Here is a 288358-nt window from a genome sequence, read left to right on the forward strand (position 1 = left end):
GAAGAGAGAAGAGACAGTAGCAATGGTTCCTCCTCATTAAAGGTTTCCTAGTTTTTCCATTGGCTGGCATTTAAAGCATTCTCTGTGAATATAGAGCTGCATAAATCAGCTAGACAGTATGCATGGTAGAAACTTGCATCAAGGAGCACAGGACGTATATCTGTTTTGGTTACCCGGAGAAGTCAGTGGTAGCAGAACTTTGCATTTGCAATGACCATGGGATTGACGAGGATGGCACAAAACTACCATGCAGTGTCAATGCTTTTGGGACTGACTGGTAAAGGAAGCCATTGAAATAAAACTGGAGGGAAACTATTTTAACAAAGATGAAGGACTTGCTCTAAGTAAGAATTGGAATTTTATTGTAAACAAGGTGGGAGAGAGGACAACTTGTTGGTTGAGGACTAGCCAATCATGAGGGATGGACAATGGAGGGGTATAAATAATATTAGGCAAGACATGCCCAGGCATCATGACTTATGGAGGTAGTAGAGTTTGTCATTGAAACGTTGCTTATAATCGATACCTGTACCTGGCTGGATGCCCAAGAAGAGAAAAGCACTAGTTCCTAATTAGTCATTATAAATTGTACTGTGATTAGGCTAGGGTTAAATAGGTGAGTAACTGGGTGGTGTGGCTCATTGGGCCACAAGGGTCTGTTTCACATTTCATCTCTAAAATAAACAAGAAAGTCCTAATTTTGCTATTTTTAATGTGACACCCAATTTGTTTTTAACAATGTATGTATCACTCATAGTGCACCAGAAGTCAAATTTACAGTAAGGCTGTTTTTATCAACCTAGTCAAGCAGAAACCTGGTCTAAATGGTTAGAATGTCCTCAGATAGTTAGCATCAGAAAAAATTAAGGCCAGCTTCAAATAAAGATTTCCTAACAATGTGCAGAGGGGAGTTGTAATGGGTGGCATATATACAGAATATGCTGGTTTATTCCTCCAGTGTCTCACTTTTGGAGGTGAGTTTCTACTGATATTCAGGTGTTCTAAAGATCATCTAAATCATCTTGAATCCTTCTGTGAAGCATATCTGTAGTGCTGAACTTCCATTCTCTTTAACAAAATGGAGGTGAAAAGACAGATGGGTGGAGCTGTAGACAATACATCAGCACACTCAAAACTTTAAATTTAAAATGATTTAGATGACTAACAGCACTGGGTAATGAAATAGGCTGCAGATCAACATCTCGAAGCACAGACCGGGAATAATCAGAGAACTTTCTAATGTAACAAGATGCATAAACTCCTATATTTCTTCAGGAAGTGCTTCTGTGACTTAGTCAAGTATTGCTTTTATTCCTCAGGGAGTAATATAAAAGAACTTGCATGCATAAAGTTGAATGATGCCTCTGGACACAGTTCATTCTTTCATCCCTGTTGGTTAAAGTGTCCTGCTGATGTATGCATTCTCAATGACTTTATGTGGATGTGTCTATTGTATGTTGGAGCATTGTATTATTTTAGCTGCACAGCTCTTCAAGTGGTCCAGCGCATTATAGTTTGGAGTAATGTTCTCAGTTTGAACTTATTTTGGCATATCTTTATGAGCCATGACTGAGGGAAAATTGAATGACTTGACGCTTAACTTATTGTACAGAATCTGCTTCTATTTTCAAAGTACTAGCTTCATGGTATACACCAACTCATTACCTAGTTGATATATCGTCAATCATGCATGTGTGAGGTTCTCCTTAGATTGCACATCTAAACTTTCATAAAGCACAATGAGGTGGGCTAGGTTGGGGATTGGTGAGGGCAGGTTTAGTCATACAGCATTGAAGGCACCCTTTTGACTCCTAAATCTGATCAGCTGGCTGTACTTCTACTTAATGTCCAATCACATGGCCGTTCTTCTACTCCCAGTACAGAGGCAAAACTAAAGACTGTAGCACCAGTGCGATGACCAAGAAGGTATGGTCAAGGGAAATTTAGGAGCGCTTACAGGACTGTCGTGAATAGATGGACTGGACAATATTCAGTGATTCAAGGGCTCATAGGTTCATTTTTTTGTCAAAATATGCACGCACAATACAACTCTGATATTCAACTTCTGCAGATAGCCACAAATACAGAAAGACCATCGTAGTTGTTGAAAGAAAAGACATCAACTCCCCCAAGCATGAAAAAAGAAACAAAACTTGCAAACCCCCAAATCATCTACTTCTCCCCTGCAAAAAGAAGCAACAATAACAAACCCGAACCCCCTCACTCACAGAAAAGAACAGCGACTATAGCATCAAAACCCCCAACCACACCTTTCACACACAAAAAATTAACAGATCATCCCTCACCAATTGGCCACAAGAAAGAAAACACTAAGGCACTGAAGAAGACCGATAGGAAGTACAGTCCAATAATCACATAAATCTCAGAATATCGAAAATATCTTTCTGTCAGCATATGAGGAGAGCAGCTGCACTCAGTCCTTTTGTGAAAAGTGACCGCCACATCGGATCCAAATACCACCAACCTGGCTGCTAATTGCTGTCACCCTGATAACTTCCATTGGGTTCAATCATTGACTGCCTCCTCTCCGTTTTGCATGTGGAGTCATTCATGACCCTGCTCCCCATCTCTGGTTTTCTCCACGAGTCAGCTCGTGATCTGAGTCTTTTTCATGCCCCCATCTCTGATCTGCACAAGCAGTTCTCCAGACACAGCAGAGTGCCAGATCATTCGATAGAGTTCCAGCTGCTGTGACACTAATGCAACAAAAAAAAACAAGCAGAAGGCATAGAAAAGTGAATAATTGATTCATCTTCCAATCTGAATGAACATAGTACAGTTATCACCAACTTCATCAAAACCTGTGTGGATCAGTGTATTCCTTCAAGAACAAACTGGACATATCCAATTCAAAAGCCATGGATGAACCTAGAGATTCATAGTCTGCTGATGGCCTATGGTATCACCTATGGAAGGTTATCTTAAGAGTGGAAAAACAATTTTGATTGAAGTTACCCGACAGAATCAGATGCACATCAGCTCTGGCAGGATTTCCATGGCATTACAAAATGGAATGCAACATCATGGATGACTATAAGACCATAAGATATAGGAGCAGAAGTAGGCCCTTTGAGTCTGCTCTGCTATTCAATCATGGGTTGATCCAATTCTTCCAGTCATCCTCACTCCCCTGACATTTCCCCATACCTTTGATGCCCTGGCTAACCAAGAACCTATCTATCTCTGCATTAAATGCACCCAAAGACTTGGCCTCTACAACCACTCATGGCAACAAATTCCACAGATTTATCACCCTCTGACTAAAGTAATTTATTTGCATCTGTTCTAAATGGACGTCCTTCAATCCTGAAGTTGTGCCTTCTTGTCCTAGACTCTCTTACCATGGGAATAACTTTGCCATATCTAATCTGTTCAGGCTTTTTAACATTTGGAATGTTTCTATGAGATGCCCTCTCATTCTCCTGAACTCCAGGGAATACAGCCCAAGAGCTGTTAGATGTTCCTCATACGATAATCCTTTCATTCCTAGAATCATTCTCGTGAATCTTCTCTAAACCCTCTCTTTCACATCTGGGATTGAAGACTACGATCTTCACTCCCAGATGAGTTCAACACCATTTATGCATGCTTTAAAACAGTGAATAAAACTACTATCTGGATCCCTGCATTCTCTAGTGACCCTGTGATCTCAGCCCAGGAGGTCAACATCAGAGCATCTTTCAAGAGGGTAAACCCTCGCTAGTTGTCAGACCCTAATGGTGTATCTGGTCAAGCTCCAAAAACCTGTGCCAACCAAATGGTGGGAGTGTTCAAGCACACCTTCAGCTCTCACTGCTGCAGATGGAGGTTCCCACCTGCTCCAAAGGGCAACAATCATGCCTGTGCCCAAGAAGAGCAAGATAAGCTGTCTCAACAACTATCACCCAGTGGCACTCACATTTATTATAATGAAGTGTTTGAAAGGAATCAGCTCTTGCCTAAGCAAGGTCCTGGACCCACTGCAATTTTCGTTTTGCCATTCTATAGGTCTATAGTGAATGCAATTTCACTGTTCCTCCTCTCAGCTTTGGATCACCTGGACAATAGCAATACCTATATCAGGCTACTGTTTATTGATTACAGCTCAGCATTCAACATAATCAAGTGCTCAGTTCTTATCAACCAGCTCCAAACCCTGGTCCTTTGAACCTCTCCCTGCAACTAGATCCTTGATTTAACACATACAAACAAGCTGGATGAACTCAGCAGTTCGGGCAACATCTGCTGAAACGAGCAGTCAACGTTTTGGGCCGAGACCTTTCGTCAGGATTGAAGAAGGAGGGGGCGGGTCCCCATAAAGAAGGTGGGGGGAGGGTGGAAAACCAATCAGAGGAAAGATCAAGGGGTGGGGGAGGGGAAGCAGGGAGGGGATAGGCAGGAAAGGTGTAGAAGGAATCTAAGGAGAAAGCACTATGGGTAGTAGAAGAAGGCAGAATCATGAGAGAGGTGATAGGCAGCTAGAAGAGGAGACAGAGTGAAAGTGGGATAGGGGAAGGAAGAGAGAGGGAATTACCGGAAGTTGGAGAATTCAATGTTCATACCAAGGAGCTGGAGACTACCCAGACGGTATATGAGGTGTTGCTCCTCCAACCTGAGTTTGGCCTCATCATGGCAGTAGAGGAGGCCATGTATGGACATATCCGAATGGGAATGTGAAGCAGAGTTGAAGTGAGTGGCAACTGGGAGATCCTGTCTGTTGTTGCGGACGGAGCAGAGGTGCTCGACGAAACGGTCCCCCAATCTGCATCGGGTCTCGCTGATGTACAGGGGGCCGCACCGGGAACACCGATTACCCCAACAGACTCACAAGTGAAGTGTTACCTCACCTGGAAGGACTGTTTAGGGCCCTGAATGGTGGTAAGAGAGGATGAGTAGGGACAGGTGTAGCACTTACGCTTGCAGGGATAAGTACCAGGTGGGAGATCTGTGGGGAAGGACGTGTGGACCAGGCAGTCACAGAGGGAATGATCCCTGTGAAAAGCAGAGAGGGGTAGAGAGGGAAAGGTATGCTTAGTGGTGGGGTCCTGTTGAAGGTGGCGGAAGTTGCAGAGGATAATATGCTGGATCCAGAGGCTGGTGGGGTGGTAGGTGAGGACAATGGGAACATGGTCCCTGTTGTGGTGACGGGAGGATGGGGTGAAGGTTGAAGTGCGGGAAATGGAGGAGATGTGGGTAAGGGCATCGTTGATGACGGCAGAAGGGAAACTACAATTCTTAAAGGAAGAAGACATTTGGGATGTACTGGAACGGAAAGCCTCATCCTGGGAACAGATGCGGCGGAGACGGAGGAACTGGGAATAGGGAACAACATTTTTACATTTGGCAGGGTGTGAAGAGGTATAATCAAGGTAGTTATGGGAGTCAGTGGGTTTATAGAAGATGTCAGTGGACAGTCTATTTCCAGAGGTGGAGGCCAAGAGATCGAGAAAGGGGAAAGAAGTGTCCGAGATGGACCAAGTGAATTTGAGGGCTGGGTGAAAGTTAGAGGCAAAGTCGATGAAAATGACGAACTCAGCATGGGTGCAGGAAGCAGCACCAATGTAGTCGTCAATGTAGCGAAGGAAAAGTTGGGAAGCAGTACCAGTATAGATTTGGAGCATAGACTGTTCCACATAACCTATGAAGAGGCAGGCATAGCTGGGGCTCATGCAAGTGCCCATAGCAACACCCTTGGTCTGAAGAAAGTGGCAAGAGCCAAAAGAGAAGTGATTAAATGTGAGCACCAGTTCCGCCAACTGGAGGAGTGTGGTGGTGTTGGGGAACTGGTGAGGTCAATTGTCAAGAAAGTAGCGGAGGACTTTGAGGCCTTCTTGATGGGGAATTGAAGTGTATAAGGATTGGACATCTATGGTGAAAATGAAACGGTTGGGACCGGGGAACTGGAAGTTATTGAAGAGGTGGAGGGCATGGGATGGACCCCAGATGTAGGTAGGGAGCGACTGAACTATGGGTGACAAAATGGAGTCGAGGTAGGCAGATACAAGTTTGGTGGGGCAGAAGCAGGCCGAAACTATGGTCCCACCACGACAGTCAGTCAGAATCTTGGGGAAGAGGTAAAACCGAGCAGGGCGGGGTGCGGGAATTATGAGTTTTTTGACTGATGATGGAAGGTCTTCGGAGTTGATAAGGGCAGTGATGGTACGGGAGACAATGGTTTGATATTTTTTGGTGGGGTCTTGTTCTGGGGGTAAGTAAGAGGAGGTGTCAGAGAGTTGCCATTTGGCCTCAGTGAGGTAGAGGTCCATCCGCCAGACCACTACGGCACCACCTTTGTCTGCGGGTTTGATGGTGAGGTCAGGATTAGTGCAGAGAGAGTGGAGAGCAGTGCGTTCATAATTCCTAATAGTTATCAATGGAAGAATTTATCCATTATACACTGCAATGTGTTTTTGATTGATTATAAATGAACAAAATCTGTGCAGACACCTCATTCAGATAATAGACTGCTTTCATACAATACTCTCAATGATTGTATCCTCAAAATCTTCATTTTCAATGAAACATTTGAAGATGATTGTTGATATCTTCAAATTCTTCATGGTTTCTAACTTGTTGAAGGAGTGAAATCATTTCATTTTCACTCCTGGAAGTTTCTGGCATATCCAAGCTTGAATGTGTGGAACCGCAGTAATCAAGACATTTCTGAATTGTCTTATAGCTTATTTCTCACCAACTATCAGTGGCAAAAATCACTACTTTTTGAATACAAACACACACACCTGACAATATTTTAAAATGGTTTGCTCTCAGCACAGTGCAATGTCTAACAGCCACACAAGTGCACACGACTAATGCTAGCTAGAAACTGTTCAGCAGAAGTCTCCTATTCCATTTAAGTGGCATAGCATCCCAAATAAATGAAGGAAATTCCTGCTCTTTTCTCAATTACTTTCTGTCCTTTGAGAGTTGGGCCAAGGAGACAGCTGCCCCGATTAACTGATGGTGCAATTAACCAGAATCCGCTGTGCTTGTCTTAACTGTCACTTTCTAATCACTGAAACTTGTGCATAAAAGCAGTAGATTTAACAATATGCCCACTATATATATAATATATATATTTCAGAGTTTTTTTAATTATACGCAGTATCTCCACTGTACTGGTGCTGCAAAACAAAACAAAATCATGAAGTACTCTCTGCCAGTGATATTAAACGTGATCCTGAATCTTTGGCAACATCAAGAATCCTTTTGCAACAATCCTGCACCAATCGTATTTTGTGAACCCCACATTCCCAACAACACCCCAAAGATTCAACATTCCACTCAGATGTTGGTCTTTTGACCTCTGGACAAGTCGATCCAGGGCTTCGATCTTCAGGCATCTTCCACCAATGCTCTGACTTTGGTCTTTGTCCTTTGGATTCACCACCCTCTGGATATTGACCTCAGGACTCACTGATCTCAGGTCTTTGACCTTCAGACCTTGACCCCAGACTCACTTATCATGGGACTTTGACCTTCAGTCTTATTTCTGGACTCACATGGACCTCTGACCCTGAGACTCAGGGACCTGTGAGATCACAGCTCCACCTGCATGTAACTCTAACTCAAATTTGCTGACCTGGGGACTGCTGGTGTCTGTAATCAGGAGCAGCTGACAAACTGACATCCAAGATTGTTGTGTTTCCATTGTGGAGCACTCCAAAATGGTTCTGAATGCAGTCTCTTGCCTCTGACTATTCATTTACTGCCCCTGACCTCCAACATATTCTCATGTCCCTATCAAAACACTAACCTGACACATAACTATGGTGTCATGTGACACCATGGTCCTGAAAAACGTTGTCTCATTTTTACTATGCACTGTACCAGCAGTTATGGTCGAAATGACAATAAAAGTTGACTTGACTTGACTTGACTTGAACTACTCAATCTGTCCCCAAAACCATCCTACGAACCTAAAAAAAATTCTTTCTGAGCATGACTCAACTGATATCCAACTTAACTAGAACACATGGAATCAGCTTCCTCAAAGTAAACCTAATCTTGCAACTAGAAGAAAGCAGGAATAAGCTGAGTATGATTGATACAATTGTTGCCTCCATCTCCACCTTCCGACCTAATCCATATGATCGTGAACTCCCAGTGGTCCAATGAAAGCAAAAGGAAAGCGTTTATCAATGACTTAGCTAAGGCCTAGAGGGAGCTCAAAACAAACACTTGATGACTCAGGCTTACAACTGAGCACCAAACAACAGTTCAAGTGTCCCTAAATACTCAATTCTTTGTACTCGAAACACGATTACCAATTAGCGGGACCATCTTGAACCCTTAAAGGGGCCGCATCAACTATCCATTCTCCAGGAAGATTGAGTATCTAAATCATGGTTGGGGGTGTCTCATAACAGGAGCCCTACTCCACAGCCAATGATGGCCAAAGCTGCTGGGAGAGTTGGTGATGGTAAATCGTGGATGAGAGCAGGATCTAAAATGTTTCTTTCGGGCACCCAACATCTCTCCTCAGGTTCGAATCCTTCCCAATCTATGAGGTATTGCCAAACCCTTCGAACAGTACACATGTTCTGAAGTCTTTTCACCATGAAGACCTGTTGGCCCTCGACAAACCTGGGTGGGGCGGGGCTAAGGGTGCAGACAGGTTTTAATTCGGAAATGTGGCAGGTGGGATTGATCTTTAGGGTCCTGGGGAGCTTCAAGGTGTAAACCACAGGGTTTGCTTTCCTCAGGATTATAGGGTCCAATGAACTTGGGTGCCAACTTTCTCGATTCCACTCAGAGAGGCAAATCAGAAGTGAACAGCCAACCTGTTACCAGGCTGTAAAACAGGTCCCTAACTTCTCTTTCGGTTCGCCTTGGTCGCCACTTTCCGGGTAGAGTCCAGCAAAATTCCTATTGCCCAAATCCATCTTTACTTGCAGCATTGGATGAGATCTTCAGCCACAGGGACCCTAACCTCAGCCTCTTGTTCTGGAAAAAGAGGCGGAGGATGTCCATACTAACGCTCAAACAGTTCTGAAGGATAGTGGCCAAATACTGGCAAATAGGACTATCTTGGATGGGGTATCTTTGTCAGCATGGACCAGTTATGTCAAAGGCCCGTTTCTGCGGTTTATGCCCCATGGCACGATCATAAAACATTGTATTTTGATTGCTGCACCATCCCATCTGTAAGGCGATACACAGAGGAAATAACAGGCTGGATAGACAATAGACCATCTGTGGGTGTTGTTTGTTCAATTTTTTTAAAAGGCTTTGTCAAAGTGCCATGCCTGAGGCTTCTAAAGAAATTCAGATCCTATGGTAATTCAGGAAAAGTACTAGCATGGATGGAAGACTGGCTGACCGGCTGGAGGCAAAGGGTAGGAATAAAGGGGGTCTTTTCTGGTTAACTATCAGTTACTAGTGATGTTCCACATCATTGGAACTGTTTCATCTCGCTTTATATGTCAATGATTTGGATGATGGGACTCATGCCTTTGTGATCAAGTTTGTGGAAGATACCAAGTTAGGTGGAGATGCTGGTAGTGTTGAGGAAGCAGGGAATCTGCAGAAGGCCTTAGACAGGTCAGTAGAATCAGTTGGGATATACTGTAGGGAAGTGCACAGTCATGCACTATGGTGCTGTAGACTATTTTCTAAACAGGAAGAACATTCTGAAGTCAGAGGTGCAAAGGGACTGTTAGCATTCATTTCAAAAGGATTAGAATGTAAAAACATGGATGTTATGCTGAGGCATTTTAAGGCATTGGTCAGACCACACTTGGAGTGTTGTGAGCAGGTTTGGGCCCCTTATTAAAAAAAGGATGTGTTGGCAGTGGAGAATGTCCAGAAGAAGTTTGCACGAAGGAAACCAGGAGTGAAAGCATTAATATATGAGAATTTGATGGCTGTACTCACTGGAGATTAGAACAATGAAGCACATCTCATTGAAACTTACAGAGTATTGAAAGGCCTAGATAGAGTGAACATGGAGAGGATTTTTCATGTAGTGGGGGAGCTTAGGACCAGAGGGCACAGCCTCAAAATAGAAGGATTTCCCTTTAAAACAGAAATAAGGAGACATTTCCTTAACTAGACTGTAGTGATTCTGCAGAATTCATTGCTACAGATGGCTATGGAGACAAAGTTATTGAGTTTATTTAAAGCAGAGATTGATAGTTTCTTAATTATTAAGCGTTTCAAAGGTTACTGGGAAAAGGCAGAAGAATGGGGTTGAGAGGGATAATAAATCAATGATGATGGAGGGGCAGAGCAAACTCAATGGGCCAAAGGGCCTAATTCTGTTCTTATGTCTTAAAGTCTTATGGTCCACATCAATATTTTCAAATGAATCTATGAGTTAGTTCTATAGAAGACAAGCGAAATGGAATTGGAGTGGAGTGTTTTTTTAATAAATTGAGAGGTCAAATTAAGTTACATATAGAACATAATGTCAGGAAGTGAAAAAATAATTTTGTAACAACTGTAAACAAGCAAAAAATACTCAAGTACTACAAATGGGCAAGAATTCAGAAAAGGAATTGATAAGTTATATAATGTTTAATATGATCCTCCAATGTAAAACAAAAAGCAGGACTTCAGGGAGGAAATGGACATTAAAATAAACACTCTCTTTCTACAGTAAGGTAGAAATAGCCTTCTTGTGCTTAACAAAATGACTGCACATTGTGACTATTATACTGACAAAGTGATGTTAACTGTCAATCCTCTGTCACCCAAGCTTGCTGACTACACTGGTTTAATTGTCCATTATTGTGCTAGTGTACAGAATTCACATGTAATTTCTTTAAATTGATGATTATGCATTTTCCAGAGAGATTGTTGCTTTTTTCAAGTAAACTGTTCCAACTCAAAGCACTGCCTTATAGATGGGATGGTGGAGCAATCAAAATAAAATGTTTTATGATAGAGTGATGGGGCATAAAGCACAGAAACAGGCCCTTTGACATAATTTCTCCATGCTGATCAAGATGCCTCATCCAGCATAGTCCTATCCGCTCATACCCTTGAAAACCTTTCAATCTATGTACCTGTAATTGTCATTTTAAAAGTTATTGTACTTGCCTGAACCACCACATCTGGTAGCTAATTCCACAAGAATGCAACCCTTTGAGTAAAAAAAGTTGTTTGATTTACTAGCAGTCACAAAGGCTGCCAATTAATTATTTTTAGAGAAACCAAGACTGAGAAATAACATGCGGTACGAAATTATGAATGGATTCTGGGGCAGCTTTCATTTTCACACACTTTTCCAGGTGATTCTATTATTCTGGGAACTACCAGGTCTGCATTTTAGAGATTCTGGAAGCTCATAATAGTTTGTCTACCAACATTTAAAAGGCTTCCATAACCAAAAAGATCTGGTCACCTTAAGTCCAGGAAAAGTTACTGAAATCCAGGTACGGGCTTCTGAATGGATGTTCAAAAATTGGAACTTTACTGTCGCCAGATAAGCCAATGGATCATGTGACAGAGATCTATACAGAAATGAATGGGACAGGTAGAGGGTAAAGTTCCACAGGTGAGCTGAGAGAGTGGGAGCATATTGGATGTCAGATGTTGGAAAAGAGCTGACTGCTGCAATTTCTCAGGCAAATCCTATTCCATTTCTGTAAAATACGGCTGCAAAAATTTCAGAAAAATTATAATGGCAGTGAATATTTCCTTCTAATAGAAACACTAAGTAGATTTACAGCATAATAATACGATAGTATTTGTTTGGTTATATAAAATGTTTCCTAGTGTTAGAATTGAGTCAGAAAATGGGCACTTCATCTCTTACATCAGGAATATGATTTCCATCTTGACATTTCACTGCAGTACGGTTAGTGCTGAGGCAGCAAGACTGTGGCCTTCAAACAAGGTGCAAAACCAGGTTCTCATCTGCCGTTACAGAGATTCGAGAGAGTAGTTTCTGAGCCACAGTTACAATACAGAATACGTGGCAGCCAATTTATGCACATCAACCTTCTCCAATTAATGATGTGGTAATAACCAGACAATTTGCATTAATTAGGTTGCTTGAGTATAAATTATTAGCAAGGAAACTGAACAGAGGGATGAAATCTTTTACATCAGCTTAAGGGGCAGACAGAGCCCAGGTTTAACATCTCACCTGTAGAATAACATCATCAGCAGATTCAGCAAGATATACAATCGTTGGTCACTTTATTAGGTACATCTGTACAACTGCTCATCACTACAAATATCTAATCAACCAATCATGTGGCAGCAGCACAATGCACAGAAGCATGTGGACATGGTCTAGAGGTTCAGCTGTTGCTCAGACCAAACATCAGAATGGGGAAGAAATGTGATCTAAACTGACTGTGAGTGTGGAATGATTGTTGGTGCCAGACGAGGTGGTTTGATTATCTCAGAAACTGCTGTTCTCCCGGGGTTTTCGCACACAACATTCCATAGAGCCTACAGAGAATGATACAAAAAACAATAAACATACTATGAGTGGCAGTCCTGTGGTTGAAAATGCCTTGTTATTGAAAGAGATCAGAGGAGAATGGTCACACTGCTTCAAGCTGACAGGAAGGCGACAGTAATTCAAATAGCTATACAGTACAACAGTGTTGTGTGCAGAAAAGCCCAATACATCTATAGTGGATGGACTATAGCAGCAGAAGACCACACATACAGTATGTACCCAGTGGCCACCTTATTAGGTACTTTCTGTGTCTAATAAAGTGGTCACTGAGTGTATTGCTAAATTTTCAACCCTGGATATATTGCTAAATCTGCTAGAATTATATACAACTTTCAGTGATTCAAAAGTGACAGTTAATCAGGGCTAATAAAGTTTCCAGCTAGTGTCAATCATGTGCATATGTGTGGCCATTAAACATTACACTGATCACGGAGCAATCAGTTTTTAATTAGCATCAGTTTCTTGCGTTTGTGTTCAAAGAACAGTGATTTTTTTCACTTATTGTTGGTGAGAACTAAGCAGCAAGACAATTCCAATCTGTTTTGCTCACTGTGATTTCAAGCATTCAGGCTCAGAGATGCGAGAAACAGCCAGAACTGAAAATGAACAATTTCACTACTTCAACAAGTTAGTAATTACAAAGGTACCAATAATCATCTTGAATGTTACATAAAAATGAAGATTTGGAGGATGCAATTGTCTAAAGCATTGTATGAAGGTAGTCCATTCTCCGCACTGATTTTGTTCATTTACAATCAATCAAAAAATTGTTGTGTATTTAATATTTCAGTTATATTGTAAATATATTACTTGATTAACCATTTTTGCTCATTTAAATAGTTTGTTACGGGTTTAATGTAAAAATAAGTGAATTGCATCAGACGTACATGCCTCATTTAAAGTAAAGAACAAAACTGAGACCCAGTCTCCTGGGCTCCCATCTTTTCTGATAAATTAGTTCTATATTTTAGAGTTACAAATCATAAGAGTGGCAGCAAGGAAGTTTTAAATGATCCTAAGACATCTACCTGTTAAAGTGCAGCAAGAAGTTCAAGTTAAAGAAAATGCATCGCAGTGAGAAACGTTCAAGTAAAAATCAGCACAGCTTGTGCTTCTTTGGGAAGAGAAGACAATCGAGTTTAAAAAAAGGCAAAAAATGCACAAATTCACAGGTTTATAAACACTAAGTACTGCCTGATTAATAATCATAAAAAGAGCAGAAGTGGCTCATTACATCAGAAAGATTAACCCATTTGATTACACAACAGACAGCTGGCTTTTGTATACTGAACAAATTGAACGGTATTTTAAATCAAGTGAAATAACCAGTGAGAAACAAGTAGCAGTTTTACTGAGTGCATTGGATTTAAAAGCATACAGCTTGTTTAGGAGTTTGACTGCTCCCTGAAATAAGCTTTTCTGATTTTATGAAAGTAATACAGGAACATTTAGAAGCACAAGCAGTGTTGATAGCAGGTTTCATAAGCAGAGGCAAAATGAAGGGAAGTCCATTTCAGTGTACCTGGCTAAACTGAACAGATTGTCTGAGCATTCCCAGTTCAATGGTGAGCTTAATGATGCACTGAGAGATTGTTTTGTTTCTGTAATCTTACAAGAAAGCATTCAAAAATGGCTCCTAAGTGAAGCATAACTTACATTTAAAAGAGCAGTTGAAATTGTTGTATCAATGGAAACTGGAGCCAGAGATCCAAATGAGCTGCAATCAGGAACAATAGAGAGCACAACAAAATTGCTATTTCTAAACTGAAACTGGCCTGGCTGAACAGTGTTACCGTTGTGGCAGGGACTCACATACACCAAACAAATGCAGATTTAAAGACCAAACTGGCAGAAAATACAACAGAATAGAGCACAGAGAGGAAAATAAGTTAAAAATTTAAGTTGAAGTTTCAAAAAAATCACTAATCTGCATACTGTTGATAAAACAGTGAAAGTGCCGCAGGACTGGGAAGCTGCAGGATTTACAATTGGAAATTTAGCAATAGGCAAGCGATACAGCTTGCACAAGAAGTGAACAACAGATTAATTAAAATGAAATTGGACACTGGCTCAGCTATTTCAGTCATTCCACAAAATGAGTTTGAACACCATTTCAAACATGAAATAAAGCTTGCAGACGGCTAACTTAAGAAGTTATACTGGAGAAAAGATAACTCCTGTGGGAATGACACTCATAACAGTGAAATACAACAACCAACAAGCCAAATTGAGCCTTTACGTCATAAAAACAGGAGTGCCAGCATCGCAGGTTCATGACTGACTGAGACAATAACTTGATTGGAGAGCCACATGCCACATCTCCTGTAAAAGTGACAAATGAATGTGAATTAAGAAAGGCATTGGATGATGCCATAACTATCTCCATGATGTCGACAGTGAACCATAAGACCATATAGGAGCAGAATTAGGCCATTTGGCCCATCGTGTCTGCTTCGCTATTTCATCATGGCAAATCCAATTTTCCTCTCAGCCCCAATCTACTGCCTTCTCCTTCATCCCTTCATGCCCTGACCAATCAACAATCTATCAACCTCTGCCAAAAATATAAATAAAGACTTAGTCTCCACATCTGCCCGTGGAAAAGAAGTCCACAGATTCACCACTCTCTTCCTCATTTCCATTTTAAAAAGACGTCCCTCTATTCTGAGGCTGTGTCCTCTGGTCTTAGACTCTCCCACCAGAGGAAACATCCTCTCTAGATCCACTCTATCAAAGCCTTTCACTATTTGACAGGTTTCAATGAGGTCACTCCTCATTCTTCGCAATACTAGTGAATACAGGCCCAAGCCTTCAAACACTCTTCATATGACAAGCCATTCAATCTGGAATTGTTTTTGTGAACCTCCTTTAAACCCTCTCCAGTTTTAGCACATCATTTCTAAGATAAGGGGCCCAATACCGCTCACAGAGAGCATTATAAATTATACATAAAATAAGTGAATTCCATACATCATGACATGATCATGCTATACGTGTGCATCTTGTTTAAAGCAAAGAACAAAACTAAGACCTGTTCACCTGAGCACCTTTCTTTTCTTTTCAATTAGTTTTATGTTTTAGAGTTACAAAACATAATACACAGCAGATAAATTCTTCTGTCGATATCTCTTAGGAACTCATACAGTTTCATAGTACTGTAGTAGTACTGGCTGTGTTCCAGTTTGTTCTGTATTTCACTTGAATACATAAATTGTTACTCAGTTAAACAGTAGTTTGTCCTGTTTATAAACACAAGAAACTTCCTTTTTTACACCTCTTAACTATTTCCGTGAAACTGTCTAATTGTGCTAGCCGCTTCATTGGATCAAAATGTACTGGTCGCAATGTATCCCAGTTAATCAGAATCCACTACTTATCTCAAATTTCTTGTTTGACACTGTTTGAAGGATGGGTAGCATGCTGTACAACCTGCAGAGCCACAGCCTCATAGTGCCAGAGATGTGGGTTCAGACCTATGCACTGTCTATGTAGAGTTTGCATGTTCTCTATAAGAGTGCTTTTGGGTTTAGCTCATTTACAGTTAGCAAATGACTTTGGCTACTGGTCTTCACATCTAATGTAAGTAGTGAATTTAATTTGGAGTGCAGCACTTAACAATGGGTTCTTAAAAGCCATGAATCCCAGACCAGTCCTGCCGAAGGGTCTCAGCCTGAAACATCGACTGTACTTTTTTCTATAGATGTTGCCTGGCCTGCTAAGTTCCTTCAGCTTTTTGTGTGGAATTCTGATTAAAATTCTTTTGGATTTCTGTGGTGTGGGTGTGGATTGGGAGGTGTGAAGTTTGTGTGTAGTTTCAAAGAAAGCATTGTCTATTCATTATAAAAATGGAATTGTCCTTTGATGTTTAACAGATAAACTATCAAGCCCCACTTTGGGCTAGCCAGACCTTTCAGCCGAAAGCATCTCCATATGATGTCTCCTTTATGATGTTGGGATAAGGTCCCCCTTGTCCTCACCTACCACCCCACCAGCCTCCTGATCCAATGTATAATTCTCCGTAACTTCCGCCACCTCCAATGGGATCCCACTACCAAGCACATCTTTCCCTCCCCCCCCTCCCCGTTCTGCTTTCCACAGAGATCGCTCCCTACACAACTCCCTTGTCCATTCATCCTCCCCCATACCTTCCCACCGATCTCCCTTCTGGTATTTTTTTTTTCATTTCCTTCACTCCCATGTGATGGAATCTCGAAGATTCCTGAAGTGTGGAGTCTGGCTGTTCATATCCCCACTACAACACTGGGGCACATTTGGCTGATATCCCCTGGTTGGTTAAGTTCATCTGGATGCTGTTAAGAAATGGTGTGCCTACTCTCTGAGCAGAGTTAGCCTTTGGGGGAAGGAGATAAGATGTTGGATATTTTAGCAATGGGTGAACATCAGGAGTGCTTTCCATACAACTTTCCAAGTCTAAACTCCATTTGCTACTGAGACCTCTCATAGATTCTCTCTATCAGATGGCAAGGAAACAGAATGATGACCACAGTTAAGCCACAGCAAACATATCTCTCGAGTTCTGAAGAAAGGTCTTGGCCCAAAACTTCAACTGTTTATTCATTTCCATAGATTCTGCCTGTCCTGCTGAGTTCCTCCAGCATTTTGTGTGTACTGCTCTAGGTTTCCAGCATCTGCAGAATATCTTTTGTTTATGTTAGTAAATGCATCTTCAGTCTTCATGCCTATGTGGAAAGTTCATTCAATCCAACAAAAGACTAAAAACATACAGCTGGAAAAAATCTGTCATTCAGGCAACATCAGTGGAGGCAAAGGGATACTGGATGTTTCTGGTTGAGAGCCTGTATCAGTACTGAGAGTGTAATGGGAGGTGGCCAGTATAAAGAGGTGACTTACTGTTTTATATGCAGCTGACATTTAGGAAGACAATAAAGGTCTATCTCTGGTGGTGTTCAATGCTTCCTTTATCATGTCAGTAGCTTCCTCTCAGGATTCACTACTATCAGTCATTCAAGTCCCAGGTGGAGACTCAGGAATACCATCACTCTCAAATGTAGAAGGATTCTTCATTGCTGTTTCCATAACAATTTTGTTTCACCAGTCAGTATGGTTAGCCCTAAGCTCAACCCCCAAACCTGGAGGACCATTCATAGTCTGTTCTCTACCCTTTACCTGTTTGGTGTGGGTGACCTACCAAGAGCCAAAGCATAAAGCCCTGACTCCAGCCAACATAGCTCTCTGGATCACTGAGGTACATAAAATTCCAAACCAAGTCAAGATTATGGTTCTCTTGCAGGATAAAGAGGTGAGGGGGAGGGTAAAGGCCCGAGCTGTTAAATCAATGTCAAGGTTATTATCATGCACAAGTATATGTATGCACAGGTTCAATAAAAAGCTTACTATCAACACCAGCACAGACAAATAGCACCATATAAGCAGCATTCACAAGAAAAAAACACTAAACATTAATTATACATTATTTTTAGAAGAAAGAATAATTCGAATTTATAGTCAATTTTAGTGCAAAGTGGTCAAAGTGATCCTAGTATTGCTAGACTGGACTAATTAGGGTTTTGCCAGTTGTTTCAAGAACAAGATGCTTGAAGAGGAGTAACTTTTCCTGAAAACGGTTGTGTGATACTTCAGATTTCTGTCACTCTTGCCCAAAGGTAGCTGCAAGAAGATGGCATGGCCTAAATGGTGAGGATCACTGATGATACATGTAGCCTTTTGATAGTAGATCCAAGCGGTACAAAGTTGATAAGCATGTGAACCAAGTAGGGAGAGGGGAGAGGGGGGCAGAAGTGGAGATAGATTGCTCCAGCAGTTTGTGTTTTGTCAGGCCCCAGCACCTGCAGTCTCTTGTCTCTCTGTCAAAAGGCCACATGTGTAGTGCCAGCAACATCAACTCATTCATGCTCGGCCCAGACTCCTCAATTTTTATTTTGTTGCAATCACTTTTTTCCAAATCTCAAATATCCTGTTGATCCTATATAATATTTGCTCTCAAAATACTGGGACTGTGTCAAATTGAAAAGTGCTTGGGGTGTGGAGCAAGCTTCCTCTGTGACCTCTGTCCACTTACATATAGGTCTGAACTGAGTTACTATATGAGAGTCTGACTATCCATGTTACTTGCTTTTCCCTCAAACAGCAAGCATCTGATGGGTGACTGGTAATTATAAACCCTAGGATAGTGTTCACTCAGGAGGTATCACCTCCTCTGAGGCTTTGTAGTCCTTAATAATTTCTGTTATGGAAGTACTGGACTGACAAGGAGAGCAGAAATGGATTAGTACAGATATGGTGAGATGTTGCTAATTAGAATAATGGAGATGATCATATTTCATTTGTACTTAAATCAAGTTGGCAGTAATGAGAGTTTAATGACATGAGGTATAGCTGATAGTTATTAATATCACAAGGTAGATGAAAGGAAATACTCCCTCCTCAAGGTCAGGAGAACCAACAGCGCCAAGTCTATAGTTACCAGTAGTGAGGTTGTTGGATGATCATCTCTCTCGTGTTCTTCATTCTTTCTTTTGCAGTGGAAGAAATACCATTTTTGATTAGCTTTTGTTTGCCCCATTAATACAGACTAGTTAGAGAAAAGGGATAAATGACATCACAATGAGGATCAGTGGCAGCCATGGATAGATTGATGGAGATGGGAGATGTCACATAGTGAAAGTTGAGTTGAGCAGAAAGGTAATTTGGAGTGAAGAAATTTGGCTTGGTGAGAGTGACTGAGATAGGTGTTCACATGCATAATGAGTTGTGGTAGCATGTGGCACTGTGGTCAACTTTATTGCTCGGATTAGGTTATTAAAACACTTCCTACATTGGATCTAGGGGCATGCCAGAATAATCTCATTGGTGACGTTAGTGCCATTATGGCAAGATACCTCTCTCTGTGGTGAAAGAGATCATCTCTCTGTGGTGAAAGAATGCATCTCTATCTGACTCTACAATACACTAAGTTGGACTTTAAGCACTACATTATAAAATCAAAGCATGACTCTTGCAAGTCCTGAATCCATAACAGAAATACTTAAACCTGGGAAATAGAAGCAAGAATATGACATTAAATATTTCAAGCCTGCTCTGCTACTTAATATCATCCTTACTTATCATTCAAATCCAATACTTTGTTCGAGCTTCTCCCCATGTTCTTTGGTGCCCAAGAAAACTATTCAGCTCCCTCTTGAAATACGATGCACTGTTCTTTAAGCTTCCAGCAACTCCAAACTCCTTCAAAATCCATTTTATTGGCTCTTTGAGAAAGCATGCCTTGATTTATCTATTGTATCAAGCTGAAAGTTTAAGATTATCTGAAAGTTTAAGATTATAAGGATGTGGCACTGTTGAACTGTTCAGTTAATTGGGCCCCGACTTTCTATAGCTTTGTATCTGTGATTGTACCCTGCTTTTTTTTCCCTTGCCCATCTTTAAACATGCCTCTAAGTTATTTCTAAACCCTATAAATTAACTCAAAAGGTCCAAATGGTTCAATTTAATATCAGATAATGTATTAAATATACAACCTGACATTCTTACTCTTCTCAGATACAAGAAACTCTAAAGAATGAATGATAGTAACGTCAGAATCCCAAAGCAAGCAGCAGCTAAAGCTCCCCCTCTTCCCCCCATTTGCCCCAGCAGAAGCACCCCACCCACCACCATACAAGCATTAATAAACGCTCCCAAAGAGACTGCGAGCTAGAGTCCATCAAGAACTACAGTCCATAACCCAGCACTCTGGTATCTCAGAAAGGTTCCCTCTTACCAAACTGTTTCATGGATGATCTGGAAGAAGTGGCCTAAGTGTACAAAAACCTCTGGCACCACCTTTCCTAGCATCTTCCACTACGGTCAAAAAAACATTGTTATAATGCATTGGTCCCTAAAGTTATCATAGCTGAGGTGGTAGTGGGGATGAGCTCCCACTACCTATAAAGTGCTCCAAATGGCACACATCTCTAACATACTCTGGCAACCAAGTCCAACTCTTGGCCTTCATGTGTGGCTTAGCTACTAGACCCGGCAGAGCTGTTTTTACTGACAAGAGAAAGGGCAAAGGCAGACCACTGGCACCTCAAAACCAGTTGGTTCGGGCAGATGGGGCTTGTCAGCCTCGGTCGGAAATACGACTCTGATTTTAAACCTCAGCTGCCTTGTGGCCATATGCACCCATGGGAAAGGTTTTTGGTGTAAACCCTGAGGAAGAAATCCAGAGCTGAGCTCCCTAAGGCAGTTTGATGTTGTTTACAACTTCAATCTGGCAACTTCTTCGATGACACTGGTGTCAAGCTGTATCGGCGTTTGCCCTTCCCTTGGACTACAGCAGTGACGTGGAGAGGGGGAACTCGTTGCATGGGCAACAGCTGGTTCTTCAAATCTTCCCGCTCAGTCTTGTCCCATTGAGAGGACACAGTCCACAAGAGGCGCAAACCCATGATACTCTGGGATCGACGGCTGCCTACTCTAATGACCTAATTATATCTTTGGATCTCTTAATGATGCTCTTTAAAATGGATTTGCCATTGTTTTGTAATAAAATACAGACACTCAATATTGCACAGTAATGTTTAGTAAACAGGAAACCACCTTTGTTAAAACTGCACAGGGTGAAATTTAGTTCTCTGTTATAGGGAATTCTTTAATCCGTGCCTGACAATGCCAGGGTTCAAGCTGTTTCCTCAAGAGGTGGAAAAGATGAAATGTTTGGTCAATTATTAGTGAAACAGTGCTTGGTATTCATGTCAACTTTTCTCCAAATTTTTCCACAATGACAACAATTCATGGGTAATGATACACCATGGCAATTCTGAGCAATGTTTTCAAACATGAAACAATGCTGAGCTATATAAGATTATGCTAGATGATCAAATATGTTGCAAAGATGGCAGTCTTGAAAAGATTTCTAAAATTACACAATACCTTTAGATTGCAATTAGGCTATTTGGTCTATCAAATCTGCACTGCTGTTGAATCATGACTAATTTTTTTTTTATAAACACCATTCTCCTACCTTTTACCTGTAACCTTTAATTCTCTTAGCAAACAAGAACTTAAATGCATCCAATAACTTGGTCATCACAGCTCTCTGTGGCAATGAATTCCACAGATACACCACCATTTGCAAGAAAAAAATCCTCCTTTTTTCAGTTTTAAAGGGACATCCCTTTATTCAGAGGCTGCACTCTCGGATCCTAGACTCTCCAACAAATGGAAGCATCCTTTCCACTTCCAGTCTATCCAGGCCATATGGTATTTTGTAGGTTTCAATATGATCACTCTTCATCCTCTGAACTCCAAGTACAGGCCCAGAGATATCAAACACAGCCCAGGTTAAGCCTTTAATTCCTGAAATGGAATGCCTCAGAGGAAAGGAAGGGAAAGAAAGGCCAAAGGAGGGGAAGTAGAGAATCAAGTGCTTAGAAACGAAACTCAATTGTTTTGCCAGATGTTTCTACAGTCATCACCGCAGCTATGATTAATCTTGGACATCTTCATTACCTGATTGTAGGAGGATCACAGATTTCTCATGGAGCTTTCGGATAGAGGATATTACTTAAAAAGGGGTGAGTTTGAGTATTTTGAGGAAGTCCGTGATCAAAGGGAACTCGTAAATATTGCAGTGTAAACTAAAACAAAGTCAATATTATTTTAGGGAGAGGAATAAGGAAGTCTGACCAGGAGGGTATAAACTGACATCTCACATCACCTCACAACTACACTAGTACAGTGACAACTCACATTCTATTTCTAAAGCAAAGCAAGAACTACAGTCTTCTGACTCCAAGACAAAAATGCTGTCACAAAGCAAAAGTAATGCTTGAAGTGGTGATAAGATTGGTTTTTAAAAGCCTGGATGAAATAATTGCAATTTACTAAAATCCATTATGTGTTTCTGTATTGCTGTATTACAGTGCCTCCCTTGCTTTATGGAGCTTAATTAAATATTGTTTCTTTCTCGTTAACTAGGATTAATTTTGAGCAACCATGCCTCGGAGCCTTAAAGTGATACTCTACAGAAACAACACAATTTACATCATAAAATGGTCTCCTATAATGAAGTGAAGAAACCTCTCATTAAAATTCATTGGTGTTATCAAAACTTCTTTCTCCCAGACTTCCACTCAAGGATAATGTAAATTTCTGTGTCATTATACCAAAGTAATGTCAGGAACTCAGAGATAAAAAGAAAAAAAATCAAGCAATAAACCACTTTATGATCAGAATATCAGTGAATGAATCTGCATATAATCAGCCAATTTGCTAACAGTTGAAACTTTTTAAGACTAACTAAGACCAGACACACAGCTCTCCTTCAACTATGATGGCCACTAATTTCCTTGCCTTAAAAAAAAACACGAAATGCTGGCAGAACTCAGCAGGCCAGACAGCATCTATGGGAGGAGGTAATAATGACGTTTTGGGCCAAAACCCTTCATCAGGATTGAAGTAATATGGGATGGTCGAGGGGGGGATAAGAAGTGGGGGGAGGGATGAAGTAGAGAGCTGGGAAGTGATAGGCTGGAGGGAAATGGGCTAGGGGGAAGGTGGAGAATTATGGGAGATAAAAGAGAAAGAAAGGTAGGGCTGGGGGAAGAGATTATAGCGAGGGGGGAAAAAAGAGAGAGAAAGAGAACCAGACTAAAATAATAGATAGGGATGGGGTAAGGATGGGGAGCAGGGGTATCAACGGAGGTCAGTGAGTTGGATGTTCGTGCCGGCAGAAAGGAGGCTAAACTTATCTCCTTATCACCCGCCTTGGTAGCCTCCTTCCTGCCGGCATGAACATCCAACGCACTGACCTCCATTGATACCCCTACCCCCCACCCTTACCCCCATCCCTATCTATTATTTTAGTCTGGTTCTCTTTCTCTATCTTCCCCCCCCCCCACTATAACCTCTCCCCCCCAGCTCTACCTTTCTTTCTCTTTTATCTCCCATAATTCTCCACCTTCCCTCTAGCCCATTTCCCTCCAGCCTATCACTTCGCAGCTCTCTACTTTATCCCTTCCCCCCACTTCTTATCCCCCCTTGACCATCCCATGTTACTTCACTCCTGATGAAGGGTTTTGGCCCGAAACATCATCACTACCTCCTCCCATAGATGCTGTCTGGCCTGCTGAGTTCTGCCAGCATTTTGTGTTTTTTATTTATTTCCAGCATCTGCAGATTCACTCGTGTTGCCTTTGAATTTCCTTGCCTTGTCTTTTTACAATGGGACACAATGATAGAAGCATTTTATGTATGTATTGCGATAAAGTTTTGTTTGTTTTAGTTTTTCAGTTGCTGTAGGGACGTTTGGTTTCAGTTGTGAAAGGTGCTGTTACTTATTGATAACACAGAAATTTAAATTAGCCGGTGTTACAAATGTGCCGCAACTCTGAGGGGCCGAAGGGTACAAAGTCGCCCCCTCCTTTTTGAGAATCGCAAGATCGCTATTAATTCGGGTCTGGGACCCAGGAAATGAGAGAGAGACATCCAGAATACACAGGGTTTGGAATGTGTCCTGGCCTCAGCGAAAACAGAGCCATTGATAACGGCTATTGTCTCTTGGAGACGGAATTGTGTATTGAGTACTGTACTATTCATTGAAGCCCCTCAGGGGACGACCAGAGTGGACTGGTTGAGGGATTGCATCATTCCAACCTGATTGACATCTGAGACCCCGTGAGTGAGGATAAAAGACGGGTCTGGGGAACACCCCTTTAGACGCACCAGGAGAAATGCTAGAAATCCAGTGACAGCATTTAATAGCGACAGCCGGTGGGGGGCTCGTGTGCGTCCTTCCCTTGCCTGGGATTGGCGGGCTCAATACGGAAGAACGGTTTAGCTAAAGGAGAGGCCACAAGTGAACGGCCACACCAACGAGACTCCGACGGATCAAAATCATAAAAGAAAAGCCGGCAAGTTTTTCTCCCAAAACTCTCTCTCTCTCCAACCATTGCAACCCCAGAAGTCCCCAAAGGCTGCAGCCTGCATGAACTGAGTGAACTTTATATTTCCATCGGACAATACATTATCCCCTAGACAACGATAGAGCTATTTCTTATTGATTATTATTATACCCGCACTTTTAGATTTAGTATTGACGACGTATATTATCTGTATATTTGCATTGATATTATTTTTGTGTATTTTTACTAATAAATACTGTTAAAAATCGTATCATCAGACTTCAACGGACCTCTCTATCTTTGCTGGTAAGTGACCTAGTTACGGGATTCGTAACACCGGCAACGATGCTAATTCTAAACTCTCACACTTTGACCGTATAAACATAAATTATCTCAATCTGAGATTGTAGATCTAGTTTTCTGATGACACTTTAAAACCTTACTTTGCTTTGCTGATTCACAGCATTGACACAGTAGATTCTGGAAATGTCTGGGGCTAGAAATGATATAACATGGTGCAAAATGTTTTGTAGACCATGTGACTAAAACTTTATGTTTTAAATTAATGATGAATAATAATTGAATTAATGTAACTAAACTGCAAATTCTATGACGATCTGTGTATGTACATAATCTACTAGTACTTGAAGGATGTAGGTTGCATATTGATGGTGTTGATCATGGAGGAGAACACTTTACATTCTATCCGGTAGTCTTCAACATCATTGCACGAACATTGATTTCTCAAAGTTCTGGTATTTGCCCTCCCCACTCCTCTTCTTCACCATTCCCATTCCTGTTTTCCTCTTCATCTTATCTCCTTACCTTCCCATCACCTCCCTCTCGTGCTCTTCCCCTTTCCCTGTATTCCATTCTTTTCTGTCCTCTCCTACCAGATTCCCCTTTCTCACTTTCACCAGTCAACTTCAGAGCTCCTTTCTTCATCCCCTTCCCCTCTCCCAGTTTCACCTATCACCTGCCACCATGTACTTTTTCCTCCCCTTCCCTCACCTTCTTACTCTGACTTCACCACTTCATTTCTAGTCCTGATAAGGGTCCCGGCCTGAAACATTGACTGTTTACTCTTTTTCATTGATGCTGCCTGGCCTGCTGAGTTCCTCCAGCATTTTGCATGTGTTGCTTTGGGTTGCCAGCATTTGCAGATTTTCTCATGTTTGTGATATCACTAAAACCTAATATTTACAATGTGGAGTACCACAGCCTTTTTCATACAGTCGTGATGAAATAGCTCTGTCTGTAGAGGTGAAATCTATTGTTAATTTGAATTTCCTAGTATCAAGCTGTTGTTCTGTGCTGTAGCTCACAGCTTCCTACTGCATTAGAGATATCACAGGAGGAGAGGGGCAATTCTCTCTCCCTGCTTGAACAAGGTTCAAGTTTAAGTTCACTTTACTCATAAGCATTCATTCAGGAGGTATAAATGCCATGAAAATTAGATGTCTTGCAGCAGCAACCCAATACATTATAAAAGCAAACATAAGTTAAAACAAATTTAAATTAACATAAATTATGTGTAACTTCGATTTAACAAAAGTAAACAGATAAACAATGATAACAAGGCAAGATTTAGAAAAAAAAGTATAGTCTGAGATAATCTTAAGGCTTTTTTAGATTCTTTCAAAAACATAATAGCAGTGGGAAAGGAGCTGTTATTGAATCTTGTTGAGGTGAGGGTCTTAGGGCTCCTGTTGGCAGCATTGAGAATGGTCCAGATAGTGGAGAATGGATGCTGCCTTCATGAGATATCAACATAAGTAGATGTCCCCAAAGGTGGGGAGAAATGTACCCAGGGTAGATAAGCAAAGACCAGCAAACCTACAGATTAGAGGAAATTGCAAGGAGCATTGTAACCATGTGTTTCTCTGCCTTCCTAACGAGTGCCCAAGACTCTATCTGAATTATGGGAGCAGAGAGTTTTGGAACACTTTGTTGAGTATGTAAGATTCTTCATTTATTAATTTTGTGATGTAGTTAGTACTGGGTAATGACAACATTTATTTCCAAATTTCTTTGTGGCATTAAGTAAAAATGAAAATGCTGTAAGTACAATTGGGAGATGGTGTGAGGGTGACACAAGGCTATTTGAACACTGAATGTCCAAGAAGTAGTAACAGGGCCCCATTAGACTTTCAGATATCAGCTGTATATATACTGTATCAGATGAGGAACGGACGATTAAATATGAAAACTTGATCCCTGATGTGTCATTTACTGAAATAAAGATAGAATAAAGCTGGAAAAACTCAATAGGGTCAGGCAGCATTTGTGGAAAATCTAACAGGGTTAATATTTCAGGTCAGCGGTCCTTCATCTGGACAGGGAAAGGGAGGGAATCAGATGCAGAGAGTGTGTAAAGGCAAAGCATAGCACAAAGGAGCAACTAATCGCATTGCAGAGTCCTCAGGATGATTCTTGTGTGCCTGACCAAGAATTTTTCAATTACAATAGAGAGAAAGAGAGAAAAACTAAGAAATATTTAAACACTGTGATTGCAGGTAATTGCCCTTGAATTGAATGTTGTGCTAGGTCATTTCAGAGGCTAGAGGTAACCATTTTATTGGGTCTGAAACCACATATAGGCCACAGTAGGTAAGGGCAGCAGATTTCTTTCCTTGAGGTCATTAATAAGCCAGATGTTTTTGTTTTATATATGGCAAGCCAGTATTTCGCTGGTCATTGTTAGCTGTTTCAAAGTACCATTAGATGAATTCCACGTTACACAGCTGTCATTCAAAATGACTGCATCCCACAGTGAAACCCATATACTTATATAAACAAGGTTCCTGTCAGGTGTGGAATGGCACTAATCAGTGAGTCACAAAAGCCCTAGTTCCTCATGCTGATGCGGACAATATCAAATTCACTTATTGAATACAGGAAAAAATTCTTCACTCAATGACTCATTTTCTATCTAATGCTACCCATTTTAGTACTCATCTTCATGACCTCTGAAAACAGTCCATTGAAATGAACATTAAGATTTCACAAAGTAATTGTTATAAATAGGATGAAAACTGGGCTGAGAAGTGGCAGATGGAGTTCAACCCAGATAAGTGTGAAGTGGTTCATTTTGGTAGGTCAACTATGTTGGCAGAATATAGTATTAGTGGTAAGACTGTTGGCAGTGTGAGAATCAGAGGAATCTTAGGGTCCGTGTCCATAATACACTCAAAGCAGCTGTGCAGGTTGACTCTGTGGTTAAGAAGGCGTATGGTGTATTGGCCTTCATCAATTGTGGAATTGAAGTTAGGAGCTGAGAGGTAATGTTGCAGCGATATAGGACCCTAGTCAGACCCCACCTGGAGTACTGTGCTCAGTTCTGGTTGCCTCACTACAGGAAGGATGTGGAAGCCATAGAAAGAGTGCAGAGGAGATTTACAAGGATGTTGCCTGGATTGGGAAGCATGCCTTATGAAAACAGGTTGCGTGAACTTGGCTTTTTCTCCTCGGAGCGACAAAGGATGAGAGGTGACTTGATAGAGGTGTAAAGATGATGAGAAACATTGATCGTGTGGATAGTCAGAGGCTTTTTCCCCGGACTGAAATGGTTGCCACAAGAGGACACAGGATTAAGGCGCTGGGAAATAGGTACAGAGGAGATGTCAGGGGTAAGTTTTTTACTCAGAGAGTGGTGAATGCATGGAATGGGCTGCTGGCAAAGGTGGTGGAGGCAGATACAACAGGGTCTTTTAAGAGACTTTTGGATACTACACGTAGCTTAGAAAAATAGAGGGCTATGGGTAAGCCTAGTAATTTCTAAAGTAGAGACATGTTTGGCATGACTATGTGGGCCGAAAGGCCTGTATTGTGCTGTAGGTTTTCTATATTTTTATGTTTCAAAATCAAATCAAGTAAAGTCAGAAAGGTACATGAACTTGCATGTTTTTAAATAATAACTTGCACTAATCTTGCAATTTTTTTTTACTTTTGCAAGTTTTCCAAGGTAGCTCATTTGATGCATATCTCCAAAGATGTTTCCTGGCATTTGTGGCTGCAAGTCAAAAACTCCCTTAAAATGAAACACTCTGCAGTTAACCACAAGCAGCTCGAAGCCAAAATGGCCCAGCTGAAGACCTTGCCACTTCATTTTGAATAATACCACTCTGTGATGAGCAGATATCACGGGTCCATTGGGAATGGCAAAGAAAGAGAGAATTTTTTCTCCATCCGTGTGCTGGCACACTTCCAATCCCAGTAGCTAATGTCACTGCAATATGACGAAAATAATATCACAACAGTGGAGTCACTGGTTTGGACTTTGTTAAGAGCTATCTGAGCTGCCTCTGACACATAGAGTTTGCATAACATCAATATACATAATAATTGAATCTGGAAAATACTCCATTGACAAGAAGTGGGTTGCTCATAGGGAAATGACACCTCTTTAGTACTCAGCTTGCAATGATGGGCTTTCCCGTATGCCTCGTTAAAGTAGGAAGGAGGAGTCCTTGCGCTTCTTGACAGCTCTCTTGGGATAGCTAATAGGTTACATAAAATTCTAAGCATTCCCATATATCTATCCAACACTACTGTGGTCTTCATTTAAGATCTGCATTATAATGATCTTCCTCTCCCAGTACAGAATATTATTGACTAGGGTGGGTTCCCTGTGTGGATGCCCTGATGTCTTATTGTCTTCACTATTTGATTACTTGCTTTTGATCACAATAATGAGCAGCTTCAAAATCTTGGTGGTCAACATCTCTGAAGATCTATCCTGGGTCCAACATATTGATACAATTATGATGAATGCATGCCTGCGGCTATAATTCATTATAAGTTTGATGAGATTTGCTATGCTACCAAAGACTCCAGTGAACTTTTATAGATATAACCTGATGAGCTTTCTGACTGGTTGCATCATCATCTGGAAGGAGTCACTGCACAAGAACAAAAAAAGTTACACAGAATTGCAAACTCATGCAGCTCTATCATGGACACTAGCCTCCCACCACAGAGGACATCTTCAATAGGCATGACCTCAAGAAGGTGGCATCTGTCATTAAGGACCCACCTTTGTTTCATTGCCACCATTTATTGAAGAAGTACAAAGAGAAATGCAATAATGAAGTGCAGAACATAGTGTTATAATTGCAGTTACAAACAAACTGAAGTTCAGTAGGCAATAAAAGACAAGGAGGTTGAGTTCTTTTGCGTTCTTCTTTATGGTACAAGAAGTCCCTAAAACATCGGCTGTCCTTTCCCCTTCATAAAGGCTGCCGATTCGTTGAGAAGCTCCAGTATCTTGTTCATTACTTTTGGGTAAATACACTCAGTGGCCACTTTTTTTAAGTACACTGGTACACCTGTTTGTTGAGGCCAAACACGTGGCAGCAGTTCCATGTATAAAGGCATAGAGACATGGATGAGAGGTTCGGTTGTTATTCAGATGAAACATCAGAACAGGGAAGAAATGTGAAGAATAACATACCCAGCAGATTTAGCAAGATATACAAACAATAGTCACTTTGTCAAGTACATCTGAACATCTGCTTGTGAACATCAGCCAATCATGTGGCAGCAACCCAATGCACAATAGCATGCAGACATGGTCAAGAGGTTCAGCTGTTGTTTAGACCAAACATCAGCGTGGCAAAGAAATGTGATCTAAGTGACTTTGACTGTAGAATGCTTACTGGTGCCAGACAATGTGGTTTGAGTATCTGCAAAACTGCTTATCTTCTGCGCCTTTCACACACAACAGTCTGCAGAATTTACAGGGAATAGTGCAAAAAACAAAAAAAAGCATCCAGTGAGCGGCAGTTGTGTGGTGAAAATGCTTTGTTAGTGAGAGCGGTCAGAGGACAATGGCCAGGCTGGTTCACACTGACAAGAAGACGACAGTAACTCAGATAACCACACATTACATCAGTAGTGTGCAGAAGCATATCTGAATGCCGAGGATGTTGAACTGTGATGAGGGTGGGCTACAGCAGCAGAAGACCATGAACAGTTGGTACATGAAGTACCTAATAAAGTGACTGCTGAGTGTAGATGCTGGAGTGATGGACTCAGTTTTGAAGATTAAATTTGTGCCTCTTCTGGTACCACAGTTTATCAGAGCCAAGGCTCTTGAGAATAATGCCAGTACATCAGTAAGGCAAAGGAAATATCAATTTAAAAAAGTTATTATTTCTTGCATGACAATAACCTCCTGACGGTGCAGAGGAGCATCGGACATGTGTTCACATGGAATCAAAAGTAGAAAACATCACAGGGGCTTATATTATACCATTAGAAGAAAGAAAGCAAATTGCTTTCATGACCGATGCCATCATCAATGCCTTGCAGCCTAACTTTGTGTAGGAATCCAATATTTACCTATACTTTTGATCTGATGTTCATGCTAGGTTAATTTTTTATTTCTTCAAACAATTAATAAGCCATACAGCTACTGGAACAATAGAATATTGATGGAATATTCAAACAGTCATTACATGAGTAATATTAGCTGTAATTTGTATTGTAAATGAACCCCTACTCAAATTATCCAAGCCATTGCATTATAAATTATATATCACTTAAATCCCTGGATTAGAAGGATTCCATTATTATTTATTAGCTGCAACATTCATTTTTTATAAGAATAGTTTTTCAATTTCTGGAAAAAAAAGTCATGGCAAGCTAAAAGAAAGCCTTCCCTCATGGAATGTGCTGCTATTTCCTCTGTAAAGTGAATACATGGCAAGGTGTTTTAAATTTCCAGGTAAAACCTATTGGGGCATGGTCATGTTTGAAGGCCCAATTAATATCATTAAGTACATTTATATGCACATTAGGGATGAGAGTTCCAATGTTTGTGTGACATTGACTATCGATTGACTGTTTTGCTTGTAACAATGTATCGGCCTACTTACAATTTTTACTTGCATATGTATTTCCTCATCCTGGATGGTTTCTTCTATCTCTCACTCTCGCGTCAGATTAATACAACTCTAAATAACTTCTATTCACCCCCCGAAGTAATTTTAAAACTGTCAGTAATCAGATAAACTATCCAGCAGAAAATTAGCTTTTCCTTAGGCAAAATAGAAGTTCCAGACATTAAATAATAAGCCTTGTGATTCTTCCCACATCAAAGATGTGATCTACCCAGTCTGAACCTAATCCCCATTCCACTTAACTGCTCTATTAATTCATTTGATTACATCTCACCCAATCACAACTATTCACATTGTCTATCCATATCCTCCCACCACCTTCTTTACAACTTGAAATTACTTTTCTTTATTACTTCTCTTTCCCAGTTCTGATGAAGGGTTTATGACAAATCCCAGTTTTCTTTCAACTGCCTGGCCTGCTGAATATTTGCAATATTTTCTGAATGTTTGGCCTTCTGCTGTGTTTCTTATTTTCCCTAATGAAATAGGAGGTCATTTGGCCCAAGGAGTCTATTCCCATTTGCAGAAAACCCCCATAGTTTAACACTGCTGTAACTCCAGGTTTGCAAATAATACCACTTAAGTGGCGTAATTTTAAATAATAATGAGCTGGAATACAGGAAGGACAGAAAGAGCCCCGTTGTGTGGTAACATGACAGCAGTCTTTCCTTCAATGTCAGCAAAACAAAAGAGCTGGTCATTGACTTCAGGAAGTGGAGAAGGGGTCAGTGCACATGCTTTGCTCACATCAAGGATGCTGAACTCAATAGGTTTAAGAGCTTCAAGATCCAAGAAATGAACTTCACCAACTGCATCTGAATAGTAATTAGATCTACGTTAGACCATGGTTTATCATCTGCATTTCTGCCTTCAATACAATGATCCCAAGCAAAATTATCAGCAAAAAACTCTGAGACTTGAGACTCAACACATCACTCTGCAACTGGATCCTTGACTTCTAGATCAACAGAGTCAGTAAGGGTAGGCAGTATCACGTCTGCCATGATTACTCCCAGCTCTATTGCTCCACAAGACTGCAGCCTCGGCCACCCAACACTCACGACTGTATAGCAGATTCTGCACTAGCTCGATTTACAACTTTGCAGATACCTCCATAACACTTCAATAGATCATTAGTTCAATTTAATATCAGAGAATATATACAATATACAACCTGAAATTCTTTCTCTTCACAGACATCCATGAAACCAGAAAGGTACCTCAAAGAAGGAGTGACAGTAAAACTTTAGAACCACAAAGCCTTCTTTTTCCCCTCCTACACACAAGGAGCAGCAAGCATCATCCTTCTCCCTCCCTCTGCCCCACTTACTACAGCAAAAAAGCATCAGCACTCACAAAGCAAGAAATAGCAAAGCCTCCAAGAGAAACAATGATCTGCAGGAACCATTGCCCTAAAGGACAGTAGTTTGAGTGCAGCTCCAGATCAAGGGCACTGACAGAACCACATCCACCTTGGAAAGGAAGGAAGGATACATTAAAGATGGAAATTAAGTTGTTTCCACAGATGAGCTCAAAGAAGCTACTGTCAACCACCATCGTAGCTCCACCATATCTTAAATAATGATAAGTCAAAGTACAGGAAAAATATAGAGAGCCTAGTTGAATGTTGTCAAGACAACAACGTTTCCCTCAATGTCAGCTGAACAAAAGAGCTGATTATTGACTTCAGGAAGGAGAAAGGTACACATCCTCCTGTTGACATCAATGCGCGGAGGTTGAGAGGACTGATACCTTTAAGTTTTGAAGAGTGAACATCACCAATAGACTGTCCTGGAGCCACCGTAGTCAAGAGTAATCACTAATGCTTCATATTCCTCAGGATGCTAAAGACATTTGGCATCTCCCCGTCAACCCTTGTCAATTTTCATCAATGGCAACTGCTTTACCCATAACAACAAAGAACTGTAGAGAGCTCTGGACACAGTTCAACACATTCCAGACTCCAGCCTCCCATTCATGGATTTTGCCTATATCTCTCATGCCTTAGTAAAGCAACCAACATAATCAAGCATCCCAAGAAACACACAAAAATTGTTAGGTCAGGCAGCATCTTTGGAAATAAACAGTCAATGTTTTGGGGCAAGGCACTTCTTAAGGATTGGAAAGGAAGGGGGAAGATACCAGAACAATAAAAAGAGTAGGGGAGGCGTAAGAGGATAGCTAGAAGGTGATAGATGAAGCCAAGCAGGGAGGAAAATTAAAGAGCTGGAGAAGCAAGAATCTGATAGGAAAGGAAAGTGGACTGTAGGGAAAAGTGAAGGAGGAGTGGACCCAGGGAGAGAGAAAGGCAGGTGAAACCAGGCGGATAGGAAAGGCAAAAGGCTGGAGAAGAATGAGTGTTGTATGAGAGGAGAGTGGACCATAGGAGAAAGGGAAGGTGGAGTGGACCCAGCAGGAGGTGATAGACAGGTGAAACCAGGCGGGTTGAAAAGGCAAAGGGCTGGAGAAGAGCAAATGTGGTATGAGAGGAGAGTGGACCATAGGAGAAAGGGAAGGTGGAGTGGACCCAGCGGGAGGTGATAGGCAGGTGAAACCAGGCAGGCTGAAAAGGCAAAGGGCTGGAGAAGAGGGAATACAATATGAGAAGAGAATGGACTATGGGAGAAAGGGAAGAAGGAGAGGACCCAGGGTATGTGACAGGCAGATGAGGAAAGGTAAGAGGGCAGAGAGCAAACTAGGAAAAGAGGGTGGGGGAGGTAATTTTATTTACTGGAAAGAGAAATCCATATTCATCCCATCAGGTTGGAGGCTACCCAACTTGAATATAAGGTGTTGCTCCTCCACCTTGAGGGTGGCCTCATCGTGGGAAAAGAGGAGTCCATGGATCAACATGTCGGAATGGGAATGGGATTCAGGATTAAAATGTTTGGCCACAAGGAAATTCCGCTTTAGGTGGGATGGAGCAGAGGTGCTTGATGAAGCGGGTCCTCCAATTTACAACTGGTCTCACCAGGTGAATGTGTAAGTTTAGTACTTTGGTGTTAGGGTACGGTCCGGAGCCCGCCTTCCGGGTCTTGCTCCGGTCCATGGACTCCGGACTCCAGTCCTTGCAGCCAGCCCTCCTGTCACCCGGAGCCATTGGATCATCTTGGCTTAAGGAGGTACGCCTGTCATCTATTAGGGGGCAGGTGTTTCTAAGGGGCTCTGGGACTGAGCCTAGTTGGGGGGTTGTCCTGCTCTGAAGCTGGTTTAACCTGCTCTGTACCTGGTCCTCCGACTCTGAATCCTGCTCTGTACCTGTTTCGCCCGCTCTGGATCTGGTTCTGCCCTGGTTGCTGCCCTGCTCCGTATCCTGCTCTGCCCTGGTTGCCGGCCTGCTCTGTATCCTGTTCGGCCCTGGTTGCTGGCCTGCTCTGTATCCTGTTCGGCCCTGGTTGCTGGCCTGCTCCGTATCCTGTTCGGCCCTGGTTGCCGGCCTGTTCTGTATCTGTTCTGCCTGGTTGGTCTTGTTCCCCTGCTTCTCTCGTGTGCGCTGGTCCTGCTGTTCTGCCTTATTCACCTTGCCTGTGCTGTTGTGCTGTCTGCTTGCTTCTCTCTATTTACCGGTGTATCCCGGTTGTCCTGCTGTTCACCCTGGACCCAGCTCCCTTCGATTTCCTTGCCTCGGGTGGTTCTGTCCCTCCCTGTCCCTTGCCTCCATCAGGTAAGCCAGGCCATCGCCGTTACCCCTCGGATGGTTCTGTCCCTTCCTGTCCCTTTCCTCCATCAGGGAAGCCAGGCCATCGCCGTTACCCCTCGGGTGGTTCTGTCCCTTCCTGTCCCTTTCCTCCATCAGGGAAGCCAGGCTGTCTGCCGTTGCCCCTCGGGTGGTTCTGTCCCTTTCCTCCATCAGGGAAGCCAGGCTGTCTGCCGTTGCCCGGTGGGTGGACTCGGTCCCCTTCCTACCCCTCTCCTCAGATGGGTTGTGTCCTGCACCTGCCCAGGTTTCTGTGCCTTGCCCAGGCCTCTGTGCTTCTGCCTGGGAGGCGGCCCTGCCCGGGATCCACACGGCCCGCCCTAAGGACTCCGACCCTTTCAACCCATTGCTCCCTACAGGTTGTGCCCGCACTTGCCCAGGGTTCCATGTCCTGCCCGGGCCTCCGTGTTCCTGCCTGGGAGGTAACCCTGCCCAGGAGTATGTGCCCGCCCTAGGGAGTTCCTCTGCCTGCCTGAACTCTGGGATCCTCCTGCCTTTCCTGACCTATGGGATCCAGACCCGCCTGCATTACCCCTTACATGCCATGGCATCCCCATCCTGTCCTACCCTGAGTACTTCAGCGCCTGCGTCCTGCATTTGGGTCCATTCCATGTCTGCTCGTGACAGAACTCAGGCATGGGACCCAGCAACGCAGGCACTGGAGTCTAGTTCCCGTGACCCGGGGGTTCTCTGCAGCCTGTAAATTCCCCCCCCACCGCCCACCCGTAACATCCCTAGCCTGACAGGCCCTCCTTGGTTGCCAGGAGGCTCCCTTGACGATGGGGGTAGGTACTGTTAGGGTCCGGTCCGGAGCCCGCCCTCCGGGTCTTGCTCCGGTCTGCAGACTCCGGACTCTGGGCCTTGTAGCCAGCCCTCCTGTCACCCGAGGCCATTGGATCATCTTGGCTTAAGGAGGTACACCTATCGCCTATTAAGGGGCAGGTGTTTTTAAGGGGCTCTGGGACTGAGCCTAGTTGGGGGGTTGTCCTGCTCTGATGCTGATTTAACCTGTCTGTACCTGGTCCGCCGGCTCTGTATCCTGCTCGGCCCTGGTTGCCAGCCTGCTCTGTATCTGTTCTGTCTGGTTGGTCTTGTTCCCCTGCTTCTCTCGTGTGTGCTGGTCCCGTTGTTCAACCTTATTCACCTTGCTCGCGCTGTCTGCTTGCTTCTCCCTATTTACCGGTGTATCCCGGTTGCCCTGCTGCTCACCCTGGACCCAGCTCCCTTCGGTTCCCTTGCCTCGGGTGGTTCTGTCCCTCCCTGTCCCTTGCCTCTGTCAGGGAAGCCAGGCTGTCTGCCGTTGCCCAGCAAGGAAACTCGGTCCCCTTCCTACCCCCCTCCTCAGATGGGTTGTGCCCCGCTCCTGCCCGGTGTTAGCGCCTTGTCCAGGCCTCCGTGTCTCTGCCTGGGAGGGGTTCCTGCCCAGGATGCAGCCCGCCCTGAGGGCTCCTACCCTTTCCTCCCCTCGTTTCCGATGTGTTGTGCCCCGCACCTGCCCAGGTGTCCACGCCTTGTCCAGGCCTCCGTGCTTCTGCCTGGGAGGTGGCCCTGCCCGGGATCCATGTAGCCCGCCCTGAGGACTCCGACCCTTTCCACCCATTGCTCCCTACGGGTTGTGCTGCACCTGCCCAGGGTTCTGTGTCCTTCCCGGGCCTTCGGGTTCCTGCCTGGGAGGCGGCCCTGCCCAGGAGTTATGTGCCCACCCCAGGGGACTCTTTTGCCTGCCACGAACTCTGGGATCCTGCTCTGCCTCGCCTGCGCTCTGGGATCCTGCCCTGCCTGACCCCTTGCATGCCATGGCATCCCCATCCTGTCCTACCCCTAGTACTTCAGCGCCTGCATCCTGCATTTGGGTCATTTCCATGTCTGCTCGTGACATTTGGCTGCCTGCCCATTCACCTCCTCTCTCACCTAGAAACTCAAAACTATTGAAAACACTTATTGAAACATGACAGGAGTCAGGTAAAGAGAGGAATGTTTCCAGGAACCTATTGTCTTTCTCATGTGCTGTAACTTCCAAATTCCCCTCCATGTTGATGGCCAATGGTGCTATTCTACATAAAGGATCTGTAAATGAGAGGTAAGAGTGGATATTGGACTGCTGGAGAATAACACTGGAGAGGTAGTAATCAGGGACAAGAAAGTGATGTAAGAAATTTAAAAAATACTATGCATCAGTCTTCACTGCAGAAGACACTTGTAGTATGCCTGAAATTCAAGAGCGTTGGGGACAGCAGTGAATGCTATTACTAAGGAGAAAGTGTTTGGGAAGCTGTAAGGTCTGAAGGTAGATAGTCACCTGGACAAGACGTAGCTGAAGAGGCTGTGGAGGTGTTAGTAATGATCTTTCAAAAATTTCTAGATTCTGGAATGGTTCCAGAGGACCAGAAAATTGCAAATGTCACCCCACTCTTTAAGAAGGGAGGGAGACAGAAGAAAGGAAATTATAGACCAGTTAGCCTGTGTTCGGTGGTTGAGAAGATATTATTAAGGATGAGGTTTTGGGGTACTTGGTGGTGCATGGTAAAGTTGGCCAAAGTCAGCATAGTTTCTTTAATGGGAAACCTTGCCTGACGAATCTGTTGGAATTCTTTGGGGAAATAACAGGCAGGATAGACAAAGGATAGTCAATGGATTTTTTTTTTTAACTTGAGGCTGCTTAACAAGGTCCTAGGCTATTACAGGAAAGATACTGGTATGACTAGAAGATTGGCTGATTGGCAGGAAGCAAAGAGTGAGCATAAAGGGGGCCTGTTCTGTTTGGTTGGCTGCTGATGACTAGTGATGTTCCTCAGGGGTTGGTATTGGAACCACTTCTTTTCATGCTATGTTAACGATTTGGTTGATGGGATTGATGGATTTGTGGCCAAGATGACAGATGACATAAAGATAGATGGAGGTGCCGGTAGTGTTGAAGAAGCAGGGTCACTGCAGAAGGACGCAGATAAATTGGGAGAATGGGTTATGATGTGGTAGATGGAGTTTCCCCTCCTAGGGACCACAGACCCATTGATAAATGGTAGGGCATAAATAAAGATTGGGAACTCTTGGCATATAGTGTAGAGAATTGTTTGATAATGCACTTTGGTAAAGGAATAAAGGCACAGACTATTTTCTAAATGGGGAGAAAATTCAAAATTTAGATGAGCAAAGGGATTTGGGAGTCCTTCTTTGGGATACCCTTAAGGTTAACTTGCAGGTTATGTTGGTGGTAATGAAGACATGCATTTTGAGAGGACTGGAATATAAAAAGCAAGGATATGATGCTGAGACTTGATAAAGCATTAGTCACAATACATTTGGAGTATTGCGAGCAGTTTTGGGCTGCTTATCTAAGAAAAGATGTGCTGGCATTAGAGCCGGTACAGAAGAGGTTGATAAGAATGATTCAGGGAGTGGAACTTTGAGAAGCATTCGATGGATCTAGAACACTATTTGTTGAAGTTTAGAAGAATGAGAGGGAATCTCATTGAAAGCTATCAAATATTGAAAGGCCTAGATAGAATTAGCTGTGAGAGGATGTTTCCTATAGTGAATGAGCCTAAGACCAGAGTGCACAACTTCAGAATACAGTCGGCCCTCCTTATCTGCGGGGGATTGGTTCCGGGAATCCCCGTGGATACCAAAAATTGCGAATGCTCATCTCTTATTTAACCTGTCTCAGTACGGTGGTCTTTCGGACCCATTGGAACCCCGGACTTAATCTAACATGTCTCAGTGCGCTGGACATTAGGACCTTGCGCAGCAATGTTTCTGTTCATGAAAATAATCATGATCACGATTGAAAATAAGGTGGAAGTAATAAAGCGATCAGAAAGAGGTGAAACGCCATCGGTCATTGGAAAAGCGTTAGGCTACAGCTGGTCAATGATTGGAACAATTTTAATGGAACGTGTGAAAGGCCCTGCCCTGATTAAAAGCTACAAGTATTACTAAGCAACACTGTGGTTTAATTATTGAAATACGTATGTTTCTTAAGTTTTATATGCAGAGAAAGGTAAAGTATGTACTATACACTAAGAAAAATGTTTGACTAACTGAAGCTAAATAATACTGGATGTACCTGTTCTGACTTCAAATCCAACTTAAAGACAGACTCAGGAACAGAACTCCTTCATAATCCAGGGATTGCCTGTACTTTTAAATCATCTCTAGATTAGTAATAGTACCTAATACAATGTAAATTCTATTTAAATAGTTGTTATACTGTATTGTTTAAGGAATAATGACAATAAAAAATAGTCTGTACATGCTCAAATAACGAGTGCTAGAGAGAGAACTTATGGGTTTTCCTGATCCGCGGTTGGTTGAATCTGCACATGCGGAATCCGTGGATAAGGAGGGCCGACTGTACTGGGTATTTGAGATGGAGAGAAATGTCTTTAGCCAGATTGTTGTGAATCTGTGGAATTCTTTGCCACAGATGGCTTTGGAAACCAAGTCATTGCATACATTTAAAGCATGGGTTGATAGGGTCTTGATTAGTCAGGGCATCAAAGATAACAGGGAGAAAACAGGAGAATGGGGTTGAAAGGGATAATAAGTTAGCCATAATAGAATGGCAGAGTAGACTGAATGGGCCAAATGGGGTAATTCTGTTCCCATGTCCTAACAGACACATAGAAACATAGAAAACCTACAGCACAATACAGGCCCTTTGGCCCTCAAAGTTATGCTGAACATGTCACTACCTTAGAAATTACTAGGCTTACCTATAACCTTCTATGTTAGTCCTATAGTCTTATAATCTAATACCCAGAGAGTAGGAAGCAGAGGAAACAAGCCAGGAAATATTCATATACAGAAATCTAAGACTTGCAAGTTGGTTTCTGTAAATGTTAGAAAATTGATCCTAATCATTTGTGTAAGAGAGAAATATTCAACTATGCAGTAAAGAAAGTTAGCATTTATACTAACATTCATTTAAGATATCAACACACACACAATGCTGGTGGAACACAGCAAGCCAGGCAGCATATAGAGGGAGAAGCACTGTTGATGGCAGTCCTGACGAAGGGTCTCAGCCCGAAACGTCGACAGTGCTTCTCCTTATAGATGCTGCCTGGCCTGCTGCATTCCACCAGCATTTTGTGTGTGTTGTGTGAATTTCCAGCATCTGCAGATTTCCTCATGTTTGTTCATTTAAGATATTATGGGTTGGGTGTAGCTCTTTGAAGATGACACTGGCACAAAGCCTCATGAGGTATCAACGACTAAATTCATTTGCTTCTATCTTCAAGATTAAGGGCAATAAACCAGGCTCCCACAAAGGAACTGAAATTCAGATTTGTTTATTGTGGTCACATGTTCTGTGACACAGTAAAGCATTTTTCTTGCATACTGTTCATACAGATTAGATTATTACACAATGCATTGAGGCAGAACAAGGTAAAACAATAACATTGCAGAGTAAAGTGTAACAGCTACAGAGAAAGAGCAGTGCAGGTAAACAATAAGATGCAAGATCATAATGAGGGATATTATATGGCAAAACTATAATTTATTGTACTGGGGATCTTTTAAACAGTGAGGTATTAAACATTTTATAAGGTTTCACAGATAGAATTGAACAACTGTTCAATGCTCCCTGGATACTTTTTTTAAAAGCTCTGCTATGCCTCTATTCACAAATCTCCAAAACAGCAAGAGGGAATGCTAAAGACCGTGAAGCTTAAGGAAAGAGGCTCAACCTTATACAATTATCTGTTAACTTTTCTTCAAAGCAGCAACAGAAAATTGAGGAAATTTACACTGAGGAAATTATTTACATTTGCTATAAAGTTTTTCAAAGTCTCATTAAAAAAAGTCTGAGGGTGCTTTAGCCTTAAAGCTGTTCTGAGGTTAATTTATTTAGAGATATAGAGGAACAGGTCATTGCAGCCCAAACAGCTGCACCACCAAGCAACACGCCTTTTTCCGAAACACAGGACAATTTACAATGTACAATTAACCTACTAACCAGAATGACTTTGGACCATTTGAGGGAACCAAAGTAACTGGTGGAAACCTGTGCGCAGACAGGAAGGATGTGCAAACTTGTGGAAGACACCGGAACTGAACTCTGAACTCCCACACCCTGAACTCTAATAGCTTCGTGCTAACTGCTATGCATTTGTGGCACCTTATGAAACAGTGCTAAGGTACTATGGTAATGCATCAGCCAAGTTGAACAGGATCAGAAAGAACCCTATTGGCTTGAAATGAGAAACACAGAGCTCTGAGAAAAGGGGGCTGCTACTTGTTCAATTCTGCAACCTTACAAGATAACTATGCTGCTCCAATGTTGGCCACTTGCTTCTCCTCGGGTTAGTAGTCTAATGTTAGTGTCTATATTGCAACTCCATAAACTCGAACTTCCCTAAACGTTTTCTTTCTGCATTGTTCTCATTCAACTTTTAGTTTAGCCATATTCTCAGTGCTCATTGCACTCAATCCACAGGTGTCTCCTTGCATTCAAATCCATTGAAGTCCTCATTCCTCTTATCTCTTGTAAACTCCTGTCCTTACAGCCCCTCATCATTGTTGTGTTCCTTGAGCTCTCGTCTCTTGCTCAACATCACACCCCCCTTCCCATGAGTGCTATTCACTTTTGCAGCTACAACAATAGTTTTCTTGGTTGCAGGTTCTGAACATCTGGCACTGAAAATCACCTTGTTGGAAGTTGTGAAATCACCTGGAATTTTTGAAAATGTTTAATGGTATGAAATAAATAAGTAAATGCAACTTATACACACAAAATACTGCAGGATCTCAGCAGGCCTGACAGAATCTATGGAAATGAGGACAAAGTTTCAAGCTGAGACCCTTCAGCAATACTGGAGAAAAAAACATGAAGGGTCACAGTTAGAAGTCGGGGGGAGGAAAAACACAAGGTGATAGGTGAAACTGGATGGGGTAGATGAAGTAAAGAGCTGTGAAGTTGATTGGTGAAAGAGATACACTTTCACAGAGGAGAAGGGGGAATCTAACAGGAGAGGACAGAAGGCCATAGAAGAAAACCAGAAGGAGTTGATGGGCAGGCAAAGAGATAAGATAAGGGAGGGGAAAGGGGATGGGGAATATGGAAGGTCAGGTTCCAACTTGAGTGTGGTCTCATCAAAACAGTTGAGGAGACGATGGATGGGCAGATCAGAATGGAAATGGGAAGTGGAATTAAAATAGATGGCCATTGGGAGATCCTGCTTTTTCTGGCGGTTGGAGTTCAGGTGCGCTCTACATCAGGTCTCACCAATATAGAAGAGGCCACACTAGGGGCCAGCCCAATGTCCATCCATGGCCTCCTCTACTGTCATGACGAGGCCACACTCAAGTTGGAGCAGCAACACCTTGTATTCCGTCTGGGTAGCCTACAACCTGATGCCATGAACACTGCATTCTCAAACTTCCAGTAATGACACCCACCCCACTTTTCTGTTCTCCATCCCCTTTTCCCTCTCTTGCCTTATCTCCTTGCCTGCCCATCTACTCCCTTTGGTGTTTCTTTCCCTTTGTTTTTCTTCCATGGCCTTCTGTCCTCACCTATTAGATGCTCCCTGCTGTACCTCTTTCACCAAATAACTTCCTAGCTCTTTACTTCACCCTCTGCCACTTTCCGAGTTTCACCCATCACCTTGTGTTTCTTCCTCCCTCCCCCCACCTTCTAACTCCAACCGCTCATTTTTTCTTTTGTCAGACTTGCTGAAGGGTCTGAGCCCAAAACATCGACTGTAGTCTTTTCCATTGATGCTGTCTGGCCTGCTGAGTTTCTCCATCATTTTGTGTGTGTTGCTTGGATGCAGATTTTCTCTTCTTTGTGAATAAATGCGAGTTATTCTTTTTCAATGAATAGCGCTTGAATGACATCATGCACTCACTCTTGAAAGTGTCGTAATTTAACACCTGAGTCAAGATGAAACTTTCCTATCTGCATTGAACTGGGCAGTAAAGTCGGTGAATTCGTAAACCCTGATGCCAACAAAGGCAGTCAGAGTGGCCTCAAGCCAGGTCAGGATATTTTTTATTGGTCAGCAGTTCTTCACCGAGCCACAGTGGCTAGTTACAATGATGTTTCAGAGTCATACGACACAATAAAAGCTTCTTCGTAAAGGATCCCTACACAAGTAGATCCACAACAAGGGTACATCAGCCTGAATAATTTCTCTGGAGTAAACCTTGAACCCTAATCTGCCAACCGAATCATAGCTGACATCCAGTGAGTGTGCACCATCTTTACTTAGGAATGTTCCACAAACATAAAGTCAGTGAACAGGAACTGCTTTAGTATAGATGTGTTTTAATGCAAAACGATACAAACCTCTCCAGGGCTGTTGTCAGTTTGATGGGAATGCTTCAAGTCAAACATAGCAAATTCAAACAGTATCTATCATTAATGCTGTTTTGGAAGTAAAACATATTTGAAAATCGGAGCACGTGATCATCCTACATGTCTCTGCATGAAATATTCAGCATGATTGGTCGCACCTGTTGTGTTTCTGAATGCTGTTTCATTGGGTGTTGCTGCCTTTTGAGAGGTAACCAGTTGAACTCATACAAACCACAATATAGGTCATGAAATCCGAACCGATAGTCAGTAGAGAGAAAAAAAAATCCCAGCAATATGCAGCCAATTAATGCCATGTATAAGAGATAAGAATGTGAGAGGAGAGGAGAACTGTACAGGCCACAGCTTTGTGTCTTTTTCCCATCCTGAGGCAAATTTGCCCAGGTTTCGGTACATATTGGCAAGTGCTCTCTTTGCTAGTGAAGTTCTCTTGCTTGCTCCTTGGCAGTCTCAATAAATACTGTCACACTCACCCACATTGTATGAAATCAAAGCCCATTGCACTGTGCCCTGACTTGAACTAATTTATTTCTGAGCATCTCAAAACTGTGGAACTGGAATTACCGATTACCGAATCACCCGATACAAAATTAAAAGTCAGCAAAATATTCAACACTAAGAGGGCTTGCATTTAAGGTGAGGGAGGGAAATTTCGAAAGAGACAGGCAGGGAAGAGAGTGGTGGGTGCCTGGAAGCGGTAGCAGGAGAAAATACCATAGAGGTGTTTGAGAGGCACAGGGCTACGCAGAGAATAAAATGATATGGACCATATGGATGAAGAGGGTTTGGGTATTTCCTGCTTAATTAGTTTGGCAAAACATTGTTGGCCAAAGGACTGCCTCCTTTATTGTACTATTTCATGTCTTAAGTTTTGTGAGCTCAGTAGGTAGTCACTTTCAGCTGATCTTTCCTTCCTCCTATAAAGGTGGGTTTCACATAACCTTACTGTTGCTTATTGATTTTTCCTCTTCTCCCTTAGTGTTTTTCAACCTTTGTGACAGGGTGCCCTATGTACAGTGCCAAAGAACTTTAGCTGAGCAGTATAATTAATGTATGAAGACCATAAGAGTTGCAGAATGGAAAATAGAAATGTCAAATTGATATACGGAAGTTTTACAATAGGATGCAACCTTGAAGCAGTGAAGAGTGGCATCTTTCAATTTCATGATCATTTAGATTTCAGCTTTCTGTATTAGCCGATAATACTCCCCAGATCCATTGTGGATAATTATATCTTTTGATAATACACCTTGGCACTAACAATAAAGAGCAAGCATGTCAAATTTACACTTCCATCCATTTTGCCATTTGTACGTCATTGAAAAGACACAGATAAGCTAGTGAATGGCAAGACACGCATATCATGGGTGTGATGGCTGGGAAAGAGACTGGAAGAGTAAAAGTGTGAACCAAAGTAAATGAAAAACAAAACAAAATGCCCATGATTGAATGAATAAAAAATGATGTTGAAGAAGCAGTTAATGGAATGAGTAAACTAGCCTGTGAGTGTTATTACTGAATTTTAATTTAGTTGTACTGGAAATAAACCAATGAATTTTTAATTTAACCAAAAATGTTCTAGTAGCTGCATACTGATTAAAAACTGAAAAAAAAAACATCCCTAGACTGAACTAAAACTAAAAATTCAATATATTCAGTCTTTGGATATCCTTAAATGGATAATAGTCCACTTAGTCCAAAGAATAGAAGAATTTTCTCATCTATTGACATCATTTGTTATAATTAATATGAAAAAAATTGCCAAATATTTACATTATTATTTTTCTGAAATTAAAAATGGGAATACTGAACAGGCTGGACAACAGCTCTGGAAACAGAAACATATTTCATATTTGACCTTCTATAATCTCTTTGGGAGACAGTGAAGAACAGTTGACACTGATACTATACCACAGACAAAAGAGATTGTTTGCTAGTTTATATAAGCATTTGGAAGCCATATACAGTATTCTAAGAACAAGATGAATAGGAATGTAAATTCTACTTGTTTCTTTCATTTATTCCATAAATGAATTTTATGAAAAATTGAAAAAAAATCATTGAAAACCAAGAGGAAGAACCAAGTGCACTAGACATCCAGCTACTTAGTTACATACCGGGCAAAGGGTGCAAGAAGAGAGAACAGCTTTATTAACACTGATACAAAGTTAAGTATGGCTAAGTGATTCTCTTTAATTTGATTTTCTCCGTTTCTTTTCATTAAATTCTAGTCTTTTAAGGATTTTTTAAATTGAAGTAAATATATTTCTTTTCTTATAAAATATTTAAATCAATAAAATATAATTAAGGAAAGCTTCAAAGCATTTGTAAGGGATGTGCTGTCAATGCCTGTCAGGATATTTTGGGGGCATGTCTTCAGAATACACTTCCTGAGTCATAGTCACCACGAGCTTCGCACTTCCATTTGAGATGCAGACAGGCCTCTGTGTCCAGAACAAGTGAGTGAGAACAGGCAGATGGAGCCCCAGCACGGTATGTTTTGACAGTGAGCCTGATCCAGGAGAGTGCAACCTGTTTTTTTTTCAAATCTGACACTTTAACTATGCTTCAATCCCTTTCCATCCCCATAGATGCTGCTTGGCCTACTGATATTTCACCCTGTATTCATTCTGCTTTTGGATTTGCAGCAAACATCACCCTTACAAAATTATGAGTTTGTTGTAGTTGATCCTTTATCTGACCTGGCAGAATGGAAATAGTGGATTCTGATTTATTAGGACAGATCGCGACCAGTACATTCTTGCCCAATTAAGTGGCTGCCTCAATTATCATGGAAATGGGAAAAAAAGCTATAAAAAAGACAAACTAATTTTAACTGAGTAACAAATCATGTATTTAAATGAAATTCAGAAAAAAAAACAGAACACTATCAACGCCACTATAGACTGCAGTAATATAAAAATATGTAAGTTCCTAATAGTTATCAACAGAGGAATTCAACTGGTGTGTGCTGCCACGTTCCTGACTGGCCATAAGTGAATAAAATCAGTGCAGACACCTAGTGCAGATAATGGACTTCCATCATACAATGCTTTGCGTCCTCCAAATCTTCATTTTGATTGCAGCATTCTAGATAATTGTTGATACTTTCAAATTGTTTGTAGATCCTAACTTGCTGAAGTAGTGGAATCACTTCATTTTCATACCTAGCTGTCTCTGGCATCTCCAAGCTTGAATGCTTGAAACCTCAATGAGTAAAACAGATCTGAATTGTTGCACTGGTTATTTCTCACCAACTATCAGTGACCAAAATCACTGTTTTTTGAGCATAAACACATGCAACTGAAACTATTACAAAACTGTTTTCTTTAAGCACGATGTAGTGTCTAACACAGGCATGGGCAAACTACGGCCTGCGGGCCATGTGCGGCCCGTTAAGCTTTTTAATCTGGCCCGCAGAACTTGATGAAATTATATTAATAAACCTTGTTAACGTTTTTTTCCCCGCAATTCTGACGTTTTCCCAGTAGACGACACACTCTATATACATTGACCTTTGTTGAGGTGCAGCGTATTACTCCACATTTGCGCTTTACTCTTTGTTCGGCTCGACCTATTTGTGTGAACAGGCATTCAGCGTCATGAACATCAACGAAGCCAGCCACAGATCCAAGTTCACTGACCAACACCTCAGATCCATCCTGAGAATCGCCACAACAAAACTAAATCCAGACTTTGATGCGCTGGCTAAAAAGGGAGACCAACAACACTGTTCACACTGAAATTAAAAATAAGTTTCTTCGTTGTGTTATGTAAAAAATACATTTGAAAATATTTTTTTCAATAAGCCTTACATGTTACATGTCATTTCTGTTAAGTGATGGACATGAGTAGTGCGCAGGTGTACGTACGTTCTCAAAATAAAAAATGCGCTCCAGATCAAATAACGTGCTCCGCATACTGGCGCGCTGTCACTGTTCTGTTTTTGTGCTGGTCGTTGTTGAGTTTTGGCACAGGGGACAATTGAATAAGAAGGAGCAGGACAAGTAGACCTGCATCTCCTACCGTTTTTGAAATAAAGGCAGTCAGGAGGAGAGTGAGGATGATAATATCTTGAAGGATAACCGAATTTTCAGTGCTTTAAAATAATAACTGTTACTATTAAAAAAAGCTGTATTTTATTCATTTAATTTTCAGTGTTTTAAAAGTCATTTCAATAAATAGCTAAATACCATGGGACTTCAAAGACAGATATTTTGTTGTAATGCATTTGTTCATTTTCAATTGAAATTAAAGCACATGTTTTCTACATATCCCATGATATTTTATTTTCTCTTATGAGGTGTATTACCAAAACACTCCATCCATCTGCTCCTGGTCCGGCCCCCCTGTCAAATTTTGGAACCCTTTGTAGCCCACAAGTCAAAAAGTTTGCCCACCCCTGGTCTAACAGCTACACAAGTCCACACGACTAATGCTAGTTAAGAATTGTTCAGCAAATGTCTCCTTTTCCATTTAAGTGGCATTAAAATGTTATTCCTTAAATTTGCTTTTTTTTTACTTCTATTATTGATTGCCTGATGACCAGAGGTCCGTCACAAGCTGATGGCAATCAGAAGCCTCACTGTGGTCTTATGGAAAAGAGTTTAACTTTATGTGTCAGAAGAGTCTCATTGAAAGCTACTTGACACTGAAGGGCCTTACTAGGGTGAACATAGAGAGGAAGTTTGTATTAAAAGGAGCGTCTAAGGACAGAGCCTGGGAATAAAGGAACATCCCATTAGAACTGAGATGAGGAGGAATTTCTTCAGTTGGAGCGTTGTAAAACCATGGGCCATGATTGAATGACAGAGCAGACTCAATGGGCTGAATGATCTAATTTTAGTCATATATCCAGGTGTCCCCCGCTTTACGAATGTTCGCTTTACTCCATTTAGCTTTTACAAATGACCTTCATTAGTAACCTGTATTCACATTACAAAGAGGATTTTTGCTTTTATGAACATTTTTCCCATATAAATTAATGGTTCTTCATTTTATGCCATTTCAGTTTAAGAAAGGTTTCATAGGAACACCCTACCTTTGTAAAGAGGGGGATGCCTGTAATTATCTTATAGTGTCTCAGGGCTTACGTTACAGGAGAATAATACATTAGGGAAAGCAAAGGATGTCAAGGTATCTGAAGAATGTGAGTGAAGCCTGTCAAGAATATTCAAGGATTTCCTGAGGAAGGAGTGAAAAGTTGAGTCCTCCTGAGTATGAATTAAATAAAAATGCAAATTACTGTTTATGTATAAAGCTGAACTAATAATAGTTATTACATAATTCTAGAATATCCTGAGACATTCATGACTAATGTGTTATTTTCCACTACACTTTATTTCAATCAACCATTTAGAATTTGTCCTGTGTAGAATTGCAGACGGAAACATTAATTTCAGATCTTAACTTACTTTGCAATTTTCTTTCTCAGACATGAAGGATATAAATGAAAAATTCAGCAAACTTCTCATTACCCTGTGGTTTAGCAGTTAGGAATGTATAAATGAAATACAGCTGAGATAGGAGAACAACTAATTTGTAAAACCAAACTCCTAAACATTGAGATCTAATCAAGTTAAAATAATAATGTTTAAGGGTTAAATATTGTTTAGAACACCAAAAAGAACACAAGTACACTTCTTTAAACTAGTACCTTGCTCTGAGGTTCTGAAATTTGGATTAAGATTGATGTTCACTGTATTAAGGTAGAAGAAGCAGGACTTTAGTACAAGTTTTGTTGTAAACGAGAGAGACAAGATTTAGAAATATTCCCTTGGGTAGTTTGTCATGTACCTAATGCATGGATAGACACAAACTTCTTTTACTGTGACCCTTAAAGTGAAACCAGACTGATTAAAGACTTTTAAGCATCTCAGACGATGTGAATGTCCTGCACAAAATATCCTCGCTCTCCATTTTGGGTATTAATTGCATTTTAAGCAGCTTTTTGTAAAATTATAGATCAGCTGCTCATTGTCACTGACCAGGGGTTGCCATGGTTGCTTGAAGCAGTTCTGTTGCTATGTTCACTGGTGCAACATTATTCGAAGAGCAGGAGAAAAGATGGATCCAGCATCTCCATATTGCACTGAGATAATCTATCTCTTATTTAACAGCTGATAATGTCATTGTGCATGGGAGTGAGGGCAGATTTACACGTCACCTTAAAATGACTTTTCACTAAAGGGGAGAATGATGGTTGAGTCAGGTTGCAAAATAACATCGCATATTCTTCCTTAGCAGATGGGATTGGTTTAATTTGTCCTGAATATTTATTTATATAGTGCCAAATTATACTTTCAACATATGGCAATGAGCTCAGGGTAAGTGCTGTCCAAGCTTCTGCATAAACAATACCAAATAATCCTTCCTTATTCCTAGTTTCAGATGCTCATCCAATGGGTAGTTATGTTTATGGAAATAAAAAGTGCCAGGTCCAATGCCAAAACTGAGCTCAGTCAGCTACTCTGGGCCAAAGCAGTTGATACAATTAGATCAAAACCCTAGGGTTGGCTTCAGGTGTTGGGAAATCAGCCAAGGTTGCTGCTTCTATTTTTCAACAAGAAAATGAGAGGGCATGTGTTTGGGCACACAATGTGGTTAGGCTGATGGCTGATGAGTTCAAACATCTCATCACAAAGTAGAGATATTCAGAATTTATTGATGTGACTCTTCATAATTGCTGCATAATACCAATCATTGGCTCATTTGCATGCCAGATACATTTCCTCCACCCCACCACCAGTACTCATGCTTTCAAATGTCTGAGAAGACTGGAAATCTTTTTTGATATCTTTTTCTATGCCTTGGTGTCAAACTTGGTCTGGTTGATGTACCAGTAAAGCACTCTAAGATATTTGTTATCTCAAAAGGATTTTATAAATGCAAATGTTATTGCCTTCTAGAACATTCCCCTAGTTCTAGTTCAAATAGGCTCATTACTGGCCTTGGTTATGATGGGACAGTGGTAATCAGAAAATTAAATCCATTTGTCATTTCAAGAGGACAATTTCACTGCCATTCTCTCTTGTTTCTGTCAAGTTCGTCCACCTGCCAATCTTGGTGCAAATACCTTGGAATCTTGTCAAGTTCTTTTAATTTCAGACATTCATTGTCAATATCCAACAGTCACAGGCAGAACGCAGCCAGTTGCTGAACAAATCCTCCTAAATCTGGCTCAGCGATACGCCTTAACCCCAATCTAAGTGGATGCAGAATTATCTGAAATAAACTGTGCAACTGTTTGGGTAGATTGCCTTTGTGCCAAGTGGCTAGTTCACATTTATTACAGCCTTCCATAATTCCGTCAGAGTGCAATTCTTAAACTCTCCTCACTTTTTACTGCTTTCAATGTCCTTGAGTTCGGGGCCCACATTAGGAAACCACTTTGCCACTACTTTCATTTTATTTCTTTAATTAGTTACATTGCCACTTTCACTAACATGACACAAATCCCATCCCCTTTGTTGCGGGAAATGCTCTGCATCCTTTAGTTGTTTTGCATACCAGGGAAGCCAAGGTAAGCAAAGCGGTTTACTATCTTCACTGCTTCTTTGCCCATAGCTCCATGACTATCACCTGATAGCAGCCTTCCAATTTGCATAAGTCTGCTTTTCAATCATTATTTCCTTTGACTCTACAAAATGAAAGTAATTTCAAAAGTCATCCTGGCCAGCCACTGATCTATGCACTGTTAACTTTCACTGTTTACTATCCGTTCTCCCTGGTTTGTTGAATGCATGTCTTGAAAGACTCAAACACTATCTACTTAGTTTGGAAGGTGCAAAAGTACATACCACGATACTGGAGAAATTGGATGGCACTGGAAAACGTGCATGGAAATCACAATGTGCTGCTTGTTGGAGGACAGAGGCTCCACACCTCACAAAATTGCCGTGTCCAGTCAGTGACACTTGCTTACAGTTGTTACTTCACGAGTCGCCGTCGCTAGCTGAAGCCAATTGATTGAAGCCTCTCAAAGCATGGAAGATTATTGACACTGACATCTGCTGATGATCAATGCATAACTTTGGAATGGTTGCTTTCAAACCATGGCAGAGCATTATACAAGGATAGATTCCAGTTTTTGGACATACATTTTGATCAAGACAACATCTCAGGCTGAGTACTCGAGCAATGTGCGCACCAGCTCAATGGCATCTTCAATACTTCACTCAACCAGGCTCTTGTCCCCACATGCTTCAAATCAGCCACCATCAACTCTGTACCAAAGAACTCTACACCTTCAGAGCTAAATGACTACCACCCAGTTGCATTGATCTCAACCAACTTTGAATGGCTGATAATTGTATATATCAAAGACACCATAAAAGCCAGACTGGGCATTCTCCAATATGCTTCCCAACAGAACCTCTCTTCAATAGATGCAGAGTTTCTGTCTTGCACATGGCCCTGACACACAAGGAAAACAACGACATTCATGTCAGAATGCTATTTCTGGATTTCAGTTGGACATTTAACACTATTGTCCCACTGACATTGGCGACCATGCTCCTATTCCTCGGTCTAAATGCACAGCTGTGCAACGAGGTGTTGGAATTCCTAAAGAACAGACATCAGATAGTAAAGGTGCTTCCCCCTCCCCACCTTATCATCCTCAACATGAGTGTCCCAGGGCTGTGTGCTGAGTCTATCCTGTACACTCTGCTCACACATGGCTGCATGGCCGACCACCCAAATAATCACATTGTCAAGTTCACCGATGAGACAACAGTGGTCTTACAGAGAGGAAATAGAAGAGCTTGAGGCCTGGCACCAGGCCATGAACCTCTTCCTTAATGTGAACAAGAGAAAGGAGATTGTTATCACCTTCAGGAGAACTCAACTGCACCCCCACCCCTGAAATCAGCAGCACTGCAGTAGAAACTGCAAGCATTTTCAAACTACTGGGAGTTCACATCTCACACAACCTCTCATGGTCCCAGAACACACCCTACACAGTCAGGAAAGCTCACCAACACTTCCACTTCCTGAGACAGCTAAAGAAAGCTGGACAATGCATACCTATGCTCACATAATTCTGTGCAGTAGAGAGCATCCTAACAAGCTGCATCACTGCATGGTACAGAAACTGAACTGCAGTGGACAATTATTTTGTTTTCCTCTACACATATGTATAGGAAATGAAATTAAATGATCATGAATCTTGAATCTTGATTTTCTTGCAGGTATTTACAGGAGAAAGGAAATACAACAGAATTTTATGGAAAACTAAACATACAAGTATATGTACATGTGAGAAGCTAAAAATAACTCCAGTGATTTTTGCGGACCTGAGCGACTTCTTCCAGTTCATCTGTGAAATGGTTTAAATCTCCTGTTTTCACGTCTCTTTTTTCCTTTGCAAGGTGGTTGTTGTCCTACTGGAGTTCATAAGCTACAGCTGCATGCAAACTACGTTGTTCACTGGCAACGGGCTTGAGTTCTCTGGAACTCACTGAGTGGCCTGGCATTTCGGTATCTCCAGGAGCAGCTTGGAAGGTATGTGCCTTTGGAATGTGGTCCTGTGAACGACTTGATGACTGAAGCATCGTGGGAGGTCGAAACATTGAAACTGTGGGCAGCACAGAGCCAGAGGGCTCTGCTTGCCCGATCAAATCTATCTAATCTGTTCTTTCCATCGCATGGTGAAAATATATATGGCACAATGACTATTTTTTTCAAGAAGCAAAATCCAACATAGGGCAATGTGTCAGCTTTATATTTGGTGATACTATTTATAAAAGGATTGGTTTCTTGGGCACTTAGAGAGCTCAAAGCCTTCTCATAATTCCACAAGACTACCAAAGTAGACAGACAAGTTGTTTTGTTCTTTCATAAGATCCATAAGATTTAGGAGAAGAATTAGGCCATTTGGCCCATTGTGCCTTCTCCGCCATTTTCTCATGACTGATCTAATTTTCCTCTGAGCCCCAACCTCCTGCCTTCTCCCCAAATCCCTTCATGTCCTGACCAATCAGGAAATATGATCTTCCACCTTAAAGTCTTGGCTTCCACAGATGACTGTGGCAAAGAGTTCCACATATTCACCATATTCACATACTCTCCAGCTAAAGAAATTCCTCCTCATGTCCATTCTAAAAGGATGCCCCTCTGTTTAAGCCTGCATCCTCTGGTCTTAGACTCTCCTTCCATAGGAAACATTCTCTTCACATCCACTCTATCAAGGCCTTTCACCATTCAATAGGTTTCAATGAGATCACCCCTCATTTTTCTGAATTCCAGTGAATTTAGGCTCAGAGCTATCAAACGTTCTTCAGATGAAAACGTTCAACAGTGTTGCCCCGGAACATCACTAAGTTGGCAAGTATATTTATATAATGTGAAGTGCTCTATGATGTTTTTAACAGGTGTGGTATAGTGTTCTTAATTTAAGTCTTATCAGCTCACATTATTCATTGGGAAAAAAAAATGATAGTGTTTTTAAGGAATCTATAATGTTGATAGGCTCTTAGTTTTCAAGCCTCACTTAATGCCACAAAAATAAATGCTTTTCTTATTATTCTACCATGTGAAACATAAAAGTATTATTCTGTAACTATCTAGTTAGAGTTTTTAAACAGAGAAATGTCCACATTAGAATTTCTATCTAATCTACAGCCTAAATGACAATATTAAAATATTGTAAGTTAATTTCTAGTGATTATTGGATGTCACATTTACAAGTGACTTAATGTCTATGAGCAGTCTGTTTGATGCCAATCTGGCCATGCCTTGGCGATATTAACCCAGGCAACCTGTTCACATTCTATACCTTCACAGTATGGTCCAAGAATCCCCTCATAACAAGTGTCTATACCAAATTTTGAACCACAGATCTATTTTGAATGTATAGGTAGCCTAACTGACATTAATAAATGGGTGATTAATCCTCAATTAATGTTTCAGAGATCTAAAATCCATTTCAATAGATACAGGTCAAATTTGACCTGAAAAAGCCTCAATGTACAAAAATCTGTAGCATCTGTACAAAAGTATAAAATTTAAAAAAAAAATTAAGTATTTTCATTTTTGCAAATTTTGGGAAAAGTCATCAAATTTCGGCAAAAAACAATGATATTTAGGGTTTTTTTAACTGCTGTCAAATATCAAAATGGGTCAATTTTGAACAAAACAGTATGTAAGGGTTAAACCTATTTCCAGTAACCAGCTGGAGTCAAATAGTAGCAAGGGTGACTGTTTCTTTCATCTTAACTACTTCATGAAGCCTAAGTCCCAAGTAAACTACCAGAAGATGGTCACCAAAAGACTATGTTCCATTCTATTCTCTAACATATTCTTTTTAAGAGCCTCAATATCTTATCTCTCTCAATTTATTTTTCCAGCTATAATTACATTGGCATTTTAAAACAAGTGTGATATAATAAAATCACTTTCTCACTTCCCAATGTGCCAACAACTTGTGAAAGGGTCTTATTTAACTTTCCATCAAAAAATGGTCAAATGTGTTGAACCAGCCCATGCTTTATTTGGTTCTAGAATATCAATATATCATTTCCATCATTCATGATGCAGAATTTCACTCTCTTTACATGCTGTTTCTTCTTTGGAATATTTAGTCATTAAATTCAATCCATGTTTTTATTGAAGAGAGAAGTGCAATGTAGTCCAATAGAAGTATGTAATTTTCAAAATGTAATATTACTGTAATGATTCTAAAGAATACTGAGGTTATAAACATCTTTTTTAGATTTGTGGGGTTAAATTCTGCTCTCGGAACCTTGATTCAAGTTATAATTAATTTGGGTTAGAAGTATGCTGACTTCTTACGTTCGTGTGTTTGGAATTTTGGTCCTACTGGACTGGAATGCAGCAGGAAACATCCTTAACCTATGAACAAATATAAGTAAATTACAATTGGTTTGGTGTAAAATTGCTCTTCTATTGTTGGGTCATTTTTGTGGGGTTCAGGGAGGAGGCTCCTGAATGTAAATCATCCTACCAGCCAGTAAAACTCATCTCCAAGAGGGCAAGGTTTAGGCATTCATTTGAAAACATGTTTTATTCAGTGGAAGCAAAAATTCCAATTCATTTGAGCTACTCAAGGCCTTCACTGCCAATGTTTATGTGTAGGAACACTGGGTCACAACAGTCAAATCTGCCAAAAGAAATTAAATGGATGTTCCCCTGTAAGTTGCAATAATTTAAGATAAAATACATAATTACAGATGAGAATGTGCCACAGCTAAGTTATAGAAAAGCTTCCTGAAGCTGCTTGGTTTTCAAGTGTTGAAAATAATAATATTCTATCACATAGATGCCAGCCTTAGGATGTCATTGAGTAGATCGGGCAGCATCCATGGAAACGAACAGTCAATGTTTCGGGCCGAGACCCTTTGTCAGGACTGAAGAGGGAGGGGGCAGTGGCCCTATAAAGAAGGTGGGGGGAGGGTGGGAAGGAGAAGGCTGATAGGTGCCAGGTGAAAAACCAGTAAGGGAGAAGATCAATGGGTGGGGGAGGGGAAACAGGGAGGGGATAGGCAGGAAAGGTGAAGAAGGAATGTAAAGAGAAAGCACTATGGGTAGTAGAGCGAGGCAGAACCATAAGGGAGGTGATAAGCAGCTGGAGGAGGAGGCAGAGTGAAACTGGGATGGGGGAAGGGAGGGGGAGGGAATTACCAGAAGTTGGAGAATTCAATGTTCATACCAAGGGGCTGGAGATTTACCAGATGGTAGATGAGGTGTTGCTCCTCCAGCCTCAGTTTGGCCTCATCATGGCAGTAGAGGAGGCCATGTATGGACATATCCGAACGGGTATGTGAAGCAGAGTTGAAGAGGGACTGGGAGATCCTGTCTGTTGTGGTGCTCAACGAAATGGTCCTCCAATCTGCGTCAGGTCTCACCGATGTAGAGAAGGCCACACTGGGAGCACCGGATGCAATAGATGACACCAACAGACTCACAAGTGAAGTATTGCCTCACATGGAAGGACTGTTTGGGGCCCTGAATGGTGGTAAGAGAGGAGATGTAGGGACAGGTGTAGCACTTACGCTTATAGGGATTAGTACCAGGTGGGAGATCTGTAGGGAGGGATGTGTGGACCAGAGAGTTATGGAGGGAACGATCCATGGAAAGCGGAGAGGGGTAGAGAGGGGAAGATGTGCTTAGTGGTGGAGTCCTGTTGAAGGTGGCGGAAGTTGCAGAGGATAATGTGCTGAATCCGGAGGCTGGTGGGGTGGTAGGTGAGGACAAGGGGAACTCTGTCTCTGTTGTGGTGTTGGGAGGATGGGGTGAGGGCCGAAGTGCGGGGAATGGAGGAGATGTGGGTGAGGGTATCATTGTTGATGGCAGAAGGGAAACCACGATCCTTAAAGAAAGAGGACATTTGTGATGATTTGAGGTTGTGCGTGTTGCTTTGACCCCAGCATCTGCAGAGTATTTTTTGTTTAGGATGTCATTAATGGCATCCCTGAGTTCTTTACTAGTATTCACAAGAACAGTTACTTTCTTTCACTATTCAATTCTGGAACTACTTTAGCGTAGTATAGCAACACTAAGATCATTTTGCCAGGCAATGGATGTTTGCTTTGTTCTAATGGTGTTCTTTCTTGTATAAATTTTGTGTAATTTATGTTTAATTTATGTTTTTTTCTTGTGAGTTGTGTATTTGATATTATGTGCTTGTGATACTGCTGCAAGCAGGTTTTTCATTGCACATGTGCATAGATGAGCTTGGACATATTACAATAAGCTTGAATTTGACTTTGATTCAGAACAGTGCAGATGATTGAAACAAAAACAAAGTTTTGGTTCTCACCTCCCTGTGCTACATTGCTTGGCCACTATGAAAGTGATCATTAAAAGCATGTTCATGTCTCCTTAGCATCAGTGCACTTTTATTTTTACCTTTTTATGTTAATTCATCTGCATCCTCAAGTCCAGTCCGCATACTTCCTCACCCACAGAACTTATAACTGCACTAGACTTTGCTAAATTTTACACTACTGGTTAATTAGCCACCTTCCCCAAGGAGATACTCTTTACAAATTGTGCCTTGTCAGCCAGCCATGATAACAGAATAATTTCATCTGAATTTGTGCCACCTTTAACATGGAGTATGGCTGGTGATTGGAAGCAGGAATCCTCTCAATGTAAGTCAGGCCTGCTGAGAGAAAAAAAATCACCTTTTATGTAGAATATTTATCCTCCAGAATTCAGACATATGTCCCATCAGAGTGTACTGTTGTTGATCCATGTGAACTTCCTTTCACCTTATTTCACAAGGATGACTTTACTTATCTAAGGCAATCTATTGTCAGTGAATTATTTAGAATATTATGCTTTTTTTTCTTTTCTTTCTTTATCTTGAGCTCAGATAAACCCATGTCTTGGGCTCTGAAACCTTGTGGACTGGACTTTTTAACTGGCAGCTAAAGCCTCATTCCTCTGAATCCATTCCAAACTCATTCTTAGTGTACAGAGGAGAGTTAACAAATGTCAAGGCAAGAAGGAGAGGGTTTTAAATAAAAACAAGACTTTTCAGTTGCTGCTGGTGAGCTGTGGGGGCTGCAGAGCTAAATAGGCTCTCACACAGCGTGCAAATCACTCTTTCATTCAGCAATACTGTGTTTAACACAGAATCCCTCTGCAGAGTACACAAACACCAGTGTTTCCTCCAGAGTCCATTTTGCCCTTAAGTGGCCCTGATGACTGAATGATCTGTATTAGAGCTCCTGAGCACTTAGTGAGTAATTGCATCCATACTTAATTATGGTGATTGAGGGTCTGATGCAACGGGCTCCAAGAGGGATGAACAAAAGATTTGGCTTTGAAATCTTTTCTTAAAGGTCATTCACAGGATGGATCTTGTAATCTTGATGCTAGCTTTACTAGTAGTTGCTGATTTTTGATAAAGGAAAACAGATAGAATTTTAACCTCAAACTAGTATGATGATGAAACTACTGCATTTTTATTCCAGATTATGTAATCAATCATATTTACATTCTCTAAGTACTACAGCATGATTCAGACTCCTGACTGGATCTGAAGTCTAGGCCCTTGAGTGCTTGTCCAGGGAGAAAACCCACCAGCAAGGGCCTGCTCTACTCTCCTCTGTCCAGTGTAGGTGGGACAATAACCAGATTGAATGATGAAGAAATCACGTACTTCTCAAAAGGATTTCAATGTACCATGACATTGATCACTCTGCAGAAAAGGCAGGAGGGTGGTGTAGGATAGTAGGAGGGCGGAAGGGGGAAGAGGACATGAAAGGTGTGCAAGCCTAATTGTGACGTAGGGTGGGAGGAGATGCCATTGGTGTGGCATTACATCTGAAGTTCTGCTAAGCTTTCTCTGGGTCTATGGAGAAATTGGGTCCATTGGGAAAATGGGCCCATGGAGAATGTGGGCCCTTTGGGAATGTTGGTGCACAGAGACAATGGGTTCATAGAGAAGATGGGACCATGGAGAAGGTGGGTCTATTGGAAAGATGGACCCATTGGGAAGGCGGCATCTTGAATGGAATTCCACGTATATTGCACTGGATTGTATATCAAGAGGTTTGAGATGTTTGCACATGGCAGGACTTTGGCTGGGTATGTTCTCAACCAGGTCAATGAATAACTTCATTAGCTAGCTCCTCAATGCAACCTGCCCAGTTGATCAGACTTCACCATGGTTTCTCTCCTGTCAGCATGTTATATCTTCTTATTCACTTCCCCTTTTAAAATAAGTATATCCCCATCTTATCCTTTTCACTATTTTCTAATACTGTTAAGGCCCTGTGTGGTCTTGATCCAAAAGAGTCTCCCTGATTCCTCTATCATCTCTATTTACTACCTCAGACTCTTTCTTTCCTCTTTATTGTCCCTTTTCCTTTGCTTTTTCTGCATTAAATCAAGTGGCCATAATGTTCCTCAAAGAAATCCTAACCTCTCTCTTCCTGAATGTTAATCCAGAGAGTGTGAGTTGGCAGTTCCACTGTGGGAGGCATCATTGTTAAACCTAAACCCTCCTGTGCCCTACATTCACAAGCATATTCCATCTGGCAGCAATGCTCATTATCATGATTGATAACTGCCTCTTTAACCCTGGAGAGTGAAGCTGAGATCAACAAACTATGCATCAGCTGTTGCCTCTACCAAGAAGTCAAAAGAATCTGGTGCCTAAGCCCAAACTCCTTCACATGCAACAGCCATAAAATAGCATCTGTTAACAATGTTAAGTACCTTGCAATGTCCTTCAAAATAAATAAAATATTTTTTTATTCATGATACACAGATCCAATGCCCTTGAGATCTTATTCAGGGAAGGGACATATGAGCTGAAGGTCTCTCAGTTGTGATGGACTTTAAACCACACAAGGTCCAGAGAAGTAAGTTGGATATTCAAAAGTAACACAAAAATAACAAAATTACACCTGTAGCAATACTTTCTTCTATATGGAAATTACCATGTTCTTTGTCCATTTGATTTTTAAAAAAAAATTAGCTATTAAGAGTTGTACTTAAAATAAATACCTCTTACAACAATGTCAGTGAGGCACAGAGAGATCTGTTTTTGCCGCCAAGTACCTTTACGGTTTAAACTAACAAATACATGAATTCATACACTAAGTACCTTGTGTGCATACTCGATAAGTATCCTTGACTCTCCTGAATAGTCAACGAATAGCAAAGGTATTACCCGGCCAACGGAGTCGACACTGGCTAGGCGTTCCTCATTGTTCCGATTCACTCGCCACGTGTTTCACACAGGGTTGCTCACACTTGTATCTGCGATGGTTATTCTTTGAAGTTACTGTTGCCAGCACAGATGAAACATCCACTTTCATGTCCATCCCTTATCAATTCAAATATCGCATTCCAATGTCATTGGCCGCAGGTCATGTGTCTAACCTTTAACATCTTGCTATTGACTCCGCTCTGAGCTATTTTCCCATCAAGTGACAGTTGATAATTTATGGCTGTTTCTTCTCAATCAGCAACAAGCTTTAATCACTCCAGGCAGACTTCTACAGGGGGAAGTAGACAGTTAATATTTCAGGTTAAGACCTTTCATCCTAACAAAAGCATCTGGATTTGTTTGGATGAAGGGTCTCAGACCAAAATGTCAACTGTTTATTTCCCTTCATAGATACAGACTGACCTGCTGCGTTTCTCTTGTGCTTTGAATGTTGTCCACCTAAGCTACTCCATATGAACCAACTATCTTCACAGTCCCATTCCCTTGTGCCACTGTTCTTCTCCGTGCTTGTGCACCTCAACTCCTTAGATAACAAATGGAGGAATCATCCAGAACTAAAATTTCAAGTGGGTGAAACATTTCAGCCTTTCCTTGCTGGTCTTTGTGTATATGTCCATTGACCTCCTTCAGTCCTAAGTAGGGAGAAGGAACAAGTCAAGAAAACCCTGCCAGGGTAATAAGGGAATCTGAGAACCCCATTCACCTGCCCCGACATTGCGGTGAACAACTGTGGACAAGCTTCTTTCAACATTGCTCTGACACAGGCAGTAAAGGTGCAGGATTATGGCTAGTTGTTCACATCAGGAGGGGAGTCCCAGCTTCAGTTCTCTCACAGTGTGGTCACAATGTATATACTCAACCCAGGCCAAAGGCAACAACCAATTTGTGAGGGGACTGAAGCAGCCTAATTCCAAATCAGCAACGAATTCAGAATGGAACTCAGCCTTCTAGTTCACATCTGTACTAGTTCACATCATTTCTGATTCACAGTCTGATTCATACATAGACTAATTCACACCCAGTCTCTTTTACAAACTCATTGACACCCAGACCAATTCACACCCAGAATGACTCACTACCTAACCAGTGAATCACTGTCCAATTCACAATGAGCCTGCCCAGGCCGATTCACTGCTGAACCAATTTATTCCCTGAGTAAATCAGGGTCCATTCACACCCAGACTGATTCATCCCAGAACAATTCACACCTAAATGTATTCACAGATTGATTCAGGCCCCAACAGTTCACATGTGGAGCCATTCGCAGTGTAACCAGTTCACAGGATGAGCAAATCTCAGTTCAATTCACACCCAGATACGTTTACACTCTGAACCTGGTCACACCAAGACTAATTTACACTCGGGCTGATTCACATCCTGAAAACTAACAGTTTGACAGAACTATAACCAAACTGATTCACAGCTAGATAGATTCACTTCTGATTGATTCACGGTCTGATTTCCATTTAGACCGGTTCACATATGGATCAGTACATAACCTGAATAATTCAGAACCTAATTGATTCAGATTCTGGCCTACTCTATATCTGAGTAACACGTACAACATGCTGAAAGAACTCAGCAAGTCAGGCATTATGTAAGGAGGAGAATAAACAGTCAATGTTTCAGGCCAAGACCCTTCATCAAGACTGGAAAAGAAGGGGGCAAAAGCCAGAAGAAGATGGTGGGTGAGCACTTGTGAGTTATGTTCCGGCTGGACTTAGTCCTTAAACTGCTGGAGAACAGTACGGAAAGAACAGGTGCTGTTTTCTCCCAGTAGGGATTAGTTTTTAGTTCCAAGTGCTCCTGCCACATTTTGTCACCCTACAACCTTATCCTTCAATCTCTTTGAATTATGGAGGACAAAATGTGTATAAATGTCTCTCTCCAGCAGACTTCACCATGATCATCATGACTCCAGTAATTCTGCTATTTTTTAATGTTTCTTAATTGTACATATGATTTTTTTTTTTCTGTTCTATCACTGAGCAGCAGTGAACCATCTGATTGGCCTGTCAGAGTTCTCTTTGGGAACTAGTTGACCTGATCAGCTTTTCTGATCTGGCTATTGTTCACGATTACACATAATAAATAAAATTAGGAAGATGGTTGGGTGGGGCGGGCTATAAAGTATGAAGCTGGCAGGGGATAGGTAGAAGGGATAAAGTATTGAAGAACTAATATAATAGGAGAGGATAGTAGACCATGGAAGAAAGGTGATGAGGAGAGGTACCAGAGGCAGGTGATGAGCAGGTGAAGAGCAGAGATGGGTGAGAGGGTAACCAGAGTAAGAATGGAAAAAGAGAGAAGGAAGGAGGGAATAGAGATTTGCCAGAATTTGGAGAAATCAATGTTTCTGCCAACAGGTTGAAGGCACTAGTCACATGGAATATGAAGTGCTGTTCCTGCAACCTGAGTTTGACCTCATCATGACAGTAGAGGCAATCATGGACAGACATGTCAGAATGGGAATGGGAAAGCAAATTGAAATGGGTAGTCACTGCGAGTTTCTGCCTTGTGTGGTGGACAGAGCAAAGGTGTCCGATGAAGCAGTTCCCCAATCTGTGTTGGATCTTGCTGAATTTAAAGGAGGCCGCACTTGGAGTACTGGATACGACAGATGACCCTTACAGACTCGCAGGTGAATTGTCACCTCATCCCTTGCCCCTGCTATCTATAAGAGCTCTACCTAACTCTCTCTTGAAAGCATCCAGAGACTTGGCCTCCACTGCCTTCTGGGGCAGAGCATTCCACATATCCACCACTCTCTGGGTGAAAATGTTTTTCTGCATCTTTGTTCTAAATGGCCTACCCCTTATTCTTAAACTGTGGCCTCTAGTTCTGGACTCACCCATCAGTGGGAACATGCTTCCTGACTCCAGCATGTCGAATCCCTTAATAATCTTATATGTTTCAATCAGATCCCCTCTCATCCTTCTAAATTCCAGTGTATACAAGTCCAGTCGCTCCAATCTTTCAACATATGACAGTCCCGCCATTCCGGGAATTAACTTTGTGAACCTATGCTGCATTCCCTCAATAGCAAGAATGTCCTTCCTCAAATTTGCTGCACACAATTTTCCAGGTGGGGTCTCAGCAGGGCCCCGTACAGCTGCAGAAGGACCTCTTTACTCCTATACTCAATTCCTCTTGTTATAAAGGCCAGCATGCCATTAACTTTCTTCACTGCCTGCTGTACCTGCATGCTTGCTTTCATTGACTGATGTACAAGAACACCTAGATCTAGTTGCACTTCCCCTTTTCCTAACTTGACTCCATTTAGATAGTAATCTACCTTCCTGTTCTTGCCACCAAAGTGGATAACCTCACATTTATCCACATTAAACTGCATCTGCCATACATTTGCCCACTCAATCAACCTGTCCAGGTCACCCTGCATTCTCATAACATCCTCCTGATATTTCACACTGCCACCCAGCTTTGTGTCGTCGACAAATTTGCTAATGTTACTTTTAATCCCTTCAGCTAATTCATTAATGTATATTGTAAACAGCTGCGGTCCCAGCACCGAACCTTGTGGTACCCCACTGGTCACAGCCTGCCATTCTGAAAGGGACCCGTTAATCACTACTCTTTGTTTCCTGTCAGCCAGCCAATTTTCAATCCATGTCAGTACTCTGCCCCCAATACCATGTGCCCTAATTTTGCCCACTAATCTCCTATGTGGGACTTTATCAAAAGCTTTCTGGAAGCCCAGGTACACTACATCCACTGGCTCTCCCTTGTCCATTTTCATAGTTACATCCTCAAAAAACTCCAGAAGATTAGTCAAGCATGATTTTCCCTTCATAAATCCATGCTGACTCGGACTGATCCTTCTACTGCTATCCAAATGTGTCGTAATTTCCTCCTTTATAATTGACTCCAGCACCTTTCCCACCACTGACGTCAGGCTAACTGGTCTATAATTCCCTGTTTTCTCTCTCCCTCCTTTCTTGAAAAGTGGGACAACATTAGCGACCCTCCAATCAGCAGGAACTGTTCCTGAATCTATAGAACATTGGAAAATGATTACCAATGCGTCCACGATTTCTAGAGCCACCTGTTTAAGTACCCTGGGATGCAGACCATCAGGTCCCGGGGACTTATCAGCCTTCAGACTCAACAGTCTATCCAACACCATTTCTTGCCTAATATAAATTTCCTTCAGTTCATCCTTTACCCTAGTTCCTTTGGCCACTATTACATCTGGGAGATTGTTTGTGTCTTCCCTAGTGAAGACAGATCCAAAGTACCTGTTCAACTCGTCTGCCATTTCCTTGTTCCCCATAATAAGTTCACCCGTTTCTGTCTTCAATGGCCCAATTTTGGTCTTAACTATTTTTTTGCTATTTACCCCTCTGACAGTCAGTCTGTCCTTTCAATAAGATGTATATCCTTTAATATTCATTTCCCAGGCCCTGTCCGCTTGAAGCCATGTCTCTGTTATTCCCACAACATTGTACTTGCCAATTTCCAACTGATCCTCAAGCTCATCTACTTTATTTCTTATACTTTGTGCATTCATATATAATACTTTTAATTTGTTACTCCCCTCTCCTTTCATATCAATTCCTATTTCACTTGGCCATACTGTATGATCTCTTCTTGAGCTTTCTACTCCATTGATCCTGTTGTCCTTTTTAACTTCTCTTATTTTCACTTTCCCTTTATCTCCATCTTTATATTTCCAGTTCATCCCCTCCCCCCCACTACTTAGTTTAAACACATCCATGTTGCAGTGGCAAACCTGTCTGCCAGAATGCTGGTCCCCCACCTATTAAGGTGCAACCTGTCCCTTTTGTACAATGCATCCCTACCCCAAAACAGATCCCAGTGGTCCAAGAATGTAAATCCTTGCTTCCTGCACCAGTTCCTCAGCCACACATTCAGATCCGTTATCTCCCTGTTCCTGCCCTCTCCAGCACGAGGAACTGGAAGCAAACCGGAGATAACCACCCTGGAAGTCCTGCTTTTCAGCCTTCTTCTGAGTTCTCTGAAGTCCCACTGCAAAATGTCCTTCCTCTTCTTCCCGATGTCATTTGTGCCAACATGCACTACCACTTCCGGCTGTTCACCTTCACCCTTGAGGATTCCCTGCAATCGGTCTGTGATGTCCTGGATCCTAGCACCATGGAGGCAACACACCATACTTAAATCTTGCCTGTTCCCACAGAAACCCCTTTCTGTACCTCTTACTATGAAGGCCCCTACTACCATGGCTCTTCCTGATGTCTGACTCCTTGGCTCTGCTTCTGCACCAATTTTTGACTCGCAGACCTGTCCGCCTCTCGGACTGGCAGTATCTTCTGGCCTGACAGCTTCCAAGAGGGTGAACCTCTTTACGAGAGATACATCCCCCAGTACATTTATTTTTCAGCATTGTCCCATCCTACATTTACACACTTAGTTCAGTGGTCGTGGAGCACACAGATCTTGGACCTCCAGAAAGTGTCCACAGCAGGGGTGATTGAATTTTGTGGTGTAAGGTAGAAGGAGATGAGTTATACAGCTCTCGTTACATGCACATGCATTTCAACTCTTTGAGTAATTATGCAGAAAATTTGGTTAATAACCAAATTTTAATAACATCAGTTAATAACTCATCGGGGTGATTGATAAGTTCGTGGCCTAAGGTAGAAGGAGATGAGTTATTAACTTTTTCTGCATAATCATTCAAAGAGTTGACCTGCATGTGCATGTAACAAGAGCTGTATAACTCATCTCCTTCTACCTTAGGACACAAACTTATCAATCACACATCCGTGAACACTTTCTAGAGGTCCAAGATCCATATGTTCCGTGACCGTTGGACTAAGTGTGTAAATGTAGGAGGGGACCATGTTGAAAAATAAATGTGCTAGGTTTTCTAAAATTGACCCCTTCTATCTTAAGCCATGAATTTATCAATCACCCTTCGTATTTCATTAATACTTAACAGGACTACACTGTTGGAGTAGAGCAGGCAATCCAAAATCTACTACTGGATATTGTGGAGAACGTAAAGATAGAGGTCTGCATGGCCATAAAATGAGCTGCCTTGCAAATGGCTTTTGGGACCGCCTGGTAAAGGAAGCCATTGAAATAAAACTAGAGGAAAAGAATTTTAACAAAGACAAAGATCTCACCCTAAGTACGAATTGGAATTCGATTGTAAACAACATGGGAGAGCGGAAACCTGATTGGATGAGAACTAACCAGTCAGGAGGGATGGACTCTAGGGGTGTAAATACCATGAGACTAGACATGCCCAGATGTCTCCCTGAAGAAGATGGTACAGTTTGTTATCGAAATGTCAGTTATAATCGATACCTGTACCGAGCTAGAAACCTGAGAAGAGTTTATTTGTCATATATGCTGGGAAAACACAAGATCCTTTTCTTATATATATATTTCATTGTTTAGTGCAAACTGAATCTTTATTTTCTAAGTTCAAAACTTTGCCAAAGTTTCAAAATCACCCTTTTTTTCATTTTTGGAACTCACCTAGTTGTTTTCAAATTCTCGCTTTCTTTTTGTTTTTGGGATTTTATTTTCTCTCTCTTGTTGTAATCTTAGGTAAAGATTGTGTCTGTTGGAAATCTCTCAGCAATTGTGGCTTCTCTTTGGGTCCACATGCAAAGAGGAAATACTCAGATATTTTTCTTGCTGGAAATTATTACTATCTTTTTATTCAGTGATAGTTTTCCTCTTCCAGGACACAGATAACAATTTGGCTTAAGTGACAGAAAACAGGTTATCATGGTGAAGAGTTATCCATCACAGTGCAGAAAGGTGGATAAAGACATTCTCGGGGATGTTGGGGAATACCACTACATTTCCTAATCTATGCTACTTAAAGATTCATGTCACAATTTCAAAACTTATGGTAGAAACAAAGCTGTGGAGAGGATATTAATCAATGGCATTGGATATAAGCAGGCCAGTGGAATAGGCAGATGAAGTTTAAAGCTGAGAAATGTGAGGGGATGCATTTTGGAAGGGAAAATAAGGAGAAGCAAAACAGAATAAAAGAAGCACTTCTGAAAGTGGTTCAGAAGTAGAGGGACCTGGAGTGAGTGTGCAAAAGGCATTGAAAATGGAAGGGCTGGTTGAGAAAGTAGCTTAAGGGTATTCACAGTTCTGACACTTCTCAATAGATGCATAGGATTTGAAACTAGGGAAATTATGCTGAGCATTTAGAAAACACCAGTCCAACCTCCAGGACAGTACTATAGATGCATTTCTAGTCAAGCCTTTGTAGGAAGTGTGATTGATATTCACTTCCTGGGTCAGTGTGGACCTCTTGCTCATGTTTTGCTAAGCACTTCCTAAACACAGCAGCTGCCACTTGTGAAATCAAACAGGTGTAAGTAAACTGCCAACTAATATGCTTTGTTTAGCTTCTGGTCGCAAACGGGAATCAGTCTTCAGTTCTTAAAATGTAAATTGCAAGCAGTAATTAGTTTGAAGTTAAAACAAACTACTGACAATAGAACAGCTTTGAAAACAATTTCTGTAGAGCCTCAAACTGGATCATACCATGAGGCAATCTGCTCAAAGTGGTGCAGCATTAGACAACAGGCTATTTTATTTCAAAACAGACAAGCTGATTAAGTTGCTTAGTTGAAGGAAGCTTGTAGACCAGATGGATAGTATTATTTATCATATCACATAATTGACGTGTTTATAATTGGGTTTATGTACTCAGAAAGCATTACTACATTAATGATAGAAAACTGAGAACTGTGTTGTCAAAAAGCTTTTAGACCTTTTGTGTAAAAAGCGTTCTGAAGGAATATCACATGTTTGTGAAGTTATCCAAGTGGTAGAGAAACTATATGAATGTAGATAGTAGCTCAGGCTTATTAGGAATGGGGTAATAAACATTAAGAAGCATGAAAAAATACCAGGTGAAATTGTATCCAGTCCTCTGGCTTCGGTTTCTGTGATGGACAATTCATACATCTGCATCATTTATGCCTTTTTATTTTATAGGAATTGTACCTTTGTTTTGGGAATTATTTGTGTTTTAAAAACAGTTTGTGATTTGAAAGTAATTAAGATAGAAATCCTCTGCAAGTTTTAAATGTGTTTTAATAATGTTTGGATTTTAAAGTGTATCACTGAAAATAAATAAACTGTCTTTAATTAACTTCATTAGCTAGCCGTATCTCCTTCTTGGTGGGAAGTTGGGACCCACCATTCAAATAATGAGTACTGGCAGCTAAACTCACCATGGAGTATAAACAGGGAATTGAACTAGTCTTTGAAGAATAGATAGTTACAGTATAATCGCCCTTTAGTAACTGTGTTTGTGGCTATTTATAACCAATAGGGCTTCATGTCTTCATTAGAGTTTGGAACTTCATAGTCAGCAAACCCAATAGCACCACAGAAGAATGTAAAGGTGTTTGAGAAAGTCCAGAAAACACTATGGGATTAGAGGCTAGAGTTAGAATGAAAGGTGAAAGATGGTTTACATCTTACAGAGGTTTGAGATGATGATAAGGTTGGAGTAGAACGTGGAAGGTGATGCTCATGCTGGTGGAGGGATTGGGAATGGAGCTCAGAGGAACAGAGTTAATAATGACATTAGGGAAAAAAAAACAATTTTCCCTGAGAGTGTGCTTGGAATCTGCAATACTCTGAGGCCTACAATCACAGTGGAGCCAGATTCCAGTGTGGCATGGATGAATAAGGGGTGGAGCAAAAATACTTCAAGAACATACAAGACTATGGGTCAGAAGCTCAGCTAGAGCACTGACACAGATATAGTTGTCCAAATTATCTAATTCCATGCCATCGCCATTCTGTGATTCTGTAATTCTGTGATTCTAGGTTACGCAAAGCCTTGGGCCTATGTTTCCATCCTCGCCATAATAGCTGGGTTAACAGAAATAGTTCCCTTTCAGCCCCACAACCTCACTAAGTGCAGGGCTACATCCTTTTCGCAGATTCTTCGCCTCCACCGCATCAGTTCCCCAGGATGTGGTTTTCTGTTCCAGGTCATCTTTAAGGAATGGGGTTCCCTCCTTGTATTAGTGACGTTGCCTTCACCCACATCTCCTCCATTTCCTGCACATCCATGCTTACCCCATCTTCCTGGGGTAATAATGATAGAGTCTCTCTTGTCCTTACCTACCACCACATCAACCTTCGCATCGAACACATTATTCTCCACAACTTCCACAATCTCCAAATGAATCTTTACTCCCCCCCCCCCAACAGCAGGGATCTCTCCCTCCATGACTCCCTCCCCACTAATTTCTTTTCAATCACTTACCCTTGCAAGCGGCCTAAATGCTCACCTGCCCATATACCTTGGCCCTCAATTCCATTCAGGACCCCAAGTAGTCCTTCCAGGTGAGGCAACACTTCACCTGTGAGTCTGCTGGGGTTGCCTGTTATGTCCAGTGCTCCCAATACAGCCTCCTCTATATTGCTGAGACATGTCATAAATTCACAAATAGGGGGACCACTTCCTTGAGCACCTCTATGCCATCCACTGCAAGCGGGATTTCTCAGTAATCAAACATTTTAAGCCCCATTCCCATTCCCGATCAAATATGTCGATCCATGGCCTCCTCTTGTGCCACAATGAAGCCACCCTCAGTGTGGAGGAGCGACACCTTATATTCCATCTGGGTACCCTCCAAACTGATGGCATATATATTGATTTCTTCTTCCAGTGAACAAATTCCCCCCCCTCCATTTCCCACTCTGACCTTTCACTTCTTCTCACCTGCCTATTAATTCCTCCTGAATCCCCTCTTCCTTCCCTTTCTCCTCATGGTCCTCTCTCCTATCCTATCAGATTCTTTCTTCTCCCGCCTTTGACCTTTCCCACTCACCTGGCTTCACGTACCACCTTTCATCTAGTCTCTTTCCTCTCCCCCTCCTTTTATTCAGGGATGTTTTGCTTTCATTTTCAGTCCTGAAGAATGATCTCGGCCTTTCCCATTTCCCTTGATTCTACTGAGTTCCTCCAGCATTTTTTTATGTTTTGCTTTGGATTTCCAGGATCTGCAGACTTTTTCGTGTTTGCACTTGCCTCTCTATGGCTTTACTATATTTTTTTAAATCAGTAAGCATTGCCATCTTCTAAAAATGAAATATAAGTTTATGCCAACACTCACAGCTTCAGTGAAGGGACCAGTCTGATTTCCCCTTGTACTCAGAGACTCAAGAATGAGGGGAAAGGATTGTAAAATACAAATAAGAACATTTAAGGCAAGAAGCATATTATTGCAGTAAATAAAGAGAATCACAAGCTATCAAAAACTGGTAATATTTGGAAAATTGAAGCTTGAAGGAACTTGGACAGCTAAGTAAAAATTAAATGGGGAGTAGCTATAACTTCGCAGGCATGTGAGGTGAAATGGCTTATCCAGTTTCCACTTCTCTTATGTTCCTAAGCAAGGACCCTCTGGAGAAGGAAGTTGTCTCCTGTTTTATATATAAACAGGATTTAGAAAGATGTTTGACAGTTACAACCTTTTTCTATTGGTTCGCCATCAGAGTTCTAGTGCTGGTCCATGTCTGTAATTCCACTATCTGTCATTTTAATACTGGTTATTAAGGGCAAGATACTATACTTGTGCAGGCTGAGTCTTATGAAATATGACATACCCAGGACATTGATGTATAACAGGATAGAGATTTAAACATTAAGAAAGAAAGCAGGGGAATGAATATGTCATACATGGGTCCTCACTTTTCAGAATAACTTCTTGATTTAAAGACACTGAATACTAAAGGCTTCAGATTTCAAGATCTGCTTTATGGTCATTTAGCCATTGACACCTCCGGCAGATTGGCTATTATCTGCATTTCAGTGCATACAGTACTGAAAATTTTCACTCCATTTCTTTCCCAATCTACCCACATCTTTTTTTGTCAGTTTTCATCCTGTGCTTCTCTCTTTATTCCTCTGTGTGACCCTTTTACCCTCCCTCGTGTGCTGGCTCTTTGCATCTCACACGTCTGAACTATTTCCCTTGCATTATGCTCTCTCTTCAACACCCACACACCAAAAAATGAGCATAAGAACAGACAGAGAAATGTGCTCATTCTTCCAGACCAAGTTCAGAGCTTTAAATTTAATCTGAAAATATAGCATTGGTGGTTTGACAGAGTGAGAGATGGCTGATTTCAATGGCCTGAGTACAACACACAATTAGTGCTGTAAACATTCCATTAAATTATCCAACCATGAGATCTTAAATGCTTCCTCTTGTCCATGATGGGACTGAAGAGGTTGCTTGTAAAAGAGAGGTAATCAAGGCTAATTAGGCTTCTTAATGAATCTTAATTGCAGCAATCAGACTTTGTTTCATTCCCAGTTCAGAAAGAGAGTTATAAGGATCTGTGCCACCCACTCATGTTGTCATTCATTCAGGCTGGTGAAATCAATAAAGACAATTTCTCTACTTTGCTCTCACATTCTAAAGACGTATGGGTTGGTGAGTTGTGGCTGTCCTTTGTTGGCACCGGAAGCATAGCAACACTTGTGGGCTGCCACCAGCACAGCCTTGGAGCGTGCTGGCTGTTGATGTAAACAGTACATTTCACTGTCTGTTTTCATTTGGATGTTCATGTGACAAATAAAGCTAATCTCTCTTAAATTCCTGAAGGTCTTGCCATAGTGTAGTAGTTGCTCAGCATGCTATTTTCATGTTGTTCATTGACTCTTTAAATTTTTTTGCACTACAACTGACTGGAGGTCAAATAGATATGAATTTGTCATTATCTAGAACCTCGATGCATAACCGGACGGGGGTAAAGATCCTTCATCTTTGATCAGAAACATTAATTTTGCTTCCGTCTCACAGACATTGCCTGAGCTGCTACGTTTCCAGCACTTTTTATTCAAATTTCAACATTTCTGTCCCTGTCCCTGCGGGATTTAAAAAAAAATTCATTCTTGAATAAGGCAACTATCTACAGTCAGAAATATAAGTAAAGGAAAGAGAAATTGTGTCAAGGGAGAAGCTAAGTACAAAGACACAAGAAAATAAGAGCAGGAGTAGATCGCCAGGCCTCTCAAACCGGCTCCACAATTTAATATGATCAGGGCTGATCCATGCTGGCCTCAGCTGGTCATCTGTGCCAGTTCCCCTTAGGCATAAATTCCTCAATCTTTCAAATATTTATCCATCTCTATCTTTATTGTATCTAACTATCTGGCCTCCACCACACAGGAGCAGAAAATCCCAGAAATTTCACCATCCTCTGAGAGAACAAGTTTTTACTTTCCTCAGTTTTCAGCGACTGGCCCCTTCTTTTGCAGTTACGGCCTTTGTTTTCATGACTCTTTCATTCATTAAAAAACAATACTACAAAGAAATCAATAAATTCTTTAACAAGAACAACATAACAGCAAGTTCATTTTCTTATTCTAAGCCAAAGAAGTTGAGTAGTATTTTGGGAACGTAGATCTCATCTTTACATATTAACTTGTAGTTATGTGTGCTAGTTGTAACTTCCTTGAATAAGTTTAATTAGCTATTAATGTGCATATGTTGAAAGTTCTTGAAGCTGGTGACAATATTGTTGTTTCTCCTTATAGCTGGTAGCAGCATATTGTAAATCATCCAGTAATCCATGACTGTTCTAACAGGATATTTCTTTTTCACCAGAAGTTGCTGAAGAAGTAGATTGATAATGTTTTGCACTGTTCATCTCACCATTATTTGACAACAAATTCTGATCCAATAAAATGGCCTCCAATCTGAGAGAATGTATCAGCCTGAATAATTCTTAATGATTGAATTCCACCACTATCCAGACTTTAATAGCTAGATTTAACTATTTCTGCTCTGTACAACAGCTCATGTGAGATTGTATTGAATCTTCAACAAGGCCATTCAGCCCACTTGATTATTTCCAGTATTTGTTTTCCATAAGCCTCTTTCATTCCCAAATTACTAACCTCAATTGTGTGCATAAAATGCTGCAACAGAGCTGGAACTTTTGCCCACCTAGAGCGACTTTGACAGGAGTCAGCTCTCCTGTCTCTCACTATTTTCTCCTTTAGCACCATCATCCTATTAACTTCTTCAGTGAGCTATTCCACATAGCACTCTGTACAAAAGCTTGTTACCTAAAAGGTTATCTTTTCTACATGAGCTATTTTGAATCCACTACATTTTTATTATTATTTTCACTTTTTATTTCTAATTTCCATTCATCTCCAGGAACAGCCCCACCACCTCCATTTTTGTGGAATGTGGCAATTCCAGTCTATTTAGCATTGACCTAAAATTGTGGTTTAAATGCCAGCAGCTGTATGTGGCTTCTTGTTCACAGCACTTTCTATCAAAGCTAGCAGTAAGCTTGCCCAGACTACCAGTTAAGCAGGGTAAATAGATCAGGTTAAATCAACAGGTTGCAGCCACTGACATTTGGCAGGAACAAAGCAAAACCCTTCAGAGGGAGCATAAAGTGTGAAAAATTGGGCTGCAACAAGTTTAACACACTTCATCATGACTCTGTTACTGTGAGCATTAATATCCTCCTGGCACATTCTGATCACTCTCACAGCCCAGCATTTAATTTCAGTTACTTGTCTTGTACATCTTCTTATTCCAATATAAACACACACAAGATTAAACTATTAGATTACACTTGAAAAATGTCAGAGAATCCCAAATCATGCTCATCAGATCCAAAGCCCTTTGCTTACATGGATTTCCTGATTTCTTCCCCCACTTTCTCTTTCTGCCTCTTTCTCTTTCTCCCTTTCTCCTCCCCCTCTTTCTCTTCCTGCTTTTCCCCTTCACCTCTCGGTTTGTCTTCCCATTTTGTTCCTGTTCCCACCTCTTTTCTGTCCCTTTCTTTCCTTTTATATTTCTACCCACTTAATCTATTCTTTCTTTCCCTATTTTTTGTGCTTCATCACATTCGCAGAAATTTCCCAAAGCTCTTGCCAACCAATGAGTTTGCATTGTATGATGTTATGGGCAAAAATACAGTGAAGGAAGAATGTATAAAAAGATGCTATGAAAATAATTAAATGTGATGATCAGGTTGCCTTTTTTTAGTTGATACATTGGAACTCTCTGCTTTGTCTTTTCCCAAGAAGCGCAGTTTCCTTCTTTTTAGTCATTCCCTGGGATCAAGGATTACTAGTTCCAAACTGCTCCTCCAGATTCTGAAATGGACAATTGCTCTCATGCATCTGTGTGGCCTCTGCCACAAGGGAGGTACATGCTGAATGTCAATGTGGTTGGGTGATTAGTGTTCTCTCCACTGAGCCTGTATGCTCCATTGTGTTCACCTTGTGCCTCCTGTGTGCACTCTTCAGATAGACACTCAGCTCAATGCCTTCCCACGTGCTCCTTCTCCATCTTGAATGGTCATGGAATCATAGTATCATGCATCAGTGAAACAGACCCTTCTGCCCACCCATGTTTATGCTGATCATTGTACCTGTCTATACTAATACCATTTACCAGAACTTGTTCTGTAACGTTCTATTATTTAGTGATTCAAATTATCATCCAGATACTTCTTAAATGGTGTAAGAGTCTCTGCTTCCACCATCCTTCTGGCAATGTGCACATATTCTATATTACCGCTGGGTGAAACCAGTCTTCTTCAGATCCCATCTAAACCTCTTACCACCCTACACCAAAGTTAGGCGTCCTACTCTTGGACACAAGAAAAAGTTTCCTACTACCTCCTCAATCTCCCTTCACAAAATCTTGCCTTTACTGTGGAGACCAGAATTGCACAGAGTACTCCAGCTGTGACCTAACCAATGTTTTATAATGTTGTACTGTAATAATCTCTGATGTAGTTTTGCATGCCCTGGCTAAGGTGGACAACTATTCCATATGCCTTGTCTTATCTGTGCCTGCATCTTCTGAAATCCTTGAACTTGTAACACCGAAGTCCCTCTGTTCCACAATACTTCCTAAGGTCCTAGCACTCTTCAGTTACATTCTGGCTGTGTCAGTCTTCTCAAGATGCATTATTTTGAATATATCAGGATTAAATTTCAGGAATTCATGTGGGTTGATGAGTTTCTTCCATTTGTTAAGGAATTTTTGAGAATGCCTGAAATGATTTCCCCTGTCCTCCTGTAAATCTCCTGAGAGCTGAAAGCAGAGAATTGTTTCAGGATCATGGTATCTGGCAGACGATGTGGCCTGCCATTTAAAGCTGTTTGCATGGTAAAATTTGAGTGCAGCAAGCACTATTTTAACATCCAAGTAAACACCTCATTTAAAGTAAACACTAGAGATTACAGGGGAGACAATGGTACAGTGAATTTCATTGCGCACTTTAATCTGTAGGAAAGGAGGAAGGGATGGAATTGGACCCACACTTTTTTTAAAGTTATAGCCGGTAAATGTGCCTCTGAGCCCAGAACAAAGATGACTCTTGTGGTGGTGACAGTTTCTCTGCGAGGAATCGGAGCAGCTTCATTCTAAGTGCTGAATTCCCAACGTGCTGGAAATGACCAGAATTTCATTTCCCGTTGCAAAAGTGTGAACCACAATGGAGAACTCGAGACAACTGGAAACAGAAAGGAGAAACAAAGGGGTGGCCTCTTCATGAGGGAAAGAAGGAGCTGGCATCCATTAGCCGTGGTGGGTCATACTTAATCTCTCAAACTGTGACATGGCCAACCCCCACAGAACAAACTCCACGCTAAAAAAGAGTGCTTTGCCTTTGTTACCTGACAGTAGAACAATAACATTGAAATTCAGTGATACTTTGCATTGCGGCACTGGCAAATGTCTATGGGACAGACTTTAAATGAGCAAGTCAAGTGAGAATATATTACCGGTTAAAATAAATGTGGGATGGCACTTACATTACTGGAGTATCACATGGGTACAGCCTATTTCAAGAAGTTTAGCAGTGTAGTCACTATTATGTAGAAGGAAACATGAAAGCAAGTACCAATAGCAATGTCCCACTGTAATAATAATCAGGAAATATATCAAGATCATAAGGTTATCTGGTCTATACTTCGTTATTTGTAGGAGATGTAATAACGCAGACAGTAGAGGATAGCTTCTTCAAAAATAGTGTGACAGGATCTAACATTGCTCCAAAATGTTACATAAGGCATTGGTTTAAAGCCTTATCCAAATGATAACACAGATCTTGCTCCTTCAGAGCTGGACAGATGTATTAGTGTGGATCATGTGCCATTGTCTCTGGACTGGGACTTAAACCCACAACCCTCTTAGAAGGGAAAGACTTTGTGCGTCTGGTGTGCAGTTTGCCTCTTTTTACCCACCTTCCATTTACAACAGTTTAAACATGGTGGATTATCTGAATAAAGTGAAAGACAGGTCTCCTCCTCAGGTGGGCACCCTCCTTCCATCTGCCCCTGACATCATATGGTATTTGAAGCAAAGATGAAGTCAGTGTTTCACCCAGCACTTAATTTGGCTTTATATAGAGCAGGTGTTATTGGCAATCCACACTTCTGTAATCTTAGGATTCATCAGACTCCCAGCACTGTTCATTCAATGTGAGTTTAACAGATGGAATCAGTGTTTGAAAAATAACCAGTTTTTAAATATAGCACTGCAGTAATAGGGATTTTCATGATTCATGCCAGCAAATCCATCACCTCAGATTCTCTTGACATAACATCATTGTCTATAAATAGAGGATGACAGGGGAATCAGCTCACACTGAACTGCTGCATTGGGCTAGAGAGGGAAAGATCACTAAGTTTTGCTGCTCTAGCCTCCGGTCCAAGGATGAACCCAACTGGAAGGTGTCCATCTACTCGCACTGCGTGCTATTTCTCCAAATAGGGAATGGGGCTAGAAGTGCCTGCCTTGGTTGCATTCTTACTGTATATAGATGTACAGGTCTAAAGGTTTAATTGTGGAGGATTTCTTGCTCCTGTGGGATATCATCTTTCCTGATGGGCTGGGTGGGGTGGTTGTTACCATGCTTGACAGTTGAGACATGTGGCTGTGAAACAATCTCAGTGTCTGGGACCTCCTTCATGGTGACTGTAGACGTTGACTGCAGGAAGTTGTTCTGACAGCTCTGGCCATCTTTCTTTTCTAACAATTGATTCTGCCCTCCCCAAATGAGCAATCTGACATCGGATATCGGACACAATCTCTAGTGTGTAGGAGAGTGGTCCAGTTCTGTCCTTAATCTTTCCAAGTACCCAGTTTTGATCACCTCTGTAGTCCCTTGCTAGGACTGCTTGTCCAGGAGTGAAACATTGAACCTCCTTGTTTGAAGAGCTGTCAATTTCTTTCAGATGTTTGTACTGTATACACCTCCTGAGATTGGGTTTGAGGAGCAACATAGCTGGTAGATTGTTGGCTGTTGAACGTACTGATTTGCAATATGCAAGGAGAAATTTGGCAAGTATCTAATTCAGAGTCATTGTAGAGTTTTCCGCTGACATTGCTCGCAGTGCGTTCTTCTGACTCTGGATAAGCCTTTCTGTCAAACCATTTGCAACTGAGTGGTGTGGTGCAGATGACCTCTCAACTCATCAGCAGTGTGCTAGACTATACTGGAGGCTATTTGGGACAAATCTAGCCACTTGTAGCTGCATCTACAATTAACAAGAAATTTGTGCCCGTGAATGGTCTGGCAAAATCCACACGAATTCTCTGCTAGGTCAGTGCAGTCCATTCCCAAGGATGAAGAGTTGATGCTGTTCGCATATTCTGGACGTGTTGGCATTACAAACTGTGCGCAGGAAGCTGATTGATCTGCTGATCTATCCCAGGCCACTGGGCAAAGCTTTAAGCCAACTCTTTAATTTTGACCATGCCTAGATCACCAGCACATAGATCTTCCCACACTTTAGCCCTTATCTTGGAAGGTACAAGAACTCTCAATCCCCACTTAAGGCAACCTAGGTTGAGCAAGTTCATCTGAATATTGTTAAAAACAGGGGAACTGAATTTTTGCTGCACATTCCAGCCATTTTATGTGGTCATGTAGACCTGAGACAGTTTGGGGTCTTTTCTGATTTCCCTTTTGTTCATCTCTGCCATAAGAGGGAGACTTTCAATTTGCATTAATGATAATACGTAAAGAGGAGGGTACTCTTTTATAAATTGTTCAGGTATTTTCTTTTCCAAGGGTAAATGGGAAAATCCAGTCAGCATTTCCATGACTAGTAAGCCCCTTGAATTTAATCTTGTAATTGTGTCCTCCAAGGAAGAGCCCATTTCTACATTTGTGCTGCTGCGGTTAGTAGAATTTAAGATAGACACTAGTGTTTGATCAGTAATGAGGGTAAGCTCTCCCCATACAAGTACTGGTTGAAATGTTTTACTCCGCAAACTAGACTCAAGGCCTCTCTATCAACCTGTGCATAATTTTTCTCCACTGCAGTAAGGGAGCATGATACAAAGGCCATGGGCATTCACTTCATTCAGTCATAATGTGTGACATGACTACACCTATACCATAAGGTCAGGTGTCACAAATAAACTTCACTAGACAGTGTGGATCATTATTTTTCATTACCGAGTCTGATATTACCATTTCCTTTACCTTTTGGGAAGTCGGCTCACACTACTTTGTCCATTGCCATTTCTTCCCGATCTGTAGTAACGAGTTCAAGGGATGGAGCAGAGTAGCCAGGTTTGGAAGGAACCTTTTGTAGTAAATTACAAATCCTAAAAAAGACCGCAACTCTATCGCATCTTTTGGCCTCAGGGTATTCACCACTGCTTGAGTTTTCTCAGCACACTTGTGTCAATGATCTGACCACAGAAAATGGTGCTAGGCTTAAAAAAATCATACTTGTTGCATTGTGCTCTGAGTGCAAAATCTTCTCATCTTTTAACTGTCTTGAGATTTTGTAGATGTTCCTTGACATTCTTACTGGTGACAATTACACCATCCAGATGTTACTGGGTGACTGGGCAGCAGCACCTGGTCAATTGTCTTCTGCCATAAATAAGCCTATTAAAGCAATTAAACCCTTTGGAAGTATTTATGGTGAGAAACGCTTTGGACTTTTCATCCATTTCCATCTGTGGCTAGGCAGCTAAGTAAACTTTGATGAAGTATATTCCTCCAGAAAGGTTTGCAAAAATATTCTGGGCACAGGATATTGATCTGTGTTCAGTACTGTTTTGACGGTGACCTTCAAATCACCACACATCTTGACATACCCGTACTTACTGGCTATTGCGACCACTGGCATCGCTCATGGGCTTCGCTCAACCTTGGAAAGAATTTCTTAAGCATCCAAGCAATCTTGCTCACTGGATACTTTGTCACGGATAGTATAAGGAACCAAACTGGGTGTGGCATTTTCATTTAATACAGTTTTACCCTTGATCTGTTTGTGTTTTACAATGCCATCTTTGAACACTGTTGTGGCATCATCCAATACCTTTCTTAACTTGCTTTCAGTTGCAGTGGATGCGGCATGCAAATGGTGGGTGGATCTCCAATCAAAACTATAAGACCATAAGATAAAGGAGCAGATTTTGGCTATTTGGCCCATCGAGTCTGCTCTGCTATTTCATCATAGCTGATCCAAATTTCCTCTCAGCCCAGTCTCCTGCCTTTTTACAAAAATTCACAGGACTCTAGGCAGGTTGTGGCAGATTGGAAGAAGGTGAATGTCACTGCATCGTTCAAAACAGGATGTTGGCAAAAGGCAGGTAACTATAGGCCAGTTAGTTTAACATATGTAGTCAGGAAAATGTTTGAAGCTGTCATTAAAGAAGAAATAGTGAGGCATCTGGAAAGAAATGGATCCATTAGGCAGACACAGCATGGATTCAGCAAAGACAGATCCTGTTTGACAAACTTACTGGAGTTCCTTGAGGATATAATGCGCGCAGTAGACGAGGGAACAGATGGACATTTTTTTACTTGGATTTCTAGAAGGCATTTGATAAAGTGCCACATAAAAGACTTATCCATTAAATAACGATAGAGTATTTAATAACATAATAATAGAGTTGGGGTGATGTATTAGCCCGGATAGAGGATTGGTTAACTAATAGAAAGCAGAGAGTTGGAATACATGGGTTGATACTCTGGTTGGCTATCCGTGCTGTGTGGTATGTCACAGGGGTCAGTGCTGGGCCCACAACTGTTCACAATATACTTTAATGATCTGGAAGAGGGAACCGAGTGTAGAGTCTCTAAGTTTGCTGATGATATAAACTGAGTGCAAAAGCAAATTGTGCAGAGGATATGGAGAGTCTGCAGAGAGATATAGATAGGTTAAGTGAGTGGGCAAGGGTCTGGCAGATGGAATACAATGATGTCATCCACTTTTGAAGGAAAAAGGGAAGATCAGATTATTTCTTCAAAGGTAAAATATTTAAGTGCAGGGAAGTTATGCTGCACCAGGGTACTAATGAGGCCACATCTGGAATACTGCATGCAGTTCTGGTCTCCTTACTTGAGGAAGGATTGGAGGCAATGCAAAGGAGGTTCTCTAGGTTGATTCCAGAGATGAAGGGGATAGACTATGAGGAGAAATTGTGTCACCTGGGACTGTACTCACTGGAATTCAGAAGAATGAGAGGAGATCTTATAGAAACATGTGAAATTATGAATGGGATAGATAAGATAGAGGCAGGAACGTTGTTTCCACTGGTAAGTGAGACTAGAACTGGGGGACGTAGCCTTAAGATTTGTGGGGGGGGGGGGGGTGAATGTAGGACAGAAGTGAGGAGGAACTGCTTTTCCCAAAGAGTGGTGAATCTGTGGAATTCTCTGCTCAATGAAGCAGTGGAGGCTACTTCAGTAAATATTTTAAAGACAAGGTTGGATAGATTTTTGCATAGTAGGGGAATTAAAGGCAGGTAGGTGGAGATGAGTCCATGGCCAAGTCAGCCATAATCTTATTGAATGGTGGAGCAGGCTCGATGGGCCGTATGGCCTCCTCCTGCTCTGATTTCTTATGTTCTTATGTTCTCCCCATATTCCTTCATGCCCTGACCAAACAGGAATCTATCAACCTCTGCTTAAATATACATAAGTACTTGACCTCTACAGCTGACTATGGCAAATAATTCCACAGATTCACCACTCTCTGGCTAAAGAAATCCCTCCTCATCTCTGCTCTAAAAGGATGTCCCTCTATTCTGAGGCTGTATCCTCTGGTCTTAGACATTCCCACCACAGGTATCATCCTCTATACATCCGCTCTATCAAGGAATTGCGCCAGTTGATAGGTTTCAATGAGGTCACCCTTCATTTTCTGAATTCTAGTGAGTACAGGGCCAGAGCCATCAGGTGCTCTTCATATGACAAGACATTCAATCCTGGAATCATTTTCATGAACATCCTGTGGACCCTCTTCAGTTTCAATACAAAGATCAGGTGAATCTGATGCCAATACTCCAAGTGATGCCTCACCAGTAGTGTATAGAATTTCAGCATCCTTGCTTTTATATTCTAGCCCTCTTGAAATTAACGCTGATATCAAGTTTGCCTTACTCACATAGACTCAACCTGTAAATGAACTTTTAGGGAGTCCCAAACCCCATTGCACTTAAAATTTTTGTATTTTTTCTCTATTTAGAAAATAGTCAACACTTTCATTTATTCTACCAAAGTACATGGCCATATACTTCCCAACACTGTATTCCATCTATCACTTCTTTGCCCATATTATCTGCAAACTTTGCAACAAAGCCATCAATTCCATCATCCAAATCATTGACATATAACATAAAAAGAATCAGTTCTAACACAGAACCCTGTAGAAGACTACCAGTCACTAGCAGTCAGTCGGAAAAGGTTCCCTTTATACCCACTCTTTGCCTCCTGCTAATTAGCCACTGATTTATCCATGCTAGAATCTTTCCTGTAATACCATGAGCTTGTAGCTGATTAAGCAGTCTCATGTGTTGCAGCTTGTTGAAGGCCTTCTGAAAATCTAAGTATACAACATCAACTGATTTTCCTTGTCCATCCTGCTTTTTACTTCTTAAAAAAATTCCAACAGATTTGTCAGGCAAGATTTTCCCTTAGCAAACCATCCTGACTCCAGGTTATTTTATCATATGCCTCAAAGTATCCTAAGAGCTCATCCTTAATAATCGACTCCAACATCTTCTCAACCACTGAGGTCAGACTAATTAGCTTATAGTTTCAATTTTTCTGTCTCTCTCCCTTCTTGAAAAGTGGTGTGATCTGCCGTTATTCCCGCCAGTGTTCTTTTCCAATCAATCAATTCTAGACAACTCCTTTCTCATGTCTCTGTAATTTCCTTTACTCCACTGAAATATTGAAACATTTGACATTAGTTTCTCTTTCTCAAGTTTCAGGGTGAATTCGATCATATTATGAACACTCACCCCTAAGTGTTCTTTTACCTTAAGCTCTCTAATCATTTCTGGTTTATTATGCAACACTCAATCCAGAACAACTGATCCTTTAAAGGGCTCAACCATGGGTGTCTCTAAAATGCCATCCATTGGCACTCTGAAAACTTGCCCTCCTGTAATCCAGCACCAACGTGTTTTTCCCAACCTACCTGCTTATTGAATTTCCCCATGATTATTGTAACATTGCTCTTCTGGCATTATTTTCTATCTTCCATGGTAATCTAGAGGTCACAACCTTACTAATGTTTAGAGGTCTGTATACAACTCCCATCAGGGTCTTTTTACCCTTTCAGTTCCTTAGCTCTAGCCACAATGATTTAACATCTTCCAACCAAATGTCACCTCTTTCTAATGATTTAGTTTCATTTTTTACCAGAAGAGCAACACCCACCCCTTCTGCTTTCCTGCCTATCCCTTCAATATAATGTATATCCTAGAACATTAAGCTATAATCTTTTAGCTACGATTCAGTGATGCCAACAACATCATACATGCCAATCTGCAACTATGCTGCAAGTCCATCTATCTTATTCCATATACTGCATGCATTCAGATGCAACACCTTCAGTCCTGTATTCACCCTTTTAGATTTTGTCCCACCATGCTCAAACTTTTGATTCTTACGCTTGTCTGAGATCTTACCAATATCTGCCTCCACAATCTCTCCACTAACAGTTCTGGCATTTTAGTTCCCATCCCCCTGCAACTCTAGTTTAAACACCACTGTGCAGCACTAACAAATCTTCCCAATAGGATATTAGTTCCCATGCAATTCAGGTGCAAACCATCTCTTCTGTACAGTTCTCACCTTACCTGGAAGAGAGCCCAATGATTCAAAAATCTTATGTGCTCCCTCCTACATGTAACTCCTTAGCCATGTATTAAACTGTATAATATTCCTAGTTGTAGCCTTACTAGCAAGTGGCATGGGTAGCAATCCTGAGATCATAGCCCTGGAGGTCCTGCCCTTTAACTTAGCTGCTAACTCCATGAACTCCCTATTCAGAACCTTATCACTCATCCTACCCATATCATTGGTACCCACATAGACACGACTTCTGGCTATTCACCCCCCCTCTTAAGAATGCTGAGGACTCGATCCAAGATAACATGGACCCTGAGACCTGGGAGGCAACATACCATATGAGAATCTCGTTCTCGCTCACAGAACCTCTTGTTTGTTCCCCTAACTTATGAATGCTCTATAACCATAGCATGCCTCTTCTTCCTTCTTTCCTTGTCAATCACAGAGGCAGATTCAGTGCTAGAGACCCAACAACTGTGGTTTTCCTCTGTAGGTCATCCCAGCAACAATATCCAAAGTGATATACATGTTGTTGAGGGAGATGGCCTTTCCTCTTCCTGACTGTCACCCATTTTCCTGAGTCCTGCACCTTGAGTGTAACCACATCTCTGTATGTCTTATCTATCACCTGTTCAGCCTCCTGAATGATCCGGAGTTCAGATCAAATCAAGTCAAGTCAAGTCACTTTTTATTGCCATTTCGACCATAACTGCTGGTACAGTACACAGTAAAAATGAGACAATGTTTTTCAGGACCATGGTGCTGCATGAAACAGTACAAAAACTACACTGAATTACATAAAAAGAACACAGAAAAAAACTACACTAGACAACAGACCTACCCAGGACTGCATAAAGTGTACAAAACAGTGCAGGCATTACATTAAATAATAAACAACACAATAGGCACAGTAGAGGGCAGTAAGATGGTGTCAGTCCAGGGTCTGGGTATTGAGTTCATTCCATTCCAGCTCCAACTGCAGCTGAATGCAATTCTCACATTTGTAGTGGTCAGGGAATCCTGCCTTCCCACATCGTGCAAGAGGAGCATAGCACTATCCTGCCTCTCATCTCTACCTGGCTGAGTAGATATAAAGAAAAGAAGGAAATAACCTGAGTTTTTCTTTCCTTTGCTTTCTTTGTGTGAAGCCTCTCCGCTGAAGCCTCAAAGAGCTAAGGCCTTAAGATCACCACATTGATTATGCCCACTCAGATGACGGCTGCTGTGTTTGCCCCTGCCTTCCTTTAATTTGTTTTTACTAATTAATCCCAAGCACTGACTGGCCACTGGTTAAAGCTCTATTACTCTGCCGCGAGCAGTTCCTATCTTTGATCCTCAAGCAGATTGAAGTCCCTTCTTTTCTAAACTTCCGATGTCCAGACTGGCCACTGGTCAAAGTTCCATTACGTTGTAGTTGCAGCTGTCTCAGCCACTCACAACCCCTCAATGTTGTACCTCCTGTTTTAACCACAAACAAACCCAATGTAGCTCGTTGGTTGTTATACTGCACTGTTACAAATGTTATTTCACAGGAGTCATTTTTCTCCAGTATAAGGTTTTAGATGGATATCTTGAGACTTCAGTTCAGTATCTTTGAAATGTCATTCAAATTCATTTTGCAGAATGACTGAAATATCCGAGCCAGTGTCCAATTCCATTTGAATTAATTTGCTATTCACTTCTGGTGTACGTGAAATTGCTAGCCTCTTCTTAGTTTTCACTTGAAGACACTGGTGCACCAAGGCGACAATACTTCTAAATATATGCCTTCTGATTACTCTCACTGCAATGTGCAGCATGTAATCTTTCTTCAATCAATGTATTTTTAAATTGACTTAATGAACGACGAAGTTCACGATCTTGCGAAGGACTCGGAGGACTTAACTCTCAAGAAAGTAGGCACTTTAAATCTAACAAAGGTTCATCGCTATGGCTGGAAAAAAAGGTGGAGGGGATGGGTATGGTCTCCAAGCCAGGCTGAAACATAAAGGAATGAGACCACACCCCCCCCCCCCCCCCCCCCCCAATGCTTCATCTTGTTGGCAAATGTGCATTTGCTGGAGAGCGAATTTGAGGACCTGAGGGAAGGATTACTGTATCAGAGGGAAAAGAAAGATTATTGCGTTCTATGTTTAACCAAGACAGAGCTAACTCCCAGCATGCCAGATAAAGCATTCACAGTCTTCTTGATTCACAGAATGGAGCAAACTGTTGGTTCAGATACAGCTGTGTATTCCATGAAAAGCTCTCGGTGGTGCTCCAATGTGGCGGATATGTTGAATTTGTGTTCTTGAACATCTAATAATCAAATGCTGTCCATTCTACTTACCTAGGGAGTTTTCATCCCTGATCCTCACTGGAGGTTACATACCACCAGTGGCTGACGATAAATAAGAGCTGGAGGTACCGCATGATGCTGTCTTCAGATAAGAAACAGCCCATCCTGATACATATCAAATTACTAAACCAGGCTTCTTTGAAGAAATACATGCCTAATTAGCATCAGCTTATAACCTGTAGTGCCTCAGGTCTCAACACACTAGACCACTGTTATACAAAGATAAAGAATGTCAACTGTTCCTTGCCCATATCACATGTTGGTATATCGGATCACTTGGCTGTCCTTCTCTTACCTGCATACAGGCAGAGGCAAAAGAGCAAGACTCCAGAAATTAGGGTAACAAAGAACTGGTCGCAGGAGGCAGAGAAGCAGAAATGGGATTGCTTCGATTCAATGAACTGGGCCATCTTCAAGGACTCATCTTTGGGTCTGAATGATCCACGGACTTTATAAAAACAGTCACAGCTGAGCATGTCCCTACAAAATCATTCAGTCTTCCCCAACCAGGTCCTGGATTAACCATGACATCCGCAATCTACTGAGGGCCAGATCAGTGGAATTCAAGTCTGTGGTCCAAGTAAGATACAAGAATTCCAGGTACGATCTCCAGAAAACCATCCCACAGACAAAGTGGCAATTCTGGACTAAAGTTGAATCACTGAATGATACTTGATAGCTCTATCAGGACGTGAATGTTATTACCTTTTACAAACTGAAACCAAGTGACATAGGTGACAAGGATGAACTTAATGTCTTCTATGCTCACTTTGACTGTCAAAACATGGAGGAATGGTCACAAACTCCAACAGCCTCTGATAATCCTGTGACTTCAGTCTTTGAAGCCAAAATGAGAGTATCCTTCAAGAGGATGAACCCACGGAAACCATCAAGCTGAGATGGGGGAATTGGCCATGTACTAAAGACCTGAAGATCTGTGCTGATCAATGGGCTGGAGTGTTCACTGATATCATGTCAAGTCAAGTCACTTTTATTGTCTTTTCGACCATAACTGCTGATACAGTACATGGTAAAAATGAGACAAAATTTTTCAGGACCATGGTGTTACGTGACACAGTACAAAAACTAGACTGAACTATGTAAAAAACAACACAGAAAAAAAAACTACACTAGACTACAGACCTACCTAGGACTGCATAAAGTGCACAAAGCAGTGCAGGCATTACAATAAATAATAAACAAGACAGTAGACACAGTAGAGGGCAGTAAGTTGGTGTCAGTCCAGGGTCTGGGTAATGAGGAGTCTGATAGCTTGGAGAAAGAAACTGTTACATAGTCTGGTCGTGAGAGCCCGAATGCTTTGGTCTCTTTTCCCAGATGGCAGGAGGAGAAGAGTTTGTATGAGAGGTGTGTGGGGTCCTTCATAACGCTGTTTGCTTTGTGGATGCAGCGTGTAGTGTAAATGTCTGTAACGGCGGGAAGAGAGACCCCAATGATCTTCTCAGCTGACCTCACTATCCGTTGCAGGGTCTTGTGATCCAAGATGGTGCAATTTCCGAACCAAGCAGTGATGCAGCTGCTCAGGATGCTCTCAATACAACCCCTGGAAAACGTGATGAGGATGGGGGTTGGAAGATGGACTTTCCTTAGCCTTCGCAGAAAGTAGAGATGCTGCTGGACTTCCTTTGCTATGGAGCTGGTGTTGAGGGACCAGGTGAGATTCTCCACCAGGTGAACAACAAAAAATTTGGTGCTCTTAACAATCTCTACCGAGGAGCCATCGATGTTCAGCAGGGTGTGGTCGCTTTGTGCCTTCCTGAAGTCAACAACCATCTCTTTAACCTGTTGCTTCAACAGCCTGAGGTACTCAACTGCTTCAAGCAGACCTCAGTTATACTGATGCCTAAGAAGTACGTGGTAACCTGCTTGAACAACTATTGTCCATTGGTACTTACATCCACAGTGATGAATTGTTTTGTTGATGAAGTGTATGAACACCTGCTTGAGAAGCAACTTGGGTCAACTCTTATTTGCTACCGAGGCAACATATCCACAGCAGATGCCATCTCATTGGCCCTTCACTCAAGCATGGAACATCTAGAAAGCAAAGATGCATACATCAAGAAGCTCTTTAGTGACTATAGCTCGGCATTCAATGCCATCATCACCTCAAAGTTCCCAAGACCTTGGATAAAATACCTCCTTGTACAATTCGATCCTGGATGTCCTCACTTGCAGACCCCAGTCTATTCAGATTGGCAACAAAATCTCCTCCACTATCCCCATCAACACAGGTGCATCTCAAGAGTGTGTGCTTTGCCCCCTGCTCTTTTCTCTTTACACTTATGACTGTGTAGCTAAGCGCAGCTCCAATGCTATCTTAAAGTTTGCTGATGGCACCACTGTCTTAGGCCAAATCAAAGCTGGTGATGAATCAGCATATAGGAGAAAGATTGAAAATCTGGCTGAGTGGTGCCACAACAACAAACTCAACATCAACAAGACCAATAATGCTGATTATTGACTTCATGGGAGGAAACCAGAGGTCCATGAGCAAGTCCTCATAAGAAGATAAGAGGTGGAGAGGGTCAGCAACTTCAGATTCTTCTGTGTTATCATTGCAGAAGACCTATCCTGGGTCCAGTATGTATCTGCAATTATGAAGAAAGCAAGGCATTGCTTATAGAAGTTTGTGAAGATTTGGCATGATATCTAAAACATTGACAAACATTTATAGATGTGTGGTGGAGAATTTATTGACTGGATGCATCATGGCCTGGCTGGAAACACCAATGCCCTCGAATGGAAAAACCTACAAAAAGTAATGGATATGGCCCAGTCCATCACAGGTAAAGTCCTCCCAATCATTGAGCACTTCAACCCAAAGCATTACCACAGGAAAGCAGCATCCTTCATCAGGGACCCCCACCACCCAGGATATGCTTCCTTCTCACTGCTACCATCAGGATGAAAGTATAAGAGCCTCCGGATTCATTCCACTAGGTTCAGGGAATGTAGCTACACTCAACCATCAGGGTTCTTGAACCAAAGAGGATAACTTCATTTGCTCCTTCACTAAAATGTTCCCACAACCTATTGACTCACTTTCAAGGACTTTTCATCTCATGCTATTGATATTTATTGTTAAGTTATTTATTATTATTTTTTGTATTTGCAAGGTTTGTTGCAAATTGCACATTGGTTTTGCCCAAGGTGGTTCCAACTTTCATAACCATCTGTTATGGTTATTATTCTATTTTGAATTTAATGAATAGGCCTGCAAGAAAATTAAATTGTGTTGTATATTGTGATATATATGTACTTAGAAAATAAATTTACTTCAAATTTGTAACTCTCATGGCTACCCAGTCCTGTGTCACTCTTATCACTATCAGATTTTTCCTCAACAGCATGCAGATCAGTTCTCTTATTGAAAGTGCAATTTAACTTTTTATCTTTTTCTCTTCCCTGTGCTATCCATTTATTTTGAATGCTCTTTGTATGTGTCCTACTGTTTTTTTGCATTTTCTGAAAGATTTTTCTGCCTTCTAGTACCAAACTCTAATAGTCTCTGCCATTCTAGAGTGTTCATCAGATGCATGGACAGAGGGAGCTTGCTACATGGGCAGCAATCTCCTTGTCAATCATTAAGTCTACCTCTGAACTGATGCTGCTCAGATGATCTTTTCAGATCAGCCACATAAGCTGAAATGGACCCCTTCCTTTTGATTCTGCTTATGAACCCTAAAGCTGCTGCAAGGACAAGGCTGAGGTCAAGCCCAAGTGCAGGACACAGGCATGGAGGTAGAGTTGTGAGGTGTTAGCACCATCGTGAATGGGGAACCGGAATCCAGGAGAGTCTTTACACAGAGACAAGGTATACGTAGAGTATCCAGGAAATGATGCAGAGCTTAGAGCTGACAGTCCTAAGAAATCAGGAAACGCAGTTTACTCACACTAGAGTCGACCAATGATCTGGCACAGCATGGCTGTGATACCTGAGTTTTATCCTTTGTTTGCTAATGGGAACCAGGTGTGTGGTAATTAATGGAAGTAGCAATTGTAGAGAATCAGCCAACAGGAATTAAGGCACTATCAATGAGATAATGGCAAGATGGGGAATTGCAAGTCGGGACCATGACAAAAGCATGTTGCAATCAACAATGGTTTTGATTCTGATTGTTCCTGCATTACATTCATGATACCAGCAAAGCTCATTTCATCAGGTTTGGTTGGAGTCATTAAACTTCTCAGCAAATGTTATGCTTTTCTACCAATTGTACTCAGCAAAACTGGCACACTCGTTTCTCATTGTCTATTCCATTTGCTTTAATGTACTGTTCAATTTGCTCAGTATACATCAGCCAGTTACCTACTGTGCAATCAAACACATCTAGCTTTTTGATGTAGCCAGCTATTTCTTCTTTTTTGTATTTGTAATTATTATAACCCAGTGCTCATTGTTTAGGAACCCATGAATTTTTCAATTTTCTGCCTTTATTTTTAACTTGAACATTTTGCTGCATTTTTTTAAAACATAAATGTCTGGTTGTACTTCAGCAGGTAGGTAGTCACCTCAGTTTCATTGAAAACTTCCTCATCGCCACTGTTATGTTTTGTAACTCTGAAACATAAAACTAACTGAAAGAAAAATACGAGAATGGGAAATGCTGATCTTAGTTTTGTTTCTACTTTAACGGGTGCTTACTTATTATTATTTCATTTTTTTGTATATGCAAAATTTGTTGCTCCTGGCCTTCACGAGTGGCTTAGCTTCTAAGCCTGGTGGAACTATTTCTAGTAACAGGAGAAGTAGCAAAGATGAGTTACTGGTGCCTTAAAACCAGTCAATTTGGGCAGATGGAATTTGTCAGCCAAGGTTGGCAGCTCATCTAGGAGAAGAAAATCTCTGAACTCAAACTTCTGCTGCCTTGTGGATATATCCACTCATGGGGAAAGCCTTGCAAGTAAGTCCTTAGGGAAAAATCCAGAGCTGGAGTTCCTAAGGCAGTCTGACATTGAGTTAAAGGCTAACTGGCAACTCCTGCAACACTTTTGATGCCAAACTCTATCAGTCTCTGCCGTTCCATAGAGTTCATCAGATACATGGAGAGAGGGACCACAGTTTGCTCTCCATATTGTACTTCTTAGCATAAGTCGTCTGCTAGGACACAATATCCTTCGTCAACTCTGACGGATGTAGGCCTCAAATTCAACTATTATGTGGTGGCATGATAACATATGACAAGCGACGTCAGCATCGAGCACACACTTTAAAAGGCAGGACTTCTTTTCAGAGCGGGTAGCGTTGAGCGGGCAGCGGAGTCTGTGGAAGCAGAGTCCTGGGCTTTGGCTAAGTGGGCTTCGGCGTAAGGGGACTTCGGTAAGCCTGTGTGATTGCTCGCTGAGGGGAAGAAGGTAAGGTCGCTAGGTGCTTTTTAGACCTATTCTATCAATCCAGTTCAGGTATGGGGGAGACAGTCAGAGCAGTGGTGTGCTCCGTATGCAGTATGTGGGAAGTCAGGGTCAACACAGTTGTCCCTAATGACCACACCTGCAAAAGGTGCGTCCAGCTGCAGCTCCTATCAGCCCGAGTTAGGGAGTTGGAGCGGGAGCTGGATGAACTACAGATCATTCGGGAGGCAGAGGCAGATAGATAGGAGTTATCAGGAGGTAGTCACACCAAAAATCCAAGAAGTAAGCAGATGGGTGACAGTCCAGAGAGGCAGGGGGAGCAGGCAGAGATAGCAGAGCACCCCTGCGGCCATTCCCATTAACAGTAAGTATACCGTACTGGATACTGTTGTTGGGGATGACCTACCAGGAATGAGTTGTAGTGGTCCTGCCTCTGGCACAGAGGTTGAACCCTCAGCTAGGAAGGGGAGGAGGGAACAGAAGAGAGCTATGGTTTTAGGGGATTCTATAGTCAGGGGGGCAGATAGGAGATTTTGTGGGGCAGATTGGGAGTCTCGGATGGTATGTTGCCTCCCTGGTGCCAGGGTCCGGGACATCTCAGATCGGGTGCAGGCTATTCTTGAGAACGAGGGCATGAACCCAGATGTAGTGGTCCATGTAGGGACCAACGATGTAGGTAAGGTGAGTGAGGGGGTCCTGCTTAGAGAGTTCAGGGAGTTAGGAGTGAAGCTGAAAGGCAGGACCTCCAGGCTGACAATCTCAGGATTGCTACCTGTGCCACGTGCGAGTGAGGCGAAGAATAGAATGATTATGCACATTAATACGAGGCTGAGAGCATGGTGCAGGAAGGAAGGGTTCGGGTTTTTGGATAATTGGTCTTTGTTCCAGGGACGTTGGGATCTGTTTCGAAGGGATGGTCTACATCTGAACTGGAGGGGTACTAACATTCTTGCAGGAATGTTTGCCAGTGCTGCTCAGGGGGGTTTAAACTAGATGTGCAGGGGGCAGGGATCCAGAATACGAGAGAAGATGATATGATGAAGGATAAGTGGACAAGTGGGGAATACACGTTTCCCAAATATTAATTGTGTAAAGGAGAAAGGTGAGACAGAACATGTGTTGGAAAAGTTATATGTACAGAGGGTTGGTCAGAAGGAGCATGGGGTTAAATGTGTAGAAGGTTTGGGTGATCTTGAGAAGGTCATCAAAATTCAAGGTGCAATTAGCCCGATGGAAGTTCAAGGAGCTGGGTTAGGTACAATAGACAGAGTTTTAAGCAAAGAGAGGAGGAATGGGCTAAGAATTCTATACTTGAATGCGCGTAGTGTCAGAAATAAGACAGATGAGCTTGAAGCTCAGATGAAAATGGGGAACTACGATATTGTTGGGATAACGGAGAAATGGCTGCAAGGGGATCAGGCCTGGGAATTGAGTGTACCAGGGTATACGTGCTATCGTAGAGACATAAATATGGGAAGAGGGGGTGGGGTGGCCCTGTTGGTGAGGAATGAGATTCAGTCCTTAGCAAGGGGTGACTTAGGAACAGGGGAAGTAGAGTCTGTGTGGATTGAGCTGAGGAACAGTAAGGGTAAAAAGACCCTAATGGGTGTTGTGTACAGGCCCCCAAACAGTAGCGTGGATATTGGGTACGTTGATTAGGGAATTAACATTGGCATGTGCTAAAGGTAATGCAGTCGTTATGGGAGATTTCAACATGCAGGTGAACTGGGAGAATCAGGTAGGTGTGGACCCCAGGATAGGGAGTTTGTGGAGAGTCTAAGGGATATATTTTTGGAACAGCTTGTGCTTGAGCCAACCAAGAACGAGGCTATTTTGGACTTGGTGATGTGTAATGAACAGGAATTGATAAGTGATCTTGAAGTAAAGGAGCCATTAGGAAGTAGTGATCATAACATAAGTTTTTATCTACAATTTGAGAGGGATAAGGGCAGATCAGAGGTGTCAGTGTTGCAATTAAATAAAGGAGACTACGGAGCCATGAGGGAAGAGCTGGCCAAAGTTAAATGGGCGGGTGCCCTGGTAGGAAAGACAGTGGATCAGCAGTGGCAGATATTCTTGGGGATAATACAAAAGATGCAAAAGCAGTTCATTCCAATGAAAAGGAAGGATTCAAAGAGGGGGAAGGGGCCACAGTGGTTGACAAAGGAAGTCAGAGATTGTATAGCATTAAAGAAAAAGAAGTATGACAGGGCTAAGATGAGTGGGAATACAGATGATTGGGAAAGTTTTAAGGAACAGCAGATCTTAACTAAAAAAGCAATACGGAGAGAAAAAAATCAGGTATGAGCTCAGTCTAGCCAGGAATATAAAAGGGGATAGCAAGAGCTTTTTTAGCTATGTGAAGAGAAAGAAGATAGTTAAGAACAATGTTGGCCCCTTGAAGAATGAATTGGGAGAAATTGTTATGGGAAACAGGGAAATGGCAACAGAATTTAATGCGTACTTTACATCTGTCTTCACCAGGGAGGACGCAAGCAATCTCCCAGATGTATGGATGGGCCAGGGTCATAAGATATCAGAGGAATTGAAACAGATTGACATTAGGAAAGAAACTGTGATGAGTAGACTGATAGGACTGAAGGCTAATAAATCCTCGGGTCCAGATGGTCTGCATCTGAGGGTTCTAAAAGAGGTGGCTCAGGAAATTGTGGATGCATTGGTAATCACTTTCCAATGTTCCTTAGATTCAGGATCAGTTCCTGAAGATTGGAGAGTGGCTAATGTTATCCCACTTTTCAAGAAGGGAGGGAAGGAGAAAACGGAAAATTATTGCCCTGTTAGCCTAACGTCAGTCATGGGGAAGATGCTTGAGTCCATTATTAAGGACGAAACAATGGCATATCTTGATGGCAGTAATAGGATTAGGCCGAGCCAGCATGGATTTACCAAGGGCAAATCATGCTTGACTAATCTGTTGGAGTTTTTTGAGGGTGTAACAAAGATGTTAGATGAGGGTAAGCCAGTGGATATGGTATACCTAGATTTTCAGAAGGCATTCGATAAGGTGCCACATAGGAGATTGGTGAGTAAAATCAGAGCTCATGGCATTGGGGGCAGGGTTTCAACATGGATAGAAAACTGGTTGGCAGATAGAAAGCAAAGGATAGCAGTGAATGGGTGTTTCTCGGCCTGGCTGGAGGTGACTAGTGGGGTACCACAGGGCTCTGTATTGGGACCACAGATCTTTACGATTTATGTCAACGATTCAGATGAGGGCATTGAAAACTATATCAGCAAGTTTGCTGATGATACTAAACTGGGTGGCAGTGTGACATGCGAAGAGGACGTTAGGAGAATACAGGGAGACTTGGATAGGTTGGGTGAGTGGGCAGATACTTGGCAGATATCATTCAATGTGAATAAGTGTGAAGTTATCCACTTTGGAAGCAGGAACAAGAGGGCAGAGTATTGTCTGAATGGTGTAGAGTTAGGTAAGGGAGAAATGCAAAGAGACCTAGGAGTCCTAGTTCATCAGTCAATGAAGGTGAATGAGCAAGTGCAACAGGCAGTGAAGAGGGCAAATGGAATGTTGGCCTTTATTACAAGGGGAATTGAGTACAAGAGCAAGGATGTCCTTTTGCATTTGTACAGGGCCCTGGTGAGACCACACCTGGAATATTGTGTACAGTTTTGGTCTCCAGGTTTAAGGAAAGACGTTTTGGCAATTGAGGAAGTGCAGCGTAGATTCACTAGGTTGATTCCTGGGATGGCAGGGCTGACTTACGCAGAGAGATTGGAGAGATTGGGCTTGTACACACTGGAATTGAAGAGATTGAGAGGGGATCTGATTGAAACGTTTAAGATAATTAAAGGATTTGATAGGATTGAGGCAGGAAATATGTTCCAGATGTTGGGAGAGTCCAGTACCAGAGGCATGGATTGAGAATAAGAGATCAGTTATTTAAAACAGAGTTGAGGAAAAACTTCTTCTCCCAGAGAGTTGTGGAGGTGTGGAATGCACTGCCTTGGAAGACGGTGGAGGCCATTTCTCTGGATGCTTTCAAGAAGGAGCTAGATAGATATCTGATGGATAGGGGAATCAAGGGATATGGGCACAAGGCAGGGACTGGGTATTGATAGTGAATGATCAGCCATGATCTCAGAATGGCGGTGCAGACTCGAGGGGCCAAATGGTCTACTTCTGCACCTATTGTCAAAAAAAATGCCATTCAAATACTTTAACATATAACTTGATATGCATTAGGTAAACCATATAAAATACTTCATCAAACAATATATTTACAACATTATTCAAAAATTACTGAGATATTAAATGCACAACAACATCTGCCTCCACTACCATCCCTGGCTGTGCACTCCAGTCAACCGCTCTCTGTGTGAACCATTCGGCCTGTACACTCAAGTTTAGATGAGATCTAACTAAAATATGCAACACTGGATCTGGGCTTGACAAGGCAGGTGTAGGGATAGAGTTTCCCCAGGCTGGTGTCTAGAACAAGGGTTGACAGTCTCATAACGTGGGGTCAACTGGTTACAGCAGAAATGAGAAAAAGTCTCTTCACTCAGTGAGCAGAATTTTGAATTTTCTACCCAAATTTGCTGTGGAGATTCAATTGCATAGGATATCAGGATATAATTTGTTAGATTATTTTGACATTAAGGGAATCAAATTTAATATAGAAGTGTGTGATTTAGGTTGAAAATATTCAGGCACAACCTTACTACATGGTGTAATAGATATGAGAGGGGTGAATGCACAACGACTGCTTTCATTTCATTGGATCGTAGGATCGCAGAGAGGTGCGAGGGAATAAGCATTTAGTCCCTCGAGTCTGTGTTAACCTTTAACCAGCTATTTTACACTAATCCTGCATAATTCCTATTTTTTCATATTTTCCATACATTCCCATCAACTCCCCCAGATTCGGCCATTTTTGTACACATTAGGGACTAGTTACAACAACCAATAAACCTACCAAACCCTACACCTTCCGACTGTGTGAGAAAGCAACTGGAATACCAGAGGAAACCCACCACATGATCACAGAAAAAACATACAAGTTTCACACAGCCAGTAGCACAGGTCAGGATTGAATCTGGGTCACAGGAGATGTTAGGCAGCAGCTCCACGGCCCTTTTTTGTCACATACTTTATTCATTCTGTCTTTTCAATAACTTATAGCATTCCATATCAGATAGGAAGCATAGAATAGCTTAGGTCACTGATACAAACTTTGTAATTTTACCCATAGTTGGAAGTTGCCTTTTTTCCCATCAGAGTGTGCATTAAGAACTTCACCCACAAGGGATGTAGCTATGTGTTGGCATGCTCTCAGTGGCAAAGTTTCATGTCAGGTAGGAAAACAATATTAATAATGGTCACATACTGTCAGCAGAAATTAGAATTCACTCAAGGTCACCCATACTGTTCAGAATCCTATTAATGTAATGGGATAAATCCTTTACATCTGCAGATACTGTCCTGGTGTCTGAAAATCTCTCACATTGACAGCTTTGAACTCACAATACACGTAAGGTAAATAAACTCGTAGGCAGTGTCAATATGACTTTGGATGGAGGATTTTAATAAATCTATGTGCATCTGATGTTTTTCCTCCTTCCTTCAACCCGCTACTGCTATGAAAAATTCAAGGCACAGCATACAAACAATGATCCTGGAACTGAGAGTTATTTTCCTCTCACAAATCCTTCTAACACCCAGTTCTAAAATATATGTCTTTGACAATCAGTCGTCACCTATTATGTCAAGGTCACTACAAGCATCATATCATTTATATCTCTCTTGTAAATATTGTTCATATTTTTGATAATCATAGTTGAGTATTAATGTCTGGAGAACACATTTTAAATTATGTGCTGCAGTTTAGATTATCCATTTTTGTGCCACTTAGCACAGTAGCCATGGATTCTGTCTTAATCTCGCCATCTCACAGCATCATTGTAAAGTTGTTACCTACCTCAACCACTTGTCCTTTTGTCATACGAGTTTCCATCTTCGGTATTGAAAAATCTTCAGAAAAACTTACCTAAAATTTACAACATTTTTTTAGGTGCCAATGTGAAAATTTAACTGCATTGTAGCATTTTGATAGTAATTGGAGTTTACTGGCTTAGCAATAAACACAATGATTTTCAAACATGAACGTTTAATCTACCTTAAACTTTAACTCAATAAACATTGCACTTAACAAATTAATGGCCCTCATGTAGTCATTAGGAAGAAGAGTGATATGATTGGAGATATAGTAAATCTATGTACATTCCCAGCTATATCCCAACTAAATTAGTCATTAACATTTGAACTAGGCATTCTGGGGTTTTAATCTTAATGCAGAGTTAAATATTAAAATTTAGGTTGCCAACTTCTTTACTCAGAGGGTTATGTGAGTGTGGAATGAGCTGTCAGCAGAATTAGTGAACGAGCATTCAATTGAAACATTTAAGAACAGATCAGATAAGTACATGAATGCAAAGGATTTGGAGGGATACGGCCCAGGTTCAGGCAGAGGATCAGGTCAGCATGGACTGGAAGGGGTGAAGAGTCTGTTTTGATGCTGGAGTGTTCCATGACTCTGTAACACAGTACTGGGGCAGAGCTACACTGTTGGAAGTGCTGACTTCTGGAAGAAACATTAAATGTAAATCCTAATTACCTTATGAGATGGGCATACAAAATCCCATAATTTCAGAGGAGTTATCACTGTCACTCCATCCAGAACTTATTTTCAATCAACGTCAAAAATTAAAATCTATCAGTCTCATACTTCTCCTTGTGTGATCTTGTGTCTAAATTGGCTCTTGTGTTGTCGTGACCACAGTTCAGGGGAATTAATTATCCGTACAAAGGTTTGGACAACCTTGGGCCATGAACAAAAGTCTGTAAATGCAAATTTCCTTTCTGTCAAAATAACTCAGTCCTAATCTAAGAAACCCATACATCTATATAGAATCTTCCACAATCTCACAAATTATTTAAATCTTTCACTATTGCTGAATTATACTCAATGGGCACTTCACTAGGCAACCTGTACATCTACTCATTAATGTACATATCTAATCAGCCAATCATGTGGCAGCAATTCAATACATTAAAGCATACAGACATGGTTGAGAGGGACATTAGTTGTTCAGACCAAACATCAGAACAGGAAAGAAATATGATCTAAGGGACTTTGACCGTGGAATGATAATTTGTGCCAGATGGGGTGGTTTGAGTGTCTCAGAAACTGGTGATCCCTGGGATTTTACAGCAGAACAATCCCTAGAGAAAGCTGCAAAAAAAAATTGTTAATGAGAGAGGTCTGACGAGAATAGCCAGACTGGTTCAAGCTGATAGGAAGGTGACAGTAACTCGAATATCCACGTGTTACAACAGTGGTGTGTAAAAAGAGTATTTCTGAATGCTCAGCAGTCAAACCTTTGAGTAGATTGGCTACAGTAGCAGAAAATCACACCAGTTGCTAATAAAGTGGCTACTGAATGCATTCTTGATAAATCTCTCCTTTTTAGGCAAATGTACCAACAAATATATACAAGAAGTAATTTCTGTTTTGGGGGGTTAAATATTGGACAGAATGCTGGGAGATATTCTCTGCTTTCCTTTAAAGTTTGTGCATGGAACCTCACCTCATCAAAAGAGGCATGCAGCACTGCTTCATTGTTCAGTGCTCTGCATCTATAAATAATTTACTCATTGAATGGATCTTGACCTCTTGCCCTTGAAGTCTGTTACTCTGACAAGTCAGCTGGACACGTTCAGCCACAATTTATCCCTTGTGTCAACTACATAATTTCTGTGAGGGTAACACAGAGATCAATATGGTTCCCTGCATCTAACATCCTTGGGGTGTTACCTGAGAAATTATCTCACCTGCATCTGAGGAGCACTCATTGCTGGTCATGGTCTGACTAGGGCTGCTTTCTTTCTCTTTAAAGATGCACAATTTAAGCAGGGGCTTTCCAAGTACCTTCACTTCATTAATGTTTAAATTATTTATTCACTCTAGAACCCCTCACCTCTACTGTGATGTGACCAGCAGGATCTTCTAATGATCACCAGATCTTGCTCAGTACTCACCCCATGACCCATAACATCCCAGCCTTGTGCCATTCCATCTTCTCAGTCCTCCCAAACTTGGCCCATCCCTTCTAACTTCTATGAGGCACCATTCACCGGGCACCTAATTCCATTCATCTCCCAATGACTTCTTAATTTGAGGATTCTCATTCTCAGACTTTGATCTCTGGACCAGGCCCAGATCAGGCCCATTTCATTGACATGACTCTCCCCTTCTCAGGTCAGGCATCGGTCTCGTACTCATGTACTTCTCTTTGTCTGCAACAGAGATGCTGACCAAACAATCACAAGGATGCCATTAACACCCTTCAACATGTTGTTAACAGTTCAGGTTGCTTCACTGCCAAGTATAACACAAAACTTTCATTTGAAATGATGTTCTCGTGTTTTAAACTGTGGGTTCCATTCACAGTCTTCTGAATCATGGAATTACAGTACTGTCTACACTGAAGAAAGTCATTCAATAGCCTGGTCTTCCAGAGACCTATCCAATTATCCCACTCCCTTGTCCTCCTCCAAAAACCGTGCAATTTCTATCCTTCAATTACTTTGTCATTTCCTTTCTTGTGCTAATCTCCCAGTTTAACTTCCTTTAGTGTTTGACTCTTTTTTCAATTTAAATAGTTTCTCTCTATTTACCCTCTCTAAGATTATCATGACTTTAAGTACCTTTTCTAGCTGGTTATCAACATTTCAGACAGTTTATCTTCATTTACTTTCAACAATTCATCACAAGTTTCTTGACATTAATCATATCTTTTCAGTCTACTCTGCTCTAAGAGCTACTAATGTGACCAGGATCTTCATCCCAGTGGAGTCTTTGGACAGCTAAGGCTGAGTATCTTTGTACCACAGGTCAACATGAGCATGGCTATCCTACCTCTTTTCCTTTCTCACTGGATGGATTGAAATACTTGAAACAAACCAATTATGCCATCTCCCCCGGCAGTAGCCCTGGCTATTTTGACTGTCAATGTGATATATAAAGCTGTATCTGGCTTTTTGGTGGACTTACAGCCCGGAGACCAGTACAGACTAATATATGCCAGTGAATCACTCTGATTCAAGCTATAAACTCAAAGTTCTGGTGATGTTAAACAGTGACCTGGATAAACTGGTTAATCACACTTCAGTAAAGCAGACAGTGTCTTTTGGCCTTTTACCATCACATTAACAACAGTATATTTATCAGTTATTACACATTTACATAACACACTAGTTGGCAGAGTGTGTATTTCGTCTGGTTAAGTGGCAGTTTATTACATTTTCCATGGTGGAAGTTGCCTGGTATAGCAGTGAGACACACAGGCTATCAACACTCTGGATTAACACTCGGTCAAAACTGAATTAGGTAAACCCAGGGAAAGAAGCTGATAAAGAGTTGTGGAATTATAGAATTATACAATGAACTGTAGAGCTACTCAGTCCATTGCCCTAGCTCTCTGAAGGATTTATCATTAGCCTTACCCTTAACATTCAGTAACGCTTTCAAGTATTCATTCAACTCTCTTTTGAAAGTTATAATGAACTTTGTTTCTATTACCGTTTCAAGCAGTATATTCAAATCAAATATAGCTTGCTGCATTAAACAAATATCTTGTCATTCTCTCTGGAATATACTGCCAATTATCCTAGATTTGCAGCCTTTGTTTTCAAACTTTCCTCCAGTAGAATCACCTTCTGCTTTGTTCTATCAAATCCTCATCATTTTGATCATGAGGATTTGATGGAATAAGCAAAAGATCCTATTGGCCTTCAGTGCCCATCACAGACTCTGCAATCTCCCTGCAGAACAGAAATACTTTGCCCCGGCTACCATTTCTGGGAAATTCTTCTTCACCGTAGTGCTTTAACTGGCTAGTTAATTGTTGCTGTAGTACAATACATTGTTGACAATGTATCCATACCCAGGAACAGAAACAAGTGCAAAACATACTCTGATGCATCTGCTGTTCAATGGTCTGGATAAAGCTGAACAAGGGCAAGCATTATGGAGGGTCAAGAAATAAGAAATTATAATATGAAAGATGAAATGGTGAAGCACCCCACACCTGAATAACTTTGATGAAAAAAACATTTCTGTGTTGCAACATTAAATAAAAGATACTGAAGAATGAAGCAAGACTAACAGCTTTGTAGTGAGTACAGGTAGGATATATTTTTGATGATAATATCTTTCTTAAGGCCATCTGCATGCTGTTTAGATGGAATACAGAGATATGTAGGAGAATGAGATTGATGGGAGTGTTCAGAGGGGCAGCATAAACTCGATGGGTTAATGGCTTCCTGAAAAAATGTGTGTATAGAACATAATGAGGTCACAACATACACTATTTTTTTGGGAGCTTTGCTTTCAGTCTATAATATAATAACCAACCCTTATGGAAGCTCATAGTACTCTTCAGATATTATTGTGGTTGTTCACCAACACTTTCAGCATGATCTGAGATACACCCCAAAATATACCATACAATGCCTCTCTTGACATCGTTATCAGGGAGTCTGTCCTCCTTTCTCATATCGCTGGATGGTTTGATGCATCACCCTACTTGATTAAACACTTTTTACAGGACCTACTGAACAAATCCCAGCCGGTTATCCCCAGAACTCTAGACCAGCTTCAATTTAATTAAGAAAACTTACATTTCCTAACACATTTCAGATTTAGATTTCTTTATCACATGTACATTGAAACCTACGGTGAAATACACCATTTGTATTAACAACCAACACTCCCAAGGATATGCTGGGACAGCCCACAAGTGTTGTCTCACGTTCTAGGGCCAACCAATGTGATTGTGATCCTAACCCATTCTCCCTCAGCAGATAACAATATACTCTTCTGTCCCATCACTCAATATTTTGTTGTTGCCCTGAATAACATCACTTCTTGTCATTGTTTACAGTCTATCTCTCTAATAATCCAACCTTGGTGTATTTTTGTAAGTAGATCACATGTATAATGATGTCAGCAGCCCACTCTGTTGGACCAGAACAAAATGCACACACATGGTGTCATGCGCTTAGTATATTTCATATCCAAATTTTCTTATGACATAGAAAGAGGCAATTTGGCCCATCATCTGTGCTGCCACACAAAAAAATTTCATACACTATTTAACATATTCTCCCCACATACTCATTAATTCTGATACCCACTTACACAAAGGGAAATCTACAGTCATCAATTAACCTATTACTATGCATAGTGTACCCCCATAATAGTTCAAGTTTCATCCTAAGACATATTGCAACTGGAGAAGAAAATGGAAGTCACTCCAACTTCAGTCAACTTCACCAACAAGTTATAAAGTAAAACCTTGTGTCTTCAGAGGAGTTCTCAAAGCTAGCATTTTATGTGACATTCTGAAATAAACCACAGATGTGAGGTAAAAACAACAGATAAAGCAGATAATTGCCTGGATGTCAATGGTAGCAGATCTTTTTGCCTTGTGTGTCGGAAGAAAGGACACAAATTATAACTTGCAAATCTAATGCAAGGCCACAGAACAAAGTATAATTTGGAATTTAATATTAACACAAAGCAGATGGTTTTCTTAAAGCAAGTCACAAAGATAGAATCTGCACAGTATTACAACCAGTACAAAGGTACAAAATTGACTTTTGTCATGTATACTACAGATAATTGCAGTGTGAGGCAACAAGATTTTAAACTCATAGCATTGATTGACATTTAAGTCAATGAGTATGGTGATTCAGATTTATACAAATGCAAATTGGACTATTATGGGGAAGACATCTATAAAAAATTGTTCAAATAAGAGGGCGAGCAATAAATTGGAAGGTTCATCCAGGAAATATTATGAAAATTTTTGGGAGCTATTACAAAGTATGGGGTGCTGTAACCAGAATCTTGAGTTACCAACAGTTATGGTAGACTATACTGAACATCTAATTTAATGGGATAAAGAAAATGGAAATTAAAGTCCTACTATATATCCCAGACTTGAAATGGTAACAGTATCTCAATCCACCAATGCTGCCTGTCCTGCTGAGTCCTTCAGTATTGTCTGTTATTGGTCAAGGACTAGTTCGAAGATTCAAAATTCAGATAGAAAGATATATGCATTTACGTAAATACATCAGTCACATTTGGAGATGTCATTAGGTAACAGTTGGGCACAGATTAGATGCCTACATAAGAAATATTAAATACAAGGCAAATTTATGGATTAAACTTGGTGGTGTCCAGTCTTCAAGTCAACCAAGGGCAGTCTTTTATTCATCAAAGAGACAATTGGAGGAAGAGTTTGTCACATGAGGAAAAAAAAGCAATGTGGTGAAGTCATTCAGTGTGTTTATTACATGAACATATGCGTTGATTCAGCCTTAAACAAAATTTACATCCATTTACAGACACTTCAGAATTCTGAAATACATTGTTGTGGTTATGACATATAAGACCATAAGGCCATAACATATAGGAACAGAATTAGGATATTTATCCCACTGAGTCTACTCCACCATTTTCTGCAGTCTTCTGGAACCATTCCAGAATATAGTGATTCTTGAAAGATTATTACAAATGCATTCATAATCGCTTCAGACACCTCTTCCAGAACTCATTGGTGTACATCGACTAATCCAGGTGACTTACCTACCTTCAGACCTTTTAGGTTCACAATAACCTTCTCGCTAGTAACAGTAACTTCACGCATTTCATGACCTCTGACACCTGCAACTTCCACCATACTGCTAGTGTATTCCACAGTGAAGACTGATGCAAAATAGTTATTCAGTTCATCTGCATTATTATCCCTCCAGCATCGTTTTCCAGTGGTCCAATATACACACTCACCTCTCTTTTACATTTTATGTATTTGAAGAAACCTTTGATCTCTTGTTTAATATTGTTGGCAAGCATACTTTCATATTCCATTTTTACCTTCTTAATGACTTTTTTAGTTGTATTCTGTTGTTTTTTAATTGTTTCCTTATCCCCTAACTTCCCACTAAGTTTTGTTCGAATATATGCCCTCTCTTTGGCTTTTATGCTGGTTTTGACTTGTCTTTATAGCCATGATTGTGTCACCTAGCCTTTAGGAAATATCTTCCTCTTTGGGATGTATATATCCCATGCCTTCTGTACTGCTTCCAGAAACTTCAGCCTTTGCTGCTCTGCCATCATCCCTGCCAGTGTTCTTTTCCAACAACTTCTGGGCAGGTCCTCTCTCATGTCTTTCTAATTCCCTTTACTGCACTGAAATACTGAAACATCTGACTTTAGCTTCTCCTTCTCAAATTTCAGGGTGAATTTGAACACATTATGTTTACTTTCCCCTAAGAGTTCTTTTACCCTAAGCTCGCTAATAAATTCTAGTCCTTTGCACAACATACTGTCCAGAGTAGCTGATCCTCTAGTGGGCTCAACCATCAACTGCTATAAGAAGCCAACTCATAGACATTCTAGAAATTCCCCTCTTGGAATCTAACACCTACCCGATTTTTCCAATCTACCTGCATATTGAAAGCCTCCATGACTATTGTAACATTGCACTTTTGGCATGCATTTTCTATCTCCCATTCTGATCTGTACACCACATCCTTTCTACTGTCTGGGGGTATGTATATATTCCCATCAGGGTCTTTTTACTCTTGCAGTTCCTTAGAGCTAACCACACCTTTCGACCCTTTGTCACATTCTTCTAATGATTTGATTCCATTTTTTACCAACATAGCAATGCTGTCTCCTCTGCCTTCCTACCTGTCCTTTTGATCCACTATGAATCCTTTGATATTAAGCTCCCAGCTATAATATACTTTCAGCCATGATTCAATGATGCCAACAGCATCATAACTGCCAATCAGCAACTGTGCTGCAAATTTATTGACCTTATTCTGTATACTGCACACATTCAAATATAATACTTTCAGTCCTGTGTTCACCCTTTTCGATTTTGTCTGCCTTTTATGCTACAGTGCATCCTGTTGACTGCAATTTTGCCCTATCAACAGCCTCTCTTCATTGCACATTGCCTCTGTAAACCAGCTACCTCATCTTCATCCATCTTTCCTCTGATTCTTCTTGTACTAAAATATTGCCAGCTCAGGGCACTAGTCGCACCTTTTGATTCCAAACTTTCCGTAAGGTCTCCACAACCTCTCTACTAGCTGTTCCTGCACCCTGGTTCTATCCCTTTGTATCTCTAGTTTGCAGGTGGGCATTCTTAATATTCTGAAACTACTGTATCCCTGCATTTGCTCTGGGATTGTAGAGGAAATGGAGAAAGACCCTTGAAGAAACATCTGGTAGAACACTGCATGCTTTCGGTTTAACGCAGTGCAGTGCAGTCTCAGCAAAGGGACGGCAACAATAAGTTTCCAGGGGAGAGATAGCCTTGCCATTTCATGAACCTTCTGTCAACAGGATGAGTCATCTGCCCATTCCAGATGTATCATTCACTTTGAAGAACATGTAATGAGATATTTCTCAGTATTAATTTGAGTACATATTATAAAAGTTCTTGTATTAGTCTCTGTCCTGTTTTAATACAAGTTTTAAATTTTAATAGTCATTTTAAATTAAATAGTTCCAACCTATCTATTAAAGTCACTTTTCTGTCCCGATATGAAGAGATTGTCATATGTGATCAGTGCTATGTGAAGTTAACTAACACAGTTACTTTCTGTTTGTTATTGCATATTTCTATCTCAAATAGCTGCTTCTTTGAATTGTTAGCCTCAAATGAATGGTGGTACTCTTGTCTCAGGTTTACATCACCATGGTTTGAAGTCCCGCAGAAAGAACTGAACTCAAAATCTAGATGAACACATTGGTAAAAAACTGAAATAATAATGTATTGATGGAGACTCTTGTAAAAATTAGACATTAATTCTGAATATTCTCTCTGGGCTGATTTAATGAGGAGGCAAAGTGTCCCTTTTGATCTCCTCACCATTCATGAAAACAATATTCTGATCACCATTACAATAATTAAAATGGATCAACTATTTAACAACATGTTGTATCTGTGACTCACTAAATAAAGCTCGATTGATGTGTGGTCCAGAATATTTGACTGAAACTTGTAGGCATGACTCCCAAATGGAAGTATAGCATTGGTGATTAACTCAACATATTGCTTACAGGTGGTATCCTTTGCAATCATGACATGAAATTCCAATTAATTCAGCTGAAAATCACAGCACATCTGAACAGATAAACACCCATCATCTCAGAGATTACAAGGTAAAATAGCATGCATTTTTCAATGATTAATAGATTAAGATGTCAGTGATGAAAAATGACTGAAGAGAAGATAGTGCCAACCAAGAAATCTGTCAATTAAGTGATGATAATGGGCAGCGAGAGTAAGGCAGGTGAATTAAACTCCAGTAACTGTATCTCCTCCTTCTCGGGTTTCATCATGATGGATGAACTTTCAGTCCTTCCAAACAGACAGTGAGGGGATAAAGAGAGAACGGAGATCGAGAATGATGGAGGAAGTGCATATGGAATCTGAACTTCACTACAGGTTAGAATGAAGAATAAAGAACAAAAGAATTCACTTATGAAATTGGTTACAAATTAATTGGGCACATTACAAGGTATGGGTGGGACATTTTATGATCCAGTATCAGAGAGCAGATGGGGAGGTTAGTTGTCCCCCCCATGTATATTCTGCTTTGAAGCCTTAACCTCTTGTAACTCAGTGATCAAACCTTTGAGATCGTTTCCTGCCTGCCTGTGAATAAACTGCATGTATTAAGGCTGCTAAGAGTTAACTTTGTCATTTAATAGCATCTCTTATTTCAATAGTACTTCTGGTAAATTGGTACCATTAAGTAGTGACTCTTTGCATGCTGCTCCAAATATTCCCACTTACTCTGCAGCTGAAGTCACAACCATGGGTACATCAGTAAGCAGCATTGTTTTAAGACATGTTTAAAATATCTATCAATACTCAAAATCAACAAAGTTCAAGTGGCAAACTTGGTTTGTGAGGGTGGTTTCCCTTCAAGAAAACCTAAGTGGGGACACAACACAAGTCCACGGGTATGATTGAAACATCGAGGCCTCAGTCTTCCACTCGTGACTATTCTGCTGGTAAATGTGCAGCCTCTGGAAAATAAAATTGAAGACCTCAGAGCAAGATTGTAGCACCAGAGGATCATCAGGGACTGCAGTGAAAAATGTTTTATGGAAACAGTGCTTACATATGCAATTTCAGGCACAACACTACAGCCCAATGGCTTCCCCATCCTGTACAAAGACAAGACAGCTCAGCCTTCAAAAGACAGAGAAGATAGAGTGTGAGTGTTGGACAGACATGGACTGATTAGGGAGAGTCAGCATGGCTTTGTGCATGGTTGGTCATGTACATCCAATTTTATACAGTTTTATCAGGAAATTAACAGGAAGGCTGATGAAGGCAAGCCAGATGTAATTGTCTGCATGAACTTTTGCAAGACATTTGAAGGTTTCAGAAGGGAGGTTGCTCAGTATTCAAGATGAGGTAGAAAATTGGATTAGATATTGGTTTTGCGGGAGAAATCAGAGAGTGGTAGTAGATGGTTGCCTCTCTAACTGGAGGCCTGTGACTAGTGGAGTACCATAGGGATCAGTGCTGGGTCTGTTGCTGTTTGTCCATTGTCATCAATATCAATGACCTGGATGATAATGTGATTAACTAGATCAACACATTTGGGGATGACTTCAAGACTGAGGGAGTCATGGATAGTGAGGAGAACTATCATGTTTTGCAGTGGGATCTGGATCAGCTGCAAAAATGGGCTGAAAAAAGGCAAGTGGAAACCAATGTAATCAGGTACGAGGTGTTGCATTTTGGTAGGACCAACCGGGATAGGTCTTACACAGTGAAAAGTAGGACACTGAGAAATGTGATGGAAATACAGGGCAATAATTCATTGAAAGTGTGGCACAGGTAGATAGGGTCGTGGAGAAAGCTTTTGGCACATTGGCTTCCAGAAATAAAAATATTGAGTACAGGAGATAGGATGTATGTTGAAATTGCATAAGACATTGGTGGGGTCTAATTTGGAATATTATGTGCGGTTCAGGTCAACAATGTACTGGAAATATGTAAATAAGGTTCAAAAAGTGCAGAGAAAATTTATAAGGATGTTTCTGGGTCTGGAGGACCTGAGTTATAAGGAAATATTGAATAGGTTAGGACTTTATTCTTTGGAACATAGAAGATTGAGAGACTTGATAGAGGCAGACAAAATTATGAGCCGTATAGGGAGGGTAAATATAAACAGGTTTTTTCCCACTGAGGTTGGGTGGGACTAAAATTAGAGGTCATGAGTTAAAGGTGAAATGTTTAAGGGGAACATGAGGGGAACGTCTTTAATCATATGGTAGTGAGAGTGTGGAACGAGATGCCAGCGCAAGTGGTGCCTGCAAGCTTGATTTCAACACTTAAGAGAAGTTATGATAGGTACATGAATGGCAGGGATATGGAAGGCTATGGTCCAAGTGCAGGTTGATGGGAGTAGGTAGTTTAAATGGGTCGGCATAGACTAGATGGGCCAAAGAGCCTGTTTCTGAGCTGTACTTTTCTGTGACCCATAACTCATTGTGGAGCACAAACCTGGTGGTTCTATCTCAGTCCTTTTGACCAGACTGAAACATCTAGCAGTTATTGAAATACATTTTATCTACTGAGGAAGCTTTCTGCCATCATCCTGATAATGGTGTACATTCCATCTCAGGCCAACTTCAGGTAGGCACTGGAGGAGCTGAGCAATGTAATCTGCAGGCATGAAACTGTGCACCCTATCACCTGTGGAACCAATGGAGCCAACACAGTTGATCACTGTTTCCACCATTAACTGTGTGTCCCCCACTCATACTTTGGAAAGCTTGATCACCTGGCTGTACTTCAACTCCCAGCATATAGGTAACGAACGAAGACTACAGCAGCTGTGGTCAAGCGAGGCAGAGGAGCACTTACAGGATGACTTTGAGTTGCTGGACAGGGCACTATTCATGATTCATCTTTGAGTCTGAATGAATGTGCCACAGTTGTCACCAACTTCATCATGACCTATGTGCGCCTACAAGAACATATCAGACATACTCAAACTAAAACGCATGGATGAACCAGGAGATTTGTTGTCTGCTGAGGGCGAGATCTGTGGTAATTGAGGGCTATACCAGTGATCCAGAATGATAAAAAACCTATGGAAGGCTATTTTAAAGATGAAAAATAATTCCGATTGAGGTTAGAGATAGAATCAGATGGACGACAGTTCTGGCAGGGTTTTCAGGCCATTACTTCCTACAAAGCAAAACCTAATATGAATGCCTGTTGTGCTTCACATCCAAATGAGCTCAATGCTTTTTATGCATGCTTTGAAAGGGAAAATAAAACTACACCTGTGTGAACCCCTGCAGCATCTGGTGACCCTGTGATCTCTGTCTCAGAAACTGACGTCAGAACATCTTTCAAGAGGGATAACCCAGGCCCTGATGGTGTGCCTGACTGGCAACTGAAAACCTGTGCCAATCAACTGGCAGGAGTATTCCATGACATCCTCAATCTCTCGCTGCTGCTCTCAAAGTTTCCCACCTGTTTCAAAAGGGCCCAAGAAGAACAGGGTGAGCTGCCTCAACAACTATCACTCAGTGGCACTCATATGATGAAGTGATGTGAGAGGTTGGTCATGGCTGGAATCCACTCCTACATTAGTAAGAACCTGGACCAGCTGCATTTTGCCTATCACCACAATAGGTCTAAAGCGAATTACATCTCACTGGCTGTCCACTCAATTTTGGATCAGCTGGAAAATAGTAATATCTACATCAGGCTGCTGCTGATTGACTACAGCTCAGCATTTGACACAATCACATCTTCAGTTCTGATCAACAAGCTCCAAAATCTGTGTCTCTGTATCTTTGATTTCCTCACTGGAAGACCACAGTCTGTGTGGATTGGTAACAACATCTTCTCCTCAAGAACAATTAAGTTTGGGGCATCTCAAAGATTGTGCTTAGCCCACTGCTCTATTCTCTTTACAGCTACGATTATGTGGCTAGGCACAGCTCAAATGCCATCTAAAACTTGCTGATGACACAACTATTAGTGGTAGAATTTCAGATAGTAACAAGGAGATATGCAAGTATGAGATAGATCTGCTGGTTGAGTAATGTCACAGCAACAACCTTCCACACAATGTCAGTAAGACCAAGAAAAATAATTGTGAACTTCAGGCAGGGAAAATCAAGGGAACACACACCAGTCTTCATCGAGGGATCAGAAGTGGAAAGAGTGAGTAGTTTCAAGTTTCTGCATGTCAAAACCTCTGGAGACCTATCCTGTACCCAACATATTGATGTAATTGTGAAGAAGGGATGACAGCAGTTATATTTCATTAGGAGTTTGAGGATAATTGGTATGTCACCAAAGACAATTACAAGTTTCTGCTGATGTACCGTGGAGAGCACTTTAACTGGTTGCATTACAATCTGGTATGGTGGGGATTAGAAAAAGCTTCAGGAAGTTGTAAACTCAGCCCATTTCATCATGGGCACTAGCTTCCCAGAACTGAGGACACCTTCAAAATGCAATACCTCAGAAAGGTGGCATCTATTAGTAAGGACCACCATCAACCAGGACATGTCCTCTTCTCATTGCTGCTATCAAAGAGGAGGTACAGGAGCCTGAAGACACACACTCAGTGTTTTAAGAACAGCCTCGTCTCTACACTATCAGATTTCTGAATGGACAATGAACCCATGAATTGGACCTCAATAATTTTCCTCTCTCTTTGCACTACTTTGCATTACTTATTTTTAATTGTATGTGTACATATCTATATATATATATATATAATATATAATTTACTCTTTTTATTTGTTATGTATTACAATGTACTCCTGCCACAAAACATATACCAGTGTTACAGAATATTATATTTATTGTCAACGTGCATGTATGGCACCATATAGAAAACATAGGATTGTATATGGTGACATATATGTACTTGGATAATAAATTTACTTTGAACTTTGAAATTTCTTATCTGCTCTTTTGCAATGACTATTGGTTCATTTTATTCTCCTCATGTCTCTCCAAATTCTTCCATTCACTTACACACTGAGAGAAATTTACAGTGGCCTATTAACCTACCAGTCAGCACATATTTGAGATGTGAGAGGAAATTAAAGACCTAGGAGAAATCCATGCAGTCATAGGGAGAATGGGCAAATTCCACACGGACAACACAGCAGGATTTGCAGATTGCCAAGTGCACTATATTTGAGATACGAAGTGTGTAGCTTGCTTCAAGTAAAATGTCACAGTGTGACAACCTCAACATTGACATCTCCAATCTAAATCCACACAGCAAAATATTTAAGAATCAAAATACATTAAGTGAATGGAACAAGAAGCAAGTAATTAAGAAGAAATATTTCACAGGGCATATTGCCTCTGTTGCCTGAAGAATGCAGCAAGAGAGATTTATATTTGTTTGTTTGTTATGTACTGTGTTGTGTGACATGAGTGATCATGGTCTTTCCATGACTATGATTATTTTTGGCAACTTTTTTTTACAGAAGTGGTTTGCCACTGTTTCCTTCTGGGCAGTGTCTTTTTAAGTTTGTATAATGGAACAATAAACAAACTGCTGGAAGAGCACAGTGGGTCAGGCAGCATCTGTGGAAGGACCACATCCATTTGAGTAAAGGAATTGTGAGGATGGCTTTCTCTAAAACTCTGCAAATAAGTTTTTGGCAAATAACTAGCTGCTTTAATAAACTCAATGGCCATTGGTACATCTAATGCCCACTTAGCAGCTCAAAATGAGGAGAATAAGTTTCCTCTAAACAGTTGTGTGTAAAGCTAGCTTCAGTAAAAAATAGCAAACCATTCCCTAATTTTCTGCAATAACGCTTCTTAGTGAAAGGTTAAACGCATGGTATAATGAAAAGAATGATTTTTTTTCAAAAAAGGGGTGGAGAAAAGGGGTGGAGGGGTGGCGCTAAACGATGACACCTTTGCTTACATCTTTGGAAACAGCTCTACTATCATTGATAGCTTTTTTTTTCCTTTTCAAAGCTCTTTTGAAGACCCTGACCTGGAGGTACACTCTGAATTCAGTTCTTTGTGGGAATGGAACCCACTCACAGGGCCTCATAACCGGCTGCTTTTTGATATCCCAAGGACGCAGTCTGGAAGACTGGTGCTCATTTAGGGTGCCAGATTTTCGTGGTTCTGGAGACTGGCTGATTCTAGGCCGCTGCCTAGAACATGGAAAAGGCTCGGAAAAAGCGATGCAATAGACTTTTAACATCATAAATCAGTGAGTTGTTTGTTATGTCTCCCCTCTTATTGAGAAACGGGGACACCTCTTTTTCCCTGTGGTATGTTGAATTACGGGGTAAATGAGTAGTCTTTGGGGTAATGCAAGTCTGTGTCTTTACTGGTGCTTTGCTGCAAACTTGAGTATTTGGTGGGGGTACAATGCTTCTTTACTGGTTGTTCCATTGCTGCTGCTTGTGAATGGGAGGGGGGAGCTGGGAGGACTTTGGGGTTCTAACATTTAATTGTCATTCATTCTTAGGGGCACTCCTCTGTTTCGTGGATGTTTGCAAAGAAAAAAAAAATCATGATGTATATTGTATACATTAATTGTACCTATTGAAACCTACCTATTGAATTTTAAAAAAAACATTGTCTTCTACTAGTATATCTGGAGGGCATATTTGCCTAACCCCTCTCCCCCACCCCAGCCATGATAAAATTGAATGTCATTAGGTTCAAATTTATACAAAGGAATGCTGTAGGTCTAACTGGACCTATCTTAAGTCCATTTTCCAGTCCTTTATTTTGTTAGTCATGATTTCCACCAGGAAGATGGGTGATGCTGGTTGGGGGTATGATTCTTATACCCTAGGCCCTCATCATTCTCTCTTCCCGCCTTGCTTCTCATTCCATCCACCAACTACAAACACATTTCAACACCCCCACTATTACCATCAACATCACCTTTCAATCTATCTGGTTCTGGTTCCATTTCCATTCATCTCTCCCCTGATGGGTCTTATTGGCACCTCTTTACTTATCAGAGTCCAACACTGGTAACCCTTTGTGTTCTTGCTTATTTCCCTCTTGTGGTTCTTCTCCATCTTCATGTTTGTCTTCCCCCACCTTGGTCCATGTGTTTTTGTTTTAACTTCTCTATTTGTCTGCCTCCGTCTATCATTCACCTGCCACTCTCTCTAAACTTTCCCTCCCCTACCTGGCACAATCACCTGTCATCTTGCTCCTCTCCACAGTCCACCGGTCCCCTCAGACTCCTGCTTCACTTTTCCCCTCTTTGTAAGCCTCTGCACTCTCAATCCTGATCTCGAGTATTGATCCAATATGTGGTCAATACCTTTTGCCCTACAGATGCTGCTTAGCTGCTTGACCCACTGCGTTCCTCCTTTAGATTGTTTGTTGGAAGGAATATGATCTAAATCCCAGGAGTTCTTTCACATTTCTTCATGTTTACAGTATTTCCCATAATCATCAGGACAGTCCCAATCAGGGCTTGGGATACTGTTGCCATATGGACTCAGAGAGGAACAGGAAGTCCTTAATTGGCTCCTTTTACCCTTATCATATGTAAAAGATGATATAATAGCATTTTAAACAAACAACATTCTCCAAGCTAATTGCTGGAATGAAAAAGCTGTCTTATCAAGAGAGATTAGATAGTTTTGAGTTCTACTGCTTGTACTTTAGAAGAATGAGGGCTGACATGCCAAGCAATAAGATCATAAGGGGGGCTGACAGGAGAGATGCTGAGATGCGTACATTAGAGGGAACATCACAAACAAAAGGATATGTGATAAGATAAGGGTCCAGATATTTGATACTGAGGCAGATAGAAATTTCCTCCCTTAAAGAATTTTGTGTCCTTGTGGCTGATAGAGCCCCAGTCATCAGATATACTTAAAGGAGGATATTGATAAATATTTGAATGATTGTGGAATTGAGGGTTATGGAGTGCAGGCATCAAAGAGGAGTTGGCACCAGTGGAGGTCACTTCAGATTATATATTCAATATTGACTCAGGCTTGAAGGGCTGAGTGGCCTTGTTTTGCTACTTATTTGGTGTATTTTGTCTGCCTATTCAATCTCAGCCCATGATCCTACTGCATTTCTCAACCAGATAAGTTTCTACACCAGAATCTACCTTCTGGTATGGATATTCTTTGTCAGTCCTGTGAGAAGTGAGCTAAAAGATAAAAAAAATTATAAATATTAGTTTTATTTGTCACAAGTACATCAAAACATACAGTGAAATGCAATAGTTGCTACGCTTCTTTCTACAATCAATATGGCATGACAACAACTCATGTAAACTAACTAACTATACAGTGTTGAGATGTGGGAGAAAACTGGAGCACTCAATGGAAACCCACACTTTCACAGGGAGAATATCCATACTCCTGAAAGACAGTGGTGGAAATTGAACCCTGATTGGACATCGCTAGTGCTGTAAAGTGATTAGGCCAGCCAATGTGATAAAATACCTCCTTCCTTTCATTGCCAGTTAAAATGAACCATTGTTTTGGAATAATCACACAGAGCCACAAGCTTCAAGAGATTTGATTGTTAGGCTGTTATTTGATTAAAGTTCAACATAACTGCAGTATATGAAAAGAACAGATTGTTCAATATATTATTGAGCTGCTTCTCATAAAATCATAAGACATAAGAGCAGATATTTTAGGCCATTTGGCTTATCAGGTCTGCTCTGACATTCCAGCATGGCTGATTTATTTTCTATCTCAACCCCGTTCTCCTGCCTTCTCCCTATAGCCTTTGATACCCTTACTAATGAAGTACCTATCATCCTCCTCATTAAGTATACCCAATGACTTTGACTCCACAGCATCTGTGGCAATGAATTCCATAGATTCACTACCCTCTCACTAAATAAGTTCCTCCTCATCTCTGGTCAAAAGCGATGTCATTCTGTTATGAGGCTGCAACCTCTGGAACTAGTCAATGTTCATTGTTCAAAGTTCAAAGTAAATTTAATATCAAGGTGCATGTATGTCACCATTTACAACCCCAAGAATAATTTTCATGCACAGAAAATACAAAGAAACAGAATAGAATCAATAAAAGAATGCACACAAGCCTGACAAATAACCAATCTGCAAAGGCAGCAAACTGCAAATACAAAAAGAAAGGTAGTAATAACAATAAATAAATAAGCAATAATTATTGAGAATGAGATGAAGAGTCCTAGAAAGTGAGTCAGTAGGGTGTGTTCAGTTCAGTGTTGGGATGAGTGAAGTTGATAGATGCTATCCAATCATATTCAAGACCCTGATGTATAAGAGGTATGTAGGGAGATAACTGTTCCTGAACTTGGTTGCATGGCTCCTGTACCTCCTTACTGATGGCAGCAATAACAAGAAAACATGGCCTAGATGGTGGGGTCCTTGAATAAGTATGCTACTTTCCTGTGATAAGCCTCCATGTAGATGTGGTCAATGGTTGGGAGAGCTCTTGGCTACATCCATTACTTTTTATAGGATTTTCCATTCAAGGGCCCTGGTGTTTTCATACCAGGCTGGATTGCAACCAGTCACAATACTCTCCACTGCACAACTATAGGAGCTTCTCAAAATTTTAGATGACATGTCAAGTCTACACAAACTCCTAAGAAAGTATAGACACTGCCATGCTTTCTTTGTAATGACACTTCAGTGCTGGACCCAGGACTGATCCACTGAAATTATAAATCTGAGGACCTTAAAGTTGCTGACCCTCTACGTCTCTGAACCCCCAATGAGAACTGACTCATGAACCACTGGCTTTCTTCTCCTGCAGTCAACAATCAGCTCCTTGGTCTTTTTGGCATTGAGCGAGTGTTGTTACTGTGATGCAACTCAGCCAGATTTTCAATCCCCCTCCTGTATGCTGATTTGTCATTGCCTTTATTTGGCCAATGACAATGGAGCTGTGCACAGCCTCACAGTCTTAAGTATAAAGAGGGTAGAACAGTGGGTTAACCACACAGCCTTGTGGTGCACCTGTGCTGATGGTGATTGTGGAGGAGATGATGTAGCCAATTCAAAATGACTGGGAGGAAACACAGGACCCAGTTGCACAAGGAAGTATTGAGGTCAAGGTCTTGGAACTTATTGATTAGCTTTTAAGGAATGATAGTTTTACATGACGAGCTGCAGTCAATGAAGAGCATATTGATGTATGCACCGTTCAGATGTTGAGTGAAGAGCCAATGAAATGGCATCTGCTTTTGATCTGTTGTGCTGGTAGGCAAATTGGAGTGGATCCAATCTCGCAAAGTACTCCATCACAGTGGACGTAAATGATACTGGATGATAGTCATTGATTTAGACTACCATGTTCTTCTTGGGCACCAGTATACTTGAAGCCTACTTGAAGATGGGTACCTCAGACTTGCAAAGTGAGAGGTTGAAGATCTCAGTGACACTCCAGCCAGTTGATCAGCACAGGTCTTTAGTACCTGGCCAGGTACCCCATCTGGACTGGATGCTTTCTTGTGGGTACATCCTCCTGAAATTAATTGAAATCAATAACATTTAAAATAATTAATAAAACCAAACAAATCACTTGCATTCAGTTATTTTTTCCAACCAGTATGGTAGCCCAGTTCAGATAAAAGAGACCATCCCAAGGTACATAAATACATACAAAGATACTGCTGTAAAGCCAAGGGGCAGATATGAAGTCTACCCAACTCGTCTCAGGATGATCAGAACTATCCCTAAACTCATTGCCAATAAACAGGCACTGAAGGTTCAGAATCATAAATATTTTGGAGAGGGTTCTTGAGGAGGTATTCTTTAATGTTTGAAGCCTTGCCTGATTGCTCAGACTGGCTGTATGATATGATGAGGGTAGCGAAGGAGTGTGTCTTTATTCCCTCATGAGTTGATGCAGTCAGGAGAACATTTTCTCACATTTAGGAATGACTTGTTGTCTTGTACACACAACAGCAATGCCAGTGGCTATAGGATTTGGTTTCTGAAGAATGGTCTGGCTTCCAGAGCTCTGCCAATCCTGCACCAAGAGAAGACTTACTCCCAGTGACTGAACCCTGGTGCTCCGTGTGACACCAATGGTGCTATCAAAGAGCCCACAGCCATGTTTCAAAGTCTGGCTGCTGGCCCTGGTAACTTCCTGGGAGGCATGGTGGCAGTTGTGCAATTTTCATTGACCAGTAATACGGGAATCCTGTTGAGAATTTAGGAACAGGGTCTTCCATCATCTGTCTTGCAGTCTCTGGCTTTCAGGCACAATGCTCACTAGTGCACCAAAACCAAGCATGTAAATACATTCCTCTGAGGTTGGAACTGATCAGACACAGGTTTGTTATGGGTATCCTGGAAGAACCTCCATATCTCACAGCCGACGAGAGAGACAGCCTTCCAAACAGAAGTTCCATGCCACAGGGCTAGATTTTCCAAACACACATAGTAAGTAACAAAAGCTAAGAGGCATTAATAGTGAGTGTGTTTTGATTCATTGGTAGAGTAGTTTGCATTTCTAGTCAAAAGATTTTCCTTATTAAATTTGTTGTTTATCCATTTGTTCAGCTCATGTTGAAAGCAGCTTTGTAATTTATCTGACTGTGGATTCCAGTCATGACTTTTTATCATTTATTTCCTTACTCTTACATATCCAAGTTAAGTTAGCTCAATATATTGGAGTGTTTGTGCAGCTATCACTGCTGCAGAGTATAAGATAAATGCCAACGTAAATGGAAACGAGATGGAGCCTGTCATCATGTTGTGCAGGGGGATGAAGTCCCTTTCTTGCAATTTTTACCCATTCCTCTGATAATCCTTTTAGAATCATTCACAGGAGGTTACTATGAGTTGAGCCTTAACCAGGTGCTAATTCATGAGGAATTATACCTTCATGAAACCTTATATCTGTGGGCAAACAATGCCAGCAGAAGCAGCCTATTTTTGCTGAGATCCCTCACTCCATATTGACTGAATGTTAGTAATAAGAGTAAATGAACAATACAAAGACTTACATTGAACTCTTTGAGCAGGGTGCTCTCGAGAAGCCAAAACAAAACCATGACAAGATTGAACTCATAGACAGAGTGAGTACGCAGTAGTCTGAAATCCTTTTGGAAAGGCAAGGACGATCTCTATATTGTAATGACCACTACAAGGTACAAAACATGAGCTGGGCAGTCCATGCTTCTTGTTTACAGTTTATGAAATATCTGTTTTGGGGCAAGAAAATTCTCAGAAAGACAGGGATGGGAATATCTGCTTGAAGCACAATTCCAAAGTTGTGTTTCTTTCACAGAGGCTCAGAGAATTGTTAGGACCTGACTGTGATTGTCAGACTGTTGTTAGGGTCACAGCTGTACATAGGTTACCATACTGGAGGCTTGTCTGCAATATCAACTGGGACTGCAAGCCAGTGAGTGTATTTCTTGATAAACAGAAACAATAAGTATTTGCAACTTCTGTTGAGATATCCAATGAATCAAAAGGAAATATTTAAGTGTCCTTCTGACCTCATTGAACATCTCTGCTACTTTGTTTTATTCTCTTCCCAAGTATCCATTTGTGTGTGATTGTTGCCTATTCCTTAGTTAACTCCAAGTGGTCTTAAGTAGCCCATTTAATGAGCGGTTGTAAGACTCATAAATTGCCATAATGGTATTCAGTCACTGCTGAGATTAATTCAAGATGCAGTAAGCACTGGGTATGAGTAATGAAGGCAGCGTATGGTTAATAGAGAATTACATTCAGGTTTGTACAAAGCTTCAGTATGATGACATTATAGATTTATTAACTGATACATCTTTTGCTCTGAGTAAGCTCTTGCTATAATGGCCAGTGGAGAGTGAGAACTGAATTTGCTCAGCTTGCTAATGCTGAGAAAGATAGGCTATGTCCATTTTAAGGCAAGCAGCTTCCTTGGACATATTAATAATGTATGCAGCATTATAGATAGATCACAGATACTAACAACTAATAACAAAATAGTAGTTTATATAACCCTACACATGTATGAATTATTTGCAAATGGGTTTGCAGGAAAGAGCTAGATATCGTGTATCTATGATAATCATTCCAGGATCAAGCACATTCAAAAAGGTGTTCTCTCAGTGGTAGCCTGATTTGGTACTTGCTGATGAGAGTGTGAATAGGGTAGCTCCTTGCACAGATTTTCCTTGCTGTGGCTCCTGAGCACCTTGCTAATCCTGCTGGTAGCTGCAGATCTCCTCTTCTTTCTCAGCAGAAATGCTGAGCTTGTCTAAAGGCCGAATTATACAAGGTAAGTGAAACCACAGGAAAGAATGGTATCCTGATGAGTACTGCAGAGTGCTGTCCGAGACACAGAGACCAAAGTTTCAAACTAGTACACCTGTTGTGACCTCCACTAGTTCTTTTAGTTCTGTCAGGACATCATGGCCTCTGAAAGATGAGTTACGGCTGTGACTGCCTGCGAAAGAATGAGTTGTGTACATTGTGTACCCAACTGGGATGGTCCACCTTGAGCATTAGAATGGTCTCCTAATGCTCTGCAGCTAACTGGACATTGAGAAAAATTGCTTTTGGTTAAGGAGTCTTTGTGCATTGTGAATGCAAACTCAAATGGATACATTTTATATCTTAAAGCAATACAGAAAGAGGCCAACATCAGGAAATCCGCAGATGCTAGAAATTCAAGCAACACACACAAAATGATGGTGAAACACAGCATTTTGTGTGTTGACAGAAAGAAGCCAATCAACACATCAGTCTATGCCAGGTGAGAAATTGCACCTCCCAACTCTCTACATTCCTGTAAGTCTGGCACTTATCATTTTCTCATAGAGTACAGAAACACCCCTTAGATTCTGTTTGCCATTAAACTGCACTGAGGAGAGACTATAGTAACAAGTTAGTCTTCCAACACACCTTTGGGATTTTGGAGGAACTAGAGCAAATAGAGGAAACCTATGCCAGGATCAGGATTGAACCCGGCTCTCTGGAGCCGAGAGGCAGCAGAACTAACTGCTGCACAACTATGCCATTGCATTTTTCCCTCTCGGGGATGTTTACAGTGTCGATAAGAGCATGTGCCTGGCCTACCTAGTTCCATGCACTGAAAGAATAGTCAATGGTTAAGGAGTTAATGGTTAATGGTTAAAGTCAATGGTTAACTCCTTAACTCCTTAACCTCTTTTTCTGCAGTAGCAAAGGTAGTAACTTCTTTAGCACAACAGTGAGCAGTGATCTGTGATACAAGGCACAGCTCAGCAGCAGTGAGCTGAAGCTGGGAAGTGAGGGTGACCTTGCCTTTGAAGGAGCAGGTTTGCATTTTAAGTTTTACAAGGTCATAGGTTTCAGTGAATATTAACACGTGGAACTGTTGCCTGTGTCGACACTCCTGCTCCATGAACCGTAGTTAAGAGTGTGGTCCCTGTAAGCTATGGGTGGCAGAGTGCTAGATGATGATTTTGTCCAGACTACAAGCCAAGTCTTCCCCATTGGGTGCCTGGGAAATTTCAGATGAAGTTCTCTGCCATTCTTTGTGGATTGATTGTCACACCTCTATGGTAAGTCAGCTCTGCTTGCAACAAAGTGTTGACGATAGAGGGACAGTTGATTGTTGAATGTGTGCAGTGTGCAGAGTGAGCAGACAGACTGGTGTGCCACGGTCTGCCTGTGAACGATGCTCTAGTGTGATTACCCTCTCTAGGTAATGCTGTTTTTTAGGTGCTCAGCACCAGTGAAAGTTGAATCTTCCATGAGTTAAAAAGGACCGTCATTTATCAATGGATTTCACTAATATCAAATTTGAGCTTGTGTTTTTTTTTAAAAGCCATTTTGTGTGAGTGTCACTGGAAGCATAAAAGTCATGTTGAGAACTGAGAGATGATGGCAGTGACTGACACTAACTAACCTACCTAAAAAAGTCACTAAAATTGCCCCACAGTGTAAAAACAGCACTTTTGTTTTGTAGTTTTTGTTGAATATCCAGGCCTGAAAGGAGAAAAGGATGGAGAATTATTCATTCCAGCATTGGTACTCCTCACAGAGAGATGAACTCATAGTGACTGTGATCAGAGACGTGATATAGTATTGTAAGCCTGTCTGCAGTTGGTGTTCCTTGACAGATGGCTCCTGAAGTGATGCACACACCATTTCTCTGCTATTGGGGTTAGGGTTGGGGTTTCTCATCTCAGAGAAGAGAAGGAGGCCATTCAGCCTATTGTGTCCCTGATAGCTGTCAGAACAATCTAATCAGTCCCACCTCCCTACTTATTTCCTTTTCTCCCTCAACCTCCAGCATGATTCTTTTACCTCCTACCCATCTATATAAGGGGTAATCTGCAGTTTTCAATACACTAAACAGTAGTTTGGGATGTGAGCAGAAACCAGAGCACCTGTGAGGAACTCATGTAGTTACAGAGAGAACATGCAAGCTCCACACAACCAGGACCAAAGGTTAGGATCAGACCTGGGTCAGCACACTGCCAGCTCACAAGTAAAGAAGGCCTTGTTTGTCTTCTGTCACTTCCCACCTCTGAAAGTACTTCCATTCACAAATTGCAGGACTTTCTCTTTCTGCAGATTGGGAACTATGGTGTACTTGTAGATCAGTTACGTATGGTTCATTAGGAAGAAGAATGTGTTAAATCAGCTGTGGTTGTAAGTGTCTTGAGCCTGAAGGGATATAATTCATGCACAAAATTGGTGTCCTCAGTGTCATGTAAAAAATAAGAAATGACAATGAAGAACAGAGAACGTGCAATCCATTAGAAGTTTTGTGAGGATCTTCCAGGTTTCCATTCTGAATAACCAATGGGAATGGTGCCCATAGAGTATTCCTGTTCTGTTCTGTACACACCCCACCCCCTTGCCCACTTCCTTGCACTTGACTTCTGAGGTCAGCTCCTGGTAGGCGAGGTCCCATCTACTTCAGGGCTTTCCTCCCTTAAAGGGCAGGCCTGCATACTCAGGTGCCTTCACAGTTCATTAACCCACATCCCCACACTGTCAGAGCTGCCACAGGGTTTCTGACATTTACAAACAACTAAATACATTCAAGCATTATTAAAATTTAATCATTTCATTGAAAAATGAAGACAAATAATTCATTTTAAATTAAAAATGTAATCAATTTTAATATAAAAACATAAACATGAAAACACTTAAAACAATTAAATGCAATTGCATTAAAAATTAAATACATTTAAATTAACACAACTAATTAAAAAATGTAAATTACTTGAAACTTGGCTGTTTTTGCTATAGTGGTTCTTCTCCATTGAACTCAGTGGAGCAAAAGATCTAAGTTATCACAAGTTTAGACCCCAGATTTTGCAGTGTAACTAATGGAACTGCAATAAGTTTCCATTCTGTTGCTGAACTCAATGAAGATCTCTCTCCATGAGAATTTTGCGCCACAGTCCAAACCGCTGCAGTGTGCTGCACTGGGATGCCCTGAGAACTAATTAAGATTTGCAATCTGACCTTCCCAATAAAAGATTCGATAATTCGATTCTATTGGGGAAAAATGTGAGATCAGAATAAAGAGAGACATGCATAAATACAAGTTTATCTACACGTTTATTCTACAAGTTATTCTACACGTTTATTGTATTTCACAGCAAATTGAATACATCGAGAGAATAGTTATGCAGCAATGCAAGAAATGTGATAGTTAATTTGTGTATAGTAATGGTTTCAGTACCAACAAAATGATAAATAATTTGATAAGGATTTAGAAATTTGATTGCTTAGCTCAATGCGTACTTTGCAAGCAAATGTCTTTCAAAAACATGAATGGATCTGAGGAGGGATTGCTGAAAAAAAAACTGAATGCTTTTCTCTATCCACAGAAGCTGCTTGATTGGTTGGGTTCTTCTGGCATGTTCTATTTTTTGTTTCAGATTTTGCTTCATTCCCATGACTTGTACCAAATTTGAGAATATACTCATAGAGCGCAAAGTCCCCAGACTTTCTTCCAGCCAGCCATCTGTATGACTTTGAATACTGATTTCCAAATATCCTAAGTAGCATCCAATCACAAGTGTTTTCATCAGAAAAAAAATGCTGTAACTTCCCTGTTGCACAAATGGCCCATAGAAAATGAACTGACATGTTTTCCTTCATTTTTTTTAGTGTCTTTGCATACTGGCCAAGCTTGCCTCAGTGCCCTTCAGTGTGGTGAACATATCCCAGCTTGTGGAGTGTGACAATGTTGCGCTTTGAGAATTACCTGTGGTTTCACTGATGACACCATCGTTGTTGACAGAATCACAGACAGTGGCAAGGAGGCCAACAGGAGTGAGATAGATCAACTGGCAGAGTCGTTCTGCAATAACATCCTTGCACTTAACATTAGCAAGGGAATGATTGTGATCTTCAGGAAGGGGAGTCGGGTGAACAAGCACCAGTCTGCATAGAAGGTGATAGAAAGGGTGAGCAGCTTCAAGTTCCTGCTATCAACATCTCAAAGGAGCTATATTGAGCCCAGCACATAAATGCAACCATGAAGAAGGCATCTCTACTTTCTTCAAAGTTTAAAGAGATTTGGCATGTCTTTGAAGACTCTGATAAATTTCTATGGTGGACAGCATTTTGACTAGTTGCCTGATGGTCTGGTATGTAAAATGCATTGCACAGGAGCTCAGGAGGCTATGGATAGTGGTGGAATCAGCCAGTTCCATTGTGAGTATAGCTCTCTTAGTGATTGAGGACATCTACAAGAGGCGATGCCATAAGAAGGCAAAATCCATCATTAAGGGGCCCCCTCCTACTGGGCTATACCTTCCTCTCAATACTTCTATCAGGTAGGATGTATAAGAACCTGAAGATTTGGATCTCAAGGTTTAACAACAATTTCTTCACCACTGCCATTAGTTTCTTAAACTGACCTGAAAAATGCTAATTCAACCTCATATTCCCACCTACTTGCACTAATGTTATTAAATATTTGCTTATGGTAGTGTATATATAATTTATGCTAATTTAGATTTATGTAATTTATGTTTGTCATGTTTGTAATGTACAGTACTGTCACTGTAAAAAGCTAATTTCCATGGCGCATGAGAATAGTATGCTCAAGAGTAAACTTGAAGTCAAAATCCTCTAATACCCGATCACAATCCAAGTGCAAAATTGACAGCATCAATCTAGTTAGTAATCATTAATCACCACTCCCAATCACACTTCCAATTAACCCCCCTCCCCTTGCACACCCACTGTTCCTAAATCATTCCCCCATGCTCAATGTACCCACAACCCAAGACACAGACTACTTATTTTCTCAGATTTTGTAAGAGAACTTCAAACTCTTTAAATGTTTTAAATCTGAGTGCACGTAGCAGCGTGAGCTTCATATGCAAAGAAACCATACAGTAACTGTCTCTCAAAGAACCATTTGTTGTCCTGGTATATACCAGATGTTTAACATGCCTTTGCAAGCACCAATAATTTTCCAAGCCAATATTATTTATTGATGTTGGAGCAGAGATATTAGCTTTCATATTCCCCTCTTCAAATATTGTCACTGAATTTTATTCATTTTCCTGAATGCATTAACATTCAATGTAAAGGACAGCAGCTTAGAAATTTGTTCCCTACTTTTTATTTGCAATAAAAAAGACAATGTCATTGCTCTTAGAATTCTTACAAAACTTGCAAACTTCAACTCAGGAGAGTCTTGTGGGGTTCCATGCTGATTCACTTTTGGCATTTATTTACCTGTTGCAAGATCATTCACCGAACTGCATTTAGACTCATAGTTGTGAGTTTGGTAGCTGCACAAATCATTTTTCAGCCACTAGGCAATGGTGATGTTTCAAGAATATATGCTGTAATGATTGATATTTGGTTTACTGTCACATGTACTGAAGTACAGAGGAAACCTTTTTATTAATGCCATCTATACATAGTACATACGAGATGATACAGAAGGAAGAAAAAATAAACAGAATGCAGAATATAATGTTACAGTTATAGAGAAAGCTCAGTGTGGGTAGAAAAAGTCTAGATGGTGAGCGACCTGGATGGGTGATGAAGGTCAAAGCCAAAGATTGGAGTCCAAAGGTCAATTCAAACTCGAGAAGTCAAAGTGCAGCCTGGAGATTGGAGGTGGGAGGCCTGTTCTCAAGTTGGAGAAATGTCCTTGTGTGTGCGTAGATGGGTGGTAGGGAGTATGGGAGGGAAGAAAGGGGTGTGATTTGCTGTTGTTGTTTCCTTCCTTGTTGTATTTTGTTTTGCTGTGTTCTGCCAAGCATGTGGGCATGCAATATTGATCTGGAATGAGTGGTGACACTTATGGGCTTCCTACAGCAAATCCCTAAGTTCTGTAGATTATTAATGCCAAAGATGAATTTTACTGTATGTTTAAATGTTTTTTTTTTCTTTTTAAGCCATCTCGCCTACTGGAGCATAGGCCACTGACCGCAGCTCATCAGAGTCCTCTGTCCTGGTCTAGAACTTTCAGATTCCTCAGGTGTAGCCCATCTTCAACGTTCATCCCTCTCCCAGGGATGAGATCTTTGGAGCTTCTGCTGGCTCTGCATTCATAGAGGGATTAGGATGGGAAGTTGCAGAATAGAACTCAAATGAGAACTGAGAAACATCCCGGACATCAGCCAGACAACACCTGTATATCGTTCTATGAGGAGTCAATAAATTCCTGAACTATGGGGAATTCTACAATAGTAGCAAATTCCGGTTGTGCCCCATTATCTCCCTCCATTGACAGAAAAACCATTTTCATTCCTAGAATATAGTACCTGAGTGTCCACCCTAATAAAGCGACGAGCAGTGAACTGCAGGATGTGCCAGAGATCAGCATCATTCAGATCTGATCCTGAGGTCAGGAAAGTGTCACCTTGCCATGCAAGGCCAAGATAGTCAATGCACATGTGAGCATGTACTTCAGATCTCTGATATTAAATGGAGAGAAGTCCAGCTCTGATGTGTATTTCTATAATCTCTAGGCAAGGTGTTAGATGATGCTTCCCTACTCTGGCTTCCGGCACCTGATGATCATGACTGCCTATAACAATTCTAGTGTCTATGACCTATCTCCATGTTAACCAATAAAATAATTCAGATAAAACTCAATGGTTTAAAGTGCAGAAAAGTAATTGAAGATATAAGGAAGGTGCTATATGAAGTGTGAAATTTATGTAGAACACACACAGTGCCCCTTTTGAGTGTTGTTGAGTGCAAAAAACACACAGGTTGAATTTTGTCCCTTGTAGTTCAGGGGAAAGGCTATTGGTAAAATCTTATCAACACAAACAAAATACTGGAGGAACTCAGCAGGCCTGGCAGCATTTATGGAAAAGAGTCAACCTTAAAATCTTGTTCAACTAGCAAATTAGATCTATGGTTGTTTGGACAGGTGAGGTGGAATATCATTTTTGAGGTGACTATCAGGATTGCTTCGTTGGTGACATCATATGGAAGAGTCTTATGTTACTATTGTAGGATTCCCCAAAATTTGGGAATTTGAGTTCTATCATCCAACTGTTCTTCCTGATCCCTCTGAGTCCTTGGGAACAAATAATTCAGATTCAGATTTGCATTGCTTTATCATACCTCAATCAAAACATGGAGTAAATTGCATTGTTGTATTTCAGCTTAGTGCCCTCCTTGAGGTAAGAGGCTCAGAACTGAGAACTATTTTGCCTTACTCCAGAATAAGTCTACTTTCAACTGCACAGAACTGTTTAGCATTGTGAGAAAGAATTTTTAGGGCAGCATCTTTAATGGCATATGACTCATGATTACATTGAAATGTTAGTCCTGATTTTATGCAGAAATCTCTGGTTGGGTATGAAGCCATGATTTGTGATTCACAACTGTCACCTAAAGCAGGCACAAATGAAGTCAAAAGCTTTGGTGTTCAGAACATGAAGCTTCATGAACTTTAACAGCAAGTACATTGAAAGATCAACATATTTTTGCAAAGTTAAAGTGTACATTAGTCACTCCTACTGAGGTACATTCTATACATAGCAACATACAAGATGCTGGAGGAACTCAGGGGTTCAGGCAGCACCTAAGGAGCAAATTGAACAGTTATCACTTTGCATATATCTTTACTCTTGTTTCTACATTTTATGCATGCTCTCCATCACCAGCAAAGCAGATGCAATAAACAGATCCTAAAAATCCCAGTCTGAGCAGATCCTCAGGCGCCTAGAATAATTTCATAGGCAATTTTTAAAGTGGCCTGTCACTGAGAGTAGAGTTGAGGTAGGGGAAAATTTGTGGCAATTATTTTTACCTTACATCCAATCCATGTTTCAATTGATCAGTACTAGGTCTTTAAATTATCCTGATTTTCCAATCGACTATATGATCAGCACACAAATGGAAAAATTCAATAAATAAAACCAATATTGTCCATCTTATTTCTTCCCATGCAAAGCTTTCAAAATTTTCACACAAGTATGATGATCAATTTATCTCTCTTTTAAGAGGTACGTGTAATATGAAAACATAGAAAGCCTACAGCAAAATACAGGCCCTTCAGCCCATGATGCTGTGCTGAACATGTCCTTTCTTTAGAAATGACCCAGGGCTACCCATAGTCCTCTCTTTTTCTCAGCTCCATGTACCTATCCAGGAGACTCTTGAAAGACCCCATCGTATGTGCCTCCCCCACCATCGCCGGCAGACCATTTCACGCACTCAGCACTCTCTGCGTAAAAAAATTACCCCTGACATCTCCTCTCTACCTGCTTCCAAGCACCTTAAAACTGTGCCCTCTCATGTCAGCTGTTTCAACCCTGGGAAAAAGCCTCTGACTATCCACAGGATCAAAGCCTCTCATTATCTTATACACTTCTATCAGGTCACCTCTCATCCTCCATCACTTCAAGGAGAAAAGGACAAATTCACTCAACCTATTCTCACAGGGCATGCTCCCCAATTCAGGCAACATCCTTGTAAATCTCCTCTGCACCCTTTCTATAGTTTCCACTTCCTTCCTGTATAGTGAAGTGACCAGATCTCAGCACAGTACTCCAAGTGGGGTCTGACCAGGGTCCCATATAGCTGTAACATTATGTCTCAGCTCTTAAATACAATCCCACAGCTGATGAAGGCCAATGCACCATATGCCTTCTTAACCACACAGTTAAGCCGCGCAGCAGATTTGAGTGTCCTATAGACTTGGACCCTAAGATCCCTCTGATCTTCCACACTGCGAAGAGTCCTAACTTTAATACCATACTTTGCGATCATACTTGACCTATTAAAATGAACCACTCACACTTATCTGGGTTGAACTCCATCTGCCACTTCTCAGCTCAGTTTTGCACCCTATCGATGTCCCACTGTAGCCTCTGACAGCCCTCCACAATATCCACAACACCTCCAACCTTTGTGTCATCAGCAAATTTACTAACTAATCCCTTCACTTCCTCATCCAGGTCATTTATAAAGAGCACGAAGAGAAGGGAACCCAGAACAGATCCCTGATTGTGGTAGTGGGAGATTTTAATCTCCCAAATATTGATTGATAGCTCCCTAGAACAAGAGATTTAGATGGGGTGGAATTTGTTAGGTGTGTTCAGGAAAGTTTCCTGACACAGTATGTAGATAAGCCTACAAGAGGAGAGGCTGTACTTGATCTGGGATTGGGAAATGAACCTGGTCAGGTGTCAGATCTCTCAGTGGGAGAGCATTTTGGAGATAGTGATCATAATTCTATTTCCTTTACCATAGCATTGGAGAGGGATAAGAACAGACAAGTTAGGAAAGTGTTTAATTGGAGTAAGGGGAAATATGAAGATATCAGGCAGGAACTTGGAAGCATAAACTGGGAACAGATGTTCTCAGGGAAATGTATGGCAGAAATGTGGCAAATGTTCAGGGGATACTTGTGTGACATTCTGCATGAGTACTTTACAATGAGGCAGACAAAGAGTGGTAGTGTACAGGAACCATGGTGTACAAAGGCTGTTGAAAATCTAGTCAAGAAGAAAAGAAAAGCTTACAAAAGTTTCAAAAAATTTAGGTAAATATTAGAGATCTAGAAGATTATAAGACTAACAGGAAGGAGCATAAGGATGAAATTAGGAGAGCCAGAACGGGCCATGAGAACACGTTGATGAACAGGATTAAGGAAAACCCCAAGGCATTCTACAAGTATGTGTTGAGCAAATGAATAAGATATGACAGAATAGGACCAATCAAATGTGACAGTAGAAAAGTGTGTATGGAACCAGAGGAGATAGCAGAGGTACTTAATAAATATTTTGCTTCAGTATTCACCACGGAAAAGGACCTTGGCAATTGTAGGGATGAATTACAGAGGACTAAAGTGCTTGAGCATATGGACATTAAGAAAGAGGATGGGTTGGAGCCTTTGGAAAGCATCAAGTTGGATAAGTCACCAGGACCGGATGAGATGTGCCTCAGGAACACTGTGGGAGGCAAGGGAGGAGATTGCTGATCTTCTGGTGATGATCTTTGCATTATCAATGGGAACAGGAGAGTTTCCAAAGGATTGGAGGGTTGCAGATGTTGTTCCTTATTCAAGACAGGGAGTAGAGATAGCCAAGGAAATTATAGAACTGTGATTTTTACTTCAGTGGTTGGTAAGTTGATGGAGATGATCCTGAGAGGCAGAATTTATGAACATTTGGAGAAGTATAATATGATTAGGAATAGTCAGCATGGCTTTGTGAAAGGCAGGTCATGCCTTACAAGCCTGATTTAATTTTTTGAGGATGAGACTAAACACATTGATGAAGGTAGAGCAGTAGATGTTGTGCATATGGATTTCAGCAAGGCATTTGATAACGTACCCCATTCAAGGCTTATTGAGAAAGTAAGGAGGCATGGGATCCAAAGGGACCTTGCTTTGTGGATGAAAAATTGGTTAGTCCACAGAAGGCAAAAAGTGGTTGTAGATGGGTCGTATTCTGCATGGATGTCGAAGACCAGTGGTGTGCCTCAGGGATTTGTTCTGGGACCCCTATTCTTTGTGATTTTTATAAATGACCTGGATAAAGAAATAGAGGGATTGGTTAGTAAAATTGTCAGAGAAATGTGTACAATATACATCCTGAAATTCTTTTTCTTCGCAATCATCCACGGAAACAGAGGAGTGCCCCAAGGAATAAATGACAGTTGAATATTAGAACCCCCAAGGCCTCCCAGCTCCCCCACCCATGCACAAGCAGCAGCAAGGCAATGATCCCCCCCCATCCCACCAGCAAAAAAGCATGGGTGCCCCCCACCAAGCACTCAAACACGCAGCAAAGCATCAATAAAGACACAGACTGGCAGTACCCCAGATACTACTCGTTCACCCGGTATTCAACGTACCACAGGCTCTCTCTCTTTCTCTCTCTCTCTCTCTCTCTCTCTCTCTCTCTCTCTCTCTCCCTCCCTCCCTCCCTCTCCCTCTCCCTCTCCCTCTCCCTCGCTCTCTCTCCCCCTAATAAGGGAATCTAATCTTAGATGGAAGAAAATAGATAATGAAAGGCATTTGAAGTATCTTCAAAGCTTTTGTTTCTCTGATTTGTTGAAAGACCCAAACCTCCAATTTTAAACAGGTTATTAAAACAGATATTGTAAAACAACTGTTAGCTGTTAAATGGTATCACTCAGGTGTTTTAAATGCTTAGAGATTGTACAATGAAGGGGAAAACTAAAAGAAGGTGTCAGCAAAAATTTAACTGTTTATATCTTGGGTTATGAAACAAAAGCTTTTATATATACAATTATGCTATGACAGCTATGAAATAATGGAAGGCTTGTATTCAGAAAGTGTCTTTCTCATTCCTAAAGAAGTCACAATTTACTTATTAACCCTAATTACAAATGAAGTACAATAATTCTTTTGAAGGCAAATATGGATGTTAGTTTTTACATCCAACGTCTACAGAGAGCTGTAAGTAATGATAAGGTAGTTTGCAACGTGAATGTTGGAGGACATGGTGAGAACATCCCACACTCTTGTTAAAAGTGACCGCAAACTCTTTAATATTTGCTCCAACTGAACTTAATTGAGCACTGGATCGACAAGCATATCATCTTAATATCATAACATATTCTCAAAATGCTCATTCTCACAAGACAGTCAAGCACAGAGTATTTTACCTTCTAAAGGGGAACCTTATCATTAGACCAGTCTGATGGTTGCTAGTCAACCACCACCTTCCAGTAATATGACAACATAGTCAATCACAGTGATCCCTCTGGGTCCAAATGAAGGTGAAATTGCTCATCTTTTACCTCCTTTCAACTCTGGATATTAAGAATATCTCTCTCTTCTTCGGTCATTCATCGAAATCCAATAACAACGTCCACTTCTTTAACAGTGAGATCTTTGATGACTATACAGTCCTATCCTGGACCCACAAGTTCTGTTGCAGGTGGAACACGCATATGTGGTAGTGGTGGTAGTGATGGCAACAATGGCTGCATTTCTCCTGGCTCTCTTCTTCTGTCTTCTGGTTGTTCTTTCCATCTCCAGAAATCAAACCCTGTCCTGACAGAGCTGTCGCCAAGTGATACGGTCAGCAGCAACCCCCTCCAGTTCCTCGGGTCTGATCTCGCACTTCCTTAAAGCATTCTTCATCTGATCCTTATAGCGTTTCTTCTGCCCTCCAGCTGAGGGTTGACCATGATGTAGCTGGCCATTTAAGATTCTGCGGGGTAGCCGACATGGGGGCATCCTCAAGAGTATCAAGTACTGCAGGTTTACCCCACTAGTGAGTGGTTCGATAACAGTGGAACTGGACGTTGTGTACCATGTTACTGTCTACTACTCTGCATCAGAGATGGTGCACAGTCCACCTAGTGGTGCAGATGACTGTCTTGGGCATTTTTCTTGTGATTACAGGACCCTGGTGAACATTGATAATGTGAAATACTGCAAGTCCGATTCACTGGTTCGTTGGCATGACCAATGGCCAGGAAGATGAGTAGACTCAGTCGCAATGTGGACCAGTCCCTCATGCTGAGGCTTTGCCTCTTGCAACTACTCGGGGGGCAGAGTGGGGAGATGCTGAAGGCAATGTGAGACAGAACAGAGGGACTGGAGTCCCTGCAGTGTTGGCGACTGGCCTCTGAGATGAGTTAATAAATTCAAACTTTCTGCATAATCACTCAAAGAATTTAACTGCATGTGCATGTAAGGAGAGCTGTATAATTCATCTCCTTCTACCTTAGGCCATGAACCTATCAATCACCCCTGCTGTAGACCACTTCTGGAGGTCCAAGATGTCAACTTCTACAAAGAAGAGATCTGTATGCTCCATGACCGCTGGACTAAATGTGTAAATGTAGGAGGGGACTATGTTGAAAAATAAATGTGCTAGGTTTTCTAAAATTGACTCCTTCTACCTTAGGCCATGAACTTATCAATTACCCCTCGTATATATATTTTTAGTGACTGCATGTGCTTCTACTGTTGTAATTGTATGTGCTTTATGTGCTTTGTGCTGTGTGTGACAGTTGGTACTGTGTTTTGCACTTTGACCCCAGAGGAACACTGTTTCCTTTGGCTGTATTCATAAATATGACTGAATGACAATTAAACTTAACTTGAGTTGTCGGATGCTGATGGTTTTGCAACCTAGAGGTTCAGAAGTCAAAAATGAAACATAAAACTTATTGTGTACATCCTTTTTATTAAGTGTTATAAGAACAAGGAATGAAAAAAGAAAAGCGGAGAACATAGATGTTGTATTCATCTCAAAACCTAACTCAGACTGAAAAGATAACGCCCCAGTGATTAAAAAAAATCTATTAAATAAGCAGCCTCAAGTGTCCTGACACCTGCTGCAGAAAAACTGAGAACCTTCTAGAAAAGTACAGAAGAAGCTATGGTACAATTACTGAACTATTCACTGTCTATTTACTGGGAAAACACAGCAGAAGCCCAGATGCAAGTTAGTGTCATGAATGCCCATGATTTCTATGTGGGTGGGTGCTAGTCATTTGTTCCTGAAGAAGATAATGTTTGTTGGAAAGAGTTAGATTCAATGACTGTATTGAAGACTTTTATGGCCAAAGAAAGAAGGCTAAAGTCTCCCTCATATTTCACAGACCATCTGGGGTCAACAATCTGCTACTCTTCTCAGTTCTCTGTTTTCTGCTTCTCTTTTCGGAGAGCAAGGATTAATTCCTGTGCTTATGGTGTGTTGTATTTTTAACTGATTTGTACTGAACATTCTGCTTCTGTTGCCCTGACCTGATATCCTGGGGTGTAATAAATGGAGAACAAGACCCATTTGGTGCAGCCGTGTTCCTACTGCCAGTTGTCATTGCTGCCCACGTGCAAAGTAATCACAATCATTTCATGGAAATCCATTATTCAATGAACACCATAATTTGAAATCAATTACTTTTAGAGTGACATTATGTGAATTAATAATGGGTGGCCTTTTTATGTTATCATCATCATCATCATGCGAAAAATGCCAAAATGTAACTTTTATGATCTAAATACCAAGAGACAGGAATCAACCACTTAAGAAAGGAAATGTGCTGTATTTTAGAAAGTCTGATTAAAATGATGCTGAATAAATTATCTCAACATTTTGATGTATTGATGTAAAAGCATGTACAATGAGGGCATCTCAGAGATGTTTGGATTATATAGATAGGAGAGGTTTAGAGGGTTTCAGGCCAAATGCAGGCAAATGGGACGAGCTTAGGTGGGCACCTTGGTTGGCATGGACAAGGTGGCTGATGGCCCTGTTTCTTTGCTGACTTATTCTACAAATGTGAATGTTCATTACTCAACTATTATTTTATTATGTATCATTAAATTGAATTGAATTGATTTTATTACTTACATCCTTCATACACATGAGGAGTAAAAACCTTTACATTTCTTTTCCGCCTAAATGTATAATTTGCAATTTATAGTAATTTATAATAAACAGTATGTACAACAGGACAGTCAATATAACATAGAAATACAATTGTATCAGCGTGAATTAATCAGCCTGATGGCTTGGTGGAAGAAGCTGTCCCAGAGCCTGTTGGTCCTGGCTTTTACGCTGTGGTACCATTTCCCGATGGTAGCAGCTGGAACACTTTGTGGTTGGGGTGACTCGGGTCCCCAATACTCACCTGTTTTTATAAATATCCTGAATAGTTGGAAATTCACATCTACAGATGCGCGCTGGTCTGTCCACACCACTCTTTGCAGAGTTCTGTGATTGAGGGAAGTACAGTTCCCATACCAGGCAGTGACGCAGCCAGTCAGGATGCTTTCAGTTGCACCCCTGTCCTTAGATTCTAAGAGTCCTTAGATTCTGGGGGTCCATACCAAACTTCTTCAATTGTCTGAAGTGAAAAAGGCACTGTTGTGACTTTTACACCACACAGCATGTGTGTACAGACCATGTGAGATCCTTGGTGATGTGTATGCAGAGGAATTTAAAGCTGTTCACCCTCTCAACCCCAGATCCATTGATGTCAATTGGGTTAGCCAGTCCTCATTCCTCCTGTAGTCCACAACCAGCTCCTTTGATTTTGCACATTTAGGGAGAGGTTGATTTCTTGACATCACTGTGTCAGGATGATGACTTCTCTGTAGGCTGCCTCATTATTATTTGAGATTAGGCCAATCAATGTAGCATTATTAGTAAATTTACTTAGCAGATTGCAGCTGTGGGTGGCGACACAGTCATGGGTATACAGAGAGCAACAGAGAGGGCTTAGGACACAGCCCTGAAGGGCAGCTGTATTGAGGGTCAGAGGAGCAGAGGTGAGGGAGCCCACTCTTACCACCTGCCGGCGATCTGACTGGAAGTCCAGGATCCGGCTGCACAAAGCAGGGTGAAGACCCAGGTCTCTAAGCTTCTTGTCAAGCCTGGAGGGAATTATGGTGTTGAGTGCAGAACTGTAGTCCAAAGTCAGCATTCTCACCTAAGCATCCTTCTTCACAAAATTTTAAATTATGAATTTCTCAATATTTCAAAATCTGGCTTTGGTATGACTGGAGCTGGAATTTCTCATCAAGTTAAACTACATCACATCTTTGTGGCTGCAGAACTGTAGCTCAGAGTGATGATATACAGTGAGATGAAATAGTGGGATAGTTGATGATTGATCTACACTGGCCTACAATTCAGGGAGAAAGTTGTTAGGATAGAAGGTGTTGAACTGTTGCCTATAGACAGACCCCAGGTCAAGATGATATTCAGATATTGAAGTGTCATGGTGTGTTGGTATACTGAAGCCTAAATCTCTCACTGAAACACTGAAGAAAGTGAGAGGAATGGATGGAGTTTAGAGTCAGGAAATAATAAATTTGAATATGAAAGATAAAATGGTAAAGCACCCCACACCTCAATAACTTCAATGGAAAAAAAACATTCCTGTGTTGCAACATTAAATAAAAAGTGCTGGAGAATGGAACAGTTTAGTAGCAAGCACAGGCAGGATAATTTTTTAACGATAATTTCTTTCTTAAGGCCATCTACACGCTGTTTAGACGAAATACAGAGAAATGTGGGAGAATGAGATTGATGGAAGTACTCTGAGAGGCAGCATAGACTCAATGGGTTAATAACCCTTTACCTACAGAAAAAGTGTTGGTATTGAACATTATGCTGTCATAAAATGCACCATTTTTTCAGGGTCCTTTGCTTTCAATCACTAATAAAGCAAACAATCCGTTTGTAAGCTCATAGTGTCCTTTAGATTTAATTGCGGGTTGGAATTCACCAATACCTCTAACATAGGCTGACATACACCCCAAAATATGTTATACAATGCCTCCCTCGACATTGTTATCAGGAGTTCTGGTCTCTTTTATCATATCAATGGATGGTTTGAATCTATAAAACCTTAATACATTTCCCCTTCGGCCCATCAAGTCTGCTCCAATTATAGCTTATATATTTCCCCTCCCGATCTCATTCTCCTGCCTTCTCCACATAACTGTTGACATCCTTACCAATCAAGAACCTATCAACCTCAGTATTAAATATATCCAGTGACTTGGCCCCTCTAACTGTCTGGGGCAATGAATTCCACACATTCACAATCTCTCCATGTCCACTCAATGAGATACTCCCCCACCCCAATTCTTCTAAGCTCCAGTGAGTACAGGCTCAGAGCCATCAAGCTATTGAAACAATGTGTTTTCCTGTGATACTTACAGAGGCAATTTCTATTGTAGACACTCACAGAGGAATTTATAATGGGAATTTTAACACCAATAACCAAGTTCTTGCTAACAGGATATATAAGTTCAAAATATTCATCAAGATAGTTCTCTGTTGTTAGGGGAAGCATTCTAGCTCTGTATTTTCTAAGTGCACTCCATAAATACACTACTGGGATACCAACCATACCACTTAGAACACCTTAGGTTCTTATTCAGAAAGTTAAGGCTGAAGATACTTCCTTCAAAAGCAGGTCTTTAACTGAGCAAGGAATTATAAGAATGGTTCCCTTACTAAAACATATCCATATTTTATAAGCAAAGTTTTCCTTTAATCTGTAATTTTTCACTCTCGTGCCCAATGATTAAATAATTTATTATTCATTCTGGCCACCTCAAGCCCTGAATTAAAAGCTAAACAAAAACAATAATCATTTGAATCCCACAGATGCTGAAAGAATGTCAGGTAGTTGCTAAGCAACCATAGAATAAAGAGCCAATGACGTGGAAGCTGCCGATTCCCTCTGTTGCAACTATGAACAGGAAGAACAATCTTTACAATATGAGACCTTCACCTTGCACTGACAACTACTACTTGTTTGGTCAAGAGCAATGTCAGAAATAATAATGTTTCTGATGTGATAACAATCTCATTAACAAAAGTTCTAATTCCTGCTTGAATAAACAATGTTTGCAACCATAGCAACAGAATGTTTCAGCTGGGTGTATTGGGACAATTTGCATATAACTCTTCATCTTTCCACTGGACTCATAATGAAGCAATTATGATTCCACTTCCATTTCACTTACACGATTCCCACTCTTAATTGTCACGTCTCACAAGTTGTCACTCCTACCAGGGCAAGAAGATATTACAGCATTAATCTTCGCCCATTTAAATCGTTATAGATCTGCCTCCTTATATCTTCCCCCTATAATCTGCTCAGCAGTATTTTATTTTCCTGAGGACTCTGACGTGCTGCATTGAGAAGCTCAGTTCACAGCTATTCTATTAGCCGAGAGAGTTTGAGAATAGGTAACAATATGACACAGTGGTGTAGAAGTTAATGCCTTGCAGCCTCGGTGACCCAGGTCAATCCTGATCTACAATTCTATCTGTTTGGGTTTTGTACCTTCTCCCTGTGACTGCGGAGGGCTCTCCTTTCTGCTCCCATTTCCTCCCATGTCCCAAGGATTGAAGTTTATTTGGTTCATTGGTCGCTGTGCATTATTCCTAGTGTTTTTATGGTGATGGGAGAATGAGAGTGGGTGGAGTTGATGGGCAGGTAAGAAAAACTGAATTACAGGGAAATAAATGGCAATTACAGGGATTACACTGAGAAATGGCATAGATTCAATGGGCTGAGTGGCCTCATTCTAAGTTGTGACAAATAGAGAAAATACAAGAAAGAATTACTATGAAACTATTTGACCATAAATACCCAACTGGGTGACCACTATCACTTAACAAAGAACACTTTGCATTCCTACCCTCTTTGGCTTGTATGAGTCTCCAGTCCTACAGCAGGTAGTTCACTGTTAACAGTCTCCACCCTCGGGGTTACGCAGCAAGTCCCACTTTATTACCACTTCCCAAGGCATGAAAGGATGAATGAATATAATCAGATGCCAAGGGCATTCATCTCCTGCAGTAACTATTTTTAAAACACCCTAAAGAGCACAGAGCCTGTTTAACTGTGAAGAGAAAAGCACAACTGCTTCACACATCTAGCAACTCATATTCAATTCTGACCTCTGATGTTGTCTGTGTAGAGTTTGTCCATTCCCTCTGCCACCATGCGGGCTTCCCTTGAATGCATTAGATTCCTCCTACAATGTAGGACAAGGGAGTTGATAAGTTAATTGGTGACTGAAAATTGTCACTATGTAGCTTTAATTGGGGAATTGGGGGTTGGTAGGGGAAGAGTGTTAATGAACATATTTAGGAGAATGGTTTGCTGGGTGGTTGAGTGAAATTCATGAGGTTGCTCTGAGGGGTGACATTGACTCGTCAGGTTGCACAGAATATTAGAAAAAGACCACAGCTGTATTTGTTTTGAAACAAATTAAAATAATCTGCTGGAGGAACTCAACAGGTCAGGCAGCATCTGTGGAGAGAAACAGGTGATGTTCTGAGTTTTGATGCTTCATCTGGAGTGGGTGAGGCTGGGATTGGCATGACTGTCCATTTCCCTCCACAGATTGTCCCTGACCTCCCAAGTTCCTTCTGTTTCTTGGTCCTATTCCAGAATTAGCAGTCTCTAATGTCTCCACCTTTGATTTGATCTTGTCAAATTTGGGAACAGATGAGGTGAACCATAATAATTATTTTCATTTTCAGCTCAGGCCAAGGTTTGTACATATCCAAAGTGCCATCCCTGAAATACACTGAACCTCACATAAGCTGTGGAATGGGGTTTGATTGGGCCGTCTATCTGCTGGCTGAATAAGAAGTGTCCATTTTATATAACCAGCCATCAAGTTTCTATAGTAATGTCTTTTTTTTCTGCTGTCTGATCGATTAATGCTGGTAGGAAGAAGACTGGAAGAGTTGAAATTTATGTACTTCCATCAATAACCTCCAAATGCAAATTAAAGAAAGCAGCAACTATTTTACACTCAGCAACAAGTCTAACAAATAACAATAAGGTAAATGAACATGCAACTTACTTTTAGTTGTTCATGCACAGACTTTGGACAGAATACAAGAACCCATTTGATGCAATGTTGTATGATTTCTTCCATCCGCTTCAGAAGTCAGCCTAGGTAACCATGTTCAACACTATGAACTTTCTGACTAGATGTTATTGACTCATCAACTGAGGTTCAAAGTCAAACTGCACTTCTTATCAAACTATGTATTTTATATACAAATTTGAGATTTGTCTCCGTACAGACAGCCAACAAACAAAGAAACCCAATAGAACCTATTAAAAAGAAGACCCTGAAACATCCAAATTATGTAAATAAGCAAATGACATTCCGAACTGAAGTTCACAAGAGTGAGTCCACAGCCGCGAAGCCAGTCATCACTGAGTTGATCCAGGAGCCCATTAGTTGCAGGACAGAGATGAGTAAACCATGCCAAGCAGTGAGCTGAACACCAGCCTTCCCACTCCTCTGGGCCTAACACACTGACCTTTTCAATTTGGCCCGGTGCTTAAATCGGCCAAACCTTGGGTTGTTCTTCGCTCCCGTACCCGGGCCCTACCGCTTCAGTATTTTCGCGACCTGGGTCACACTGCCTCAATTAAACCCATATCCATACTCTACCTTTCCAATCTGGCCTGGCTTTTAAATTGGCTGAGCAGCAGGTTGTTCCTCCCTCTCAGGCCCAGACCCCACCGCTTCAACTCTGCTTTACTTAGATTTAGCCACATCCAATCGGCACCAAGTCCGCTGCAGCAATGGCAAAACACTTGCACATTCCTCACTCTTGGGCCTGGGTCCTACAGCCTCAATTTGGCCTGTATACACCACACTGCACCTTTGAGATTTCAGTTCATGCCGCAGGTCACAGAAGCAGTTCAAAAGTTCAGTTCTGAAAGGAAAGGTACAGGCTATTGATTACAATGATTGTTTCTGAGAAAAGGTGTGATTAATAAAGTAGTTCATAGTCGGTTTCAAACATGAGAAAATCTGAAAATGATAGGAATCCAAGCAACACACAGACAATTTTGGAGGAACTCAGCAGGTCAGGCAGCATCTATGGAAAAGAGTAAACCTTCACCAGGATCTTGGCCAGAAATGTTGACTGTTTACTCTTTTCATAACAGATAAGTGTAGGTTTAGGCGATTTGGCCCATCAAGTCTGATCCACCATTTCATTATGGTGAATCTATTTTCTCTCTCAGCACAATCTCCTGCCTTCTCCCTCCATCCCTTCATGCCCTGATTAATCAAGAATATATCAACCTCAGCCTTAAATGTACCCAATGACTTGGCCGGCACAACAATGAATTCCACAGATTCACCACCCTCTGGCTAAAGAAATTCCTCTTCATCTCTACTCCAAAAGGACATCCCTCTATCCTTAGGCTGTACCCTCTGGTCCTAGATTCCCCTAAAACATCCTCTCCATGTCCATTCTATCTAGGTCCAGAGCCATCGAATGCTTCTCATATGTTAACCCTTTCATTCCTGGGAAGATACTCATGAATTTCCTCTGGACCTTCTCCCATATTGACGCATCTTTTCTTAGATAAGGGGCCAAAAACTGCTCACAATACTCAAGTGTGGTCAGACCAATCAGCAGGGAAAGATGGGCCATTAAATATTTGTTTATTTTTGTCATGTGTAACAAGGTACAATGAAAAACATCTTGTCTGTGTACCATCCAGGCAGATCATTCCATGAGTATATTCAGGTGGTAAAAATGAAACAAGATACAGGACAAAGAATATAGTGCCGCCGTTACAGGGAAGTTGTAGTATAGTTAAAAAAAAGTGCAAGGATCACAATGAAATTTAACAGTAAATGATGTTCTCTTGTCCTGAATTTCTGGATCTGAATGCTTTACGTTATGGGTGCAGTCAATGTTTCTATCAGATTCTTTTCTGTAACAAGTAAATTCTTTGGATAAACAATCTTTCCTTTTAACACTTCTCTACCTCAATCTCAAAATCCATTTAAATGTTTTGCTTCAGGTACCTTCCAGTTATTCTATAGATATTCCCTAACATTAAATAGAAAAATTGAATGCACAATTCCAATAAAGTTTCAGTTGATTGTAGCACAAACTCAGTATCACCCCATTGCCTGAAGTCACACGTCTCTGTTAGACACTTTACATTTGATTTGCTCTCTGCACCTCTTGCATGTATTATGATGACCTATCCATCAAATCCACAAATCTCTCTCTTATGGTGTTACTTTAAGTATAATGAGATTTAAATATAGCACTTTTATTTGCTCATTTCGTCAAGCTCATGCCTACGTCCACGATGATGTTCAACTACATCTGCCACCTATCTGCCCATTGATAAAGGCTTTTGGGTTTAATATCTCTTTCTTAAGTCAAGAATTCATTCATATTCACAAACTTAAGTATTAGATCATATTCAGTATGCATCGGTCTCTCTCTCCTCCTCTTACTCACTGCTCCCAGAGGAAGGTCCGTGCATTTGGATTGCTTCTCTCTCCCTTGATGCTGTTGGAAGATGGTGCTGGAATTCTAGGCGTTGGGCAAGATTTTATTAATGTAGTTTATGGATTAGACTCTATAGATCATGTTATGATGTGTTTCTGATTTCTGGTTGCTCTTTTTTTGTTGCTATTCTGGGCAATTTGGAATCGGTGAGGCCTGCGGATAACAAACACTCTCAACTGAATATGCCCGGACTATGTCAACTTTGTGTTTTATATTCTAGTCTATCCCTATTTTCTATTTGTTATTTATTCCAGTCCTTTTATGAAAGTGTTAGAAAAGGTGGATTATAGCTGCTTTGTCTAAAAGGAACCTTCAACAGAATTTATGCTGTTTAATCTGCTGCCTGATTCCACCATTTTCTGTATTAGTTGTGGAAATGCAATATCTGCAGTCTTTTGCTTTTTTGTTTCCCACACCATCTTTGACAGCACAAGGCATTGTCTCCTCCTCCATCACCGATAGAACCAGGCCATTGTCTCCCGCAACATCCCTGACCTTAATAATCTCTTATCCACTGCCACCAACCTCACAGTTCCCTTACCCTGAACCTCCTATTTCTACCTCCTACCCATGATTTATAAACCTACCTGCCCAGTTAGTTTGTTCCTGTTTGTTCCTGTCCCACAAAACTGCTTACCTTGCCTGTTTTATCCCCCCTCGCCCCCATCCCTGCTTTAGTCCCTTCCTACTTACATCCGTGACATTTCACACACTTTTGATCTTCTCAATGACTTCAAGTTCCTTGGTCCTAATTGTCTCATTTTCACTTTGGATGTCCAGTCCCTATATACCTCTATCCCCGATCAGGAGGGCCTTAAAGCTCTTCACTTCTTTCTGGATAACATACCCAACCAGTCCCCCACCACCACAACTCTCCTCTGTTCAGCAGAACTGGTCCCCACTGTCAATAATTTCTCCTTTGGCTCCTCCCGCTTCCTTCAAATGAAAGATCTAGCCATTGGCACTCGCATGGGTCCCAGCTATGACTGCCATTTCATCAGCTAAAAGGAACAAGCCATATTCCAAGCCTACAGCAGTATCGCACTGCAACTCTTCTTATACTACATTGACAACTGCATTGGTGCTGCTTACTGCACACAAGCTGAGCTTATCAACTTCTTCAACTTTGCCTCTAACTTCCACCCTCAAATTTACTTGGTCCATTTCTGAGTCCTCCTCCCTCTTTCTCAATCTCTCTGTCTCCATCTCTGGAGACAGTCTATATACTGATATCTTTATATAACCTTATGGATTCTGACAGCTACCTGGACTATATCTCTTCCCACTCTGTTACTTGTAAAAATGCCATCCCCTTCTCTCAGTTCCTCCACCTCCACCACATCTGCTCTAGGATGAGCAGAAGAAACCCAAGTGCACATGAGTAGACCGTGGAAACTTTCTGACAGGGTATGTCGTAACTGAGCTCCAACACTCTGACCTGTAATACTGTGGTGCTCCATTGTTATGTTATTGTTATCCTTATTTATTGATGTGCATGTCAAGGGGTTTGCATTCCATGTGACTGAATGAGAAATTATTTTCCCATCAAACAGAAACTGTTATGATCACTTCAGATTTACAACAGCTGCAGCAGCTCCCCCAAATGATCTGGTGACATTTGTGCTACATCAATGCATTGCACAGCAAATTGTGTCAACACGCCAAATGAGCTCAAATATAATTTGGAGTAGCATATATCCCTTTAAAATTAATTAACTTCTGATAACTCATCCAGATACTACTAATTGTTCTAAAATGTGCTGAAGATCTGTGCTTTGCATTAAATCATCTTATTACACATTATGTCATGTCTTCCCCATTAAGATTTGATGCCTAAATCACACTTCTTGTATCTCAATAGAGCAACAGAGCTGTCCAAATAATTTGCCTGAAAGAATGTGTTCCATCTGTCATTTCATTACTTTTACCATGTTATGCAATAGTTTGCTTCTTAATCTTTTATTCTACACCTAATTAAAATCTGCAATGGAATTAACAGATCCATCTTTGCAAGACATTACGTTTTCCAGCAAACATTTGGATATTTCTGTTCTCAAATGAAGGTGTATTTACTTTAAATGCTATTTGTGTATCCCAAAACAGTATTTGAGAATCTAGGGTTAGATGGTGTCCTTTTAATGTGGATGACAGTTCAAGATATTTATTGAAGCAAAATATGATAAAAACTGATAAACGATAGTCATGCCATGGAAGCTGAGGGGAAACCTAGTAGAGTTTATAAGATTATGAGGGGCATAGATAGAGTAGACATTCTGTATCATTTTCCCATGTTCAAAATTTCTGATACTAGAGTGCAAACATTTAAGGTGGGGGCAGCCTTAGTTTGATTGAGGATTAAGTATTTTTACAGAGAGTATGGGTGCCTGTGATGTACTACTAGGGTGATAGTGGAGGAAAAGGCAATGGAGCCATTTAAGAGGCTCTTAGATAAGTCCATGAACATGAAGATAATGGAGGATATAAGGATATGAACGTGTGGGGAGAAGGGACTGATTTTGTACGCTTTAATTACGAGTTTAATTAGATCAGCACAACATCATGACTAAAGGCACTGCTCTTGCTGTACTATTCTGTGTTCCATGTTCCAAGTTAAAAAAGCAAACTTCAAAGTGTTTAGAGACAGAATCTAAGGAATGTTATAACATAGATAAGTGGTGGAGAAATGTTTGGGTATTTTGAAGTTTTTATTCATTTGCTGGATGTACATGCTGCTAACAATAACTGCAGCCCTACCTGCCCTGAGTTCAGGAGGTAGAAATGCAATTGCTAAATTGATAGATTTGTAGCCAAACTTAGGCAAAGTAGATAAGCACAGCAGATTTTCTTAATTAAAAGACATTAATGAAATCGATGCTTTGTTTTATCACAGTCCAGTTGTTTCACAGTTACTATTCTTAAAACAACATTTATTTTTAATTTAAGATTTATTTAATTACTTGAATTTCAATTCCTGTCTAGTAACCTAGTTACTTACCCTGGGTGATGAATGGGTTCTGTTTTCATAGGTCTATCAATTAGTTTTATCCATGTTGGAAAATACATAAAAGTCAATCAATAAGTATCCATACCTTCACAGTATTAGAACATAGAGCATAGAATAGTACAGCACATTATAGGCCCTTCTGCCCACAATGTTGTGCTGACCCTCAAACTCTACCTCCCATATAACCCCCCACCTTAAATTCCTCCATATACCTGTCTAGTAGTCTCTTAAACTTCACTAGTGTATCTGCCTCCACCATTGACTCAGGCAGTGCATTCCACACACCAACCACACTCTGAGTGAAAAACCTTCCTCTAATATCTCCCTTGAACTTCCCTCCCCTTACCTGAAAGCCATGTCCTCTTGTACTGAGCAATGGTGCCCTGGAGAAGAGGTGCTGGCTGTCCACTCTGTCTATTCCTCTTAAGTCTTAAGTCTTAAGGACTCCTTCCATCCTGTGCATGGTCTGTTTGAACTGCTTCCATCTGGTAGGCGCTTCAGATCCCTCCAGACTAAGACTAATAGGCACTGGAGAAGTTTTTTCCCTACTGTGGTCACTTTGCTGAACTGTTAACTGCCCAGTTAACTGTCGACTGACTATTACATGGATTGTATGTATAATCTATATTTTCATTTATATTTATCATTATTATTGTTATGAGCAGAGAGACAACATCTGCCGGAAGTAAATTCCTTGTATGTGCACAGGTACTTGGCGATTAAAGTCTGATTCTGATTCTGATATCTTGTACACCTCTATCATGTCTCCTCTCATCCTCCTTCTCTCCAAAGAGTAAAGCCCTAGCTCCCTTAATCTCTGATCATAATCCATACTCTCTAAACCAGGCAGCATCCTGGTAAATCTCCTCTGTACCCTTTCCAATGCTCCCACATGCTTCCTATAATGAGGCGACCAAAACTTGACACAGTACTCCAAGTATGACCTAACTAGAGTTTTATAGAGCTGCATCATTATATCGCATCTCTTAAACTCTATCCCTCGACTTATGAAAGCCAGCACCCGATAAGCTTTCTTAACTAACCTATCCACCTGTGAGGCAACTTTCAGGGATCTGTGGGCATACACTCCCAGATCCCTCTGCTCCTCCACACTACCAACTATCCTGCCATTTACTTTGTACTCTGCCTTGGAGTTTGTCCTTCCAAAGTGTACCACCTCACACTTCTCCGGGTTGAACTCCATCTGCCACTTCTCAGCCCACTTCTGCATCCTATCAATGTCTCTCTGCAATCTTCAACAATCCTCTACACTATCCACATCACCATCCTTTGTGTTGTCTGCAAACTTGCCAACCCACCCTTCTAACCCAAAACAAGGTCGTTAATAAAAATCACAAAAAGTAGAGGTCCCAGAACAGATCCTTGTGGGACACCACTAGTCACAACCCTCCAATCTGAATGCACTCCCTCCACCACGACCCCCGCCTTCTGCAATGACATCAATTGTAATGCAATTGTAATGCATGACATCAAAAACACAAAAGACGAATAAGAAATGCAATTATGGAAAAAGAAGTGAGAGAGTAAACTAGCTTTGATGCTCATAAGGACAAATGTATGTACAACCTTTGTACATACGAAAGACTTCTGAATTTAATAATATTATGGGAACTTGTTCATATGTAGCGGTATCCATAAGCCACGTATTTGTAACCCAGGGCTGTACTGTAACCATTTTATTATGATACTGCATACTATACTGTGCCCCATGCCAAAAGCATTGCAAGAACAATTTTTGCTATTGAGTTTTTCCAGTACAAACAAGCTTTTCAGGGGTCTGGGGCTTGCTCTATTGACAGAGGCTTCTTTGCAAAAAATGAAAATCAATAGAACTGTATAAAATACAGCATAATAAATGAAATAAAAATAGATTATGTTATTTTGGATTAATTACAATAATATAGACACAAGAGACAGCAGATGCTGGAAGCTGGAGAAGTAAACAATCTGCTGGAAGAATTCAACAGGTTCAGCAGCATCTGTGGGAGGACAGTAGTTATTTGTCAGTCCTTTTTTATTTATAGTTTCTCATAAATTCTGTTGTATTTCTTTATTTTCCTGTAAATTACTGCAAGAAAATAAATCTCATGGTAGTACATGGTGACATATATGCACTTCAGTGATAAATTTACTTTGACTTTGACTTTGAATGAATTTCTGGTATCTCAGGTCGAAACCCTGAGTTAAGACTACGCTGGACTCTTCCATTCTGATGCAGGGTTTTAACCCACAGTATCGACAATTCCTTCCTCCCACAGATGCTGATCAAAATGCTGAGTTCTTCCAGCAGAACTACATAGCAGGTACATTGCATGGTACATTACATTGTTACATTAATGTAGCAGCTTTCACATCCAGAGCATAACCCTGCTAACTGGGCTTCCAGTGCAATTATTTAGCATTCTTGTGCATGCACCAGCACAGCCAATGTGTACAATGCAGAGGTTCTACAGAGAACAGATTATTAGAATGACTAGATTATGTCCATTTATTGGTGTTAGTTAAGGAAGTGAGGTTGGTTATGACTTCTTGTCTTCAAATGGTGGCATGAAGAATAACTCACTTTTTCTGTACAAGATAGTAAAAAGAAAATCACATGTTCATTAACTTGCTTTTATAATGGGGAGAAAATAATGTAAATTCCTTAAGGGACCATTTAACCAATGGTGGATACTCAGAAGGGAAAGGAACAATCTACATCCACTTTGAGCAATTAAACTAGATTTTAGTCCAACATCCAAAACATGGCAGTGTGGCGACCCACTTTCTGCACAGGCGAAGCGGCTCACAAATAGCCAGCGCACAGGGAGAGACTTTGGTAATGCACCTCTGATGTCATTTCCGCCCGGAGAGGGTGGGCGCTAGGGACTAAATGCCAGCGCCTCGAAGTTTGAATAAACTAGTCTCGAAACAACTTACCGACTGCGTGTCGTTATTTCAGCGCTGTGTGTAGCACATCGCTACATTGGTGACCCTGACGGTCCAAATGAGATTTGGACCAAAGATGACCAACTCTTCGTCTGTTCACGCAGTTTCGCTAAAACTGCCGACTTTCTGGACGCTGCAACCATGCGTGTGGTTTAGCCAAGCAGAAGCCCAGTTCCAGATTCGGCAGATATCTTCTGATTCCACACGTTACTACCACGTGGTGAGCGCCCTTGACCAGGAGATGGCCGCCCAGGTTGCGGTTTTCATACAGTTGCCCCCAGAAGAAAGCAAATATGAAGAATTCAAAGCGCTGCTCATTGGGACCTTTGGCCTCTCACGGCGTGAGCGGGGTGCCCGCCTGCTTCACCTGGACGGTTTGGGAGACAGACTGCCGTCAGCAATGATGAATGAAATGCTGGCCCTGGCTGACAGACACAAGCCCTGCCTCATGTTCGAGCAAACGTTCCTAGAGCAATTGCCCGAGGACATACATCTGCTGCTGGCTGACACAGATGTCAGCCCCGGAAGGTGGCGGCCCGGGCAGACATGCTGTGGAAAGCCAAGAGGGAGAGCGTGGCATCCGTTGGTCAGATTACCAGGCCACGCGCCCAACAGCAGACCAGACCAGGCCCGGCAGAGGGGCGCACACAACACAGAGGCAGGAGTGAGGAGGCCAGTGAACAGGGGTGTTTCTACCAATAGCAGTGGGACATAGAAGCCCGCCGTTGTTACCCTCCCTGCAAGGCCCAGCTGCCGCTAATGACTATGGCGGCTGGCCACCAGGACAGCCTCTTGTACGTCTGGGACAAACAGTCGGGATGCCGCTTCTTGGTCAACACCGGAGTGGAGATCAACGTCTTGCCCCCGATGGGGTACGACACCCGCAACAGGAAGCCAGGACCCACCCTGAGGGCCGCAAACGGCAGCACGATACTGACCTACGGCACCCGCACAGTGCAGCTGCAGTTCGGCATCAGCCGGTTCACGTGGGACTTCACACTGGCCGCCGTGGCCCAACCATTCCTGGGGGCGGACTTCTTGAGACCTCACAGCCTGCTGGTTGGTCGACTTGCAAGGAAAAAGACTGGTACATGCCGAGACTTTCCAGACATTCTCCCTGGGTGAAGCCAGGGAGAAGTCCCTGGGACGAGGAGGCCGTGGCCGCTTTCGTTAAAGCCAAGGAAGCCTTGGCAGATGCCACGATGCTGGTGCACCCCAGAACGGACGTTCCGACCGCACCCACGGTGGACGCATCTGACACAGCAGTCGGTGGGGTGCTGGAGCAGCTCATCGAGGGGCACTGGCAACCCCTGGCATTCTTCAGCAAGCACCTATGGCCACCTGAAGTCAAGTACAGTGCTTTCGACCGGGAGCTGTTGGCACCGTATCTGGCAATCCGGCATTTCAGGTACTTCTTAGAAGGCAGGCCGTTCACTGCGTTCACGGACCACAAACCGTTGACCTTCACGTTCACGAAGGTGTCCGATCCCTGGTTGGCTCACCAGCAGTGACATCTGTCCTACATCTCCGAGTACACGATGGACATCCAGCATGTCTCGGGGAAGGACAACGTCATGGCGGACGCACTGTCCAGATCAGCTGTCCAGGCCCTGTCCCTGGGGATGAACTATGCAGCACTGGCGGAGGCGCAGCAGGCAGACGACGAGATGCCCAGCTACAGGACCACAGTCTCGGGTTTGCAGCTGCAAGACTTTCTCGTAGGCCCAGGCGATAGGGCCCTCCTGTGTGATGTGGCTACCAGCCAACCTCACCCCATCGTCCCGGCAGCCTGGAGGCAGTGAGTTTTCGACTCCATACATGGTTTGGCGCACACATCTATCAGGACAACCTTCCGGCTGGTCTCCAGCAAGTTTGTGTGGCACGGACTTTGCAAGCAGGTCAGTGAATGGGCCAGTACATGCGCGCAGTGCCAAACAGCAAAGGTGCAGCGGCACTCTAAAGCCCCGTCGCAGCAGTTCGAACCCTCCCACCGGAGGTTCGACCACATTCATGTGGATGTCGTGGGCCCCTTACCAGTGTCCCGAGGAGCGCAGTACCTCCTAACTATGGTAGACCAGTTCACGAGGTGGCCAGAGGCAGTCCCGCTCACCGACACATCTGCCGATTCCTGCGCCCAAGCACTGATTGCAACCTGGGTAGCACGCTTTGGGGTACCGGCCCACATTACCTCTGACAGAGGCACCCAGTTTACCTCCAGTCTGTGGTCAGCTGTGGCCAGCCTGTTGGGAATGCAGCTACACCACACTACTGCCTACCACGCACAGTCGAACGGACTGGTGGAACGCTTCTACCGTCACTTGAAGTCGGCTCTCATGGCCCGCCTGAGAGGACCTAACTGGGTGGACGAGCTTCCCTGGGTCCTGCTTGGAATTCGCACAGGATCTGCATGCCTCGTCAGCCGAGTTGGTGTATGGCGCGTCCCTGGCTGTCCCAGAACAGTTCATACCAGCCCCTAGGGGGCAAGAAGAAGATCCCGCAGCAGTCCTGGACAGGCTACATGAAAGGCTTGGCAACCAGGCCCCCGTACCAACTTCACAGCACGGACAGACCCCAACCCATGTATCCAAAGACCTGCAGAACTGTAAGTTTGTGTTTGTATGAAGGGGCGGACACCGTGCACTGCTACAGCAGCCGTACGAGGGGCCATTCAAGGTGATCAACAACAACGGGTCCACGTACGTTCTGGACATTGGGGGGAAAGAGAAGATTTTCAAGGTGGACTGACTAAAACCAGCCCATGTGGACTTGGTGCAGCCAGTCAAGGTTCAGGAGAGGTTCCACAGAGGCAGACCTCCCAAACAGAGGCTGATCTAGACTGTGGACATTGGGGAGTGTATCACCGGTTCTGGTGGGGGAGGGGGGGGTTATGTGGCGACCCACTTTCTGCACAGGTGAATCGGCTCACAAATAGCCAGCACGCGGGGAGAGACTTTGGTAATGCACCTCCGATGTCATTTCTGCCCAGAGAGGGCGGGCGCTAGGGATTAAATGCCAGCGCTGCGAAGTTTAAATAAACTAGTCTCCAAATGACTTACCGACTGCGTGTCGTTATTTCAGCGCTGTGTGTAGCACATCGCTACAGCATCATCGATTCTGCAGTTGTTCTTGAGTCTTGTTTGTAAAATGTCAGTCTGGATTATTTTCTCCAGCTTAAAGTGATGCTGGAAGCTACAGTCTTCTACCAACAGTCAAGTGATTCCAACTAACCCAAAGTGCAGGTGCCAATTACAAGGAAAATGAATCAAATGACAGAAAGAAGCCATCCATGATCCCCGTGCAAACTGACACTTTATAATGAACAAAGAACACAGAATGGAAAGTACCATTTGGACACTGTACTAACCTCAAAGCACAATGATTCTTTTGCTGTGTTGTTGGCTGTGGCTGCCAAAGCTTTGATTTGGTTTCAAGCCATCCTCTACCCCAGACAAATGTGTAGATAATGACCAATGTTCAATGCACTTCGCTGGATTTTTTTGTTCAGTTGATTGCTTCCTCTTTTCCAAGATCTCTGATGGGAATTTTATTTCATCTCTCCTGCTTGGCCCATCTCATTTGCTTTAGGTTTCCCTTCCCATCTGTGATCCTGAATCTTTCAAAATACAACTTTTCAGCCACATCACCTTTCTCAACAACTGCTTTCAGTTTCATTTCTGTCTTGGTATATCCCTATGTTTGTAGATATCTCCAAGATATGGAATGTAACTAGATTCCACTCTTTTTGGAGATGCACAATTATAGCCATGTTCTTGACCTCGACCTTCGACAACACCAACTAACTCTGTCAAAATTATGCTCTTTGCTTCTTTGGCTCAGAAAGCTCTTTAATGACAGTTATTTTTTTCATTTTCTGGTATCTCATTGGAGAAAAAGGAATTGGTTTATTTTTACCACATGTAACAAGATACAGTGAAAAGCTTGTCTTGCATAAAGATCAATTCATTAGACATTGCTTTGAGGCATAACAATATAAAACAATAACGATTTAGAATGAAGTGTCAGTGCAGAGAAAGTGCAGTGCAGGTAAACAAGATCAGAATAAGGTAGATTGTCAAGGTTGGGAGTTCATCTTATTGCAGTAGGGAACCATTTAATTATCTTATAACAGTGAGTTAGAAGCTGTCCTTGAGCCTGGTGGTATGTGCTTTCAAGATTTTTTGTCTAGTGCTTGATGGGAGAGATGAGAAAAGAGAATGTCTGTGGTTGGAGGTCTTTCGTTATTTTAGCTGTTGTACTGAAGAAGTGAAAAGTATAAATGAAGTCTATAAGACCATAAGATATAGGAGCAGAATTAGGCCATTCAGCCCAATGAGTTCGCTCCACCATTTTATCATGGCTGATCCCCAGATCCCATTTAACCCCATACACCTGCCCTCTCACCATATCCCTTGATACTCCAACCAATCAGGAAACTATCAACTTCTGCTTTGAATATACCCATAGACCTGGTCTCCACTGCAGCTGGTGGTATAGCATTCCACAGATTCATCACTCTTTGATTAAAAGAAATCCTCATTGCTTCTGTTCTAAAAGGTTGCCCCTCAATCTTGAGACATCACCCTTAATAATAGACTCTTTCCCAACCACCAGGGTTAGGCTAATGAGCCTATAATTTCTTCTCTTTTGTCTTCCTCCTTTCTTAAACAGCAGAGTGTCATTTGTACTTTTCCAGTCCTCCAGGACCATGCCAGAAACAAGTGATTATTGAAAGATCATGACCAATGCATCTGTTATCTCTTTCAGGACTCTGGGATGTAGTCCATATGGTCCAGGTGACATATCCACCTTAAGACCTTTGAGCTTGCCTAGCACTTTCTCCTTTGTAATAGTAATGGCACTCACTCTTGCTCCTTGACACTCCCGGACCTCTGGTATACAGCTAGTGTCTTCCACAGTAAAGACTGAAGCCAAGTACTTAATAAGTTCATCTATCATTTCTTTGTCTCCCATTACTACCTCACTGGCATCATTTTCCAGTGGTCCAATATCATCTCTCACCTCCCTTTTATTCTTTACGTAACTGAAAATAACTTTCAGTATCCTGTTTTAATGGCTAGCTTGCCACATACTGTATTTCATCTTTTCCCTTCTTATAGTTTTTTAGTTGCCTTTTGTTGGATAGTAAAAGCTTCCCAATCATCCAGCTTCCCACTCACTTTCGGTTCCTTATATGCCCTTGCCTTGGTTTTTACTGTATGCACTCTTTAACTTCCCTTGTCAGCCACAGTTGCCTAGCCCTGCCATTTGAGAACCTCTTCTTCTGTGGGATATATCCTGCACCTTGTGAACTATTCCTAGAAACTTAAGCCACATCTGTTCTGCCATCATTCCCACCAGTATCCCCTCCAATCCACTTCGGCAAGCTCTTCTCTCATGCCTCTGCAATTCTCTTTATTCCATTATGATACTGATATATCTGACATATGCTTCTTTCTCTCAAATTGCATTTTGAATTCAATGATATTATGATCATGGCCTCCTGAGGGTTCCTTTAGGATAAGCTGACTAATAAAATCTGGGTTATTACACAACACCCAGTCTAAGATACCTTTCCCTGAGTAGGCTTGAGCACAAACTGCTCTAAAAAGACATCTCATAGGAATTCAACAAATCTCCTCTCATGCAATCCAACACCATCCTGATTTTCCCAATCCCCTTGCATATTGAAGTCCCTGTTTACAATTGTGTCATTACCCTTATTACATGCTCTTCCCAGCTCCCTTTGCAATCTCAACCCCACATCTTGTCTACTACTTGGAGGCCTATATATGATTCCCATAATGCTTTTTTACTGTTGGTGTTTCTTAACTCTACCCACAAAGATTCAACATTCTCTGAACCTCTGTCACCTCTTTCTAAAGAGGTCGTTTCATCTCTTACCAATAGCGCCACACCAACACTTATGCCTTCCTGCCTGCCCTTTCAATAGAAAGTATATCCATTGATGTTAATCTCCTAACAGTGGTCTTCTTTCAGCCACGACTCACTGATGCCCACAACGTCATACTGACCGATCTCTAATTGCGCTATGAGTTTGTCCACTTTATTCCTAGTGCCTCATGCTTTTAAATACAGCATCTTCAGTCCTGCATTCTTCATCCTTTTGAATTTTCCCTCTGTGGTACAACTTAACTCTTTGCTCTGTCAGCAGTTGTACCGAATCATTGGTTTGTCCTTCCTTATATTCCTGTTACATATCACATCATCTACTTGTAAACCTGCTGGCTCAACCTCAGCTTTATCATATTGATTCCCATTCCCCTGCCATATTAGTTTAAACCTCTCCCGGCATCTCTAGCAAACCCACCTACAAGCATATTGATCCCTCTTGGTTTCAAGTGCAACCCACTCTTTTGTACAGATCATGCCTTCTCCAAAAGAGGTTCCAGTTTTCTAGAAATCTGATTCCCTGCCCGCTGATCCAATTCTGCAGCCATGCATTTATCCTCGCTTCATTCTATTCCTATTCTCACAGTCGGGTGGCACAGGCTGCAATCCTGAGATTACTATGCTTGAGGTCCTTCTTCGCAGCTTCCTTCCTAACTCTCTGCATTCTGTTTTTAGAACCTCCTCCCTTTTTCTATCTATGTCATTGGTACCAATATATACCATGAGCTCTGGCTGTTTATCCTCTCTTTTCAAGATATCGTGGATGCATTCAGAAGCATCGCGGACCTTGGTACATGGATGGCAAACTACCATCCATGTTTCCTATTTGTGTCCGCAGAATAGCCTATGTGTCCCCCTAACTATAGAGTTCCCTATTACTGCTGCTATCCTCTTCAGTTTCCTACCCTTCCGAGCCACAGGGCCAGAGACATGGCCACGTTGCCTCCCCAGGTAGGTCCCTCCACCCCCCAGCAGTACTCAAAATGGCATACTTATTGTTGAGGGGATAGCCGCAGGGTTGCTCCCCACTATCAGATGTTCTCCCTTCCCTCTCCTGACAGTTACCTACTTATCTGCCTCCTGTAGCCTTGGAGTGACTAACTCTCTGTAACTCCTGTCTACCACCAAAAGCCAAAAGGGATTGATCTGCAGCTCCCGTTTCCTAACCTGGTCTTTAAGAAGCAGCACCTTAATGCACCTGGTGCAGGTGTGGCCAACAGGGAAGTAAGGCTGGTTTCAATAATGTGCTGAGCTGTGTCCACAACTCTCTGCAGTATCTTGTGGTCATGTGCAGAGCAGATGGCATACCAAGAGATTATGCCTCTAGACAGGATGCTTTTTCTGGTGCATCATTAAAAATTGCTGTGGGTTTGGTAGGGAGATGTTGAATTCATTTAACTTCCTGAAGCAGTAGAAGCTTTGGTTAGCTTTTTTGGCTGTGGCATCTACGTGGTAGAACCAAGACATAATACTGGTGATATTCACTCCTAGGAGCCTAAAACTCTGAACCCTCTCAACCTCAACATTATTACATTATTGGTGTTGGCAGGAAGATATGCACCACCTCCATGAGGAGCAGAATGCCCTATTCCAGCAGCTAATCTGTATATTTGTAAATTCATATTGAGGAACTGTGCAAGTAATCAATTCAAGCAACAAGAATTAACTATTAGTCATGACCACTATCACTTATTTAGTTATGCAGGTATTGTAGGCCTCTGTCCATGTTATTAATCACTTCTTGTTTTACAATACTTCATTTTTTAATGAGACCTCAATTGATTTTGTTGCTGTGACCTTCTGGGCCAACATGTCTCACACTCTCACAGCATCTTGTGTAACAGATTTGCCAGGATTTTCTTCCAGCCCCTTCAGAATGGATTCACTTATTGTCTCTCCCTCATGTGCTGGTCTAGGCAGTTCCAAAAGGGCTTCAAATCAGCTGTATTACTGCATCTAACTAATGTATAATTCTCTGATTGTCTATGTTTTGGACATGCAGGCCACTCTGGCAAGAGCTGGTATTTATTGTCCATTCCTGAAAAAGCAAACTGTTACCAAGTACATTACTCCTGATTTCTCAGTTCCAGTCCAGAGAGCGTTCAAGGCAGGAGTGCTATGGGTCTGAAGTCATGTTGGGTGGTGGACTTTTTGTGGAAAACAGTTAATCAGACAATCTAGCAATCACATCATTATTAATGATGAGCTATTTTTGTTTCTAATTCCAAATTTTTAATTGGCTTTAAATTCAACAGCATGGCACAATTTAAACTCTGGAATAGTGTTCTTGTAATTTAAACACTTCTCTCTCTCTCTCCCTCTCGATCTCTCTCTCTCCCTCTCTCACACTCTCTCTCTCTCTCTCCCCCCCTCCCCCACGCTGCACTGTATTTAAAGGAGAACACTGTGCAGCAACAAATTGATCAGTTTTCTGGCAATGTGGTGGTCCCTAGTTATTGACAAACTTACTTTATTATGAACCAAAGGAAGATTTTTATCGACAGGACATTGCCTGATTTTAATTATAGTAATAAATTGCAGCCTTGCTTTGGAACTATTTGAAATCGCAAACAAAATGTGTGTTGCAATAGAAGTTGGTTTTCCAGTCTAACCCAGTTTGCACTGTCAGAGCTTGTACAGAAGGTTTTGCCGGCAATAGTCTCTGGTGTAAAAAATGGGCCAGATGCATTGAATTAACGCTAGCTCCCTGATAAATGGTCACTGTAATTTGCCTTTGGCTTTCCATCTTTCTCACCATCTGCCAGACTTCAGCAATAGCTGGGAATTAGTTCCACTTCGTTTCTGAATTAATTTGATAACTTTTGTAGAACTCGTTTCCCGCACTTGTCTTCTGGAAACAAAACACCAGAAACTGGTTGGGATTCTGGTGGTTTTTTCTGCACAAATCACGCAAAATGATATCAAACCAAAGTAGGTCACCCTAGCAAACATTACCAAGTCAGACTGTGTTGATTGAGAAATAGACCAGGCATTCCATTCCTTAAAGACATTAATATATCAGAGTTACTGTCAGCCACTTATCAAAAGTCAAAGTCAAGTTTATTATCATATGTGCAAGTGCATGTTTGTGCAGATGCAATGAAAAACTTACTTGCAACAGCATCGCTTCATGTAAGCAGCATTCACAATATAAATAAATATATACACAAGAAAGAACACAATTAGAACAAAAAGGAAACAAAGTCCATTTTAATGCAAAGTGCTCATGGTGTTGCTGAACTGTAGTGATTAAGGTCATCCCTTTAAAAACGGTTCATGGGGCACTTCAAGGCCAATACATTTTGGTCCAATTAAGTGGCTGTCCCAATTAGCCAAAGTTTCATGGAAATAGTTAAAAAGGTATAAAAAAGATAGCTGCCATTTAACCTAGTTACAAATTATGTGCTTAAATGAAATACAGAACAAATTAGAACACTAACATTACTACTGGTGGTTGTTCATTATATTCAACGATGACAAGAAACCTGGAGGAGTTCCAGTCTCTCAACCTCGGAAATCCAGGTCTAGTTGTATGAGTAGATGTTACATTTGGGGTCTTCTCTGCTTTCAGTGGTTGAGCATGATTCCTTCTGTGCCTCGCCATGCCCTTCACTCTCCATATAGCATTGGAGAACTGCCATCCTGGCCGTTGCGTCTCACTTTAAATCTCATCTGCCCAGTCCACTGGAACTGACTTTGCATGCTTTGACAGGCATACCTCTCTCTCACTGGGGTATGTGACCCTCTGGCTACCCTTGCTTGGTTAAACCTGCCTGTCAAAGCTGTGTTCCAGGTGCGACCACCGTTGTGTGAAAGTGGCCATTGGGGATTGAAGGTAACATCAGTTGGGGATTTCGATACCTTCAAATTCTTGTAGTTGCTAACCTGTTGAAGTAGTGAAATTGATCCAGAATCAGAATCAGGTTTAATGTCACTGGCATATGTTGCGAAATCCATTATTTTACAGCAACAGTACATTGCAATACATAATAATTTATACTATATAAAGTAATAATTACAATTAAGAGTATATATAAAAAATTAAATTAAGTAGTACAAACGGAAAGGAAAAATTATAACTGAGGTAGTCTTCGGGTTTCCTGGTCCATTCAGAAATGTGATGGGGGAGGCAAAAAAGCTGTTGCTAAAGCATTGAGTTTGTGTCTTCAAGCGTCTGTACCTCCTTCTCGATGGTAGTAATGTGAAGTGAGTGGTGGAGGTCCTACATGATCTCCATCACCCAGGACATTCCACCTTCTCGTTGCTACCCGGCTGCTTCTGTCATTTCTAATCCTGAATACCTGAAACTGCAGTCAGCAAAACAGATCAGAGTTGTCTCACTGCATATTTCTTGCCAACTATCAGTGATAAAAATCACTACTTTTTGAATACAAACAAATGCAACTGATAATACTTAAAAACCATTCACTCTAAGCAGTGTAGTGTCTAACTGTTTCAGAGTTGACCCAAATAAGTGTATGCTCTGATGAATCAATGACACAAATAACCAGAATCCAAAGTAGCTTGTCTGGAATTTGGTCATGTGGGACTTCAGGGCTCTGTACCTTCTGCCCGATGGTGCCTGTAAGAAGATGGCATGGCCTGGATGGTGAGGATCATTGATGATAGATGTTGCCTTCATGAGGGCAATACCTCTTGTAATTACTACCAATCATGGGGAGAGATGATATATTGAGCTGAGTCCACTATTCTCTGCAGCTTCTTACATTCCACTACTTTCAAATGATGCAAATAGTCAATACTCTTCTGGTAAAGTCCATCCGTGATCTTACCAACATAAGATGGAGCATTTGGAGATATTCTGTAATTGTAGTGAAACAGTCTTCAGTTCAATTGGGAAGGCATTGTCCTAGATCATTGATTATGCCATTATATAAAGGCACTCTCTGTTGATATTTGGAGACTGCAGACTCTTCAAGCATTTTTCAATGGTAAACTAGGAGAGCAGTTCCTCTAGCCTTTAAATTCTGAGATATTCATTCACTGGTTTCCTCAGTCTCTACAGCACTCTATTACTGAAAAGGTAAGGAGTGTTAGTATTGTTTACTTATGATGTGTCAGTTATATGGGGACAGGAGACAATTGCCATCTGAGAAGAGCTTATTTCCACAGAACCTTGAAGAATAATGTATTAACAAACTCGACTGTTCCATGTTTACATTGAACATAGAAAAGTACATCACAGGAACAGGGCTTTCAGCCCACTCTGTGAGCCGAATCAATTAAATTTGTAATCAAATGGCTAACTAAACTAATCTCTTGTGTCTATACAATCTCCATTCTCCTCTAATTTCCTTACATTCATGTGCTTATCTAAACATCTCTTGAAAATCCCGGAAGTATTTGCCTCTACCATCACCACAGATCATGCATTCCAGGCAACCACCAGCTTAAATGGGTGCTCTCTGGTATTAGACATTTCAACCCTAGGAAAAAATACTATTAAACTCCATCTGCCATTTCTGAACAGATCTATATTTTGCCGTGTTTTTTTGCTAATCATCTATGTCATCCTCAACACTAACAAACTTTGTATCACCTGAAAGCACACTAACCCATCCATTTATATTTTCAACCAAGTTATTTATATACATCACAAACTGCAGTGGTCTCTGTAGATTCCTGTAGAACACTACTAATCACAGACGCACAAAAAAGCTGGATGAACTCAGCATCTGTAGTGCACTTTGTGTTTACCACTAATCACAGACCTTCAACTAGAATAAGTCACTTTGACCACAACTCTCTGTCTTTTATGAGCAAGCCAGTTCTGAACCTACATAGCCAATCTCCTGGATGAACCTCCCATAAGGAACCTTGACAAATACCTTACTAAATCTATATAGATGACATCCATCATCCTACCTTCATCAATTACACCAATCAACTCAACAGAAAACTCAATCAAAAATTCAAAGTACATTTATTATTAAAGAATGTGTAAATTAAACAACTTTGAGATTTGTTTGCTTATAGGCAGCCGCAAAGCAAGAAACCAAAAAAAAATAAAGACCAACCCCAAATACACTCAGAGAAAGAGAAAAAAAAGAATAGATGTGAGCAACAACATCATTCCGAACCAAAATGAGTCAGTAGATCCAATTCCCTGGAGCAGACCAGAGTAGGCCCAAAGCCTTACTATTCAGTTCACCATATTAGCAGGGCAAATTGCGCAAAGTTCACAGACATGAAGCCCGGCAGCTGGGGGTGGCCTTACAACCTTAGCATTGATCAGAGACAAGCCCCTAGTCTATCTGGGCCAGCATTTAAATTGTCCGATCAGTGGATCGTACCTCGCATTAGGACCCTGGCTCCTCCGTGGTGCATTGCTCCAGGCCTAGAGCTTGACGCCTAGCAGCACACTTTGGGAATTTTGCTGCCAAAGAAGCTGTTCTCAACTTCTGCAAATTGGCTTGGTGCTTAGAAAAATCCATGCTTGCACATGAGTTAGTTGGACGGGGATTAGAATTCCTCTCCGAATAGTTCACTCTAACCAGCACTCCAACTTCAAGTGCATCAATTTTGCAGCACATCTGCAGGGCCCATCTATTGAATTTGCTTTGCTTTTGCTCCCCTCTTCATTGTTTGCAGTGATAGTTAACCACAATTTACTTCGAAAAAGGTGTTATTAGTAATGTTGTTAATCAAATTTCTTTATTAGTTAGCTGTCGCCTGACTTCAGTAGCATCACCTCAAACCAGAAATCAAGTTAGTAAGACAAGACTTGCTCCACACAAAGCCACACTGGCTCTCCCTAATAAGGCCATCATTTTCCAATTGTTCATAAATATCCTGTCCCAAAGAACTTCCCTACCATTGACGTGAGACTCATAGTCTATAGGTTCTAGGATTATTGCTGGTGCCCTTATCAAACAATGAGACAAGTTCAAATTAAATTTATGTTCAAAGTATAAGCAAGCCTAAGATTCATTGTCTTGCAGACATACTTAATAAATCCATAGAATAATAACCATAACAGAATCAAGGAAAGACCTCACCAACTTTGGCGTTCAACCAGTGTGCAAAAGACTACAAACTGTGCAAATCCAAAAGTAATGAATAAATAATTAAGCAATAAATATTGAGAATATGAGATGACGAGATCTTAACTTGAGAAAACCTTTCAATGATGGGGCAAGTGAAGTTAGGTGATATTATCCTCTTTGGTTCAAGAGCCTGATGTTTGAGGGGTAAATTAACTGTTTTTGAAACTGATGGTGTTAAGTTCTGACCCTCCTGTACCTTCTTGCTGATGGTAGCAGTGAGAAGAGTGCATGACCTCGAAATTGGGGGTCCCTGATGATGGATGCTGCTTTCCTGCGTTTTGTGTTGATATGCTCAATGGTGGGTAGCTCTTTACCCTGACTGACTGGGCCATGTCCACTAATTTTGCAAGATTTTCCGTTCAAGAGCATTGGTGTTTCCATACCAGACTGTGATGCAACCAGTCAGTATACTCTCCACAACACTTCACACAAAGTTTGTGAAAGTTTTAGATGACATGTCAGATCTTTGCAAACTCCTAAGGAAGTAAAGGAGATGCTGTGCTTTCATCATTATTGCACTTGCATGCAGGGTCCAGGACAGATCCTCTGAAATAATAACACTAAAGAATTTGAAGCTGCTGATAATGAGCTCTGCTTTCCTTCTCCTATAGTTAGTAATCAACTGCTTGGTTTTACTGATCCTGCGGAAGAAGTATTGTTATGGCACCACTGAATCAAATTTTCAGTCTCTTTAGTATATGCTGCATCATCATCACCTTTGAAATGGCCTATGGCAGTGGTGTCATCAGCAATTTGTACATGGCATTAGAGCTGTGCTTAGCCACACAGTCCTAAGTATAAGGCAAGTAGAACAGGAGGCTAAGTACACAGCCAGGTAGCTGATCTTCACTGATGCAGATCGTGAAGGAGATGTTGTTGCCAATCTGAAGTGAATGGGATCAGCAAGTGAGGAAATTGAGCATCCCTATCCCACATGTCCTTCTTCTTGGTAAATGCTGATGTAAGGTGCTCATTAAGGACCTCAACCCACAACCTTCACATCCAAACAAGTATTCCCTCCTTTATCCTTGAGTAGTCTGACCTTCTCCGTAGTTATCCTTTTGATCCTGATATATGTATAGCATGTCTTGGGATTCTTTGAAATTGTACATGCCAAGGACTTTTCATGGCTACTCCTGGGTTTCCTAATTTCATTTTTGAGTTTTTTTTTTGGCTTTTTTATAATCCTCCAGGGTTCTGTTTGATTCTAACTTCCTAAGCTTTATCTATTTCTTTTCCTTCTTGACTGAATGCATCACCTTTTTGGACATCCAAGGTTTTCTTACCTTGCCATCCTTGTTCTTCCTTCTGACAGGAACATACCTGTCTTTTACTCAGTACAGATGGTCTTTAAGCATCCTCAACATGCCCAAAACAGCTGCTCCCAGTTAACTCTCGCTAGGTCCTGCCTAAAACTGTTACAATTTGACCTGTACCAATTTAATTCTCTCCTGCAAGGTCTAACCTTATCCTTGTCAATATCTAGCTAAAAACTTAAGGAGTAGAGGTCACTGTACATAACTGCTCACCCACTAAAAGGGTGGTGACTTGGCCAGGCTCATTATCCAAAAGAAGACCAGCACAGCTCTTCCTTTTTTTGGACTATCTGTATATTGACTTGAAAAATCCTCCTTGATGCTCTTAAAAAAATTCTGCCACATCTAATCCAATTGCAATAAGAAGGTCCAGGTTTATATTGAGGAAGTTAAAGTTCCCCATGGTAACAACCATATTGTCTTCACACCTTTCCTTAACCAGCCAGGGTATCTGTCCCTTGATGTCCCTGTGGCTTCAGCTAACTTCAGCTCCTGGCTGACAAGGTCAAAGAACTGGAGCTGGAAAATAGGGGGGGGGGGGGGGGGTTAGTCTGTAGTACTAACCCATTAGAATGCACCCTTCCCATTTCAACTCTGTTATGTCCCCACTGAGTGCAACTATGATTTTGACCCTGATTAGTTGTCCAATCTTTTACCTCCCTCTTTATCATTTCTGAAACATCAAAAGCCTAGGACATTAAGCGTCTATTTCTGCCGCCTCTCAACCAAATTTCCGTAATATCCACAACATCACAGTTCCCATGTACTGATCCAAGCTCTTTACCCACTCCTAGCATTAAAATACAACTACTTCAAACTGTTCTATTGTACCTATTACATTGCTCCTGTCTGCTTTTTACAGCCCGTGCCACTTATCTTCCTCTGCATCCTCCATTTTCTGACCTGGTATTCTGGTTTCTTTTCCCCTGCCAAACTAGCAGAAGCACTAGCAAACCTCGAGGCTAAGATATTCATTTCTCTTTAGTTTAGATGCAACCTTCCCCTCTTGTGCAGGTCAGTCCTGCCCCTGGAGAGGTTTCAATGATGCAAGAATCTAAACTGTTGCCCCTTCAGCAGTTCCTTAGCTACTCATTCAGCTCTACTTTCATCTTCTTCCTGCCTTGACTAACGCATGATGGCAGGAGTAAACCAGAGATAACTACCTTGGAAGTCCTGCTCTTCAGCCGCTTTTCTAACTCCCTATACTCCCTGTGCAGGACCTCTTCCCCTTTTCTACTTATGAAAATGTGTACTATGGCCTCTGGCTGCTCTCTTCCCCTTTGAGAAAATTCTGCAGTCATTCCAGGACATCCTGGGCCCTAGTACCTGGGAAGCAATACACCTTTCTAGCATCTCTTTCTCGATCACAAGATCTCCTGTCTGTCCCTATAACTATCAAGTCTCCTATCACTATTGTTCAGCCTGGCTTTACCCTTCCCTGCTGTGCCTCAGAGCCAGCCACAGTGCCACTGGCCTGGCTGCTGCTGCTGTGCGCTGATAGGTCATTCCCCCCACCCCGAGCAGTATCCAAAGGGGTATACTTGTTGCTGAGGGGAATAGCCACAGGGGAACCCTGCACTGACTGCTTACTCCCCTTTATTTCTCTGGGTGGTCACCCATCTAGGTTTGAAGCCCACAATCCGGGTGGGACTACCTCAGGAAAAGTTTCATCTATGAGGTTTCCAGCTTCCCAAATAGTCCTGAATACATCCAGTTCCAGCTCCAGTTCTTTGACCTTGTCAGCCAGGAGCTGAAGTTAGGTTGTCAATACTGAGATTCATTAGCTGCAGTGGAAAGACTTTCAACACAGCATCCTGGTGTTACTGGTACAATACCCTGGTTCACATTTTTACTGTTATGCTGTATGTATTTTGTTTTGGCATTTCTGTGAGAGCTGCTTGATTTCAGCTTATGTTTGGGTTATTGTTGAAGATACAAGATGAGGAGAAATGTGTGCCATCCAATTAGGATGGTCGAATTGAAGGGGAGGTTTCTCTGGTGAGGGACACTAAGGTTGAGCTTGGGGATTTTTTTGTTCAAGAAGAGATGAAGAGGGAAGACGCTGGAGAGAAGAGGTCGTAGGATTTGACTTGGAGCAGGACCGTGATTTGATGAAGCTCGGGGTGAAATCGATTGAGGATCGGCGACTTTTGGAAAACTTGAGCTCCAACTTGTGCACATTAGACTGTTGCATTAAAATGGGCCCTTTTCTTTTTTTTTTGTTCTTTTCTTTACTAACCCTTTAGTCAAATTAAAAATTATAAAGATAAATCTTTTAATCATATGCAGTGTACTGTCTGTTATTTCATGGCAATAATTTGTAGCAGGGTAGTGAATTACACAGCATCCACACACACGGGGAGTTTGGGATGAGATCACTTCTCAATCTCACAAGTTTGGCGGGGCCAGGGATTGTCTTCCTTAGACATACGCAGCTGAGGAAACCAGGGTGTTTCACTGATATGAGGCAGGGAAACATCTGAATCTTTGAAAAAAGGACCTTTGGTCTACTGTAACTGAGACCTGGGTCCCTGCATCTGTCTGGAGACACCCCTGCAAGTCTACGCACAAGTTCAGAAACTTCGTCATTGACAAGGGAATGTTGTACAACAGTCAGGGACATGAAGTGAAGGCTAAGGAACATCAGGAGTAAGAGTAGCAGAAGGATGAGGAAAACTACCTCGGGTGGGGAACAGAGGCAGAGAAGCTCTATGGAATCCACTGGCCTCATTCTGCAGAACAGAAATGTCAAATTGGTTCCACAATAAATCAAAAGATTTTCATAAATGACATGGGCAGGATGAGGTTCTGCTGAGTGAATACAGGGAGTTAGGTTCTAAGTTAAAGGACAAGACCTCCAGGGTTGGGATCTCACGATTGCTACCCATGTCACTTGCTATTAAGGCCAGTAATAGAAAAATCATACTACTGAGATAACTACACTGACACATATGTTCTGGTCATGTTCTATATTAAAATAGCTTTGGAAGTCAGTCTTTTTGACAATTTCTAAAGCACTCAGAATCAACTTACAACCTAATAAATTGACTGTGCTTTTTGGAATAATTCCTCAAAATATCCATGGTATATCCGTGTCTGACCAACATGTTATTGCATTTGTTACATTGATAGGTAGGAGGGCCATCTTGTTGAAATGGAAGGACATATCAGCTCCTACTTTGTCACAATGGTTCTCTCAGGTGATGCTGTGTCTCAGTTTGGAGAAAATTAGAAGTCGAACCTTTGAACCTTTATTTGATTTTGAGAAGAGATATTTACTTGTTATTATCATTTCAGTTGATGGATAGATTTCCTCCATGATCTAAGTGTAAATTTATTTTGATATTCTTTCTTGTTGGCAGATTGATGTTTATTTTTAGAAGCTTTCTGTATGACGCATGGCTCCGGGGTTGTACCCCCAATGGGTTCCTTTTTTTTTCTCACTTTTCTTGCTTAGTAGGGTTTTTTTATTCACAAAAATTTTCAGTCTTTATGTTAATTTCTTTTTTTCTGACACATTGTAAGTGTTGTTACTTCGATGCACCTGTGTTATTTTTGAATAATAATAACAATAAAAAGATTTGAAAAGAGAGAAAAGAAAAATCATACAGTTTAACAAGTGGCTAAGGAGTTTGTGTAGGACGGAGGGCTTCAGAGTTTTGCATCATTGGGCTGTCTTCAAGGGAAGGTGGGAGCTGTACAGAAGAGATGTTTTGCACTTGAACTGGAGAGGGACTAATATTCTAGCAGGATGGTTTGCTAGTACTGCATAGTGGGGGGTGGGGGCGGGGCGTGGTGATTAAACTAGAGTTGCAGGCTGATGGGAACCAGAGCACCAGAACAGATAGTGGAGCGGTTGTGGAAATTTATGTAGTTAAGATCTCAAACAATGTCAGGAGTCAAAAGGTTGATCATGGCGGAAATAATTTTCTGAGTTGCAAATATTTCAGTGCAAGAAGTACTGTTGGAAAGGCAGATGAGCTCAGGACATGGATCAGCACAAATAATTATGATATTGTTGGCTGCAGGAGGGGCAGGACTGGCAGTTCAATGTTCCAGGGCTCTATTATTTTAGATGTGATAGGGTAGAAGGGATTAGCGGGGAGGAGTAGTGTTACTAGTCGGGGAAAATGTCACGGTAGTGCTCAATCTTAGCAGACTGGTGAACTTATCTAGTGAGGCTATATAGGTGGAACTGAGAAATAAGAAAGGTATGGCCATGTTAAAGGGGACTACACAATAGTCTGCAGGATTTAATGGAACAAATTTGTAAAGAGATCGTAGACTATTAAAAGAAGCATCAGGTTGAAGTCTGTTCACCTGGCTGTACTTCTCATCCATGAGTATAGGCTGAGACTGAAGACTGCAGCACCAGTAGCGAGGACCAAGAAGGTTTTGACAAGGGAAGCACAGGAGCGCTCTCAGGACTGCTTTGAGTCGGTGGCCTGGATCATATTCAGGGATTCGTCTTTGGATTTGGATCTTTGCAGCTGTTACTAAATTCATTAAAATCTGTGTGAATGAGTGTGTGCCTACAAAGACTTGCTGTACATTCCCAAACCAGAAGTTGTGGATGAACCAACAGTTACCTCATCTGCTGAAGGCTAGATCTGTTGCATTCAAGTCTGGCAACCCAGGTCTGTACCAAAAATACAGGTGTAACTTGTGGAGGGATATTTCAAGGGTGAAGAGACAATTGCGAATGAGGACGGAAATGAATTCGGATGTACGACAACTCTGACAAGGTTTGCAAGACATTACTTCCTACAAAACAAAATCCAATAGCATGAATACCAGTGATGCTTTACTACCAGATGAACTCAATGCCTTCTATGCCCGCTTTGAAAGGGAGAGTACAACTATAGCAGTGAAGATCCCTGTCACACCTGATGACTCTGTGATCTCTGCCTCAGAGGCCGATGTTAGGCTGTCTTTAAAGAGGGTGAACCTATGCAAGGTGGAAGATCCCAACTGAGTACCTGGTAAGGCTCTGAAGACTTGTGCAAATCAACTGGCAGGAGTATTCAAGGACATTTTCAACCCTTCACTGCTATAGGTGGAAATTCCCACTTGTTTCAAAAAGGGAACAATTATACAGTGCCTAAGAAGAATAGTGTCCGCTGTCTTAATGACTATTGCCCAGTAGCACTCACGTCTGCAGTGATGAAATGCTCTGAGAGGCTGATCATGGCTGGACTGAACTGCTGCCTCAGCAAGGACTTGGACCCACTGCATTTTGCCTATCACTGCAATAGATCAATGGCAGATGCAGTCTCAATGGCTCTTCACATGAGCTTAGACCACCTGGACAATACAAACAGCTATGCTCAGCATTTAACACCATCATTCCCACAATCCTGATTGATAAGTTACAGAACTCAGGCCTCTGTACCTCCTTCTGCAATTGGATCCTTAACTTCATAACCAGAAGAACACAATCTGTGCGGATTGGTAATAATATCTCCTCCTCACTGACAATCAACACTGGCGTACCTCAGGGTTATGTGCTTAGCCCACTGCCCTACTCCCTCTTTACTCAAGACTGTGTGGCTGGGCATACCTCAAGTACCATCTATAAATTTGCTGATGATACAACCATTGTTGGTAGAATCTCAGATGGTAACAAGAGGGCATACAGAAGCAAGATATACCAACTAGTGGAGTGGTATTGGAGCACCAACCTGGCACTCAATGTCAGTAAGACAGAAGAGCTGATTGTAGACTTCAGGAAGGGTAGGACAAAGAAACACATGCCAATCCTCATAGAGAGATCAGAAGTGGAAAGAGTGAGCAGTTTCAAGTTCTAGGGTGTCAAGATCTCTGAGGACCTAACCTGGTCCCACCATATTGATGCAGCTATAAAGAAGGCAAGACAGCAACTATACTTCATTAGGAGTTTGAAGAGATTTGGTATGTCAACAAAAGCACTCAAAAACTTCTTTAGATGTACTGTGTTCCATAGAATGAATGCTAATATTATTTTTGCACAAGAGACTCATGTGAGGAAAGAGGATAGTCAATTTTTTTTCGGTTTTGGAAGGAACAAAAGTACTATTCGAATTCTCAAGCTAAAGTAAGAGGCATTTCTATTTTTATAGACTCCTCAACCTCTTTCATACATTATGAAACAATTGCAGACCAACAAGGTAGATTTTTGATCCTTACTGGTTTACTTTTTAACCAAAAAGCTCTTTTAGTTAATGTTTATGCTCTGAATGTTGACTGTCCCGAATTTTTAAAGTGTTTATTCATATCCCTTCCTAATTTAAATGAGTACATGCTGATAATGGGTGGGGATTTTAACTGCTGTTTAAATCCATCAATGGATAGTTCTAAGGCTATTCAGGTTCTTCCGAATAAATCGGCCTCTCTCATTAACTCCTTTATGGTTGATTCTGGAATTTCTGAAATTTGGTGATTTCTATATTCTAAGGATAAAGAATTTTTATATTTCTTTTATGTTTATCATAATTACTCAAGAATTGACTATTTCTTTAATGATCATCGTTTACTTACAGATGTTATTGATTGTAACTATGATTCTATTACTATCTCTGATCGTGCACCTTTGAAGCTATCTATTATGACAATGGATTCATCCTCAAGTGCTGAATCATGGCGGTTCAACTCTACTTCAGGATTCAGACTTTCTCAACTTTATTAAACAACAAATTGATTTGTTCTTTTCAAGAAACTTTACAGAAGAGATTTCTAGTGGAATATTATGGGACACTTTTAAAGCATTTATCCATGGACAAATTATTTCATACTCTGCTGAAGTCAGAAAATGAATTAACACTGAAATACTTATGTTTATTAATAAAATTAAAGAAATTGAAAAGACTTCCTCTGTGACTCCTAGTAAAGAGCTGAATGAAAAAGAGAATTGAACTTCAAGTGGACCACAGTTTGCTATTATCCTCTTTGATTGAAAATCAATTAATTAAACCTAGGTCTCAGTTTTATATACATGGGGAAAAATCTGGTAAATTATTGGCTAATCAATTGAAAATTGTTTTGGTTAAATGTCAGATCATTAAGATCCGTAAGCGAGATGGTACTCTGACGATTGATCATAAAGAGATAAATAAAGCCTTTCAAGAATTTTATAACTCTTTATATCAATCAGAATTTTCTGATAATTCTTCCATAATGGATGAATTTTTAAGGAAACTGAATATCCCGAAAATTAACAGCCAAGGATTGTGTATCATTAGATGCACCCATTACGGAAACCGAAGTAAAAGAGGCTATTTTTTCAATGAATTCAGGTAAAGCCCCTGGTCCGGATGGTTACACTGTGAACTTTTTAAGATCTTTTTCTTCTATACTCTTTACTTGGTTAGGTAAAATTTTTAAGGATGCATTAACTGTAGGTAAATTACCACAATCTTTTTATGACGCCTCCATTTCTCTAATTCTTAAAAAAGACAATGACCCTATTGAATGTGCATCATATTGGCCTATATCTTTGCTGAATGTGGATTCCAAGATTTTGACCAAAATTCTGGCCACTAGATTGGAAAATATACTACCTCAAGTCATTTCTGAGGACCAGACTGGATTTATTAAAAATCATTATTCATCTTTCAACATTAGAAAATTAATTAATATAGCTCATACGCTTTCATCTAGAATCCCAGAATCTGTCATTTCCTTAGACACTGAGAAAGCATTTGACAGAGTTGAATGACCATATTTATTTAATATGCTTCAGAATTTTAACTTTAGCCCAACAATTATATCATGGATTAAATTAATATGTAATAAGCCTTTGGCTTTGGTTCTTACCAATAATCAAACATCTCCCTTTTTTCAGCTGTTTCATGGCATGAGGCAAGGCTGCCCTTTAAGTCCTCTACTATTTGACTTTGCTTTGGAACCCTTAGCCATTGCTATTCACGATTCACCTAACATTTTTGGTATTACCCATGCGGAAGGGACATATAAGCTATCACTATATGCTGATGATTTGTTACTATATATCTCTGATCCTGAGAGATCTATTCCTGTTATTTTATCTTTGCTTGCTCAGATTACTAGTTTTTCTGGCTATAAACTGAATTTTAATAAGAGTGAATTATTCCCATTAAATACACAAGTTCCAATCTATAAACATCTACCATTTAAAGCAGTTACAGATAACCTTACTTATTTGGGTATTAAAATTACCAAGAAATGTAAGGGTTTATCTAGAATTAACTTTTTACCTTTAATTGACCAAATTAAGCAACTCGTTACTAGATGGTCCTCATTGTCTTTGTCATTGGTTGGTCAAATCAATGCTATTAAGATGATCATTTTATCTAAATTTTTATACTTACTTCAAGCATTACTAATTTTTATTCCTAAATCTTACTTTGATATTATTGACTCCAAAATATCCTTGTATGTATGGCAGAATAAAAATCCTAGGTTAAGTAAAAAATATTTACAGAAGCCTAAGAATGAAGGTGGTTTGGCTTTGCCAAACCGAAGATTTTACTACTGGGCAGTTAACATCTGATATTTAATATTTTGGACACAGGAATAGGTGGCAATACAAAGCCTACAATGGGTAAATTTGGAGTGTAAATCTGTACAAGGCTTTTAATTGTTACCTATCTTAGGATCTCGCTTCCCTTTGTCCGTTCTAAACTGAATAAACAAATGACTAACCCTATAGTTAAATATACATTATGAATATGGTTTCAATTCCGTAAATTTTTTGGTTTGAATAAGTTCATCTTATCAAGCCCTATTATATCTAACTTTTTTTTCAGCCCTCTCTTATGGACCAAGCCTTTGTGCTATGGAAAAAAAAGGGTATAACATGTATTTGTGATTTATTTTCCGATAATTGTTTTACGTCCTTTGAAAAGCTGTCCAATAAATATAATTTGTCTAGAGCCCATTTTTTCAGATACTTACAAATTAGCAATTTCTTCAAAAATATGTTACAGTCATTTCCAAATTCATGCCCAATTGATATTATGGAAAAAATTCTAGGTTTAAATCCGTATCAGAAGGGTTTAGTAGCCGTCATTTATAATATGATCATGAAAATACAACCAGGGATGTCAGATAAAATTAAGAATAAATGGGAAAAAGAACTTCAATGTCCCTTACCTACAGAGCAATGGGAGAAAATCTTTCAGTTAGTTAACTCCTCTTCTATTTGTGCCAAATATGCCCTAATACAATTCAAGGTGGTACATAGGGCTCATATGTCCAAGGACAAACTTGCTTGATTTTATTCTCATGTTAATCCAATCTGTGACGGATGCCATTCTGAAGTAGCCTCATTGATTCACATGTTTTGGTCTTGTCCTTGCTTGCAAAAATACTGAAAAGATATTTTTTGTTATCATTTCAACAATTTTGAGTATTAACTTGCAACCTCATCCTATTACTGCAATTTTTGGCTTACCAATGGTGGATAACAGTTGTTTATCCCCCTGAGCTTGGCAGATGATTGCATTAGCCACACTAATAGCTAGAAGATCTATTCTACTGAACTGGAAAGAAATTAATCCCCCAACTACATTTCAATGGTTTTCCCAAACTATTTCTTGTTTGTGTTTAGAAAAAATTAGAAGTGTCATTTTTGACCCTTCAGCCAAATTTGAAGAAACCTGGATACCATTTATTCAACATTTTCATATGAGTTAAACTGACCTTTCCCAAACCTTTTTCTTACCTTTAGTTATTTGGATAGAGGTGTGGAGTTATTGACACTACTATGTATACTTGATATGATACAAAATAGCCCATGTCGGTTAGGTTAATTTTTTTTTTGGTTTTTTGGGGGTTTTCTTTTTCCATTTTTCCTTTTTTTATAATACACTATGAGTTTGGGAGATTATTATATTTGGGTTATTAACTGTTTGTATTTGCATTCTAGCCTTATTAATTATGTACTCTCAAGCTCTCTGTATTTGCTGTTTTTCTTATGTTTGTTTAAAAACTCATAAAAAGAATTTTTAAAAAGATGTACTGTGGAGAGCGTTCTGATAGGCTGCATCACCATTTGGTATGGGGGGGGGGGGGGGTTGGCTACTGCACAGGACCGAAAGAAGCTGCAGAGGGTTGTAAACTTAGTCGGCTCCATTTTGCGTACTAGTTTACAAATAAACCAAGACATCTTGAAGAAGCGGTGTCTCAGAAAGGCAGCGTCCATTATTATGGACCCCTGGCACCCAAGACATGCCCTTTTCTCACTGTTACCATCAGGTAGGAGGTGCAGAAGCCTGAAGGAACGCACTCAACAATTCAGGAACAGCTTCTTCCCCTCTGCCATCCGATTCATAAATGGACATTGAACACGTGAACACCACCTCACTTTTTTAGTATATATTATTTCTGTCTCTGCATGATTGTTAATCTATTCAATATATGTATACTGTAATTGAGTGATTTATTTATTTATTTTAACTTTTTTCTTCTATACAATATTATGTATTTAATTAAACTGCTGCTGCTAAGTTAACAAATTTCCTGACACATGCCGGTGATAATAGTTGGTGATTTTCACTTTCCTCAGGTTGACTGGGACTCCCATACAGTGAAAGGACTAGATGAGACAAAGTTTGTCAAAAGTGTTCAGGAAAGTTTCCTTAATCAGTACTTTGAATTAATACCGGCAAAACCCTCACTTCTGATCCCGATTTTGTTTGTCCATCCTATTTTATGTGACCTTTCAATGATTCTATTGTGGTTTTGGCTTTACTGAGTATGCCTGCAAAACAACGAACCTCAGGGTTCGTTGGTGACATATATGTTCTTTGATAATAAATTTACTTTTGACTTTGAACATCCTGACATCAGCTTGTGAACATTACTCTTCTTTGTGAATATTATTTTGTTCCTGTTATTTTACTCATTAAGTCACATAGAGGAGATTTTACCTAAGAACATATAGCCAGATGAAGTGTACTGATTTTTCATCAGTTTAAATTAAATGATGGAAATCCAAGGCTGGAAGCTAGTGGATTTTCTGATTTATGAGCTCAACACATCTCTGAACGAACACCCTAGAGGAAAGTCTGCTCACAATAGTTGAAATGAAACGACACAGACAACTAATTGATTTGAATTCTTTTCCCACATTTCTGGAGGGACTTCCAGCATCTTTGCAGTATTAGTCATGCCTATCAGATAATAATTTTTCTATCAAAAATCATTCAGTTTTTATCTTCTTGAAGGTGCTGCTTTTTGCTAAAGTGTACTAAATGTCACCATGCATACTCTTCCCAAGCCATGTAATCACACTCTACTTCTCCATTTTCATCCCAGGGGCTCTTACATTCTTTACTTCCACATGAGTTGAGTCTTCTCCTGCAATGTGTTTGCTTACTATTTTAACACTGTCCTCACTGCATGTGTCTAATGAACTTCCTCTGGCTAAGTATCTCAACTGTCCGGTAGTTGATCGTAATCTGGACATTCAGCTGAAAGAGCAGGGTAGTACAAGGAGAGATGGTGAAGATAGGAAGGATAGATTGGCAACAAAGGGGGAATTATACAACAATGGATCCTGGAGAAGAAGGAAGTCTGAATGTAACAACTCTGTCAGTTCCATCGTGGGCACTTTCCTCCCCACTGCCATTGATATCTGCAAGAGGCAGTGCCTCAGGAATGCAGCATCCATCACTAATGATGCTCACCATCTGGAGGAATGCCCTCTTCTTGTAACTACTGTCAGGCAAGAGGCTGAAGACCCACACTCAACAATTCAGAAATCGCTTCTTCCCTTCCAATATCTGATTTCTGAATGGTCATTGAACCACTAAACACTGCCTCCTTATTCCTTTTATGTCTGCACTTTATATTTTCATAGTTTACACTTATTTTATGTCTTTGCACTGCACTATTACTACAGAACAACAAATTTCACGTCACCTAAATCAGAGAAAATAAATCTGATTCTGATATTGTGAGTTGGATATATTGGGGACCATCTGAAAGTTGCAACGAGGTAGAGAGAGATGGGGCCAGCAGTACATTGGGCCAACCTGTTATGGGATCAGAGGAATTCATGCAATAAAGATGGGAGGGACTAGCTATTATAATATCCTGTAGCCCTACTGAGTTGAAATTACTGGATTAGACAATATTTGTCTGTGATTGCCAATGGCAGACAGGCATGGACAGAAAGATCTTCCTTCCTCTTCAAAGCTCCAATAAAGAACATTTCTTCTGCCCCAACATGGAAAAATATTGGGACTGGATGGGTGACTCGAAGAGAAGCATCAAATCAAATTTCACAATTTGTGTAATTTGAGAAAAAGTCATCACAACTGTAACATTTTCCCTAGAAAAAAATGAACAAAACAATGCAATCCTATTTCCAGGAATGTTTCCTTGGAGAGATGTCAGGGTAATCTATATGGACTCCTGGTAGAGAAGGCAGGTTAGCGAATTGTGACTGTTGTAGTATACTTATTTCTATTTTATTTTATTGCCCATTTTAAGCACAAGTGGTGGCAGAAACCACCTCCCAAACTTCTCACCTGACACACCTTGCCCCAACTGTAGAAATACCTGCTTCCCATACTGGATCATCAACTACCTGAGGACCCATAATACTGGAGTGAAGGCGAATCATCTTCAATCCTGACAGACTACCTAAGATGTTAAAATTCACAAAGATGGGAAATTTTAAGGACAAGAAAAATCATTTGCTCCGAAGCCATCGGAGATGTCAAGCATTTTCTTGCTGTTTCTGATTTCCATATATTTTTGGATATATCCATAGTTTTATTGCCTCTTAGATCCATTTACATTTATTTTAATAATTTCGCTGCATATTTATCATCAAATACTATGAAGCTCATTAATTTATCATTCTGAAATAGGACAGGAAGTTTAATTTTTCCCTTCATAGATACTGTCCAAATTGAACTTATGCTTTTTACTTTACTGATCACCTGCACGCACTGAATTACTTTTAGATTCTTAAACTAGTCGCCATGTTATTGCTGTAATTCTAAGGGATCTTTCTCAACTCATCCCATTTGTTTCTATGTTCTACTAAATCTCTTAGTTGTTCTCTTAAACTCCTTGCTTTGTAATCACTCTCTTGTTGCTGAGTGAGAATTATTTTGATCATTTACAGATTTAGAACCTATGAACATTGGAATGCTGTGGAGCTAGGTGCTGCGAAGCGCACAGAAAGAGGAGTCTGATTAACAAAAGATTCTAGTATGTTTCACATACTAGCAATAAAGTGATTCTGATTCTGATTTAAAAGCAAGAATTAGAGTATTTCAGATATCTAAGAGATTAGAGGGCTGATACAAGAATGTAATGAATACACACCCAAAAACTCACAGAAAAACTCAGAGGAAAGTCAACTGTCCTCCATCCACCCCAACCCAGCAGAATGAGAGAGACCTTATCAAATTCAACAGTAATTGAAAAATCTCAGACTTTCCATGAATGAATGCAAGAGCTTTTAATCTAAGGCAATCCTCAATAGCTTGATGCTCAGTATGTGACATATATAGCAAGTACTGAGCTGGAAAATAAACTGCTGTTATCTCAGATAATATTCAATATGTTATGAGGCCCATCGATTTTCAGCACTTTATTCTATTACAGAATATTGTGGGAGTACTTGTGGCTATTCATGTTCAAATTCCAAGTTTACTTATTTATACATAGAGCATTTGGTAAGGAGATTGATTCAATAGTGGAACAGAATAGATAATCAGCTTGCTGTATTTCAATGTTTGTATGGAAGGGAAACAGCTCCTATTCATGAAAAGAAATTAATATTAGTTGAAAATTGAAGTGAATTTAAATTCAATTAATTGATACGTGAAATGAAGTGTGATGCATATTCACATAGTCTCCCTACCACCTGTGAGATATGACTTGTGCTGATTGGGATGGCAGGAATGATAATATCCCCTTTTCCACAGTTCCACTGTTCCCCTGTGCTCTTCCCACCAGCATCATTTGATTTCATGTTTCACCTATCAGATTCCATCAACTTCAGTCCTTTGTCCTCTCTGCCTACCACCTTCTAGATTCTGTCACAATTTTCTCCCTCTCTCCTTCATTCATCTGTCACCCCTCCTCATTTGGATTTACCTATCAGCTGCTAACTCTTGCTCAACTCCTTCCCTTAATCACTTTTCATGAGTTATCTCTCTTCTAACTTCTGGTCCAGATGAAGGAACTTGACCTAACTGTCAATTGTCTAATTCACTCCAGAAATATTTCCTTACATTCTAAGACCCTCCAATATTTTAATTTTTTGTACAATGGGGAAGGACAGGGTTAATATCTCAGGCTGAAAACCTATCAATTAACCAAAATGTTAACTCTGTTTAGCCCTTCACAGATGTTGCCTGACCTGCAGAGTGTTTAATGCTTTTCTGTTTTTAGTTCAGATTTACGGCATCTGCAGGTATTTATTTTGCTTTTCGCAGACAAAGAGAAGACTTGGAACAAAGTTCAACATTCAAAGTTCAAAGTAAATTTACTATCAAAGTACATATATGCTACCATATACTAGACTGTATTTTATTTTCTTGCAGGTATTTAAAATAAATACAAATATACACAATGCAATCAATTAAAATCTACACAGAAACAAAAACAATGTGCAAAAGAAAAGAAATCCTGTAACAACAAAAAGAAAAAGAAAATAACAATAATAATAGATAAGTAGTTAATAAATTATATTGAGAACAGGAGTTGTAGAGTCCTTGAAAGTGAGTCCCATAGGTGGGGAATCAGTTGAGACCTCAGTGCTGGGGTGAGTGAAGTTATTCATTCTGGTTCAGGAGTCTGATGGTTGAGGGATAATAATGGTATTTTAACCTAGTGGTGTTGGATCATAGGCTCCTGCACATTCTTCCTGATGGCAGTAGCAAGAAGAGATCATGGCCCAGATGATGGGTGCTGCTTTCCTGCGACAACTCTCCCTGGGGAAGACGTTACCTGTGATAGACTGGGATGTGTCCATTACAGTTTTTAAGCTTTTCTATTCAAGAGCATTGCCCTACCTTGCTGTGTTGCAACCAGTCAGGATACTCTCCACCATGCATCTCTAGAAGTCTGTCGAAGTTTTAGACAACATGACAAAACTTCACAAACTTTTCAAAAGTAAAGGCATTGCCATGCCTGCTTTGTAACAGCACTTATGTGGTGGACCTAGGACCTATCCATGGATGCAGAGGAGATTTATCAGGATGTTGCCTGGATTGGAAAACAAGTCTTATGAGGCAAGGTTAGCAGAACTGGGACTTTTCTCTTTGGAGTGTAGAAGGATGAGAGGGAACTTGATAGAGGTCTACAAGATTATGAGAGGCATAGATAGGGTGGATAGCCAGTACCTGTTTCCCAGGGCACAAATTGCAAACACCAGAGTGCATATGTAATAAGTTAAGGGAGGGAAGTTTAATTGCATGTAACATCAGGGGTAAGTTTTTTTTACACAGAGGGTTGTGGGTGCCTGGAATGACTTGCTAGGGATGGTGGTGGAGGCTAAAACATTAGGGGTATTTAAGAGCCTCTTGGACAGGCACATGAATGAAAGAAAAATAGAGGGGTAGTGTGTGTTTAGTACTTTTTTTAAGGAATATATGGATCGGCACAAATTCGAGGGCTGAAGAGCCTGTACTGTGCTGTAGTATTCTTGTGTTCTAGTGTTCTATCCTTTGAAATGATAATGCTGAGAAATTTAAAGTTACTGACCCTCTCCACCTCTGATCTCCTAATAAGGACTGGCTCGTGGACCTAGAGAGAACAGACTCGACGGGCCAAATTACCTAATTCTGTTCCTATATCTTATGGTCTATGGCTTTTTTCCTATCGTCAGTAATCAGCTCTTTGGTTTTTTTGAAGTTGAGTGAAAGGTTGTTGTGGCAACATTTAACCAGATTTTCAATCTCCCTCCTACATGATGATATGTCATCACCTTTTATTTGGCCAATGACAGTGGTGTCATCAACTTAAGTATGGTATTAGAACTGTACTTAGCCTTACAGTCATAAGAGCAAAGTGAGAAGAGCAGGGGGCTAAACACACAGCTTTGTGGTGATGGTGATTGTTGAGGAAATTGTGTTGTCAATCTAAATTGACAGGGGTTTGAAAGTGAGGAAATCGAGGATCCAGTTGCACAAAGAGGTATTGAGACTTCCTTTGAGCTGTCGATTAGTCTTGAGGAGATGGTGCTGCTGAATGCAGAGCTGTACTCAATGAATCACATCTTGATGTAGACATCTTAACTGCCCAGAAATTCTAGCACTGAGTGAGGAGACAATAGAATGACATCTGCTTTTGACTTGTGATGACATCCAAGTCATTCCTCCGGCAGGAGTTGATATAGTTTATCACCAACTTCTCAAAGCATTTCATCACAGTGCATGTAACTGCTACTGGACTATAGTCAATAGGCATTGAGACTGGTTGCCACCTCCTTCGTGTATGATTGAAGTCTGGTGGAAGCAGGTGGGTACCTCAGACTGCCAAAGCAACAGGCTAAAGATATCTGTAAACCAGTTGATTAGCACAGATCTTCTCTACTCAGCCAGGTATGCCGTCTGGGCTGTTGGAACTGTTGGAAGCCATACAATCACCAGAAAAGCATGACTTGATAATGAATGGTGTTCAAATTATAGATTGTTTGTTGGAATAACACATAGTTATTTTGCTAATTTATCACTCCTCATATATATTTAGCATTGTTTTCAAACAAAATTTGACACTGAGATCCCCGGGAATAAGTGAAGGCAGATGGCCATAAACTTGGCCAATGACACAGACAGAAGCAGAAAGGTTCAAACAGAGAGTTCCTGAGCTTTGGCAACTAAACTTAAGGCCATTAGTTTTGGAGCGATTGAAATCAAGGTATTCCAAGTCTCAAAATAGGATGAGTATTGAGTCTTCCTACACCAAGGTTCTAACTACATTGGGCATGACTGTTACAGTGGTTTGAGAGATGGGCTGGGGTTTTGTTTATGAGTGCAGGTGCAAGCATCATGATTTAAATGTAAAGACCCAATATATGTAGGGAGAGTGGGCAGCCAACAAAATTACACCCACATCAAAGACAGAAACCACTATACTCAAGCAAAAGTCAAGAAAATAAATAGGTTTGCGCTATCAAGATGGAAAGTCATAGCAAAAAGTACACATTGGGAAATTTTTTCAAAAATAGCCTGAACAGTTAGTGGTAGTATAACATTCATGACAACAACATATCAAGTCTTTCTTTAGACTATCATTCTATCCATGTGTACATGGAAAACAATTTTTATGTCAAATTTATGATACCTTCTGTTGTGCTAGGTGACCAAAAAATTCAGAAATGATGATCAGCTGACACTGCATGAATCTAGGAAAGTGCGATTCGTGCTTTCAGGATAATATTGTAGGAGATTCAGTTAAAGTGTAGCTGGAAAACAAAACAGATTATCATTGAGCAGTAAGTGAACACAATGGGTGGATTAAAAAGTACTTTCATTACCCAGATCAATTAAATCACAGTTAGACTCAGACTAAAACCCCTTGTTCTGCCAGTTTTTTATATTTCTTTTATTCATCATCTATTTATGGCTCTGAACCAGGCTGTCAGTGTTACACAAGATTTTGGGACAGATCCATGTCTGAAATGATCAGAGTAAGTTCAAGATTGACCAGTTCTGGCTTGGGCTCACTCTGCTTTACTTTGCTTCAGAAGTGCAGCCCTTCCGACAGCTGACTTAGTGCAGCAGTTCCCTGCCTTCACCTCTCCACCTCTAGCTCTTAAAACCTACCTTTTCTAACCAGTTTTTAGCTTCCCATCCTAATGTCAACGTTAATGTTTTCATAGCGTCATTACAGCCCAGATGGACTTCATTCAGACCACTGAGTCAATCCTGGCTCTCCGCAGAATAATTAAGTTCATTTCATCACCTTTTCTCTGCAGCTCTGCAGATCGTTTTCCATTTACTCATCTCATTCCCTCTTGAAGGTTATAATTGTCACTCTTCCTGACACTCCCACAAGCAGTGAGGTCCAGCCACAGCCACTCATTGCACAAACATGTTATTCCTCATAGTCACCCTGTATCTCTTGTCTGTTCTCCTGGTCCTTGAAATGCATGATAATGAGGAAAGCTTTTCTAAACCCATTGAAATCTTAACCACCTCTGTCAAATCTTTGCTCAAGAGAACCAACTCCAGCATCGCCACTTTAACTTGTAAACTAATGTAACACATGCTTCGTCTAGTGGCTTTATGTAGGGGCAATAACTGCCTGCCCAGCCAAACTTAAGAAATCTCGTTTGGGTGGATGCCCCTGTTACACATCAGTACCCCGAAATAACAAACAGTACACAATATGTGATTAAACGATTAAGCTTTATAACAATTACTTAGACTATATGGTTAGTACAGAAACAAAATATAAAAGAAAAAAAGAGCCCAAATCATATTAAACAGTCATGTGCACACAAAGTTGGAGCTCACGCAGTTCAATAGTTCTTCTACCATCATTGATCTCATCTGAGCATTGTAGAGCTTAGGACTCATGCCCCAAGTCCACCCCATCCGGCAGTCTACCAAATTTCTCCATTTGTATCTTCTTTCTTCATCTCTCTCCCTCTCTCTGGCAAAAGCCTGCAAAAGCAACTGCTTCCTGAATCACAAGACATGGCACTGAATTTCAAAGTCTCGTTATCTCTAGACATAACCCAAACATTGCTGCTCCAGAGAAACCGTTACTAACGGTGGAATATTACATAGAAACCATTACATTAGGCTTATCAGGGAAACTTTACAGCATATGACACTAAAATCTATCACCCTTCAAAACATTGATTAATCTTTTGTGTTGCTCAAGAATTCTAGCATTTGCAAAATCTCTGTGTCAATCTTCTCTGTACTCTTTTGGGGGTCTTCACATCCTTCTCGAGGTGTAGATTTATGTAAAAAAATACAACGCTCCAATTCTTGCTGAACCACTCATAGAGTCATAGAAAAGTACAGAACAGACTCAGGCTCTTTGGCTAATCTAGTCTGTGCCAAGCCATTTAAACTGCCTATTCTTATTGACCACTGTATTATAAACCAATCCCTTCTTTTTTGTTGTTCACTGTAGCTCTATTTATGAAGCCCAGGATGTGACACATTTCACTCGGCACTCTCACACTATCCTGCTGCCTGCAAACAACTATTCATGTGAAAGGATGTGATCCTAATGTGGCCAAGTGCGATTAACATAGGCAAAAATGTCGGCATTCATGCGGTGGACTGAAGGCCCTGCTTCAGTGCTGCACAATGCTATGCCAACTTTGACTCACTGAAATTCATCTACCACTGAAACAGGCCGATACCAAATACCATCTCCCAGGCCCTAAACTCATCTGTGCATCTGGACAGGAACGGCACCTATATTAGACTATTATTTATTGTCTGTTGTCCAGCCTTCATTATTATACTTCTAAATCAACTGATCTCCAAACTCCAAGACTGGGACAACACCTCCCTTTGAAACTAGATCCTTGACTTTCAAATCAACAGACCACAATCAGCAAGGATAGGCAGCCACACCTCCTTCATGATTATTCTCAACATTGTTGCATCCTCATCCCTCTAATCTACTCTCTGTGCAGTCATAACTGTGTGACCAGATTCTGCTATAACTTCATCTCCAACTTTGCAGATGATAATACTGTAGTGGGTCATATCGCAAATAATGATGATATGGACTATAGGATGGAGATAAAGAGCCTAGTGACATGGTCTCATGACAACAACATTTCCCTCAATGTCACCAAAAGACTTGGTCATTGACTTCAGGAGGGATGTGGTGTACATGCTTTTGTTTATATTAATGGTACAGAGGTTGGGAGGGTTGTGACTTTCAAAATCTAATAGCCTGACCATGTTGATGCCATGGCAAAAAACGGTCACTTCCACCTCTACTTCCTTAGGTGGCTAAAGAAATTTAGCATGTCTCCTTTGACCATCACCAATTTAGTTTTTGTTGTACCTTAGGAAGCATCCTATCTGAATGCAAAGCAGTTTGGTATGGCAACTCAGCATCTCTGGAAAAGTGTAAACAGTCGACGATTCTGGTTCAGACCCTTTATCAGGACTCTTGCATTTTGTGTGTGTTATTTGGCTTTCCAGTAACTGCAGATTTTCTCGTCACGCTATGGCAACTACTCTTTTTGTAGCTTTAAGAAACTGCAGAGCGTTGTGGACACAGCTCAGCACATCATGGAAATCAGTCTCCCTCCAAGGACTCTGTCTATACTTCTTGCTGCCTCAGTAAAGGAGGCAGCACAGTCAAAGAACACCATGGATATTCTTTCTTCTCTTTCCTCCTATTGAGCAGAAGATACAAAACCAGAAAGTATGTACCACCAGGCTCAGGAACAGCTGTAATAAGGCTATTAAATGGTTCGCTGAATGAAATCTTGACCTCACAATCTACATAATGACCTTGTACCTTATTGTCTACCTGCACTGCTCTTCCTCAGTAACTGTAACTCTTTATTCTGAATTCTGTTATCCCACCATGTGCCATTGGAATGAAATAACATGAATAGATGGCATATGAGATGAGTTTTTCACTTCACCTCGGTACATGTGGCAATAATAAAATAAATTGTATCCCCTATAGAACTGAGCCTTGCTGTTAAATTTCTCTTTGAATTGTCTGGGATATTTTATTACCTTAGTTATGTCACATGATTGCAAGGTTTTTGATTTTCATAAGGCAGCCCAAACCCACTTCTCACAATCAACTGGAGAGAATTTTAACAGAGGTCTCACTCTAAGTAAGAATTGGTATTTGATTGTAAACAAGGTTGGAGGGCAGAAGCCTGATTGGATATGGGCTAACCAATCAGGAGGGATGGACTATGGAGGTATAAATACCACTGGACTAGACATGCTCTGATGATCCCTGCATTCCTGATGCAGATAGTGGAGCTTGGCGTCGAAACGTCAGTTATACCTGTACTTGGCTGGTAGCCCAAGAAGAGTTTATTCATCATATATGCCAGGAAAACACTAGATCCCTTTTCAACTTGAAGGATGTTCATTTCACTTGCGTAGTTAGGATCATTCCATGCCCAACAGAAGGGATTCAGATCCAACAGACCCAATGACATCTCAGCAGTATGTAGTGCCTTTGCAGGCTACCTACTCAATATGTGTGCCTTTTTCCATGGCACTGAATGAAGAAATCAAAATTGAAGGGCAGAAGGTATAGCTTTGAATGAGCATTGATGGTTGAGCTTGCCTACAGGTAAAAACAGTGAAGGGATTTCTTTGGTTTCTATATTAAGTGAATCTGTCCATCATTTTTACTTGAAGATAATTTCTAAAAAAAACTGCTTTTTTTTTAGATGATTGGTTGGAGACTCGTACACAAATTAAAACCCTGTTCTAAAAACTTTCTAATCATTCTCTTTAACATTAGTTTAGTAAGCCGTTCACTAATTTAATTAGTTAGGCACAACATTATGAGCTGAAGGGCCTATTCCTATGGTTTAGACCAGTGATTCCCAACAGGGGCAGTTACATGATATAAGGGGGCATTAGGGGAAATAGAAGTCATTGGGGGCATTCAAGATTCTTGGGGAGGGGTTGGTAAGTGGCACCCTAACTTGAGGCATAAGACCTGACCAATTGTTAGTGGAACAGGCACTTCCGAAAAAAAAAGGACAAGGCACTGGAACACAGGAAAAACCATAGTTCTGCAGGCGGCGAGCTCTCATCATCACAATGTGTCTGAAACTTGCCAATCTTGTCCAGCCTTACCAACCAAACAGACATTATTGGGAATGCATAAATTAGCAACCAAGGTGCCCAACAGTTCATGCAATTTAACAGCTGGTAAGTCAAGAACACCCTCTCAGCCTCCTCTACAGATCTGCAGAAAACAGGTCGGGCAATGATACAGCATTAACAAGAACCAAACAGTGAAATAAAGCCAATCAGTGAACCTGCCAACCCCAAGGATTCCTCTTGAGGCATTCAAAGAGACCTGGGCTTCATATGTGCGGTCATGAACCATCTTTGGGGAATATGAGATCTTAAGTGATTGGTCAACCTTGCTAACTGGAATAGTATGAGGTAGCTTGCCGACCACTAGCTCTATCCCGACTAACTTCCAGATTCCTATCTAAATCCTTGTCAAATTAGTTTTCACTGTTGTGATTGCCTTCATTTTCGCCTCGCCGTTCCTTTGCATACCACTACCATCATTCCGTCCATGTCAACTTGTTGCCATTGTCAACATCCGATAGTCATTCCCAGTTTGTGTTAATTTTTCATTTTACTTTAACCCCGTTAACGATGGATAACTGCATACAGCACAACCTCTATGAGTCTGAAGGCCTTGAAGCCTTCCTTGAATTCTAATACTGCCAAGAAACAGAAACTACAGAAAATGCATTAATACAATGTTACATACCTGGAGTATGGTTTTATTCCATTACCCTGTCAAATCAGCAACAGCCCATGTATCTTATTTGTAATACTGTACTATCTAATAAAGCCATGAAACCTTAAAGATTGCAGGAACACTTCCATAAAAGACACCCTTAAAGGCTATTTATGGTATTACCAGATCCAGAAGATGAAAGTGTTGCATACTTGAGTCAATTGCCAAGAAAGCTAACTAAAAATGGCCCTGATAGTGCTCTTATTGCTTCTTATAACATTTCCAAAATGACAACAAGGTGTGGAAAATCTCATACAACAGGTGAAAGATTAATAATACCTGCTGTATCAGAAGTGCTCACCATTGTTGTCAAAATGGGTATCAGTATTTTAAAATCAATTCCTTTGAGTAATAATGCTGTAGCTTGTCATATTAATGAAATGAGTGAAGATGCTGAGTATCAACTATGCACAGAACTACAAAAAACAGAATTTGGGATACAACTGTATGAGTCAACTATGCGAGACAATGAGGCATTGCTAATACCATATATACCATTTATCAAAAATGGAAAAGTTCATGAAGAGTTTCTCTTTTGTAAAAAGCTAAAAACAAATATCAATGTAGAATCAATTTATGGTGAGCTCAAAATATATATTGAAGATAAAAGAAATCTGATTAGAAACATGATTTCTTGTGCAACATTGGATCGTTGCAACGTATGACTTGTTGCTATGCTGGTTTAGTGAAATTTATGAAAAAAATTCCAAGGCTATTTGCAATCCATTGTCATTCACAACATCTCACAGTCAAAAACCTCAGCCAGGAACTTCTTTTCAAACATGACTCATGTAATATCTGCTATCAACAAAATTAAAGCTCATCCATCAAATAGCGGAATATTTTGCAAGTTATGCCAATACAACGATGAAGAGCTTGAGCTCGTACTTCTTTACACTGAAGTGTGTTGGCTGTCAAATGGTTGTTGTTTAAAACATTTCTTTGATCTTTTTGACACTGTGGTTGAAGTTTTGCTCAGAGTCAACAAGAGCTTGGGAAACAAGATTGAACTTCTACATGAAGATGTGGCATACCTAGCTGATATGTATGACAAAATGAACATTCTAAATATGAAACTGCAGGGTGAGAAATTCAATTTAATCCAGACAAAAAGTGTAGTGTCCACTTTTATCAGAAAAATGGAAATATATAAGCAAAGCACAAGGGGAAGACTGTTCTCAAAGTTACCCTGAATGGAAAGTATGGCACTCTCTTTCACAGAGGGTGATATGCAAGAGTATGCTTACACCTGCAGTCACTGAAAGAGGATTTTCAGAATCAATTCAAGCATTTGAACAGTCTGAAAATTCTGACTGGGTAATTAACTCATTTCTTTGCAAGGTAGAAGAATAGGATGAGAGCTTGAAAGAAAATAATCATCAAAATTCAGAATGATGAAGAAGAAAAATATTATCCAAAAATGTAGGCATTTGTGGCACGTGTCTACATTGTCATACAAAGTTTTCTGGTCTTTGGAGAGGAGCCAAATTGCTCTTCATTGCATTTCCATTCTCCTCCCTTGTTGAAAGGGAACCATATACTCACAAAAAAACAGAAACCACTTGGACATTGTTAAGTGTGGGGACTTGAAGCTTTTGCTGTCAAAGCTTGAACCAGATATTTCAACTCTTGCTAAAAACCATCAAGCTCAAAGATCAATTGATATTGAAGCCGCTGTACGGTGCACAGGTACTGTGTAAGCTAGGTTTAAAGATAAATAGAAATTTAAAGCAGAATCATTTTTCTCATGTTAGCATATAGTAGACATGTTTTCACATTATGGGGGCACCAGAAAGTATATTGTGCCTATGAGGGGCATTAAGTATGAAAGTGCCTTAGTGGGGCATAGGGCCAACAAATGTTGGGAAACACAGTTTTAGATAATGAGGCCATAAAAGCATGAGCCATAGAAGCAGAATTGGAACATTCAGCCCATCAAGTCTACTTCACCAATCCATCATGAATGGTTTAACATGCCTCTCAACCCAGGTTTTCTGCTTTCTTCCCATAACCCTGATTAATCAAGAACCTGTCAAACTCAGCCTTAAATGTAACCAATGAACTGATCTGCAAAGCTATCTGTGGCAATGAATTCCACATATTCACTATACTCTAGCTAAATAATTTTTCCCCATGTCCTTCTAAATGGACGTTTCTCAATTCTGAAGCTGAGTCCTTTGGTCCTGGATTCCCCCACTATAGGAAACATCCACTATATCTAGGCATTTCAATATCTGCTAGGTTTCTATGAGATTCTCCTACAATCTTCTAAACTCCAGTGAGTACAGGCCCAGAGCCATCAAACGCACTTCATATGTCAGACTTTCCATTCCTGGGATCATTCGTGTGAACATCCTTTAGACCCCCTCCAATGGCAGCACATCTTTTTCTTAGAGAATGGACCCAAATCTGCTTACAATACTTCAAGTCAGATCTGACTAATGCCTTTTAAAGCCTCGGCATTACATGACACTTTTGTTTACTAGTCCTCTCGAAATGAATGCTAACATTGCATTTGCTTTCCTTACCACTGACTGATCCTGTAAGGTAACCATTAGGGAATCCTGCACCAGGACCTGTAAGTTCTTCTGCACCTCTGATTTTTGAATTTTCTCCCCATTTACGAAGTAGTCCATACCTTTATTCCTTCTGCTAAAGTGCATTATCATGCACTTCTCTATATTATATTCCATCTGCCACTTCTTTGACCATTCCCTCAATTTGTCTAAGTCCTTCTGGAGACTCCCTATTTCCTTATCACTACCTGCCCCTCCACCTATCTTTATATTGTCTGCAAACTTGGCCACAATGCCATCAATTTGTTCATCCAAATCATTGATAAAAAGTGTGAAAAGAAGAGGTCCCAACATTAACTCTTGCAGCACATGGACAATCACCAGCAGTCAACCAGAAATGGCCCCATTTATTCCCACTTTTTCCATCCTGCCAATCAGCCATATTTCCATCCAAGCTAGTACCTTTCTTGTAATAGCAAGGGCTCCTAAATTGTTTTACAACCTCATGTGCAGCTCCTTGTCAAAGGTCTTCTGAAAATCCAAATAAGCAATATCTACTGACCCTCTTTTGTCTATCCTGCCAGTTATTTCCTCAAAGAATTTCAACAGATGTGTCAGGCAAGATTTCCCCTTCAGAAAAACATGCTGACTTTGGCTTATTATATCATGTGCCTCCAAGTACCCCAAAAACTCATTCACAATAATAATAAATTCTAATATGTTTCCAACCATTAATGTCAGGCTAACTGAGCTAAAAATTTCCCTTCTTGGGTTTCCATCCCTTCTTAAGCAGTGAAGTTACAGTTGCAATTTTCCCCTCCTTGGGAACCATTCGAAAACCTAATGATTCTTCAATGATCATTGCTAATGCCTCTATAATCTCTTCATCTACCTCTTTCAGAACTTTGGTGTAGTCCACCTTTTCCAGGAGACATATATCTTCAGACTTTTCAGCACCTCAGGCATCTTCTCCTTAGTAATAACAAAGACACTCGCTTCTGCCCCTGGCACTCTCATATTTCTGGCATTCTGCATAGTCTTTCACAATGAAGACTGATGCAATGTACTTAAGTTCATCTGCCACTTCTTTGTCCTCCAGTACTACTTCTCCAGCATCATTTTCCAGTGGCCTGATATCCACTCTCATCTCTCTTTTACTCTTTATATATTTGAAGAAACTTTTTGTAGCCTCTTTTATATTATTGGCTAGCTTATTTTCATATATCGTTTTTCTCTCTCTGTGACTTTTTTAATTGCCTTCTGATGCTTTCTAAAAGTTTCCCAATCCTATACCTTCCAACAATTTTTTGCTATATTATATGCCCGCTCTTTTGCTTTAATGCTATCTTTGACTTCCCTTGTCAGCCACGATTACCTTGTCCTCCCTTAAGGATACTTCTTCTGCTTTGGGATGTACCTTTCATGTGCCTTCCGAATTTCCCCCAGAAACACCAGCCATTGCATTTCTGTTGTCATCCCTGCTTGTGTTCCCTTCCAATAAACTTTGGCCATCTCCTTTCTCATGCCTCTGTAATTCCCTTTCCTCCACTGTAATACTGATACATCTGTTTTTAGCTTCTCAAACTCAAACTGCGGGGTGAATTTTATCATATCACTGATTCCCAAAAGCTTCTTTATTCACCTTAAGCTTCCTAAACATATCTGGGTCATTAAATAACACTGAATCAGAATTGCCATTCCCCTATTGGGCTCAACTACAAGCTGATCTAGAAAGCCATCTTGTAACCACTCTTGGACTCCAAAACCAACCTAATTTTCCCAATCTACCTGTATATTGAAATTCCCATGTTTATTGCAACTTTACCTGGTTACCTGCCGGTTCTTCGATAAAATGTGTATCTTTGGATGTTAAGCTCCCAGCTATGAGCAACGACTCAAAGATGCCCATAACATCATGCTTGCCAATCTCTAACCATGCTACAAGATCATAAATTTTATCCATATATGGTGTGCATTCAAATATAACACCCACCCCATTACACTTTAACTCATCACACTAACTGCTATCATCTGACTGTCCTTCCTCACAGTCACACTACATATTGTAACTACATGTATATCAGCTGCCCTATCCTCAACTACATCAGTCTGATTCCCACTCCCCGCCAGTTTAGTTTAAACCCTCCCCCCCCACCCCCCAGCTCTAGCAAACCTGCCCCACAAGGATATTGGTCCCCTTCAGGTTCAGGTGTAACCCATCCTTCTTGAATAGGTTATAAGAGGTCCCAATGATCCAAAAATCTGAAACACTGCCCTCTGTACCAATTCTTCATCCATGGATTCATCTGCCAAATCATTGTATTATTTCCCTCATTAGCACTCAGCAAAGACAGCAATCCTTGAAGGTTCCGCTTTTCACCTGTCTGCCTAACACCTTCTGTGTCTCTTCAAGACCTTCTCACTCTTCCTACCTATGTCATTAGTAACAATATGAACAAAGACTACTGAGTACCCACGCTCCCTCTTTAGAATGTCATGGACCCAGTGCAAGATCCCTGACCCTGTCGTTTGTGAGGCAACATACCAACCATTTGTCTCTGTCAAGTCCACAAAACTGTTTGCTGTTCTAAAAATTTCAACCATTATAGATTCAGGAGTCATGTCCAGACTGGACTGGTTAGTGGTAGCAGTTGAGGTTATATTCCAGTATGATGTATGGTTCCATCCTGTCACACTCCGCCAGCAGTTTTTTAAGCCACCCAAGGACACTATATAAAAGCCACTAAAGCAGAGGGATGTTAGTGCCATCCGTGTAATATGAGCTGAATCACTGCACCCATCATTTTAAAGACTTTTGTTGAACTTTGTTGCACTATAATTCGAAAGGCAGAGTTAAATAATTCAATGTTCTATATTTAGGAGGCATGTGACAATGTTAAATCACAAGATTTAGCTTTGTATAAAAGACTAATATCTTAGATCTTTATGGTACTAATCCTTTGGCTTTAGTATTCAGAATAAAAAGGATTCAGTGTTTTAACATATTCTGTCTTGCACCAGTGGGAGCAGGTATGTGACAGGGCACTAACCTCTTAAATCTTACGTACTATGAATTCAGTCTTTCAGTCCCTAGACAGGATTTCAAACCAGATTCCAAAATGATAACAACTCCCAAGATGTCTGTTTTTAAGCTGGATTTGGAGCTAGATTTAATATGGAAGTGGCCCAGAGTATAGAATCAAACAGATCTTTAATAAGCTAGAATCTCTTTATAGTATTTTGATTCATGAGCTGACTAAAGTTGAAGTACCGTAGTAAACCTAAATACGGACTTGTATGTTTTGAAAAGATCTGTTAGCATTCTCCTTTGAAAATGCTGCTAATGTTTATGGAAATAGATTTTCTAAGAAGATGGCAACTTAAAGGGAGTCAGTTTATTTTCACTTCCTTATATGACATGAAATGTGTTGTTCTAAAGCAGCAGTACGGTTCAAAGGCATAAGATTACTATCAATTACAAAGCAAGTGAATAGTGCAAAGAAAGCACTGATGAGGTTGTGTTCATGCACCATTCATAAATCTGAAATGGAGGGGGAGAAGCTGTTCCTGAATTGTAGAGTGTTGCCATTCAGGTTTCTGCATCCCCTCCCAAAAAGTGCATGTCCTGAATGGTAGGGTTCATAAATGCTGGATGCTACCTTTTTGAGGCATCACCTCTTTAAAGGTGGGAAGCGTCTAACAGAATTAGTTTGGTTCTGTTGAACATGGATCAACAATCAAATGGAGAAAGAGTTTTAACTGAAACATGATATACAGTTTTTACTAGCCCAGGAAAGGCAATCTAATCAAGATGTTGGGGTTTATTATCTTACACAAGTCTGGCCCAAAGACCAGACAGAAATTTGGTTGATCTGGAATACTAACTCTGTTTCCCTCCACAGATTGTTCCCAATGGTTTGAATAGTTCTTGCCATTTCCACTTTAATTCCATTTCTAGCATCTGCAATATTGCTTTCAAATGAGAACAAGAATGTCATTAAGATGAATCCTTTTCTAAGAAATAGGTCCATGAATTTAGTGTAATCTGCAGATACCAAGTAAATGTCAATGATCCTGTAATGTTTAGGTTCTGTATTTTGAAACAAGCTGTTCTGCAATGTTTACAAAAGGTGTATCTAATGTTCATCTTGTAAATATGAGGCAGCAAAACATTGTTTGGAGTGGAAGTTCCTAAACTATGGAGACAGGAAAACAACAAGATTCATGGAAGAGCAGCCGTGTGGAAGTGATATATGGGGGAGAACTTCTTCATAAGGTTAGTAAGGTTTCAAGATATGACTTTCCTTTTCAAGATTTGCCTGTGGGTTTTTTTTTGGGGTCTGTAGTTAGCAGTTATTATTCAGCTGAAATTCTATGATTTTCTTTATTTTCTCCCCACCATTTCCCCAGATATTTGCAGATTTCCATCCTGACCTACAGCATTCTTTGTTTCCCAATTGTTCCACATCTCTTCCTGCTGCCCACCTCTGTGTTGGTTTTGTAGGTCAACATTCCGAAATAAACTGGTAGAGGAAATCTGCAGAACAAGATGCTCCGCAGAGACAAAGGAATGATCAACATTTTGGGTCAAGACTCTGCACCTAGATTGAGTGTAGAGGGAGGATAGTCAGTATAAAGAAGTGAGAAGGTGTGGCAGGATAAGGTCTGAGAGATAGTTGGTGAGACGTGGGAAGATGAGCAGATGTAGACTTGTGGGAGTAGGGGTGGAAGGGCAGAGAGGTCAGAAGATGACAATAAGAATCATACAAGGGAGGGATTGTGGACAGATGGAACAAGGATAGGAAATCTGGGCCAAGAAAGAGGAGACCTGGTTGAGTAAGTACTTAGATGATCGGCAGGCATAATTAAACGAGGAAGCTTATTAGATTTATGTAACTGAGTGGGTCAGAAGATATATTTATGGATAGACAACCTAAGTGTTTGACTTGCTGGGTTTCTCCAGTAGTTTGTTTTGTGATCTACATTCCAGCAGCTACAAACTCTTGTATCAACATGCTTATGGAGCAAGTAGGTGGAGATGGAGGTTTGAGAAGCTGATCAGAAGAATTTGATCTCATAAGATTTGACGTTCATTCACCTTTCATATCTTGTCTCCAAGTCTTGGATTGGGAAAGGGCCAGTGGAGTTGAGAGCCTTACTGCAGTTTGATTTGCAAACGGGCTTCATTATTTACCTGGCTTTGAGTGTCCCTGATCACCACCGCTCTCAACATCTTGATCATCAGCTCTGTCCTGGATGCCACTGGGAACTGGTGAAAATTTGTCAGTTTGCTTGCCAAAGTATTATTCAGCCAAGCTGTTTATGCTGATGTAAAGTTACTCAAAACATCACTTGAAATTTAACCACCACAGAATGTTTGAACATTCTAATAAATTCAGTCACTAAGAGCAAAATAGAAGAAAAAATAAGTAACATTTTTAACATTGCAACATTAGTTGAGTTCTTCAGCTCAGAGATTTTCATTGCAGCCATCCATAGAACTGGCATGCCCATAGAAGACAGAAGTTATTGGTTGAAGGGACTTATTCTAGCTGGCAGTCTGTGATTAGTGGTGTTCTGCAGGGATCTGTACTGGGATCTTTGCTGTTTTTAATATATATAAATGATCTGGAAGAAAATGTACATGTATAGGTAAGTAAGTTTGTTGAAGATACAAAGATTGTGGATAATATGGAAGACTGGAAAAGAATACAATGGGATATAGATTAGTTTCAGATATGGCTGCAAAAATGGCAAAGGGAATTTAATCTGGCCAAATGTGAAGTGTTGCACCTTGGAAGATCAAAAGTAAAGAGACAGTTCACTGTTAAGGATAAGACCACCAACAGTTTTGATGAAGAGAAGGATCTTGAGGTCCAAGTTCATAGCTCCCTGAAAGAGGCTACACAGGTTGATGGGGTGGTTAAGAAGGTATATGGAATGCTTGCCTTTTTTCATCAAGGTATTCAGTTCAAAAGTTAGGAAGTTATATTATAGCTTTATAAAACTCCAGTCAGGTCGCATCTGGATTATAGCATAGAGTTCTGGTTGCCCCATTATAGGAAGGATGTCAAGGCTTTGGAGGGGGCACAGAAGAGGTTTACCAGGACGCAGTCTGGATTAGAGGGTATGTGCTATAATGAGAGGTTGGACAAACTTGGGGTGTCCTTGTCGTGTATTTAATATTTCAGTAATATTTGAGTAATATTCTAAATATATTGGTTGATTAATCATTCTTTGTTGCTTGCATAATTCATTACGGGCTATATGTAAAATAATGTGAACGGCATATGTCATCAAACATGCACAACTCTGTAAAGTGAAGTGTCCTCAGGTTCCCGTATTATTCTTTTGATTTATTTTTGGAGGTATCAAACATAACAGTAGTGATGAGTAAGTTTTAAAATGAACCTGAGCTGACTACCCATGTTTGTTAAAGCAATGTGAGACATACAAGTTTAAAAAAAGAGCAGTGTTTTTTTTCTATTGCAGGAGAGAAAGATGATTGAGTTCAATAAAAAGGACAAAAGACAAAATTCACAGGTCATAAACAGTGTGTACCAGGTGATAATAATAATAAATTTAAATAAAAGCAAAGATGGCTGGCTACTTCAGAAAGATAGGTTGATTGCACAACAGAAAGATGGACTGTGTATACTGAATGAATTAATGCAAGTGAAAGAACTAATGAAAAGAAAAATGCTGATATTACTGCATGTAGTAGGTGGAACAAACAGCATAGAGTTTGATTGCTCCATCTAAACCAACCAAAAAGAAATTTGCTGATATAAGACCATAACACATAGGAGCAGAATGGGGCCATCTGGCCCACCATTCAAGCATGGCTGATCCTTTTTTTAAATCTCCTCTTCAACTCCAGTTCCTGGCCTTCCCCTGTAACCTTTGATGCCATGTCCAATCAAGAAGATATCAATCTCAGCCTTAAATACACCCAATGATCTAACCGCCACAGCTGCATGTGGCAACAAATTTCACAAATTCATCAGCCTTTGGCTAAAGAAATTTATCCGCATCTCTGTTTTGAAAGGGTGCTCCTCTATCCTGAGGCTGTGCCCTCTTGTCCTAGACTCTCCCACCATAAGAAACATCCTTTCCACATCTACTCTGTCTAGGCCTTTCAATATTCAAAAGGGTTCAATGAGATCTCCTCTCATCCTTCTGAATTCCAGTGAGTACAGATCCAGAGCCATCAAGCGTTCCTCGTATGGTAACCCTTTCATTCCTGGAATCATCCTTGTGAATCTCCTCTGGACCCTCTCTAATGCCAGCACAGCTTTTCTAAGATGAGGGACCCAAAAGTGTTCACAATACTCAAGGTGAGTCTTACCAGTGTCTTATAAAGCCTCAGCATCACATCTTTGCTCTTGTATTCTGGACCTCTTGAATGCTAACATGGCATTTGCCTTCCTCACCACCAACTCAACCTGCAAATTAACCTTCAGGGTGTTCTGCACAAGAACTCTCAAGTCCTTCTCAGATTCATGAATTTTCTCCCCATTTAGAAAATAGTCTGCACATTTATTTCTACTACCAAAGTGCATTTTCCAACATTGTATTTCATTTGCTACTTTCTTGCCCATTTTCCTAATCTGTCTAAGTCCTTCTGCATCCTACCTGTTTTCTCAATGCTACCTGCCCCTCCACCAATCATGGTATCATCTGCAAACTTGACAACAAAGCCATCTATTGATCATCTAAATCATTTATATACAGCATAAAACAAAGTGGTCCCAACACAGACCCTTGCAGAACACCATTAGTCACTGGCAGCCAACCAGAATAGGATCCTTCTATTCCCACTCAGTGCCTCCTACCAATCAGTCTATGCTGTAATCATCTTAGTAACGTTTCTGTAATGCCATGGACTCTTTACTTTGCAACCTCATATGTGGCATCTTGTCAAAGGTCTTCTGAAAGTCCAAATATACAACATCCACTACATCCCCTTTATCTATTCTATTTATAATCTCCTCAAAGAATTCCAACAGGTTCATCAGGCAGGATTTTCCCTTAAGGCAACCATGCTGACTTTGTACTATCTTGTCCTTTGTCACCAAGTACTCCATCACCTCATCCTTAACAATTGACTCTAACATCTTTCCAACCACTGAGGTCAGGCTAACTGGTCTACAATGAACTGGCTGATATCATGAACCTAATGCAGTAATGTTTTAAACAGAAACAATGGTTGATTGCAGAACACTTTAGGTTTCAAAAGCAGAGTCCAAAAGAAAGAGGAGTCTATTTCAGCTTACGTGGCTGAATTGTTGTCTGAGCTTTCTCAGTTCATTATCAGCTTAATGATGCTCTGACAGATCATTTATTTTCTGGAATTATACAAGAAATCATTCAAAAAGAGCTCCTAACTGACATTTAAAAAAAGCAGTTTAAAGTCACTGCATCAATGGAAACCACAGACAGAGGCAATTGAGTTGCAGTCAGGAATGAAAATGAGCATGAAGAAAATTGCAATGTCTGAACAGAATGTCTGAACAATTTGCCAGGTTGAGCAAATTGCAATACTGTTGTGGCAGGGTCTCATATATATCAGGCCAATGTAGGAAATGCAACAAAGCAGGACACATACAAAGAGTATGGAAAGGTTCTAAAAATGAATGGATTGAAAATAAGATAAAAAGTCAAGTTGCAGTTTCAAAAAGAACACTGAACTACATGTTGTGGAGGACAGATCTGATAATGATGAGAATGATACAGGACTGAGGAGTCTTGAGATTTACAATGTGAAAACAAACACTAGATAAGCAATATAGCTTACACCAGAAGTGAATGGCAAATTAATTAAAATGGAATTGGTCACTGGGTTGGCTGTTTCAGTCATTCCACAAAATGAGTTTGAATGGCACCTCAAAGATATAGAACTGAAGCCTGCAGATATCCAACTAAAAATTAATACTGGAGAAAAGATCATTCCTGTAAGAATAACATTTGTAACAGTGAAATACAACAACCAACAAGCCACATTTTATGTGGGGCGGCACATTAGTGCTGCTGTCTGTAAGGAGTTTATACGTTCTGTTCTTGATTGTGTGGGTTTCCTCCAGCTGTTTCAGTTTACTCCAACAGTCCAAAGACATACCAGTTGGTAGGTTAATCGGTCACTGTAAATTGTCCCATGAGTAGGCTAAGGTTACATTTGGGGTTGCTGGGTAGTGCAGCTCAATGGGCTGGAAGGAAGTATTCTACAATGTGGTCACACATTATGATCCACATTGTCTAGTGAGGCCTGCAAGTGATGCCTTGCCTTATGGTCTATGTGTAACCATGTCATATGTTATGGGTGATGAAAATGAACATCCCATAGGCTTTGCATTACATTGCCTTAGCACTGCAGAGTAAAGTTATGCACAGATTGACAGAGTGGCCTTTGAGTTTGGTTTGCAGTGTAAAACATTTATGTCAGTATTTGTGTGGGAGAGGGTTTACCCTCATTCCTGATCACCAACCATTTTCAATCGACAGAAGGAAATTCCATTAACAGCATAGCATGAATGCTGAGATGGGCTCTGTTTCTTGGAGGACACAATTACAAGTCAAATTCAAAAGGACAACTAATCACGGAAATGCTGATGGATTTACACTTGGAAAAGGAAATAACTGAAAACTTTACAAGAGAGGATACATCTCTGGACATATTCTCCGTATTGCAAACTGAAAGTTTCCTTATTACAGCAGAGAAGATCCAAAGGGAAACCAGAAAACACCCCACATGGTGTTCAGGCCACGTGTCCATCCGAAATGGCCGGAATGTGCAGCAGAAACTCCAGTTCCTTCATTTTTACCAGCACCAAGATGAACTTGCCTTTCCAGGGGTTATCTTATGTGGGGATTGAGAGTTGTTGTAGCACTCAAGCATATCTAAAGTGTTGGAGGAGCTACGTGCCACTAATCTAGGCATGGTCAAAGTAAAGGTGTTGGCTCGAAGCTTTGTCTGGTGGCCTGATCAGCAGATCGAGTAGCTCACCATGCACACTAAAAGATGCCAACACATCCGCAAGATGCCAAGAGCAGCACGTCTTCATCCATGGGAATAACCTGCATTGCCCTGGCAGAGGATTCATGAGGATTTTGCTGGACCATTCATGGGTACAAATTTCTTGGTAGTAGTAGATGCAGCTACAAAGTAGCCAGAAGTGTTCCCAATTGCCTCCACTACAGCATTGCTCACTGTTAATATTTTAACACAAAATAGAAGCAGGAGTAACCCATCTGACCTGTCGAGCCTGCTCCGCAATTCAATAATATCATGGCTGATCTGGCCACGGATTCATTTCCACCACCTGCCTTTTCCCCCAACCCTTAATTCCCCTAGTATGCAAAAATCTTTTTGAGAAGCCTCTTCTCAAGGACTGGTGTTCTAGAACACTTAATCAGTGACAATGGACCACAGTTTGTTACAGAACATTTAGTTAATGACAAAGGACTACAGTTTGTTGTGGAATGGTATCAGTCATTCCTGAAAATGAATGGAATAAGATATGCACTGAACCACCCTATCACAAATGGATTGGAGGAAAGGTCTGTCCACAGTCTGAAGAATGCATTACGAGCAATGTTACACTGAAATGACACTGTATCATAAGCTTACCAATTACTTCCTTGCATATCACAATGCAACAAACTTCACAACCAACGACTCACCAGCTGTGCTGTTCCAGGGTTGTCCCTTGCACTCACGCTTGGATCTCCTCAAACACAATCTCAGAAGGAATATTGCAGGACAAATAGCTGAGACAAGTTTTTAGCTTCTCAGACAAGTTTGAATGCTTCACTTCTGGACAGAGAGGATCTAAAGTGGATGCTTGAAAAAACTGGACAACTTGACTACTCAGTGGCGATTGCATCTGATGTCATCTGGGGGTGACACATCAATCATTTGAGGAGAGCAGAGTCTTAAAGAAGAATGGTGTTCAAAGCTCTCTGAACTACAGCTGGCAGTCTCAGAGAAAGCTATAATATACTGTATACAGTGCTTACATATGTATATAGGTTGACATGTATTATATATTTTATTGGCGTTTATAGCTAAGCAAGGAGTGGTGTTGTGTAGTTAGTATTTCACTAATATTTGAATAATATTATAAATATATTATTTGATTAAGCATTCTTTGTTGCTTACATAATTCATTACAGGTTATATGTAAAATATGTGAATGGTATGTCATCACGGCACCATGTCATACGTGTATGTCTCACTGAAATGAAACAAAGTAGACACATTTATCCCCACGCTCCCATGTTTTTCTTTTGATTAATTTTTGGAGCTACAAAACATAACAGTTTTCTCTGCAGTGATGGAGGCTGAGGGGAGATCTGATAGAGATTTATAAGATTATGAGAAGCATAGTAAGAGAAGACAGACATCTTCTCACAAAGTTTTCACGAAGTTGAAAAGTCTAATACCAGGGGCAAGAGGGGGTAACTTCAAAGGAGATGTGAGGGGCAATTTTTTTACTTCGAGATTGATGGGTACCTGAAGTGCGCTGTCTGGGGTGGTAACAGAGGCAGATACATTAAAGAATTTTAAGAGATGTTTAGATATACATGTGAATATGAGGAAAATGGAAGGATATGGACTTTGTATAGGCAGAGCGTATTAGTTTAGTTAGCCATTTGACTACTGATTTAATTAGTTCAGCACAACATTGTGGGCCGAAGGGCCTGTTCCTTTACTGTACTGTTCCACGTTCTTTGTTCTGTAAATTAAGCTAACCAACTGAGAATCAAATGACTGATGCATGTTGATATAGATTTTTAAATATAGGTTCCAAAGTTCCTTCCCTGAATGTGAATAAAAGTGATGACCCTTCTAGTTATTTGACTGCAATTGACAGGCTATGACATAGGATCCTGAGAATGTTTCAATAACTGCAGCAGGTTTGTCAGTATATGTTCATAGGGGAGCTTGTCAGAGTTCTCTGGGAGTCCCCAGGACCTTGTCAATATTTGAAGAGAGATCTGTAGGTGAGTGTTAGTCCAAGCATCCAAAGGGAAGTTTCAACACTCCCAGGAAATCTACTGAAGTGAGTAATTATTTTCATATAGAAGTCCTATATAACAGTATCTGGGTGGAATAAATGTATCGCATCGGACTTTTCAACACATGCTGAGGGAACAACTATCTGAACTATTTTTGCCAATAGATGGTCAGAGTCAAGCAGTGTTTTGAAAGGCTGTGACTTAAGTGTATGTACATAGCATAAAGGGTCGAGCATGGTTTAGAATCCTCTCCACAATGACTTGTTTCTGGGAGTACAGAGAACCAGTGACATTTCCCGTTTCTGTCATGGTGTAGGAACATGGGGTTAGGAGGTTAAACAAAAGTCAGGTCCACGCTAAGGCAAACGCTCAGTGGGAAAATGTATAATACCATGTGTCCATCAGCAGATTTCACTCAGAAATTGAGCAGCCAAATGTGGACAATGACCTTTAAATGATGTGATGTTCGATCTTGTGAGATTGCACTTGGTGAGGAAGAACTTTGGAAAAGCTGCTCCAACACACAATAGAACTGCTATTGGCAGAGTGCTTAGGTAACTAAAAGCTGCCTTCTTTGGGAAATAGTATAATAATGAATTTAAGAAAATAGTTTCTTAAATCTTTTCTGGATGAGCCACCTTAGGGAACTTGGTTTTAAACATTCTCCTGAAGGTTAAACATTTTAAAATATAGTGCTCATTTCTTTTAATTTTCAATGAATAAATGATACCCAAAAACAGTTTATTCCAGAGCACAGACTTTACTTTTCCTTTGTGTTTAGGAAAAGTCATCCTTAATTTTATAACGCTTATTTTTTTCACATGGAATAATGGACACTATCGGCTTGGGTATGAGTAAGGCCATTCACTCCCTTGTGTCTGTAAAGAGCAATCCATCTTGACCCATTCCCTCCCCTCACCCCCTTCCTTGCCCCTTAGTCTTGAACATTCTACTTTTTCTCAAAGCTATTCAGCTCTCTTCTGAGCACCACAGTGGAACCCAGCCCAACCACGACTGCTGAGAGACAGACTTTAACCACTCACTGCGTAAGTGACAACCTGCTGAAGAACAGAGACATAAGCTGAGAAATTTGCTCACACAGGTACTTTAAAAAAATGAGTTATGCTATTGCAAACTGAGTTAATCCAGATGAGAGGAAATCTGCACATGTTTGTGTAAGCCTTGGGGCCTGTTGGGAAATTAATTTTTTGTGGAGTTTTTTTTGTTTTCTTTGGTAGACTTTCTGGTGTAAAAGTCCCCAGCTGATATCAACAATGGTGCAAAATGTAAAATTCAAATGTTCAGCCTCACTGGTCTGGAAAATGACAGTTCTTATTTACTCACAGAACAATCGCATTTTATTAACATGGCTTCCCTTGAATGTTCTTTTTAAAGGGCCTATATTCAAACCTCTTCTATGGGATCACTGACCTTCCCAGAGCTCAAAGGGAGCCTAGTGTTTGCCTGCAGGTCAGTGTACTGATAGATCTCAGCTCCTGGCCATAGGATCAGTCCAGTCTCTTGCTCCATCTCCAATTTTTTTTATCACTTTGACATCCATGTGGTCACCCAGCAGTAGAGAAGTAGTCATTTAGTTTCTCTTCTGCCCATGGCTTACAGGCACAGACAATTACTTATATAACAAGTTCCCCAGAGAAGAGGGGTCCAGAGAATGGACTCATGTTCTTATCAGGCCCTTTGGGCAAAATCACTGTGTCTGTAAAGGTCTGATGCGAGAGGAACGTCGATTGAGCTAATTCAGCAGGTTGAGCAGAAGCTGTGGGGTGTGAGTTGATGAGGAAGAAATAGTCAATATTTCAGATGGAGACCCGGAATCAGGAGTCTAGTGTGCTCTGATGGATTAAGGTGAATTCAGTAGGGAGTGCTTGCCTGAACTACCAATATCTGCTAATTAACTACACTAATCGGCAGTGTAATCTTACAGGAGCCAAGTAACTTATGTTTAAGTCAGTCAAAACAATCATCACCTGAATGGTCCACTTTTGAGACATCAGCAAGGTGGGTATGGTACTCGTGGAGATGAGGGCACAATTCCACTAACTTGAGCCTGTAGTCTTACCTCGGATGAAGAGTATCTGACTAAAATCCTCTGCATTAGTCTTTTGGTGTTAAAATTGTGTTTGCAGTCTCCCTAGTATTGTGTCAAATGTGTGTAGAGTCATTAGCAAGAGTTCCAAAATTGTACTTAGGGATCATAAAGATTCTAATATTACTCTGCTTCAGGGACAGTTGTCCATGTTGCTTTTCTCTGTAGGTGAACAGAGAATGGTTCATAAGTTCAAACAACATGGCTGACAGTATTTTCATGAGCATGATGCCAGAGAAACAGTGCTAGGGTTTACCATTGGGTGGCACAGTTTAAGCCTGACCTCTGTTGCTGTCCATGTGGAGTTTGCACATTATTGCTCTGACTATGAGGTCCTTCTCTTAGTACTCTGGGTTTCTTCCAAAACTCCAAGGATGGCAGCTTGAAGAAGTCTCTGAATAACAACCAACAACACATCACCTGTGGAACCACAGGAGCCAACACACTTGACCACTGTTATATCACCATCAAGAATTAGTGTGCCATTCCACGCACCCACCCTTTGGAAAGTCACCTGGCTATACTTCTACTCGCAGCATATCGACAGAGGCTAAAGACCAGTAGTGTGGACCAAGAAGTTTATGGCCAAGGGAGGTGGAAGAGTGCTTACTGGACCACTTTGAGTCAGTGGACTGGACAATATTCAGGGATTCATCTTCAAGTTTGAATGAATATGTCACTGTTGTCACCAACTTAATCAAGACCAGTGTGGATGAGTGTGCGCCTTTGAGAACATACTGGACAGAGCCAAACCAAAAGCTGTGGTTGAACCAGGAGATTCATTGTCATATGGAGGGCTTTGAGACTGGGCCCAAATGCAGGGTGCAGACACTGAAGTACTAGGAGCAGGACAGGATAAAACTAAAGGAAGGGACAGGGTTGCAGACAGGGCTGGGGAAGCAGGACCAGGACCAGGGACTGGGAACAAGGAGCCTGGGATGGACGCCAAGCTTGAGACTAGACATGGACCCAAAGCCTGGGCCTTGATTCGGGCTCAGACCCCCAAACCAGGCAAAGACGTGATAAGGCCTGTTTTCTAGGAGTTGGAGACTTGGATTCCTGGAGGCTTGGGTATCTCGAGGCTAGAGTCTTGGGTTCTTGGAGCTTGAGGCTTGAGTCTTGGGTTCTTGGTGCTAGCCTCCAGGGCAGGATGTGGGGCACAACCCGACAGTGGCAAGGAACAGGAAGGGACAGAACCAACTGCAGGATAACAGCAATCAGCCTGGCTTTCTCAACAGAGGAGAGGGACAGGAAGGGACAGAACCAACTGCAGTGTAACGGAAACTGGTCTGGCTTACCTGACAGAGGCAAGGGACAGGAAGGGAGCTTGGTCTGGGGTGGCTCCAAGACTCGAGGCAGCCAGTAACCTCAGTGGGCTACAGAACAGCCAAATCCATAACTCACAGAATGAACTAGCCTTCCACCAGTGGGTTACTCCAAGCAGAGACTGACAAGACAACCCCCCCAACTACACTCAATCCCAGAGCCACTTATATTCCCAGACAACAAGATAAGCATCAGGTGCAAATGCTTGAGTCCAACTGAAACAAGGGACAGCCAGAGGACCTGGAGTCCGGAGTCCACGGACCAGAACGTGAACTGGAAAGCGGACTTCGGACTAGATCATGACATTCATATTCTGCTGAGGGCTAAATTTGTGGTATTCAAGAAAAGAGAATCAGAACTGTACAAAAAATCTAGTTATAACCTCTTTTAAGATTATTTTAGCAGTGAAAAAATTATTCCAATGAAGATAGAGACAGGATTGGATGCATATCAGCAGGGGTTGCAGCTCATTACACTCTACAAAGCAAAACCTAACATCATGAATGGCTGTGATGCTTAATTCCCAGATAAGCTCAATGTTTCTTATATAGGCTTTGAAAGGGAGAAAAAAACTACAGCTATGAGGATCCCTGCGGCACCTGGTGATGCTGTGATCTGTCTCAGAGACTGGCGTCACACACCTTTCAAGACAGTGAAACCTTGCAAGGTATCAAACCCTGATGGTGTACCTTGTAGGGCTCTAAAAACCTATGCCAACCAACTGGCAGGTGTGTTCAAATATATCTTTAATCTCACTGCTGTATTCAGAGGTTCTCACCTGCCTCAAAAGGGCAACTATCATACCAGTGACCAAGAAGAGCAGGGTAGGGTGCCTCAACAACCATTGCCCTGTGACGTTCACACCTGCTGTGATGAAGTGCTTTGAGAGTTTGGTCATGGCTAGGATCAACTCCTGCCACAGCAGAAACCCAGACCCACTGCAATTTGCCTATCAGCCCAATAAGTCTACGGCAGATGCAATCTCATTGGCTCTCCATTCAGCCTGGGATCACCTGGACAATGGTAATACCTATGTCAAACTGTTGGTTATTTATTACAGCTCAGCGTTCAACACACTGTTTTAATCAACAATCTCCAAATTCTGGGCCCCTGTACCTCTCACTGCAACTGTATCCTTGACTTCCTCACTGGGAGACTACAATCTGTGTGGATCGGAAATAACATCTCCTTCTTACTGAAAATCAACATTGTCACACCTTGTGGATACATGCTTAGCCCACTGCTCTACTCTCTCTACACCTACGACTGTGGCCAGGCACAGATAAAACACTATCTATAAATCTGCCCAAAACACAGTTATTGTTCGTAGAATATCAGATGGTGACGAGGAGGTGTAGAGGAGGGAGGTAGATCAACTGGTTGAGTGGTGTCATAGCAACATCCTTGCATTCAACAACGGTAAGCAAGAAATTGATTGTGGACTTCAGGAAGGAGAAGTCAAGTGAAAACACATAAATTCTTATCAAGGGATCAGAAGTGGAATGGGTAAAGCAGTTTCAAGTTCCTGGCTATCAATATCTCTGAAGATCTTTTGGGCCAAACATACTGATGCTGTCACTATGTTCGGATATGGCCCAAATGTGGAGAGAGAGAGACTGAAGCGGTTTGATAGTTTACAGACTTTAATGTGAATAATATTTTAAGGGAAAAGAAAACAATAAAAATGCTGGGCCAGACAGGGGAGATGACTAAAACTTGCAAACAAAAACCAGATGCCAACACCACAGCTGAAAGGGAATATTTAAATATGGATAAAATATCACTTGTGTTCAGCATCAGTTGACTCAATAGTCCACTTTCTCAGGCAAGGCCAAATGTAAGCACGCAGTGTAACGTTGCTGTGCTTTGCTCAAGTCTCGGCAAGTGCTACAAAGAAAAGAAGGGAGTTAATTACTGCAATAATGAAATAATAATTAGTTGGCATGAGCACAATTGGTGAAACTGCTGCGCTGCCGAGTCTGTGGTTCTGACAGATGCAATTACAAAGAAGGGATGACAGCGGCTATATTTCATTAGGAATTTGAGCTTGAGGAGAATTGGTATGCCACTAAAGATACCCACAAATTTCTACAAGTGTACCATGGGGAGCATTCTGACTGGTTGCATGAACATCTGGTATGGAGGGGGCCATCGCACAGGATCGTAAAAGGCTGCGGAAAGTTGTGAACTCAACCAGCTCCATCTAGGGCACTAATTTCCCCGGCATCCATGTCACCTTCAACAGGTGATGCCTCAAAAAGGCGCCATCCAACATGAAGAACCCCATCACCCAGGCCATGCCCTCTTCTCACTGAGAAAACACACTCAGCATTTCAAGAACAGCTTCTCCCCTTCCGCCATCACATTTCTGAATAGAAAATGAACCCATGAATACTACCTCACTATTTCTCCCTCTCTTTTTGTGCTACATTTTTAATTTAATTTTCTTTTTAACATATATTTCTTATTGTAATTTATACACTGCTGCCATAAACAACAAATTTCACAACACATTCTAGTGATTTTAATTCTGATTCTGATTCACAGTGGCTGCTGTCTAACACTCCATTGACCAGGGCTCAAGCTTTGTGTTTTTGGTGTCTGTGTGGAGTTTGCACTTTATTCCATTGACTACGAAGGCTTCTTCTGAGTAAGCTGGCTTCCCTCCCACACTCCAAAGTTGGCAGTTTAATTGACCGCTGTAATTTATATGTATAGTACATGTTGCATTTATGGGAATTGGGAGAGTAGGTTACAGGGAATTGGTTGATGAGTTTGCACACACTTAAAGAACATAATGAATTCCTTTGTGTTCTAAGAAAATATGGTATACAGGTTTCCTGTACCAAACAGTCAAAATCTCATTAATAACTTCTATTAACGCCCTCAGAACTCTGAATAAAATTGGCTCACGTTGCACATATGATTGTGGTACTTCTGCCAGTAATTTCCTTGGGCATAGAACACACAACACTTAGCTGGTGGGAAGGAGCTCAAGGTGATGATGAATGATTGAGCAGCCTGCTTTAGTGCTTGGGAATTCTAAATGTGTGTTTTTCTTTTAGAATATTTCCCTGGCACCCCAATGGCAGTCCTCCACAAGGATATTGTCAGGAATGGAGGACTTGACATATAAGAAGGGAATGGATAGCTTGAAGTTTTTTTTCACCTCCTGGGGCACAGGGGGTGTGTGGAGAGACCTTATGGGGGCATATAAAAGCAGGAGGAGTGAAGATATGGTGAATGGTCATGTTCCATTTCTAGGGTAAGACAGTCAAAATGAGAGGATATAGATTTAAGATGAGAAGGGAAAAATTTAAAGTGGAACCAAAGGGCAGATATTTCCTAATGAGATGTAAAACGTGGAAAGAGCTGGCAGAGGAAGAGTAACAGGTGGTACAATTACAACATCAAATAGCCTTTACACAAGCACTGAATAGTAGAGCATTAGAAGGATATGGGACAAAGGCAGGAAAATAGGACCAGCAGAGGTCGACAATTTGGTTAGCACAGATGAATTGGGCTGAAAGGACTGTTTCCATGCAGTATAACTTTATGACTCTCTAACATATCTGAGATCATGAATTCAGAAAGTGAAAGAATGCAGGGAAAGATCCTAATCCTGCCCTACTTGTTCTTCACTGACCTAGCTCATTGCAGAATGATTTAAAAGATTCAGATTTGTAGATTAATTCTCATCTCACGTTCAGTAAGCAAATTTGTCTGCTGTAACAAGCACCAAACTCCAAAGTTTTCTAAAGTTCCCTTCACCCCTATCGAAGGACCAGTACTCTATTTTAGGCAATTGCATTCCACCATTTCTTTCAATGAAATCTCTAAGCCAGCTGATCAGCTGTGACTTTGTGAAGTTGGCATTTTGATTACCTTGGCTAGGATCTTTTTTCCATTGAAATCCATAAAAGGGAAGTGTGCACCTGTCCACTTCACACATCCTACCTACCTAATCACTCTATCATACCACAACAGCTTTTTACAGGCTAGTGACCAGTGCAACCTGTGATTCTTTAGCCTGTCCTGCAGATTCAATACTGCAAACATAATGGTATGTACAGTATTGTGTCGTTGTACTGAAAGTGCTACTGTCAGTTTTACAGATATTCGCCACTGAAATTTGCAGCGACCTTTAGATATGAACCGACAGCATCTGTCAAAGTTGCCCTCCTTCCCTCCTTTGCACAATGTGCAGATGCAATCAACACAGATCTGGTAATGTGACACTCACCACTTTGTTTTATAGATTTCGCTCTCTGCTAAAACCATTAATATGTTAGAATGTAATGAAATAGAGTGAAGCTGAATTGTTAATTGTATAATGAGACATAGGCTAAATTTTGCAGTGGGAAAATGTAGGCAGGCACATTGGCACAGCTAGTAGAGGTGCTGCCTCACAACTTCAGTGACCCGGGTTTGGACCTGACCTCTGGTGCTGTCTGTACGGACCTTGTATGTTCTTTCTTGATTTGCATATGTTTCTGTCAGGTGCTCTGGTTCACTTCCGTTTTTCAAAGATGTGAGGATTCATAAGTTAATTGGATTCACTGTAAATTACCACTATTGCATTGTAGAATCTGGGGGAGATTGATGGCAGTAAGGAGAGAATAAAATGGACTATATTTAGTGTAAATAAGTACTGATAGTCAGCACAGCCACATTGCACCCAAGTGGCTTTTTCATACTGTACAGCTCCTTGACTCTATGAAAACAATAACATCTGCTGTTGTCAAAACTGCCTTCTAAATTATGGTTTTCTCTGCAATATCAATGTCAACTTTCCAGAGATTAGTTATTGTCAGATAGCAGTCTTGGCAGATTGTTGGTGAATAATGATTGTGGTGTTATCAAATAGATTAATCAGCCAATGACAATGAAAAATTCTGAACATATACTTTCTTAATCAACTGATTGTTTAAATATTTCATAAAGACCAAACTAAATCTTGGGTTAAGCCCAAGAAATCAATGTTGAAATTGGAATATAAAAATAACTTAGAACATTTATTAATTTTGAAATATCAAAGAAAAATTTGGAATAATTATTCTTCTGTAATTATGCTGAACACAGAAAGTTAATTTTCATGGCCAGGTAGATTTTGGCAGATTCTGATGGCTTGACTCAGTGTTAAAAATGCAGTTACACCTCAATTATTAATAGTTAACATTTACGGGGATTTCAAAATAAAACTTTAGAACTCCCATCTTCAGTGACTTCAAAAAGATTTCCATATATATGGCATAAACTGTACATCTTCTGAGTGAAAAGATTTCCACATGTAGCACCCCTTTCTGTATACGTTGGTGGCTGTTTTACTGTGTGATCATAATGGGTACGAATTACTTTGCTGTTCTTACAACTGCAAGTTTCAGCTAACTACTTTGTTCAGTGATATCCAGTTGTTTAGTGACAATAAAACTAATTTTGTAAATGTGGATTTTCATTTCCTAGAATGGTCAAATTTAAAGAATGGTTGAAACTAATTTTATTTTGATTTCTGAATATTTTTCAAAGAATTCTTCTACTTCTTACTTAAACTTCTAGGCATAACCCAATTTTTGGTTTATTCACATGAAAAATATTTTAATTGTGATCTGTATTTTAATGCCTTGCTACAGTCAGTGATAATTCTTCAACATGTTTGGATGCCTAGTTTTCTTAAATTATTTCTTAAAGGAGGTAACAGATTGCAACTCAGAATAAAAATAACTAGCACAGAGTCTGCTTAATCGTTATGGATACGTATCACTGAGGTCAGCATTGAGTATCATCCCTTTTCTATTGACCAGAATATCAGTGCCATATAACTAACTTGGCCCAATGGCTGCAAGTGATGAGAAGTGAACCAGAATCACCTCGAGGGAGAGTCACTTGTCGCCATCAGATTAGGTTGATAATTCCCTGGCAGAACAATCACATCATAAATGTTTGATTTCTAATGGGTTGATTTATGAATTTTTGACTCTAACGGTATTGGTTCTTTGGGTTAGCATTTTCAATTTAATAACCTATTGTCCACAGCAATAAATAACATGACACTTTCCGTATGCTATAATATACAGTGCTGAAATATCAACTGTTTCTTTTTTCGAGCTTTTTGGATTTACAACATTTTCCCTAGGGAAATACTTTCCAGGAATACATCTCCCTTATAAATTGTGGAATGGATTTATTTCCTTTTGTTTATAAGTTTTCAGAAATTGGAGGTTGCTCTTTGTAAATCCAGCTCAAGAAAATAAAAATAAAGAGAGGGAGAAAATTACAAGTGTTACGAAATCCCGTAACTGGATCACTTACCAGCAAAGATAGAGAGGTCCGTTGAAGTCTGATGGTACTATTTTTAAAAGTGTTTATTGATAAAGGGGCACAAAAATAAGATTAATGCAAACATACAGATAATATACATCATCAATACTAAATCTAAAGCGCAGATATGATCATAACCAATAAAACGTAACTCTATTGTTGTCTAGGGGATAATGTATTGTCCGATGGAAATATAAAAGTCATTAGCTCGTTCAGGCTGCAGCGTTTTGGGTTTAAGAGAGGGAGGCATTTAAACTTGCCCAAGACTTTTATGATGCCAATCTGTTGAGTCAGGGGAGCAGGCTTCCCCGTTGTTAGCTAAAAAGCCGTTTTCCGTGGTTTCAGCCACCAATTCCAGCCACGGAATTGAACGCACGTGGCTTGGTTTCCGATGATTGTCTGCTGTTACGTGGTCGCTTAATGTTTCTTCTGGTTCCTCTTTTATTCTGACTCGCAGGGTCGTAGATGTCAATCAGGTTGGGGGTGATGCAATCTCTCCCTCAACCAGCCCACTTTGCCCAAGGGCATTCACGTAGCAGAGCATCTCAATCCACAAATCTGTCTCCAAGAGACAATGGCCATGTCCCATAGCTTTACATCGCTATGGGGGGGGGGGGGGGGAGAAACATGACATCCTGCACATCACCCCCTCATGTCTTGGGCCCCCCTTTTGACTCAAACCAACAGTGATCTGGCGATTCTCACAAAGGAGGGGGCAACAGACATAACACCCCCTTTCTTCAACGCGTTTTTTACCATCGGGAAAAAAAACGAAATAATACCGAGTCCTACAGGGGGTTAGAATCCAACACAACACCAAAGTGTTTTGTTTCTACAGAGTAATACAGTTATACATTCAATTCAGTATCTAAACAGTTAACGATTTCAGTGTCACTTTCTTTAATATCTTAACATCTTGTACCGTACTAATGTCTTGTAGCATCAGACTTCAATTTAATAACCACTTATTTTATTATTTTTTTTCAGCAACAAAACTAAGGAGGTGTGCTCTTAGCTTAAGTGCATCTACAAAAGTTTATGTAAATACTAGTTTTTCGGTCGTTTTCAAACTAAACAGGCAGGATTCCAAGGGGGTTGTCTTTATTATTCACAGGCTTTGTCGAAATCCCATACAACCGGCTTCGCTATTTAAAAATGGTGTCCCCCTTAACCGTCGCCTCTTTTCCAGGGAATTTGAGTAAGGTGGCGAGATAAACCCTTGCCTGCCTGTTCCATAGGAATTATTTTATCAACACCGTGTCCCAAACTTAGCCCATCTTCTGAATTTCCACCCACTTCTGTAATTTTACACAGGTGGCTAACCCTCTCGTCAGGCCCCTTTAGACTATGTGGTTTCAGTTCAACTTCCTTGCTCAAGCAGCATTTCAAATTCTGCCCTTTTACACCACGCACTGGAATAACAATAGCATGGAGGGCCCTGTCATATTCCGGCTTAATCTGTAAGTGATCTGCAGGGCTTAAAATTTCTTCATTCAATTTGGGAACTACAGATTTCCCGTTTCCTTCAATGATAATTCTTATCTCCCCATTCTTAAACTCTGCATTAACTTTGAACACACCTTTGAGCACAAATGCCTGGGAACTCTCACTTCCCACTGTTACCAAGGTTAACCCTTTTTTCACTGAAACAAGTCTATCTGACTCACAAGGACGGCCGTCCCATTCCACTGAATCAAATACCTCAGACTTTTTCTGAGCTCCGTTACTAGGTTCAGTACCACGTGCATCCCCATCTTGGACACACTCAAACGGGACATTGGCCTCTTCCAGGCTTTCAATACCTGTACCCTTTTCAAATTCTAAATTCCCCCGATCCTCCAAGGTACTCTCTGGGCAACTCCCTTCCGGAGTAAACTCAACCCCGTGGGCTGAAACAACCTCATCTGCCAACCCAGCAAACTTCTTCGAGGTAATGGCATTCTTTTCCTTTAGGACTGCCCTCATTTCATTATCAGGAACACCTTTAGAATTTTCAACTTCTTCAAATAGTTCTGCCAAACCAGACAGATCATCCTTGTCCAACTCTGGACCTCTTAACCGCTCTAGCAGTTCCTCATCTTTATTTCCGGCCTCTGGGACCTTTCTCCTCGCTAAGACCAGATCTACCCCCTCTTCCTTACCCTCTTTGACTTTACTACTCTTTGTTTTACCACCCTCTAAACCCTCGTGGTACAAGGTCGGTAGAAATGTCTCGGCCAAATCGAAACTGGCCGGATTTAAACAGCCCTCGTTCTCAGCTGCCTTTCTCGACAGGCTGCGAGTGACCGCGCATGCGGGGTAGATCTTGGAATCTAGGGGCGGGGCCACCACACTCACCGGTTGGCTGGCCATAGTCATGGCTGCCCAAACCTTACCACCTGCTAAATCGTTACCGAGAAGGACGTCCGCGTCCTTCCTCGGGAATTCTGATTGCACCCCTATTTCAACTGGTCCAGATACCAGCTCACAATCCATATTGACCTTATGTAAGGACACCATTTCTGTTCCTTTACTTATCCCCTTTACAGCTACCATTCTCGTCTTTCGACCAAACTCTAGTACCTTACTGCTGATCAACAACAGCTCAGCCCCCATGTCTCTCCAGATCCTTACGGGAACTGGTGTGTCTCCCTCCCTCACAGACATGGTTCCGTGTGACAGACAAGTCTCCAACCCTTCTCGTACTCTGTCTACCCCGGGCTCTCTTGTCAATCTACTGATTACCACGGCACATCCGATAGGGACTGCTGCTTTCCCCTTTCCTGTTTCTTTCCTCGGAGCAAAGCACAGCGATGCAATATGTCCCACTTTTCCACAATTAAAACAGGTCAAGCTCGGAAATCTCTGGCAGTCTGGCCTTTCCCCTTGACCTTACCACTAGCTCCCGGCGGGACCTCTGCCTCAGCTGGCGGACTTTCTCGATCGTTCCCACGGTCTCTCTGGGTACTTTTATTCGAGGAAAACTTTGTCTTGTGGGTCAGGGCATATTCATCTGTGAACCTAGCAAATTCCGAGATGGACTTATCTGGCTTCTCATTCAGATACGTCCGGGTATCCTCCGAAACACACCCTTTAAATTCCTCAATCAGAATTAACTCCCTGAGACGCCCATAATCTTCTCCCACTCTCTCTGCGGTGCACCACCGGTCCAAGAGCACACCCTTCTCATAGGCAAACTCGGTATGTGTCTGATTCCACCCTTTCTTTAAACTTCGAAACTTTTGTCTATAAGCCTCAGGTACTAGCTCATAACCCCGGAGAATGGCCGCCTTTACTTTGTCATAACTCTCCTCCTCTCCCTCCTCCATGGCCAAAGCCGTATATGCCCGCTGTGCCTTCCCCTTTAACACACTTTGTAACAGCGCCACCCACTGACCTCTGGGCCTCTTCTGATTCACTGCCACCTTTTCAAAAAGCAAGAAGTAACTATCGACGTCCGTTTCCTCGAACGGAGGTACTAGCCTCAATTCTCGACTAACATTGAAACGCTCCTCTCGGTCTGACCCCTGACCGCATTGCTCTTGCTTTAATTTCTCCATCTCCAAGTCATGTTTCCTCTGTTTCTCTTTATCCTCTGCCTCCAGCTGTTTTAACCTCATTTCATGTTCTCTCTCTCTCTGTTCTCTCCCTCTTTCTCTCTCTCAGCTGCCTCCAGCTGCTTTAACCTAATTGCATGTTCCAACTTTAATTTCTCCAACTCTAACTGAGCCGTCCCACTAGCGGGTGTCTCTTCAGGGATATTTTCCAATACCTCATCTGTAGACACATTCTTCCCAATATAATTCTGAGTTATTGCCCTTCGCACCTCCCACTTTTTCATTAACAACCTCACCCCTGCGAGGTTTAACTCCTTCGCCAATTTTATCAAGTCCAATTTGGAGGCCACCTCCAGCGCCTCCAGAGTCGGGTTTTCTATAAATTCACCCACGTCCATCTTTGCTGGTTTCCCGTCTGGCTACCCGCGTAACCAGATCCAAGTTTTGGACCTACAAGCCCGATTCACTGGCCCTCCAATTTGGTGTCAAATCCCAAGACGAGAACCCCAGCTGTTATGAAATCCCGTAACTGGATCACTTACCAGCAAAGATAGAGAGGTCCGTTGAAGTCTGATGGTACTATTTTTAAAAGTATTTATTGATAAAGGGGCACGAAAATAAGATTAATGCAAACATACAGATAATATACGTCATTAATACTAAATCTAAAGCGCAGGTATGATCATAACCAATAAAACGTAACTTTATCGTTGTCTAGGGGATAATGTATTGTCCCATGGAAATATAAAAGTCATTAGCTCGTTCAGGCTGCAGCGTTTTGGGTTTAAGAGAGGGAGGCGTTTAAACTTGCCCAAGTCTTTTATGATGTCAATCCGTTGAGTCAGGGGAGCGGGTTTACCGGTTGTTAGCTAAAAAGCCGTTTTCCGTGGTTTCAGCCACCAATTCCAGCCATGGAATTGAACGCATGTGGCTTGGTTTCCGATGACCGTCTGCTGTTATGTGGTCGCTTAACGTTTCTTCTGTTGCATCTCAATCCACAAATCTGTCTCCAAGAGACAATGGCCATGTCCCGTAGCTTTACATCGCTATGGAGGGGGGGGGGAGAAACGTGACATCCTGCGCATCTCCCCCTCATGTCTTGGGCCCCCCTTTTGACTCAACCCAACAGTGATCTGGCGATTCTCACAAAGGAGGGGGCTACGGATGTAACACAAGAAATTAGAGAAATTGATATCCACGCCATGAGGGTGGAGGTTTCCAGATGGAATATGAGGTGTTGCTCCTCCAACCTGAGAGTGGTATCACTATGGCAGCAGAGGAGGCCATGGACCAACATGCCAGAATGGGAATGGGGATAGGAATTAAAGTAGTTGGCCAACAGGAATTTCTGCTTGTTGAGGACAAAGCAACAACACGGTCCCCCAATTTATGTTGGGTCTGATCGATGTAGAGAAGGTCCCATCAGGAGAACCGGATATAGTAGATGACCCCAACAGACTTGCAGGTGAAGTCTTGCCTCACCTGGAAGGACTGTTTGAGACCCTGTCACTGTATACATATACAGTGTTAGGTATATGTATGCTAAATTAGCACCAATTTGAAAGAAAGTTAGATATGGTTTCAGTTGACTTTGGTTAGTGGATCTGCCATGTTCAGGTCTTGAACTTAAACCATCCAGAAGATGAGACAGATAAAATTTGACACAATAAGCTAGTGAATCCTTCCCATCTTGGAAAATGAACTGCTAAAACAAGAAGGAGATAAGTAACATTTGGCAAACCAAGAGGGTTGCAATTGGGAGCAAAGTACTGATGAAATTCAAATAGGACTATAAAGATCAAGTCAGAAATAAAGTGGGCTTTTGCATTCTGATTTTATTCAGTGTTACACTAGGTGCCACAACCAGCCCATACAAACTAAAACTATTTATAAACTCCATTTCTGCCTTCTCTCTCTCTCTTACATAGATTATATTGCATTAATTCCATCCTTGTCTCTTCTGAGCTCCGTCTACTTGCTGCTGAACTGAATATTAACAGATATTCTTACAAATTATTTTTTTTAAATATCTGCCTTTCTTTCAAAGATCTCTAATCTACTTAAGGTGCCCTTCCATAGACTTTAACAATGATCAGTACACTCACATGTACTATCAGCAGCCTACGGTATCATTGGGAAGCACGTTAACAAAAGATTAATCCTCTGCTCATTTAACACATCACAGGAACACACATACACAAAGTTTCAACTGCCTTGCCTTCTAATGAACTGATTGATCCCTTCACCTGCTCCATTATAGCCTCAATATCAGTGCAGGAAGTCTAATATACTTGTATAGTGATACCTTAAACAACAATTAATGATGAACAAAGGTTGGACAAACTTTTTTTTTCTCTCTGGATTATCAGAGGCCTGATAGAAGTTTACAAAATTATGAGGGGCATAAGTAGGGTAGACAGCCAGCATCATTTTTTCCCGGGATAGAGATATCAAATGCTAAATGGCACAGCTTTAAGGTGAGAAGTGGAAAGTTTAAAGGGGATGTGTAGGATGTTTGTTTTTCACACAGAGTAGGTACCTTGGAATATGATCCAAGTGATAATTGTGCCATTCAAAAGGCTTTTGGTCAAGCACATGCATATGCAGGGAATATAGGGATATGGATAATGTGCAGACCTAGGGATTAGTTTAATTTTGCATGATATTCAGCATAGGCATCATGGGCCAAAAAGCCTGTTGCTCTGCTTCTATGTAATATAACATCCACTTCTAGTCAATTAAAGCAACAATCCTTGTTCTTCTGTCTACAAGACAATCAGTGTTCCCTTGCCCACGGACCATTCATCTTTGGGGGCATTACTGCTGAGAGAGCAGCATCCTATAGGAAAGTACACCACTTATAACTGGGATTTAATATAAAAGCAAAGAATATACATTGTGGAAGATTGTGATGTGGACAGTTCTCTAGGAATGCAACCTCTCTGCAATATGGAGGTGCACTCTATTGTTACATTGTATTTCATCTGCCTTACATATAATCTATTGGACATTAGCAAAGTAATTATACAAAGATAATATTTTGCATGAGTATTTCAGTCATTCATTAGCTGCTGTTGTGAGAAGCAGCTCCCTTCCTAGAGAGACACTCCTCTAAATTCAGCAGGTGCAGCTTAGGATGCTGCTGTTAGAGTTGGTAGCTAACCCCAAGAAAGCTTTATTTAAAAGTCAATCCAAAATAGAGTGTTGTTCCTGCAGGCAAGAGGCAGATACTGAATATAAATACAGATTGAAAAATGTGCTCACTCCACTTTAAAACAGTTCTTCATTTCCCTCTGTTTTATACACCATTCAGCTGTTTATTTTAACCTGGTTTCAGATTTTTGTTGTATAAATCTCTGTTTCTTCTTTCAGTATCAAATGGCTGCTCCTACTAAGACCCATTTTGGCTCTCTGCCAGAGCTGGGACAAAAGCCTATGCAGCCATTTCTGCAGTAGACACTCAGTTAATGGAGCTAGGGGCTGGACATTAAATATGGTCTGGGGTCCCACGTGCATGGAAATTAACCAAAACACAATTGTCTCTGTTTGCCTTAAGAAATAAGCATGTTCTTTAATGAATTTCTAAACATCATTAGGAGGATCAGTGGCACCTAACAGCAACTCCTTTGCTTGCATCTTCAGAAACAGCTCTATTTCCATCTTTACCATCTCTGTTTTTCTCTTTCAGGGTTCTTTTGAAGACTCTGACCTGGAATTACACACAGGCTACGGTTCTTTGTGGGAATGGGGCCCACTCTCGGGGTTTCACGACTGGCCATTATTCAACACACTCAGCTCAGATCGCTGAGATCTTGTGGCTTTGGAGACGGGTGGATCGAAGGTCAATGTCCAGGCAGGAGTTGGGTGTGTCGTCGGAGATGGGAGATCTAAGGCTGTGTGCCTAGAGACCCAAGATCTTTGGGCACAGAGCTTGGAAAAAGCCACACCTTTAACAGTGTAAACCAGCGAATTGTTGTTATGCCTCCCCTCTCACTGTGAAATGGAAACATCACCTTCTCCCTCATTAGGGAGAGAGAAAGAGAGGCTGTGGTCTATCAAATACTGGATGAACAAGTCGTCTTTGGAGTGCTGCAAGTCTGTGTCTTTGCTGTTGCTTTGCCCACGCTTGAGTCCTCAGTGGTAGGTGCCAATGTTTTTTTTTGCCGGTGGGGAGATGGGGATCGTTGCTTGCTGCCACTTCCGTGTGGGGGTGGGGAGCTGGGGGGGGGACTTTGGGTTCTAACATTTAACTGTAATTCATTCTTTGGGGGACTCCTCTGTTTCCGTAGATGTTTCTGAAGAAAATGCATTTCAGGATGTATATTGTATACATTTCTCTGACATTAAGTGTACCTTTGAAACATCAATCTGCAAGTAGAGGAGGGAAAAGAAGGAATAATGGGCATTTGTTAAATTTTAACTATTTCAAGTCTTCCAAATGACTCTAAAATTCAGAAGCCTGTATTCATTCTCCAAGTCATCTGAAATATTAATGCTTGGATTGTTATTGAGGTAACCTCATTAATTAGCTCTTCAAAATAAGAGATAAACTTGAAACCATCCCTTTCAAAATGTCTGAGGGTGATAGCATTGAATCCTTTATAGAAAGACATTTATCCAGTGGCAATGATTCTATCAGCAGAAAGTGTTTGAAGTAGCCAAACTTCTTATTTACAGTGTAAGTTAATTGTGGATTTGCAATGGAGTGATGTTATTGCATTTCATCATCCTGCTCCTTTCCGAATAAGATCTCTTTCCATGAGCAACAGCCAGAGCAATGGTACTGTGGCCATCTCTGAGGCTCAGCAGAGAAGAATAAAGTTGGGCAGTGCAGTAGTGATAGGGATTGATAGTTAGGGGGACAGACGGGGATTCTTTGGTCACAAAAAAAAACACCAGGTTGTGTGTTGTCTCCCCAGTTCTAGGGCCCAGAATGTATCAGATTGGCTGCAAGATATTCTCAAGGAAGAGGATGAACAGCCAGAAGTCATGTGATGAATATTGACAGCAATGACATAGGCAGAAAAGGGGAAGAAGTCCTACACAGTGAGTATATAGAGTTAGGAAAGAGACTGAAGAGAAGGACCTCAAAGTTAGTAATCTGCTGAGTATTCCCAGTGCCACAGGCTAGTGCAGGTGGGAATGGAATGATTGTACAGATGAATGAGCAGCTGAGGAGATGGTGCTGGGGACAGGGCTTCAAGTTCTTGGATCATTGGAGCCTTTTCTAGGGAAGGGGGTGACCTGTGCAAGAGGGATGGGCTGCACCTGAAATTAAGTGAACCAATGCGCTGGCCGGGATGTTTGCTAAAGCTACTTGGGAGGATTTGAACTAGTTTTGCAGGGGACTGGAAACCGGAGCACCAGGCCAGTAAGTGAAGGATTGGACTGGAAGGTAGATGTCAGGGAAAGTATTGAAACACAAAATTAAAATCACAGGTATGATGGATCAGATAGTCTGAAGTGCGTGCATTTTAATGCTAGGAGTATTATGGGTAAAGCTGATGAGCCTAGAGGTTGGATCAGTACTTGGAAGTAAGATATTGTGGCCTTTACAGAGATTTGCTTGAGAGATGTGCAGGAATGGGTGATAAAGTACTAAGTTTTTGAAGTTTTAGAAAGGATAGAGAAGGAGGTAAGGGGGCGGGTGTTGTTGCACTACTAATCATGGTCAGTGTTCCGCTGCACTCAGGAAAAACAAAATGGAGAGTTCAGGCTCTGAGTCCATCTGGGTAGAACTCAGGAATAGGAGCGGTGCAATCACACTGATGGGATTGTACCATAGACTTTCAAATAGCTATTGGGACATTGAGGAACAGGTATGTAATCTAATGTGTAATAATAATAGGGTTGTTATCATGGGGGATCTCAACTTCCCAAATATAAACTGGGACCTTCTTAGTGCAAGGGGTAGAGATTAGGAAGAATTTGTTAAGTGTATCCAAGAGGGTTTAAAAAATCAATATGTGGACAGTTCAACAAGAGGAGGACCTAGTGTTGGATAATGAGCCTGGGAGGTGACTGGCCTTTCAGTGGGCGAGCAGTTAGGGAACAGTGACCACAACTCCTTTACTTTCAGGATAGGTAAGGTCCTTGAGGGAGAGTTTTAAATTGGAGTAGGGCAAATGATGAGGGCATTAGGCAGGAACTAAGAAGAGTTCATTGGGAACACCTTTTTCTGGCAAGTCCACATCAGACATGTGCAGAGTGTTTAAAGATCAATCGCATGAAGCACAGGAAAGGTATGTTCCTGTTAGAATGAAGGACAACTGTAAAAAGATAAAAAACCTTGGATGTCCAGAGAGGTGATGAATTTCCACAAGAAAAATAAGGATATGGATGTAAAGCTCCAGAAGTAAGGATCTAATGGAGCCCATGAAGATTATAAAGAAGCCAGAAAAGAACTACAGAAGGGAATTAGGAAAGATGGGAGAGGCCATGAAAAGACCTTGGCAGGTACAGGGGTAGGTGATTCCCAAGGCATTCTTTACATACATCAAGAGCAAGAGGATAAATAAGAAGAGGGTAGAACCACACAAGAATAAAGTGAGGAACTTGCTTGCTTGCTTGGAGAATGTGAGTGTGACACTTTGCTTCAGTATTTATCAAGGAAAAGGGTATGGAAGACCAGAAGACCAGTACTGAGTGTATAAATATATTAGGCTGTTCAAAGGTCAAGGAGGAGGAAATATTGTGCTTCCCAATGAGTTCTAAGGTAGATGTCCCCTGTGCCTGATGGTATTTACACCAAGTAAGTGAAGGAAGCAAGAGACGAGATTGCGGGATCCAGGTTTGTAGCTCAAGAAAGTGGCTACACAAGTTGATAGGGTTGTTAAGAAGTCTCGTGGAATTCTTACTTTTATTCGTTGAGGCTTTGAGTTCAAAAGTCAGGAGGTTATGTTGCAACTTTATAAAACTCTGGTTAGGCCATATCTGGAGTATTACATACAGTTCTGGTCTCCCCGCTATAGGAAGGACATTGGGGCTTTGCAGAGGGTGCTGATGACATTTACCGAGATGCTGCCTGGTTTAAGGAAATGTGCTATAATGACAGGCTGGACAAACTTGGGTTGTTTTCTTTGGAGCAGCGGAGGCTGAGGGCAGATCTGATAGAGATTTTTAAGATTATGAGACACATAGATAGAGTAGACAGGGACTATCTTTTTCTCCCTGGGTAGAAATGTCTAATACCAGAGGGCATGCATTGGAGGTGAAAGGGAGTAGTAAGGGGATGTGAGGGGTAAAGTTTTTACTCAGAGTCATGGTGGATGCCTGATATGGTAGTAGAGGCTTTTTAGAGATGTTTAGATAGGCACATGAATGTAAGGAAGATGAAGAGATACGTACATTGTGTAGATAGGAGGGATTAGTTTCTCAAGAGTTTCTGATTCAATTTTTAGCTAGCTTGGCACAACATTTCTATGTTATATGTTCTACATTCCATTTGTATTGACAAACTTTGCAATTGACCCACTGAGAGTAGCCTATCCAAACTTACCAAACAATCCATCAAAAAGATTAAGTTGGCGCGTCCTCAAGCCCCCCACACAGACAAGTCAAATCATGAATGGATTTTTTTGAATACATTGAAGTACTAAATCTTTGTACATATAACTTAATCCCAAGCTTCCTGTAATTAATATTAGCAGCTTAATTCTATATTTTTGGATGGATCCATTGGAAGTCTTTGAATCATTATTTGTGGTATATTACAATAGAGGGAAAATGTTTTACCAGCCAATTTTCCAGCTCCTTTGACTTGTATTTCCATCAGAATACTGGTTTGAGAATGTTGGTTCAGTGTTGGTGAACCTTTAAGAGGTGAGCATAATGCATGGTGTGACAATTAATACCTGTGGTGCCTCCCACTGTTGTTAGTTACATGTTGACGTCCTTCAATAAATTGTGTTTTTTTTTGGTAACTCTTCTTTTGTTATCTGCCTTGGTGAACAGCAATACCTAAAAACTGTATTGATCATGAGAGTAAGATGCTTCTTTTCTGAGGACCTACAAGCTTAATATAGAATGTGGCTCTCTAGATAGAATAACAATAATGTCAGGCTTTTGGATATTCTGTATATACCAGTGAGCAGTCTCTGCCATTTGCCCTTCACATGGGTGTAAATGATTTGAGGGGTGATTTGTATTACTGAGGCTCCAGGGAGGTAACAGAACAGACTGATGTAGCTATGTGTCAAAAAAGAAAGATGATATTGTTATTAGTAATGGGGCAGGAAATGTGCGAGCCTACAGTGAATTTACTAGCACCATGAAGTGCAGAGAGGTCTCTTAAAGGAATGCAGTAAAACTTCGAAGAAACATTTTAATGTAATGCTTTCAGTGATCCCCCCAAGAGTTGTGCATTATGCACACTCAACCAGGGACTAGTAGAAACATGGTCAGGCTGAGGACATTGGCAAATGCATTCAATTTCCAGTCTTATTTAGATTATGTGTTGCGGGATAACTTAGTGTGTGCTGGCAGATGAGGGAATTCATACAAAAATCCAGGGCAATGAGAGAGAATGTTTAAACCCTGAGGATGTGGTGATGATGGTTATAAATGTGAGGTGGTGTCATTCAGGGCATGATTCCAAGATGAAATGCAGGGAATAAAGCCCAGGGTAATGAAAATGGTTTTCTTTGTGGTCACGTTCTGGGAAAGCTTGGAGAGGACCTGGTGAGAAACCAGTAAGTTATATGGGAAGGTTGCAAACCAACTCTGAATGACCCCAAGCATTTGCTCTATTCCTCTGTGAAAACTGCTGAGAATGCTCAGTTTTATATATCATCAGTATGATTATTTAACAATGTACATCATTTCCCAGACCTTAAGTTGACTGCTGACCATTGCATTTATCACAGACCATTTACATAATACGATAATTTTTAAATATGATTTCAAAGATAGGTGTCTTAGATTTGAATTGGTCAACAACTTGTGCTACTCTTCCTTCACTGCAGGTCACCTAGAAAAAGCAAGGCACCAAGACATCAAGATAATGTGAATTTTTAGGACGGACTTTAAATGGTTCTCATAAAGGAAGGCTGTAGGAAGCAAAAAGTTTAAGGTATTCTGAGTTATATTAAGTAGTATGTGTATTCTCTATGTGGACGGTGATGATCCAACACAAATACCATGAAGAAGGATTTCTGGATTCTGCTGAGCCTAGAAATAATGTTTTTTTGTGGGTTTTCTGACCTGTAGTGTGGGACCTTGTCAGTTACGCTTGCTTATTTTTACCCAATTGAGGTGGAGATGCAGCCATAAACTTGAGGCTCCCTTATCTCCTCCTTGATGGTAGTCATGAAAAGAGGGCAAGTCTTGGATGATGAGGATCCATAATGACACATTTTGTCTACTTGAGGCACCACCTTTTGACGATGTTGTTAATGGTGGGAAAGGAATTCATCAATGGGATATTCACTCCTGGCTTTTGAAATGGAATTCTACAGATGCTAGACCTTGTGTCCTAGTAAGCTTATGAAATTTCTATTCGGTGACAGAATGGAATGATGATCTGAGGTGCCAATGAAATATAGTTTTCAAATGAACCCACAAAAGTATTGCAGAAGTATTTAAGGAAATAATTCCTTCTCTTGCATAAAAAATTTATCTATTGTAAATTAATATTATATCATCTAGTAGCATAATAGGGGCTCATAGAGGAGATAAAATATATTATTAATAATTTTATTATACAGGCTATGTTGTAATAGCCTTACTGAGTTAATCAACAATATTCAAGTAGAATTCAAAGCAATGAAAAAATTGTGTTGATGAAATGTTTCTTGACATCTCTCAGAAATATCTCAAAGTGTTTTACATTCAATTACTCAGAAGCACAGTGACACATACAGTATAATTAAACGTAGTAGACACCTTGAGCACGCACAGCCCCACACGTAGAATAGAGATAACTGGCTGACTGACGCCTTAAATAACAGAGGCAGAACATTGGTAAAGACAACAAGAGACACTTGTTTTTTCAATGAATGCAACTCAGAAAATTGCAGTGCTAACCTGAGGCAAGTTCACATTAGGAAATTAATAGAACCTTAGAAGATACAAGGAAGTCATTCTATTCTTTATGTCCATGAAGACCAAAAAGCTTTAGTGACTAACTTCTCTTAACAGCTTTTCCTTTGTAGTCTTGTGCATCAAGTGAGTTGACCACTATTTGTATGCATATAGAATATAGAACAGTACACGTAGGAACAGGCCCTTCAGCCCACAATGCTTATACTAGAAATGATGCCACATTAAACTAAATCTCTTCAGCCTGCACATGATTGAAATCCCTTCTTTGACTGCGTATTCATGTGCCTGACTAATGGCCTCTTAAACACCACCACAATTGAAACCGAATCCATTAACATTCTGGCAGTGTTTTCTCGAGCCTATAGTACCATACTCTGTGTAAAAGAACCTGTCTGCATATCTGCTTTAAATGTTCCCCTCTCACCTTAAATTCCTCTCCTCTAGTAATTGATATTTCTACTTGAAGAGAAAGATTCTACCCGATCAATGCCTCTCAAAATTTTATAAAATTCTTCTGTCTGCATTTGACTCTCCTGAGAAAACAACCCACTTTTGCCCTTAATGCTCATACCCTCTAATTCAGGCAGCATCCTGGTTAACTTCTTCTGTATGCTTTCCAAAGCTTCCCTGTATTTCCTGTAATGGGTGGCCAGAACTTCTAGAGAATCCTTCATCGTATTGCAACTATATAAACGACTGAGTAGTCCGTAGCTGGAGTAGAAATTTCAATACATCACGTTTTAAATAATTTCACCCTAATCTCACAACTATGTCAGCTCATTTGAGATTCTCCCACTAGTTTAAACTTCTGGATATCTGTTCTACGCCCGCAACAGAATTACTCCTCAGTCTTTTAAACTCTTAAGAATATAGATCTGATTTCTTTCACAATTTGTGATAGGAATACATCTATGGGCTGAGATCCCACTGTGCATTATCACTGATAATAAATGTCAAATTCCTCCGAGGATGATTTTAACACAACTAATGGGTTAATGAATGTGTTAAAATGCATTAAATGTGTTAAAAATTATGCACATGGGAACTTAATACACACCATTAATGTCAGTCATAGACAGGTTCAGGAGATTTACAGATTGGAACATGAATGTTTGTTTCACACAATGGATTAGAAACTCAACACTTGAAGATTGTCTTGCATTCGTAATAGTGTGTGAGATCACATGCTACTGATACACATTTTATCATATTCAATTTCATTTACTAGAAGGAAGCTGAGAAATTATTACTTTAAACAGCAGATACTGTATCTAGCATGTTGGTATGTTAAAATCCTAAGCAAATTCAATTGTTTTTTTTGAAATAAAATTGAATATTTACTTGCAAAGTAAAAATTTATGGCAAACCAATTAAGACCATGAATAGCTGTAATGACACAGACATGCAGCCAATTTTTTTTTGTACAGTATATGGTATGTTTAATCGTTACATTGGATTCTAAAAGCAATTTCATTAAGTGAGGAGTTCCAAATTGGGAAGGATGCTGCAAATGCATCAGCCAAAGATCCTTAGTCATGGGAAGATTAGTTGAATAAGGAGTTGAAGGTAGTTGGGTCTTATATTGGGTCACATCTTATCCTGAGGAATGCTTGCAGCAGTGACTTCGGGTTCAGATGTCTGGCCTCCATCTACCAAAGACATCTTCTTTTTTAAGACACAGTTTGACTCCAATAAGGATAAATGCAAGTTTGCATTGTTTTCCACAACTGACTTCAATTTTACTGGACCCTTTAATGTTATCTCAGTCCAATGATAGCTAAATATTCAATGCCATCACTCACAAGTCATCTCTCTATTTCTCCTCCATCCATGCATGGACCAAGAAGTCTGGACCTGACATTTTTTTTGCAAAACCAAAGCTGAACATTGGTGATGGAACCTGCTTGGGCTGTTATGACAACACACACAAAATGCTGTGTTCTACCAGCATTTTGTGTGTGTTGTTGTTTGAATTTCCAGCATCTGCAGATTTCCTCATGTTTGGGCTGTTATGATTTTGCTTTTATTATGCTTGCTGTGTGCATTTCCTCACAAGAAAACCATGTGTGTATTTCCTCTAAGTCTGTGCAGAATTCTGAACGTACTCAGCACCTCTGTTGTGGTGGTAAAGAAAGTGGTCATTGTTCTGTATCATGCATTAGCCACTTGTCAAATGCCTATATGCTGCAGTTTACACTGGCAACAAGGATGTATAAAAGAACTGGAGTGTAATTGTTCCAATTTGAGTATTTTTGGTTGCAACCCAGGATTTAATTTTCCTATTGATTTCAATCTGGTGTGATACGTTTCATTGCATACTGTGTCTGAAATTAAGTCGGCTGCCAGTTAACCCCGCAGCTGCCAAGGATACAACAAATTCTAACACTTAATCTAATTTATCTGTCTCATGATTAGAGATAAACAGTAATGCTCAGTACATCCAGTGCACCAGCACTTTACTTGCATATAGCCAGGGCCGTACCTCATCTTGGGCCAACCAATGTTCATTCTAAGTAACCTGCAGTCCCGTTCCACTGGGAAAAGTGACTTTGCAGGTTTGAGAAGTGCCACAGGATATGGAATCACAGATGATTTAAGGGAAACCTCAATCCTGCCAAGTTGTGGCGATGAAGGATTAGAAAACGACACACTATCACCTACAACTGCTAACTGCATTGACGCCAGGGCACATTTCAATTCCCATCAAAACTGTGTTCTGCTGTACAAGGCAAAAAGAGAACAGAGCAGCTAATCCAGACTGCACATGTTTGAGGCAACTTGTGGCAGAGTATTATTTTACTGATACTGAGTAGGAGACAAAATGCCGATCACTGAATACTGCATCTCTAAGCAACAGACAGAAGGCCCTCGGGAAGGATTTCAAAATGCGAATTGGCTGATTAGGGGAATATCTGTGGTGTTCAAAGCATTGAGCAGCTAGGAGAGAAAGACCACAAAGTAAAATTGTGAGTGGGATCAGAAAACAAAATAAATAAAGCAGATTTTTCCCCAGCTGACATAGTCAACAGTGAATTACTTGAGCCATTGAGATAGGCAGAACTGCAGTGGAAAATACCGATTGAAGCAGGATGCCCTAGTGTGGAGACACCATGCACATCATCCATTTCATGAGGGCTTGTACTTCAGCAAACCCACTGTGACAGAACTCATCGGACCATGTAACAAGTTTTGAAGAAAAAACAGAAGTCTGCAACAGCCCTGAGTACACATTAGCTATTCACTTCACTCATCAGAGCACTCAGCTGTGGGTTGAAGAGAATATTTGCAACCTGCAAATCAATGTGCTGTTATGATACAGGCTGATCTGCAATTTCACTGCCACCCTAATCTAACAGAGAGAAAATACCAGGAAGTTTCCTTGCAACAGCTCTGCACCTTTGACAGTTCTAAGACAATTTCCATTGCAAATAACATTTGAGTCTAAGCATGTCAACATGCTTTCTACGTAATCTCAGGTGACCATGCTACTCTTCTGAGGTTTGACACAGAGTCAACTCCTCACAGTGCGGAGGTCACAAGGAGAATTCCAGCAATCAGTCCCTCTAGTCACGAGGAAAGGTCACAGAACAGAAAACTAGTTATGCAAATAGGAGCACGGAGCCCAAACTGCAATGGAAACTGCAACAAAACAACATGTTGTTCTATTTCAGTGCATAACAGGAATGTAAGCACAAATTTGCACTGTAAAAGATGCTCCCTCTAGTGGCAATGCACATACATTGCAAGCTTTGCACGAAGTTCACAATGAACTCATGATCACACCTACGTCACATAAAGTGCTATGATGTAATTATTTTATCAGCCTAATGTCACTCGCAGAAAGCATCAGATATTTCTTATGAAGACCTAGAGAGAATCATCAAAACTAATCAGCTAATAAGTTGAGTTGAGTTTTAATGTTATTTGCATACATAGAATAATACACAAGTGCAATGAACAACTTGCTTGCAGCAGCATCCTTTATGGTTAAGACAAAATTAGCTAAAAACTAATATGTCAAGTTACAATATGTCATACTTCACAATTCAAAGAGTTCAAGCTTGTATTAATTTTGCCGACTTAATTCTGGTTATCATTTGTTCGTAATTGCTAAGCCCTGTTTAGGCCCTACCATGCAGACTGTCAATACTCCATCCGTAAGAGCTCCCATTCCAGAGCTTCATTGCACCTTATTGCTCTTGGTGGATGGATAGGGAACAACCTTTCAATAGTGATAGCGTTGCAGGAGGTTTGCAATTTTGATTTTATGCAAAGCAAGTTCTCACCCACTGAACACCCAACACAGATAACTGGAGAGATATATGCAAACACTAAAGAAATGTCTTCATTCTGCTCATACTGGAGGGAAGTCATGGAACAGGAACATTTAAGTTTTTAATGAAGTTACAGAACTGTGCTGCTTTGATGCCAAAAGTAGTGCCAGCTACATTTGATTTTGCACAAGAAATGCATATATGTCTTCTAATTGTTACCTGGGAGATAGCTGATTGGCATGACAACATTTCAAAGCCAAGAAAAGCACCCGGAAAACCAGCACAGAGAAGCAGACGACTTTCAGATCAGCACAAATCCAGCCGCGGATTTGTGTCTTCTGAATGGCAATGGCCACGTATGCAAGAAAGGAAATCTGTATTACACTCAACCACTTGAAGGTCACACCAAAGAAATGCAGTTCATTCATTTCTGCCTCAGTCACTGCATTTCACATGATCTGTATACCCAGACTGAATTCGTGTTGATCTGAAATTTGTATGTTTCTTTGTCTTGTTTCCCTTTCCCACACAGCAGGCAACCATTTGAAGTTACCACCACAAAAGTTTATATGAAACAATCATTCTTCAATGATTACATAGTCCATGCTCATGAGCCCAAAATAGATAACCTCTTCTAATGTCCTCTCATCCAGGAAACATTAGGCACCATCTAAGCCCTGTGATCAGAAACCTCACTCATATCCAAGAGACTTTGTGCCATGTGTTAGAAAGACTGAAAGGCTGAATAAAGTTATTTCAGTTCACATGGGAAGGAATATAATGTTGTTATTGTTATGTTTGTGCATTTCCTTGAAGAGAAAAAAATACGTGTGTGTGTTTCCTCCTTGTGATTATGTACGTTTCTGAGCACACCGAATTTCTTGTGTCTGGTCATAAAGAAAGAAGCCATTCAACATCATGTGGTAGGAAGTTTGTCTAGTTTATCCTATATATCACAGGCCTAGCAAATGCACATCACAACTGTTGTTGGGCTCTTCCATCACTGGAAAACATTGAGTCAGAAATGGATTTGTCCTTGCTGGGGCAATTTTCCACATTGTTGAAGAGGTAGCAATAGTATAGGATATGAACACAATGCTGCAAGAACTCAGCAGGTCAGGCAGCATCTGTGAGAAAAGAGTAGCCAATGTTTCAGGCCGAGACCCTTCATCAGGAATGGGGGGGAAGAGAGGGCCAAAGCCCAGTAATAGAGATAGGGGAGGGGGTAGGGCCTAGAGGCGTCAGGTGGAAAACCGTTCAGAGGAAAGATAAAGGGGGGGAAGGGATAAGCATGAAAGAACTGTAGAGATAAAGAAGCAGAAAGTTGAAAGGAGAGAGAGGCAGAGAGAGACCTGGGATAGGGGAAGGGGGAGGGGGAGGGAATTACCAGAAATGGGAGAATTCAATGTTCATACCAAGGGGCTGGAGGTTACCCAGTCGGTAGATGAGGTGTTGCTCCTCCAACCTGAGTTTGGCCTCATCATGGCAGTAGAAGAGGCCATGTATGGACATATCCAAATGGGAATGAGAGGCAGAGTTGAAGTGGGTAGCAACCGGGAGGTCCTGTCTATTGTGACGAACGGAGCGGAGGTGCTCAATGAAGCAGTCACCCAATCTGCGCCGGGTCTCGCCGATGTAGAGGAGGCCACACCAGGAGCACTGGATGCAATAGATGACTCCAGCAGACTTGCAGGTGAAGTGTTGCCTCACCTGGAAGGACTGTCTGGGGCCAGAAAGGTGGCAAGAGTATAACTGTTTTGGAACAGCATGGTGAGTTCTAGTCCACATCTTTAATGCTGCAGCGAGGTTTCTGGTATGGCCCTTGCCCAGAGCTATTTCTAGTGTTTTCAAAAGATTCTTGCTGAGATGACAAACCACTTCATTACTATTATTGAATGGTATGCTGGCATTGGGCTTGAACCCACTCCATATTGCCTCAGAAGTGATGGGAATACCTCTAAACAAAGGCTGATGCACTTTAGAAGGAGCATTCATGCTCTTTAATTTTTGTCTGTGCATGCCACTGTGTTTTTGTTAGCAGGTGATCTGTTGTTTGTGAATGTGTATTTAAGAAATAGTGTGAAAATGTGGCTGAAAGAGCAAACAAGTGAGTGAAGCACTAAATGGAAACCAAGAGCAAGAGCAGGTGTGGGAGAATGTATGCTGCAGAGTGAGAAAGCGATAATGAAAGATGGGCGATTACAAAGATAGAATGATAGATAGAGAGAGTGATAGGTACAGAGATAGAAAGATAGGGAGATCTATTGTATATAGATAGATATACATGGAGAGAGTAATGCATGTGAATGGAAAGAAATGAGGTAATCGTATGAATAAGAGACAAGTAAGAGGAAGTCAGAGGAAGAAAGGCAGCTGCAGAGAAAAAGACAGAGACAACACAAAGGAAGAAGGAATGAGACAGAATGAGAAAGAAGGATTAGTCAAACACAAGTGAAGAAAATGATCTGGAGTACATTTACAAATCCCCATTTCAGAAAATCTCTTCTAAATGGGTATTTATTTCTCAGAGGTGAGGAATCCCTTCAAGTGAGGTTTTTCTGGGATCAGCAGCAACATACTGAAAAATATTTTTAAATAAATTGAAGCAACCTACCTCTAAGGCAGAGCCTGTGCCTCACACCTACACATATTTGACAAGCATAACAAAACCAGCTTGTGTTCTCAAAACTGCAAAGTTATGCATTGTGAATGATTCTCCCAAGTAGATCATATTCATTGAGAATCACCCGCTTATAGTTACCAGATATAAAATCATTGAGTGGGAATGTCTCTGAACCAATGTATTTTTACTGTGTGTCTATAAATGCAGGGATTCCTGTTTCATTTTAATCTTCAGAAAGTTTGAAAGTTTTGCATCTCTGGGATGTAGCGATTTCAACTTAAGAATATTGAAATTAAAAAATGCTGAAAAAATAAGGGCAGAAGCATTAGTCATAATCTTTCAAGCTTTTCTGATTCAGGAATTATACCATTCAACTGGAAAATTACTAATGTCACTCTATTTAAGAAGGTGGAAATGAGAAACTAGGTAGCTGCTGGCCTGTCAACTTAACATTGGTAGTGAGTAAGTTACAAATATCTGACACTAAACATAAGAGGGGAAGGAAGAGAGCTAAGTTTTATAGCCCTGGAAACATGGGCCAGTTTGGACAATGTGCAAAGGGCATTAAAGACATGATGGGATGAAGGGCCGTTTTCTGTGCTGTACAACTCTATGATTACAAACAAAGGGTAACAGTGAATAGCCATTATGGTTCGACTTAATTCAGTTAGTTTAAAAACATATAATTGTGTTCATCATGTCAAAGTTTCTTTTAATCCTAAATTACAATCATTTCATTTCTTCTTTTTTTTAATTCTTTCATGTTTTGTGAGTGACAAAGATGTGGATCCCAGAATGAAGTCTTTCTCCCTGTCCATGATTCACTGTGTGGGACCAAGAAGAGCCCCCTGAAAAAGGGAAGGCAGAAATATGCATCAGGGCAAAGGTGAAGCAAGGTTGTTGGTATACAATCAAGCTGGATGAACTCAGCAGGGCGGGCAGCATCTCCTTTTCAACAGATGCTGCCAGACCTGCTGAGTTCATCCAGCTTGTTTGTATGTCTTGATTTGACCACAGCATCTGCAATGTACTTTGTGTTTGTGAAGGTTATTGGTGTGCTCTATGTGAAGAATTTGAACAAAGTTGCATCAAACACACAGTGAGCACAATGGATGTCAAACAGGATATGTGACTGGTGACTTTCCTTCCCCGCTCTGAGATCTGTGAGCCCTTAGCTACATCTGTCCATACTAGCCACTGTTAATTTCTTTCCCTAAAAGCTGAGCCATTCTTGCTGGCCTTCCAGACTTCTGGGTAGAGTAAAGAGAGTCTGTTAAACAGATAGTTGATCTCTTATGACTTGAGCCCCCCCCCCCCCCCCACTGTTTAGCTATGCCTTTACTTGTGGTTTCCATCTGTCGCAGAATGGTTGACATCTGTGGCACCAAAATCAGAAAGAGAGTGATGCAGAGGGCTCACACAGTCACCAGCTGAAGTCTATGTATAGGCCGAAAAGGATTTACATTCTCTCTCTCATTCTGATTCTCTCTCATCTTTTTCCCATTCATTTTCTCAGTTTCCTTATTTTCAAAAGACAATTTTATGTGTCTCATTCTCTTCCCATGCAGTCTTTTTACTCTGTTTCAATATCTTAATATTGTTCTTTCTTGTTTTCTTTATTGCTTCATTTAATATCATTTTTACTTTCTACTTTTTACCTTGTAATTTGTTTAACCACTACTCTCTTTGCTTTTCTTAATGCTTATTCTCCCTCTGCCTTTTCCTCCATTGCTGCTACTCCTCTCTCCTTCCTGCATTATCATCTGTCTTATTTTCTGACTATCCTGCTATCTCTCTCTCCAATTATCTACACAATTGCATGTCTTTGTGTTGCTGTGCAATAATTGAACGTTCAAACTGACCCACAAATTCTAACAGGAAGTCTTTGAGTTCAGTCTGTCAGAGCTGCAGATCATGCTGTGAAAACTCATGAAATTTAAAAGTGTCATTAAACAGAGAATGAGACAGATCTGATCCATTCAAAATGTGTTAACAAGAAGGTGCCAACCACTCATCTCCATGTTATTAAGCAGATAGTGACAGGATCTTAGTGCACTTATTCATGACACAGTTAACAGGTTGCAAGATGACTTCATCACGAATGTGATAGAAATGTTACCCACAGGCACCTGCCTTTGGGTTAGATAATGCCAAATCTCAAAGGGATTTTAGCTCTTATCTGTTATTTTATACAATGGAAACATAATCACTTCTGATTAATATGCCTTTTCAGATATGTGCTGTTGCTGATTTATTTTGGAAGTGGTTTTGACTTCTGCTTACAGTGGTTAAAAAACTTGCCTTCTGTCTTTGTGCAGTTTCTATATTCGTCCTGTGACTTTGTGTGTTTCCCTCAGGTGCTCTGGTTTCATCTCAGATCCCAAAGGCGTGCTGGTTGGTAAATTACCCATAATAGAGAGGGGTGGTAGAAAAATCAGGTTGGAGCTGATAGAAAATTACAAGATTAATTTTAGAGCAATAAATGAGGGAATGGGGATAGGATTGCTCGGAAAGATGACATGGATTGATGGGCTCAATGGTTTGAGAACATAAAAATCTACAGCAGATTACAGACCTTCAGCCCACAATGCTGTGCTGACCATGTAACCTACTCTAGAAACTGCCTAGAATTAACCTACCACATAGCCCTCAATCTAAGAGTCTCTTAAAGGTCTTTCACAATGTTGTGGGAAATATGAAATATGATTACTGTTCACTAGCTGGCAGCTGTGATTGCAACTGGTCAGCACTACAATCCAGGTATCAGAATCAGAATCACTGACACAAGTCATGACTGATCAAGGTGGTGCCAGTGAATGACAGCAGCATTCTGTGGGCTACATAAAATACTTCTAAATATTCCTCTTTTGAATTACTCTCACTGCAATGTGCAGTATGCAATTGCCCTTCAAGCAATGTACTTTTAAATCAACTTAATGATCTACAGATTTCAGGATGTCCTGAAGGACTGGACAGACCCAGCAGGAATAGCCATTTAAGCGGATGAAGGTTCCTTGCCATGGCTGGAAGTGGGGCAGGAGGGATGTGCTCTAAGCCAGGCTGAAATGCAGAAGGATGAGGCCCCCTCTACCCAGCATCATGTTAACAAATGCTCAGTTGCTAGAAGCAAATCTGAGGACCTGAGGGTAAGATTGCTGCATCGGAGGGAAATAAGAGATTCCCAGATATGGCAAACAGACCCGAATCTCACAGTCGATTCACAGGATGGCCTGAACTGCTGATTGGGTAAAGGAAAAAGGTGGAGATGTGTGATCCAATGTAGCAGTTCTATCGAACTCGTGTTCCCCTGACCTTGAACACCTAATAGTGAAATGTCTTCCGTTCTATTTACTGAGGGAGTTCTCCTCCATAATCATGACTGCAGTTCACATACCACAAGCAGCCAACTATAATCAAGCGCTTGAAATACAGCATGGTGCCGTCTCTGAACATCCCGACACATTTCAAATCATAGTCAAGGATTTCAATCAGGATTGCTTGAAGAAAATCCTGCTCAATTGCCATCAGCATATAACCTGTAGCTTTAGAGATTCCATCACACGAGATCACTGTTATACTAAAATAAGGAAAAAGTGGTAATCTGCCTCAATGACTATCATCCAGTGGTACTTAAATCCACAGTGATGAAGTGCTTTGAAAGCTTGGTGATGAAACATATCAACTCCAGCTTGAGAGGTTTCTTGGACCTGCTCCAATTGGCCTACTGGAGCAACAGGTCCACAGTAGATGCCATCTCATTGGCTCTCCACTCAACCCTGGAACATTTCCACAGCAAAGATCCATACATCAGGATGCTCTTTATTGACTAAATCTCAGCATTCAACACCATCATCCCCTCAAAACTTACAATAACCTTCAACACATTGGCCTGAGTATTTCCTTGTGCAATTGGCTCCTGAATTTCCTCACTTGCAAACCCCAGTCAGTTCATCTTGGAAACAACATCACCTCCATGATCGCTATCAGCACAGGTGCACCACAAGGTTATGCGCTTAGCCATCTACTCAACTCACTTTACACTTATGACAGTGCAGTGAAGCACAGCTCCAATGCCACATTCAAGTTTGCTGACAACACCACTGTTGCAGGCTGAATGAAAGCTGGTGGTGAATCAGCATTTAGGAAGGAGACTGAGAATCTGGCTGAGTCGTGTCATAACAACAACCTCTTACTCAAAGTCTGCAAGACCAAGCAGCTGATAATTAATTTCAGGTGGAGGAAACCAGTGGTCAATGAGCCAGTCCTCAAAGTACAGAAGTTGAAAGTGAAATTTATTAGCAGAGTACATACATGTCACCACATACAACCCTGAGATTCTCTTTTCTGTGGGAGTATGCAGCAAATCTATAGAGCAATAACTGTAAATAGGACCAATGGACCAGAAACTGTGCAAATGCAAATATAAATAAACAGGAACCAGTAACAAGAATGAAATGGTTCTAATAGTTCAGTTAGTTATCAGACAACGTGCACAGTATACTGTTACGAATGTGGAGCAACTCTGAGGGGCCGAAGGGTGCAAAGTCGCCCCCCCCCCTCCTTTTTGAGAATCGCAAGATCACTATTATTTCGGATCTGAGACCCAGGAAATGAAAAAGATACACATCATGTCAATAATGAGAGAGCGAGACGCAGGATCACAGCAAAGACAGTTGCCATAGACAACGCAGAATACACAAGATAGGGGAATGCCTCCTAACAAAAGCGGAACTGAACTGCTGATTACTGCTATTGTCTCTTGGAGAAGGAATTGTGTATTGAGTACTGTATTATTCATTGAAACCCCTTGGGGGACAACCAGAGAAGTCTGGTTGAGGGGTTGCATCATCCCAACCTGATTGACATCTGAGACCCCGTGAGTGAGGATAAAAGACGGGTCTGGGGAACACCCGTTTAGACGCACCAGGAGAAATGCTAGAAATCCAGTGACAACGTTTTATAGCAAAAGCCGGTGGGAGCTCGTGTGCGTCCTCCCTTGCCTGGGTGGCGGGCTCATCACAGAAGAACAGTTTAGCTAAAGGAGAGGTCACACTTGAACGGCCACACCAACGAGACACAGACGGATTGAAATCATAAAGGAAGGTTGGAAAAACCCATAGCGGTAACTGTTCCCATTCTCCTATCTCTCTCTCTCTCTCCAACAATTGCAACACAGCGATAAACAAACTACGGCAGCCTGTGTGAACGGAAGCAAACTTTATATTTCCATCGGACAATTCATTATCCCCTAGACAACGATAGAGCTTATTTCTTATTGATTATTATTATACCCGCACTTTTAGGTTTAGTATTGACGACGTATATTATCTGTATATTTGCATTGATATTATTTTGTGTAATTTTGCTAATAAATACTGTTAAAAATAGTATCACCAGACTCCAACAGACGTCTCTATCTTTGCTGGTAAGTAACCCAGTTACGGGGTTCGTAACAACTTGGGGCCTCGTCTCGAGATTTGATACCAAATTGGAGGGCCAGTGAATTGGGCTTTTAAGTCTAAAGTTGGGTCTGGTTGTGCGGGTAACCAGACGGGAAACCAGTAAAGATGGACGTAGATGAATTTATAAAAAACCCGACTCCAGAGGTGCTAGAGGCTGCTACAAAGTTCGACTTGATAAATATTGCGAAAGGACTAAATCTCGCAGAGGTGAGGTTGTCAATAAAAAAGCAGGAGGTGTGGAGGGCCATAACTCAGTATTATATTGTGAAGAATGTGTTTTCAGCTGAGGTATTGGAAAATATCCCTGAAAAGGTACCAGCTAGCAGGACGGCTCAGTTAGAGTTGGAGAAATTGAGGCTGGATGTGGAACAGAGGAAAAGGGAGTTTGAGCTCCAGCTAAAGGTTAGAGGTGAAAAGAGAGAAGGAAAGAGCTGAAAAGCAGAAGGAGCATGAAATTAAATTAAAACAGCTGGAAGCAGCTGAAAAGGAGAAGGAAAAAGCTGAAAAGCAAAGGGAGTATGAGATGAAGGAGAAACAGAGGCAACATGAGTTGGACCTGGAGAAGTTAAGGAAAGGGCGAAGAGCTCAAGGGCCAGACTGAGAGGAGAGATTTAATGATAGTAGGGAGTTTAGGTTAGTACCTCCGTTCGAGGAGACGGATGTTGATAGTTATTTCTTGCATTTTGAAAAGGTGGCAGTGAGTCAGAAGTGGCCCAGAGATCAGTGGGTGGTGTTGTTACAAAGTGTGTTAAAAGGGAAGGCACAACGAGCATATGCGGCATTGTCTGTGGAAGAGGAGGAGTATGAGAATTACGAGGAAGTAAAGCAGGCCATTCTTCAGGCCTACAAATTGGTAACAATTCAGACCTACCTGAGGCCTACAGACAAAAGTTCAGAAATTTAAAGGAAATGTGGAATCAGATGTATGCAGAGTTTGCCTGTGAGAAGGGTGTGCTCTTGGATCATTGGTGTGCAGCAGAAATGGTGGAAGAGGATTCTCAGCGTTTAAGGGAGTTAATTCTGAATGAGGAATTTAAAGGTTGTGTTTCGGATGATATCCGGATGTATTTGAATGCGAAGCCAAATAAGTCCATATCCGAATTTGCCAGGTTAGCAGATGAATATGCCCTAACCCACAAGACAAAGTTTTCCTCAAATAAGAGTTACCAGAAAGACTGTGGAACGGTAGAGAAAGTCCGCCGGCTGAGGCAGAGTTTCAGCCGGGAGCTAGTGGTAAAAGTAAGGAGGAAGAAAGGCAAGACGACAGGAGGGGTCCTGGCTTGACCTGTTTTAATTGTGGAAAGGTGGGTCATATTGCATCTAAGTGCTTTGCTCCGAGGAAGGAGACAGGAAAAGGGCAAGCAGCAGTCCCTACAGGATGTATTGTGTTGATCAGTAAATCAACAAGAAAGCCCAGGTCGATAGAATACGAGAGGGGCATGAGAAATTTATTTCAGAAGGGACCATGTCTGTGAAAGAGGGAGAAACACCAGTTCCAGTGAGGATCTGGAGAGATACTGGAGCTGAGCAGTCATTAATTCTCAGTAAGGAACTGGATTTTGGTCCCGAGACTGGAGAGGTAGCTTTGAGAGGCATAGGAAAAGGGACAGAAGCTGTGCCTTGGCATAGGATCATTATAAATTGTGAGCTGGTATCTGGACCAGTTGAAATAGGGGTGTGATCAGAATTTCTGAGAACTGATGTAGACGTCCTTCTGGGTTACGATTTAGCTTGTGGTGAAGTTTGGTCAGCCATGGAGCTGACGAGCCAGCCTGTAAGTGTTGAGGACCCGCCCCTAGATTCCAAGATCTATCCTGCATGCACGATCACTCGCAGCATGTCGAGAAAGATAGCTGAGAAAGAGGCCAGTTTAATTCAGGCCAGTATCGATTTGGCTGAGACATTTTTACCGACCCTGTACCAAGAGGGGTTAGAGGGTGGTAAAACAGAGAATAGGGAGGTGAAAGAGAGTAAAGGAGAGGAGGTAGACCTACCTTTAACCAGGAGGAAATTTATAGAGGTACGGAGTAAAAATGAGAAACAGATAAGGCTGTTAGAGGGTCCAGGGTTGGACATGGATGATCTGACGACTTGACAGAACTGTTTGAAGAAGTTGAAAATTTTAAAGGTGTTCCCGATAATGAAATGAGGGCAGTCCTAGATGAAAAGGATGCCATTACCTTGAAGGAGTCTGCTGGGTTGGCAGATGAGGTTGTTTCAGCCCACAGGGTTGAGTTTACTCCGGAAGGGTGTTGCCCAGAGAGTAACTGGGAGCATCAGGGGAACTTAGAATTTGAAAAGGGGAAGGGTATTGAAAGCCTGGAAGAGGCAGATGTCCCGTTTGAGTGTGTTCAAGATGTGGATGTACGTGGTACTGAACCTAGTAATGAAACTCAGGAAAAGTCTGAGGTAATTGATTCAGTTGAAAAGGAACGCAGTCCTTGTGGCAGATGGACTTGGTTCAGTAAAGAAAGGGTTAACCTTGGTACCAGTGGGAAGTGAGAATTCCCAGTTGTTTGTGTTTGAAGGTGTGTTAAAAGTTAGTGAGGAGATAAAAGGTGGTGATGTGGATATTATTATTGAAGGGAAAGGGATAAGTGTAGTTCCTAAATTGAATGAAGAAAATTTAAAGTCTGGATTGGTGTCAGAAGCAGTAACCAGGCTGAAGGGACAATGGCTTGTTAACACGGTGCCTGTGAATCAATTACAGTTTGATTTGGAATGCAAAGGTGCCCCACATGCTAATGTTATTCAAGGGTGTGCTGTGAAGAGGCAGAATTTGAAATGCTGTTTGGACAAAGAGGGATCGCTTGCAGATATTAAACTGAAAACTAATAGAATGAAGGGTCCTGAAAATAAAACTAACGACTTGCTTAAAAATAAAGAATTGTGTTGACATTCAGAAAATGGGCTACGTTTGGAAAACATTGTTGATAAAATAACTCCTATGAAAGGAGCATGCAAAAGCCTATTCCACACTGGTACGCAAGCTAACCACGTGGGAGTTAACTGGAAAAGGGGCGAGGGTTGACCGGATGCCACTTTAAATAACAGGATCCGGTTTTAAGGGATTTCGACAAAACATGTAAATAATAAAGACAACATCATGGAAGATTGACTGTTAAGTTTGAAAGTAAAATAAAGATTAGTATTTGCATGTACTTTTGTAATATACATGTAAGCTAAGATCACAGATCTTTAGTTTTGTTTGCTGAAGAAAAGGAATAAAAATAAGTGGTTATTAAATTAGAGTCTGATGCTACAAGAATTTATTAAGGTACGAGATATTAAGATATTAAAGGAAGTGACAATGTAATCGCTAACTGTTTAAATGCTGAATTGAATGTATAACTCTTATTACTCTGTAGTGAAAAAAAACTCTTTTGTATTGTGTTAGATTCTGAAATTCTGTAAGATTCTGTATTAGTTAATTTTTACCTGTGGCAAAAATCCTTAGAAGAATGGGGGTGTTACGAATGTGGAGCAACTCTGAGAGGCCGAAGGGTGCAAAGTCACCCCCCCCTCCTTTTTGAGAATCGCAAGATTGCTATTATTTCGGGTCTGAGACCCAGGAAATGAGAGAGATACACATCATGTCAATAATGAGAGAGCGAGACGCAGGATCACAGCAAAGGCAGTTGCCATAGATAACACTGAATACACAAGGTAGGGGAATGCCTCCTAACAAAAGCGGAATGGAACCGTTGATTACTGCTATTGTCTCTTGGAGAAGGAATTGTGTATTGAGTACTGTACTATTCATTGAAACCCCTCGGGGGACAACCAGAGTGGTCTGGTTGAGGGATTGCATCATCCCATCCTGACTGACATCTGAGACTCCGTGAGTGAGGATAAAAGACGGGTCTGGGGAACACCCGTTTAGACGCACCAGGAGAAACTCTAGAAATCCAGTGACAGCATTTTATAGCGAAAGCTGGTGGGAGCTCGTGTGCGTCCTCCTTGCCTGGGTGGCGGGCTCATCATGGAAGAACAGTTTAGCTAAAGGAGAGGTCACACCTGAACGGCCACACCAACAAGACACCGACGGATTGAAATCATAAAGGAAGGTTGGAAAAAACTGTAGCGGTAACTGTTCCCATTGTCCTATCTCTCTCTCTCTCTCTCCAACAATTGCAACACAGCGATAAACAAATGATGGCAGCCTGTGTGAACTGAAGTGAACTTTATATTTCCATCGGACAATTCATTATCCCCTAGACAACGATAGAGCTTATTTCTTATTGATTATTATTATACCTGCACTTTTAGGTTTAGTATTGATGATGGATATTATCTGTATATTTCCATTGATATTATTTTTGTGTATTTTTGCTAATAAATACTGTTAAAAATAGTACCACCGGACTCTAACGGACGTCTCTATCTTTGCTGGTGAGTGACCCAGTTACGGGGTTCGTAACAACACAATCTGAAATACTTGGTCTTCACAGAGATCCATGAAAAACAGAAGAATCCCACAAGAATGAACAACAGCAAAATGTTAGGGCCCCAAAGCCCTCTCTCCCCCTTCCCCAACGCAAGCCGTAGCAAGCATCAGTGCATTAACCTCCCCCTTCCCTCCCCACCTGTTTCAGCAAAAAAGCGTCAGCAACCATCACCCACCAGCAATAGCAAAGCACCCAAAGAGAGACGATGATCTGTAGTCAACACAAACTATGGCTTAACCAGTAGTTTGACATACCACAGGCTCTCTCTCTCTCTCACTAACAAGGGACAGAGAGGTGTCATCCATTTCACAGCGCAAGGGGAGACAAGAAGTCACTGTGACAATGTTACAGTCTGCTGCGTTGCTTTATATTCTGAGACTTTCCGACTCGAGAATCGGCAGCAAACTCTCCCCACCAAGAGAGAGAGAGTGCAAACATTCGACAACAGACACTCCTGTCTGTATATCTACCTCAATGAAATCCTGATGTTCCTTCTCCCACAACAGCTCAGTTGGAAACACTGGCCTGGAATTAGTCATCTGCAGGGCTCTGCAGAGCCACACCTTGGAGGTGCCAGATACCAAGATGCTCCTGAAGAATGACAGAAAATGGCCAGCCAGTGATCTCCAGGAGTGGGGACTCAACCACTGTAAAAAAAAATGCAGTTTGAGTGTCTTTGCAGATCAGGACCATGATAGAACCACAACCATCTTGAAAAGTCAAGAAGAGACATTAAGGAGAGGAATTTAAACTGTTTCCACAGATGAGCTCAATGAGTCATCCATTGGCACCATCTTAACTTTGCCCATATTACATGAAATGAAAGAGCATGAAATAACATAATATAAAGTCCTTAAAATGAGATAATCAGTTGTGGGAACATCTGACATAGGATGAGTGTAGTTATCCCCTTTTGTTCAAGAGCCTGAAGGTTGAGGGGTAGTAACCATTCATGATGGCAGCAGTGAGAAAAGAGCATGGCCTGGGTGGTGAGGACCTTTGATGATGGATGCTGCTTTTCCTTGGCAACATTTCATGGAGGTGTGCTCAATGGTTGGGAGGTCTCACCCGTGATGTACTGGGCTGAATCCACTAGTTTTTGTAGGATTTTCAGCTGAAAGGCATTGGTGTTCTGATGCCAGGCCATAATGCATCCAGTCAGCACATTTTCCACCACACATTTACAGAAGTTTGCCAAGTTTTTTAATGCCTTGCCAATTCTCTGCAGACTCCTGAGGAAGTAGAGACGTTGTCGTGCTTTCTTTGCAATTATATTTATATGATGAGCCCAGGACAGATGCTCTGAGATAGTGACACAGAGGAATTGAAAGTTACTGACCCTTTCCATCTCTGATCCTCCAATGAGTACTGGCTCATGGACCTCTGATTTCCCTGTCCTGAAATCTACAATCAGTTCTTGGACTTATTGACATTGATTGCGAGGTTGTGGCTATTACATCACCCAGGCAAGCTTTCAACCTCCCTCCTGCATGCTGATTCAGCAAACTTATATATGGTGTTGGAACTATACTTAAACAGATATAGGTGTAAAATAAGTAGAGCAGGGGACTAAGCACATATCCCTGTGGTTCTTCTGTGCTGATAAAGATTGTGGGGGAGATGTTGTTGCCAATCCGTACTGACTGGGGTTTGCAAGTGAGGATATCAAGAATCAAATTGCACAAGAGGGTAGTGAGGCCCAGATCTTGGAGTTTACTGATTAGTTTTGAGGGGATGATGATATTGAATGCTGAGCTGTAATAAATAAAGAGCATCCTGTTGTATTCATCTTTGCTGTCCAGATATTCCAGGCTTGTGTGAGGAATCAATGAGATGGCATCTGCTGTAGACCTATTGCTTTAGTAGGCAAATTGGAGTGGATCCAAGTCGCTACTCAGACAGGAGCTGAAATGCTTCAACAGCAGCCTCTCAAAAAGGGAGGATCAGCGGTGCAGAGGGTCAGAAACTCTAAATTCCTCAGAGTTATCATTTCAGAGGACCTGTCCTGGGCCCAGCACGTACACACAATTATGAAGAAAGCTTGGCAGTGTCTCTCCTTCCTTAGGAGTTTGAAAACATTCAGCATGACATCTAAAACTTTGACATCTTCTGTAGATGTGTAGTGTAAGTATATCGACTGGCTGCATCACTCTCTGTTATGGAAACATCAATGCCGTTAAATGGAAAATACTACAATTGTAGTGGATATGGCCTTCCCCACCACTGAGTACTTCTACACGAAGCACTGTTGCAGGAAAGCAACAGACACCCCTGCCACCCATAACACGCTCTCTTCTCACTGCTGCCATTGGGAAGAAGGTACAGGAGCCTCAGGACTCACACCATCAAGTTCACAAACAGTTATTACCTCTCAAACATCAGGCTCTTGAGGGAAAGGATATAATTGCACGCTATTTCTCGTGCCCCATCATAGAAATGTTCCTGCAACCTATGGACTCACTTTCAAAGACTCTTCATCTTACATTCTCGATATTATTGCTTGCTTATTTGTTGTTATTATTTCTTTTGTTTTCTATCTGCACAGGTTGTTGTCTGTTGCACACTGGTTGAACGTTCCAGTTGGGGCAGCCTTTCCTCGATTCTATTGGGGTTATTATTCTATTATGGATTTAATGAGTATGCTGGCAAGAAAATGAAACTGAGGAATATACATGGTAACATATATGTACTTCAATAATAAATTTACTTTGAACTTTGAGCTTTCAAATTTGTTATTTTCTGGCAACAGTACACTGCAAGTCATAAAAATATTACAAGTTAGGATAAGAAATAAGTTAAGTATTAAGTGCAGAAGAGGAATGGTGAAGAAGTGTGCCCGTGTTCATGAACCCTTCAGGTGTCTGATGGGAGCGGGAAAGAAGCAGTTCCTAAAATGTTGAGTGTGGATCTTAGGGCTTCTGTACCTCCTCTGTGACGGTAATAATGAGAAGAAGAAATGTACTGCATGGTGAGGGTCCTTAATACTGGATGCCACCTTTTTGAAGCACTGTGCTTTGAAGGTGATCTTGATGGTGGGGAGTTTTAATCCCGTGACGGAACTAGATGTGGCTACAAGCCTTTGCAGCATATTGATTTGTCAAAGATAATGAACCTGAGTTGGAATTAATTCCAGATGGCTCACTCTTTATCTGCCCCTACCAGGTCTCCAGGAATTCTGCCCAATGTGTGAAAGCAACAGATTGTGGATGGCAGTATTAGTTACAGTTTTTTTATATAGCTGTGTCAAGTAATGACATGTTGATTCCACACTGAACCATGGCCAAGAGACTTATAGGGCAATTGGAGTTATCACAGAAAGTTACTGCCTTTAGAAAGAAAGCCAGGGGAATAAAATAGGCAACGAACAATATCCTTAAACCCAATTGGTCATGGATCAAGGAAAACCAATTCAATATTAAAGACAAGGAAGTTAAATCATAGAATTACATGACATGCGTTTGGAATTTGAAAAAATACTGTGGAGCGGCACAGCAGAGTAGAGGTTAGCCAACATTTTACAGCAGCCACTTGTAAGACCAGGGTTCAGTTCCCACCGCTCTCTGTAAGAAGTTGTACGTCCTCCCTGTGATCACATGGGTTTCCTCTGGGAGCTCTGGTTTCCTCCCATACAGTTGAAAGAGATGAGTAGTGGGTATGTTATGTTGGTGCTGGAAACATGGTGACATTTGTAGGCTCAGTGTAATCTTTGCTGATTTGACTTAACATAAGTGATGCATTTCGCTGTATGTATCCATGTACCTGAAACAAATAAAGGTTTTTTTTTGTCTCTAAAAGAGCTGTGAGCACAGCCCATGACATTGTGTAAACTAGCCTCCCCTCTACTAACTCTCTCAACACTTCCTGCTACCTTGGGAAGGCAACCAGTGTAATCAAGCCTCCCACCCTAGTCACTTTCTCTTCTCCCCTCTTCAACTGGGCAGGAACTATAAAAGCTTCAGAGTCTGTACCACCAGACTCAAGGACAGCTTCATTCCTGCTGTTATCAGTTTGTTGAATGGACCCCTTATACACTAAAAGATGAATTCATGATCTCCTGTTCTACCTCATTGTGGCCCCTGCACTTTACTCGTCCACCTGCACTGCATGTTCTGCTACTGTGATGATACAGGTCTCATTCTGTTTCCGTTTTACCATCTCACTGTAGTTATGGAGTGACCTGTCTTGATAGCACACAAAACCAAAGCTTTTCCCAGTTTCTCAATGCAAGTGACAATAATAAGCCAATACCAGCAATTACTACCCAGATTATTGCATTAGTTGTTCTGATTTTTGATTGAAAAATCAAATGCAATAATGGAGAGAAGTCAAAGAACAAGGATGGCTAAATAGAGTCCCATTCATATGAATAACACAGCTGAGAGTGCAGGGTAAAGTAATTGGGAGAAATGTCCGTAATTCACAACCACTGACATTGAGTTAGGGTTTTGCTTTAAGAGGCTGGTCTAATGTGATAATAAAAGGATATCAGCACACTTTTGCTGTGCAGGTTTTGGAGTTCAATAAAATGTGTTATGTGTTTTGTTAAACATGAAATACCTCACTTTGCTTTATTTGTGAAAGGCTACATTGGTAACCCAGATGCTCCAGGATGATTCCGAAGTTATTGAATATGTCAGCCAATGCAGTTGCTTTGAAACTGCTGGAGTTCTGGGAGCAAAATGCCGTCGCTTGGTTCATATAAGCAGAGGCCCAGTTCGTCCTGTGAGTAATCTCTGCCAACAACCCCAAGTACTTCTATGTGGTAGCATTGTTCAGCATTTCCATGGCTGCGAGAATGGTGAGTCTACTTGAACACCCCCCTGAACACAATAAATACTGATAGCTGAAAGCTCACCTTTTACAGACTTTTGGTCTATCAGAGTCTGAGCACACCAAATAGCTGCTCTCCTTACTCAGTCTCAGTGATGCTAGGTCTTCAGAGCTAATAGACCACATGCTGTCTATCCTGGAAAATCACTATACCTGCTTTATTTTTAAACAATTCTTCATGCAGCAAATGCCTGATCAAGTTCACATAGCCCTCGCTAATACACCCATGGAGAACTATAGGGAGCTTGTTAAAATGGCTGATAGTCTATACTCAGCGAGGAAGCAGTGCATCATTCCTCCTCCTTTTCTTACCTCATTAAGCCCAGTCAGCAAAGTCCCCAACATAATGACTCCCGCAGTTGCAAAACAGATGATGCCGGGCCTTTTACCATACTCACTTTGATAGGAACAGTAGGAAGTGCCAACTACCTTGCAGCTTCTACTGTTCATCACAGACACCCTTTCAGGGTGATGCTTCCTGTGCAACACGGGTGCTGAAGTGAGTGTGCTGCCAGCATCCCTATTGATGAGAAGGCAAAGGATGATGAAATCTTGCTCAATGGCCTCCAGACTCCAAACTTCTAGGCACAACGGATTATGTTCTGCTTCAGTGGGTGACGTTACATATGGAACTTCATGCTGACTAAAGTGGCTAGAACTCTTCTCAGTGCCATTTTCTTGTGTGTCCAAGGACTTTTAATCGATCCTAAGAACCTGCAGTTTATGGATGTCAAGGACTTTGGGTCATTACCCTGCTCCTCCAGTAATTTCTCCACAAGAACTCTGACAAGAGCATGCACCACAGCATGTGAGTTTACTCAACTACTGCATGCATTCCCGAACCTCACCATGCCCACATTCTCCCCTAAAGTTGCAAAACGTGGGGTTAAGAATCACTTCCCACAACTGGCCTGCCAGTCCATGCCCGCATGTGTAGACTGGACCCAGAAAAGCTGGCAACCTTGAAGGCTGAGTTTGTCAACATGGAAAGACTTGGCTGAATAGCCCCTAGGCTTCACTCCTTCATTTGGTCCCTAAAAGAGATGGTGGTTGCCACCCTTGTGGCAATTACCAATGCCTTAATGAGGCCACCCACCCCCCCCCCAATCATTATCCAGTCTCACACATCTAAGACTTTTCATCACAGTTAGCCAGAAAGTTAATCAATCTATTTAGGGGCTACCATTAGGTATCTGTGTACTCAGAGGACACTCACAAAACAGCTGTGATAACCCCATATGGCCTTTTTGAGTTTCTGGTTCACTTAGACTGAAAAATGCAACACAGACTTTCCAAAGACTGATGGACTTTGTATTAAAAGACTTAGATTTTCTTTTTGTTTACCTGCATGACACACTTGTCGCCAGGATGTCAAAATCTGCACACATATCTCATCTCCTCACACTTTTTGAGCACTTAAGCAAGCACTGGTTCATTAATAACCCTGCTAAAAGCTAGCTTAGGTTGTCAACCGTTGACTGTCTTGGCCTTTAAAGGTAGCTGCTATTATGGATTTCTCACTGCCCCATATTTCTAAAAAACTTCAGTTTTTAGGCATAGTGAAATTCTATCACTGCTTCACTCTGCAAGCTGCTGAACTTACGCTCCCCTGTATGGTGCATTTAAAGGCAATACACCTAATCAAGTGCTTGATTGGTCAGCGGCATGGCCGGGTCATTTGATGATACCAGACAAGCTCTGTCTAATGTGATCCCACTGGTACACCCACTCCCCACCACATCATTAGCCATTATTATTGCTGCCTCAAACTATGCTGTGAGTCCTGTGCATCAACAGTTGGTCGAAGGCATGTGGCAGTCATTCACCTTCTCCAGTCGACAGCTCCGTCCCTCGAAAGGAAGTCCGGCATGTTTGACTATGAGCTCCTCAGTCTTTATTTGGCTATCCGCCATTTTTGTTTTCTTCTAGAGGGCAGCCATCTCACAGCATTTGTTGGCCACAAACCCCTCGTGCACAAGATGGCCAAAATATCAGACCCTTGGCTCCAAAGGTAGTCATAACCAAAGGGTGGTAGTGGGGATGAGCTCCCATTACTGAACAAATACTCTTCATGGCATGCGTCTCAAACAGCCTCTGACAACTAAGTCCAACTCCTGGCCTTCACGTGTGGCGTAGTTCTTATGCCCAGCAGAGCTACTCTCACTGACATGAGAAGGGGAAAAGGTGGGCCACTGGCGCCTTAAAACCAGTTGCTCCTGGCAGATGGGGCTTGCTAACCAGACAAACGCACACGCACACACACACACACACACACACACACACACACACACACACACACACAGAGCAACAATGCCACCTGGCCCACATAACTGAGTTCACGACGGATATACAGTACCACATATCAAGGAAAAAGAGTAATGCCATGGTGGATTGCCTCTCATGGCCAGCCACCGGGGCTGATTATGCCTGTATGGCAGCTGGCCAAGTTATGGGCCTGACGATGGCTAACATTAAGTTCAGGGAAGCTAGGATTTTTCTCCTGTGTGACATCTCAACGAGTGGCCCTCAGGAGTGATTGGCATCTTTTGAAGTCCCTGTGATGGTTTGACCATGTCAATGGGGACCTTGTTGGTCCTCTTCCCCCTCCTGTGATTTCACTCACCTTACCATGGTGGACCATACCACCAGGTGGCCAGAGGTCATCCCTCTAGCATTGAAGGCAGCTGCTGACGTGACTCAGGCATACTTGGTTTGGCACCCCATCTAATATTTCTTCTGAATATGGTCCCCAATTTATTTCAAACCTCTGGGCTGTAATGGCCCCAAACTTCAGTATTAGGAGACATCACTTCCCAGTGTATCACCTGCAGTCCAATGGCCTATGCGAGTGGTTTTACTACTCCTTATTGGGTTCTCTAAAGATTTCACTGACCAATGATTGGCTCCCATGGGTCCTGCTGAGGCTCAAAACTGCTCCAAAGAAGGACTTACAGTCTTCTACGGATACGTTGGTATACAGGTAGTTTAGTGCCAGGTGATTTAATTCCTGATGTCACAACTGCATGGTCAGCCTCTCAACTGCGTTTCACCCTCCTTAGTAAATTCGATTCCTTTTCACCTATTCCTGCCTCCCATCATGGTGTACAGCACTCTTTGGTACCCGTTGACATATATTCTGCCGTGTTTGTTTTCATCCACCATGATCACACTAACAACCACTTAGGCCCCCTTATGATGACCCGTTCCATGGTTTGGAAAGGGGAGAAAAGAACTTTATCATAGGAAAGAGGGATAAACCTGAATGTATTTTGGTAGATTGCCTTAAACCAGCCCATGAAGATTTGGAGTATTTTACTGCTATATCCTAGCATCATAATGTGACCATGAGTGTGTCAACACCCCTCTGTACGCAGCTGTGGTTCTTCTACCTGTGGAACACAAGACCTGAGCCAGGTGGTTCATCTAAGCTCCAGTAGGCTCACAATGCCGGGTTTAGTGAATTCAGGAGAGGCCTGAGTAGGGTAACATAATTGGGAGAAATGTACTTAACTCTCAACCACCAACACCGAAAGGGGTTTCACTTTAAGAGGCTGGTCTGATGAGATGACGTTATTATGTAAAAATTTTAGCGCACTTTGTGGTGTACATTTTGGAATTCAATAAAATGTGTTACAGGTTTTGTTAAACATAAACACCTCATGTTGATTTATGCGGAAACCTACTACATGTCACTCCTGCATCCAATCCCATTCAGCAATTAAAAAATCAATAACCAAACTAGTGCAATATGTTTCCAATGTTTCTTTTTGGACTCTTAGTTCCCTTTCCCTCCTAAAGCCCTGCTGAACATGGAGTGCCAACTACCCAAGACTTGAATTGAGCATTCATCTATGTTACACAATTAAATAACTTGAACCAATTAAAATGACATCAGGAAAATGCTGGTGTCTATCACAAAGAAAGTGGCAACTTTGTAATAGTATTAGCAGAATTATTGTGCATTGAAGAAAGAGAAATCGTGTTTGACAACACACACAAAATGCTGGAGGAATTTAACAGGTCAGGCAGATTCTGTAGAAAAAAGTATAATCATTGTTTCAGGCCAAGACCCTTCGTCACAGCCCAAAACATCCTCCAGCATTTTGTGTGTGTTGCTTGGATTTCCATCATCTGCAGATTTTCTCTTGTTAAGGAATAAACTGTTAATGTTTTAGGTCAATACCCTTTGCACATTTTGCTATTTTTAAAAATTTATTGAAGCATGCAATGTAAAGTTTGTGTTCTTGTAAGATAACCTGCAAAGTTGTTCCCTATTTTTATCATTTTTATCAAGGTAAACTTAATAATCACCTGAGGGAAACAAAGAGTTGGAGATGATTTGATTGAGGTTTTGAATGATAAAAGGAATCAATGTGCCAGAACAGATAGCGTGCCTCAACTAACAAGAGCCTGTCAGCTTGCATGATGGTCAGTGATTTCAAGTGCAATCTGAACTTTTTTGGTGATAAGGAAGAGATCACCTCAGAGAGTGGTAGGTACCCAATGAATCTGTCAGGACTGCAGTAGATATTGAGGGTTTTGGAAGGTGAAAGAGTGAAGTGCATGGGTCCCAGGTGCAAATCTCCCATCATGTGAACATGAGCCAGGCCCTATATCAAGATTTTGCTGTCAATGCCTCTGAGCCATTGTAAGCAAAATCCAGCCCTCAATCTGAAGCACCCATGGATAAATGCTTCAGTCACTGCCCAGCACTATTGGCCATGAGAATTTTACCTCATTTAACTGATGAGGGAATTTATAAAATTCTAAACAAGTTCCTACAACATCACTTTAAATAGGCATAATTTACAACCTGAAGTGTGATTTCTTTCTTGTTGAATTATGAATTAACACGGAAGATTGTAAATCATAATATTTTGACTTAATTACTGTTGTTAGGTGATAAGTAAGTGGTGTGCATGTTAATGATGTCATCATGTAGGCCAGGGAAAGACAATGCAACAATGACATTGATGTAGTCAACAGTCCATCTTATTGTAGAACCGGACTTTGTCGTCTGCAGCTCAATATCTGTAAGACAAAAGAGTTGGTGATGGACTTTAGGAATACTAAGCCAGCACTGTTCCCTATTATTATTAGTGGTGAGGACCTGGGAGTGCACCTGAATGACAGATTTGAGTGGAACACCAATGCAGAGGTTGGTCACAGCACCAATACAGGGAAGGGCCAGAGTTACCTCTACTTCCTGAGGAGATTGAGGTCTTTTGGAGTGTGCAGGACTCTCCTTCACATCAAGACATACAAAAAAGCTGGATGAACTCAGCAGGTCGGGCAGCATCCGCTGAAAGAAGCAGTCAACGTTTCGGGTCGAGACCCTTCGTCCGGACAGTTAATTGCTAATCTTAACAAAGGGTCTCGACCCGAAAAGTTCACTGCTTCTTTGAACGGATGCTGCCCGATCTGCTGAGTTCATCCAGCTTTTTTGTATGTCTTGATTTGACCACAGCATCTGCAGTGTACTTTGTGTTTACCTCTCCTTCTCATGTTCCTCCAATCTGTTGTCGCCAGTACAATGTTCTATGTGGTGCTGTATCAGGGCAATGGTATCAACACTGTTGATGCCAAGAGGCTCAGGAAACTGATTAGAAAGACTTGCACTGTTATAGGAGTCAAACAGAGCAGACTGGAGGTTGTGATAGAACAAAGAACCCTACTGAAAGTCCTGACAATTCTGTACTATGTTTCTCACCCTCTGCATGCCACCTTAGCTGAACAGTTAGTAATAGACCAAGACAACTGCACTGCTCCAAAGAGCGCTGTATGAGGTCACTCTTACCCTCAGTCATTAGGCTCTGTAGCATATAGCCGGGGAAGTGATGACCCCCTTCTGTTAGACTGCTTGAGATAACTTTTTTTTTATTCTCTTACTTCTCTTCTAAAATTATATATTGTATATCTGTGCACTTGTAATGCTACACGTACAAACAAGCTGGATGAACTCAGCAGGTTGGGCAGCATCTGTTGAAACAAGCAGTCAACGTTTCAACGGATGCTGTCCGAACTGCTGAGTTCATCCAGCTCGTTTGTACGTCTTGATTTGACCACAGCATCTGCAGTGTACTTTGTGTTTACACACTTGTAATGCTGCTGTGACACTGCAATTTCCTTTGAGATCAATAAATGATCTATCTTAATCGTAATCTTAATCTTTAAGTATCTTATAATAACAGTGGGATGGAATCTCTCTTTAAACCTGGTAATAATTGCTTTTCGGCTTTTGTATCTCTGCCCAAAGTGAGGAAGACAGAAAATCCTGAAAGCACATTCCATTAGGCTCTAGGGCAGCTTCTATCCCATTATTATTAGTCAATGATAAGGTGGCCTTTTGACCTCACAATCTACATCATCATGGCCTTGCACATTATCAAGGTGCTCATTACTAAATCAAAAAGCTTGCTTGGTGCTTAATACTTACATGTTTTCTCTCTCTCTCACACACACACACACACTTACTTTTACTTATGCACTTAATTGTATGAGTTTGTAAGTACAAGAAATGAAGTTAATTGCTAATCCCAATTTCAATGTTGTACAATGAAATCTCAAAACCTTTGACTTCCTTGACATTTCATCTGGGATTAGTTTTCAGGCTTTTCCTGGCAGCCTGTACTCCTACAGTACATTGTGACTCAAGAAAATATATCTCAATTGAGTCAGTGAAGAAAGAAAAATCAATTTGCCATTTATTTCCTTTAAAAACATTATTGCAGTGTGTTTATTCTGAAGAGGATTTGAAGCGTTGCAAGTACAAGGAATTACAATTCATTGGTAAATGGCAGCTGATTAGTTGTCTATTAGGCAACTTTTAAGGATAATTTCCTGTGGGAGAAATGGGCCAAAGATGTGTGTGATAGGGTCAGCTAGAGGACAATTGCTCTCCTGGCATCAACCCTCAGGGCCGGATTATAAATGAGGTGGTAAAAAAGAGTACAAAATGAATGTCTTTCCCTTTTTTTAAAAAGATTTCCATCATTTTAAACAGTCCAGCTGTCGGACAACCATTGCAGTGGACTTTCTGACATGCATCAATGGCTGTGTGAGGTCCTGAAAAATTTAAATGTGCATAGCTTTCTTGTTGAAACATTTCCAGTTCACAGACCACCCCATCACTTGTTTAAAAGAAACAATTCATGTCACAAGCTGAAACCAATGCAATCGTAACTTTTAAAGATATATTTCATAAATCCTTCAAGGGAGAAAAAATAATCACAGGCTATTGGGAAAAGAACAGACAGACAGGCGCGATGAAATGAAGCATTCTACCAATATATCAGCACAGGATAGAGTGATGTGTCATTCCCTGGTACTGTGATGTTATAAAATAGGTGTAGGTGCCATAAAGAAGTAACTTGTCCTTTGTCATTAGTGCAAAATGTGTACGGAAGTAGCAGCCATCATTAGCACTCCCCCCACACACGTGTTTCCATTAATTGCACCAAATGTGGGTGAATCAGTCAGATAAGACCTTACTTGAGGTGGGCAAAGGCAGTTTTCTCTCTCTTTGGTTTCCAAAGTGTGCCACTGATGGGTGAGTGTACAGTCAAAAATTAGCCACTCTAAAAATAAACATCTGAAAGTAAAGCTTCAGGGTTTGCACAGTATAATTTCATTTTTTTGACAAAGAGAAACAAATTTGTTTAATTCATCATGAGCGTCTGACCTGTAGCCTTTTCGAACTGTATATCCAGAGCTTCAGTGATCCACATTGAGCTCAGCAAGTTTCCACGAGAAGGCGAGTCTCCTCTCTGTGCTCCAGTGAGCTGCTCAGGAAGCATTTCCCCACAGATGTGCGGCATTACTCTGCCTGTGGAGGAGAGCAAGTCCTTGTATATAGTGCAGTTTTGCTGTCATTGAATTCATGGGTGGGATCTGTCATTGCCACTAATAAAACAACTGGTCCCAGAACATGCACTCTTACGACTCAAGAATTCCTTTTATTTTACTTGTGTACAAGAACAGCATGGGCCCTTGTCACCCGTTGTTCTGAAGTCTGAAGAAAATCTGTTTTTACACAGAACTGACTTATCAGTTATGGGTATTGAACATTGTGAGTAGTAAGCTTGAATTCCTTATCTCAAGATCAATTGCCATTCGCAATGGTGGTGTAAAACTCAATCCAAACTTCAAGCAGACAGCTGATGATATTTTGAAGTTGGTAAAGGTGACAAAGGCTTCCATTGTTAAGTAGATTTCACATCCTTCCATCATTCTTATCTCATCAGTCTCTGGTATACCCCACTGTGTAAAGGGACGCTTTGTCACGAGCATCTGTGTGGAGAAGTCTCACTACAGAGCCTTCACTTGCCTGGCTAAAGAACACACTGCTAGTATATTTCATCTGCGGTAAGCAGAGGTGTCTCCGCTGATCTCATTTCAAAGACTGCTCTTGACTTCAACTGCCCCAGGCTACTGTTGTCTTTAATCCTTGTTTTACCGCAAGTTCCACACATCCATTTGCCCACTGTTAATAGCAGTCTGCTCACCAATGACATCTCATTGCGGATTGAGAAACAGCATCAGGGAGGTAGTTGTCATTTAGTAAGCAATTTCAAGGATCAATTCTGCTTGATAGGTTACTCCAAAAGGTCAGAGCCCGTGGGGATCCCAGGCAAGCTAGTAAATTAGATCAAAAATTGGCCTGGCAATAAGAAGCAGAAATGGTGGAAGGTGAGGGAGGGGATGGTTTTCTGTTTGGAAGCTGGTGATAGGTACAGTGGTTGGTATGGGCTTAATGGGCTGAAGGGCCTATTCTTATGCTCTGTAAGTCTATCTGATCACATGTGGCTTCTCTTTGATCAAGCAAGAGAGATGGGCAATGTCTGCTTCCATGCATTCTCCCTTTGCCTCAGGAAATACAGGAGTTCCTTGTGTGTAGCATTCAGAGAAAAGCATGAATGACACTTCTCTGCTTCATGAGAGCACCAAGCTGGTCTGTGATGACACAATGACACAATATAAAAATCTGAAGCAAGAGTTGCCCACCAGGCCACACTTTTCAATATGTTCCTGGCAGATGTGTCCCAGGCCTCTTCTGTGCCAGTTCTCAATGATCCTCAATTCCTTGAAATGTCAAATATTCAACTTTCTTCACGTTAAATATATTTAGTGATCTGGCCTTCCCTATTCCTGGCTGCAGGGAATTCAAACGGTCCACTGCTTGCTGAGAGAAGAAATCTCTACAAATTTCAGTTTTAAATGATTGGCCCCTTATCTTGTAACTATATTCTCTTGTTCATGACTTTCCCACTGGTAGAAACACCTTAACATTCGCCTTGCCAAACCCTGACAGAGACCAGACCTCCAGTCAGAATGTAATGGCATAGCAGGATCAAGACTTGTGTGCCCTCTATCTGATTCTCCACAGCAATTATCACCTGCATCAATGGACACTGTGCAAAGTGATTCATCCTGAATGACCTCCAGAATAAAGGTCATGGTCGGTGACAGTGTGGAGCTACAAAGAGGTCCAAGAGATTTGGAGGTGTGCAGTACAGATACAGGCCTAAGGTCATCGAGTGTACATCAAGCACCCAGTTATACTAACCCCATTTTATTCTCCCCACATTCCCATCAAAGTATCCTCAGATTCTATCAGTCACAGCAACATACAATGGACAATTAACCTACCAGCAGGAAGTGTGAGGAAACTAAAACTGCTGGAAAAACCCCACCTGGTCACAGGTAGAACATGCAAACTCGGACAAACAGAACCAGAGGTGAGAATTGAATATAGTTGATCAGAACCATGCTACTACTCTATGATGAAGAACATTATCTTTTCGTTCTTTGACCTCTGTATGAGGAGTGTAGGGAAAAATATGGAGGGTGGGTGATGGAGAGGAGAAGGGTGGAGGTTGTAGATGGACTCAGAATTGGTATGTGTACTTATCTGTCTGAATGTTGGAATGAAAATGGAGTATTTATATTGGCTTCGAGTTCACCTTGTCTGAAGAAAGGAGGTAGAGGAACCTAAAGACCCATAACCAATGATTCAGAAACTGCTTCTTCCCCTCTGCCAACAGCTATTGAATGGTTAATGAACCCATGAAGACCACTCTGTTATTGAATAGCCAATGAACCAATGAAGAACACCCTGGTATTCAGTGTTTTACACTATTTATTTGTTTTTTGTAAGTCAAGGTAATTTTATGCCTTTGCTCTGCATTAGTGTTAAATAAACAAAAGAAAATCACATAATCAGGGTCAGTGATAAGAAATCTGATTTTGAAACATGTACTGTACTTCTTCCTCTGCTGATACTACCTGAAATGCTGAGTATTTTCAGGATTATCTTTTAATGTTTTAGCTTGACTTAACTGATTATGAATGATGTGGGGATTCTCACTCCTTGATAACACAGTTCTAAGTCCTTCAGGTGGTGCCTCGACAGGTCTTCCAAAACCCTAGTGCATAGCACCTTCCTCCTGGTGTTATGTCCAGAACTTTGATGTCCAATGGGGTGAGATATGGATCTCTGTACATTTCCTTTGTAGCCTGCTCAGTGGTGTGCTTCTCACATGGGAGTGGTGCCTTAAGTTTTTTATTGAAAGATTTCAAAATACATTTAATATCAGAGTAAATGTCGAGTACGCAACCTAAAATTTGTCCTCTTGACAGACATCCACAAAACGAAGATACCCCATAGAACGATAGAAACGTTGAAGCCCCAAAGACCCCTCACCCTTCACACAAGCAGCAGCAAAAGCAACGACCACCCCAACCCTACCCATGCCAGCAGAAGCACCCATACCCACTACCCACCTTGCAAGCAACAGCAGAAACACCTAAGGGTCTATGGATCCAGAGTCCATCAAACTACAGTTCACAAACTAGACTCGTGGTATCTCAGACAGACTCCTACAACAATGAGAGAGTAGACCAGCATCTCACTGTTCCAATGTCACAATTTGCCATTTGCTTCTCCAAGCCCCCCACTTTGAGAACTGACAGGCTTAGTCTCTCCATCAAAAGAGAGAGAGAGAAGGGGGGATCCCCCTCGAGTACAGGGGCCGATGATTAGTAGACACTCCGCCTACTGTCTTGGTGTTTCGGTTTCCCATGAAGCTTCATTTGGCAAAATGGGTGAAGAACCTGGACACCCATGCCCATAACTTCTGACTTTGCAGCCCTGAGGATGCACATCTTCCAGGCAGTTCCTGCGGTGATGAAGTGCAAGGCCCCACTGTCAGCCCAATGACGCATTGCTTACAAAGAACCATTGCTTGACCTGTAGACCACAAACACTGGCAGAAGAAAATCCACCTTGAAAATAAAAGAGAAGTAAGGTGTGTGGACAAAGTCACTTGAGTCTGCAGAATATGTTGGCACAATCTTTCCTTGCCCCTCTCTGTCAGTTTCACTAAATTTTAAACCAGAGTTTTGGGTGCAGACCTCTGCTTCTGATGTCATTTATGGCTAATGGATTATTTGCAGGGATCTAAGAGAAGGTTAGAATGAAACACAGCAGATGTTTAGTGAAGCAGAGAAGAATTAATGTTCAATTTTTATGCTATTGTTTTCTTGTAATAAATAGTCCGTCCAAAGGACCTATAAACTGCAGAGAGATGGGAGATGACATTCAATGTCAAATGAGGTGTTAGGTGCGCAGGATAATATACAAGCTGTGATGATGAGGTGTCAAGGCAGGGGCTGACTGCCATCAAAAGTGCTAAGAAAGCGGGTAATTAAAATAAAACTTGAAACAGAATATGGTGGAGGCTAAAGGGCTAAAACCCAGCCAAGGTACAGGATTGTGCTTTTAAAAGGATTCACAACCAGCTGAGCTGATCGACAGACTGTTCTCCATCTGCAACAGTTCTTCTCCACTGCTTATATTTCTTTCCACATATGGTGGTTCATGGTGCATGCAAGTTCTAGCTCAATGCAAGTGATAATAGCTATGGGAGAGGTAGATGAGTGAGCGTGGATCAGTGGCACTGAGGGTTCTCCTCATCCAGACCTCTCCTGTGAGAAGGCTGACGGATTCTGCAGTGATGTCCCTTGCAACTGAGGGGTGATCTGACTCTTTTTTGAAAAAAAAAGTATTAGTTCTACCACCATGTGCGGTGATGGTAGAGGCAGACACATTCAGGGCATTTCAGAAACTCTTAAGATACACATTTGGATGGCAGTCAAATGGAGGGCTATGTAGGAGGGAAGTGTTAGAATCATATCGCTAGAAACCTCCCCTCTGGTCTGACAACTTGGCACTATTTTCTATCCATGCAGCTACACGAGTTATTGATGATTAAATTGCAAGAATTTAAAGATTGTGGATTTCATAGTAAGCATGCAATTAACTGGTTGCACTTCTAAAACATTTATTTTGAAGGCCAACATAGGATCCTTGCATGAACACCACAAGATTCATCTTTAATTTGTTAAAAAGTCAGCACAACATCATGGGGTGAAGGGCCATGTAAATACTCTGCTTTATGAGCACGGTTTAACCGCACGCATGGAACATGTGACAGAGATGGAGAAGCTTGCCCACTGCTGATGCTGGCACTCCCTCATCTACATTGATCTTCATGAATAATAAATAATTACACCACCGCAAGAAGATTAGAGAACAGAACTGTGTCACTGCAGCACACGGCTAAAATTCTCAGCTCATTGAGTTTTTCATTTCAGTAAGGTTGCAGGAGTTTCAATTGCATACATGCACACACACATTCACAGACTGAAATACACATGCACATTTACATGCATTTACATGAATTCAGTGTGAATTTGCATGCATTTAGTTCAGCTGCCATGCTGTCTGTGTGCACTCTGGTTATGAGCTTCTGCTCTCCAGCATTAAGCGCCTGGTGCTTCAAATCTATCTGAGCGATAAATTATATTGTGTGATGAGCTTCTGAGGCAATAACACCCACGAATGGGTTGCTATGGCTGTGCATTTCATTTTCACCCACATCCCCTCCTGAGCTCCAAAGCAAATAGCTTGGGGCTATCACTGAAGGTGCTACCTCCTGTAACATGCTGATGTTCCTGGGCAAGGGGAGTTTGTGGGGAGTGTGACAAATAAAAATGTATGTCAACAATATTGGCAGAACGAATGACTGAGCACAAGTATATGTCTGTCTGTTGTTTCCAACTCAGTCTTCGTGGAGGAAGGGAATCTTCTGACATACACAAAATGCTGCAGGAACTCAACAAGTCAAGCAGCATCTATGGAAATGAATAATCAGTCGACATTTTGGGCCGAATGACTTCTTAGGGACTGGAAAGGAAGGAGGAAGATGCCAGAGTAAAATCGTCAAGGGAAAGGAAGGAGGACCAGAGAGGGTGAGGAAGGATCTCTCACAGGGGAAAGACTCACACAGGACTTGTCTTGCAGGGAAAGGCACCAAGGGTTCAGTGTGTATCATAAATTGATCTGAAGGATCTGCACTGTAATTAACATGAAGTACAGTAACTATGAAAATCCTTTGCAAACTACTGTCAGGGATAACTCATTCCTTTTAAGGAGGCACATAACCAGTTTGAACTGCAAAATCAGAGCTCCTATGCATACGAATCCAGTGATGGTTCACTTGTTTTTTCCTTGTCAGGGAATGAAACCATTTTCTCATTCAACTGGCTTGGGAAAATTCGCCAAGTGAAGTTCCTCATTTACAATGACAAAGGTTGAAATTATGCTTTTCAGAACTTTCCCATGCAAAAAGTCTAAATTCCAGGAAAACCTGTGAGCAAATTAGTCCAACCATAGTCTCCTTCTATAAATAGGGTAAGAGTGATTCAGCAGGACAAGCCATTTGTTAACAGAAGCTGAAGTCATGACCTCCAAAGAGACATTGGTGAAGTTTGCAAGTCCACTCTGTGCTCACGTGGGTTGCCCTTGGCTGCTCCAGAAGTGCTAGTTGCTGGGTTGCTGGGAGAAACAAGAGCAACGTAGATAGGCATGTGAGAGAGAATACAGAAAGAGGATGAGACTGGTTGAGAGCTTGAACTGAAGTGGTAAGCTGGAGGCCCTCCTTTGGGACAGATGGAAACTAAAATGGAAAAAGGTAGAATATTCCCAGGACTCCTGATTATTTATTCCACTATTGTAGGAACACAGTATGCATATTAACCAACTCCAAGGGACCTGCATAAATATTACCATGCTTTCAGAAAACTTGTACAAATACTTACACACTCCCAGAGACCTTTTACAGATACTCACACATTCCCAGACACCCAGTACAAATACTCCCACACTCCCAGAGACCCTGTACAAATATTCACACACTACTGGACACCTAGTACAAATACTCCCACACTCCAAGAGACCCTGTACAGATACTCCACACTCCTAAAGTCCCTGTACAAAAACTCACACACTCCCAGAGACTCTGGACAAATATTCACACACTCCCAGGGAGCCTGTACAAATATTCACACACCCCCAGAGAGGCTGTACAAATACTCTACACTCCTGGAGACTTTGTTCCAATACTGACATGCTCCTAGAGAACATGTGCAAATACTAACACATATCCAGGGGCACTGTATAGACATTCCCAGGAACTCTTTACAATTACTAACACATCCCAGGGTCTCCATGCAAATGTCTGCAAGCACTTACGGCCCTTTGAAGATGTTAACATAAGTCAAGGGGAAATAGAACCATAGAACATTACACAACAGAAACGGGCCTTTTGGCCCTTCTTGGCTGTGCTGAACCATTTTTCTGCCTAGTCCCACTAACCTGCACCTGGCCCATATCCCTCCATACACCTCTCATCCATGTACCTCTCCAAGTTTTTCTTAAATGTTAAAAGTGATCCCGCATTTACCACTTCATCTGGCAGCTCATTCCACACTCTGTGTGAAGAAGCCCTCTCCCCCAATGTTCCCTTTAAACTTTTCCCCCTTCACCCTTAACCAATGTCCTGTGGTTTTATTCTCTCCTAGCCTCAGTGGAAAAAGCCTGCTTGCATTCACTCTATCTATACCCATCATAATTTTATATATCTCTATCAAGTCTCCCCTCGTTCTTCTATGCTCCGGGGAATAAAGTCCTAACCTATTCAACCTTTCTCTGTAATTCAGTTTCTCAAGTCCCGGCAACATCCTTGTAAACCTTCTCTGCACTCTATCAACCTTATTAATATCCTTCCTGTAATTCGGTGACCAAAACTGCACACAATACCCCAAACACGAGGAAATCTGCAGATGCTGGAAATTAAAACAACACATACAAAATGCTGGTGGAACACAGCAGCATCTATAAGGAAAAGCACTGTCGACGTTTTGGGCCAAGACCCTTCGTCAGGACTAACTGAAGAGACAGATACTAAGAGATTTGAAAGTAGTGGGGGGAGGGGGAAATGCGAAGTGATAGGAGAAGACCGGAGGGGGTGGGATGAAGCTAAGAGCTGGAAAGGTGATTGGTGAAAGTGATACAGAGCTGGAGAAGGGAAAGGATCATGGGATGGGAGGCCTCAGAAGAAAGAAAGTGGGGGGAGAGCAGCAGAGGGAGATGGAGAACAGGCAGAGTGATGGGCAGAAAGAGAGGGAAAAAAAACAACTAAATATGCCAGGGACGGAGTACGAAGGGGAGGAGGGGCATTAACGTAATCTAGAGAAGTCAATGTTCATGCCATCAGGTTGGAGGCTACCCAGCTGGTATATAAGGTGTTGTTCCTCCAACCTGAGTGTGGCTTCATCTTGACAGTAGAGGAGGCCGTGGATAGACATATCAGAATGGGAATGGGACGTGGAATTAAAATGTGTGGCCACTGGAAGATCCTGCTTTCTCTGGTGAACCGAGTGTAGGTGTTCAGCAAAATGGTCTCCCCGTCTGCGTCAGGTCTCACCAATATATAAAAGGCCACACCGGGAGCACCGGACGCAGTATATCACACCAGCCGACTCACAGGTGAAGTGTCGCCTCACCTGGAAGGACTGTCTGGGGCCCTGAATGGTGGTAAGGGAGGAAGTGTAAGAGCAGGTGTAGCACTTGTTCCGCTTACAAGGATAAGTGCCAGGAGGGAGATCGGTGGGAAGGGATGGGGGGACTAGTGGACAAGAGAGTCACGTAGGGAGCGATCCCTGTGGAAAGCAGCAAGAGGGGGGAGGGAAAGATGTGCTTGGATCCCGTTGGAGGTGGTGGAAGTTACGGAGAATTATACGCTGGACCTGGAGGCTGGTGGAGTGGTAGGTGAGGACAAGGGGAACCCTATCCCGAGTGGGGTGGCAGGCAGATGGTGTGAGGGCAGATGTGCGGGAAGTGGGAGAGATGTGTTTGAGAGCAGAGTTGATGGTGAAAGAAGGGAAGCCCCTTTGTTTAAAAAAGGAAGACATCTCCTTCGTCCTGGAATGAAAAGCCTCATCCTGAGACCAGATGCGGTGGAGATGGAGGAATTGTGAGAAGGGGATGGCATTTTTGCAAGAGACAGGGTGGGAAGAGGAATAGTCCAGGTAGCTGTGAGAGTCTGTAGGCTTATAGTAGGTATCAGTAGATAAGCTGTCTCCAGAGATGGAGACAGAAAGGTCAAGAAAGGGGAGGGAGGTGTCGGAAATGGACCAGGTAAATTTGAGGGCAGGGTGAAAGTTGGAGGCAAAGTTAATGAAGTCAACAAGCTCAGCATCCATGCAGAAGGCAGTGCCAATGCAGTCGTCGATGTAGTGAAGGAAAAGAGGGGCACGGATACCCGTATAGACTTGGAACATGGACTGTTCCACAAAGCCAACAAAAAGGCAGGCATAACTGGGACCCATGGGGGTGCCCATGGCTACACCATTGGTTTGGAGGAAGTGGGAGGAGCCAAAGGAGAAATTTTCAAGAGTAAGAACTAATTCCACTAGACGGAGGAAAGTAGTGGTAGAGGGGAATTGGTTAGGTCTGGAATCCAAAAAGAAGCGAAGAGCTTTGAGACCGTCTGGGTGGGGGATGGAGGTATATAGGGACTGGACGTCCATGGTGAAAATAAGGCGGTGGGGGCCAGGGAACTTAAAATCATTGAAAAAATTCAAAATGTGAGAAGTGTCATGAACATAGGTGGGAAGGGATTGAACAAGGGGGGATAAAACCGTGTCCAGGTATGCAGAAATGAGTTCGGTGGGGCTGGAGCAAGCTGAGACAATAGGTCTACCTGGACAGGCAGGTTTGTGGATCTTGGGTAGGAGGTAGAAACAAGAAGTGCAGGGTATGGGAACTATGAGGTTGGAAGTAGTGGATGGGAAATCCCCAGAGCTGATCAGGTTGGTGATGGTAAAGGAGACAATAGGACACAATACTCCAAATTCGGCCTCACCAATGCCTTATAGCACCATAACATTCCAACTCTTATACTTAATACTTTGATTTATAAAGGCCAATGTACCAAAAGCCACCTCCAATCTTTGTATCATCAGCAAATTTGCTGATCCAATTTACCTCATTATCATCCAGATCATTGATACAGATGACAATTAACAATGAACCCAGCATTGATCGCTGTGGCACACCACTAGTCACAGGCCTCCACTCAGAGAAGCAATCCTCCACTACCACTCTCTGACTTCTCCCATTGAGCCAATGTCTAATCCAATTTACTACCTCACCATGTTTACCTAGTGACTGAATCTTCCTTACTAACCTCCCATGTGGGACCTTGTCAAAGGCCTTACTGAAGTCCATGTTTACAATATCCACTGCCTTCCCTTCATCCACTTTCCTTGTAACCACCTCGAAAAGCTCTAATAGAGCTCTATGTTGATGTACAGTTCCTAGTCTGCCTCCAAGTTCCAGCCTCCAAGTTATGCAAGCCTTGAGCCTCGAGCCTCAAGACCCCAGCCATGAGCCTCAAGACCCCAAGACCCCAGCCTCAAGCTCCAAGAATCCAGGCCTCGTCACATCTTCACCAGTTTTGGGGTCCGAACCCGAGTCAAAACCCAGGTTCTGGGTCCTTGTCCAGTCTCAGACTCAGAGTCCATGCCCAGGCTCCTTGTTCTCAGTCCCTCATCCTGGTCCTACTTCCCTAGCCTAGTGTGCGACCTGTCCCATCCTTTAGTTTTGTCCCGTCCTGTTCCTAGTACTTCAGTGTCTGTGTCCTGAATTTAGGTCCATTCCCAACGGCCTCCATATGACACTTTTAGCCCTCCTGATTTCTTTCTAAAGTTTTTTTTGCACTTCTTATACTCAAGTACCTTATTTGCTCCCTGTTTCCTATACATGTCATACATCTCTCTCTTTATCAGAGTTCCAATATCCCTAGAAAACCAAGGTTCCTTATCCTTATTCACTTTGCCTTTAATCCTGGCAGGAACATACAAACTCTGCACTCTCAAAATTTCTGCTTTGAAGGCCTCCCACTTACCAACGACCTCCTTGACAGGGAACAACCTGTCCGAATCCACGCTTTTTAGATCCTTCCTCATTTCTTCAGATTTGGCCTTTTTCCAGTTTAGAACCTCAACCTGAGGACCAGATCTATCTTTATCCATGATCAAGTTGAAACTAATGGTGCTATGATGACTGGAACCAAAGTCTTCCCCTACACTCGCTTTCGTCATCTGTCCTAACTCGTTTCCTAAAAGGAGATCTAATATTGCATCCTCTCTAGTTCATACCTCTATATATTGATTTAGAAAACTTTCCTGAACACATTTTACAAACTCTAACCCATTTAGACCTTTAACAGTATGGGAGTCCCAATCAATTTGTGGAAAATTAAAATCCCCTACTATCACTACTTTACGTTTCCTGCAGTTGTTTGCTATTTCTCTGCAGATTTGCACCTCCAATTCTCCAATAAACACATTTCCAAAGACCACCTGGTAATATTAGCAAATATCTCATTATCCTGAGGGATCAATCCTTATTCTCAGGGCCTTTTACAGATGTTAGCTTTCTTGTTGCTTCACACTTTCAGACAGTTTGCCAATCAAGCAACCATGCGTTCAATGTTAAGATGCCTTCCCTGCCCTCCCGCTCTCGATACTGTTACTCTCTCCTGTAAGGGTTTTCTCTCCTGTACCCCCACTCCAATCTTTGCTCATTCATGCTCCCAGTTCCTAAATTTGCTCACTAATATCCTTCCACACAAGGTGTTTGATGGAGTTTGTGATTTACTTCAAATCTAGACCATCCATCAGTGTACTGAAATCAAAGTGTTTCATAGCTTTGCTCTTTTGTGCCTATTTGTTTGATCAGGGGCAAAGTAAGTAGGGGCAAATATTTAACAGTGGCATGTGACCATCAGTGCAAGAGCCGAGAATCACCTCTGCAGAGGCTGACCTTTCATGATGTCACTTTTTGCTTCCATCTATGCCGTCCGTTTCCTTACACTCCCAAATTCAAATCCAGATCTTCATTGGTTTTCACCAAGGTTTTATCCAATTTTCAGCATTTTCTTCATTGCTACTTTTTTTTTTGTCTCCAAGCATTTCTTCATTCCAAAGAATTATCAGCAGTTTGATGTATGTGAGTTTTTTTTTCAACACAATGAACTCCATGGGCTGCATCCTTGAAGAAGAGAAGGCAATTAGTAAAACATAAATATCAGCCAAGGATGGAAACCACCCTGTACACCACCTGCACTTGGTAATATGATTATCAATGCTATTTGGTTCCAGACAACCCAAAATCCAACTTCCAAAGACAGCTATATCTTGTTCTAATCTCAAACTCAATTATTTGTGTAAATGCATTCAGAGTTGATTACAAAGGTATTTAATATCCAAGTGTTCATTAGTAAGGGATCTCCGTACACACAGATTTCCTCATAGATTACATTAACCTGAGAGATAACATTAACTTGACTGATCATTAGCTCAGGCTAAAAAGCTAATGCCAGTTTTATAAAAAAAAGAGGAGTATGCAGTGTGATGTTATTGGGTTTGCTGTCTGTGAAGTTCTGAATTCAAACAAAAATCTTAAACCCTATCTGATATAGAAAACGATGGGTACTGTCTCGAAAAGGAGGTTATGCTATAGCCACTTACTCTTCAAAGGCTAGATCACTTCCCTGTTTATTCTCCACACTGAGCATAGATATCAATACCCGCTAATAGACTGGTGTGTCCCCCTCACTACCAAGGAGATTCTTCCAGCTAACAAAGTAGTTTCGACACTGTTCATTAATTTTTAGTGATAAGTATTTAAATAAGAAAATAAGAAATAGGAGCAGGAGTTGACCATCTAGTCCATTGAGACTATTCCGCTGTTCAGTAAGGTCATGGCTGATCTGGCCATGGACTCATCCCCATCTACCTACCTTTTTCCCATAACCCTCAATTCCCCTACTATGCAAAAATCTATCCAACCTTGTCTTAAACATATTTACTGAGATAGCCTCCATTGCTTCATTGGACAGAGAATTCCACAGATAAAATTTAGATAAAACTCTTAAAACACATTTAAAACACACAGGTGATTTTTAGCTAATAAAATATTTCCAAATTACATATGACTTTTAAAACAAAGGGATTTCCAAAAATACAGATACAATTTCTACAAGTGGCATATCAATGAATTAGAGTCACAGAATCATAGAACATAGCAGCACCAAGACAGGCCTGTCAGCCCATCTAGTCCATGAATTTTGCTCTTAGTTAATTAACCCATTTATTATTGGTAAATTGAGGTATTTATTTCAAGTCATGCTTTTTGTGGTCCATAAGAGGGATATAGAGTCATCAAACACTACAGCACAGAAACAGACCCTTTGGCACATCTAGTTCATGCCAAACTATTAAACTGCCTAGTCCCATTAAACTGCACCTGAACCATACCCCTCCACACCTCTCCAATCCAAGTACCTACCTAAATTTCTCTTAATTGTTGAAATTGCGCCCCCCTATCCACCACGTACCGGCAACTCATTCCACATCCCATCACCCTATGATTGATGAAGTTCCCCCTCATGTTCCCCTTTAACATTTCACCTTTCACCTTTAACCCATAACTTCTAGTTCAAGTCTCACACAACCTCAATAGAAAAAGCCTTTTTGTATTTACCGTATCTATATTCCTCCTCATAATTTTGTATACCTCTATCATACCTCCCTTCAGTCTTTTTCATTTTAGGGAATAAAGAATTAACCTATATAACCTCTCCCTATAACTCAGGCCCTCAAGTCTCAGCAACATCCTTGTAAATTTTCTTTGTACTCTCTCCATTTTAGTTACATATTTCCTGTAGGTAGGTGACCAAAACTGCACACAGTACTCCAAATTAGGCCTCTCCAGCAGTTCATACATCTTCAACATCACATCCCATCCCAATCACTGTTCTCAGTACATTAATTTATGAAGATCAATGTGCCAAAAGCTTTTTTTTTATGACCTATTCTAGCTGTGATGTCACTTTCAAGGAATTATGGATCTGTATTCCCAGATCCCTCTGTTTTACCACACTTGACACTGCTGTCCATATCACCGTGTAAAACCTATCTTGTTTGGTCTTTCAAAGTGCAACACCTCAAGTCACAGGTCTCCACTTAGAGAGGCAAACATCTACAACCTCTCCCTGGTTTCTTCCATGAAGCCAATGTCTAATCCAAGTTACTACTTCATCTTGAAGGACAAGCGATTGAATTTTCTTGACTAACGTCCCATGTGGGATATTATCAAAGGCCTTGCTAAGGTCCATGTTGACAGCATGCACAGCCTTGCCTTCATTAACTTTCTTGGTAACTTCCTTAAAAACTCTTTAAGATTGGTTAGACATGATTTACCATATACAAAGCCATCTAATCAATCTCTGTCTAGCCAAATATTTAGATATCTAGTCCCTTAGAATACTTTCCCACCTCTAACGTCAGGCTCACCAGTCAATAATTCACTTGCTTATTTTCAGAACTTTTCTCACACTGAAGAACAACATTGATTACCCTCTTGGCTAGGGCCTGCAATTTCTGCATCAGCCTCCCACAGGGTCTGAGGGAACATCTGTCAAGCCCTGGGGATTTATCCACCCTAACTTGCCGTAAGACAGCAAATTTATAATCTGTAATCTGTATGGGGTCCGTGACTTTGCTGCTGCTTTGCCCGACTGCTATGGAATCTGTTAAATCTCCAGAGTAAATGTAGATGCAAAAAATCTATTTAAGATCTCCCCCATTTCCTTTGACTCCATGCATAGATTAAAACTCTAAACTTCCAGAGAACAATTTTTCTCACTTACTATCCTTTTGCTCTTAATATATCCATAGAAGCCCTTAGGATTCTCTTTACTTAGTCTGCTAGAGCAAACTCATGTCTTCTTTTAGCCTTCCTGATTTTTTCTTAAGTGCTCTCTTGGGTTTCTTATGTTCGGCAAGTACCTCATTTGGTCCTGCCTGCCTATACCTGCAATGCATATCCTTCCTTTAATTAACCAGAGCCTCAATATCTCTCAAAAACAAAGGTTTCCTAACCCTGTTACCTTTGCCTTTTATTCTGACAGGCACATCCAATGTACTCACAAAATTTCACTTTTCAAGACCTCACACGTACCAAGTACACCTTGCCAGGAAACAGCATATCCCAATCTACACATGCCAGATCCTTTCTGATACCATCAAAATTAGCATTCTGCAATTTAGTACCTTAAACCAAGGACCATACTTATCCTTTTCCATAATTACCTTGAAACTAATGGCATTCTGATCACTAGTTGCAAAGTGTTCCCCTACACAAACTTCTGTCACCTGCCCTGTCTCATTCCCTAATAGAAGATCAAGTATCACACACCCTCTCATTGGGATCTCCATGTACTGATTAAGGAAACTTTCCTGAACACAATTGACAAGCTCTTTCCTATCTAGCCCTTTTTGCAGTATGGGAGTCCCAGTCAATATGTGAAAAGTTAAAATCACCTCGAACCTTATGTTTCTGGCAACAGTCTCCGATCTCTCTACAAATATGTTCCTCTACATCCTGTGTCTGTTGGGTGGTCTATCAGATAATCCCATTAATGTGGTTTTACCTTTCCTATTCGTCAGTTCTATCCATAAAGCATCATTAGACAAGCTGTCCAGTCTGTTCTGACTGAGCACTGCCATGATGATTTCACTGACTGGTAATGGCATCCCTCCCCTTTTAATGTCTCCTGCTCTATCACATCTAAAACAACAGACATCAGAATATTGCACTGCCAGTCTTGCCCCTCTTGCAACCAAGTCTCACTAATGGCTACAATTTTGTCATTCTTTTGCTGATCCATGCACTAAACTCATCTGCCTTTCCTGCAACACTCATTGCACTGTAATATAGGCAACTCAGAACAGTAGTCCCACCATGCCTGACCTTTAAATTCTTTATTTTGTATGTATGCTTAACAATATCTTTCTCCACAACCACTCTACTATCTGCACTGGCACTGTGGTTCCCACTCCCCTGCAACTCTAGTTTAAACCACTGCCTACCCCCTGCCTCCATGCAGCACTAGCGAACCTTGCTGCTAGGATATTAATTTCCCTCTATTTCTGGTGCAAACCATCTCTTTTCTACAGGACCCCTCTTCCCTGGAAGAGAACCTAATGATCAAAAATGTGAAGCACCCCCTCCTGAGCTATCTCCTTAGCCACGTTAAACTGTCTGATCTTCCTATTCCTGTCTTCACTGCTGTGGCACAGGTAGCAATCCTGAGATCAGATCCCCTAAGGTCCTGCCCTTTAACTCAGCACCTAACTCCCTGTACTCACTTTGCTGGACCTCATCATCTCTCCTACCCATATCATTAATACCAACATGGACCGCAACCTCTGGCTGTTCACCCTCTGACTTAAGAATTCTGTGGACTTTGTCCAAGATGTCCCTGACACTGGCACCATAGTAGCAACAAACCAAGCAGGAATCTTGCTCTTATCCACAGAACCTCCTTTCTCTTGCTCTAACCAACAGATCCCCTATCATTAAAGTTCACCCCTTCTGAGCTGCAAAGCTAAACTCAGTGCCAATGACATGTCCACTGTGGCTTTCCTACGTTTGGTCACTTTCCCCAATAGTATCCAAAGTGGTATATCTGTTGCTGAGGGTAATAGCCATAGGGGTACTCTGCACTAGCTGCCTATCACCTTTCCCCCTACGGATGGTGATCCAGTTACTGGTGTCCGGCACTTTGGATGCAGCTACCTCCTTGTATGTCCTATTGCAAACAAAAAAAAATCTGCAGATGCTGGAAATCCAGGTAACACACACAAAATACTAGAGGAACTCAGCAGGCCAATCCCCCACCAGGAAGACCACAAAGCTCTCCATTTCTTTCTGAATACTAGACCCAACCAGTCCCCTCCACCACCACTCTCCACTGTCTGGCAGAACTTATCCTCACTCCTCAATGATTTCTCCTTTGGCTTCTCCTACTGTCTTCAAACAAAAGGTGTAGTCATGGGTACTCACATGGGTCCAGCTGTGCCTGCCTTTTTTATCGGCTACATGGAAATGTCTATATTCCAAGCCTACACCAGTGTCACTTCCCAACATTTCCTATGCTACATTGATGACTGCATTGGTGCGGCTTCCTGCTCATCAACTTTGCTTTCAACTTCCACCCTGCCCTCAAATTTACCTGGTCCATTTCTGACACCTCCTTCTCCAACATGTCTGCCCTCACCCCATCCTCCCGCCACCCCACCAGGGATAGGGTTCCTCCTGTCCTCACCTATCACCCCTCCAACCTCTGCATCCAGCACATAATTCTCCGGACCTTCCACCACCACTAACGGGATCCCACCACCAAACACATTTTTCCCTCCTGCAACCCCGCCCCCCCCACTTTCTGCTTTCCATAGGGATTACTCCCTATGTGACTCGCTTGTCAATTCTTCCCTCCCCACTAATCTCCCTCCCACTTATCCTTGCAAGTGCTACACCTCCTCCCTCACTACCATTTAGGGCGCTAAACAAGCTTTTCAGTTGAGGCAACACTTCACCTGTGAGTCTGTTGCGTTTATCTACTGAATCTGCTGCTCCCAATGTGGCCTGTTATATATTGATGAGACTTAACGTAGATTAGGAGACTGCTTTGCCAAGCACCTACATTCCACCTGCCAGAAAAAGCAGTATCTCCAACAGGCCACCCATTTTAACTCAACTTCCCTTTCCCATGCTGACAAGTCAGTCCAGGGCCTCCTCTGCTGTTGCATTGAGGCCACGCTCAGGTTAGAGGAACAACACCTTAGATTTTGTCTCGGTACCCTGCAATATGATGGCATGAACATCAATTTTTCAAACTTCCGGTAATGCCCCCCCAGTCCTTCTCCATTCCCCATTCCAATTCCCTCTCTCACCTTATCTCCTTACCTGTACATCATTTCTGTTTGGTGCTCTGCCCCTTTTCTTTCTTCCATGGCCTGTCCTCTCCTATCTCCTAAACGTCAACTGTACTCTTTTTCATAGTTTCTCCAGCATTTTGTGTGTTCCTTGTTAAGTCTTGTCTATTAACCTCTCAGCTTTCCAAATGATCTTGAGTTCATCTAGTCCCAGCTCCAACTCCTTAAGACAACTTGTTCGAAGCTGCAGCTGCATGCACTTCTTGTTGGTGTAGTCATCATTGACACTGGATTGACATTGACATTGACACAGCAGGCCAGGCAGCATCTATAGGGAGAAGCACTTTCGACATTTCGGGCCGAGTCCGATAATATCTTCCCTTTTAGTTAGTCCCGACGAAGGCTCTTGGCCCAAAACGTCGACAGTGCTTCTCCCTATAGATGCTGCCTGGCCTGCTGTGTTCCACCAGCATTTTGTGTGTGTTGCTTGAATTTCCAGTATCTGCAGACTTCCTCATGTTTGCCACTTACACCTAACTTCTTTTTATTGATTCTTGCCAAATATCAAATTATATGCAATCCAATGTCTTCTCCAGGACTGTGGTGTGCAAAATGTGACTGGCCCCGCTCACTTACTTTAAAATCCCTCTCCCTCCAAGCAATCTGCTATCTCCTCTGGACTGTGGCACACAAAATATATCAAATGAACCTGTTGTTTTCTTTTAAACTCTCTCTCACACACACTCCAAGCAATCTGGTGTCTCCTTAGGATCGCAGGGTGCAAAATATGCCAACTACACTGCTCACTTCTTTTAAATTCTCTCTCCCTCCAAGTAATTCAGTGTCTCCTTGAACTTGGGAGTTGCAGACAAACAAGCCATCCAGTGCAGCAATCAATGGCAGAGAAATGGATACTAGTCATCCTGTCTTTCATTCTTCGTGTTGTTCCCTGTCCATTTCTAACCGCTTTCTTTGATTAATCCTACTTGGTGGTTTGACATGCATATGATATTTTCTCAGATACATTTTCACACAGATGGTCTAAAGGCTTTTGGCGACAGAGATCTCAGAAATCTACAATTAATACTGTGAAGGTTGTCTCTCCGAGTACAGAAATACCCTGTTGATAGATCATGTATTTGATGTTCCAATTGATAGTATCAGTCTGCTCTACAAGCTTCCTTGAACCTAGTAACTTAGCCAGTGTTGTCTGGTTTGATGCAGACCAATTACATTACCTGATTGCATTATACTCCATCTCTTGAACAATCTGACCCATACAGTAGGTCAAAGCCTGTGCTCTCTTTATAGTGCTATTTGTTTACAAAGCTGTATTTTTAAGTTCAATATGATTACTACCTGCTAACACATTAAGACCTGAAGTTTGGCTTCCACTTATGACAAGAAACTGAACAAAAAATATTGGTTGGGAGTTTAACCTGCTCAGAATAAATTTTTTGGTTTTTGAAAGTATCAGTTGCTGTTAGAAAGCTGAGCTTGGCAAAAAAAAAAACAACTGGCATTGTCTAGTGAATATCCATTACACCCCCTTTGCAAAGAAATAGTTTCTAGCCCCGTTCCTCCTTCATGAAATAATTTTGAGTTCAGACTCCTGCCATGACTTTTCTTCAGAGCAGACTAACACTCCACAGACCAGTAGATTACTGGTGCCAGAAGAGCTCTCCCTGATCTGATGATCTAAAAACCCACTGAAAACTTTCCAATGTAGGATATTCTCTCTGGTTTTCCCTTTAGAATATTCACTTCTGTAATCTCTGCTGCACACATTTCTGAAACCTGAAAGGTTTGTTACCAATATGATTTTCCATAAGTACATGACAATGATGCATCAATGTTCATATTAGAAGTACATATTATTGAATCTTTAAAGTTTTCTTCCTCACAAGCAGTGCTTGCCATTTCATTGATGCAAGTTTGGATCACTGTCTTTCGTGTTGTTAGTTCATCAAGCCAGCTGATAGTTTCTTTCACTGAGCTGAAGACAATTTCTTTCTTTCACAGAGGTGTATGCAATTGCTTTGGATATATTCAGGTGTTCTGAAAAATGAGTCTTGTAAATAAGTTCCTAATTATGTATTGCTGTCTTCTTTTGCCTGAGGATTAATAATCTTACATTTTGGTAACAGAAAATTTTATTCATCAGTTACAGAATTTCACATAATATTCATAGAGGATAAAAGATTTATAGCATCAGGTTACCTTAAAATATGCAGTGACGTAAGGAAGGGTACGATTCTCCTGTTGAGAATTCTGTCTGTTCTTTTAATTCTGGGTGACTAAAAAATGTGTCTGAGCATAGGAGTTGGTTATGTCCTTCCCAAAGGAGTGAACACCCTTTTGTATGCTGCAATTGGGCATTCTGCTATCATTACCACTTGTGTAATTTTCCTTCCATTTTGATGATTCAAGACTCTGGATATAATTGTTCAGGTCTCCTCCCTTTAAATTGTTAACAACTCTACCTGACTGAGAAGATTTGGCACATCTTCACAAATTTTCAGTTTTTCCAGAGAACATTAACTAAACAAGGGCTATCTCATCTGTTCTGTCAGAACTTGGCATTTTGTCAACCAAATATACAAACTGTTCTTGTAACAATAAGTATAGCACAAATATGTATGGATTTGTTAGTTTTTGTGCAAGGGAAGGGTTGGGGGTGTTTGGGGCTTGCGAGTTGTTGTTCTATTTTCTTTTCATGCAGGTGAGGGATTGATGTCTTTCTTTCAACTATTAGTATGGTTTTCTGTATTCTATGGCTATTTAAAGAAGACAAATTTAAAATTTATATTCTGCATACATACTTCCATAATAAGATGAACCTTTGAACCTTTGAATCTTTAAATAGCATGATTAGTACACGTTGTCCTACTTGTTGCATTGTAAGAGAACCACATGTGCAAAATATCATTATCATAGTAGTCACTTAGGCACTTGGCAAAAGCCAATAAAAGTAAAATGGTGTAGGAGCGGCCATTGTTGGAGTGGGCAGTGTCAGAGCAGCCAAGCTTTAGCTCCGCAGTCTTAGGTGAGAAAAGGTTTGGGCAAAACAGGAAGAGGCTCTAAATAAATCTCTAGTGGCATATTTTTTACTCCCTTTGTCTGTTCGTACATAGCTAGTGTGGAGGGAATGGGTCCAGGTTTTATTGTATGTTCTTTGTGTGAAATGTGGGAACTCTGGGAGGCCTCCAGTCTCCCTGATAACTACATGTACAGGAAGTGCATTGTGCTGCAGTTCTTTAGAGACCATGTTAAGGAACTGGAGCTGCAGCTCAATGGTCTTTGGCTCATACAGGAGTGGGGAGGTGATAGGAGCTACAGGGAGGTAGTCCCCCCCCCCCCCCGATTTGCAGAGGCAGATAGCTGTGTGACTATCAGGAGAAGGAGAAGAAATAGGCAGCCAGTGCAGAGTACCCCTGTGGCCATTCCCCTCAATAATAGGCATGCTGCTATGGATACTATTGGGAGGGATGACCAATCAGGAGGAAGTAGCTGAGACTGAGTCTCTGGCACTGTCTGGCTCTGTGGCAAAAGGGGAAGGGGGAGAAGAAGGGTGTAGTAGTAATAGGAGATTTCATAGTTAGAGGAGCAAACAGAAAATTCTGTGGATGTGAAAATGATACCCAGATGATATGTTGCTTCCCATATGCCAGGGTCAGGAATGTCTCAGATCGGGTGAACAGCCAAAGTCATAGCGCAAGTTGGTATCAACAATGTAGGTGGGAAAAGGGAGAAGGTCCTGAAGGGAGAATACAGGGATTAAGTAGGAAGCTGAAATGTGGACCTCCAAGGTAGTAATTTCTGGTTCGCTGCATATGGCACACACAGTGAGTGTAGCAATAGGATGGTTTTGCAGATGTATGTGTGGCTGAGGTGATGGTACAGGGGGCAGGATTTCAGATTTATAGATCATTGATATCTCTTCTCGCAAAGGTATGGCTTGAATGCAAAGGGCAGGTTATAGCTGAACTCAAGGTGGACAACTATCCTCGCAGGCAAATTTGCTAGAGCTGTTGAGTAGGGTTTAAACTAAGTTGGTAGGGAAATGGGAACTGGAGTGATTAGCCTGAGAATGGGGTAATTCATAAACAATTCAATGCAGTGTGTAGAGAGACTGTGAGGATGGACCATTAGATGATAGGGTAGATTTGCTGTCAGTGGGATTAGGTAAAGTGTAACATGGGGTCAAAATTGAAAAGGGTGATGAATAGAGAACTGAAGGTGTTGTATTTAACTGCATTCAGTTTATGGAATAAGGTAAATGACCCTGTTGCACAATGAGAGATTGGTAGGTATGATGATGTGAGCATTACTAACTCATGGCTGAAAGAAGATCATAGTTGAGAGCCCAACATTCAAGGATACATACTATATCAAAAGGATAGGCTGGTAAGCAGAGGGGGCGGGACAGCTCTGTTGGTAAAATATGTAATCAAATCCTTAGATAGAGATGACATGGGATTGGAAGATGTAGAATCCTTATGAGTAGAGTTAAGAAACTGCAAGGGAGATATATACAGACCTCTGAACAGTTGCCAGGATGTGGGATACGAATTACAACAGGACACAGAATGGTCAAGTAAAAAGGGCAATTTTATGATAGAAGTGGTGACATCAATATGCATGTAGACCGGGAAAATCGGATTGGTGCTGGATCCCAAGGGAGGGATTTTGTAGAATGCCTACAAGGTGCCTTTTTTAGCAGCTAGAGATTGAGCCCACTAGGGGTGTTGTGTACTGAACCAGATTTGACTAGAGAGCTTAAGGTAAAGGAACCCTTAGGAGACAATGATCGTACTATGGTGGAATTCAACTGCAGTTTGAGAAGGAGAAGCTAAAATTGGATGTATCAGTATTACAGTGGAGTAAGGGGAATTACAGAGGCATGAGAGTTTGGAGTGTTGTTACAGTTACAGCCTCACTACAAGAAGTCTTAGGAAGTAACTATTTATATCCTGTACAAAGATTAACTACCACAAGAATATAGCTATGAGCTTTCAAATAAGATGGATTGCCTTGGATGTTGAAAATGAGGCTATATAATCAATTTTCCACACCTACATTGGTGCAGTTAGTTTTGTTTGTCTTATAGGAGGTGGTCTTTGTAACTGTTCCTTTATTATAGGCCAGACATTCTTTACAATTTGCAATGAATTGTTTACAATCACTTAACATTTGAGGCCTCCAGTATAAGATGGCTAAAATTCTTAAAATATCATCCAGACTAATTTTTATTCATTGCTTAGTTACTACTAAACCCTGGCTATTCTTACAGTAGTAAGGTCCATACCAACAGTGGGTTTTGCTAGTTTATTACCATAGCTGTGTAAACAGCCTGTGGAATGTCTCGGGATGTGTAATATCTGTACTAATGATCGAGTCAATAAAAAATTTTAAATATTCCTCCAAGGGGACAAAGGTGGAAATAGTTTACTTCTGTGTGTTCTCCATTTGGTAGTTGACCAGAACGGAAGCCCTCCGTCTGCTTCCACATTCCTAAGATAGTTAGAGCAATACCAATGATTCCTTTTAATTTGTTTTAGAGCTATGCATATCAACCATTGCTCTGAGCACTACATTTTTACATGACCTGTAAATCGCATGAGACTTTAATTTTTTTTAGTAATGTGCATACTATGAATATTTAGAATGAAAATCAATAAAACATAAACTTTTGATTTTATTTATTAATTGTAGGTTATACTGAAATACAGTACAAAGTAGTAGAGATAATAGGACTTGATGTTTCAATCCCTCTGATAAGTCAGCGCTCTCGATGTTGGCAGTGGGCTTCGAGTGGTGACAAGGAGGGTAGGTACCTCATCGGAGTCATCAGGTGGGCACCTTCCTTCTTTGACATTTTGTTGATAAGCCCACAATGTCTCCAGAGGGCTCAACGGTACTAGCTGGTGTCCCAGATACACGCCCCTCAGTTCCATACCCTTATCTTGCATCTTCATCCTACAGCTTGGGTTTGGATTCCTATTAATTCAAATCCAATTACTGTTTTCTTCTGCTGCATTTGACAAGGACTTAATTGCTTGTTGGAGTGAATAACCCCTCACCCCCATCTTCTTCAATAGACTGGTCATAGATGTAGCCACAAATCCCCTGCATCCCACTTCTACAGGGAAAATCTTGGTCTTCCAGCCACTCTGGGCAGCTTCAGTTGCCAGTTTAGAGCACTTGGTCTTTTTCCTCTCATAAGCTTCTTCAACACCATCTTCCCATGGTAGTGTTAATTCCACAACATATGCCAGCTTGGCTGTTGTGGACCACAGGACCATGTCTGGTTGGAGTGTTGTAGCCGCAATGCCTGGGGGAAACACAAGCTTTTTTCCAAGTCCACATCCATTTTCCAATCCCAAGCAACCTGCAGAAAGCTTACCTCTTTTGAAGTTATATGGTGCTCTGGAGGTTGGCCTGCTGGATGCAAATTGTGTGATGTGAACATTTCTTGCCGATGTTTGTGGGAGAACGTTTGTGGTTTTTTTCCCTCTGTTCTCTGACTTATGCCAGCTGTCTGAAAACTTGGTTATGCCACCAAAAAGAAAATCTTTCATGTTTCATAAACCTTTGAGCTTCGGAGTTGACATTCAGTGGGCTGACGGTTTATTACCAATGAACTACCGACTTCCACTCTGTGTCTGTTGTTAAAATTTGTAACAATGTTGTTACTGGAAACACTAACAATGTAAATACTTTGAAGCTCTAAAATGCTTCAAAGTGAAGGTCATGTACATTTATTATTCAGAAAATTTATGGATTATTTTGGATTATTTTTATTAACACATAATTAATTGCAACATATTTCAATATTATAATAGGGTAGTTTTCAAAATTATATTAGCATAATTTCAAAATAATGTTAATATTATATAAAATAAAATTCCATCTGTGTGTCAACAATGGCTATGTGTGTGGGAGCATTTCAGTTACTGTGCGGCTGTATACCCACACTGCTTAGAGACAACAGTGGTCGGTATATATCAAGAATAGTTTGTTGTATTTACTACTTTTAGACATAATTTCTAGGGTTTAGCTTCTGCAAGTTGATCTGTATGATTCCTTAAAGGATGGACTTGCAACTCATGAGATTCAAATCGACTTTCCAACAAAAAAATTCCTTTTATAATCCCTGCTCCTATCTGTAATGGAGTGGATCCACTTTTCTGGAATTTCATTGCTGATCCATCATGGTGCCATATTTGAGAACAGTGCTCTAAAGTCTGTTGTGCTACAGTGGGTCATGAAGAAGATGCTTCTGCATTTTCCATGTTAGGTAGAATGTAAATCATAATTCTCAGGAACGTATACCCATGTTATGGTGTAAGCTTGTAAAAATGTTTGCCATTTTCATTATCTATTTATGGTAGCTCTCCATTCACTCATTGGTAATTTGCTATCATTTTTTAAAGCTGCAAACTCTGTTTGTATAATAATTGGTTTGTCCCCCTTGCAGAGGTCTTACTGCAATTAATGTATGGAATACTATAGTTACTATGTATGGAATACAATACTATAGTTCATAGTAATGGAACATTGTTCTAAGGCAAAAAGACTTTCTTTTCCATTGGGGGTGACATTATATGATACATAGTGTATGGGGACTTATGTTTCTTCACCCTCATTATAACGGATGGTGACAACAGTTTTTGGAGAAACACGAATTTGCAGAACAGGAGATTTTGTTTGGTCTCTTGTCCGGAGATCTATTGCTTGTTGAACCACGTTCATCAATTTCTCTTGTGCCTCAGAATCTTTTGGGATAAAAACAGAAAGTTTTTCATTTTTAGGTGTACATACGTCATATAATAGATTTGACAATACAGCATAGTCAGGTTTCAAAGCTCCAGCATAATTCGATAGCCCTAGGTTTGATTGTAAGGTTTTTGGGGTCTTTGGATATCCTACTCAAAAAACTTTTTATCTAAGTTTAGGGGGTAAAATATGTCCCTGATTGGTAATTGTCATACATGGGAAAATATACTACTATATAAAAGATCTGAAATTTCTTAATGTTAATTACATAGTCTCCGCCTGTCAATCTTTTAACGACAATGTCAGTCTGTGTTAGAGTTGGCTATGTAATATACATTTTCAATATATATACAAACGTCTGGTATTCTTATAGAGTCTGAATGAATCCTGCAGAACTAATCAGTGGACTACTCTGAAAACCTTTTGGGAGTCTGGTTCACTGATATTGGGAGCTATTGGGTATGTGTAATGTTATGAACCCTAGTTTCAACACCTGGGACGGTACATGATGTACTGGGAATCTGTGTGTTATGTACCCCAGTATCAATTCTTGGGATGATATGTGATGTACTAGAAATCTGTGACTTTGTTTCTGTGAGCGTCACGCGATGACCTACCCCAACAGTATAAAAGGAGCAGCGCAGATTGCGCCGGAGAGCCGAGTCTGGTTTCAATCATGGAAAGACACCAGTGAGTGGGGTCACTGGTTTAAACTCTCCAAGTAGCCCAAAGGGGGTTGAGATCAATCCAGAGTATTGATAAATCACTCTGACGGTTGATACAGCTGGAGGCAGTTGCAGAGAAGAGGAGAGAGAGGGTTTGAAACAGAAGAAACCTAGTGACAAAGAGATCACTGTTTGGACTCTCTCTAAGTAGCCCATAAGGGTGACTTTGATTCCATTCGAATATGAAAGTGTGGTTGTCACATAGTTAATCCACAGGAGTGGGTTCTCTGGTGAGGGAAAAACTTTGTGAATACCACGTGTGTGTTAACCCTTGACTGGGTGTGGTAGATCACTGAAGAAAGGCACCCCTGTGGCAAATCACTGTTGGAGTTACTTCATATGTTGTGGAACTGGATAATCCAAATATCAATTTTTGACCCCCACTTTGGTAAACCTCTGCAAGTTATTGGGTGTGTGGTGATCAGTCCTGGAAAAAGGACGTTTCCTGTCAGTTATGTGGTGAAATTCTCACCTTTTGGGTACTGTGTGTCTGCCGAACCACCTTCAGAAAGGTACGGTGGCTGTTTCTGGCATACCTCTTAAAGACTCGCTTCTTTGCTGTCTTCAAGATCATCTCTTCGCTACACTTTGCATCTAAAAGTCTCTCTTATCAATTCCCAGTGAATCCCTGAAACTTTCTGAACTGACATTCTGAGACTGTGCTTCAGTAAGACCCTATTGAGAATTGTTTCTAAGTTACACCATTTGGGAGGTATAGACAGATAGCACTGTTTACTTTGTTTAAGTTAGTCATTTGTTTAATTTTCTATGTTTCAGCTTGAGTGAAACATAAACTCTGTTATTTTTCAATAATATCCTGACTCCATTCCATCTCTATTATTGCTGGTTCCACGTAACAGTAATAATACCAGTCACTTTCAAGAACTGGGTGTGACAAAGAAGCCATTGGCCTGATCTATGCAAGATTTACATTTTTTATGAGTCAATTCTTGCAGCACTTGTTGTAATGACTGCTGCTGGGCCGAATTAGGATCTGTGTGCCTTTTCAGGACAATGTACTTTAGTTTATGACCAATTGCCATCATCTATCAGGCCTTGCTACACCAAACATGGGTGAGTTAATTTGAGATGGTCCTTTTATCTAAACACCTTGCTTAGATCGGGAGTCTACAGTTTCATGTAAGGATTGCTTTCCTCTGTGGTTGGGAATTGATACTTTTCTTGGCAGGGGAAAAGATTAAGATATAGATAGGTCACGAGGTTCTATCATATACGCATGTGATCTGCACCTGGGTACTTGGTTTCTATCTAAAAAGGGACCAGTTTGTTGTCTCCAGGCATTCAATTATTGCTACATTATTGGAATCTGCTAAAATTTGTGATGGACTGTGTCCAGCATGGTCGTACAATGGGGCTTAGTCTGTCTAATCTGCATTCTACTCTATGTTCTATCCCTTCATCATTCCAGTCTCTGACTTGAAGGGTAAACTATTCATCATGTTCAATTTGAGCAGCAGTTGGCGTGTTATTCCATATTTCTGCTCTATTGTTAATACGTTAAAAATATCAACCAGTATTTGCCTTTGTAACTACAGGAACCAAGATGTTAGGCACTTTATAGTACTAGGTATAGCGCTGTAGAACTTGTAGAGAGTTCTCTGAGTTGGACCACTGCTAAATAATAATTCTTGGTATAATGTGACCACATTGGTGTCAACAGTGATGGTATTGGGTTTGCTGTCCGTAAGGATCTGAACTCAAATAAGGAATGTAAGAGGCTGCAGAGAGGAGTGGTTTCAGCACAACACACCCCTGTACCTAATGCACTGGCCACTGTGTGTATGTTCATTGTCTTCTGTTGCAGTACCCATCCACTTCAAGGTTCAGAGATGCTTTTCTGCACACCACTATTGTAACACATGGTTATTTGAGTTACTGTCATCTTCCTGTCAGTTTGAACCAGTCTGGCTATTCTCCTCTGACCTCTCCCATTAGCAAGGCATTTTATGCCCACAGAACTGCCGCTCACTGGATATTTTTTGTTTTCACACCATTCTTTGTGACCCGTAGTGACTGTTATATGTGAAAATCCCAGGAGATCAGCAGTTTCTGGGATACTCAAACCAACCTGTCTGGTACCGACATGGTGAAAGTCACTTAGATCACGCTTCTTCCTCATTCTTAGGTTTGATCTGAACAACAAGTAAACCTCTTGGCCATGTCTGCATACTTTTAGGCATTGTGTTGCTGCCTCATGATTGGCTGATGAGATACTTGCATTAATGAGCCAGTGTACAGGTGTACCTAATAAAGTAGCCATTCAGTATTTATCATAAGCACATTCCTCCTCACCATCAGTGGTATCGACAAGTAGATTGCCTCAAGAAGACAACATCCATCATCAAAGTTCTCCATCATCTGGACCATGCCATTTCCTTGCAGTTTCAGTCCCATTTTGCAGCAAGTACAGAAGCCCAAAATATGAGGTTCAGGATCAGCTATTCCAGTCACCCATTCAGGTCTTAAACCAACCAGATGGCACAAGCCTAAGCACCACCGGTTAGCAACAATGACCACCTTGATCACTTTTCATTAACTCGGACATGTTTTTGTTCTAATTATTTCCTTTCATGTAAAAATTGTGTATAAGTTGTTTTAATTTATATTTCTCCTGCGATTGCTTCTTCGATGATGCAGTTTGCTTGTGATGCTACATTTCATTGGATCTATACAGACAATGTTCTTGTGCAGATGACAATGGTCTAAAGGGCAGGAATAGCTGTTGGAGTTTCCGGGGTTTCGATGTTTCAAAAGCAATAGGGATGGAAAGAGATGGGGAGCATTGATAATCAAGGGTAGTATCACAGTTGCAGAAAGGGTTTGTCTACTGAATCAATGTGGGTGGAAGTCGGAAACAGGAAAGGAGTAACCATTCTATTTGGAGTATTCTCTGGACTCCCTCTCTAGCAGCTGGTAGGTTTTGGAAACATGCAAAATTATTTCATGGGTAACCTCAACTCCTGAATATTGATTGGCACCTCGTTAGTGCTTGAGGCTCAGATAGAGCACAATTTACTAGGTGTGTCCAGGAAGTATTCCAGGCACAATATGTGAACCAATTGACTAGTGGAGAGCCCATACTAGATCTAGTACTAGGTAATGAGCTTTGGTCAGATGACAAATTTCTCCATGGGTGAGCATTTTGGAGACAGTGATCACAAGTCCTTGACCTTCAGCATAGTTTTAGACTAGGATAGGGCAAGTATTTAATTGGATGCATGTGAATTATAGTGCTAGAAGGCAGGAAGTTGGGAGTGTAAATCGGGAACAGATATTCTCAGACAAATGTACAATGGGAATGTGGAGGTTATTTAGAGGGCATGCTTTCTGGATAGGTTTGTCACCTTGAGGCAAAAAAAAAGTATGATAGGGTGAAGGAACCATGGTTAACAAGAGAAGCAGAATATTTTGTCAAGAGTAAGAAGAAAGCATTCTTAAGGTTTAGGAAGCAAGTCTCAGTCAGGGATCTTGAGTTATAAGGTAGCCAGGAAGGAGCTTAAGAATGGACAGGAGTTTTGGCAATTTGGATTAAGGAAAGCCCCATGGTGTTCTACATGTATATGAAGAACAAGAGGATGACCAGAGAGAGGGTAGGACTGATCAGGGAGAAAAGAGGAACTATACCTGGAGTCAGAGAAGGCAGGGCAGGCTTAACAAATGCATTGCTTCAGTATTCAGTTGACAAAAGAGAAGTCAGCATAGAATAAGTTAATATGCTGGATCATGTTAAGAAAAAGTATGTGCTGTAACTTTTTAAAAATATTAGGTTAGCTAAGTCCCAAGGGCCAGAATGGATATACCCCAGGTTACCATGCAAAGCAAGAGAAGAGACTGCTGTACCTTTGGTGATGAACTTTGTGCCCTCATTGGCCACAGGAGTTGTACCTTGAAGATTAGAGGGTGGCAAATGTTATTCCTTTGTCCAAGAAAGAGTACTGGGATAATCCTAAATTACAGACCATTGACTCTTACATCAATAGTGTGCAAACTATTGGAGAGAATTCTTAAACACTTGCTTTATGAACATTTGAAGAAACATAGCCTGATTATGGATAATCAGCATGGTTTTGTGAGGGTCAGGTCATCCCTCACGAACCTGATTTAGTTCTTCGAGGAAGTGACAAAACAAATTGTTGAAGGTAGAGCAGTGGATGTGGGGTGTATGGTTTTAGTAAGATGCTTAATAAGTTTCTCTGTGTAAGGAGAATTCAGAAGGTTAGGAGACATGGGATGCAAGGAAACCAGCTGTGTCGATTCAGTATAGGCTTATCCACTGAAGGCAGAGGGTGCTATTAGATGGAGAATATTATCTCTGGTGAACAGGGATGTTCCACAGAAAAATATTCTTCAACTCCTGTTCTTTTCCTTTTTATAAATGATTTAGATGAGGAAATGGAAGGGTAGGTTAGTAAGTTTTCAAATGACTTGACAGTTGGTGGTGTTGTGGATTGTACAGAACAATGTCATCGTTTATAACAGAGTATTGAGAGGATGCAGAGCTGGGCTGAGAAGTGGAAGATGGAGCTCGGATGAGAAATGTGAAAAGATACACTTCTGGAAGATTGAACTTAAAGGCAGAGTGCAAGGCTAATGGTAGGATTCTTAGCTGTTGGGAGGAACAGGAGGATCCATTGCCTCCATTGTTCCCTCTAATTTGCCGCACAAGTTGATAGTGTAGTTAAGAAGGCAAATGGTGTGTTGGTTTTTGTTAGCTGTGAGATTAAGAACTGCAAAATAATGATGCAGCTCTATAAAACTTGTGTTAGACATCACCTGGAGGAACATATTCAGGTCTGGTTGTTTATCATAGGAATGGTGACAAAGCCTTGGAGAGAGTGCAGATAAGATTTAGTAGGATGCTGCCTGGATCAGAGAGCATGTCTTATGAGGAAGGTTGGGTAGGCTAGGACTTTTCTCTTTGGAGTGAAGGAGAATGAGAAGTGAACAGATAGAAGTGTATAAGATGAAAAGAGACATAGATAGATTGCATAGCCAGTTCATTTCTCCCAGGGCTTCAACAGGTAATATGAGAACATACTTTTAAGGTAATTGGAGGAAAGTTTGGGGGGGTGGGTCAGAGGTAACTTATTTTAGTAAGTTCATGGAACACAGTGTCAGAGGTGGTGATGGAGGCAGATATATTAGGAACATTTAAGAGACTCTTAGTCAGGCACATGGATGAAGGAAAAATGGAGGACTGTGTTGGAGGGAAGGACTAGATTGATCCTAGAGTAGGTTAATGGACTCTAAGCAGATTACAGAGGAAGAGGTGTTTGCTGTCCTGAGGCAAATTAGGATGGATAAATCCCCATTGTCCAGCAGGGAAAGTTATTGGAAGGTATTCTAAGGGACTGGATATATTAGTATTTGAATAGACAGGGACTGATTAGGGTTAGTCAGCACGGCCTTGTGTTTGGTAGTTCATGTTTAATCAAGCTCATAGAGTTTCTTTGAGAAAGTTACCAGGAAATTTGATGAAGACAAGTCTGTGGATGCTGTCCACATGTACTTCAGCAGGCATTTGACAAGGTCCTGCATGGGAAGTTGATCAGGAAGGTTCAGTCGCATAGCATTCGAGGTGAGCAGTAAATTGTATTCGACATTGACTTTGGGGGAGAAGCCTGAGAGTGGTAGAAGATGGCTGCCTCTCTATCAGGAGACCTGTGACTAGTGGAGTGCCACAGCGATCAGTGCTGAGTCTGTTGTTTTTCGTCATCTATATCAGTGATCTGGATGATCATGAAATTAACTGGATCAGTAAATTTGCAGATGGCACCCAGAATTGGGGTGTAGTGGACAGCAGGGAAGACTGTCTGAGCTTGCTGCAGGATCTGGACTGGCTGGAAAAATGGCAGATGCAATTTAATGCAGGCAAATGCAAAGGGCTGTACTTTGGTAGGACCAGCCAGTGTAGGTGAACAGTGAATGGTAGGGTACTGAGGAGTGAGTTAGAACAAAGGGATCTGGGAATACGGGCCTATAATTCGATGAAAGTGGCTGCACAGGTAAATAGTGTCATAAAAAAAGCTTTTGGCCATTTGGCCTTCATAAATCAAAATGCTGAGTACAGGAGATGGAGTGTTGGATATTGGTGAGGGCTAAGTTGGAGTATTGTATGCAGTTTTGGTCACCAAACTCCATGAAAGATGTAAATAAGCTTGAAAGAGTACAGAGAAAATTTACATGTTGCTGAGATTGAAGGACCTGAGTTACAGTATAAGGAAAGATTTTATAGGTCAGGACTTTATTCCTTGGGATCTAGAAGATTAAGGGAATATTTGATAGATGTATACAAAATCATGAAGGTTTTAGATAGAGTAAACGCTAGCAGGCTTTTTCCACTGAGATTGAGTGGGACTACAATTAGAGGTCATGGGTTACGGATAAAAGATGAAAAGTTTAAGGGAAACATGAGGGGAAACAGTTGATGCCAGTTCATTGGTTATATTTAAGAGGGAGTTTGATATGGCCCTTGTGGCAAAAGGGATCGGGGGTATGGAGAGAAGGCAGGTAAAGGGTTCTGAGTTGGATGATCAGCCATGATCATACTGAATGGCGGTGCAGGCTTGAAGGGCCAAATGACTTACTCCTGCACCTATTTTCTATGTTTCCATGAAACTTCTTCACTCAGAGGATCATGAGAGTGTGGAACAAGCTGCCAGTGCAAATGATGTATGTGAGCTTCATTTCAACGTTTGGGTAGGTACATGCATAGAAGGGGAATGGATGGTGATGGTCAAGATGGACATTGATAGGACTAAGCACTTTAAATGATTTGGCATGGACAGGATGGGCAAAAAGGCCTGTTTCTGTATAGTATTTTTCTGTCACTCTATAACTCAAAAAGATCTGCACAACATTGTGGTCGGAAGGACCTGTACAGTTCTGTGCTTTTCTGTGTTCTAAACTTGACTTTGACTGACTTTGTCATTATGTACAAGTTGACCAGTAAAATGTTCTTGGAAGAAAGGACTTGGGAGACTGGCTGTTAATCTTTTAATATATTTTAACTGAACAATTTGAGCTAATTACTGTTCCCCAGGAGTGAGCACATTTTCTCAAACATGAGATGTATTCACACACTCTTACAAAAGCTAACACCCTCTCTCAGTGAGTGCTGGGTTAGTATTTTCCTTATGAAATGCTCAACCAAAAATGACTAAAAAAGAAGGAACTTGCCCTTCTGTCCTAACTTGCATGTTCTTGAAGTGTCCCAAAACACTTTACTGATAATGAAGTGTGATGACCCCTGTAAATGAGACCAGATGCAGATCTAAGGTAAAGTTTGAGCAGCACTAGTGAAGAAGGCATGAGCCAAGTACAAAAACAAGATTTTCTCTGACTTAACAATAGGTGGTAGTGTTGCAGTTAGCTGGTATAATGGCACCATAGGTAGTGCTGTTGACTGTCAGTTCTAGAGACTGGCATTCATTTTAGACCATGCATCATTTCTATGCCAAGATTTTGTGTTTGTACAAGGTTCATCGCAAGTCTTAAGGATGTGGTTGGTAGGTTGGTTAATCACCTTCTTTAAGAAAAATCCAGTAGTTTCATGGACCTAATGGGCCAAGTGTTCTATTTCTGTTTTGTGCTAAATAGTCAACTAGTAATCCGGAAGCCTAAACAAATAATCTAGAGACACAGGTTCAAAGTCCATCACAACATTTGTGGAATTTCAGTTCATTTAACAATCTGGGACAACTAAATGCCATTAGTAAGGATTATCACAAGGATTTTTGTTGCTAAAAGCTTATCTGATTGATAGAGCGATACAGCACTGAAGCAAGGGCCATTGGAGCCTGTGAACCCTCAAAGCTAATCCTACGTAAGACCCATTTTATTCTTTTCACATTCCTGTCAACTATCTCCCTGTCCCCCCTCCCCGATTTTACGACTCACTTTCCTACTGGAGTCAATTTATATTGGATGATTAACCAATCATCCCCCATGTCTTTGGGATGTGAGAGAAAACCGGGTTACACAGAGGAAGTTCAGGCAGCTTCAGGGAGAACATACTAATCTGACCATGGCAATGGTTCGGATTGAACCAGTTCTCTGGACTGTGATACCCTTTCACTGCTTTCACCACAACTGTACTGATCCTTGAAAGATTTCAGTTATGTTGCTTTTCTCCTTTAAAAAGCTATGACTGCTCAACTGTGCCATTCGTTAATTTTCTTCAGATTGCACAGTGGTGCTGTTGGTAAAGACGTTGCCTTACAGCATCAGTGAGCTGACTTCATTCAAGACCTGGGAATCTGTCTCTGTGAAGTTTGCATATCCAACTTGAGACAGCATGGATTTTTTAGAATTTCTCACACCTTTCAAAGGCAGGCAGGTTGCTAGGTTAATTGGGTGTTGTAATTTGTTCCTTGTGTTTGACAGTGCTAGAAAGTAAAGAAACTAAGCAAAAGGTATCAGTGTAGGATCAGTGTAAATGGATGGTTAATGGCTGGTGTGGACTCAGGTGGAGCCAAGGATCTAATCCTATGCTTTGTGTCTGATTCTAATGTCTCAGGAAAAAATCTGCATCTTCACTCTGTGTAACACCAGACTCACTCCAGGTTATTTTTGTTCACAAAATGGCTTGGCAAGCCAGTCATTTGCCACCAACACCTTCCCAGAGGACAATAGACAATAGACAGTAGATGCAGGAGTAGGCCATTCAGCCCTTCTAGCCAGCACCACCATTCACTGTGATCATGGCTGATCATACACAATCAGTACCCCGTTCTTGCCCTCTCCCCATATCCCTTGACCCCGCTATCTATAAGAGCTCTATCTAATTCTCTCTTGAATGCATCCGGAGACTTGGCCTCCACTGCCTTCTGGGGCAGAGCATTCCACATATCCACCACTCTCTGGGTGAAAAAGTTTTTCTGCATCTCTGTTCTAAATGGCCTACCCCTTATTCTTAAACTGTGGCCTCTAGTTCTGGACTCACCCATCAGTGGGAATATGCTTCCTGCCTCCAGTGTGTCCAATCCCTTAATAATCTTATATGTTTCAATCAGATCCCGTCTCATCCTTCTAAATTCCAGTGTATACAAGCCCAGTCGCTCCAATCTTTCAACATATGACAGTCCTGCCATTCCGGGAATTAACCTTGTGAACCTATGCTGCACTCCCTCAATAGCAAGAATGTCCTTCCTCAAATTTGGAGACCAAAACTGCACACAATACTCCAGGTGTGGTCTCACCAGGGCCCCGTACAGCTGCAGAAGGGCCTCTTTACTCCTATACTCAATTCTTCTTGTTATAAAAGCCAGCATGTCATTAGCTTTCTTCACTGCCTGCTGTACCTGCATGTTTGCTTTCATCGACTGATGTACAAGAACACCTAGATCTCATTGTACTTCATCTTTTCCTAACTTGACTCCATTTAGATAGTAATCTGCCTTCCTGTTCTTGCCACCAAAGTGGATAACCTCACATTTATCCTCTTTAAACTGCATCTGCCATACATTTGCCCACTCACCCAACCTGTCCAAGTCACCCTGCATTCTCATAACATCCTCCTGATATTTCATACTGCCACCTAGCTTTGTGTCATTGGCAAATTTGCTAATGTTACTTTTAATCCCTTCATCTAAATCATTATTGTATATTGTAAACAGCTGCAGTCCCAGCACCAAACCTTGCGGTACCCCACTGGTCACAGCCTGCCATTCCGAAAGGGACCCGTTAATCACTACTCTTTGTTTCCTGTCAGCCAGCCAATTTTCAATCCATGTCAGTTCTCTGCCCCCAATACCATGTGCCCTAATTTTGCCCGCTAATCTCCTATGTGGGACTTTATCAAAAGCTTTTTGGAAGTCCAGGTACACTACATCCACTGGCTCTCCCTTGTCCATTTTCATAGTTACATCCTCTAAAAACTCCAGAAGATTAGTCAAGCATGATTTTCCCTTCATAAATCCATATTGACTCGGACTGATCCTTCTACTGCTATCCAAATGTGTCATAATTTCCTCTTTTATAATTGACTCCAGCATCTTTCCCACTGATGTCAGGCTAACCGGTCTATAATTCCCTGTTTTCTCTCTCCCTCCTTTCTTGAAAAGTGGGACAACATTAGTGACCCTCCAATCAGCAGGAACTGTTCCTGAATCTATAGAACATTGGAAAATGATTACCAATGCATCCACGATTTCTAGAGCCACCTCTTTAAGTACCCTGGGATGCAGGCCATCAGGTCCAGGAGACTTATCAGCCTTCAGACTCAACAGTCTATCCAACACCATTTCTTGCCTAATATAAATTTCCTTCAGTTCATCCTTTACTCTAGTTCCTTTGGCCACTATTACATCTGGGAAATTGTTTGTGTCTTCCCTAGTGAAGACAGATCCAAAGTACCTGTTCAACTCGTCTGCCATTTCCTTGTTCTCCATAATAAATTCACCCATTTCTGTCTTCAATGGCCCAATTTTGGTCTTAACTATTTTTTTGTTATTCACATACCTAAAGAAGCTTTTACTATCCTCCTTTATATTCTTGGCTAGTTTACCTTCGTACCTCATTTTTTCTTGGCGTATTGCCTTTTTTGTTATCTTCTATATCTTTTGTTATCAATAAATGCTGATCCCGTCAGTAATAGCCAGATCCTGAAGTAAGATTTTGTTAGGCACTCTGTAAAGTGCAGCAGCTGGTGTGTTGTGGATTTCCTTTTGCAATATATCATTGGGGTAGGCTATTAAAAGTTTTGTTTTTTGCATGGAGCTTCTGCTGTGCCTTTTCCTCAGAGTATTTCAGAGATAGTTTAGAGGCAACTTTAATATGTATCATTGCTGTATGTGAGTTGGGAGTGCCTGATGCTGGATGTATGGAGTAAAAGAGCATTTCATTCTCAATCAGTAACCTTAGTTTTCTGAGGACAACATTCACAACAAAATAATTAAAAATAAAAGACATCGAATTACAAAGATGCTTTTTGGAGATAAACGAATAAAAAATATAATTTGAAATAAGTCTACTCACCCCCTGATTGCAACACCTCCTCCCAACATACAAGTTTAGCTGTGACCTTGCTGTCATATTCTGTTAAGAGAAAATGGCAGGCAGCCAGGGAGAGGAAGCAACGACCAATTATATTTAACCGTGGCATTATTACAGCAGGCAACGCGATGATTCTGCAGTTAAATGCTGGCTTGCTATGCAAATTGGAAATATTCCGACTGTCATCTTTTCAGCAAACACCATTAATTTAGACCTCAGAAGGCCTTAGTTTGTCGATCTTTTGTAAAGTGTTTGCATTTAAGTATCAGTACAGATATATAATGCATTTTCCTGGCCATCAGGGTTATAACGTAATTTTTTTTCTGTGTTCATTTCTGTAAACAACATGGAGGATGTGTATAGCTCCCAGGCCT

The 288358-nt window shown here is 41.2% G+C and overlaps 2 long non-coding RNA genes across 4 annotated transcripts; both read left to right on the forward strand.

Annotated features, from left to right (window-relative positions):
* Positions 1-120069: 120069 nt before the first annotated feature.
* LOC132406243 (uncharacterized) lies at positions 120070-133049 on the forward strand. 2 transcript variants are annotated; one of them, XR_009516106.1, is made up of 3 exons: positions 120089-120385; positions 122958-123628; positions 131662-133049. It is a non-coding gene; the product is annotated as an uncharacterized LOC132406243 (long non-coding RNA). The 2 variants fall into 2 exon arrangements; XR_009516105.1 differs by having other exon boundaries at positions 120070-120385; positions 122958-133049.
* A 5506-nt stretch (positions 133050-138555) lies between these two features.
* On the forward strand, positions 138556-227207 carry LOC132406244 (uncharacterized). Of its 2 annotated transcripts, XR_009516108.1 has the most exons (4): positions 138556-138594; positions 190456-190566; positions 215284-215735; positions 220559-227207. It is a non-coding gene; the product is annotated as an uncharacterized LOC132406244 (long non-coding RNA). The 2 variants fall into 2 exon arrangements; XR_009516107.1 differs by lacking the exons at positions 138556-138594; positions 190456-190566 and adding an exon at positions 205848-205968 and having other exon boundaries at positions 220559-227206.
* Positions 227208-288358: the final 61151 nt, after the last annotated feature.

This window comes from Hypanus sabinus, chromosome 16 (genome assembly GCF_030144855.1).
Source record: "Hypanus sabinus isolate sHypSab1 chromosome 16, sHypSab1.hap1, whole genome shotgun sequence".
NCBI classification, from domain to species: Eukaryota; Metazoa; Chordata; class Chondrichthyes; order Myliobatiformes; family Dasyatidae; genus Hypanus; species Hypanus sabinus.